The 274120-nt window shown below is 41.9% G+C and overlaps 26 protein-coding genes across 42 annotated transcripts; 8 read left to right on the top strand and 18 right to left on the bottom strand.

The window, feature by feature from the left end:
• Positions 1-437: 437 nt before the first annotated feature.
• Positions 438-4348, bottom strand: LOC118114892 (dynein regulatory complex protein 10). The gene is made up of 6 exons (XM_035165637.1): positions 4227-4348; positions 4011-4126; positions 2743-3385; positions 2364-2573; positions 2180-2251; positions 438-878 (listed from the first exon to the last, which is right to left on the bottom strand). The coding sequence occupies exons 3-6, from the start codon at positions 3382-3384 to the stop codon at positions 600-602; spliced, it is 1203 nt and encodes a 400-aa protein (XP_035021528.1). The 5' UTR covers position 3385; positions 4011-4126; positions 4227-4348; the 3' UTR covers positions 438-599.
• A 390-nt stretch (positions 4349-4738) lies between these two features.
• tpcn1 (two pore segment channel 1) lies at positions 4739-15987 on the top strand. Of its 2 annotated transcripts, none has more exons than XM_035165635.2 (26): positions 4739-4878; positions 8235-8371; positions 9523-9699; positions 9783-9896; positions 9986-10116; positions 10886-10974; positions 11094-11128; positions 11259-11317; positions 11491-11590; positions 11716-11832; positions 11925-12049; positions 12138-12186; positions 12284-12347; positions 12437-12481; positions 12572-12628; positions 12717-12770; positions 12890-12962; positions 13160-13267; positions 13375-13536; positions 13680-13795; positions 14177-14223; positions 14314-14382; positions 14510-14606; positions 14823-14962; positions 15052-15132; positions 15225-15987. In XM_035165635.2, exons 1-26 carry the CDS (start codon positions 4788-4790, stop codon positions 15366-15368), a joined length of 2481 nt encoding a protein of 826 aa, XP_035021526.1. In that variant the 5' UTR covers positions 4739-4787; the 3' UTR covers positions 15369-15987. The 2 variants fall into 2 exon arrangements, with proteins under 2 accessions (XP_035021526.1, XP_035021525.1); XM_035165634.2 differs by lacking the exon at positions 4739-4878 and adding an exon at positions 6506-8048.
• An 82-nt stretch (positions 15988-16069) lies between these two features.
• Positions 16070-24017, bottom strand: slc8b1 (solute carrier family 8 member B1). Its single transcript, XM_035165636.2, has 15 exons — positions 23644-24017; positions 21770-21922; positions 21244-21296; positions 20732-20789; positions 19907-20012; positions 19549-19716; positions 18979-19092; positions 18795-18863; positions 18556-18686; positions 18206-18347; positions 17988-18109; positions 17130-17283; positions 16967-17047; positions 16822-16886; positions 16070-16657 (listed from the first exon to the last, which is right to left on the bottom strand). Exons 1-15 carry the CDS (start codon positions 23800-23802, stop codon positions 16475-16477), a joined length of 1758 nt encoding a protein of 585 aa, XP_035021527.2. The 5' UTR covers positions 23803-24017; the 3' UTR covers positions 16070-16474.
• An 869-nt stretch (positions 24018-24886) lies between these two features.
• Positions 24887-30326, bottom strand: LOC118115192 (acyl-CoA dehydrogenase family member 11-like). The gene is given in 16 exon segments (XM_047341430.1): positions 24887-25458; positions 25538-25604; positions 25725-25896; positions 25988-26060; positions 26062-26090; positions 26173-26265; positions 26348-26488; positions 26571-26670; positions 26762-26856; positions 27441-27535; positions 27538-27589; positions 27690-27832; positions 28114-28231; positions 28498-28597; positions 28671-28894; positions 30038-30326. Coding segments are annotated over 15 exon segments (1461 nt in total). The 5' UTR covers positions 28739-28894; positions 30038-30326; the 3' UTR covers positions 24887-25343.
• Positions 30327-30413: 87 nt separating this feature from the next.
• Positions 30414-41724, bottom strand: morc2 (MORC family CW-type zinc finger 2). 6 transcript variants are annotated; one of them, XM_047341429.1, is made up of 28 exons: positions 41536-41718; positions 40840-40994; positions 39401-39454; positions 39266-39300; positions 39099-39167; positions 38884-38974; positions 38682-38790; positions 38155-38314; positions 37763-37874; positions 37550-37675; positions 37383-37462; positions 37217-37299; positions 36883-36968; positions 36517-36657; positions 36126-36280; positions 35823-35951; positions 35627-35732; positions 35339-35471; positions 35177-35260; positions 34779-35054; positions 34379-34630; positions 33004-33132; positions 32651-32708; positions 32402-32540; positions 32140-32307; positions 31967-32060; positions 31568-31756; positions 30414-31449 (listed from the first exon to the last, which is right to left on the bottom strand). In XM_047341429.1, the coding sequence occupies exons 2-28, from the start codon at positions 40905-40907 to the stop codon at positions 31381-31383; spliced, it is 3195 nt and encodes a 1064-aa protein (XP_047197385.1). In that variant the 5' UTR covers positions 40908-40994; positions 41536-41718; the 3' UTR covers positions 30414-31380. The 6 variants fall into 6 exon arrangements, with proteins under 6 accessions (XP_047197385.1, XP_035021898.2, XP_035021899.2 ...); XM_035166007.2 differs by lacking the exon at positions 33004-33132 and having other exon boundaries at positions 34779-35063; positions 41536-41717; XM_035166008.2 differs by lacking the exon at positions 33004-33132 and having other exon boundaries at positions 34779-35063; positions 41527-41717.
• Positions 41725-42345: 621 nt separating this feature from the next.
• zgc:158398 (uncharacterized protein LOC568894 homolog) lies at positions 42346-46599 on the bottom strand. The gene is made up of 7 exons (XM_035166014.2): positions 46380-46599; positions 45863-46041; positions 44057-44327; positions 43869-43968; positions 43609-43750; positions 43378-43518; positions 42346-43226 (listed from the first exon to the last, which is right to left on the bottom strand). Exons 2-7 carry the CDS (start codon positions 46022-46024, stop codon positions 43206-43208), a joined length of 837 nt encoding a protein of 278 aa, XP_035021905.2. The 5' UTR covers positions 46025-46041; positions 46380-46599; the 3' UTR covers positions 42346-43205.
• Positions 46600-47919: 1320 nt separating this feature from the next.
• Positions 47920-52561, bottom strand: LOC118115334 (immunoglobulin lambda-1 light chain-like). Its single transcript, XM_047341395.1, has 4 exons — positions 52093-52561; positions 50799-50835; positions 49176-49484; positions 47920-48445 (listed from the first exon to the last, which is right to left on the bottom strand). Exons 1-4 carry the CDS (start codon positions 52402-52404, stop codon positions 48231-48233), a joined length of 873 nt encoding a protein of 290 aa, XP_047197351.1. The 5' UTR covers positions 52405-52561; the 3' UTR covers positions 47920-48230.
• A 1701-nt stretch (positions 52562-54262) lies between these two features.
• Positions 54263-59139, bottom strand: plbd2 (phospholipase B domain containing 2). The gene is made up of 12 exons (XM_035166118.2): positions 58886-59139; positions 57997-58090; positions 57726-57884; positions 57542-57642; positions 57214-57428; positions 56546-56640; positions 56279-56439; positions 55821-55916; positions 55634-55705; positions 55387-55539; positions 55075-55237; positions 54263-54915 (listed from the first exon to the last, which is right to left on the bottom strand). Exons 1-12 carry the CDS (start codon positions 59089-59091, stop codon positions 54745-54747), a joined length of 1686 nt encoding a protein of 561 aa, XP_035022009.1. The 5' UTR covers positions 59092-59139; the 3' UTR covers positions 54263-54744.
• Positions 59140-59257: 118 nt separating this feature from the next.
• rbm19 (RNA binding motif protein 19) lies at positions 59258-66655 on the bottom strand. The gene is made up of 24 exons (XM_035166117.2): positions 66497-66655; positions 66027-66209; positions 65828-65941; positions 65554-65598; positions 64667-64913; positions 63817-64100; positions 63656-63715; positions 63465-63543; positions 63279-63350; positions 62804-63013; positions 62582-62712; positions 62349-62476; positions 62176-62272; positions 61945-62055; positions 61650-61850; positions 61486-61555; positions 61215-61363; positions 61074-61134; positions 60755-60834; positions 60608-60663; positions 60175-60291; positions 59970-60075; positions 59699-59819; positions 59258-59608 (listed from the first exon to the last, which is right to left on the bottom strand). Exons 1-24 carry the CDS (start codon positions 66530-66532, stop codon positions 59526-59528), a joined length of 2841 nt encoding a protein of 946 aa, XP_035022008.2. The 5' UTR covers positions 66533-66655; the 3' UTR covers positions 59258-59525.
• Positions 66656-68846: 2191 nt separating this feature from the next.
• Positions 68847-76176, bottom strand: slc2a11b (solute carrier family 2 member 11b). 2 transcript variants are annotated; one of them, XM_035164957.2, is made up of 14 exons: positions 76094-76165; positions 74479-74616; positions 73174-73492; positions 72982-73080; positions 72383-72543; positions 72165-72289; positions 71949-72078; positions 71652-71800; positions 70732-70919; positions 70499-70609; positions 69947-70048; positions 69782-69857; positions 69555-69682; positions 68847-69110 (listed from the first exon to the last, which is right to left on the bottom strand). In XM_035164957.2, the coding sequence occupies exons 3-14, from the start codon at positions 73243-73245 to the stop codon at positions 68916-68918; spliced, it is 1536 nt and encodes a 511-aa protein (XP_035020848.1). In that variant the 5' UTR covers positions 73246-73492; positions 74479-74616; positions 76094-76165; the 3' UTR covers positions 68847-68915. The 2 variants fall into 2 exon arrangements, with proteins under 2 accessions (XP_035020848.1, XP_035020849.2); XM_035164958.2 differs by lacking the exons at positions 73174-73492; positions 74479-74616 and having other exon boundaries at positions 76094-76176.
• Positions 76177-78327: 2151 nt separating this feature from the next.
• si:dkey-98f17.5 (uncharacterized protein LOC569123 homolog) lies at positions 78328-89963 on the top strand. Its single transcript, XM_035166087.2, has 13 exons — positions 78328-78495; positions 81149-81260; positions 81648-81741; positions 82572-82626; positions 85508-85648; positions 85735-85895; positions 85983-86081; positions 86723-86868; positions 87034-87205; positions 87345-87457; positions 88098-88185; positions 88533-88593; positions 88723-89963. The coding sequence occupies exons 1-12, from the start codon at positions 78384-78386 to the stop codon at positions 88584-88586; spliced, it is 1347 nt and encodes a 448-aa protein (XP_035021978.1). The 5' UTR covers positions 78328-78383; the 3' UTR covers positions 88587-88593; positions 88723-89963.
• Positions 89964-90077: 114 nt separating this feature from the next.
• Positions 90078-107264, bottom strand: LOC118115113 (apoptosis-inducing factor 3). 2 transcript variants are annotated; one of them, XM_035166083.2, is made up of 21 exons: positions 106822-107264; positions 102807-103020; positions 99130-99343; positions 98258-98367; positions 98060-98169; positions 97924-97968; positions 97737-97833; positions 97541-97653; positions 96428-96514; positions 96167-96258; positions 95962-96092; positions 95028-95143; positions 94686-94757; positions 93465-93528; positions 93285-93361; positions 93074-93191; positions 92853-92951; positions 92640-92715; positions 92377-92481; positions 91380-91400; positions 90078-91251 (listed from the first exon to the last, which is right to left on the bottom strand). In XM_035166083.2, exons 2-21 carry the CDS (start codon positions 102835-102837, stop codon positions 91209-91211), a joined length of 1821 nt encoding a protein of 606 aa, XP_035021974.1. In that variant the 5' UTR covers positions 102838-103020; positions 106822-107264; the 3' UTR covers positions 90078-91208. The 2 variants fall into 2 exon arrangements, with proteins under 2 accessions (XP_035021974.1, XP_035021975.1); XM_035166084.2 differs by lacking the exon at positions 91380-91400 and having other exon boundaries at positions 90079-91251.
• A 2005-nt stretch (positions 107265-109269) lies between these two features.
• Positions 109270-109958, bottom strand: cldn26 (claudin 26). The gene has a single exon (XM_035166651.2). The coding sequence runs from the start codon at positions 109924-109926 to the stop codon at positions 109270-109272; it is 657 nt and encodes a 218-aa protein (XP_035022542.1). The 5' UTR covers positions 109927-109958.
• A 1124-nt stretch (positions 109959-111082) lies between these two features.
• lztr1 (leucine-zipper-like transcription regulator 1) lies at positions 111083-118509 on the bottom strand. Of its 3 annotated transcripts, none has more exons than XM_035166569.2 (19): positions 117858-118509; positions 117676-117738; positions 117535-117591; positions 117361-117440; positions 117142-117250; positions 116844-116927; positions 116691-116748; positions 116440-116579; positions 116143-116344; positions 115646-115756; positions 115394-115486; positions 115190-115285; positions 114244-114430; positions 113958-114127; positions 113522-113805; positions 113019-113168; positions 112427-112532; positions 112248-112328; positions 111083-111854 (listed from the first exon to the last, which is right to left on the bottom strand). In XM_035166569.2, the coding sequence occupies exons 1-19, from the start codon at positions 118007-118009 to the stop codon at positions 111738-111740; spliced, it is 2340 nt and encodes a 779-aa protein (XP_035022460.1). In that variant the 5' UTR covers positions 118010-118509; the 3' UTR covers positions 111083-111737. The 3 variants fall into 3 exon arrangements, with proteins under 3 accessions (XP_035022460.1, XP_035022461.1, XP_035022459.1); XM_035166570.2 differs by having other exon boundaries at positions 114244-114433; positions 118037-118508; XM_035166568.2 differs by having other exon boundaries at positions 114244-114433; positions 117858-118508.
• A 600-nt stretch (positions 118510-119109) lies between these two features.
• Positions 119110-124750, bottom strand: gal3st1a (galactose-3-O-sulfotransferase 1a). 2 transcript variants are annotated; one of them, XM_035166984.2, is made up of 4 exons: positions 124348-124750; positions 124054-124125; positions 121597-121748; positions 119110-121258 (listed from the first exon to the last, which is right to left on the bottom strand). In XM_035166984.2, the coding sequence occupies exons 3-4, from the start codon at positions 121722-121724 to the stop codon at positions 120109-120111; spliced, it is 1278 nt and encodes a 425-aa protein (XP_035022875.1). In that variant the 5' UTR covers positions 121725-121748; positions 124054-124125; positions 124348-124750; the 3' UTR covers positions 119110-120108. The 2 variants fall into 2 exon arrangements, with proteins under 2 accessions (XP_035022875.1, XP_035022874.1); XM_035166983.2 differs by lacking the exon at positions 124054-124125.
• A 1300-nt stretch (positions 124751-126050) lies between these two features.
• pes (pescadillo) lies at positions 126051-132667 on the bottom strand. The gene is made up of 15 exons (XM_035166702.2): positions 132502-132667; positions 132195-132274; positions 131676-131829; positions 131331-131440; positions 131008-131179; positions 130818-130907; positions 130553-130669; positions 130062-130139; positions 129559-129648; positions 128085-128215; positions 127848-127973; positions 127422-127606; positions 126970-127136; positions 126710-126877; positions 126051-126447 (listed from the first exon to the last, which is right to left on the bottom strand). The coding sequence occupies exons 1-15, from the start codon at positions 132523-132525 to the stop codon at positions 126373-126375; spliced, it is 1767 nt and encodes a 588-aa protein (XP_035022593.1). The 5' UTR covers positions 132526-132667; the 3' UTR covers positions 126051-126372.
• A 1151-nt stretch (positions 132668-133818) lies between these two features.
• Positions 133819-138242, top strand: p2rx2 (purinergic receptor P2X, ligand-gated ion channel, 2). The gene is made up of 12 exons (XM_035166422.2): positions 133819-133985; positions 134614-134749; positions 134877-134948; positions 135053-135128; positions 135220-135316; positions 136103-136183; positions 136296-136440; positions 136582-136712; positions 136835-136925; positions 137000-137065; positions 137169-137246; positions 138144-138242. Exons 1-12 carry the CDS (start codon positions 133819-133821, stop codon positions 138240-138242), a joined length of 1239 nt encoding a protein of 412 aa, XP_035022313.1.
• Positions 138243-140539: 2297 nt separating this feature from the next.
• pole (polymerase (DNA directed), epsilon) lies at positions 140540-156095 on the bottom strand. Its single transcript, XM_035166881.2, has 48 exons — positions 155841-156095; positions 155603-155732; positions 155427-155507; positions 155269-155313; positions 155094-155186; positions 154645-154799; positions 154414-154558; positions 154244-154324; positions 154034-154141; positions 153826-153936; positions 153602-153687; positions 153380-153499; positions 153096-153228; positions 152897-153010; positions 152577-152789; positions 152387-152494; positions 152130-152258; positions 151946-152048; positions 151713-151859; positions 151435-151580; positions 150882-151030; positions 150668-150760; positions 150111-150413; positions 149745-149937; positions 149342-149556; positions 148445-148547; positions 148267-148347; positions 148054-148176; positions 147408-147617; positions 147003-147215; positions 146743-146886; positions 146519-146659; positions 146224-146377; positions 145798-145904; positions 145521-145697; positions 145192-145415; positions 144878-145098; positions 144559-144763; positions 144244-144417; positions 143587-143712; positions 142843-142975; positions 142543-142741; positions 142324-142455; positions 141951-142144; positions 141589-141789; positions 141374-141499; positions 140975-141064; positions 140540-140883 (listed from the first exon to the last, which is right to left on the bottom strand). The coding sequence occupies exons 1-48, from the start codon at positions 155909-155911 to the stop codon at positions 140761-140763; spliced, it is 6873 nt and encodes a 2290-aa protein (XP_035022772.2). The 5' UTR covers positions 155912-156095; the 3' UTR covers positions 140540-140760.
• Positions 156096-156613: 518 nt separating this feature from the next.
• On the top strand, positions 156614-180210 carry acacb (acetyl-CoA carboxylase beta). Of its 5 annotated transcripts, none has more exons than XM_035165205.2 (54): positions 156614-156733; positions 158745-159303; positions 162721-162853; positions 163126-163264; positions 163446-163555; positions 163671-163752; positions 163861-163959; positions 164114-164223; positions 164332-164442; positions 164544-164753; positions 164847-165017; positions 165127-165288; positions 165385-165548; positions 165825-165975; positions 166058-166161; positions 166254-166335; positions 166948-167093; positions 167200-167350; positions 167446-167580; positions 168230-168376; positions 168466-168654; positions 168763-168863; positions 168970-169058; positions 169676-169800; positions 169892-170005; positions 170246-170359; positions 170456-170545; positions 170650-170768; positions 171458-171481; positions 172087-172227; positions 172529-172628; positions 172715-172822; positions 172934-172990; positions 173340-173381; positions 173480-173695; positions 173813-173968; positions 174220-174423; positions 174533-174688; positions 174772-174894; positions 174987-175256; positions 175348-175445; positions 175530-175650; positions 175738-175848; positions 176113-176256; positions 176336-176456; positions 176541-176637; positions 176753-176849; positions 176953-177088; positions 177172-177349; positions 177454-177566; positions 177682-177836; positions 177957-178127; positions 178517-178656; positions 179244-180210. In XM_035165205.2, the coding sequence occupies exons 1-54, from the start codon at positions 156670-156672 to the stop codon at positions 179368-179370; spliced, it is 7377 nt and encodes a 2458-aa protein (XP_035021096.2). In that variant the 5' UTR covers positions 156614-156669; the 3' UTR covers positions 179371-180210. The 5 variants fall into 5 exon arrangements, with proteins under 5 accessions (XP_035021096.2, XP_035021097.2, XP_035021098.2 ...); XM_035165207.2 differs by having other exon boundaries at positions 156680-157061; XM_035165206.2 differs by lacking the exon at positions 171458-171481.
• foxn4 (forkhead box N4) lies at positions 180211-187052 on the bottom strand. The gene is made up of 10 exons (XM_035165210.1): positions 186814-187052; positions 186214-186314; positions 183741-183907; positions 182729-182841; positions 182524-182634; positions 182301-182428; positions 182094-182190; positions 181789-181996; positions 181292-181684; positions 180211-181189 (listed from the first exon to the last, which is right to left on the bottom strand). The coding sequence occupies exons 2-10, from the start codon at positions 186291-186293 to the stop codon at positions 180939-180941; spliced, it is 1548 nt and encodes a 515-aa protein (XP_035021101.1). The 5' UTR covers positions 186294-186314; positions 186814-187052; the 3' UTR covers positions 180211-180938.
• Positions 187053-197826: 10774 nt separating this feature from the next.
• myo1ha (myosin IHa) lies at positions 197827-205568 on the top strand. Its single transcript, XM_035165592.2, has 31 exons — positions 197827-197973; positions 198045-198160; positions 198251-198449; positions 198556-198636; positions 199101-199280; positions 199367-199465; positions 199544-199657; positions 199735-199806; positions 199902-200021; positions 200102-200169; positions 200289-200394; positions 200486-200566; positions 200669-200760; positions 201025-201119; positions 201236-201282; positions 201512-201592; positions 202275-202380; positions 202468-202585; positions 202701-202814; positions 202903-202979; positions 203068-203136; positions 203220-203304; positions 203383-203545; positions 203629-203712; positions 203801-203894; positions 204369-204424; positions 204510-204645; positions 204733-204803; positions 205034-205131; positions 205218-205317; positions 205428-205568. Exons 1-31 carry the CDS (start codon positions 197851-197853, stop codon positions 205452-205454), a joined length of 3072 nt encoding a protein of 1023 aa, XP_035021483.1. The 5' UTR covers positions 197827-197850; the 3' UTR covers positions 205455-205568.
• Positions 205569-205867: 299 nt separating this feature from the next.
• Positions 205868-209567, bottom strand: kctd10 (potassium channel tetramerization domain containing 10). Its single transcript, XM_035165596.2, has 7 exons — positions 209474-209567; positions 208344-208557; positions 208083-208252; positions 207638-207724; positions 207477-207529; positions 207173-207368; positions 205868-207086 (listed from the first exon to the last, which is right to left on the bottom strand). Exons 1-7 carry the CDS (start codon positions 209474-209476, stop codon positions 206868-206870), a joined length of 942 nt encoding a protein of 313 aa, XP_035021487.1. The 5' UTR covers positions 209477-209567; the 3' UTR covers positions 205868-206867.
• Positions 209568-209676: 109 nt separating this feature from the next.
• ube3b (ubiquitin protein ligase E3B) lies at positions 209677-217609 on the top strand. Its single transcript, XM_035165591.2, has 27 exons — positions 209677-210373; positions 210508-210676; positions 210827-210944; positions 211099-211158; positions 211250-211354; positions 211439-211535; positions 211637-211722; positions 211838-211920; positions 212051-212156; positions 212239-212359; positions 212459-212636; positions 212864-213030; positions 213154-213321; positions 213432-213603; positions 213685-213803; positions 213882-213996; positions 214130-214229; positions 214311-214430; positions 214529-214705; positions 214797-214907; positions 215015-215152; positions 215252-215317; positions 215402-215460; positions 215594-215776; positions 216024-216135; positions 216224-216316; positions 216399-217609. Exons 2-27 carry the CDS (start codon positions 210516-210518, stop codon positions 216588-216590), a joined length of 3207 nt encoding a protein of 1068 aa, XP_035021482.1. The 5' UTR covers positions 209677-210373; positions 210508-210515; the 3' UTR covers positions 216591-217609.
• Positions 217610-219736: 2127 nt separating this feature from the next.
• On the top strand, positions 219737-224120 carry aldh3b2 (aldehyde dehydrogenase 3 family, member B2). 2 transcript variants are annotated; one of them, XM_035165593.2, is made up of 10 exons: positions 219737-219836; positions 219915-220110; positions 220190-220300; positions 220583-220703; positions 220783-220868; positions 221520-221601; positions 221691-222080; positions 222174-222340; positions 222426-222525; positions 222610-224120. In XM_035165593.2, exons 1-10 carry the CDS (start codon positions 219775-219777, stop codon positions 222807-222809), a joined length of 1515 nt encoding a protein of 504 aa, XP_035021484.1. In that variant the 5' UTR covers positions 219737-219774; the 3' UTR covers positions 222810-224120. The 2 variants fall into 2 exon arrangements, with proteins under 2 accessions (XP_035021484.1, XP_035021485.1); XM_035165594.2 differs by lacking the exons at positions 219737-219836; positions 219915-220110 and having other exon boundaries at positions 220189-220300; positions 220541-220703.
• mmab (metabolism of cobalamin associated B) lies at positions 223175-225225 on the bottom strand. The gene is made up of 9 exons (XM_035165597.2): positions 225046-225225; positions 224461-224519; positions 224270-224363; positions 224122-224179; positions 223955-224027; positions 223753-223850; positions 223599-223663; positions 223448-223507; positions 223175-223361 (listed from the first exon to the last, which is right to left on the bottom strand). The coding sequence occupies exons 1-9, from the start codon at positions 225147-225149 to the stop codon at positions 223277-223279; spliced, it is 696 nt and encodes a 231-aa protein (XP_035021488.1). The 5' UTR covers positions 225150-225225; the 3' UTR covers positions 223175-223276.
• Positions 225226-225351: 126 nt separating this feature from the next.
• mvk (mevalonate kinase) lies at positions 225352-233208 on the top strand. Its single transcript, XM_035164973.2, has 10 exons — positions 225352-225735; positions 226076-226223; positions 226795-226939; positions 228595-228750; positions 229600-229703; positions 229866-229911; positions 230066-230156; positions 230592-230711; positions 231380-231533; positions 232478-233208. The coding sequence occupies exons 1-10, from the start codon at positions 225658-225660 to the stop codon at positions 232627-232629; spliced, it is 1194 nt and encodes a 397-aa protein (XP_035020864.1). The 5' UTR covers positions 225352-225657; the 3' UTR covers positions 232630-233208.
• Positions 233209-274120: the final 40912 nt, after the last annotated feature.

The following is a 274120-nucleotide window of genomic DNA, read 5'->3' on the forward strand; positions in this document are numbered from 1 at the left end:
AGAAGAAAAAACCGAAAGATCAGAAACACAAATGGGTTTTCTTCAAAAGATATTGGATCCCTGGTTCCTGTTGTTTACATAACTGCCAAGTGAATGTAATTGGTTGTAGGTATTTAATGATTTAGAATAGAAGAGTCTATACTGCCCCCCTGTGGCCACGTGCACCCACTGAATGAGCCCTGGCTTTAACTTAGTCTGGCTGATTCAACCTGTTCAGTTTAAAGTTATGTAGAATTGTGCTGGAAATCTTGTCATTACATTCACTCATGTGCAACAAAGCTCACAGACACGACCTGTGTGGATGTCTGTTGGTTTTAAGGAACATAACGTTTTGGTATCGGCTGCTGTTTCATTATTTAAGAGTAGTTTGATTTTGTCTGCAACATCGCAACATACAAGTATTACACGTTTCTTACAAAGAATTAGAAAGCAGCAAATACTAGTTTACACATAAGAGACTTTATTGAAAAACAAAACATAAATGACAAGTAACTTAATCTGGAATAAAACGATATCTGCTCAAAAGGCTTCTCTAAATAAATCATGCAAAACATGCCCTTCAGGTAGAGTGTGGGTTAGTGATGAAACTAGTCAGAGGATCATTTCATTTTGCCTTTGCCTTTTTTGCCCTTCTTATTTTTCCCCTTGTTCTTCAAGGCCTTGCGGGTGCTGTAGCCTCTCCACCACGCTTGGGCGAAAATCGCAGCTTTGGTCTTCAGCTCCAGCTCCTTCATCTCCTCCTGTCTCTTCTCCTCTGCCAGCCGACGCCTCTCCTGGATCTGGTCGTAGTCTGCTTCTAGGACAGAGAAGGGTTCCTTCTGCTTCCTCAGCTCCTCCTCCTCCCTTTCACACTCAATTTCATTCAGCTCCAGGTCGGCCTGAGAAACGTGATGGCAGGTGGCAGGTGCGAGAATGAAAAAGAGATAAAGATGTGTAGAAATTTGTGTTGGCTCATTTCACAGAAACTGAAATCCTGAAAGGAATAATCCATTCAGCAGGATGGTATAAATACTCTGATGGTATGCTAAAACTAAACCAATTACACAGACACACAGATAGATAGATAGATAGATAGATAGATAGATAGATAGATAGATAGATAGATAGATAGATAGATAGATAGATAGATAGATAGATAGATAGATAGATAGATAGATAGATAGATAGTGTTAAGACTAAAATCTATGTTTTTCTTTGAATATGTGTCTGTGAAGATGGCAATGAAACTGAACTCTAAACAAGTGCAGTATGTTGGACAGGGGTGGGGGCAGGGGCAGTTTGGGCTGAATATGTGGGAAAATGTGCGGCCTTCACATAGTGACTGATAGTAGCCATTGCTGGCTGGTTTTAATCTTGAAGTTGATTGTCATCGCAGTTCAGTCTTGCACCTGTCTGATAATGCCTGTGGCATACAATACACTGTACTTTAACTTGTTCTCATACCTAACTTGCTATATTACAGCCTGAACTCCATTAGCTTTATTCAAACATCACACATACATGAATGCACTGTTTTCTTAAAAAACTGTGACATACCCTTAGAAAGAATTCAAGCAGCGGCCACTAGGGTCTGAAGGACAGATAGGAAAGGCGTTGTTTTGTCTAGAAAATGCGCATGCCATACTGAAAACTCACAAGCTGTCAGCCGATTCAAGGCTTGTTTTAAAACACCAAACCAAACACTGTCAGAATGTGAAGATTTTCCCAGCTACTGTCAGAGGAGGGGCGAACCTGGGAGCGGCTCCTCATCATTGGCGGATTCCAGTGCCTAGAGGCTGGGACCAGCCTGTGCACTAGCCACGTGACTCCCCCTCGTTATTGACCAATGAAGTTCTACCTATTATTATAAATATTGCACCTGTCGTCCGTTCGGGGCGACTCTTGACTACCCCGTGCTACTAGAAAGCCGAGGCTGTGTATTGAGTGCCCATAGCTATGTGCACATAGCTATGCTGTACCTTTTCATTGCTTCTAAATAAATACTTTTTGAACCAAGACCGACTCTTCTCTCTACCTAAGGATAAAAGAACACGACAATAGACAGATAGATAGATAGATCAAACTCCATTGGTTTGATGGCTCTAAAGAATGCAAGTTGTAAACAAATTTGAATACAAATGTATACTATACACTTTATATTTTTTTCATTTTTGACAATTTATGTTGGCTGAGATTGTACCTGCTTTTCTTCCATGTCACTGTCAAACTTTTGGAGCAAATACTCAATTTCCGTCTCCACTTTTTCATTTTTCTGCAAAGGAAGAAAAAAAAATAGGAGATGATGATGTTTTATTTAATGAAAACTTAATATTTTACATCAACATGAAACTTTTGCTGGAAAACTTTAGATGAACTAAACTTACCTCTTGGAGTGCTCTCTCTGCCTGTTTGTTTTCACGGAGCAAATTGTTGAGCTGATTGTTCAGTGGATCAACTTCCTGCTGCATACTGGCTTGTTTCTCTGATATATGTGGCTGACTCTTCTTGTATGTGGGTGAAATATGCAGTTTTTGTGTGTTGTTCGCATCCAGAGACTCCTGCAAATTTGCGATCTCCACATTTTTCTGAGAAATCTGTGACAGAAACAGAAGTACAGGATGTCAGATAGGAAAAAAGATTGAGGAGTAACTAATCTTATTTGTTTTTTTCTTGTCTTGTTGCACATAAGAACATTATAAATGTAGTCGATTACAATTTTGTAAGTAAAGGCTTCTTTTTCAACATCCAGGTCTGGTGCCTTACCTTTGCATCTATTGACTTTAAGGCTGCAGCTACCTCTTCCTCCACTGGAGCCATGTGCACCAGACTGTGGGCAGGGGATGAAGACGACGGCTTGTAGAGGACCAGCTGTAGCTCCTCATGCACACTGGTCAGCAACTTGTCGACCATTTGGCTGTGAAACATCTTAAGCCCCCTGATTAGTTTACACTCACTCTCCTCTGCTTCCACACCTCGCTCTGCCCTCAAACCAGAAATGGCATCTGGATGCGACCGTAGAAGCCTGAGCAGATCCCTGACAGAGTTCTTGATGTCCCTCTCAAGCCGTGTCTTTGCTCTCTTCCTTTCTTCTCCATCTTCTCCCTCTGCCTCCTTCTCGAGACCGTCTAGTGTCTCTGTCTCCAATCTTTCAGCTAACAGTTGATGCTTTTCAAGTGCCCTGTTCAACTTCTCATCCACAACGCTAGAAGCGCTGTTGAAGCGGAGGGTAGCAGGCAGAGTTACTGCAATCTCAATTTGACTGATGCGATTCTCCAGTATGCTTGAGATGTGCTGAGCCTCAACAAATAGCATCAGTTTCTCTGACAGGTCATGGTTCTTTAGAACAGCCCCCGATTTCTTCTTTGCATTTGCCGTTGCTGGCACTGTTGCCTCCTTTGTAGACATACTAAATGATAGGATAAAATAAATTGTTAAATTTGAACATACAGTGCAGAAATATCTGAGGTCATATTAACACACTCATTACAAGAATATTAACTAATATCCCAGCTAATAATATGCATACCAAACACTCTGAACACTTTGTGATGCCTGAGTTTGTGTTGTTTTGTTGTGCTTGATTTTCTCATATTTCACTGTCCAACTGATATTAAACTGATATTTAATTACAGTCTCCACTTTTTTCATGGAAGTGAAAAATAATTGTACAATCATTGATCATCATGTCTCACAATTTAACTGGATTTATAGGAAAAAAACAGATACAAATTATTATTGAAGCAGATTATCTTTTATATATCTTTGAAATGGTACTTTAAAATGATTTAATCTGTTGCAGTCCCAATCTCTTATAGAAACCAGCGTTTAGATTAGGACATGTCTTTTGCCTAGAGTATAGATTAGATACATTTAACAAGATTACATGTTTAGAGTACACATTTCAATTAGTTTTCAAACATAAAATACCAGGTGCTTTTTCTATATAAATCTATATTTATATTAGTGGCTTTCGCATTTAGCTTGTATTAGTTTATATAAAGCAGTATTAAAATGTATTATAAGTTACAAACCTGTCAACTCGTGTGTTTGCCCCAAGCAGGAAACGTTGTTGACACTTTTTCCTCTGTTGCTAAGATACCACCAATGTGCGTGGCAGCGTCACGTCACTGGCGCATGTTGCAGAAAACTGTGAAAATTTAACAATGAAAACACATGCATATGAATGAGTACTTTTGTTTTATGTATTAATTGCATACTACAAATAATAAATAACATAGTTCTTTTACAATGGCTCTGCAGCACTGTCTTCTTCGAGACGACTTTTATTTTGAAAGTTTGCTATCCCAGCCTGTCGCAAATCGATTCAGTGTCGTGAAGGTTTGTTGATGTAGCGGTAAACCCAGAGTCTGCAGAGCTTCTCGAGTGTCGTCGTTGACTATCAGGTGTCGTCTTTGCGTCAATGTCTCTATAGATCTACCTGGTGCAGTCAGGGGTCGATTAAATGTCAGCGGGCCACGCACAGTGTCTGTAATCCAGGGGGAAAGACGAAGATGGCGTGATGGACACAGACGGACTGTCCGGGTCCATCACGCCGCTAGTTCCTGTGTCACCGGAGACATTTAAACTTGTAGTTAGCGGCCATTAGCTCCGTTAGCACTCGCTTTGTTAGCCAACAACAACAGGTGGAGGTGAGCGTGGCCCAGAGATGCGCAGTTATCCGGAGGTCTGCGCAACTAGCCGTGGAGTTATTTAGCTCGTCGGTTGGCTTGAACTACCTGTGACCGACCGTGGGTTTACTCGGGCGGGTCACATCCTGTGCATCTGCTGCTGCTGCTGCTGCTGCTGCCATGGAGTCTGACGACGATGTGCCGCTCATCTTAACCTGGGACGAAGCGAACAGCGGTCTGCTCAGCGAGGAGGCGGAGAGAGGAGACGAGAGTGAGTCAGGGATGTGATCAGGGATGTGATCAGTGATGTGATCAGGGATGTGATCAGTGGAGATGTTGTGTAAACTGTGTTTTTAAGACGCACAAGTAAAGAAGCACTCCGTTACAGTGTTTCATTCTTCGTCATTCATGAAGTTCGTTCAACAAGTTAACAAGTTGTGCCAACACATTTGCACATTTTAATTTGAAAACACTTAATTGATTTCTGTGTTACAGTTTGAGGATGGTCCAAATATTTTCTTTTTTTCTGTCAACACAAAGTCAGACTATACTTTCATTATGTCGTACTTTAAGTGAACAGCTTATTTTAACACAATTCATAACTTTAATTTGAAAATATTTAATTTAATATGTGTGTTACTGATTGAGGGTGGTCCAACAATTTTATTTTTTTCAGTCTCCACAAAGTCAGATTGTACTTTCATTATGTCATAGTACGGCCCACATAATCAAATGCATCTTTTTTTTTTAAATCATGTAATTGTTCCATGTTGTTTTGTTTGTTATCAATTCAAGTAAGTTGGTCCAACAGTTTTCTTTTTTCATTTATTAGCTAAATATGGTGCAGTCTAATACAACAGCAACAAATCCTGCCTCCATGAATGTGATTATGTTCAGTTTTAGAGATGTTGGTTCAATCATATGCTCATTCTGGAGGCTTTACTTTGTGGTGCATGATAAGTTTAAGTTATTCATAAACAGAATGTGCAAAATGTGCCCTCCAACATCATCGTCTCGAAAATAACCACGAAGTTGAACCAACAACAGTTTTAAACATTACTTAAAGTTAAGTGTACCAGAACTAGCAAATGAGAATAGGCTTGATCGCTGGTTTCTACTGCCTGAGTGATTCATCGTGTGTTAGTTTTTTTAAGTTGGTCCAGCAATTTTCTTTTTTCATTCTGCCACACTATGTCCAACATAACCACATGCTTTTTTGTTCCAAGTTATTGTTGCCTGATGCATTGTTTTTTGTATATATATTTAAAGTGTAGTAAAGAAGAGTAATTTCTGTACAAATTGTATATGTTTTCATATAGCAGTATATGTTGAAATGAAGTCAATGCTCAGCGACTTACCAGGTTTGCACTGAAGCAGACTGAAGCCGCTTAGTGTTGTTGACATCCAGCTGCATAAATGCTGCACATCCAGGTCCCACTGCTTTAATGGAGCAAAGAGAGAGTCCACCAGGGTCTGTGATCACGTGTGTGGGAGTGAGAGTGAGTGTGTGTGAGTGTGTGTGTGTGTGTGTGTGTGTGTGTGTGTGTGTGTGTGTGTGTGTGTGTGTGTGTGTGTGTGTGTGTGTGTGTGTGTGTGTGTGTGTGTGTGTGTGTGTGTGTGTGTGTGTGTGTGCAGTATGTATGGGTATCCATGCATCCACTCAACATTGTAATCCTGCTCCCTTTGTATTCCTCACATATAAGCTACAAAATGACCCCTCTGAGAAACTGCTGCTTCAGCAGACCGTGCACCCCTCAGCCCCTCCCGGTTGCTCATGGGCAGCATGTGTGTGTTGTGTGTGTGAATGTCTGTGGCCTGTGTGTAACTGTGTCTGTGTGTGCTTGAGCCCATTGGATCATTTTCTCTGGCTTTAGAGGTGGACAGGAAGAGCAGAGGAGTTTATTTTCTCAGGACTTGTAGGAGTGGTGGACAAGGAGGATGTATCATAGAGCTCTTGCTAATTACTGTTGGAACTTTCTGGAGAGAGAGGGAGTTTGAACCGGGACACTGGGAGAGAAGGCTGCATTGTGTCACCTCAGAGACAAATCACATGCTGGGACGTTTGAAGTATATTTTTGTCACTGGTAGTCCGGACCCTTCATTTCGCCACCAAACTGGATTTTATTTTCTTCCTGGGAGAAACAGTCACGACTGCTGTGTCTGTTTTGTGTTTCTGTGAACCGGACCCTGCCGTGTTATTGAGTGGGAGCTCCAAACATGTTATTGTTCTCACACAAATGATGGGTTGGAATGGCACACGGCAGACACGAGGTGTACTCCTGTCAGGATAACAGCCAGGCTGCCGCCGGACTGGAATTTGATCTTCACACTTAAGCCCTCGACCTGCTGCGATCATGCTGGACAAGAAACGACTGTGACTGCATTTGTGAGACTCGTATTGTCTCCGCCAAGTCTTATTCAGAGGAGTTGTGCCTGAAGGAGAAACATGTGATATATAGTGTGTGGGAGGATCACCCAGATAGACTGAAATATGCAGCTGTAGAAAGACACATGGAGGCCTTTATTATTATAACTGTGGCATATATTTATGAGAAACCCTGCTGGAATCTGTTAAGAAGGATATTAGAGAATGTTCAGTGAATCTGGATTTCATCTTTTGTGATTACACTTCTGAATTCTTTTTGTAGACAGTGCAGATGTAAGAACAAAAAGCCCAATTTGAGTCATTACCTCCTACATGCTGTTGTCACACTATTATTAGATATTGTGTTACCCAGTCTTGGGAAGTTAGTTTTGCTTCATCCTGCAGCAGAGGAATAATTCAGCTTGTGGTTTATCTGTCTTGTGTCTGTATCCTGTCTGTGGCAGGATGGAGACGTAACAGGCAATGTGATGTCAGCGCAAACACAGCACTTTCATACTAACTTGACAGTGCTCGGTTCAAAGTACAAACTCTGCTGTGAAGGCAGGAGTGTAAAATCAGTGTACAAGTGTTCAAGTCACATTTCACTGTTGCTGGTTTCTCACGTATCTTTCATCCATGTGACTGGAAGACACACATTTTCCAAAAGAAGCAACCCGAGTAAACAGTTAGTCAGAGACGTTCTGTGCTTGGTTTTAGTGGTGGTGTGTCTCCAGTGTCCCCGTGATCCTCCAGCTTGTCCTGGGTGTTTCTGGATCTGTGGGGACTTACATCTGGACTCCACTGTGTTCCTGGAGTTTGCATCAGTGGAATGTTCGGCCATCTGTATCTCCAGATGTGTCTGAATGCTGGAACGACACCAGTGTACTGTGATTGACACACAAACGCGCACTGAGGGACCTTAATACATCCACACAACTCAGGCACACAGAAAAATCTGAACTGATCAATGGAGTGTGTGTGCAGGCAGACAGCTGGGCTCCATGAAGATCACACCCATAATGAGAGTCCTGTACTGACCTCCTCCTATACTTCACAATTAGAACTGGGCCGCATTGGTAGGCGCATACTCTTCTGTATACCCTGTGTGTCTGAGTGGCGTATGTGACGTTATATGTTCTTTTATACAAAGAATAAACTTTGAGTAAAAAGACAAGCAAACCTTATTTCCAGCTTCTATTACATATCTGTAGGAATCAGGACTGTATGAATAACACATGGGCACCTTTTGTTTTTTCTTCCAGATGGAGGTGCAGGCAATTATGACATAGTGAACAATGCAGTGATCTCAACACCAGGGCCACAAAACCACAGAGCCCAGAATGTGTCATTACGGCAAAGCTGGGAGATGAACTACCAGGAGGCAGCCATCTACCTACAGGTACAGAGCACCTCGCACTGCGTTCACGAGGCCATACTGGTTTCTATTACACCAACTACACTGTGTTACGTGTAAATGATTAAACCCTGTGCCCTTTCGATGGGCTGTATTTACATCACGAACAGCTGCATGAAGTTGTAAACGAGTTAGTATTCAAGGGACTGCAAAGTTCACACATAAAGTAATAAATGTGCACATGTCAAATGGATGATGTGCTATTTGATGTTCTTTTCATCTGAATGGCTTCACATCCTGTGCAAGTTGACTGTAGAAACATGGAGGTGCGACAAGAAGAGAAAAACATTAAGAATTTTGTTGTGTGATTATACACAAATGTAAGCGCAACATATATTCTAATCAGTTCCAGCCCCTAAAGCCTACACACTGGTCCTTTTTAATGCAATGAAACAATAACTATTGTTGTCAGTAACACCCGTGTATCTGATAGTATTAGTGTGCATTCACATGCTCCTCGGAAGGTCCCATTTCCCGGGTTGTGAAGTTGTTGTTCTGACGTCCGTGTGATCAAGTGCTTTGAAGTTGTAATGTGGAAAAACCCTGGTCGCTGTAAACAAAAAGTGTTTACAACGTATTTGCGTGTTTCAAGTGTAAACACAGCACCATGACGCCTCTTTTCAATACTTGCATTATAACGGACAGCAAAGGAAAAGGATCAGGTGTGACAAACATAAAGGTAGTTTAGATACATATAAAAGATAAAGAATTGGCTAAAAGGTGATGTTGTTGGGTTCATGTGAGACTGCAGTTTGCAAGTGACGAAAGCAACATTTGACAAGGTGACATTAGAAGCTGCTATTTAAAGCTGACTGTAAAAATGTGTTGGTCTATAAGCGGAGACGTCAGCAACTCGGCAACTCGAGTCCCCAAAACATTTAGTTGTTCCGACTTGAGATGGCGTTCACGTGAATTTTTCCACTCTGGAACAAATTCTCCTGATTATTTTGACACCTCATGAATGCACAATACGTCCAAATGTCCTCCTGTGAAAATGTTCTTGAAGTCAGATTTTACTGCCTTTTCATACCATTGTTGCATAGTGGTGAGACATGAGTTCAGTCTCCAAAACCCATAATATTTCAAATTCTCATGCTCAGTATGTGGCGTGCACGTGTTGTGAATTTCTCATACAGGAAGGAGAGAACAATGATAAGTTCTTCACGCACCCTCGGAACCCAAAGGCACTGGCAGCGTACCTGTTTGCACACAACCACCTGTTCTACATGATGGAGCTGCTGACAGGCCTGATGCTGATGATGCTGTCGCTGTGCGAAGCTCCCGCCGTGCCCTCGCTGCGCCTGGATGTTTACGTTAGTGAACACGTACACAACCAAACACAACGGGGTTTACACACAGTTTACTGTAAACTCACCTGTGTGTGATACCTCTGCAGGTCCATGCTACCCTGGAGCTGCTGGCTCTGGTGATGGTGGCGTTCGAGCTGTGCATGAAACTCCGCTGGTTAGGCTTCCACACCTTCATACGACACAAGAGGACCATGGTGAAGGTAATTCATACATGACAGATGCTTTCTGACGGCCCGGACCCAGCTTCTGTTACTGTGTGTTGTTCATGTTGTCTCTTGTCTTCGTGCAGACGTGCGTGTTGCTGCTACAGTTCGTGGAGGCCATAGTGGTTCTCATCAGACAGACGTCTCACGTGCGAGTGACCAGAGCTCTCAGGCCAATATTCCTGGTGGACTGTAGATACTGCGGAGCTGTGCGCAGGTACATGATGTCCTAATCTGACACTCACACACACATGCACGTCTCTGTATCGTTGTGAGGACACTCATCGACATAATGCATTCCCTAGCCCTTACCTAACCTTAACCATCACAACTAAATGCCTAACCCTTAACCTAACCCTAAAACCATGTCTTAACCCTCAAACAGCCCATTGAATTTGTGAGGCCCAGCCAAACAACACACAACACACACACACACACACACACACACACACGTTAACACGGTCATTGCCACTAAATTGAGATTGAAAGCTTTTTCAATTGAGACAATCCCCCACCAAGTTCTGTTTGCATATTGAAAGAATATTCAAAAAGAAGAGCAGAGTAAGATTTTCCTTTTCCAGACTGTGAAAATAATTATTTTCATATGAAAGAATAATTGGAACAACAAAACATCACTGTAAGGTTCCATTGAGCCGCTTCCACTTGGGTCTGACGTTCTTCTTCAACGTCAGACACTGGGAAAGACCAGTGTCTGACGTTTTCAAATCTACGCATAAGGACTTCGACATTGATGTGGTAATTGTGAAACATCTTTCAAAAATTACACACACTGCTCACTGATATTTAGTTTTAATCTAATTAAATCTTCAGACTCTTAATCTTTTAGAGTCTGTAACCAAATAGTTCTTGTGCTTTTTAATATCTTTATCCCAGTTTCATCCTGCTCCTCGAACACACAGACACAACTGATTTAACTCAATTAAAAGCACTTGTCACTAACACACTTTTCTTTTTGTTTTAATCAGAAACTTGCGTCAGATCTTCCAGTCCCTCCCACCTTTTATTGACATCCTCCTGCTGCTGCTTTTCTTCATGGTTATATTTGCTATCTTGGGTAAGAACATGTTGAATGAAATGTGTACATAGATGATATGTCTGCCATCTTTAATAGTTAAGGTTTAACCAGCGACTGTGTTCAGAGGGGATCAGGTTTTTGTCTTTTGTCTCCTCCAGGTTTCTGCCTCTTCTCTCCAAACACTGCTGACCCCGTACGTTGACTCTTTGTTCTGCACTGACATTCGTTTGTTTAAGTTATGTCAGCTTTGGACCCTGGTTGTTCTTCTCTGTTTCTCTGTCGTGGTCCGATTTCCTGACTTTAACTCTCTCCTCTCCCTGCAGTACTTCAGCACTCTGGAGAACAGCCTCGTCAGTCTGTTTGTGTTGCTGACCACAGCAAAGTAAGCTCAGCAGCACACGTTGTACTGTTCAGTTCACTTTTTTTACACACATGGCATGCATGTGGTATTTCCTTCCTTCAGCGCTCTGCATGATTTCTTTCCCCCACTACATGCGTGTTTTCGCTGATTCCACTGTTTTCATTCTGTATCTCCTGGTTTCCTCTTTCTTGCAGTTTCCCCGATGTGATGATGCCAGCGTACTCCAAGAACCGCTGGTCCTGTGTCTTCTTCATTGTTTACCTTTCCATAGAGCTCTACTTCGTCATGAACCTGGTACAAATTGCCTCATGTTTTTGTCCAATAGCGGTGAATGTATGAGAATCTTGTAGCTGTTTCCTGTTAAGATTAGACATGGCTTCCAATTCATTCTTTCACATGGCCATGTTCTCCCTCTGCAGCTCCTGGCTGTCGTGTTTGATACATTTAATGATGTAGAGAAGATGAAGTTTAAGTCCCTTTTACTTCACAAACGCTCCGCTATTGACCACGCCTTTCAGCTGCTAGTTAGCCGGCAGGTATGACACCTCACTCTCTCACATTTTATTTGGTCGAATTATTTCATCGCTCACGGACACTGCGTTTCATGTCCCCGTCCTTTTCTCTCCAGAGGCCGATGGGCGTGTCGCTGAAACAGTTTGACGGCCTGATGCGGTTTTACAGACCCCGGATGTCTGCAAGGGACCGCTTCCTCACGTACAAAGCTCTGAACACCTCCGGGGCTCCGATGCTCAGGTGACTTCCTGACACACTTTTTGCAATTTACTCAAAACCGTTCTGCATTTAATCGCAATGCAATATTTTCATGTCTGCTCTGCCACAGTCTACAGGACTTTTACAAGTTCTATGAGGTCACTGGCCTTAAATGGAAGGTAAGAAAACTTACTTTGTACTGTGTGGTTATATTTTTTTACTTCTTTGCTGTCTTTTTTTTTTTAAATATACATGTACTGTTTATTTGTTATTTAGGCACGACGAAGTGGAGAGCATTGGTTTGATGATCTTCCTCATACAACCTTCCTCATTTTTAAAGGTAAGTTCTCTGTTCCTCTTCTTTTGTATATGAAACAAAACAAATCCGTCACCCAATTCCTTATTTTCAGTACTTCTCTTCTTCAATAGGGATCAATCTGCTGGTGAAGTCTAAGGCTTTCCAGTATACCATGTGTAAGTCTTATCATTTACATCCCCCCTGCTGCTGTCTTCAGAGACACAGAGGTCACGTGGTAAACCTTTAAACTTCCCTTGTGACTGCAGATGTGGTGGTGGCCGTTAACGGTGTGTGGATCCTTGTGGAGACGTACACGCTGAATAGTAAGTACCTCTGTTGATCACATGAGCACACGCGAGGGAAAGTGTTGCAGTGCAGATACAGATGTCTCTCCTCTCTTTCCTCCTGCAGGTGGATTTTCCTGGTCCAGAATTGTTCCCTGGAGTTACATTGTTTTTCTGACCAGTGAGTCGACTGTATTCTCCCACTTATAACTCGTGTAACCGTATTCACCTACTGTATAACTGGTCACAGGTTGTTCACGTGCACATTTACTGATATTCCCTCTGTCCTTCCTCCTTTAGTTTATGGCGTAGAGGTGTTATTGAAAATAACAGGTTTGGGGCCAATGGCTTATATCACCAATGGGTGGAATCTGTGAGTAATAACAGGTTTTTTTCATTAATACATAAATGAATCTATGCTGTGGCTGAAACTTATTCTTCCTCAGCACTTTTCACTTTTTCATTTCACTGCTGACGTTTTTGTGTATTTTGACTAAAAGTGATTTGAAATTGTACCAAACCCTGTTTTTGTACTTTTATTGATAATCTTTACTTTGGTGGTGTTTCCAGGTTTGACTTCTCTGTGACGGTCTTTGCCTTCCTGGGCCTCATTGCCCTTGCATTCGATATGGAGCCATTTTACTTTATTGTGGTGCTCAGACCATTTCAGCTGCTACGGTGTGCTTTCATTTCTACTCCTAAGATTAGAGAGGACAATTTAATGAGACACTATTGTTCTGCTTTCATTTCCGTTCAAACATTTTTTCCTCTGTCGTCTCTCTCAGGTTGTTTAAGATAAAGCAGCGGTATCGTAATGTGTTAGACACCATGTTCGAGCTCTTCCCAAGAATGGCCAGTCTGGGGTTGACCCTAATCATCTTCTACTACTCCTTTGCAATTGTGGGAATGGAGTTTTTTGCAGATGTTGTCTACCCCAACTGCTGCAAGTGAGTCATGCTGTATTCTCAGTATTAGGATGTATTATCATTAACTCTGGTCTTCTGTATTCTCCTTTACCTTGTTACACAAGAAGATAAAGGATGTTCACTTTCACTAACCACTTGTCTTTCCATCTTTGCTTTTTTCTCAGCACCAGCACCGTGGCAGACTCCTACAGACAGATCAACGTCACATATGGGAACAAAACAGTGTTGGAAGAGGGCTACTATTATCTCAATAACTTCAACAATATTCTCAGCAGCTTCGGTAAATCAGCTCATTTAGGGTATTGTAGTTTTTAGAAAACATAATTTAAAACGGGAGAAAATAGTTATTTCGTTTGGTGACTGAGTCGTGAGTGTTTATGGCAGCAGGACGACGTACGGGGGAAAAACATTTGCTATGTTTATGGCAATGAAAGAAAATATCCCCTAATGCAACAGTGCGGCTCACTTATAGATAATCATGGAGGTTTACTATTTGGCACAGAGGAATAAAATAAATCACGCTTTAACTACACAAATATAACTTGTAAATGTGTTTTTGCTTTAGGTCAAGGGATTTAAAGATTAGATACTGGTGCTTATGAGACCTTTCTCACCAGTTGTGTAAGTTTCACAGTTTTTTTTATGTGTTTTCTTTCTCCAGTGACTCTATTTGAACTGACTGTGGTCAATAACTGGTACATCACCATGGTGAGTCTTTCATTTCATTCATCAGTTCTCACTCTGTCATTGACCAACAGGTGTCACTGTTTGACTGCTGCTGTGTTCACTCTCCCACAGGAAGGAGTAACCTCTATGACGAGCCACTGGAGCCGTCTGTACTTCATGACCTTTTACATAGTTACCATGGTGAGGAAGACTGTTTGGTAACATCAGTGTCTGTTGTGTGTCTGTTAAAGTACACACTGATTTTTTGTCTCCCTATGTGCATGTGACTGCATCTGTGCACGAGTGTGATACTTTGTACCTTGTTCAGGTGGTGATGACCATCATTGTGGCCTTCATTCTGGATGCGTTTGTGTTCCGAATGAACTACAGCCGCAAGAACCGGGAACCAGTGGAGAACCCAGAGGGTGGGACTGTGTGTCTGTGTGTTTTGTGTGTGTGTATAGATCATGTTTATACATTTACAGAATCTGAAGCACTTTAAGGCAAAAGCATTAATTTATCATTTTGGATATTTGCACTATTTCTTGCACAGATAATATGTACCTGACAGTCCTGTGTGCAAGAGTAATGTTTTGCATGGATGAGATATCTGTAATTATGTTCATTTTCTGTGTGTGTAGATGAGAACAGGATCGTGTTTGAAGTAGAGGTGAGTCGAGATGAAGCTCTGGCCACACTAGAGCTGTACAAACAGACATGTCCAGGACAGTCGTCCCTCAGCTCTCTACAGGGAGTCCTGCAAACTATGGACAGGAGCGGCGTAAGCGCACGCACACACACGCGCACACACACACTTCTCTACATCAAATCCAACTAACCAGCTTTCCTTCTGGCTTTTGATGTGCATAGCACTCCTCTCTAGTGTACCTAGGCCGCAGGTCGAGGACGAAGAGTGACCTCAGCATGAAAATGTACGAGGAAGAGATGCAGGTAAGAAACTGAAGAAGTAACCCTGGACACCATGACAGTAGTAAGTTTGTATTTCTTAACCCCCTGACCCTTTGCACTGCTTGTTTCTGCAGGAGTGGTTTGCAGAGTATTCAAGGGAAAGCCTGCCTCAGCTAGACCAAAGCCCAGAGCGGGATCTGGACATTCCCGACTCTAACCCGTCACCCTTCCCAGAGCCTCAGCTCAACTCACAGACTGGACCTCACAGCATCAACTAACGCACAGTTTCTTAGTGGTACACTCACACCTCCATCTCAGCATTTTTTTAATGCTAAGAAACCCCATCACTCCTGGTCTTCTCCTGGTCGCCCCACATTCACTGTTTGCCACAGTGGGAAACTTGTTCTGGGCCTTTGGGACTGAACTGAGATGAGTCAATGGCGGCTCCTCCCTAAGGCCATCACTTCATATAGAGAGACAGCAGTGTGTTGTTCTGTTGATCTGTTGATCTGTTGTCTGTTGCTCGGACGGGAGCGTTGAGCGTTGCCCTTTTTTCGGCCCTTTCAAAGACTGAAGCAAATGTAATGAGGGAGTCTCGTCTACTACAGTATGTTGTGTTCATGTACTGCTGTAGGCCTTTTGTAACCTCGTGTTTCATGTAGATCTTAAACCTGATGCCTTAGTTTAATGGCTCCTCTGAACAGTATTGACACAGACACTACTACGTTGTCTAAAGACCAAAAGTATAAAGACTCACACTCCTTTTAGCTCTAAACCGTTAAGGTGTATCTCCGAACTACGTGTATTCACAACTCAAGGTGTTTTATATAACTTCCTATTCTGTAATGTATTTCAGTTAGTTAATAAGGGATTTTAATAAACTGCTCAAATTGTCAATAGCATTGATGTATTTTTGCTGTACTAGTATACAGCTGGCAACTGCTTATTTAAACACAGAAACCATATTTATTACAACTTGTAAATACCAAACCAAAATGATTTAATTCAACATTTTGAAACTAGTACATTTAGTCAATTCACAAACAGATTTCTACAATCTCTGTTTCCCGCTGGACTCGAAGTACCGTCTCAGCTCCGATCAGACAAACAAGAAGCTGAATAAAGGCACAGTGTGATTAGTTTCAGCTCCTCACTGAGCAGAAAACTTGGTTTGTCATTAATTTGCTGCTTGGTTCCACAAACCAACCACAGCATAGCTCTGCGTACAAGGCAAGTGCACTGTTGATTCTTTTATAAATAGTGCATCAGGTTCATGTGCAGAAGAAGTCATCAGTCCTTCTGCACTCAGTGCAGTCTCTGCTCCAGTGTGTGTCATCTTGCATTACAGGATGCTCCTCATTAAAACCTGGCCCCGGGGTCTGGTCTATATGACGCGAAACTCTGTGAGCAGTGCAATGAGGAGGAAGATGAAATAGAAGACAAGGAGGAAGATCCCATAGGTCCGACCCAAGTGGAACCGGCTCAATGGAACAATGACGAAGGACAGGACCAGAGACAAACCCAGAGATCCTGCGAGAATCCACATCAGCAAACCCTCTGATTCAAACTGCGGAGGAGAAAGAGCATCGTGTTCGGGTCTCATGTGACTGATTTTAAACTCTGTACTTGTTTTCTTGTGTTTGAGGAGTAATATATAGGAGGAGTATATTACAGGACCCCATCGAAAGCAACATGGTACATCCTAATAAAGAATTTGAATTTCAATATTACCTGCACGTCAGAGTGCGTTTTAACCATCTGCAACAGACATCCCAAACCCACTCCAAACAGCATGTCTGAAGGAAATACAGTTAAGGACGGACACAGGCATCAACAGCTGCTATTATATGTACACGCTCTATGAAAGTGAGGATACTGAAAATGATGCCTCCAAAGCAGGCAGATATGGCCATCCGTGGGTAACCCTGCCGGGCAATGGTGATGTCGGCGAAACAGTCTGCAACAGAGAGAGATGCATACAGATCATATGGTAATAAATTGTAGGTGCAAGCATATCTTTTTGGATTCACAAATATTACCTCCTATGCTGTTGCCCCAGGCCAACAGAGTCAGGCCCAGCACAGTGTTGCTGAGACTTAGCACCACACCGAGCATGTGCAGAAGACTGACCACTTCCGACGCCGCTGCACTGATCAACACTGCACTCACCAGGAAGCCCAGAAGAGCAAAGAGCTGAGAGAGACGAGACAAAAATCAGACTCACTGCAAACAAACATCCCCATCAGCATGAAGAAAACACAACGTGACTGCAACCTGGTTTCACAAATGATTTAAGACCAGTTAACACAAAGTAATGGATGAGTTATGATGTATATACAGTAGGCGATATGTAGGGGATGAGAGGGCGTGCCATCCATTTAAAACCAAAATGAACAAAACGACCTGTCAATCTTTGCATCCCCTATAAGAGAAAAAACGCTGTGTGTGCAGGTGAGCTTCCTTAATGCTGCTAATTAAATCACAGGATCTGCAGTTTATTTTTAAAGTTAAAAAAAGATAGGAGGACAGCGCTCTTTTTTGTACATTCGTAGTCCCCAGAGGATGAATCCTACTGACTTTGGTGATCCTTCCTTTCGCCCCATGTTGCACCACTATCGTGTCAAATTGTTTAAATGCCCCATGGTTTGTGATTAAAACACCTGAAAACTAATAGCATTCCCATCATGCTAACACGCTAAACACTGATGCATCTCAGTTGAGCCTCAAAGAGCTGCCTGCATGGCCGTAGACTCAACTGTGTTCAATTCAAACTTAATTGAATCATTTCATTGTCTAAGATGTTGATTATGTGAGATGAGACCTGGGGGTGGCACAGACTCCACAGCCCAAAAGGTCCTACGTATATCTGTTCCTTTTTCATCTCCACACGTACTTACTGGATGATATTTGGGGGGGTGGTCATTGGTGGTGGTGCAGAAGACAATTGCAGACAGAAAAAATCCCAGCAGAAGCGTCAGCAGCCAGACGGGAAACTGCCCTTCGATCAATATGAGTCCATCTAGAAAACAAAAAGGAGGAAATCGCAGGATGACAGTTTAACAACACATTTCTTCCAGTTATGGCTGCTAAAGTTTGTCAAGTCGCCTTCACTTACATTGTCCCGACTGGAAGGTGAGCACACACACCAGTGGGCCAGTGATCAGGTGGAGGCAGTTCAGGGGACGTCTCCAGTTCTTGTCTTCTTTATCAGGGTCGACTACGGGGATGCAGAGCAGCAGCACGAACTCTAGAGGTGTCTGATGAGTGCAGGACACACGTGAGAGATGGTTTACATGACAGATACAGTTATTAAATAGCTTCAGCCAGATACTGAGCTCTTTATACACACACACACACACACACACACACACACACACACACACACACACACACACACACACACACACACACACACACACACACACACACACACACACACACACACACACACACACACACACACACCTTCAGAGCTTTGAGCACTCTCCAGCCCCACGGCTTCCTCCTCCACTTCCTGTTGTCCACTGGGTTCAGGGAACTCAGCAGGATCTGACTTGTGGACTCAGAGTACGGCAGAAGTGGCCTGTACTCTGACTCTGGAACACACATAAAACACACGTGCATGTTAGGGTCCTGATCATACAGAACAATCCTGGTATACATGAACTTTTATTCTGGTTTACAGAAAACCGCTGCTTTCGTACCGTACTCCTGGTTGTTCCCACCAATCAGGCAGGGTACGTCATCGTCAGACGAGTCGGACGACTGAAAGTCTGTTGCAGAGAAAAAAAGTTACAAAACATAACAACCAACTGTGGGAACTAAGTTTTTGCCGTTTAGTCTGTGTGTGTGTGTGTGTGTGTGTGTGTGTGTGTGTGTGTCTCTCACCTGGAATTTGTGGATCAGTCTGGACACTTGTGTTCATTGAATGTTTTTGCCGGCTGTAGATGTACGCACTGATAATAACAGTCAATACATACACCACGTAGAGGCCCAAGTACCCTAGAAAAGGGAAATGAAGAAAGTCAAGTTCAAAATGTCACAGCATGTGAAAAACGACAGCACAGTATTGTAAATGCAAAGGCTAAAACCGTTTTTAACCCTGGTTATTGTTACAGATTTTCTATGCTTTTATTTTCGTTTTTAACCGGGGTACAGTTTTCTTTTTTTAGCACAAGCATGAGTCTAACTTCTGTTTTGTCTATTTTAACATTGAAGTGGTTAATTTGTTCTGACTGAATGAAGAGAAGTGAAACATCCGGTCTCAGTCAAGTCAAATGAGTGTGGGCATTTGGTATTGTGAATTTTTAAAAAGACTAATTTTAGTTTTGGAAATCAACCAATAAGACAAATGTTAATCTGAATAAGAGGATGAAAAATACACCGAAACTAGTGCACAGTCTGTTTGTGTGTGCGCGCGCGCGCATGCGTGTGTGTGTGTGTGAAACCAGTGTGTACCCAGAGTTTCTGCCATTGCCGTGGTTCCTCTGTACAGCATGAGGAAAGTCCAGAACACTGCAACCATGTAGAAGATGACATCACGTAGAAAGGGACGGGAGGCCACGGCAAAAGGCTTGACCAGCGCCACGCTGCCGGCAACTACTGTGGTGACAAATATACCAGCTCCTGTGGACGGAGACCGAGAGAGATCAGAGGAAGTCCCGCTAGACTTTCATATGTAAAAGATTGATTATTTATACTGGTCCGTGTGTGTGTGTGTGTGTGTGTGTGTGTGTGTGTGTGTGTGTGTGTGTGTGTGTGTGTGTGTGTGTGTGTGTGTGTGTGTGTGTGTGTGTGTGTGTGTGTGTGTGCCCACCAAATAAGGCTCCAACAGCGAGCCCAGCAGTGTGTGGGTGAGAGAAAGCTGCCATGGCACTGAAGATGTCAGGAGCTCCGTTACCAAGAGCCAGAAAAGTCACGCCCTCAGCACAAGTCAAAGAAAATCACTCACAGAAGAGACATTGCAAGAAAATTGTAGAGATCTTCCAGTACCAGTATTGGAAACCTCTGATTCCGCTGAAAATGCTGGGTCAGGCATCTGTAAGTATCGTGTGAATTTATATGTACGATCCGATACCATGTCTTTAAATTATGTTAGTTCCACCCTGGTAAAATCGCAAGAAATCTCTTCTTATTCTTCGCTGCTCCCGCCACTGACAAGTTATGTTTTTAGAGCAGCAAAGATGAAGTGATTTCTGGTTGTGTAGCGTTGGACAAAGTTTGCTAAAATGTCAGCAATTTTGTAATATTTCACACTGGAAAGTCCCACAACTACAACGTGTAACATAATGCAAGACTTCAGTTTCGAGGGGTGTACAGCATATTGTACAACACTAGCAGCAGCACCAGCATTGAAAGAATGATCACACAAATTGTTGTGTATTCCTAGATTTATTTATTTTTCATTTATGAATTTAAAAACTATGTAAAGTTCTATGATGTTCATTCTCTGTTTGTATTTGTTTTTCAAAGGGTTGAACCTGAGTCAGGCCATACAACAATGACAGCAACGACATCACTTTCATACAGGGGGAGTAGCATAGAGCTGTCAAAATACATTATATATGTTAAATGCATCAGACGGAATTGTGAGGGGGAAAACGTCATCGGAACATCTCAAACAAATGCAGATAAAGGATACGGCCACGTTGTGAGTGAGGTGCAGACTGGTGGAGATGGCCGACAGGTTGGGGCAGAAACTGAGGAGAGACAGTGAAAAACACAATAAGTGAGTGTGTCCTGGAGAAGTGCAAAGGCTGAGGGAGAACATCTGAGAATGTTTCATAATAGATCCGGGCACTTCTCATCAGACATAGAACTTCACCATGTTCAGTCGCTGAAAGTCGAGCAACAGAAATGCAGAACAAACTGTGCTTACTTTGAGGAAATCTCTCAATCTTACAACTTAAGTGAAACAATGATATAAAAAAATCCTCCGTACAGTCATGTGACTCTTTCTCCATGTGACTATTGAGCTGGCTGCTTGAATGAGTGTGTGTCTAAATGGGTGCGTGTGAAGCGTTTCTCCTGCTGGAGCTGGCACTAATCAGGGTACACTGCTGATCTATACAGACTGATAGGGATTGTCCTGACCTATTAAGAAGGGAACTTTTCCGGACAAATAATGACACTGACAACATGACAGACACTTACAACTTAGAGGCTGTGAGTCCGAGAACGACGAAGAGGAAGAGCAGCCATACAATCTGTGGGGAAGCAGAACAACGGGAGGTAGATAAGATAAACATGCATGCGTGTCATACGAAGACAAATGTTCCAGCAACAAACATTAGGTGGAATAAGTTGAGTCTGATAAACATGGCCTAGTTTTAGGAGAACATAACCACAGTGATGCTATTGTTCCTACTCCCGAATGCAAATAATTCAGTTACACAACAAGAGCACGTTTAATGAGGAATTCAAGAAGTTCATACATCCTCAAGAAAATACATTATTTAGCAAAGAGTGAAATGACTGTGGCTGATGAGTCAGATGTCTCATCCTCCCTGGTTCTCCCCAAGCCACTTCTCAAAGGCGCGCACACACACACACACACACACACACACACACACACACACACACACACACACACACACACACACACACACACACACACACACACACACACACACACACACACACACACACACACACACACACACACACACAGGGGTCTTACACAGAGAGTGATGGTGAGAGGCGTGAGGTTGGGCGGCAGCAGACAAAAGGCCACATGGAGGTAGTTGATGAACCCATCTTCCATGATACAGTCTGGTGTGTTCTTCACAAATGCACAGCGGTCCGTGGTACTGATGTTCATCACATGGTCACACTGCGCGCACACACACACACACACACAACATTTTTAGGAACAAAATTCGATCATCTCTTTTCATCATCATGGTAATTTAAGGTTGAAAAACAAATATTCACGTGTTAAAGCTTCATTAATTCAAACTATTGTGAAAAACACCATTAAGCAGCATCAGAATAGCTGATCAGTGGGTCTCTGTTGACCCCCTGATCTCACTGTGTGTACAATGCAATACACACTACAGACAGCATGTGGCAGCTTTGGCTGTTTTATTAATCATAAAGGACATACAGCATACCGACATACAGCAAATATTATATAGTCAACTTTCTGAAAAATCACCTGAAAAGCTCTTAATGGATGTTGTACATTTTTGTAGCAAAAAATCTTGACATTGTGGCAAAAATATCAGATCATAAAACAGTCCTGCTTATTGGTTCTCACAGTGTATACACTTTGTTTGGGTACATATATATTATTTAATGTCATCAAATACAGCAACTCCGCATTAATTTCTACCTGTACAAAGATAATAATGCTCAGTCAGAGCTACATTAGTTTCTAATGATTGGCTCACCCTCCTCATCACTAACACACTGAGGGTCTAATATTAGAGTCACATTTCACTATAATGAAGTCCAGTACAACACAAACTCTACGACCTCAGTAAAAAACATACAGATCAATTAACATCTGAAGTTCTAACAGAAACTGTCCATTATAAACTTAAAAAGTAGAATATGTGGCAGAGCTGATGAAATAAATCTATGACATTAAGTTGTATGTGAGTGTAAGCGTACATAATAAGTGCACATAACAGTGTAACCAGGGTGTTTACACAGTTGCTCCTGCCATATATCAACTGAAATAATAAAGTTTTGATTTTAAAATTGGACACACGGGCCCGCTTTGAGAAAGGGCCGGTTCCACAACAGGAAAAGTTCTGATCCTGACTTTACCATTTCAGTTTCTGTTCAGCATTAAATCAAATGACAACAAACTAACTGCTGTGAAGCTGGAGCCTTTTGGAGTCACCACTGTCTGGTGCACAAGGCTAATGTTGGCTTGATGAGGTTTGATAAACTGTGACGGAGAATGTTTTTTTGAATGAATACTGGTAGTGGCAGATCTAGGATTTTTCTTAATCGAGGCCATAAAGTACACAGAGGGGACAATTATATGTCCAACATCCAGGCACACTTCCTGATTCAGTAAGGTGCACATGTAGGTCATTGTTTACTGTCAGCTCTGTAGCTTTGAGCTAAGCCACACATCATTGAACAGATTTTGAAAGTTATTCCTTATTCAAACACACTGTGTACTTCAAAGAGGCTTAGAACATAAAACAATAAACAAATGGTCTTTTATATTTTTAGTATTGTTAGTAGGTGACACGTTTTTTTTTTTTAGGACTACTGCAGGGGCCAATCAGATTCACCCGGGCTCCTCACCTGGATCCGCCCACCATCCATATCATGTTTTTTGTTTTTTTTATAAATCTTATTAATGAGTTTAAAGTATCTGATCGTGCTGTGAATCTCTCATCTCTCCCCCTGTAGCTGGAGGAGGTTGACATGTGACAGACGTGGAAATCAAACCTCAGGTTCCACAGATCGGTCTCGTGCCCTGTCGCTGATCACGTGACAGACCCAATACACCGCACGTGAACCTGACAAGCGAGTCTCGAGCCCACTGACAGTTGCCGTGGTGACTTATTTATCTGATCGAACCCCACCGACCTGGTCTTCGTCGTTCTGAAACATCCCGGTCAGTGTGTAGTTCGCGGTCTGTCCGGAGAGTCCAGCACCGGGCAGGTTCCGGAGCAGGGAGCCGCAGCTGGCCCGCAGCTGGCCCGACGACAGCAGCAGCGCCAGGGGCAGGAGAACGCCACAAGACATGGTTCAGTCATAAGGTTCAATTCATCCCGGAGCCGCGTCCATGGTGCTGCTGCGGTGTTCACGTGCCGCGGTCCGACATTCAACCCGAAAAACAAGTGACGTCAAAATCACAGTCTGGAAATAGACGGCGTCGCTGCGCGTTGAGTTAAAGAGAAGTTGTTGTGTGGTGCGTTCACGTTCCTGGACATCTTGTTCACCTTCTGCTGAAACCACGCCCACTGTTTACCAACCAGAACCCGCCACGCGTTCAAGGACTCCTCGTTAACTCGGCTACTGATGCGGGTATTTATGTTTTCTGAGTTTATATCGCTCAGCTGCATTGTTAGCAAAGTTTTATTTAATTTACTTTGATTTCACAATATAACACCATCAATAAAAATACGAGAGAATCCATCCCCTTACAACGTAAAAAATTAGGTGGCATGTTAATATAGTTATTGTTCCTGATCAGTTTGGAGTTTGAACATGTGACCTTTCCAACAGTACACGAAGGCACCATTTAACCAAACAGGTCTCCTATTGCCTAGTTGCTGATCTTTGCTTTCTCTCGTCTTTAAAGTCAATCACTGTGGGACTGAGTTTAATTGATGTGAATGTGAAAAGCCTGAGTTTAAAAAGGGCTTTTACGGACACAGGATAACTCAATTGCAAAATATAATTAACACTAATAAAAACAATGAAGAAATAAAACCAATAAGAACCCAGAATCATGTAGAAACAGTTAATTCAAATTTAAAGAAAAGCAACAATAAAAAGAAAAATATGATATTACATGAAAGCAAATAAAATTATACGAGACTTTTTTAATAGTGCACAAAAATCGGTAGTTACAAAGGTCAAGCTGATTTATGAAGCAAATTTAAAACAGTTAACAGAAGTACTTTTCAATAAAAACACAAAGAGAAGCACGAGAATAAAACCAACAGAAAATAGAAATAAAAGGCTATGAAGTGAATAAAAACAACTTTAAGAGACTCAAAAGCCTGAGAAGTCTTCAGTTTACCCTAAAGTATGTCTATGGAAGAACACTTAGACCTGACAGATCTAGGAGTGGACTCAGAGATGAGAAGAAGAGATCAGGGGCTTTTAAAAGGTTCTTTTATTAGTTTTTTTTGTGAGATGCTGTGTCTATTCCTTTTACCAGATCACTCTATTAACAACATTCTGCACTAGTTGCAAACAGGACAGGCACGACTGGTTGAAGCAGTTGATTAATGCAATAACTCAGGCATGAGGAAGGCGAGAGTTTCATATCTTTCACAACTGTGTTATTATGTTTCACTGCTGGATCAAAGATGACACTAACATTTTCAGCCTGGGGATAGATATGAGGCGCCAGGGCCCAAAATGATTCTCTGTACACTTGATGGAGGAAGATGGCCCAAAATGTGTTGTACCACAAATACCACAAATCACCTTTTCTGTTGTTCTTTTTCATGTCTCAGTCAACTACAAGAAAATTGTATACAGTGATTAATTCTGCTACGGAATTAAATTAAGGGACAAATGAAGTGACCGATTTATCTGTTTTCACTGAACGTTCAGCTTTGAGTGGGCCGGTCATACACCAGCGCAGCGTCGAGTGGTGGAGCGCTGGGTTCATAGCAGCCTCTCGCCTGTTTGGTCGCCACGGGACACAAATCCTGTTCACACCATCTGATAAAGGAAAATAAAACGTACGATGAATGAATGCAAAGTTTGTATTTTTTGGAGAATAAGTGAACTTGTTTTTAACCTGAGAGCAGCATAGGTGTCAGATGGAGAGGCTCCTGACCAACTGGCATGGTCGATGAGAAGAGCACCTGTTGACATACAGACGCAGACACACACAAACACTTACTTTGGCATTTTTTCCCAAATGGACATAACTGATTGACTAACTGTTGCATGTTTGATATTATGTGTGTTTCTCTGGTACATACCAGTGTAGATGCGAGCCAGGCTGTATGCCAGGTCTCTAGCTGCCAGCTCCAGATAGCTGGTTTCTCTCTTAGCTGCTACTTGAACAAACGTCTGCAGCTCAGAGAGCGCGCTGTCTACTGCTTTCACTGCCGGGCCCAAGGAGGAAACGCTCGATGCACCTGATAGCAGGGACTACAAGAGGAGGAAAACAAGTGCACTTCTCATTCCTGTTCAGCTCTATCGCAGACCAGTCACTAGAGTGGATCATCCCATGACCTCGTACCTTAGCATGAGTGAAGTAAGCGTGAAGAACCATTCCTGAGCTGCGAGCCACACAGCGCAGCACGTCCAGAGACATTTGTTGTACCTTCCCAAATACTCAAAACCTGAGAGAGAAAGATGTGTGTGCTTGAAAATTACAAAAAGTCCAGATTGAATACGATTGATTGTTTGGTGCTGACCTCTCACCTGTGCATCACGAAGAAGTCCAGGCAACCCAGTGTCCTCAATGTAGCCCTGTCCGCCGAAGCTTTCCAACCCCTCAGACACCACAGACACCGCCTGAGGGAAAAACACGGACTGTGAGGGTTTAAGGAATATCAACAGTTTAGTATCACAAACTGAACTTGTACAAGAGGCGCACCTGCTTCCCAGTGTACAGTTTGACCACAGGAGTGAGCAGACGCAGGAGGTACGAATCAAGCTGGGTCGCCGTGCCGCTTTCCTCTCGGCCCAACAGACGACACGTGTCCATCACCAGAAGGAACGCCCCGCGAGTCTCCACCTGTCGGTGTCAGAAGCAAGCATGGGTGAGGCATGATGGGAAACACTGTTCAGGGTTTGCGTATGACTCCCTGCCAGCTTACCTCCATCCTAGCGAGAGTCTGCATGTGCAGTGGGTGGTCTTTAAGAAGCTTTCCGAAGGCAGAGCGGCGAGCGGCGTAGTCACGAGCTAACTGCACCACCCTGTGACCACATGTGATTGTTAATCAGCTCATGTATAGTGTTTTTAGAACTTAGCACAGGATGCAGTGCAGTAGAATGATTAGTATCCTGCCTTCTCATTGCAGCTGCTGCAGAGATGCTGTTGTGGATCCTGGTTATCGTCAGCATGTTGGCGATGGAGGCCACACCTCTCCCTTCATCTGACAGCTGTAAATAAGATAAGATACACCAGGGAAATTCCGTTGTTACAGCAGCAGACAGGTCAGAATGAGGTAGATGAAAGAATACAAATATAAAATAGGTCAACAGAATGATAATAATTAAAACAAAAACAGAATATGTTCATGATATACAACCTTCACTACAGAAAAAATATTGTTTTCATAGATAAAAAAAAAAAATCCTGTAAAGTGCAGTGGTAAAGGATGATTGCACAAGAATGTAAAACCATAAGGTAGAGAAGAAATTAAGATGTCAAGGATTTTGACATTTGATCTGAACAAGGAAGCAGCCTGCTGTTTCAACAGAACAGTTGAATCACAAGGAAAATAAGGAAAAGTATGTTTATTTTTTGTATACTACCTGCTAACACAGTATATATGCTATGATAAGTATGTAACAAACATATTTATACTAGAATACACTGCATAGAATTAACACTAGAAAATTAATTGTCAAGAGATACAATTTTAAACAACAAATTGTATAGTATAAACAATGTGAGCTGTACAGGATCCTGTGTAGTTTCACTGTAACATGAATTAGATTTAGAATTTTGACGTGTAACTGACCCTGTGTGCCGGCAGACCATCCAGCAGTAGCTCAGCAGTCGGCATCTGTCGTGTGCCCAGCTTGTCCTTCAGTCTCTGAACCTCTATACCCCTCAGCCGGCCTGGTCTCGACTCACCTCTGCGTAGAACAGAGACAAACCCCTGCTGCCCTGTGGAACACAGACACATACAGTGCAATGGAATCCCTCTGTAAGTGGTTTAACGGCCAACTGATAATGAAGGAGTGCAGGTGTAAGAAGTGAGTTGTACTGGTGTGGTGGCTCCCATTCTGTCCTGCACTCTGGCCAGTGTGAGAGTCATGTCTGCATCTGTGGCGGAGGTGAACCACTTGAAACCGTGAAGTTTGTATGAACCATCTGATTGGGGAACAGCCACCGTCTCGGTGCCGCTGGCTGAGGACATACAAGAGATGAGTTATTCTTTTTCTGCACAACAAAACCAAAATCCTCCATATGATAACTCATTTAATCAACTGACTCAGTATGAATGAGTACGTACTTCCAATTACACTGAGGACGTCAGTTGAGGGGGGGTCGTACACACAGCTAAAAGAATGTGGCCATATGTGTATGTAGTGACCAGATGTGCCTGTGGTGCGTTCACACCTGTACTTAGAACTGTCCACTTGTGATCAGATCAGCTAAGAACAGTGTCGTGTAGTTTCACCACTGACCTACATCCGATCCTCCCTGTCTCTCTGTCATCCACTGTCCAGACGTCCAGAAGCGCTCAGGAAGACGAGTGGTCAAACGACTGTAGGCTTCATCTACAGGCCACGAAGCACGTATGGACTTCACAGACACACACCAATCGATCAATACATTTACAAGCTAGATAAAAAGGTGATCGGGAGGAATCAGGTCGAACGAAAACACGTTTACATGCATTGAAATAATAATTTCGGCTTATTGTCTAATTTTGGTTTGAATTATGGATGCAGCTACTAAGAATGCCAGAGACTGCTGTTTAAACACTCAAAGTTTGATTTGCTGTAAAATATTAAGATGGAACTTGTTTAAGACTGGGTGTTTATCAGATGTTGGATTTTCTGACATACCTGGATGACTTTAGCAGCTCCGTCAGTCATGGCCAGAGGACAGGTGTAAAGACCAGAGGAGGGGGAGTAGATGTACAGCTTGCTCATCTGGTAAACACGACTGGAACACAAACACACCTCCTCTCAGTTTCTCATTCCGAACCACTTCAAACTGAAAAAAAGGAAGTGCAGACCTCCACTCCCCACACGGCCTCTCATAGCCGATGGCAACCAGTCCTTCCTGTGCCGACAGGTCTTTCATGCGTTTCCATGCGGAGGAGGTCACAATGTGGTCCACTCTGTTACCCCAGGGATCAAAGTGTTTCAACTGTGGTGGGGTGAGCTCACACTCTCTGCCCCACGTGTCCACCTCATTCGCCACGCGCTCTCCAAATGCACACAAGTCTGAGAAAGCTGCCTGTGACGTAGACACATATACATGTACATTGGTTATTTGCAACACAAGATAGATCCTGTCCAGCAGTTGTCACAAATTCATGTTCTGGCTGTGCTCACCTCTTGGGGCAGGTGTCTCTGATATTTAGGAGTGTGTAATTTTGTGTAAACCCAAATAAAATCAGGATCTATTTAATTTAAATGTGGTTATATAAGGAGACTGTTGGGCCTCAGGGAAGCTGTGTATTCTCTGATTCTAGTAACATTTGTATGGGTAATGATAAGCATCATAGTCCTAGAATTAAGTGAGAATATAAACACTTCATAGAAAGCAACCAATTGACAACAGAGTGGATCTCATGTGATCCATCTTTTGAAATGAACATTTAAAGGGTAAAACCCACTGGTTAGACTAACATCATGGTCTGAGCTACAACTTTATACTAACTGCTGTTGTTGATCCACAGCTTTCTTTTTAAATACATCTTTAATGATCAAATGTCAGACAACTTGATATAAGAACAAAATTTAAAACAGAGCAAAATCCAAACGCTGAGCCATACTTTATATATTCTACAGTATATATTATAATCATAATCATGTTATCTAGACTGTTCATACAAGACGTGCTACTAATACCTTGTATATATCTTCTTTAAATATACGATTAGTTATACCCGATTTACACAAAAGACTAGGAAAACAAATAACCCGGTTTAAGCGAGTAAGTCCACTCGTACTAAGTAAAAGCAGGTAGTGTTGAGTTTATTAAGAGTTTCAGACTGACGGTAACTTAACTCACATCCAAACCGTGCGATGATAACAAGTGGGTCAAAGTTCAGTCTGTCCAGCTGTCATTTTGTGCAGGTATAAGTTTCCCATTTGACCCATGAATACAATCGTATGTTATTTAACTATAGATAAATGATTAATACATGTCACAAGTTACCATAATAACTGTTAACCTGGCTCTACGTCATCTGAACGGGTAATATCTTTACTCTGCAACAAGCACAACAGCTCACAAGCTAAAAGCTAACTACGAAGCTTTTCTCTGGTTTATTAGAAACGATATTTTCGCAACTTCACAGTTAAATTTGATTGAATAACAATGAATCATCCACATGTAAAACACAAGTAGATGTATGAAGAAATACAGCCTTACCTCAGCAGTGTTTACAATCACAGCACAACACTTCGGCTTTCAAAATAAAAGCCCTGCTCCCTCCTCCTTGCTTGTGCAGTTTTCTTTTCTTGAGGAATGTGATTTTTCTTTTAAAGTGCTCTGCTTGTTATAATGAGCCACAGAAAACATGGTGAGGAGTTGTCATGAGACACATCCAGTGTAAAACGATTAATCACTATTGCCCAGTGGCAAAAAGAAAGTTGGGAAATTACTTTTTTATAACACTAATATCTAATCAAAAGATAAGATAAAATGTACAGACTATTCAAAATGAAAATTATAATCCCACCAAACCAAAATTGTTATTTAGTTAATAAAATAAATATCAAAATAGCACACATACATGCATAAAAGGTGTTGCTGAACCTGTTTTATTGTTTTAAGTAAAGATTTGTCAAAAATACAGAATTGTTTGTTCCAATCAGAACAAAATGACTGAAAGCATGCACCGTTTAATAAAACATTTCCATGACATGTTAAAAAACTGTTTGAAAGAAAGAACACAGGCACTAATTAATTATGAACACACAACAACTTTTGCATGAAACTAAAATGTTTTTTCCCCCTCAAAATAAACACCTTACAGTCATAGCTTGAATGCAGGGGGGATTTAAGGGAATACTCCTACTGATAAAACCCAGTAAGTCGTTGTTGTTTGTGGGTGTGGTTCGTCACCCAGTCATAAAAGATTTACCTGGATTGCTTGACACACAGACCAGGATGGAGGAAGGTTGATGGGCAACACTGATGTGTTTTTAGTGTACAAAAATAAAGGTTAATGTTTAAGTAATGGTTGTATTGTGGAGCACAACCCATACAAACCCAACTCTTTACTGACCTCCAATTCTCACCTGACAATAGACCAAAGTGAGAAACAAATATAGTCTGCAGTTGAACGATGCAGATGACTATATAAATGGAGCATAAATTCTATTTAACCGACACAAATTATTTCAAAGGTCAATCAGGACACGATGGCTTAAACATAGTTTAACATACAGTATATAAGCAAGTATATAAAAAGGACTAAAATGAAAACCACAAGCCAGAGGGCTACCCAACTATGTAGTATCACCAGACCCTGACCGAACTCAATGAGCATGCTGGTGCTGCCGTAACACTGAAACGATCAAAATCAAAAAGGTCAAACTAATGACAGTCTGATTCAATGTGTGGAAGGATCAACAATGAAAATGTCCCTAAATATTCACAACCATTTCTGCACATGAGCACGAGTTCTCCGGGACATGTCACCAAGTAATGGTTGAAATGAAACTGTTTATGTGCACGTCCTCTTCTCTTCTATTTCTCTTTTGTCTTCTTTAATCGCCCTTAGTGAGAAGGTCCTCTATGTATGCATCGAGCTCGTCATCTGTGTTTATGTCGATGTCCTGAAAGTTGGGGGAAGGAAAACAAAAACATTACTTTGCTTTGTATTTAAAACAAACAAATGTTGTTTATTGGGCAATCAATAATGTGCAGTGCAGATTAAGCAGTCAACTATCTTACCTCTTGCACTTTCTGCAGAAGTGCTACAATGTTTGTTCGAAGTTTCTGGAGTTTCTCGTCTGCTTCCTTCAGTTTGATCTCAGCGCTGTTGCTCTTCTCTTCCACAGCTTTGGCCCTGGCATCAGCTCTGCTCTGGTACGAGTTACACAATGACTGGAGACCAGATTCATACTGCTGGAAATATTCTTTCTAAATGGAGGGAAAAAAAACACCTTAATCACCAGCACCCAATACTCAAAGAAAGACAACAGTCAGAATATTACACAATCCATTTCCTGGCCGATAGTTCAGATAGAAAGTTCTCCACGTTCATATGACTATTGGTTTCAATGTAATACTACATTCAGCTTTTAAAGTTATTAAAAATGAATAAATCAAATAATCTACTGTCTATCTCACCAAAGGAAAAGCCACCAACTCCTCAGCCGTCATGCTGTTGACATCATCCTTGGGAATCCGGAAAGCTGGAGGGAAAAAGTACCGCAGCATTGTCCTGGACACATAAATAGCACAGTGAACACACCACACTGCTGCGATCAGTGCTACTACTACTACTATTATAACCAGCTCACCTCAACATGGTGACCAGGCTGTCTGTCACCTCTCGACTGGTTCCTGGCTGTGTCGTGTCTGGCTCCATGGGTGCCGGCCCCCTCTCGGCCTCCTGTTGGGTGTCAGGCGTCTGAGAGTTTGGAGATGGCGGCCTCATCAACCGGACATCATCACTTCCCTTGAACACCCTTTTCAGAACACCACACATACTTATAAGATGACAATTATCTGGAGTGTCAGTAAAAACGTGCCCTGAAAGCAAAAACACAGAGAGAATCTCACCATCGGTCTTTTGGGGTCGATCGAGGTACGTAGTCAAACTTTATTTTCCAACGAACACTCTGTTTATTTGTCTCCACAGCGATGACTTTGCCCGTGTACCACTCCTTATTGACACGTACTTCAACCAGGAGACCCTTATCTATAGAAGATATTTACATGAAATAATATAAATTCATCCCATCACATCTTTCCTCTTCCAGTTATCGGTGAGTGACACACATGTCAGGGTAGAGCAGTCCATCATCTTACCTTTCTGAGGATTTTTTATGTCGTTCTCTGGTTCTGGTTGTGGCGTCTTCTCAGATGCCTGCAACAAAGAAGTCATTACCACCACGGCAGCAAAAAAAACGTTAACGGAAAAGACAGAATGAGGTTAAAAGAAATGATTGAATGAAGTGAAAGGCCCACAGTGTGAACTCAGGCATTGGTTGAGAGTGGCATGATGTCATTAGAGAAGAGTTTAAGTGAGAATTGTTAGAAGAGAGAACGATAATCTAGATCAGTCTGCAAGATTATGTGGTCGCGACTGTTAGAAGATGTGAGAGCAGATGCAGCCTCGCTTTATCAGGCTGAAGCAGAGAAGAGGCACAGAGTAAAGCTACCTTGGCTTTAGCACCATGCCGTTGTGTGCTAATGGATTTAGGAGCAGATGTCGGTGTGGTCGGTGTGGTTTGTGTCTGCCGTGTGGGGGTAGACACCCCTTTCTTCTCAGCTTGGGGCTGTATTTTAACCTGCAAAGTCAACAGCAGATGTGCTCTGACCGGAGATTCAGACTTAGAGACCAAAGAATAACCTTACTTTTGACATCTTAACCTCACTAAAGGACCCTGAAATTTATTTCAGCATCTCCATATTGCCTGCCATTCACATAAGCTGCTGTCAGACATGCACTGAACTCTGCAGTTCCTCCATATTTTAATGCTGTGCAGTTTCAGCAGACTTTCTCTGCCTGGCCTCATATATGTCTGTAGAAATCCAGGAGAATCCGATGTGTCATCAACGTGGGGAAAATGGTGATGCAAACATGCGACAGACGCAAAAATGAAGAAAACTAAAAGAGGTGAAACATACATGGACGACACTAACGGATGTGTCAAGAGTTTGTGGTGATAAGATCTGTGTCGGTGTGTGGTCAAGAAAATCATGTGATCTCCACAGTGGAGTTAATACGTCAGTTCCTGTCTCTGCCTTCTACACCCGGCTGCTCCATCTCTTGCCTGAATAATGCGGAGGGTTGTGAACGCGTCTGTGCAGAGAACCTCCCGCTGTGTTGTGCATGTGTGACAGGCACCACTGGACCCAATACTCCGGATTTTACCCGCAGGTCATGTAGGAAAATGGCTATACTGATTGAAGCTTTAGTTTAGCTTAAAGCCTGCTGCCAATATTTGCCAATAGAAACACGTGAGTGTCCAATTAGAAGACATCTTATAATGCCCAGATGATGAGATGCTTTGCCACAGTAATAATGTTCTGTGAGGACGAATATAACCAAATCTCTGCTCTGACAAGCAACATGGCAGATAAATAATTATAAGCGAGTAATAGTGTGTTTGTGTATGTGTTTTCCAGATATAGAGAAACAAAGACTTGATATAAAACATTTTAAAAGGCAAAGAGTAGTTATGCGTATTCGTGCACATGTGGAGAGGCTTGTTTTAATTTGATTTAATTGTTTTAGTTGATGTCCTAACATGTTCAGATACTGATTTGAAAAAAAGGTCTGCAGCAAAGACCTTCACAGCACATTACCCAATGCATCACACCCACATTGACACATACATCCTGACTCACAATAGTGAATGGTTTATGCAGAGTTTCTACTATTTCATACAGTTTGTCGTCCTCTGTTGAGTGAAATCGTTGAATTTTCTGCTGATGCAGATGCTGATGATGTAAGATAAAAAATTTGAACCAGTATTTCTGACCTGATGTCTTAAAATGTCTACTCTCAAATGGGAACTATTGTTTGTTTACCTCGTCCACTTTGCCACGTTTGGGAAGTGGGGCTTTCTCGACAACTTTCCCGTAGTTATTAGCTGCTGCCGCCATCTTGGATTTCTTTGTCTGTGGTTCTTCTTCCTCACTGCCCTCCTCTTCTTCCTCCTCCTCCTCCTCCTCCTCCCTCCCCTCCTCCTCCTCTTCCTCCTCCTCACTGTCCTCCTGCTCTATAATTCTCTTGCGTTGTCCAGCAGGTGGTGCTTTGGCAGAGGATGCTTTGGCAGATGTCTGTGTGTGGAGACAGATATCATGTCTTCAAACTTCTTTTTTGGATTTAACTGGACATGAATGCAAAGTTAATAACTTTCTCCTATAAAACCTGCTATTAGTACTTTGGTATAGGTGCTTTATATGCTTTATATAACCTGTAACTTACCCTTGAGCTGCGGCTTGGTGGAGGTGTTTTGGCAGTAGCTTTGGGTGCAGGCTTTGCTGCAGCTTTTGCTGCAGGCTTTGCAGCAGTTGGCGGAGATTTCGCTGCAGCTCTGGACCTTGGTGACTCAACTTTCGGTGGCGCTGGAGGAGCGGCAGCAGTCCGGGTGGGGCGCTGAGAAGAAGCACGAGCTAGAGGGGTACTTGAGGCATTTTTGAGGTGAGCCGGGAGTGGTGGAGAGCGGGGCCGTGTTGTGGATCTCTCAGAAGATCTAGTTGCCTGCACCAACAACACAGAAAATGGGGACAGCAGGTGCTAGTGAGCTACTTTATGTAAGACGTGGACATGAAATCAGTGTTTCAAAAGAAGTTGACAGGAGTATTAAAACAATTGACTTGTACCTGAGAGGAGCCCTCTGTTGGTTTCATGCTGACCTCCATCGGTAGCTTTTTTACATCCACTGCAGATTTGATGGTGCTCGTTTTCTGAGAGGGAAAGAATAACATTTACGAACTTATGTACTCAAAACATAGCAAGGAAGAGAGAGAAGGATAAGCAGGTACCTGCAAGGCTTCGAGTTTATCCTGCTGCTGTTTAATTTTCCCTGCCAGCTCTTTTTGTTTGTTTTCAACTGTCAGCTTTTCTTTTTTCAGAATACCACATGGCAAATTCTGTTTCTGTTCGGGAGCATCACACCTGAAAACGTAAAATACACCAACTATATTTAACATGTACTCCACATTGTACACAAACAATGATGTAGTGACTCAAATCGTGCTATAAATTCATCCCATGAATATTAAAAAACTAATAACATAGCATGAATTTCAAAATTTAAGACCTATGTGTACCTGTCCTGAGCGCCGTCAGGGTTCATGAGACACAACCAACTGTCTGGGTACCGTTTGTCCACAGCGTTCATCTGGAATGGCAGCGTTCTCCACTTTAAACATTTATCTGAAAACAGAAACCAGCACCAGAGAGTTTGTAGCTGTAAGCTAGTTTGGTGAGATAGAGTACGACTATGTGTATTGATTTTGAACTAACCACACTGAATAGTTAGTGGTATCTCCATGGCCCGACGTCTCTTGTATCTTTGCTCTGATGACGGCGGTGCAGACCAGCTGGCAGACAGATATCCAAACTCATCCCAAAACTTCACTATACCTTTCTGGGCTGAAGAGCACACAGATAGATAATTATTTAAGTATTAACAAAAATCTTACTTGACTCAAATAAATATTATTCTGAAATCAGTCTTTAGAGTGCCGAGAATTGAGTACAACAAATTTTGAACCATGCAGGTCAGGGTGCTACCAAATAGAAATCAGACAATTCAGCAAAACTCACCAATATTCGAGTCCTTCCAGTACTGAGCTAAATGTTCCCCCATGGATTTCAGTAAATGTCGATATTCCTTAGCATCTGCAAAGTCCTGCTTGTTGTGCGTAGGCTCTAGAACTAAATATGGGACATCCACTACGCCAACGACACCTCCACACGCCCTAAAACACACAAACCATATGGCTGAAAAAAACTTTTTCTACATCATTGAGTTGTAAGGCACTGGTAGGAGAATGTTAAATATTTCAGTGATAGCTAATTATTACAGGGCATCCCTCTAGTATCAGGGACTAATAACATAACTGTAAACACAGTTTCAAATTCGTGGTCATCTATGAGTGACAATATCAGGGAAATGTGCACAAATAAGCACTAACAATAGCTGCTTGAGACTCACATTCCTCCCTCCAGCTGTGGCCCTGTCTTCTCGTACATCTTGATGAGACGAGAGCAGTTGTACACAAACATCCCATCCAGGTCCCTCAGTTCGATGTTTACACCAAATATAAAATTCAACTCCTTGGGCTCCTTTAGTGCTCTGAGGTACAAGAAAGAATATGAGTCTGACAGGATATAGACAAAGCACAGCAAAAAGAAAGTAGTTTGAAGTACAGACTACTGTTGTCTGTATGCAACAGTGGGACATAGAGTTTCTGTAAATATTCTAATTGTGATGTTTTTTTAAATTGCAAGCATATGTGAGGAAAAAGATAAGAACGTTTGTAAATCTCAACGTGAGAAAAATAAAGTTAGTTTATCTTACTTCTGTTTGGCTTCGAGAATCCTTTTCTTCATGTCAGCATCACGTTGAAGCATCATGGCCGAATCCTGAACCTTTCTCAGAATCGCCTTGAGGAAAAGCAGAATGGGAGGATATCCCAGATTATGCCTTTGCAACACTGAATAAGCAGAAGTGCTTCCACTGCTGACCCCTTCAAATCCCACCTCAGCCTTAACTCCAATTTTAGATTAAGGCAGACGTTTACTATAACAATCAAGGTGTTAAGACAATACATTTTGCAGTTAAAACCTTGATTACATGGACAAAACCCAAATTTGCACAGGACAAGTCGACCATCATATTTTCTTTGATTTACCCGTGAATCTTTCGACAGGTCCTCTCCTAATCTGGTCTCAAGCGCGATGCGCTTACTCTCCGCCTCTCTGGCCTTTTCCTCCGCTGAAATACACGACAGAAAAATGTCAAGTCAAATCAAGTCAACTAAAACTAACTTAAATAGGATGAATACACCACAGACTCACCAATCTTAGCGAGGTGATCAGCTTTCTTTACTTCTTGCTCAGCACGAGTTTTAAAACGAGTTGATGAGTATTTATAAACCCTGTTGACAAAAAGGAGAGCACCAGTGAAGGTTTAGTCACTGAAATTAAGAAGTTATAGATACAGTATAAGTGTGCTATTATATTACCTTGGTTTATAGAGACAGCAGGACAGTCTTTTAGTCCTGACTTTGTGTCCCTGGATAAAAATCCTCATGCGTGGGTCGATGTACAAAACAGCAGCATAGGCCCTGAAGGACCTCTTCTCCGGCTTCCTGTGAGAGAGGAAGGAGCGCCGTCATTCAAAGAAAATTCCAGCCAGCATTTTCAAAAATAGTCATAAAGTAACTATTTGCACTCACACTCCTTCAACAGGCGTCCCAGCCATCAGTATGTCTTGGTGATCTGTCTCTACATCCAGCTCTGGTTCTCTGTTGTCCATCAGCTTCAGATTATAGATGATCACAAGAGTGCCTTGAAATAAAAGACCCAAAGGCAACATCTCAAATCAATATCAACCACATCATTTCCCATAGCTAAGGTTTATAAAAAGGACATTATTAAAAGTGAAATATATTGACATAACAGAAATAATGTTAATGACAAATGCATTTTAAGCATTGCACTCAGGAGATGCTTTGAGTAATAACTGCTTTACATGAAAGTTAAACTAACTTTTTGGAGTGGGGCCAATTAACTTTTGTCTATCACAAATGTAATCTCTTTACAAGGAGACGCAGATTAACATGCTTACCACTGCTGCTTTCTATTTTGTTGAACTGCTCCATCAGCTGCTGTTCATTTTTAAAAGGAGAGTATTTAAAGATCAAGTCGGTCTCTATGCCGTACTTCTCCGGATCAGAGGTCAGCGGCTGCTTGGTTGTTAGATCCCAGGAAGGGAGGGGCACTATCACCTGAAGAGAGACAATTAAAAGCTGCTAAGTACTAAAATCTGAGATGTTTGAGAAGCTCCCATTTCAACAAAAGACCAATGGGTTTACACAATGGCTTTATTGGGTAACCCTCAAACAAAGAGAGAGTTATACATCACACAAGTAACGAACATTAAAGAAGATCCAAAAAATAAGTAAATGACAAACCCACAAAGTTGACGGTTTTTCCCACAACAAAACTATTCTATCCACATGTTCTGGAGAATATAAAATAATCTATCAAATAGGCAAATGCTCAAATATTAATAAAGTTATCTGTTAATGGCACTCATCCCAAATAAAAGTTACATTTAGGAATCAATAGCCTTAACTGACAGTTGACTCTGACCTCATCCAGTCCCTCTTCTTCATGGAAAGTCCTCGACAAGAAAAGGCAAGTCAGCGTGTTGCCTTTTTTCGTGAACAAAATGAAGTCTTTGCCGATTCGCATAGAGCCACTGTGAAAACAAACATTTTAAAGTGTGAAATTACTCAAAACAGTTGTACCAACTGAACCACTTTATCACACAAGAATTCTGAGACGGTCTTACGATTTCAGTCCATTTCCATACTGCCCGATCTGAGTGGACACAGGTGACCGTTTGCTTGACTTCCCAAATTGAATCACATGGGTTGCCTCATCTAATAAAATATGAGACACATACATTATACATAAATAATTATAAAAACCTCACAATGAGCCCACACAAAGCTTCTGTACACATCAACTTAAAACTAGCTTCTCTGATAATAAAGTCACACTTACTGGAGTCCATTCCAATACCATCATCCAGAAAACAGAGCAGGTAACCACCCCGCAGCTCTGGCCTTTTTTCTGTCAGAAAAGTGAGATGGTGACAGACAAATATTAGGAGCCATGAATAAGTACGTATGCTGTGGTGTGAGAAACCAGGTGAATATTCTGAGGTGTACCTGTGTAGATGTCTATGCGTGTGGCATCAGCATCTCTGAAAGAAACAAACCAAGTGTGAGACTTTCTATGTACAACAAAGAAGGTATCAAGCTGCATAGTGTTTCAACATTTCTGTTACAAATCATTATTGGTACCTTGAATTGTCGACAAGCTCCGCCAAGGCTCCAAATAAGAACTCATGGGTTGTCCTGAAACAGACAACAAATGTCAATAACTGCAGGAAATGAATATGTTCACAGACAATTAATATATTGGATTATTAAAAAGGGAGTTAACTTATACACAAGATACTTAACAGGCTCTTGACCCTACATAGATATTTTGAGTGGGTTTATTATTTAATTATACAGCTTACATTTCCTACAGTATATTAAGAGACGTAAATAGGACAGATGATTAACTGGTTAACTGACTATCTAACATTTACCTTATAAATATGACACTGAAGTGCTCTTCTTTAAAACTAAATACATACACCTTGTTACGACAGAACAAAGAATGACACTGTCTCATTAAAACTGCATTCAGACATGCACTAAAGTCCAAACAATTTCCAGACATTTTCAGAGAATGCAAATGTCCGAGTCAGTTAATTTTGATATTTGGCAGAACTTGGACAGAGTCCTGAAAATATCCATGTGAGCCTATGTGAGAATACAGCTAAAACATGTCAGGATAGTTCACAGTGAGCAAATTAGTGTGTTGAAACTGTTTCTGAATGTGATGACAAGTGCACCACAGCAAGTTCAAGTATAGGCAGGAGGTGCAGTGGGGCTACAGCAAGATAAAGGTTTAGGTTTGTTGTATAGGACATGAGAAGAAGACTTGGTTACATCTTTACCTCGGCAGTGTACAGGCATTTCAACTACCATTAAAATCCATACAGTTAATAACGTGATCCAAATCACTCTGTTTGTGTTTTTCTCTCCTTCACAGGTTTTCTCTGTTTGTTTATTCAGAACCAGCCAAAACTGCTCCGGTCAAATTCCAAACTGACACTGACAACTACTTACAGGAGTACAAACTTACAAACCAATCGGGTTTGAAAATCCAACTATCAATAATGCATATATTTGAGAATTGATATCCATAATGAGAAACTAAATGTACTCTGACAAGAACTTACTACATTTCATCATTATATTCTTAATCTAAAAGAGCAGCTGATGTATTATAATGTACATATTTTCCATTCCATGTGTAATTCATACTCACACAGTTAAATATATCTTAGCAAATATACATTAGGAATATCACATAACATAATGTTAACTTCAGAGATAGAAACTATTTTCCAAACGGAAATCATTACTGTACATTCAAACTGCCGCCAACATTTTGGGCGACATTTCTCTCCAAACAGATGTTGGTGTAAGGGATGTTCATTTTATGACATTTGTTTCCTGTGTGTTCAAAACCTTTGTGCTGAGCTGTTTATCAGTTTTAACCTTTGAGCCATTTGAAAAATAGTTACATGAACGAGTGGTCATGCATGCTGTATTAGATTCTTGGCCTCTAAAATTACTAGTGATGATTGTCTGCAAGTATGAACTCCCAGCAAGTCTGTACTCACGAGTTCGTGTGCAGGTACTCGAAGGTGAGTTGCGCTCTGCTCAGGTTGCTGTAGTTGGAGTAGGCCATGGCCACTCACAAAGATTTCCTGCTTCTTTCCTTGACTCCGGTTTGACTTCTGCCTGATGAACCGAGCTCTAGTCAAGAGCTTTCATCCTGTAAATGCAAATACAGTCATGTAAACTACCACAGGCCGTGTAGATTCACCTACAGTCTCCATTTAACAACACCGCGGACATGATGCGACGCCAGTTGGTCTGGACGTTACAGAAACAGTCAAAGGGGGGGATAACAGCAACGACAAGTTAATAAAAGTCCCCACCCCTGACGATTGGTACCACGTGGGAGGCCTGTATGCCAACAACAAATTTGTTTAGCTATGAGCAGAGAACGTCTGTAGGCGCCGTGTTAGCCAAGCAGACATTGGCGCTAATGTAGTTATGCACAGACCAGTCACTGGTCTAAGTTGTGTGTCTGTAAACAAGAGCCGGCCATGTTAGTGAAGAGCACATTGTATAAACGCTTCAGACGTAATGCAGCGACTGTTATTAACACTTAATATTAAGCTAATGTAGCCAACGGACGTTAGCACCATCTACAGAATGTATCTGCGGTAACAGCAGCTAGCTAGCTTCACACAGTGAAAACATGGAGCGGACGTTAGCCGCATCAAATCATTTTCACCAACTTTGCGGACCTTTTCACGAGAAGGCGACTTTGTGGTGGCTCCCCGCCACTGGTGGTCGTAATAACGCGTCCAACGAGGAATAAATATCTCGTAACGTTACAGCCCCTTCTCCATGACCAGAAACAGTCCGCCAGGCCGCGAATAATCCTCCTCCTCCCCGTCCTCATACCCCGCCTCTGGGCTCCATCCCTCCGTCAATAGAGAGGCACGGTGCAGGTATTCTCACGCTGATTGGAGGAGGGACTCTGCTACGTAAGCGGATATCAAAGTGGCGCATCATGCGTAGAGTTCACTGTTTATGTTTCATGTTGACTATTTATTATGAACGTGTATTTTCTTCACGGTGTATTTCCTTTGTCGTGATGCTTTAAGTTTGTATTTGTGTTCATGTGTGGAGTTCACTGAGCTGAATCATCACCTATTGACGGTTAAATGACTCACTTTGTATATTCACATACAGTTTATACCTCACATTGGAGTACAGAGAAGTTTATTTTCATTTTCAACTGAAAACTGACAGAACAGGTCTGTTTTACTATTTATGATCAGCACCATAACCTTTGTTGTTGCTCTATTTTCACTTCCTTTTTGCAATTTTAGTAGTGAGTCGTCCCCTTTTTTTGTTTCGATACATTAAGCTAACTTTAAAAAGGTCTGCAAGTTAATTTCTATTCTGCGTAGAAATGAACATCAAGCAGTGCCTGTCAGGGAAGCAGGGAAAGAACATTCAAATACCTAATTATTCAGTTATTTGGAAAATTAGAACAGTTGTGTAAGCTATGATAATTCATTAAAAATAAATTCCCCTCCAGTATAAACTGAGGTAGTCAGTGATGAGAAGTTTACTGTCACTGCGAGTGTGCATCAAGACACATCACACTTCTTCACGTGACCTCAAATTACACCAATGTTACATTACTTGCAAAGACACACTCCAAGGAAACTCCAGTCACATTCACAAACTTGGACAGAATCAGTCACTTTGCCCTTTGAGCTGTAAACTCTTTGTTATTTGACAAATATGATATTTCATTGGAATTAAACAGAATACACAGTCATTTAACGTTTTATCCGTTTAACACCATATGTTGAAATTCAGAAAACAAACAAGAGTTAGAAACCCGTCAATGTTTCTTCAATATTCACTTCTTAAAGTTTCCCCTGATATTCAAGTCATAATTCTTTACACTGTCTCTGGGTGAATGCAAAAATACTCACTGTGGATCTGTAGATTTAACTTCTATGATCAATGTCAGACATGTGAACTAAAGTAATAAAACACATCTAGTACAACTGCTGATAGGAACAGGGTATATTATACTATTACTCAACAGTTGTAAAATGATGTTAAATTTAGATTTTTAACTGGAAAAACAATTGGTATATTAAAACCTGACACAGTTGAATGCAATCAGATCATTCTTCACAAGGTACTTAGAATGATTCTGGGAAATAATTGAAATAGAAAGGTTTTGAAAGTAAATAATCCCTGGAATGTACTGTATATAACAAACAGACAGGGGAGTGGTATATGACCACTGACCGGTGTAGGCATTATGTGTGGAAAAGTTGTTCCCATTGAACCATGATCCAACTACAAAATAAACACATTCATGAAGTCAGTTTCTTTAAAAGCAGCAACCAGCTGATCTCTACAGGATGCAGAGGGTGAGAAAAGATCAGGAGTCAATCAATGGTTCCTGCAAATAAAGTAAAGAGTAAAGTTAGGTTTAAGAGCCTCTGCACATTTCCCAACATGCTACAATGTTTTATAACCAAATTACATGTTTAGATTCCAAAACCAAAGCAGTCAAAACTTTCAGTTTGACAGTAATGTAAGAATTGACCTACACTTTTTAGATCCAGCCCATTCCAGTGGTAGCAGGGTATGAGCGAACGTTTCACACTCGCAGCTAAACAGAGTACCATGCAAACTCCGAGCAGGAAAACACTGACTTCCAACAGGTGACGCACCGCAACAGTCCGCTCCTCCTAAAGAGTCAAAGTAGATTGACAGAATGACAAGAGTTCATCTGTATTATGGCTGAGCATGTTATGTTGTTCATATGTGACAAACTGTACCTGTGTCAACATGACTGTGAGTGTCGGGTCATTCTTGCTGTGTAAACTGTAGCAGGTTTGTGATGCTGCGGGCAGCTGGTTGCTCACTTCCACATGGATGGGTGAAATATTTTTCTTAAATGCAGGACACTTCATAGGATGTCTTCATGAAAGTATCCAGTACGTGCATGTGAACGCACAAAGAAAACAGTCGTGAGTTGACGGAGGGACAGACTCAGGCATATAAGTAGTTAAGGGAGCTTGAATGTGAATGAACTTACGGGCTCAGGGGCAGGAGGTGTGATGGGGCACTAATGTTGAGGCAGGTGTGAGTTCTATTTCCCGTCAGAAACTCTAGAGTCACATTGACAATCTCATTGCCTGGGGAGTAAAACAAATGCTTATGGGTGAGATTGTATACATATATAGACTTAATTCACTTTCACAACAAAGCTAAATTAATACCGACCACCGAGATGTAGTTGACTGGCTCGCAAGGAAGTGTAAAGACCAAAGTGTTTTACAGAGCCACGAGCTGAGCTGGCAGTCAAAGCCACAGGAACCTTGAGATGCAGATGTGTGACTGAAGAAGACGTTTTTGTAAGGTCAACCATTGTCTCTTTATCGTTTTTCTGTTCCACCAGAAGAGAGGGAGCTGGTGAGGCGAGTACAGATGAATCTGCACTGGCTTTCGTACACAGCTGGAGCTGTGATAAGGAGGACAGAAGTTTGTTCCAGTCCTAAAAGAGGAATAAAGCACAAGATTTGTTCATCAACATCAGCTCCAGACACAAAAACATATGCATACATTCAGTCACAGCCTGTGTAACAATATGCTTCTTTTGCACAACAGTAGTCATCACCTACACATTGCACGGTACAGTCTTTGTTGCATTTATTTGTGAATTGTCTACTAATGTCTTATGCAGAAGAGTTTAATGTAGACTTGATGCATCAAGGAGACCAGAAGGTGGAGCAATATACCAACGCTAACAGAGTAACATGAGCAATTGTCACCCTCCCAAGTCTCCAGATACCTCTTACCTACCTCTTGCCACTGGTATAATATGCAAAAAGAGTTGGAGTTGGTGCCTCTCTGTGTGGGGCATCTGAATTAGATATGAAAGCGTAGACACTACAATGTACTGCTTGTTGGCCCTTTATCTATAACCTGACCTTGGGTATTGCTTGGAGAGAGAAGAGAGTATGTGAGGAATGAGACAGGCTCCATTCTCATGAATGGTGTACAGATGTAATGTGTGAGGATGGTCAAACATTCCTCAACAACATGGAGAAACTGTACACTAGTAATTAAGGGTGTCAAGATAAATGGGAAGCTTATTGTCGTCCTACTTTTGCAGCATTTTGAATTAATTTATTTGTTGAATCATTTAAAAAAGGGACAGTGAGCACTAATAATCATTGCTGCAAATGCACCAGACTTGGCTAAGAGACTATTTTAAAAGGCCAGAACACCCGATGACACTAAGGTACACAACTGAAGATATGTCCCTAACATCCGCTGGTGGGCACTAACATCCGCTTACATCAACTGGCAGTAGGCATTAATTAGTGCGGCAGAACGTACATTACTTGTTCTCCATCTTGTCCTATGTTCAAGTGTTTAGTTTAAAAAGGCATAGAGGTATTGAGGTTTGATCTACTGAGCGGGCCACATGGCTTTCACAGTACCGTCATACAAGCCAGTAGCCAGTCAGATTTACCCCTAGCCTCAGCGTACCCTGAGGTTCAGCCTGTATCATTTATTACAAGCCCAAAACACTTGATGGTGCTAAGGTGCACAACTGCAGTTATGTCCCTAACATCCACTTTTGGCCACTAACACCTGCTAACGTAGAAGGGATATTTAACATCTTGTCTTATATACTCAATGACTGTAGTTCCTGGAAAGATTTTTCCAAATACATCTTAACATAGAAAGTTATTAAAATTACAAATTTCATCAGTATTTCTAACCATACAGTACAATAATAAAAATAAAATGATATATACGTTAATATATATTCTTATGGATAATGAACGGCTAAATTTCTATTAATTACTCATTTATTGATTACTCTCAGTTACTATCCCACCTTCTGGGTGCGAGTGCAGACGTTTGTGTATGTGCTTGAGCCAAACATGTCAATACAACAACACTTAAATATAAACTCAGATTACAGGGTAAACATAAAATAGCTTTGCTGAAACTTTCATAATTTGTGGTTACAATTTGCTCAACACTAGACCAAGTGTGGCTTGAACCAGTCCTCACCTTTGCTGTGTCGGGGTTGGGCAGAGTGTGGGAGTAGCTGTAAGAGCCCAGGCAGACGAAGGAGATGACCAGACTCAACATACACAGAAGAAATGTCACCATTGGGGGATTATGGGATACATAGTCTCTGAGGTTAGTCACTGGATGCCAGGAACCCATCATCAGACTCCACACACAACCTGCACATGCAAGAGTCACTTCATTTAGTAGAGATTTGACAGCTTTTACATCCCACTTCCAGACATTTGATACAGCCAGCGGATTAGTTGTTGGAGCCTGTTATTGTTTTATGAGTTATTATACAGGATCAATAAATCTGTCCAACTCGAGCTGTTCAGGACAACTTCAATAAGACACAGCTTTTTGCTGCTGTGCCGCTTTTACAGAGTAACAACTTTCTAAACAGTGTTTCCAGCTGTGCGGCAGACGACACACGTTGAGTCCAGAGAACAGAGGGAACAGCACTGAGACTGTCAGTGTGTGTTGTTAGCTGACGAGCTAAAGCAGAACTTCATACCTTCAGTTTGAGCGAGTCTCCTCCTGTTCACGTCGCTGGCTCTGTTAAAACATTGTGGTCACCGAGTTTACTGACGACACGTTAACTGGAGATCTCCGATAAGACGATAAATACACGCACGTCTCCTTTACAGCCATGGTTTAAAGTTCAGCTCCATCGACATTGCACGACTGCGCTGTCGCTTTACGACAGGGCTGCCATGCCGACGACCGTGACGAGCTGTAGCCCGGATGTAACCCATGTTTGTAAACAGTTTACGTCTTTCCACTTCCTCCTTCCTCCGCTCGTGCTCCGGTCACTTTCTCTCCGCCGCTCTCTCTCTCTCTCTCAAATTCAAATTCAAATTCAAATTCAAATTCAAATTCAAAGGAGCTTTATTTGCATGGGAAACAGACGTTTGCATTGACAAAGCAAGTGTAAAAACAACAACAAATGTACATAGAAGAATTCGGACTGTGCTTCTAGAAATATATACATATAAGTTTAAAAAAAACAACTGAAATGAAAGGGACTTCACAACAACAACAACAACAACAGGATAAAAACAGTTTTCAAAGACAGAAATATTAATGATTTTCTGTTGTGTAACTGTTATTAATATTTGATCAGAGCTGATTTGTCTCTGAGTGGAAGTTGTTTCTCACGGTCTGAAGGTTGTAACTGTCGACGTGTTGTTGAAGTTAAAACCCTAGACAGAAACCACACAGCTCAACTGTCGACTGCTGTTTTTAAAACCACGAGAACAGATTGATATCTGCTGCTGAACACACTCCTGACGCCCGCTCAGCAACACACACACACACAGCGTCACACAAGTCAACAACTTTGTCCTCATGATAATGATAAAATCTGATTGTTAAAAAGAGGAAAGCAGAACCATGATGAATTTCTGTCCCAGTTTCCAGACAAACCTTCATGTGCAGAGACCAACGTGGTTTAGTTCATGTGACGTCATCGCATTTTTATTTACATTGGTTTAGTTGTTGGTTCAGTAACAGTCACACACATTTTCAAAATGAAAATCTTTGTCCTCAAACATCTGGATATTTCTGCCTGGATCACATCTGGACACGACTCCTGATTTGTTTTTCATCCGTTTAAAGTTTGTGAAGTTCAACTTTAGTTCCTCTGCAGCTGACAAATATCAATGAGAGTAAAACCCGGGTATAGCAGAATAACTACAATAATTAGGCTAAACTGTGAATTTATAACATATTAATGTTCAACTGCAAAGTGTTAACAATTGATCTCCATCGTACTGAAATACAGTAATAAACAATCCGTCTTTTTTTATAAAGAAAAAACATGTTTTTAGTTTAAGATTTTTTTTTTAACTTTATAACATTATCTGGATTTTACTTTTATCAACTGGAAATCATAGTTTTAACAGAAGAAATTCTTACTTTTGTATAAATTACTAGTAAATAAGTTCATTCAGTTATTAATTTCTGTCCTAGAGGATAAAATACTGTACATGCTTCACTGTTAGTAAATACATGTATGTATAAAACAATATGTATTTATAATTATATTACGGTTGTGTTCTTTTTGTACTTTGTATTTAAACCATTTGTTTTCTTGTGCAGCATAAAACACATTAAAACCTGTTTTTAACATGTTTAAGTAATAATTCATGCAACACAGGGTTAATGTGAAAGAGCGTCAGTGTGAATTATTGTTGATGCACAAAGACGAGGAGTCAGTTCACATCAGATGTAAAGGAGATGAGATGTGTTTTATTTTTATGTTTAATGTCTTCAGCATAAAAAAAACTTTATTTTATACTTTGCAAAGTTACAGTTCAGGCAAATGTTTGAAGTCAAAAGAGAAGCACAGTGAACTCAACAGGAGTCAGTGAGAAGTTGAAGCTGCTGGAGGAAACTCCGTTGTCTCGTGTGCAGCGGCTGGACGCTCTCTGTTTCTCAGGATGTTGATCAGAGCAAGTCCACAGCAGTAAACCAGACTCTTCACCATCAGCAGCGTGTAGAGCAGACACAGCAGCTTCACCTGCAGCTGAGACCAGGCCCAGGCTGCTGGAGTCGTCGGTGCTGGAAGTGCACAAACCTCTGAAAGAATTCAGAAGTCAGGCTCAGTCCTCACATGAGTTTTTCAGAGCCTGGTCTTTCAGTTTGAAGGCAGAACTTCTCTCATCTTATCTTTCATGTTCAGATGTTATAATGCTTTCACTCAAAACCCCACATTCACTCTCAGACAGATCCTGCTTGCACTCAGATTTTTTGCTTGCACTCAGATATTTTTTGCTTGCACTCAGATATTTTGTTGCTTGCACTCAGATATTTTGCTGCTTGCACTCAGATATTTTGTGGCTATGACAGCTCCAGCTTCAGCTTCTCCTCGTGTTCACGTTGCTTCTGTGCACATGAAACTTCTGCTCTCAGATTGTTATTTGCAACAAATCTGTCAAAATTTCCCAACCAATAGAATTCCAGGTGTAATATTGACAAATTAAATTGTCCCGTCCTTGTTGTAAGTGCGTTAGTGTCAACATCTGTGAGCGTGCCGGACGGGCGGCTAATTTAACCAGGTTCACGTACGCAGGCCCTCCGCGTCTCATGATGACACCGGCTTCCTGTCAGAAGTAAAGCTAAAGCTGAGATTCTTGTTTTTGCCCCAGTTTGAGCACAAGCAGAGGCTATTTGAGTGCAAGTGCAGGGTTTTGAACGAAAGCTTTACAAAATGTGAAATCAATAAGTCCTGCTCTCAAACTGAAAGTCCACGCTCTGGAATAAAGACACAGACACATGAAGCTCACCACAGTCACCAAACCTCCTTCACCTTGCTCTGCCGGGGCCTTCACTGTGACCTCCTCATGCCTGACGTGGCAGCTGTAGTTGTATGTGTAGGAAGCGTGCCGGTCGACCACCATGATGGCGGCGGTGCGTCCTGCCTCTCTGAGCTCCAGCTGCTCTCCCTGAGCAGAGGACAGGTTCTTCAGAGGACCACCCTCCCTCTGTCTTGTCCAGGAGAACTGGACCAGGGGAGGAGGCATGTTCGAGGCCACACACAGCAGGGAGCTCTTTCCATCCAGGGTGGCTATGGATGCTGCCGGGTACACGCTCACCACGGGCGTCACCACCGGCGTAACTGACGTTTGACAACACACATGCACATGAACAGCAGCTCTGCACTTCACAGTCTGATCCTGGAAACACCTCATCGATACATCACAGATAGATTCAGCTGCTGTGCTGCATGGCATCGTTATACATCACATATATCATCAGAGCGACAGTCACAGCCTTTCAACTTCATTTGATCATAGATTTATATATTTATCACTATTTCTATCATATTGTAAATGTGTGTACATGTTCTATCATTTAAAATACAATGAAAGATATAAATATTACAGGATTTTGTTGCTAGTACACACAAAACATTAATGGTCATATAATTTGTTGTTTATTACAAAGTGTGAAGGTGTAACTATCTTTTATACTGAGACAGATATATACGATTTGTTTATACGTATTCATATATACGTATAAAATATCTATTTTATGCCGGTTGAGTACTAAATATTTATAATTACATGATGATGTATTTACACTGAAATGTTCCCTCATAACCTTTAACAAATTCTACATCAAACCAAATATAAGTTGTGGTACAAGAAATATTTAAGTCATATTAAGAATATTATCATAAAACAAATATTTGGGATATAATGAAAAAACATTTGTCTATTGACAAACCTGTTTATCTTTAATTTATTCCAAATATATTTCTCATTATTGTTTATACACAAAAATACACATTCACCATTAAAGGGCAATTGCATTCATCGGAACAACATCTTTAACGTTAAATACAAAATGTATTTTCCGTGAGTTAGTAAAATATATAGATTGATATATATCAGCAGGCATTATATTAAAAACCTAAATATCAGTCTGGTATTTTTAAGCAACTTTCATAATTATTTAAGTAGATTTTTTGTTATTGTGAAAATGATGATTTAATTTAAAATATTCATCATGAGACGACAACTTAGTTAATCTATCTTATTTTTGAAACAGAATGTTGAGCAAACATTTCAGGTTTAAGAATGAGATGTAACGAATCCGTCTCAAAGCGTTCGGGGCAGAAGGTTTGACGGACGCTCATGAAGCAGTGAATTTATTTCAGGAGCGAGGAAAGAAAACTCCGATTCCTTCTGCAGCAGCTGATGAGAATCTAGAAAACGTTTTAGACTTTTTAGACTCTGAAACAAACCTGAAGCAGAAAAAGAGGATTTTGTCTGATGTGCAGCGACATTTCACTGTCACACGTTTGTTCATTTCAGAAAGTCTGTAAGAGGAAGTTTGTCCTGACGAGGAAAAATCAAACATGGTTCAAACTCTTTTCATCACATTTTCAACAATGGAACCAGTGAAGGGAAATAAAAGTGTTTCTTACCAGTTACGAACAATTTGGTTCCTGAGCCGAAGATTAACTCCACAGTGAAAGAGACTCAGACAAAAACCGTCTGAGCTCAACGATGTTTCTCTCATGTTCACGCCAACACAACATTCATGTTCCCCTCAGGATGAACCGCACTAACTCTGATGAACCTCTGACTTTTCATGTAGCGCCACCATCAGGTCAAACTTTTATTTTGTCCAATACTTTCAGAACTCAGCTGGTCTTTGTGTTTAGTGATTATAAGCAAATATTAGCATGTTCGGTTCGGTTTATTGGCGGTAAAGGGTATACAATGTCATGATGATGTCATGATGATGTCATAAAATGACATCATAAAGTGTAGCGACCAACAAGATGACAGACAGCTTATCAGGATTAACCAATCGTTTATCATCATGTGCTATAACTGACGATGAGTTCATTATGAAACATCATTACTGCGATATAAAATGTTAGCGTTGTTGCTCCTGATGATTTTCATGTTTCACACGATTTTATGAATTTAGTTACTTTTCTCTTCTTCTTGTTTCAGATTGTTCGTCCGTCCCAGTCTTGTGAACATGATATCTCACAAACACCTTGACAGAGTTTCTTCAAATTTGCTACAAACCTTCACTTGGACTCAGGGACGACCTGATTAGAATTTGGTGGTCAAAGGTCAAAGGTCAAGGTCACCGTGGCCTCACAAAACATGTTTTTGTCCTCTTTAACACGTTTCGATCAAGCATGTCTTTAGAGAATTTCTTCATATTTTAACCAGTTATCACTTGGACTCAAAGATTCAATTATTAGACTCCAGAGGTCAAAGGTCACAGTGACCTCATATAATGTGAGTGTCACATGTCACAGCTGGAGGGACTGAAACTGCCCTGGTTGGTGGAGGAATACGACCACAGCTCAGTGATTCTAGTTCTTCTTTGTGCTCTCCTTTTCCACCTGAGCCCCGAACGTTAGCGGTTCTTTCTTCCAGATCAGCAAAGTGTTGGTGTGAGGGTTGAACTGTCAGAGTTCTGTTACAGGTCCGATTGCTCTGGCCGTCCAAACAGAAAGAACCAGTTGGAGATGAGACACTTGCTCTGATTGGGCCTTTAAAGGGCGGTGATGGAAAAGGTTTGTCTGTGGAACGACAGCAAACCTGCGGAAACGTCGCTAAACGTATGAGTCTTTAGAATAGAAAGGTGGAGAACAGCTGTCGGATGGAGGTGAGACATGTGACGCTGTGGTTTACTTCTCTCTTCCACTGCTCCTCATGCTGGTTTTTGTTCAGGCTGCACAGATCATTTCTCACTGTGGGTTCTTCATCGTCCCAACAGAGGCAGTAGTACGTGGCTGCATGAGAGGGTTCAACTTTCTTTATCTCCAACTCAGAGCTGGTCTGTTTTCTCTTAGCTGTGAAGTCGTTTTTCTGAGGATGATTGTTATCTAGATAAATAGAACCATCACTTGTTCTAATATAAAGAAACTGTCTGAACGTTTCCGTGTCTTTCTTCTGAAACCAGATTATCCGGTAACACTGATCAGTTCCTCGACAGGTGAACAAGGCCGATTTCCCAACTGTCACGGTCAAATACAACCGGTCCTGAGTCAGCTCTGCTGCCATGGCAACCAGCGCTGTAGACAGACAGATGGACGGAGGTGAGTGTGGCGGTGAGGTGGAGCTTGTTAGCCCCTGATTGGCTGTAAACACTCACCTGAACACAGGCAGCACAGAGCAGCCGCTGGGAGGAGAAGCATGTTGTGCAGGGTGTTTCCTCGGGTGAACCTGAGGAGAAGTGGCGCTCTAACGAGCTGTGAGATCAGATGGGTCCTCGAACCTCCCATCAGCCCCTGCGGCCCACAGATGAGGCGGAAGCTGGTTTAGCTGAAGCTGTCGTGTGGTTTTCTGATGAGGGGGAGTTTGTAAAGAGGAAACAGGAGTGGAGTTGTTTGTTGATGGCTCAGCATCAAAGGATTCATGGTCCATGTATGTCCGAGATACAGAACATCGTGTTTTGATGGCGTGTAATCAAAGTTTGTCGCCACGCCACGGTCACACCGTGTGACGAAAAATCGATCTTTGAGTTAGTTTGTATCTCCATCTTGTTGATATGACACTCATCTCAATTTGAAGTTGATCTGATGAAAGCCCTGGTACAAGTACCTCAAAGTAAAAATGTGGAATATGGCCACTAAATGCAAAATGGCAGGCGTCCTGTTGCGTTTTTCAAATTGCACCTCCAGACTTTTTTGTTTGTCTGGTCATGATACACCTGTGTATCGATTTTTGTGAAGATCGGTCAATGTGAACGCGTTCCAGGGGGCGCTGTTGAGCCATTTTGCCACGCCCATTTAAAATTACTCCAGAATACGTACATTTTCACCACTTCCTAATTTTCTGCAAATTTTGGTAAGAATTTGAGCATGTTAAAGCCCTCAAAAAGCCAATTCATTTGCCTGAAAAAAATGGGAGGGCCTATTGAAATCCTTACAATTTCAATAGGGCCTCCCACTGTTCGGTGCTCGGGCCCTAATAAAATAGAAAAATGTGGATTTGCAGTTTAAAATATAAATACAAGTAAGTGAGAGCTATATAAACAGTACCATTTTTTGCACATTGCTGTATTACGCCCAGCAGATATGGAAGTTTTTTGTTATCAGCCATGTTGTCAAAGTCCTTTTGTTAGGCTGTAATCTGTGGTAATTACACTCCAGCAGTTGTATGCAGTGCCTCTGCCACGCTGTAGATGGCAGCATACACACGCAGATCCGAGCGCTGCACCGCTGCGTCTTTTTCCAAACTGATGTTAGCAGGTGATAAGTCCCAACACTCGGGGCAGGGATTGTTGTAAGACGTTGTTGCTGGACGCGACATGTCTGACTTCTCCTTGCTCAGTTTGATGGGGAGCTCCTGTGTGTAGGGAGTGAGCAGATCCAGGGTCTGTGTCATGTCAGTGAAGCCCAGGATTGTTCCCACTCTCTGGATGTTGGGGAGAGAAGTCAGTCTGTTGTGGAGGGACCAGGCTGTGCTGCCAAGCCACACTCCTTTTACATTCCTCCTGATGACCTGGAAGTGATCGGCAAAAATCTTATATAAAATAATGCTAGTGATGTTTTCACTAATGTGTAATCATCTAAATTTTTAACCTAGAATGGTTCCTTTATATTTAAATCCTTTATATTTACACCGGGAGTGGGTCCTCTCTACGGAGGCCGCCATGTATTTTACAGTAGTCCAAATTAGACTACTAATTGTGTGTGAAGCTGGGTAGGCTGTCAAAATTGTCCTTTTTTTTACCTTACACTGCATTTTTTACCAGTTAAGAACAAAATTCAAAAATATGACTTACACATTAATCTGATTGGGGAAAAACAAAAAAAATCTAATTTCAGTTTTCTTTCTCCAAATGTTCTATTATTGTTTCTTTTAACGTGTAAAATCAAACTGACCAGCATTACACAGACCAAGCATGACACAAATGTATATTTAAAAAAAGACAATGATCAGGGCACTGTTTATTTAGAAAATAGCTTTCAAAATAGATCATTAAAACAATGCATCACAACAGAATTACTCAAAATCATTTAACTTATTTGCTGTTAGTGGGACAGAAAGTGTGCATCAATATCAGTACTGCTACTCCAAAGCAAGTTGTGCTTCCACCTATCAAATACATTTCTAAACCATCAGATCGCAGTTGTTTGCATATTCACACATTTTGCATTAGAAATCAACATTTTAAAAACAAAATATGAAAATCTGATATAACACACCATTTTAGTAAGATTGTGAGAATGATGGTTCTGTTGCTAAGAGTTCAATACTCCAATTAAACAGGACTTGTCCTGTGTTCAGAAAAAAACATGTCATACAAAATTTAAGTATCGTTTCCCTTTTTCAAAACTTAAAACAGCACAGCTGACAGTTTTGTTCATGCTACCTGTACACATAGTATAATAACAATTAGGTAGTCCAGCTAACTTTTATAGGCTTGAATGCCCAAGTATCAGGGTGACCCATGTGCATCAAGTCTTTGTAAGGGGAAGTGCTCCACTGGAAGGGTGGCACCTGGTCCCAGGTCGGCCCGCTCACTGCCACCATGCCATAGTCTCGGAACATCTCGTAGGAGGTCATCTGCAGAGGAGCAAACACATGCACGATAAGCGCACGCACAATACAGCTGATTTAGCAAAGAGCTAATTCACACACCAGTCACTTTAATTTAAGCCAAAAATGTACAAAAGATTCAGTACGCATAAAAGTAGAAAGCATAAGATAAAATTAAATAAAAACCTTCATGTCAGTTCCCCCATGTGATCTCTGCCTTAAGGCACCAAAAGGATAGGTTCCATTTGCAGAGTTCAGGTCCGAACGAGCTGAGATCGCATTCTCTCCATTGGCAGGGGGATCACAGCCTTCACACTTAGATAATGGGTCTTCCTTGAAGTTGTTATACCTGGGGAGGGACACAGCATCTCATAAGTAAAATAAAATGTTCCTATGAAAATGTAATCATGTATTGTTAAAGTTTAATCGTATTTTGCAGATCAGTCCAGCAAATGACTGAAATGCTCACCTCAAACCTGTGTAACACAAAGACCTTACCTCATGAGGCGAACCATTGAGTCCACATCTGTAACATCTGTCTGGTTTCTCCTGAATATCTGAGCCCGAGGATTCTGCTCCAGAGAGAACCACGGGCCAAACTTCTCCACAAGCTCATTGCAGCCGCTGGCATTAAATATGCCCGGGTAGTATCTACAAAGAAGGATGAACCAACAAAAGAAAAATTACATTCTGAAAACATGCAACCACATTTACATAAAAAACTGTTTTTTAACTGGATACTTACGGTATGTTGTAACTGGCCCAATATCCTTTCTTCATCAATTCCTCAGTTTTGTCAGCGTAAACAACAAGTCCCCTGCAGCATTACAAGAAGAGAAAAGCTTATTCTAAGTGAACGAGTTGTCACAGCGTAACGAGATGTCTGCAGAAATACAGTTGGTTTGATTAAAAGGTTGAATGTAAAGACTTACGGAATCTGCTCCAACACAACAAAGAGGTCCTCCTTGATATCAGTCTTCCCCGGAGTAAAGTACTTATAGTCTACAATCATCCACTGATTGTTATACCTAGAAAATAAACAAGCAAACACATGGTCCAAACTGATTATCTTTCATTTATTTACTGTAAATGTAACTGAAGTTGAATCAACTGACTCAGCAGACGACATCAAACATAGAGCATGATGACCCCATTATAGACGTATGACACCACTGAACTCCTGATTACAACTGGCCTTCTTCTACTTCCTTTACTCTCATCAACCCACATGTCTGTGCAAGTTTACATAACACTGCATCTAATCTTGTCATCAGTGGGAATTTTGAACACAAGACAAATAACAGAGGAGAGGATCACATCTGAACAAAGTGGTGTTAGTGCTGGTTAAAAAGTAACGCGAGCCGAATTCTTTCTGGTGTGTGAAACTCACGTTCCGCTGTTGTACTTGGTGAATATCTCGGCCCATTCCTTGCCGGTAACAGCCAGTCGATTAGCCACAATGTTCCTCAGCCATTCCATGACGCTTCCTGTGGGCTGCACAAACTTCCAGAGAGCAGGGTTGCTGTTGCCGATAGTAGTTTCCAACGTAACCTGCAGACACAAGACCAAGAAAGTCCACCTAATAAAATAACATATTCAAATACTGAAATGTATTATTTTACATGTATTACATTTGCCAAGCATAAGGAGTTCTCACCAAGCCGCTACTGAGGATATAAAAGTCATCTCCAGAGAAGATAGAACCAGGGTAAGATGAGAATGCCTGAATTCTCCCAAGAATAAAATAATTGTCTGAAAAAGAAAACAGAGAACCTTAAACTATATTCCCACATATATAAATAACAAAGCTGCCAATATTTTGCTGGTGCTTTCAATGTTAGGAAAAACTGGAAAAAAAGCTGATTAAAGAATAGTTTGACATATTGGGAAAACATGTTTGCTTTTATGCCAGGAGTTATATTGAACTCTGTTGGTTGTTTGTCCAGGACAAACAACCAACATCTCTTAACCTCACTCTATTAACACATATCTTGATTGTTTAATCCTCACAAAAACCAAAGTCTGAAGAGAGAATGTTTTGGTTTTATGTCACAGACTGTTTCTCAGAATCTTGTTGCGAAAATGTTGCCCCGACACCAATTGAGGAAGTCAGTATAGAGCCAAGCTAGAGGTCACCTCCGGTTTTTATGCTGAGCTAAGCTAACCGGCTGTGGCCACATATTTACTGTGCAGTCATGGGAGCGCAATTGATATTCTCCCCTAACACAAGAATGCATATAAGCATTTTGGCCAAAATGTTGAACTATTCCTTTAATATAATAAAAAGAGACTAAAACCAGAGACACAATCAAATCAGTAAAGTACCTAAAGGAGAGACTTTGAAGTCAAACATATATTTCTTCATAATACGGAGCATGGCCTGGTAGGTGTTCCAGGTGTCATGTGACACCAGCAGTTCCTTATTGTTTGGCAACAGCTTAATGAGAGCAGAGCAGGAACCAGATCCAAGAGGTCGCGTTTGGCTTGATTTGTTCAGAGCTGATTCCAAATCCTCAAGATCCCCGCCCAGCTGGAAGAGACTGGTCAGACAGAGAATCAGTGAAAATGTGTGAGACATCAAGAAAAAGAAGTATGATCTCAGAAACAGTGATAAAGCATGTTTGATTAATACAAAGTGGCGATAAGCACTAACAGGAAACCAAATGGATTGAAGGAGAGCGGCCCCATGGGAAGTGACAGCTCGTCGTTGTAGCTATCCTCCAGACCTTTCAGCTGCAGCAGGGCCAGACGCACCTGACAGGAAAAACAAACACACACACTGAAACATATTGTCACGGGCCTTAGGAGATTGTATCCATCCTACAAATGCTCAGTACCTGGTACCAGTACGGTGAGTTTGGATTTTTCTCTATTTGGTCTTGAATCCACTGCAGATTGGTTGTGATGAAAGCCTTAAGGCGCTCACAGTAACCAGCCTGAGTCTTAAAGGGCCCACAGTAGCCCATCAGCGTGTTCATCCAGTGCTTGTAGATGAGCTACAGAAACATGGATAGCAATGCAGAACGAAGTGAGTAAACAGAACCTTTGGACTACATCTAAATCAAAGCAAAGCACAATGACAGCAGGAGAATGAGGGTGGATACCAACCTGAGATGTGACAGCAGCCTCCACTGCTCCAGCAGCATAAGCCTGGATACTGTCATTGTACTTACTACTGGTAGTGACCTCCAAGAAAGACCAGCTGGAGAGAGCATATTGGAATCATGAAAAAAGACGAAATATATATGATCTTTGTGAAGGTTTCAAATTTAATTTAAAAATAAAAAAACAAAAAAAAGAAACTGCTGATGAGACATATCCGTATCGTTGTGTATGTTTGAGGGTATGGAAACAACATATTTTAAAGAAAAAACACACATATTGGTTGTATTTAACCTGTCCCTCTCCACACACAAGTATTTATATATAAATTGTAAAATATCAAGCCTTAATAATTTTGTATTGGTGACTTTCACATAAATATGGGTTTTTTGTTTGACTGCATCAAAACTTTTATTTTACAGAATTAACAATGGAGAAAAAAATTAAATTAATTTAAATTCTATATATTTGGTGGCATTTGTGTTATATTGGTCATAAATTTGATTATAAACATTGCCATTTTTTTTTACAATGTGTATTTATCATCCAATATTTCTGTATCACATTTTTTTGTTTCTTCCCAATATCGGTATATGGCGTAAAAAACACATCGGTCAGGGGCCTAGTGAGAAATGTGTGTCGGGCATTTTCCTTTGTTATAGTGAACTATAGACAAAACAAATAAAGTAAAAATAATTGATATATTAACTCATCATAAAAATTCTCGTTAGTTGCAGCCAAAGCTTTACCAAACTCAGATAAGTTAGACAATAGGTTTGTGATGTCAGCTGATATCTTGGCCCAGCAGCACAGAGAAGGAAGGAGGAGAAAGGTTATAAATGTTAAAAGTATAACTAAGAAAACACGTCTGCATACACAGACACATTCTCCTCACCCTGATGTTTGGATGTCATCAGTGAAGTTGGCCCAGGCTACAAAGTCCTTCTGAAACCCGTCCACCACAGACAGCTGCCCGCTCTGCCCGTCAATCACCGCGGACTTTATCTCGGCTCGGACGCACGTTAAACACAACACGTAGAAAGCTACAGAAGCTGAGCTGAAACTCCCCACAGAAAACATCTTGTTTATCCTGGACGCCATGTTCAAATGAGCCAAGTCACATGATGCTGCGGGGGACTGGTCACCTGACTCTACTCAACAACGTACTTTCAAAATAAAAGACTTCTTCCTGTGTTATTTTTTTTTTTTTAAAGGTTATTTATGTCAGCCACAACAACACAACATGAGACATAAAGTAACAAACAGCTTTAAGATCATGAAATAAAATTTTATATAAAAACTGACATCACTCCGATCATGTTGTTCATTCTATACAAAAACGTGTGTAATTTCAGAAATACAAAGATTTCAAATTTTATCACAAAACTTTGATGAGCTGATAAATTTATCACCAGTTCCTTCTGCACATTTCTGTAAGGTCCATATTTCCTTTACAGTCCTATTCACAGAAAAACAAAGGAGCACTGGTCAGGATTGTGTCGCAGGTTTCACAGCCACAGAGACGTTCAGGGACCTCAGTCTTCCCCTCCCCCTTCAGTTTCCATTTTTCCCATTATTTCCTCCAATGCTCCTGCCTTTCGCGGCTTTTTGGAGGCCACTGAAATGAGGAACAAATAAGTTGTATGAAAAAAAACCGAGTATAGAGCAATTACATCATTTCATGGATAGTATTTGTATGTAGATTTACCATGAAAATGCTCGGCTGTTTTCCGTCTCAGTGTTTCCACAGTTTCCTCAGCATCGGCCCACTCCAGCACGAGGCGCCTCCCGTACAGATGGGTGCTGTGGCACAGTGCAGCAAATGCTTTCTATGGAGAAAACAGGCACATAGAATTTAAGATCATAGCATAATATTGTACAACTTACTATACTGTAGCAATGGAGGGGCTCTGTGTGCCCTAAATATGCACCTTTTAGGCTATTACCTTTCAGAACCTAAATCAAAATCACACACAAACCTTTGCATCCTGTTTGGTGAGGAAATCCACAAAGCCAAAGCCTCTATGTTTCCCTGTACCAGCTGCTTTTTTCGGTAGGCGGACCGTCTTCAGCTCTCCGAATGTACTGAGAGAACAGAGGCAAGAAATCAGAGCGTTAATGAATTATCTCCATCTCAACCTTTCTCTCATCGAAAAAAAAAAGTTGTTTGTGTGTGACCCCTACCTGAAGAGTTCTCGAACTTCCCTGACACTGGCCTGGAAGGGAACATTGCGCACAAGGATCTTGGATCCGGTCGGCTTCTTCTCCAGTTGCTTCCTCTTTCTGGACACCTCGGTCACCCTGCACAAGGGGAAAAAGATTAAATGGGTAGCGACGACAGGAAAAGTTTACATGACCCACAAAACATCAAAATCAACATGTTAAAGTAATGAAAAGCTTTTACTTTTATGCACATTTCAGCCAATACTGATCATTTTAGTGCCCAATTCCACAAGAGGAGTTAACATGTCATAATGACACTGTGAACACCTAAAAACACTAGTTCCCAACAGTCCTGATTTACCACTTTACCTTTTTAATTACATTTTTACTTTCACAGTTTTTTAAAAACACATGCAATTGCAGCTTTTATTGAACAATGTTTACTAAATCTTACTTTGTGGCTCTCTCAGAAATCTTCAGCTCTAACTGGTGATCCTCCACAGAACAGTGCTGGAGGACGGTAGAGAATAAGAGAATGTACATAAAACCAGGTAGTGGAGAAAGGTTGACAAGAGTTTTAATGTGGAAATGGAGCTGGTACCTGCAGCTGCCTCAGGGCCTTCTGTGCTCCCTCTGCCGTCTGATACTGGACAAAGCCATAGCCCATGGACAACATCTTTCCTGAGAGTCAGAAGAAAAACGCAGGGCGGTTAAGTCACCAGCTGCTCTCCCTAAGCATGACAACATTCACAGAGAGGAAGATATTCCCTTCTCAGAGAATCACTGTGAGTCTGTAATCTTACTTTGGATGATAATGCAGAAAAATATGACAAATGCACTGTTGAGTGTTTTTCTCACAAATGAAACTCCAATAAATCAATATTCATTTTCAGATGAGGGATTCCATTTCTTTTTGATACCTGATTTATCTTTCTTCTTGGAGATGGTGCAGGATGTTACCTTGCCACATTTGGAGAATGTCTACAACAGACAAATACAAGATATATAGCAGAGTTGTATTTATGAATTACAATATTGCATATGAATGAAATATGACCCACCTCCTGTAGCTTCTCCTCTGTTGTGCTGAAATTAAGATTCTTAATGAAAAGTGTGGAACCAGGAGCAGAATCCTCCTCTTCCTCCTCCTCTTCTTCTTCCTCTTCCGCCTCCTTCTTGTCTTCTTTCACTGCCTCCTCTTTCTCTGGTACTTTGTTAGACAGATACAATACATATTTTAGATATCAATTTAATTTTATCTCCTGCATGTTTAAAAAAAACAAAATTTGAGAAGAGTGGGAAGATTATGAGTCTGTGTTGGAGGGATTCTACCTGGTTCTGGTTTGGCTGCCACAAACACGCCGACAGGTGCCCACTCCAAGTACAGCGGGACATGTTGAAACTACAATAAGAAGGAAATAAAAGTCTTCAGTGTCTCCTCTCAACACACACTGAATGGGCAGCCTATGCAGGTGAAACACAACACACACACACACCTTGCTGTAGGCCAGCTTTGTAAAGCCTCGTTTTGCTTCAGTCGGCTCCAGGAACTCGATGATGCCGGTGAGGCCTGACGGTGGCAGCAGCACTCGACCCAAAGAGCCGTGAGGAGAGAAGAGTTCCTCCAGCTCTGATACAGAGACTCCAGTTGGAAGGTTTTTCACCAGGATCACAGTTTTACTCCTCTCTGCTGCAGCCTGGACACCGGGGCGGGGGGCACAAACACACAACAATATTAACCATAGCTACGAGAGTAAAGGCTCCATAAAGCAGTGAAGTAATGTAAAGTACCTGACTGAAGGAGTCCAAACTGACACTGTTGTCGAGTAGGAACTGTCTAGTCTCCTGGACGATTTGTGTTTCTCCCAGAGCCATCCTCACTGCAACACTTCCCTTGGCCTCCTGCAGGGGAGGGCAATAACCAAAGAGGAGGGATGCTTAATGTGTATTCTGCTTTACAATGCACATGCTGTTATAACCATTAATATATAAAAAAAACAAATAGAATGCAGTGTCACACACATGGTCCAGAACTTGGCTTTTTGTGGTGTTGTATTTTTCAGCAATAGCATCTGCCACTGCACTTGTGCCGACGAACAGGGTGTTCCAATTGTGTGAACTGGAAAGAAGCAGAAAGGTCATGAGTAACTTTAAAGAAAAACCACAAAGAAGCAGAAGAGACCTGGGACGTTTACCTGGAACTTGAAGCTTTATCCTTAGCATCTTTTTGTCGTTTGTAAGTTGAAGAGCCCGGACCACCAGCATCTGAGGATTCAGCCTTTTCCTTCTTCACAGTGGAGGGAAGCAGGTGAAGCATCCTGCCCTAAAAGCAAGAGAGACAGAACCTTTTAAACCTGTACATCTACTATATCTAGAGGTGCACATCTTCTAGGGAAGAGATCTAAAAAATCTGTTTGAGATCAAATACCTGAAATATGTGTCCATCCAACTGAACAAGAGCTGTCACTGCATTCTCTGGTATCATGTAGGTGATGAAAGCAAACCCTTTAGGTTTCTTTGTCAGATTGTCGATCGGGAAGAGCACTTCAGATATTGGACCTGTAAAGATGGTAAATTTAGAATAAACTCGGAAAGGAGAGAACTTATTTCTGCAGGGACAGGCTTGTGTGCGTGTTTTTTTCTCTCTCACCATGTTTAGCAAACAGCTCATTGATCTCTTCCTCTGTGCAGGTGTAAGGCAGGTTTCTGACAAAAAGTCGACCGGACTCTGCAACATCTTCCTCCTCCTCATCCTCCTTGAGCGTCCTGGTGAAGTTTCTGTCAATTTCTTTTTCCTTTCGGTCCCTCTTGCCTTTACCCTGATTACCATCGATGCAGAACACCTCGATGTAACGTCCCCCTGAAATCACAGACACAACGTGTGACATTTTAAGACAAGGGAGATGTAATGCAGACAAAATGTCAACACAACGGTCTCAGACATTTTCTTAATTAACAATATTGTTCTCTTTGTTTGTCAATTAGCAAATCTGGGACAAATGAGTATTCAATATTGTTTATACAAAATCTTAACAGCCAGCAGTGGAAGATATTTTGACCACCACCTCCTGTCATATCTCCAATGACATGCAGCAAAACATTATGTACAGAACAGAAATAAGTACCTATATAGTCTTTATTCTTCTTCAAGGCCTTTTTCACCTCTTCTTCAGAATGTAAGTCCACGTACACATAACCTGAAACACACACATAAGACATCTGTGTTTTTACATCTGTGTAAAGTCTACATAGACATTTACAGTACTGTCATCATCATCATCTAACATATTAAAACATTTTCAGTAACTTACCTGTTCTATTCCCGCTTTCATTCTTCCCGATCCTGATGGCTGCAGGCTTCAGCGGGGTCATGAACTCTTTAATTTGTTGCTATTCACGTAACACATAAAAATAAATATTTTAGTCTCTGAAATGTCCTCAGTGTTTTAAAGCAGAGCATCTTCACTGCACCTCTGAAATCCCAAAACTCGTGTTCAGTCACCTCTTTAACGTTGAAAGGAGCTCCTCTCAACTTCACTGTGAACTCTGTCGTTGGCTCCATCTGGAACAAACAGATGAGTGTGTTAACAAATACAAACTGAAAGCAAACCCCGTGCTGTCCTGAGCTCTAATGTGTAACGATGGAGGTTTTTCAACACTCACCTCCTGTGTGGCAGTTTTCTTGACTTTTTTCTGCTTCTTATCCTCAGAAGAAGCTGAAAGTTTGGTCTTGGAGCTGTGTTCTCTTTCACCACTCTCATAGGCACTGTCTGCAGGCTGCACAGAACCAGGCTCCTCGTCTTCATCATCCCCTCCTTCATCATCATCATCCTCCTCCTCCTCATCCTTCTCTACGCTCTCCTCCATGGTGTCGTCTGTCTGTGCCACCTTCGACCGCAGGTAATCCATATCTGACAAACCAGACTTCAATGCTTCTTTAGTGGCACCTGAAAACAAAAACATGCCACTCGTATTTAATCCAGTCGATTATATCTTTGCATTCATACTGTAAAAATGTCTATAACAGCAATATGTAGAATTGTGGCAACCATACACTGCAATTGCAAGTGTACAAGTTAAATTGTATTTTATTTGAGTATGTTTGTGTGAATGTTTGCTTTTACTATGTATATATGGTAGATCATACTATAATATATTATGTAATAATTCATATCCTATATACATGCATATATTCATTCTTACTCCTAGTTTTTTCTTTTTTGTCATATCCCATAAATGTTGTTCCAGTTCGAGGGCTACATCCTACAAAGTACATGGTTCAAAAACACTGGCTCTTGAAAAGACCTTGAGGCCAGGTTGAACCAAGTGCTCCTTAAATGAGACTTTAAAGTCGAATATTTGCAGGTTTACAACTGAGACCTCGTTGATAGTGAATGTACATTAACGGATTTTCCTGAAGTATCTTGTAAATCCAGACTTCAGAGGATCCAGCTGCTTAACTGGGACCAAGCTTTAAGCTGTGTACGAGAGGAAGGGACCCAGTATTACCAACCTTCATTTTCATCATCTTCCTCTTCGTCCTCCTCTTCCTCCTCCTTCTCCTCCTCCTCGTCATCCGACTGCTCTGAATCAAAGTTGAGGTAATCATCTGAAGCGACCTTCTTCTTGCCCTGAGTCTTTGTCTGTCCGCTGTCAGGAGGATCAGCTGTTTGCTGCAAAGTGTCGTTCGCCCAGGTCGGTACTTGGCTTCGATTCTGATGAACTGACAGAAACTCCTTGAACACCTGGTCTTCTTCCAGCTGAGACAAGAATAAAATAAAAAAACAGCATGTGTAAACAAATGATCAAATATCACAGGCAGACAGATGTTTATTGGATTTTGCAAGACTGATGCAGTATGAACCTGAGATTTAAATACAAGTAAACTATAATGCTGTAATCCCTCAAAGTAAGACATTCTCACAGGTATACTATAAAGACAGGAACATGGATGTTGTAGATACGTCAATGCTGAAAATGAATTGATGGCTTGATAAATCTGTGAAATTAAATGAATGTATACTCAACTCTAAAGTATGCAAATGTGGCACGGGTGATTAAGAGCTGGTTATACTCTGATTATTTATTGTTGCTATTGTTGTCCATATAATACTAGAGTTTTGCTACTAAAATGAAAGAAATACCATAAACATGTTTTTGTTTACAACACAGTTATAGAAGCAGCTTGTTTTCTCACATGTTACATTTTTAAAAACAGACTAAACTCAGTAGGTATTTGATCCAAGAGTGAAATCTTTGAAGTGACACACACTGGTATCTAAACACAATGCAACGTGCACATTTTGGTTGGGACCAAAAAGGATTCACATATCGTCCACATTCAGATCTTATATCACTAACATTAAACTCCAAGCAAATGTAGCTGCTGGATTAACTCACAATTCCAAGTGCTGGGTCGACTTCCTTTTTCTGTTCCTTCTTTTTCTGAAGACAGAATTAATAAAGACAAGATTTTTCAGAAGACATGACAGAACTTAACATTGTACTCCACCAAGACAAATGAATACACCGTGGCTACAACAGATAATGACATAGAAAGACTTTTTAGTATGATTAAAACGCAGGGTTGATTTTCCTCCTTGTTTCCCTCTGGAGATAATCGCAGAGATCCAGACTTGATGTGATCTCTCTCTAGGTTAGTGTGTGCAGGTACCTTCTTGCTGTCAGCGTCTGCGGTCACGGAGGGTTTGTCCTGGCCTGATCTCTGCGTGTGTTTACTCCACGCTTTTGCCTTAGTGGGGTCTCCAAACGCTTTACACATCTCCACCTGGAACAAACGACAACCACGGGTTCACATGTGGAACAAATCTCATTAACAACCACAACAGGAGGAGGAGATGCGGACGTCTCACCGTGACTCTGGACATGTCCACGAAGCTCCTGTCGAAATGTTTCAGGGCTCCGTTCGCATCCTCTTCGGTTTTGAAGCCCACGAAGCCGAACTTGCGGAACTTTCCGTCCTTGGTGAACTTCAGAGCGCAGTCAGTGACGGTGCCGAAGGCCGCGAACATGGACCTGAACCGCTCCTCCTTCATCTGCACACACACGCACACAAACACAGAGAGAGACACACACAAAGACACACAGACACAGAGAGACAGAGACAGAGACACACACACACACACACACACACACACACACACACACACACACACACACACACACACACACACACACACACACACACACACACACACACACACACAGAGAGAGAGAGAGAGAGAGAGAGAGAGAGAGAGAGAGAGAGAGAGTTAACACATCTGCAGGTGGACGCCACCAACATGCGGCTTTATGCTGACAAACAACATGGCGGACAACTCACCCCGTTGGGAAGGTTTTTAACGATGATTCTCGACATGGTTACAACACGTTTTAATCCAACTACAGAAGCAGAAGAGAAGCTTTTGAATAAATGTCAACAGACGAGCGTGGACGTGCTACCAGGCCGCCATGTTGAGAAGGAGGAGCGTCTTCTTCTTCGTGGCGTTACTCTCATTGCGCACTACCGCCACCAACTGGTATGGAGTGTGGTCCGGGAAATCTACTCATACACTGTCTAAATGGAAAATAAATAAATATTCTCCGTTAATTTTGTTCTTCTGAGATATTGAAACAAAATAGATAACCTTCTCTCCAACACTTCTTTGTAAAAGATCATGTAAATCTAAATTTAACTATAATACCTTCCCTCGGAATTATGCAGTCTTAAACTGTATTGATATTCCAATCAATACTTAAGAGGTACATTGCCACTGGACAACTCAAATATAAAAAAAAAAATAACTCTATTAACTTTTCTTATGCTTATTTTTAAGTTGTTATGTTGATTACTATATGTTGTCCTCTATCAATATTGAATAAAATGTTCTTACTTGTGTTAGTACTTCTATAATTTAAGTGGTCTACACATTTGAGATACTTTTACTTGAGTATAAATACTCTTTTATCCTTTCTCTAAACTGCACTTCAATTCATTGGAGAAAATTGCATCATCAAATTATTTAACATACTTCTTACTTCATACTTCTTACTTCTTACAATTTTACACATTGTTAGCTCGTAATCATGATGCATTGTTTTTGATTACCTTATCCAACAGCACATACAATAGTTAGAGTCGGCTCCACCTCAACCAGCTACGACTGTGAAGTTGTACTCACATATAAAAGCACCCGTCAAAATAATTCAGTTATATTGTTAACAGTCACAGAGGCCAGTTTGTTTTCATGGTAATTGCATTAGACCACTGTTACTTTAGAGTCCGTGAATTAAAGCACTTTGTGTTGCCTTGCTCAAAGGTTCAACGCAAATACCATATAAAAACATTTAGCTAATAATAATTCAGTGACATGCTTAAAGCACACATTTACTTTTAATGGAGGATATTTTTTCTTGCAGTATTGCCAGTTTAACTAAGAAAGGAATGGACATGATGATTTTGTGTAAACTTCAAGACCAAAGTAATCCACAACCTTATTCAATCATTTATAATAACAATAAGTCAATTTTATTTGTATAGCATTATAAAAAATACTCAAAGACACTAAACATAGGATTATAAAAAGAAACAGAGAAAGCAGATAAAAGTGAATAACTATAAAATATACAGTGCAGCCACACATTAAAATATAAGATACATTTCATAATCAAACATTTTAATTCTAAACAAATCTCAGGAGCAACAATCTTCAACAGTGTATATGGAATGGATGTTGTGAATGGGTCCCAGGGTGAATTTGTGCCCGGTTTCCCCTCACAGGTTAATCCGGCTATGCAAGTTAAGTGCTCATGACTACTTGTTGCACCTGGCTGTCTACATATTTCCTGCTAAGTTAAGCATGGCATTAAAATCAGGAGTTATGTCTCATTAATGTATGAATGAAGCCCCCGAAGCACATTACTAAGACTACAAGCGCTTACGAGCCAGATCGGAAGTTCGAATCAAATTTTTTGTGAATTGTGCTCATCACACGCCACAGATTTCATTAGATGAAGTTGTGCTGTCAATTGGAAAGAAACTGAATTCCAACTAAATTTCAAAATCTAATCTGATCTCAACTGGCTACCGTGCTTCATTTTACATGTAAGCCTATTATAGGATTTTGAAGGTTGAGCCAAAGTATTCACAACCAGTGCTCTGTAGGATTCGTGAAACAAATCGACCACCCACCTTTTATTGCTTCTATTTTTTAGCAAAAGCAATTGGACAACAAAACAATTTATTGGACTGATTTTGATTTTTTTTAAAGAAACATTGTCATGTTTTTTGTAACTGGTAAAAAAGACACAGAAGCATAGTTATGCTGTTATGGTACAATCAGGAGGTTATTCCAGTTAAATTTGATTTGAATCCATTTAACCCTGAAAGAAAATCTAATTCACATCAAGAAAGATGATTCAAACAGCTTTTTCTGTACTTTTATGAAGTAGTTTTCCACCTGAATAATGTTTTGTGTATTTGATAATCATATTTAGGGCATCTTACAATAGTTAGACATACAATAAACTCAAATGCTCTCACCACCCTCTGTAAAAACATGCATTATGTTTGTGTGTGGCCTTTCTCCGTGACAAACTCTTCAATGGAGCCTTTGTTCTTGAGGTCACATCCCAGACTGAAAGGTTGAAACATCAACAGCTGTAATTGTAAAAACTCCATGACATAATCACAGTTTTTCTTAAGTGGATCTTTATTGGAAAAAAAGCTTTGATTGTTCAACCGCTGAGTCAGGGGTTAGGTTTCATATAGAAGTTGATAACAGTGTCGTTCCAGCACCATCAGCTCTGCTGGCCTTTCTGTGGTTGGAGGACTGGAACTCCCTCTGGATCTCAAGGAAGGTTTTGTTCTTGGTTTCAGGGACGACCAGGACAATGTATATTGCCACCAAGGTGCAGACTACCAAGAACACCAGGAAACAGTACTGCTGCAGCCCGATCTGTGCAAATAAAACAAAAAGTGACTCGACCTCTTGCTTTTTAACTTCCTCCACCAAGGAAGTTATCTTGTTATGTTTGTTTGTATGTTGTTTTGAAAACTACTGGACAGATTACTATGAAACTCAGTGGAGGGACGCAGTACATGCCAAAGATGAACCTGTTAAATTTGAGTGTGGATCCAAAACAGGGGCGGATCCAGGATTTTGAGGTGTTTTTCAACATTTTAATTTATATCTCAGAGAATGATTCATGGATCTTGATGAAAAACAATGGGACTGGTATTTATGAGTGTGTGCAATTTGGTGCAGATCTAAATTAAAACCGTGAGCTACTAATTCTAAGTAGGGAGACTGTTGGGCCTTGGCGGAGGTCGGCACTCCATTGAGTACCAGTCTGTGCAGGAGATAAAGAAGATATATTGTCATTCATTTTTGGAAACCTACCACGATAAAAGGAAAGACCATGCCGATGAAGAAGAAGCTGAGCCAGTTCACGGACCCTGCGATCATGTACGCTGCGGGGCGCGAGGTTTGTGTGAATAGTTCAGTGGTCAAGATGTTAGTTACGCCACCTTCACAGAGGAAGAAACATCAAAAGAAAAACACTTCTTACTTACAACCATTGTGCAACAGCATGTGTGGAAGAGAAAGTGACGACTTCAGCCACTTACCTGGTCCTAAGCCAAAACTCAGGATGAAAGCAAAAACACACGCCATGCTCAAGTACGGAAAGATTGGGCTGGCATTCTGATAGAAAGGAAATCACGAAAATGAATGAATACAAACTATATGGAAATAAATTAAATGTGTGTTTATACCATTTCGGGATAAATCACCTGAAAAGTGAGCGTCAGTGTGAATAAAATGCAGCAGATACTCATCAGTGTGTATCCTCCTGTAATGAGCAATTTCCTTCCCAGGCTTTCAACGAGCAAACCCTGTGAGACACACAGCACGTCACAAGACCGACAGCATGCCAGTTAACATTTCATTTGAGTTTTCACTCTGACCTTTTCATGGGATGTTCTCAGTTTAGTTCTGTCACATCCTGCTGCCCAGTATTTGAACTCAACGTCTGTTTCAGTGATTTCATTCATACTTTTGAAAACCTCGTAACTGTGTTAGATGTTTTACCAGTTTCCTTTTGCCATAGTCCTTGTGTGATAAGTTCTGGTGCTGTTCTTATTGTTATATACGACAGTTTCCACTTTGGTCAACAATAAAGTTATAATTTATTGAGTTTTAATCTATTTCACTTTCCAATAATTAATCCAACACATGAAGGTTTTATTATATATTGATAGTTTTTTTTTTCTGATTGTGCCTCTATCCTTATTCATCAGAGTCGTGTGAACATTTCAGCGTAATAATGTCAAACTCATACTTACACAAGTTAAAGCAGTGATGCATTCACAGGCACCCGTACCGACGGTCACATATGGTATCTTATCAGCGGGAATACCAGATTGTTTGAACACGTAGTCTGCATAGAAGTAAATCTACAGGATACATGGACAACGAAACCGAATTACAAATACAAAACTGAAGTTCAAGTTTTCAAATGAAGGAAATAGCATCAACATTGTGAAAGACAGCAGGAGACATATCAGCAAGTACATACAGCATTGATGCCGTTCAGCTGTTGCACAGCATTGAGCAGCATGACGGTGAGAAGCTGCCAGCGCACGCTGCGATCGGCAAAGAGCTCCCAGGGCTTCTTGGCCTGGAAACCTGCTAAATTACTCTTCTCCTTCTCGATATCCTCCAGCTCGCCATCACAGCGCGCACCCCCGTGCAGTTGCTTGAGGGCTGCCGAGAGTAAAATGATAATAATAACAACTTTGTTTGTATAGCACTTATCTAAACAAGGTTACACAGGGCTTCACACAAAAAAAAATCCATGGCAAAAGATGAATGAACTAAAATAAAAGGTTTTCAATTCAGTTCAATTTTAAGGGCCAGAGAGAGAGACCAGGAACAGTTGAGCTCCGTTTCATTATAATGAAAATAATAATATTAATCTTCAATTGTGCCTTGGCATCTTCAGGTGTTTCAGCCTTTTAATCGCAAAAACGTTAAAAGCTGAACCTGAGGGTAGGCTGAAGCTAAAAGTAAATCTGACTGGCTTCTAGCTTGTATGGCAGTACTATGAAAGCCATGTGGCTCACTCAGTAGATCAGACGTCATTACCTCTATGCCTTTTTTTTTAAAACAACACATGACACACACTGTGTTGTGATCTCTCACTCTTCTCCTCTGGTCAGGCTCTGAGGCAGGTTTTTGAGAGCCACATGAAAAGCTTTTCAGTGTCAAATCTGTTCCTTTTCACATCAACGCAGCATTTAAAGAACGTGATCACATGCCTGCACTCACAGCCATGAGGACGAACGTCTCTGCCTCTGGTAATTCTACACAAAGGGCGTCCTCAGCCTTTTTAACTGCACTGTCACGTGCACTAAATCAATCTTTGCACGACAAAGATAGAATCACACGAGTTTTGAAATGGGGCAAAACAGCGCAGAAGTCACAGTGCACGTTCACCTTTTTTGCACCCTTCTGTGTCTCCTTTGTCGATGAGCAAGTAGCGTGGGCTCTCTGGGAACCAGGGCAGGATCAGGAGCTGCATGATGGCTGGGATACATGTGGTGCTGAGTAGGATGGGCCAGTACTCCTCTCTGCCCAGGAGCTCTCTGTAAAATCAACCAGAGATATCTGATCAACTCCCTTTTAGATCCAATGTAGACAAATTCTGATGGTTCACGTTAATATTTAATAAACTAGGTCAGGGTGTCCAGGGTCAGGGTTAGGGTTAGGTTTAGGCAGTGTGTCCAGATTTACTTGAGGCCAATGATTTGTCCAGTCAAGATCCCACCAGTGATGAAAATGGAGGTTCCCATTCCCATGGTTCCACGAAATGCAGTTGGAGCAATTTCCCCCAAATATAGAGGTTGAACACAAATGCCAATGCCTGTGAAAATAAACCAAGATTTCATGCAACGCTTTAACTTTAGCTTTCATAAGTGAAGCCTTCACATGTGCTTCTGAATCACTCACCCGCATTTATTCCAGTGAGAAGACGTCCGATTATGAGTAATTCAAATAATCCTGTGGGGTAACTCAGACCCATCAGCAGAGCAGCTGCTAAGGCAAATATGTTATTGACCAACAGTGTCCCTTTCCTGGCAAAACCACACCACAGTCATAAATCTTTAACACAGAAGAATGTAAAACAATATTTTTTTCAGTATATATATATATTTGTTTATCCATACCTCCCCAGCTTCACAGACAGTGTCCCACCAATTGTTGCCCCTAGGAATCCTCCTAACGTGAATATAGACACGATGACGGACCAGAGCAGGGTGAGACCATCGGGTGATATGTCGTCTTGGTAACGCTCCCTCCAGGTTTGGTTGATGAAATTTTGCACATACTGGAGATGAAAGGGGGAAAAAAAACAACACAAAGTAGCTGTTCAGCAGGAGAAATCAAAAATAACAAAGATATCCTTGTGCATCAGACACTGCTCCAGTGGAGATGAAGTGTATATTAGTGATGGAAAAATGTGATTTAGTAATAACAGCTGACTGAGATTAGTCGGTTTTGTCACATGAGCACAAAAATGTCCCCACTCGTAATGCTGTGTACTTTCCCACTGTGTTGTGAAGCATCTTCTATCTACATCTCATTCATAACATCATCATAACTTGTGCGTATTAAAACTTAAATACTATGTCGACAGTAGGATAATTACCACGGTGTTGTGAAGCATCGTTTAGGTTTTGCTGAAGCTGCATCTCATTCAAAACATAATAAAAAGAATAAAAACTACAATATAATGCAGACATAGTAGAGGCAGCGGGGTTCTTACCACTGTGGGTGCATTGATGATGGATATATTATATCCATACTGAAAGGTTCCTCCTATGCAAGCAGCACAAGCAGCCAGCAGCAGGGATTTGTTTGGAAGCTGCAAACAGAAAAATCAAGACAAGAAAATACAACTCGTTTTTAAACCATGGAGAGAAATCAGCATCTCTTCTTTCTCTTTATCTCCACGTACCTTTGGTTGCTTTTTATCTTTGCTTCCTTTAATAAGCAGTGGTTGGTATTCATCCAGGTATTCCTTTGGCATTTTGTTATTTTATATTTCTGTCTTTCCTTTTCCCGGATATCCTGCAGCCTACAGCCTGTCCTGTCACCACCGGGGAGGTTCGAAGTGACGGCGGGATGAGTTGGAGCTGCGCATTAGCAGCGCGGGTCGCTTGTGATTATGAGGACGCGGGGTGTGGAGAATCGGCTCCGTGAGGCCGCTCCACGTTTCATCGGGATTTCACGGCCGAGCTCAGCTGCGCCACATTCGCAGAACCATTCGCAGCATTCTCGAAACACCATTTCAAGAGAAGAAAGGAAAAAAGTTGCATGCAGCCTGGATGAGAGGATCACAGACAGCTGAGGGAGGAGGAGGAGGAGGAGGAGGAGGAGGAGGAAGAGGAAGCTACAGATTCCTTCATTACATCCTTCACACTGTTTTCACTCTCTCCATATGCGTCCTCTGTTTGGATATATATATATTTGCATATATTCTAAAACATATGTGTGTGTGTGTGTGTGTGTATGTATATGTGTGTGTGTGTGTGTGAATGGATACATATATACTGTATGTGCAGTATGTGTGTACTTAATGTATGTATGTCATGTATGTATGTATGTATGTATGTATGTATGTATGTATGTTTACATCTATATATTTATGAAAATTGGAAAACGAATTGAGAGAGATCTGTATCTGTCATTATTCCGGTCATGCATTAAAAAGTTATTGTTGATATGCAAGAAGGTTTAAGGTTTTAGGTTCTCTGTGTGTGAATCCATCAGCTGATCAACTTGGTATGTGCACGCTTGTGTGAGCGAGACAGAGAGAGAGCAGATAAGGAGAAGGGTTGAGGTGAGATGGTGTTATGCAGGATAGATGTTATCAGTGGTCACACTGGTGTTGTAAATAACAATTTACATAAGGGTGATTGATAATCATCTGTTGAATTTTGGCCTGTAGCTGCATCCTGCCATGATGCTGTGTTGTGTGACTGTCAGGAGTCACGAGCCCCCGGAACAGAGGAGTTCATTATTGATCTACTTTTGTAGAATCTGATCCTGGTTGGTTTGTTGCATAAGTCTAGGTATAAAATGTATTTATGATCTAATCATCACATCAAAGAATGAAAGATGTAGTTCGATTTCGTCTGGAAATGTTGGCTGCATCCGTTTAATATTATAATTTTGATACATCTCTCCATTTGTATTGTCTTCATTTATGTTGTAAATATTATAATTTTCTTGATGTACTCTTATACGCAACATATTGTACCTCTGTCCATCCAGGGAGAGAGATACACAGTTGTTACTCTCCCTGAGGTCTCTGTTTCTTTTCCTCAGTTATTCTTCACCCTAGTCGACGGTTAAAGGCAGAGGATATTGCTCCTTGTTGATTTGATTTGATTTGTGGCTAAGACACGAGAGGAGAGAGCAGAGGGGTGGGGGGGTAGTGGAAAAGAAGAGGAGGGTATCAGACACACAGTAGGTCACTCAGTTTGTCAGATTGGTCACAGATCACAGTCCCAGAATAGAAGCTGAAAATATGAGATCAGGGTTTGTCCATTTTCATAACTAAGCTCCAGAGATCCCGTGTGGAGATGGGAGAAACGTCCACAACCAACCAACACGTTGATTCTAAGAGTCATGTCTGGTCCCCTCCTGACATGACTTGTAGAATTGAGGCCAAACTGTTTTTCATCAGTACAGAAACTTGGTCCTCAGAGTCTTTTAGATATTTCCATGTCTCTCACTGAGAGGCGGCTTCCACTTGTCCCCTTTGCCACAAAGCTTAGATCACTATTTACAGAGTGTTGCCATGACGATTGTTGCTCTTGAAATGTTTCCCATCTCCACACCGGAGCTCAGCCACAGTGACCATCAGGTTCTTGGTCAGCTCTGGTTTATCTCATGATCATCAGTTTGGACGGGTTGTAGCCCGATTGTTCTTTTCCATGTAAGAATTTTGAAGGACACTATTTTCTTCCTTTAACGCAACAAAAATCTTATGTAGCTTTCTTTCTTGTAATGCAAATATATAGACATATGACAGAAGATCAATCAATTGAGGCAGACTGTGTAAAATCTTCTCAAAGATGACCAAGAGAAAATATGAGGCGCCCAGTCTAAATTTCAAATGTTATAAAGGATCTGATTAATAATTCCTTTTTGATATAAGTGCAGAACAATTTAAATTTTAGCATAAAGTTGCAACATAAAAAAAGTCTGATTAATTTTCTGAATACAAAGTTCCTGTACCAGACATTAGACCAGACCACTTCAGACAGTTGCTTATGTTCATAGGTCTTTCTTTCTTTTTTCTTTCAAGATTTTAGGCACAGCAATAACTAAGTGCTGTATAACCTCAGGAGCAGTGAACATGTGATGCACTGCCTCCCCCAGAGTATTTAGTGAAAACTGCAGCAGTTACAGCTTCACCATATCAGCACCATTAAAAAGGTAATTGATTGAAATGAGATATGCAAACAGTCAAACTACATGAAATGCTCATTACTGTGTGCACAGATTACATTTTATTTAAAATAATCACCACCAATATATAAATGAAACAAAAATCTATATTAAAATAAAACCTCATGCAATCTATTTTTGTTGATATTTAATAGCCACCTGCCTTTACAACAAACTGCTGCACTTACATTTCCTTATCACAGTCTATAAAATGAGGACTTTGGATACACAGATAGAAAAGATTTTATCTTTACATTTATTTTCATAAGAAATGCATAACTTCTACTGCTGCTTTCATTGTATCCAAAAACATTGATGGTGTTGACCTATTTCTCGATCCCCAAAATAAAGCCTGAAAGCTTTCGATTGAAACCTTATTCAGCAGGCAAACACAGTCAGAAGCTGAATTTTGAACGTACCTCTTTCTTTGGCGCAGTTTCCTCCGTGAAATTCATTTGTGAGGCTGCCGTGAAATGTTGTGTGAATAAACCATCCGAGCCGATTGTGAGGTGCAGCTTATGATTTCAGCTCCAAGGGGGAGACTCATTAACTCCTTAAAGCACATTGCTCGGCCTGAGGTAACGTTATCTGATATCTGAAGGTGAAGAGAGGACACTCAATTGAACTGCTGTACCCTTTATATGCCCACACATGCTTAAAGATTATTATTATTTTAAACATAAATAATTAGTTTACTTCAATTAAGGATTAAGTGGATATAAACTAGTTTTTAATGTGTTTAATTCATGTGCCATCTGCAGATCACTGCAGGCTACTAGAGTATAGCAGAATTTATACAACTGTATAAATGGTATGATCAGTAAGTTAAAATAGTTCTTTAACATATTTTGGCTGCAGGAAAAGAAACTGCTACAACAGGCTATAGCCCATTTTAGAAAGATGTGTTTATTTTCTCATCAGTAGAAAGTGTAAAAAGAAAATCAATCTCTTATTCTTTATAACGGACGTCTGTGACATTATTCAGTTACAAGGGTTGAAAAACTGACATCAGCCCATAACTACTACAAGGATTTTCATTTTCAGTTCATGCGGTTCTGCACACATGACCCAAAGAGTTGCATAGCTTTCTGCAAAAAAAAACCTTTTAATCCCGTAAGAGCCTCTAAGAATTTGTTATTTGGTCTTTTGATCCTTAAAGTGAAAGAAACTTGATATTTGCTCAACAATGAAGAGTTCTGTTTGAGTTTTGGGATTGGATCAGCTGCAACACGGACCCTGAAGCTTCTCCGCTGAAAGCAGACAAAGGAAAAGAAAAGAAAAATAACTTGTGGCAATAGTTCTGGTCACACAGTGTGATTCACAGCAAGCAGCGCTCCATCCAAATAAAACTATTTTGGATGTGATAACAAACAGAAATCACAGACAAAAGTAGGTCTGTAAACTTAGTCAGCAGAGAGTGTGTCTGACGTTATCATCCATTCAGCTGATGATCTCAGGGAAGAGGATAGTGATATTAATATATATGTTGTTTATAGTTAGTAGCATTTTGTCTTGTTATACTGGTATTTATAATAGAGAGCATAATGTTTGGACGTTATTCACACTAACAAAAGCTGAAAGATATACTTTTAATGGTCTCCCAGAAAAGGATTGCATTGACTTTATAAATGATTTGTGTGAGACTTCAGAAAAAAGTGTTTTGTGTGTTATTATCCATTGTGTGATCACTCAAAGGCCACTCTTCTTACTAAAATAACCTTAATCTCTGCTTATCTTCATTTTTTAAATAATTTTTAACTTGCAGAGCAGCTTTGTAAATGTGTTTTGAAAGGTGCTATATGAGTAAAATGTATTATTATCATAATTTTTGGTGTTCCATGTGAACTGGGCACATTGATATTCATAACACATATGTTTAACAAAACAATAACAAAATGGCTCTTACAGATGTCATCGAGCAGTTTTCAGGATTCCTGTGTAAAACATGGCGATAATTTAATGTTGGAAGTAATTAAATACATTCACCCAAGAATACTTCACTTTGGTATTTCAATGTCTCTACCTTATACATTTACTTCTACTTCAGCACAGTCCAAAACATAATTATACCTAAAACAGTGACTTTATGTATTTCAATTACATGTACATATATATTTTGTGTTGCTGAAACCGAAGCAAGCATGTGTTGTGTACCCAACTGTCAGGTCTATCTTAAAAATCAGACAAACACTGTGTTCGTGATTAAAGGTTCAGTGTGTAGAATTTAGTGACTTCTGAAGTTGCATGTTGCAGCTAAATACCCCTCACCTCACCCCCCCTTCCAAACGTGAAAGTTGTCATATAAACTCAAAAGGTGTTTAGTTTGTCCAATTTGGGCTACTGTAAAAAACATGGCGGCCCCCGTAGAGAGGACCCTCTCCCGAGGTAAATAGAAATTATTTGAATATAAAGGGCTGATTGTAGGGGAAAGAAAACACATATTTTTTACAATTTTGATGAAACACACTAGTGAAAACATCACTAGGATTATTTTACATTCAATATCTGCCAATAGATCCCCTTCACCTAAATCTTACACACTGAAAAACCACTGCTGATGATCCTGGCCAGTCTGACAGTTGGTGTCCTGGCAGATGGTGACCGCACGGGGGCGCTTCATCCGCACGGTGGAGCCTTTGTGCAGCAGTGAAACTCTTCCCCTGGTGTGAGAGGGAACAGCTGAGGTGGTGTGTGGTGGCACGGTGGATCATGCCGTCCAGAAAGAACCGGTGCGTGGCCAACCCGCTGGAGTCCGCGATCACCACACCCAGTGAGAGGATCCTGAAGGAATGCCACAGTCTGTATGTGGACAGCGACCACGGTAAATAACACAACCCGGGTTTAACCCGAGTCAACGCCCGAGTTAGTCCGAGTCAGGACCGTGAAGCAGAAGCACACCTGGTTGTGCTGTTATATAACTTTAGAGACCGGAGGGGCTCAGGCTGAAGTTTGTGCTGCAGGAGAGAAGCTGCTCGTATAGTGTGTGTGTGTGTGTGTGTGTGTGTGTGTGTGTGTGTGTGTGTGTGTGTGTGTGTGTGTGTGTGTGTGTGTGTGTGTGTGTGTGTGTGTGTGTGTGTGTGTGTGTGTGTGTGTGTGTGAGAGCAGCAGCTGCCTGTCAGTGTCACTCACATGACATTGAAACACGGTGGTGGTGTGGCTGCTCTCTCTCCCCTTTATGTATCAATGCTTTACTTTCAAACACGACACAAATATAACGCTATTATTATTATCATTGTTATTATTATTATTGGTATTATTATTATTATTATTATTGGTATTATTACTATTGTTATTATAAACCATTCAGTGTCTGGACCAGACGAATGATTGATGTTAGGTCCTGTTTTTACAGGTATTACTAAATAATAACCACAGTGTATGGTCCATGGAGGGATAATAAGACGGAAAGCCCCTGTCTGATCTCAAACAACTATATCACTCAGGACCCAACATATATATACAACATATAACATATACCCTTATGAAACTACACTTAAATCACCTAGATACAGATTTTTATGTTGATCTTCACCGAAGTTCACACACTCATAAATATCAGTCATGCCTGACTTTTTTTCCCATCAAGATCCATGAAGTATTCTCTGAGAAATCAATAAAAATGTTGAAAAACATCCTATCTCACACCGCTAGAAAAAGAAAGTATATAAAATGTCCTGGATCCTCCCCCTGATTCTTCTCTGGGTCAGGCCCGCCCCTCTACTAAATTTCGTGGAAATTGGTTGAGTAGCAGATGAAAACATAACCTCTTTCATGAAGGTAATAAAAGGCCGATGACTGGGTGACAAAACGATAACAATAATTATTGCAATATATTTTTCATCAATAGCAATATAACAAAAGTAAAATACCAATGTATTGCTTATGCATATTCTACCTCAGATCAGTAAAGTGTTCGCACAACCTTAAAAATTATAGAGAAACACTTCCCACAATGAGCAGCACTTTGGCGACTGTGAAGATCAAAACTCTCTCATTAACTGGAAGAATCCTCTTACAGAACCAGACTCAGAGTGGGCGGCCATCTGCAATCTCATGCTAAAAATGTATATGAAAGCTTTTATCTTTTGGCAATATTACCCAGCCCCACCCCCACTCCCCCTCCAACCCAACAGCAAAATCCCTTTGACTGTCGGCTGTTTTCTTTTTCAATCTCTAGTTTTGTTATTTTGAGTCTCTTTTACGCTGTTTTAATTGTGTCTTTGTAGTAATTTAGAGTGTTTGTGTTGTTTTTTTTTGCTCATTATGTGCATGTTTGTACTGGTTTGTGTGTGTAGTTGTCATGAGTTTGCGGTGGTCTTTGTGTCTCTTCTTTGTGGGAGATGTATTTGCGTCTCCTTGCTGACAGCTTGTGTGTCTGTTTTGTCATTTTGAGTTTTGTATCTTTCTGTAGAAAAAAACAAAAAGTCAACAGTTAAACAGAGGTTGCAGCAGTTGGACCCCGCCCAAGCCTCGGGCCTCTGGCTCTGTTCCTGAACAGTCGATCCTTGATACTGTGCAGTTCACTGGATCACTCTGTGTGTAGTCACGCGTCCTTTTATAGTTATTACAGTCTAATAGTTATTATATCTCTGCTGTAAAATAAACAGGCATCTCTCATGAGGAGTAGAGCTGCTTCACTTCAGTAACAACAGATTATTATAAGAGATTGTTAAACAGACTAAATAAGAGCAGGAAGTAAATTTGAACTTTCACACCTGAGCTTTACTTCTTCCACCCTTTAACTCTTCATTTTATGGGTTTGTAATTTCTGAATCGTTCCCTTGTAAGTTTCATAGAGCTGAACTAAGTAATTTGGTAATTAACCAAATATATAAATTAGTTTAAGAGCTGCACCTATCTTTTTTTATTTTTATTATCGATTAATCTGCAGAATATTTTTTGATTAATCAACTGATTGTTATAGTCTATGAAATATAAAACATATGCCCAGTGCAATGTTTTGTCCGAAAAGTACAAAATTAAAAAATACTCAGTTTACAATCATGCTTGATAATGAAAAAAATCAAATATTTAGCTGACGCTTTTATCCAAAGCGACTTACAATAAGTGCACAATTTTCTTCAAGAATTTATTTCATTATAATAACAATATATATGCAAAACTTTTAACAATTATTTTAGCCCAACTTTGTTTCTTTGAAAGAATAATTCTTGATTTTTATCCCACATAAATACTTCTATTAGAGACTTTATTCCCCATGCACTGTATTGAATATTAAATTCTTTGCTTGCTTGTAGACAAATTCTGAAAAGCAACTGTAATATATTACAAGTAATCAAAACTACAAGTAATTTATTGGAAATATATTGTTGAACGATTTCTTGAATTGTCATGTATATTTCACCAAATTATTGAGTTTCTCCTGAAATAATCTTAAATGATTAAAGTGTTACAGTTATTGCAATATGCCTTGTTATATGTGTGTGTGTGTGTGTGTGTTTGTGTGTTTCCAGGCCTGGTGAAGATAGCCAGCAGCCTCGGAGTGCGCCTCCTGCCTCCCAGAAAGAAGATCATTGTGATGATAATGGGAAACCACTCAGCAGGGAAGAGCTCCTTCATTAATTGGTAATACATCCTATTTTTAATGGGCTCGGCACCATCACACTATGACCTATGCTTGATTGAGATTTCTTGGTCTGTGGGTGTTTTTGGCCTGAAGTTGTGCAGGTTGTGTTTTAGAGTTTACACAGGCACCAGCCTAGTTTATTGGAATGAGTGCTTTAAGTATTAGACAATGGATTAGTTGAGAGACAGAAAATGAATTGAACACAATTGGATTAGCGATGGTCAGTTATCAAGGAAAAACCCTGTATCGTTTGAGTCTCTTAAACGTAAGTTTTTTGATACTTTGCTTTTTATCATCCTAAGCTGCTGACTTATAAACGCAATATTAAAGATGAAGCCTGGTTTGGAATGTTAATCACACCCGACACCTGATTGCTGTCATTTCAGGTATGTTGAAGAGCACATCCAGAAAACAGGCGTTGCCATTGAAACGCAGGGCTTCACCTTCATCACAAGCGGTCGCAAAAGAGAATCGCTGACGGTAAGAATAGCATGAAAACATGTCCAGCACCGTTGCGTAAGGACTTAGTATTCAGTGTGTGTAGGATCTGATAAAAAGCTCTATGAAGCCGTACCAACTAATGCTGGAAAACAGAACCTTGATTTTACCTGGCATGTTCAATTTGATTGCCTGGATATGTGATCAGTGTTTGTAGATTAACAGTAATTCATATTCAGACAGGTTCTGTCAGGTTTGAATGTTTAACTCCAGTAACGGGGACAGAAGCTGCAGTCAGCCATAAAGGTCGATGAAGCGATAGGCCCAGTGTCAGGGTGTAGTGAAGTGAAGGCACTCCCTCAGTCGGTGGTGATTTCTCATTCTGTATGCTGCTCCAGTGAGATGCTTTGTTGTGTACACGCACGCACGCACACACACACACACACACACACACACACACACACACACACACACACACACACACACACACACACACACACTCACACCACACACACACACCCCGCTCACACACACCCCCGCACACAGAGGCGTCTTTGGAGCATATAAACAGGCTCGAGAGAAGAGAGTTGTCTCTCTATCCGCTCTCATCCTCTCCCTCCTCTGTCTCTCTGTTCATATCCTGCTGTGGTGAAGGTGATGAAGATGAATAATATATTTGCAGTGCAGGACTGCAGAGTGGAAAGATTATCTTCTATGTACAGGAAGAGCTTATAGCAGGTGTACTGAGCTGCAGAACAAGACCAAGTACTGAAGGAAGGGAGGACTCCGTTTTAGAGGCTTGGGAGCTCAGGAAACAAAACTGCAGAGTAGTATTTGTCTTTCTCACATTGTCTTGTATTCCTCTCTCGCAGGGAAATGCAACGCTACATCTCTACCCGCACTTTCGACCGCTTCTTGAGTTCAAAGGTAAGACTTTCTTCTTCTTTTAGCATCAGCGCACGGCTCACGCTATTCGCAGCGATCGTACTTCACATGCAGTGGGATTGCTGCCAAGAGCAAAGCCAGGCCTAGCTACTGTACTGTAGCTACTTATCCTGTACTCCATATTCCTATTCCTGTATTGATGCTGTATGAACGCAGATTTCCTAATATGATGCATCACACAACAGAAACATGTCTAAAGATCTCACATAGTACAACAGTTTAGCTTTATTCACTAAATCTAGTGCTACTGTATCTCCCTCCCTATTCAAACCTTTTATTACAATAATAAAATCAGCCCCACACTGCACGCCACAGTCTCATTATCTTGAGTACAACCTCTAATGAATGCAATCACTAAATAAATGCATATGCTTGTGTTTTTTCTATTGATACTTGTCTTCTGTTGGCATCATGATGAAAGAGTTCAGAGGATGAAGAGACGGCCAAGTGTTCAGATTTGCTCTTACAGCAGGAGATGCTGCAGAAGCACTGGGCTAGTGGACAGGAGATGAATGTAATTACGAGCTGCAGACACAGGGTTGTTCCTTTGAGTGCTTTTGCTATTGTAAATAAAGCTAACTCAATATAAAATGCTGATTTAATCTATAACATCAGCAGCTGTTGTGGCTGTTTAGCGCCGTGTGCTGCTCATGATGTGTTATTTATGGGTTTCATGGTTTTCAGGTCAGGCTTGTCTTTTGTGATTTGAGGTCGTGTTGAGGCACTTCACCTCGATGACTCAACACTGAGTCACAGTCCTGACGTATGAAGTTTTGGTTTATAAAGCAGGCCCCCTGTTCGCCTCTAATCAGGTTCGTGCCAGTTGCTTCTGAGATCTGTGAGCCCAGATTACTCTCACATAAAAGAGCCGTGTTTAGTGGCATATTGTTTTTTAAGAGAATTGCTCTCAGCTCTCCGTGCGTCAGGATCCTGTGGATGCTGAGGTGGTCGTGCAGAAAGCCTGGGTGTGCCTGCTGCCTGAGTGGGAGCATCAGTGTGTGTGTGTGTGGGGGGGGTGGTGAGGGAGGGGGAGACAGTAATGTATGTGTGTGGCTTGACAGTGAGCGTATAGAGAGAGTGAGGGTTCACTGGGTGCGGACCGGAGCGCTCACGGTATGGCGCGTGAGTCACACGCCCCATCGACGGCAGTGCAGTGGAGTCAGGAGGAGCTTCTGAGAAATGTCACGGCCATTAGAGACGGCACAGCCCAGACTCCAGCAGCCACAGCTCAGCTCTGCAGGCCCGAGCCTCGCAGCACCTTCAATCTGCTGCTGCTGAAACACTGGAGTCCTTTTCTTTCACTCTCATCTCCGCATCTGGAAATATATACACCATGACTCGGGCAGTTGTTGAGGTGTCACAGCGGCTGAGGATGACTCATCAGAAAAGCGATATATATCCTTACGTGGGAGCAGCTGCTTGTCACACACTTTGGTCTCACTGGAAATACTTGTTAATGTTGCTTTACCGGATGTCTAACTGTGTCTTATTGTTTTTGTATCTTATCAACCTGTCTCTTTTAGCTGTCTTCTGCATCTTTTCTCTCCTGTCTTTCATCTGTTTAATCCGACAAGTTCTTTTTAAGTTGTGGTCGACAGAGTGTTATTGCAGCCTTTGCCCTTTTCCCCGTGCACAGGATCTCTTGTGTAGCCTTCTCAGTTACAGTCACTTGGGGAACTTAGCACCCAATGGGCGAGTATCGCTCCCGTTTCCTTTGCAGCTTTCAGGAGACTCTGGGGAATCAGTTCAGTCAAAGTGGCTGAATTTGTCCGAGTCAAGGCTGCTTGATGCAGTTATTCTGGAGCAGGATTTCAAAGTTGCTATTTTCTGTCTCTTTAGCAATGCAAACATGGGCATGTGTATGTTTTGAAGAATCGTGACTAACTGTAGTACAAACCATAGAGCTTCTCCATGAAGTCTGCATAGATATAATGTCTTAACGGCTTTTAGCCATGTTGCACGTAACAGAGATGTCTCAATATGTTGATAGAGAATGGGATTGCACTTTAAAGAGATGTGATAGCAGGAAGACGTATTGATATCGTGGCCACGCTGGTGTAAGAGAAACACAAGGGAATGCTAATGTGCTCCAGCAGCAGTGGACCCGCTCGCTGCAGCACAAGGATGTGATTTGTGCTGGCTGTTGACACCTGCCTCTTCCTATGAAACAGCTTCAGTGTTATCTCGGGCCTGTGTGTGTGTGCATGTATGTGTATGTATGTGTGTGTAGAGGGAGGATGGGACTTATTTATATTAATATTTATTTAGTCAATAATGGTGGTATGTCCATATAGCGATGCTGTCCTGGTGCACGGAGCCTGTGGGGGGGTTCGGGCTCACGTGTGGTGGAGTGTCATAGCCTTTCAGTGCGTTGCCTCACAGTCGTTCTTCACTGGCTAGCTTTATGTCCCTCACCCCACACTAAAGCTGCCAGTTGAAGAGCTGTTGTGTGTAACCATGACAACACATCTCTCCGCATAGGGCACGGTGATAAATCCAAGACGTGTCAAACGTGTTCCTGTGTTAATATTGAAGTTGAAGTTGCGAGGGTGTGGCCGCTGCAGGTGCTTTTCACAAAAACAATTGATTAAGACTCGTGCATGTTCACAGTTCACATGCATTTTGTTGAAGTTTGATTATAAAGGCATAAATCCCTCAAAGCTGAAATCAGAAAAAGTTCTTGATCTTTGATGCCACTGCGTCTCCCTCAGGTCTCCAAGTATTGACTGTACTGCGGCTTCTAGTAGCTCATGATAATAAAGTCATTAGAGGTGACACCTTCTCTACAGGGACTCAAGCTTTTCATTTAGCATCTACGTTTCTGTGGAAGCGCTCGTGCACACACGGCATCTGTATATTCCAGGTGTCATGGACTACCTGTCGGCTGAGATCTCCACCTCCAAGCAGAAGAAGTTCAGCCTCTTGACGTTTGTGGACACTCCGGGTCTGGTGGATGGAGACATGGTCTACCCTTTCAACGTCAACAACGCCATCACCTGGTTGGGTATGGTTTGACAGTGCCAACGTTTGTCACTCCAGTGCTGAGCTGTCGGGTATCTCTGGTGACTGACTTGTTTCTTTTCCGTGCAGGAGAACAGGCAGACTTGATATTTGTGTTCTTCGACCCGATGGGCCAGGCGCTGTGCAAGCGCACGCTCAACATCGTGGAGAAGCTAAGTGAGAAATGTGGAGACAAGGTGTTGTTCTACCTGAGTAAGGCAGATGAAGCTGGGAAGGAAACAGATAGACAGGTAAGTTCACTCCATATATGGCATCTTATGATTGATTTGACTCAGTGAAAGGTAAACTTGCAATGTTTTCTTTTCTTCTTTCGGCAGAGGGTGATGATGCAGATTGTCCAGGAGCTGTGTCGCTGTCCAGGTCTCAACAAATGTGGTTTTGATATGCCAACCATTTATATCCCCAACCCACAGAGGGTAAATACACTGTTTTTTATACTAGTTATTTTACAGAAGTAATTCCATTTGGGATCTTCTTGCTTCCTCTAGTTTTACAAACTGATTAACCATCTAATACTGAGATGATTTACATACTGTAGTGTTTTCCCACCTTGGAGCGTCTTTGTCGAGCTGTTTCCTGTCGTATTTAGCAGTGTTTCCCTCAGATCACAGGTCTTGGGTGTGGAATTAAAGCTCTCCTCCATCCTGGGGCTTGAGCAGTCATTGATTATCCTTGAATGTAAATTCTCCACCCCCAGGTTTCCTTGTGGCCCTTGATGGCCAGGAACAGGATGATTAATTTTGCAGAAGGAGGCCTGAGAGTCTTATCCACTCTCAGGGTGAACAGGGGCTGTAAACCATGCCCTCTGATCGGCCACCTTTGACAACAGTAGCCCCGGGCCTGAGTTATTGCTGCACCATTTTGTGATCTACAGCCACAAAGCTCTGCTCCGCATGTTAGAGTGTGTCCTCACGTCAGTTTATACTGTATGGCTGTCAGTCACGATCCCCTCAGGATTATTCATGGTAGTTTCCAGGCCTTCGCTCTTTGAGATGCACGAGATGTTTTGTGTGTTCACTCTCAAACCGACGCACTTATGAGCCTTGGCGTTGTTTAGCCGAGCAGGTGTGTGAACCAGATCGACGGGGTTTGTCTGACCATCGAGAAAACCATCAACCAGGCCGTTCAGAAGACTCTGGACCAGCTGGAGAAAGACTGTGACCTTATTTGTTCCACCATCAGCAGCAGACTAGCCCAGGACAGGTTTGACATCTTTTGACTTACAGCACGGCATCATACCTGCTAAAGCTAATTTACTCTCATGCAAAATGGGCACACAAACTATATCATGAGTATGGAGGATATATTATATCATACAGTGCAGTAAACGTGATATTTTAAACCCTGTTTCTCTGTGTGAACGTGCAGGGCTGATGTGACTCACAGCAAACGTGTGCGTCTTCGCTCCTTCCTGTGTGGGGCTCTGGGCGTTTTCCTTCCTTTCCTGTTCATCCTCAGTTTCATTGTGAGCACCTTCCCCACAGAGCAGCTGGGGGAGCTGTTGGGTGAAGGCCCAGCTCGGACCCTCACTGTCTTCACAGTAAGTCCAAGGAACATTTTTGCATTTGAAGAGCGTGACAGCTGATAGATAAACAGATAACATTGCAGCAAAACAATTTTTGTACTCATTACCTGTGATATTGCATTTTCTGACAGCCTGTTTAACATGTGCCTCACAGGGAGTTGTGATATATTTATGGGACTGGTTACCAGAGGACGGACAAGTCTTGTTTGTCATCATTTTTGGGGCTTTTTGTTACCTCCTGCTTTTCCTAGCAAAGTATTTTGCAGGGTAAGAATGTGATACACACACAAACACACATGAAGGGTTGAAACAATTCATCTGTTAATTGTTTACTTGATTTTGTATCATTACTTTGACCCCGTTCAGACCTGGTATCTACACACACACAAACACACACATCTTTAAACTCAGACTGGGTTGAAATAACATCATTTCATCTTCATGAATACAGCTGACGTACGAGTTTATTTGCATGCAGAGCGGGGAAGTGGGATCCGATCACAACTGGTCACAGGAGACACATTCAGGACGAGTTTTAATGTCAGCTGTGAACAGACAAACTTAAAGCCGACCACTTGTGATCAGATCTCCCAGGATGGATTTTAATGGTGCCACTGCCATTTAAGTTTATTGGATTCAGTCTCTCAAATGAGATTATTTTCTACCTTTTTATGTATTCATAACAACATATTTAAAGACAGCATCTTGATGTTTAATGTTGATGTTGAATACACAAACGTAACTTCAACTAAAACCATTAACTTAAATAACCTTGCCCCTCAGAGAAATGTCTAAATGTCAAGAAGGTACACAAATCAAACATACTCACACATTTCTAACCACACACATAGAGGAAGTGACTATTGAAATTGTGATTGAACGTTGTTCTCATGTTCTTCATCCTCAGCCAACGGAATAAGACTCTGACGAAGAAGGAGAAGAGGGTGATGACTGAGTACAACGATTATATCCAGGATATTGTCAAAACCAAGAAGGTTAAGTCCTTATTCGATTTTAATCATGTGGATTATACAAACATTAACACCGAAGTAATAGATATTTTAATATTACTGAATGTAATGCAGAAAGTGTCTTTAGTAGTGACCCTCACTGAGCTCTATTGAGCTTTAAGCATCAGCTCTAAGCTCAGTTTATTAGGGCCCGAGCACCGACGGTGGGAGGCCCTATTGAAATTGTAAGGATTATTCTTATTGTTTTATTGTTTTCTATTAAAGACCCAGAACTAAAATGTAACTGCTTACTATTAACACTTGTATAAACAAATGTCAGAGTTGGTTTACATCAGAATTGTGAATCTCACACAGTTCATTTCGCTCCACAGGGTAAATTGTATGAATGGTACCTCCAGCAGTGTGCAGAAGAATATGACCTCTGACCCCCAGGTAGGCTGAAGACACTTGGTACATCGATTTGTTGACATATTGCTACAAGTTTTTTTTGTGGAAAATGACTCATCAAAGTGTAATTTGTTCATTTTTTTCTCTAATGATCAGTATTTTCTGTTTCCTCAGTCGGCCGGTGGAACCTCTGATGCAGACGAGATCATCGCCGTCGTCGTCGTCGTCATCTCAAGATCTGATTCAAAATGAAAAAGTGCCTCCGTCATTGAGTTCAAGGGGAAACTGTGATTGTAGTTGTTTAACATAATGTGAATAGATATTTTTTCGAGCATAAATTAAGTTAGAGAGAAGTGGAGTGTTTACAAATGGACTTTTTCTCATTTTCATTTTTTAATTTCTTCAACTTGCAGGTGCTATTAACAACAATCATCATTGTGTTGTTCTCATCACGGTCCACAAATCTCACTGCACCGTCCTGATGTCTGTCCTGTCGTGTCGTCTGTCAACATACAAAAATGTGTTTTCATTCTGACTGTTGGCAATAACTGCAATAACCAATGCTGTGATAACACTCACTTTATAGTTGCATTATAGTTGGACATTGTTTTACATAATTTTGATGCAGTCAATGAGATTTACAGCTGCAAACTTCCTCCTGCCTCCAAAGAATGTGTTCTACAGTTTTGTTGTGTGATTAGTACAGTAAAACTACAACGTGTAAACAGTTAGTCTCTGCACTGATGTCTGTCTCCTAGTTGTATTAATGAATCCCTCATGTTGTCCAAAAACAGCATGTAATGCCTTTAGTCCAGTGTTTGTAGAAATATTTATTCAACTCAAGGTGCTTTTAAGGAGCTTTTTTTTTTTACTGATCCAATATTGCAGGTATTGTCCAAGTCTTTTAATGCTGTGACTTATCCAGAGTTTTAACTAGAATAGTTAGTGTTTTAATTACCAGTTACATTCATCCACTGATGTTTGACTGCCAGATTGTAAACTAGGATAAATAAGCTGCATTGGCTGAGACCCTGATTTGAGGTATCAGTAGAGGAAAGGTTGGATCAGTGCCCCCCCACCTTTTACCCCAAAAATGCAGAAACATCTCAACTGGTTGTTTGGAATATTATTGAGAACTCTGTCCGTTTGTATTGTGTGTGTGTTAGATGCCAGGTGTCCCAGGTGTCCTCCTCTTTAGGGAATTCATGTTTTATAAGTTTTTGAATTTACAAATTTGTGAAATTTGTGCTTAAATCTATATATTGTGTAATTTTCTAGAAAACATATTTTCATTGTCAGAAACCTGAACTCCTTTGGCTTGTTTAGGAACTTTATTTCATTAACAAGACTCAAATAAAGAAATATGCAAACTCATTGTAACTCCCTTAAAAGCGATTAAACATTTTATACTTTTACTCGGGACTCTTCTTTTTTTTGTGGTTAATAAAGTCAAAAACACATAATGATTGTAAAAAGCACTGAATGGTTATTGTTGGAAGACTTTTATTTCAAAGTTTTAGTTATAAAAATGCCATTCCAGGCTCATCTGTAGGAAGAACGATGCTTTTTTTAAATGCAATGTCAGAGCTCAAGTGTTCTGGGATCATCAGCTCACCAGGATGTAATCAAGCATCTGCTTTGAAGCCCCTCGGCACATAAGCATTTCTAAATATAAGAAACAGTGAAATTACAATAACTGGGGGAAAAATAGATATTAACGTAACAAATTCATTTCTGCTTGAGAAAGGACCAGTAACCCCAGTACGTCCAGGCCTCGAACCTCAGTGTCCCTGACTTAGTAACAAATAAAGTCCCTGGAGGTGACAGCAATCAAAACTAACCTTTAAATACTAATGGATTTTTTTCTAATGGAGTGATATCTGTTGGAAAATACATGATTCTACTGTGCAAGCACTAGTGTACAATCAAAGTATGATTAGAATTTCATTTGTGTAATCTATGAGCAAGGCAACCAATAAGAAGAGGTGTGTTGTAAAGCGCAGTGTGTGTGTGTGTGTGTTAGTGAGTTGCTGCAAGCTGCATTCAGGTTTCTGCTGACTTGTTGCAGACATAACCTTGTGTTTGCTGATGCATCGACATTGAAATATCTCTGTTTAAGGGGCCTATTTTCTTTTCCCTATCTCCTGTTATAGTAAGTAAAACCATGCAGATCTAGGGTCTGTATGCGAGCGTATACAACCAAATCTGATATTTAAATCTTAGAAAAATTCTGTTCAAATTGTATGCTCTTATATTTGTTACAGTGCATTCAGGATTATAGCTATATACAATGTTATTTGTACAAAAATGCCAATGCCTGTCCCTGGCGCCTTATAAACAAAGTGTACAGGTAGATACATCTTGCTGCAGCACAGAGGCTGGAAGCAGTATTGCTTTGTTGTGAAGCATGACAACATGATCGTATGAAGACCTGCAGACACAGCGTCCATGTGGGTTCAGATCGTGTACGTCACTTTGAAATGTCTCTCAGGAACAAAAGCAAGTTTCAGTGATGTCCTCAGGGGAGTGTGTCTCACGCCGACATGGTCCTGCACCCTGTGTGTGTGTGTGAGAGAGAGAGTGTGTCCAGACTGGGATAGCTGCTCAGTGTCTCAGCACCATAAGTGTCCATATTCAGGTGTCCACTGGACTTTAGCCCTTCATTGAGAGCCTTTGTCAATCAACCAGGAAATGTCTCCAGTCCTACAAGACAGAAACATCCATGAGACACATCATACACACACGTTCATAAAGTCTCCTAGTGACAGTTTCCTGCATGTGTTCATTATGAGTGAAATGGAAAAGAGGAATAGCTCATATTTTTTCCGTACTTGCCAAGTCGTGCTAACATCCTTCAATTTTTTTTTGGTTTGCATTATTAGAAATGAAAGACATGAAGAACACTACAGTCAAATTAAACCTTCAACACACACAGAGACAAAACACAGACATATACAGTAGAGTGGAGTAACAGCAATATAGCAAATCTATAATGTAGTAACTCTTTATTATACAGATCCAGTAGGTCCATGATAATACCCATGTAATAATATGTTAATTTATTGGTTCATTGAATTGGCTGTGTAATTTGGTACTAATAATAACAGCTACAGCTGCTGTGAAACGGTTATAACTGGTGTATGAATACATACTGAACAACAATATCAATTTAACACTATCATGATGAAATATGTCTTAATATTTTATAACACATTTTTATTTGCGTAGCTCTTTTCAAGACACTTTACATAGAGTATATTTAATATATAACATAATATGTCATTTGATCTATTGTGTTTATGTTTATGTTTATGTTTAAATTTTATATAATTAATTATGATTACCAATATTGTATTGTTATTGTTGGTAGATAAAATGTTTATGACCTGATTATAACCTCAACACAAATATGTATACACCATATATTTTTGTATTCTTTGTTAAAAGCAAACAAATTAGAAATATTACCTAACATTACTTAACACATGGTCTCATAACTGTTTGTGTCTATCATTCCTACTTAGTACTAAATTACACAGTTTTTCACAGAAACACAGAAACCTTTACAGAAATGATCAGGAAGTTATTTAACCCAGAAAACAAAGTGTCACTCGTGCAGAAAACAACTGCTGTTATTGTTTTTCAGGCCTCTGACTCTTTTCAGAGTCAATTCGTTCGGCTTGTATAATACTCTCCGTGTGACCAAAGTCACAACCTCCACAGCTCGTCGAGTGACTTTATTTGTTTTCTTCACAGTAAAAACTTGAGAATACCTAAAGAACATAACGGCTATTGTAAGCGTGACCAGATTCTGGGAAGGAGACTTACTCCACATCTCGTTTCTTAATCGTCTTTCCGGACGCTAAGACCTCTGCCACGCGGGACACAATGGGATCATAGTTCATGCTGGCAACAGCCACCACCTCCTCACTCCTATAGCCGGAGCACAGGAGGAGACAAAGAGAAACGATCAATAATCCCAACAAATAAATAAAATGACTTCACAAATACAGTTAGAAACGAACGTTGCTCTATTTGAAATATTCTAGAGTAATAGATGAAGTAACAATCAATTGTAAAAAAAAGTTTACCTGGTATAGAAAGCTACAAATCTCAGTTCATCCAGATCTCCTTGAATAATGACATCATCAAATCCTTCTCCATAACCTTCACCAATAGAAAGAAAAACAATCAGTTCAGGGTTCACACTGGATCAGGTCTTTACTTTACAGTTTGAAGGCAGCTGCAACTTTCCAACCACTTTGTCTCGCAACACGTCGGCCTCATAACGCTGATAGACCTACCTGCATAGCGTATGGTCTTCCCAAACATGGCGGACCAGAAGTAAGGCACCGTTTTCATCTCAGCGGCTCGGCCCATCATACAGAGAGCTGCCACTCTTCCTGTCAGTCAGGGTGGAAAGAAAAAATATACGTTTTCGATATGATATTGTCTTTAAGCATGTACAGTACACCATCGCCACAATAAATCACCAGAGCTTTAGATCAAGCAGTCACACACTCACCATGTACGTGAGCCATCTGCCAGTGAGGGATGTTCACCTTCTTGTTGTTACGTGGCGGGAAAGGAAACATCACCACATCTCCTCCGGCAAAGACGCCATCAACATTCGTCTGCATCATCTGAGGGGAAAAATAAATAGATAAAAACAAAATGAAATAAAAACACTTTTTATTTGCAGCTTTTGTTGTGCAGAGCAGTTTGCTGTTACTCGCCTTGTTGACAGTGATGAAGCCCTTGGAGTCGACGTGGAGGCCGCTCTGTTTCACGAAGCCCGTTGCAGGAACACTTCCTGCACGAGAGAGGATTCGTTTACATTATGTCAAGTTGAATATACAGCTCGCAAAAAAAAAACTGCAGAAAGAAGATGGAGTTTAGATTATGTCTGACATCACCTGCTCCAATGACGCACACGTCAGCCCGCAGGACTTTTCCACTGTTCAGCACCACCTCTTTCAGCTGTGAAACATGAAAAACAGAGCCCCGCTTTCAGTTTTCTCCTTTTTGTCCTCACATCATTAAGTGGGAAAACTGTGGTGTCACATAACATGGGGCAATGATGACACTGTTCCAATTTACACCCTGTTTGCCACACAGTGGAATAAACTTAGCCTTCACCATTTTATTCAAGGGTCCAATAAAAGAGTGAAGGGACTCTATAGAATAAACTATGAACATATAATATAGGCAGTTAATTTAATGGTCTTGCACCTATTGTTTTATTTATTTATTCGTTTATTTCTTGTCTATCTTTGATTCCGTGTTATTCCACTCTAATGTATAGAGGATCTGGGAGTGTGGGGTTTTGATATGGGAAATTGTTATGTGTGATCGTTTGTACACATGCTTAAACTGGAAATTTCAATAAACAGTTTTACAAAAAAAAAAGATGCAGTGAAGAATTATGGCTTAAAAGTAATGTAAGATGTATTAATTGTATTTAAAAAATTTGTCATAAAGGAATATTTAAGTAAAACTGACTTTCTTTGTTGAGCTTTGAGCTTAGAGTGGAAATTCCTTGCATGTGTTCACATGTTGGACCAATAAACCTGATTCTGGTCGAAATTGTAACCATAACACTTCAAATGTGGATGTTACTGCAAAGAAGCTACAAGTCCTATGATCTGGATGCTTCATGCATATTTTCAACCCTGCAGCAAAGAAGATCCACACAATCGCTTCGGGTTTAAAGATGAGCAGCCAAGTCCAGTGTCACCAACTCACTATCTGACCAAATGTGAAATATGATCACCCTTTTGTTCCTGAGTTAGTAAATGCAGAACATTATGATGTCACAGTGAAGTTGACCTTTCACCTTTTGTACATAAAATTTAATTTGTGTGAAACGTTGCATTATTAGTGCATGAAGTCTTGAGTTACGGCCAAAAATGTGTCTTTTAAGGTCACAGTGACCTTGACCTTTGACTTTTAACCAACAAATTCTAATCAGAAATAGTTGGAGATTAAATTTCCAGGGGATTTAAAGTTGGCACATGTCCCCCAATAGCTTTAATTTCTTGTGTTTCTAATCAGACTCATCTTCACTGCATATTGAACAGGAGGAGGATTGTGCTTCCGAGAATCATGTCATGCTGTTTCTCTCACTTTCTGAATACCTGTCCATGATGGCCAATCATCTCTGACACCTCGTTCAACATGTAGAACTTCACCCTGTTTGCCTCGAACAGCTGCAGAGACAAAACACGCCACGCACACGTTAACACAAAACAGCGAGAGGGAGAACTCACGGCTGAATTTCCTTATGTCTGCATGATCAATCACTGCTAATGAGGAGATTTACACTCCCCTTTGTGGCTTCTGCGGTATTGACCAGAAAAACATGATTTGCATCTTAACTAGTAGGTTTTCTATCTCTCTCTCAGGGATAGTGCTGATGATAGTACTGCGGGGATGCTTCATGTGCTAAAAAGCTTGATTTCCCAGGAGTGCGTCCCTACCTTCATTATGGCTTTCCCTACTTTCTCCCCGAGAGCTTTTTTAAAGGGGACGGACTCGATCCCTATGACAGAGACGGAGTGGGCCTTGTCAGTTAGAGCTGCAGCCACCTCCATACCTGCCGAAACACAACAAAAAACAATTAACGCATGTCGTACATGGTGAAAAGTGACACAGAATTAAAGGAAAAACCTGCATAAATGAATGGAGAAGCAAAATGTATACAGATGGACATGGACAACAAAGTCAGGGCTTGCTGACACTTGGATGACACCACAGGAGCAGCGTGGAGGCATGTTGTGTTGTTTCTGTTGTTGTGTTACGTTTGAAGAATCGGTCACCATTTACTTCAATTGTATTGGATTTGGCTGCAACGCTGTTTACTCCGGAAATTTCTGTTTTGTGGACTCAAACACTTCACCCACCCCTCCATCGGCATAGTGGTAAGTAGATAATGAGTGAATTTTCATTTTGCGGTGAACTATCCCTCTAATAAGAAAGAAAATTCTTATTCATCTATCAGTTAGAGAGTTGGTGGTTTCTCTCCCTTGAGCAAATGAGTGAACCCCAAATTAATACCAGAAATGTGCAAATGTACGTATAGCAAGAGCTCTGTGAATGTGTGTGTGGATGGGTGATTGTGATCTGTGATGTAGAGCACTACCGTGGCCGTGAAGACTAAATGTAGTAAGAGGGAGAACCTATGTGCTTTTGTTTAGACCATTTCTAAGTGTGTGAGGTAAGATCTAAACCCAACAGCTGTGAAAGACTTTGGAAAAACTTGTGAGACAGAGTTTTCAAACCCCAGATAAATGATGATAAATGATGATAAATGAGTTACTGCCGAGGCTGGAGCTGTCCTTGTATTTTGTGGTGATGAAACACTAACTTTAATCTTAAATAAGCAAAACACGTTTAAATGTGTCTCTTTCTCACCGACAAACGACGTTCCAACAATCACGGCGTTCTTGTTGTTGGCCAGCCTCGCTATGCTGTTAGCATCGTCAGGCGTCCTGAGGTGAAACACGTTCCTGACGTCTTTGCCTCTGAAGCTCATTGGTATGGGTCTTTCAAGAAGGAAACGGAAGTGTCAGTTTCTATAGTTATAATCTCAGTAAATAAATAAAAAAAGTGTTCTTACTTGCTGCCTGTAGCAATAAAGAGTTTCCTGTACTCCATCCTCAGGCCGTCTTCAAATGTCACAGATCGTGTTTTCACGTCTATCGCTACAGCCTGAAATAAGCAGGTTAGTTAGCAGGTTGGATGTTTGCTTAAATATCACATTAAAAACTTTAAAAGCTGTGATTAATCTTGATTTAATGAAATTACTTGATAGGCTATAAGGACCATTACCCATCCTCATGTCATTAACCACAATTAATCAGTGTTTTCCACCTCTCACCTCCTTCTCTGTGAGCAGTTCAATGTCGTGCTCCTGCAGAAAGTCCATGGAGCGCAATCTCAGCTGCTCTGCTGTGCTGTCGAGAGACTGAGGGTTTGCAAGTTAGTGCTGAGAACATCAGTTCAAAATAAAACTCAAATAAATCAATAAAAAAAAGAATCCAGCTTTTCTTTGTTTATTTCCACGGTCAAGCATCAACTTACCCTTTCAATTCATAAAAGACATATATGCTCATATTCAGGTTGATAATTAATATTTAGGTTATTTCTTGAAATAGTTTACATGCTCGCATGTTGAGAAAACACATCACAGTCCTCAAACTGAACATTGCTGCAGCTCCTCTTTTCAGCCTCTGTCTGAAACACCTGGTTTTAGCTCTTTAAGGGCCCCCTCCTGATAAAGCCCAGTCTGCTCTGATTGGCCAGCTGCCAGCGTGTGGAGGTAAGATCGGTCTCCGCTCTCGCCTACCAGGCTTTGTCAGGGGCCGTGCCAGACTAGCCGCTCGGTCGGTCATGCAAATGTGGGGCATTTTGGTGTAAGATGACATCACAATGATGGGACAGTATCAGGCAGACAACTGACGAGGCGTTTCAGGAGCTTTGGACTTTGGGCTTTTTAATTTTTGTAGATCCTTGACATACACAAGTTTAAAAGCTCCAGAAAAGACACTGACTGGACCTTGTGGTGCTGTTGTTGTCAGATATTCCCTGTTCAACTTGTGGTCCAACAGAAACATAGTAGAAGTCTTATTTTATGATTACGGCCTAAAGACCTGAACCGAGTCCAACAACAACCTAAATGATACATAACTGTCATTACACATTAAGACAACAAAGCAGCCAGTCAATAATAATTTAAAATAATGATGTGAAATAAATGAAAACCAATGTTTATCAAGCCATATCCCATAAGTCATTTCTTTTTGAATCACTAATGCCTGTTTACTTCCACAGAAACCACTTTCTTCACAGCTCTGCTGCTGTAAGCCGTTCCCCAAAGAGCTCTGGTTTCAGCACTACTGACCGAAGCAGCTCCTCCGCAGTCTGTTACGTAACTTTGTTGGCAGAGTCACTTCGGTCTCAGCTGGTAAGTGGTCGGGGTCTGTGTACAAACCTTACTCAGTTTAGTCCTGTCATACGGAGGATGCCTGTCCATGGTGCACATGACGATACGATCGGTGAAGCCCTCCTGCCTCAGTGTCTCTGCACACACCAGACCTGCCGGACCTGCAGACAGGGAAAGAGTTATATGAGGCAGTCCTGAAGTTAAGGTAGTAAACAAACAGAACTATGAAGAGGGAGAAAAACACCTGAGCCAATGATGAGAACGTGGCTGAAGCCGGTGCTGGAGTTAATGACTGCTGAACATCGAGACATGGGCTTTGACCTCCTCTGTGACTGAAGAGCCTGGAAATGTTTGCAGAAAGATCTCAGGTCAATCAGGTGCTCCATTTAATTCCCTGCGAAAAAAAATCTTCCCATTCCTCGTCTTGTTACCTGCTTGTTTGCACGAATGATCACCTTGTCCTTTTCAACTCTGACCTGGAGCAAACAACAATGAGCCAGGTGTACACTTTCTTACACGGTGCTTAGGGACATAAAAAGGCGTTACAACACCAGGGGGAAAGGTCACCTGGAAGGTGGGCAGGCTGTCCAGTCCAGGGAAGTCCTCGAGGTCCCCTGTTGCAATGTTGAAACACGCACCGTGCCAGGGACAGCGCACGTGTCCTTTCGACAGCACACCTTACAGAACAGGAAATGACAAGTCAACCAAATATATGACAGTATATTAGCTATATTACCAATGTCAAAATCAGAAGACATCACTCACCTTTGACGAGGGGCGCTCCGTAGTGTGGACACTTGTGTCCCATGGCGGAGAACTCCCCATGTTCTTTGATCAACAAAGCTCGGCCACTTCCCAGGTCGACCTCTCGCATCCTGTCAATCACACGAAAACAAAGAGGTGTCTGTGGGTTCAGAGCTGTGATTTGATGAAACCTTCACTGTTAAACTTTGCTGTAACCACAACTTTACAGTTACCAATTAAAGGTAAAGTGCATCTATCTATCTATCTATCTATCTATCTATCTATCTATCTATCTATCTATCTATCTATCTATCTATCTATCTATCTATCTATTGAAACCATCCACTATCCATTACAACAAGACTTCCTAAGAATTTTCAGAGAAGCAATGACTCAGTCTTCCTCTTTAAAATTAGATGTCCTGAATATTGGGTTATTGCTGCAGCCTCACTTTCATTATTGAGGGACTTCACTGATTCACTGTTAAAGTGTTTCTAGTTTTTAGAATTATCTTGAAATTTAAAATGATTAAAATGATTATTTAGCAAAAATGCCTTGTTCTGAAAGAAAGAGGAATTAAGTGAGGATTTGATTTAATTTACTGTTAAATCTGAGCTTTTCAGCGCTCTCTGCTGGACAAACAATGTAATCCTGTCACTGTCTCAATTTATTAAAAAAATCTGTGTTCTTATTATTTCTGTGGGGGGGATTATTGTGTTACTGCTCCTGTAAGACATGAGCACATTTCTTATGTTTTGCATGGGAAATATTTAATGTTTGTGGGATTTACATCCAAACTGTGCACATCATTTTATTTACCCCTGCATGCATGTGTGTGTGGGAGTGTTTGCTCTGTGTTGTGGGGGAAAGAAAGAAAGTGTTCATATCCTTACTGTCCATTCTCCAGATCCTTCACGTGACACACTGAGGCCTCCACGTAGTCCCGTGGCTTGTGGTAGGGGGGGAGCGGGGTGGAGTCGTCATCAGAGCCGTGTCCCAGGGCCCCGTTGGGTCTGCAGTCAGCGAAGGGACTCGCTTTCCCGTTGGGGGACAGCCCGTCCACCTCTTTTTCTTTTTCCAGGAGAGAGAGTTCCACTTTAACTTCAACTGCACAACACAGACACATCTCACTTAGAACACATCTGAATACACGCGCCTGTAGCAGCATCAGCTGTAAAAATGAGGATGTAAAACTCTCAATTTAAAATCTGCTGTAGTCATATTTGCTACCAATCACCAGTAGATTGAGTCTCATTATTCTTGTATATCTGTGATGTTATATTATTACAGTCCTGCTCCAGTGACTGGGAGGAGTAATTCGCCTCTCAGCCGAGAGACGCGTTTACTGCTCAGGGACAAATTGAGTCTGACAACTCCAGGACTGAAACAAATGAACGCAGGAAGCAGGTGAAGGGAGAAATGTGTGAGGGAAACATTAGCTTCCTTTTGTCTCCCTGCTTTAGGATTACAGACCATTCCACTGCACTTCAGTATAAATCCACATTTTCTATCACACATTCTTTATATTATATTATATTATCAGCAGCAGATCATTCATATGCAGTGGCAGAAATGATTTAACACTGTTGCTTTTCATATTCACCAGTTTTAAGGGGCTGTAAAAAAGAGTAGGGGTGTGCAGCTACACCAGAGGCCACAGTTTCAGGACCACATTTCTTAGACCCTATGTTTTTATGACAAATTGATTATTAATTTCCAAGACAAGATCAACAACAATCAGGATGTGAGTATTAAATGTGTATTCAACTTTAATTGTTTGACTATAAAAACACAAAGATGGAGACTGTAACTCATTATTTTGCCACTAAATTTTAAACTAATAAGACATTATTAATTCCCCACACCCTGTCGTTGCTTAAATTCTCGTCTCATGTTAGAGAATATGATTTGGAGTATAATGGTCCCTTTGAATGCAGCTATAATTCCCATGAATAATGAGATTCCCATTAAAGACTGTGACATTAACACAGAACCCATGAGAGTAGCTCTTCAACCCACTGTGTTTTATTTATATTTCCAAAGTCCATCATTTAGGAGACATTCCGTTTTCTTTGATGACATGTGATGTGCTGCTGTTTGGCTTTTATATTTCTGAACATTAAGAATCGGTTGTGTAACTCAGTTTTCACTGCAGCAGGCTTTATCTGTTGGGCTGGAAAAATGTGCTTACACAGTAATCTGGCAGGAATTTTCTCCTGCTGAGCGAGTCTTAATTAAAATCGATGGAAAATCATAGTGGCCGTGCAATTGCAGGAGAAAAGAAAGAGAGAAAGCTTTCCACAGCTGAAGAGAACCTCTTGATGCTGCTGCTGAAACATCTGTGGCTAAAATCACTGGGAATAAAAGGATATCTTGATCAGCACTAAACATTTTCTGTGATGCTTTTACTTTTATAGCGTCAGTGTTCGGACATAAAATTCTTCGATTTTGCTTCATTTTACATGTTTATGCAAATGAAGAGAGTAATGTGCCATGTCTACAATAACTCCCCCGTAGATCCTGTCACATGCTAATTTACTCCCACTTACACTTCAATGTGATCAGTTACTCTCTATGAACTATGTATTCATCAGGAGTTAATACTTCACACTTCAGACCGAGCCTTAGATTTGGCCTTAGATATTTTTTACCATATAGAAAGTTTAAATAAATATTATCTTTTTAAATCTAATGCTTCAAGAGTACAATTTGAAACTATAAGTGACGTCTGCCCTGGTCTGGTGATTGAGATGTTCTTCCATGTCCAAGTTACACAACCTGGAAAAATTATAAAATAATGAATTGCGAGAATGAGCTTCCTATCTTAAACTAACCATAGCATATTATCTACAGTAAATATTCTGATGTGTTTAAATAGAGATATGTATCTGTTGTGTTCTGCTCCTCTTACTCCTTTCTTGAATGAACTTCAATTGGATATTATTATAAATCCTCTATCCTCATGGTGATCATAATGTTCGTTTTTTGTAGAAACAGTTTTCAGAGAAGAGATTGATTAACTTTCTGATCAGTACTTTGTTCTATTGATCTGCACTGACAGACTTTTCTAATATTTTGGGCTAAAGAACAGAAACACTTCTCCATATGATGTCATAATGTCAAACACACAAACCACATCCTCCAAAGTGAATTTACAGTTTTCAACACAAACTGAACATGAAGGGAGGATTTATTTCAGGACTGTTGTATTAGACTGCATTAGTCTTGGCTATGTGTCCCTAATAAACTACAACAAACAAACTTTCACTTTTTCTCTCATCAGATATATTTTTTGAACAATTTATGACTATTCACAGTTTCCGTGAGTGAATCAATCAAACATACAGACAACCTGTCGGATCCCTGTGTTTAAGACCATTTGAACTGTTAGTCACAGACCGTCAGTAGCTGAGCATCACACTGTGATAAACACAGATACGTCCTCGTAGGCCTGACAGTCAGCAGCCTCTGTTATCTGTACACAGACATCACTTCATCTTTCTCTCTTCACCTCCACGTCACGAACCGAGCAGAGGATTTGATCTCAGACTCTATGAACATGCAGCTCCTTGTGCCCACTATCACCTGCACGACTGCACTGAGGCATCCTAGCTAATATCCCAGCCATGCAAACACTGACATGGATCCACACACAGTGTCAGAGTTTGATATTCATGTCTCAGTTTGTAATCCTCTTGACCAAAGATGATCCAGAGAGCATAAAGAATCCTCCCACACAAAGTGCTGTGCTGCAAACAGAGGCGGCTGAGAGGACACGTATAACAGGATTTGGAGGCAGCCGGTAGCTTTGAAAAGGAGTCAACTGAACCAACTGTCTCTAAATGTATTTTTAAAAAATACATTTGTCAAATGTTACCACAAAAACAATATGTATATGTAATTTTTCAGGTTTTAGTGACCTAGATTTTAAAATTTCCAGTTTACCTGTGCACCACTGAACAGCACGTAACATTTGTAACTCAACCCTCAGCAATCTCCATATTAACATGTACAATTTACCAGACTTAAACTTCAGTAAGACATGGAAACAGTAAATGTTGATACTGAGGTTCATAGTTTGCAAACTATCCCCTGATATATTTAAAGCTATAAATTAGGGTTTGGTAATCTTGACTTTCACAATGTGATGATGGGATGTTGTCATGTTATTGTTCGGGCAAACGTCTGTTGTCCGAATGAATGATTTTGAGCAGTAGGAGAAGTTATGAATATGAAGAGGTGTCATGTAACGCACACAGTTCACTGACGTAAACATGTCTCACTGATCACAGTATTTTAAGTGGATTTGCAGACATTTTCATATTGCGATATATATATATATATATATATATATATATATATATATATATGAAAAATAATTATTATATTGTGATAATTATTTCAACCACATTGCCACAGCCACAGTTCTACACAATCAACAACAACATGTGTCAGCTACTTACCATAGAGGGGTTTCAGCACCTTTTTAACCCCATGTCAACTGTCAGAGTGACAGTATAGTATTAAACAGACTGAGATATGTGTGAGTATAACGAAATGTCTTGGTTACCTGGTTTGGGTTTGGAGAAGCATCCTCCCATGGTGGGCCCAGGATTGAGGGACACCCAGGGGAGAGGGAGGGAGGGAGGGGGAGAGGGAGGGGAGGCGCGGTCAGATCCCCGGGCTGGGCTGCTCGGTTGGAAGGTAATGATAACACAGAACTGTGTGTGTGAGAACCTGCAGGTCCAAACTGGCCATGACACACGTCAGCTCCTCCGTATAATCTGGATGGACAGAGGGAACGACATCGTCAACAACACAAACACACACACACACACACACACACACACACACACACACACACACACACACACACACACACACACACACACACACACACACACACACACACACACACACACACACACACACACACTCTGCTCTAAAGCGTCCAGAGGAAGCAGAATTCAAGGAGTGGAGAGACACTTAAATCATTTGCTGTGTTTCTCAGTAACATGTTAGTGCTTGTAAAAAGGAAGCACTTGTGTTAATTAGGAACATTTTCACACACATAGTTACCCTTGTTCATGCATATCGCAGTGGGGAAACGTTAAATATTAACCGCATTCTGACACCTATTAACTTCCTCGTCACACAGTGCTTTAAAGGGCAGCAGGGGCCCCTTTGAGTTTCAAAATCTCCCTTGTTTTGTTGCCACGTTGCCCTCACATTTCTGCCAGCTCTGGTATTTCACCCGCTCATACAGTAGCTAGTTACTCGCAGAGCGCTGGCTATGAATCTGAGCGGACGCAGGGTGGCAGGTGTAACACTCACCAAATTATCCTTTTAGAGGTACAGCCCAGAGGACTGCTTGATATTCTGAGCACATCTTAATGTCCTTGGACTTCAGGGGGGGGGGGAAAGTGCAGAGTTGAATAGAACCCTGCTTAGAAAAAAGTTCCTGAAAACAGAGTAGAGACAGAAAGATCTCCCCTGACTGACCAAACCACTGCTGCTGAGAGTGGTTGAATCTAAACTCTGTATTAGTTTCAAGCAGGTGATTGTAACTACGTTCATGTACTGTAAGTACAATTAAAGTACTTTGGGTGAATATCCTCATTTCATGCCACCTTATACTTCTACTCCACTATATTTCAGAGGTAAAGACAGAACTACTCCACCTGATAATATTAGACAGATAATATTTTATGTTAAAAATGATGATACACGAGTTTACATCGACACTGTCAAAACCTTTTGGGGTCAATGACACATTTCCCCTCTAAACATCTCAACAACAGTTGTGCAAGCTGTTTGTTTGTTTGAGAAATGTAACACTGAAACTGACATGAAGTAAAAATAAATTAAAGCTAGCCATAATTTGGCTGCTCCAGGGGCAGATCCAGGGGCGGGGCCTGGAAAACACCAACAATACTAACAACACGAACACTAAAGATCAGAATTTGTTTGGAATTTTTCTTTTCTAAGCTTTTTTGAAGTACATAATGTGTTTGAACAAGAACAAATGTCCAAAATACATTTCTGTGGTTTTGCTCAAAGCTATAGAGCCAACAGTAAACATGAAGTGATATGTGGACCTTACCAAATCAGGAATTGTGGATGTTGAATATGTGACTGGCCCCTTTGTGCAAATTGTGGCCCTATTATCGCCCCTGATTCAGAAAAATCCTACATCCGCCTCTGATCTGCCCTATTTTATAGATAATTCTTTATTGGTCACCATGAAGGAAATTTGAGTGTAAACCAAGTACAGGATAAATAACGGTTAAAGAAAGTAATAAAACTAGAATAGAAACAAAACTGAGCATCATCCTAAAGTGGTAAAATCTCTTTTTGGACTGTGTTCTTTCAGGTGTTTGTACAAACACAGCACAGCCTATATGTTGTGTGTTTTATTAAATACAGAGACAAACATATCAGATCATTCTCTGCTCAGAAGCTTTTCACCTCCCTCTCACACCCTTTAATTATTTGTCCGCACTGAAAATTTGATGAATAACAACTTGGATCGCAAAGCGCTGCCATCCTCCATCCTGGAGTTCCAGCAAGTCCAAGATATTTTGTGCAAAACTAAAGTAGGTTAAGCAGATTTGGTCCTCACAACATATGACGCAGATTGCACTCCCTCACTGTCGGGCCTGTCCCCAAGCAGTGCTGATAATCCTGCCTGCAAACAAGCTGTCAGTTTCACTCACGGCCCTTCAAATGTAATACCTGTTACTGGAATGTCCGAGGGGAGAATTAGCAAAGCGCAGCCGCTGGTTGGAGGTGAAGAGGTCGATCTAGAAACAGCAGCAAAGGGACTCTGACGTTCACATCTGTCGCTAAACCTATTCTGAGTGTGAACAAAGATTGTGTTGCTCAACAAAGATGAGAGTTTACGCACCAAAAAGAGACATAAATCTTTACATTACATTTTCTCCAATGAACCTCTGTTATCGCCACATGCTCTGAAATGCAAATGCCTCATATCTCATATTCTTTGCGGCCACAAAACCTCAGCAGCAGAGGAGCAGATACACACATGAACACATGTTGTAAAAAAAAACACACAATTAATCACCTCCTGTTATCTACAGGTCCGCTCTGCCTGGGCCCTGGACATGCTGCAGCACCTGCATTTAAAGAAGAGCCGCTCATTCGCCTCTTTACAATTCAAATAGGCGATCTCTTGTTGCATTCAAACACTTGCTGGGTCAGTATGTTAACCTGTGGTTAACGATTAGGACCCTCTGATCCTCGGCTGATAAAGGACAAGAGCTCACAACTCCTCATGTCTGACCACACCTGTTTCCCTCGCTCACACTTTGCACGTTCTCCTGGTTTGTGAAACACGAGATAAGGCCGTGGAATCGTCCTTGGATTGCGCAAACCAAGTGTTGAGCAAAGGTGACAGACCATTAGTGGTTCATTATGTTGCTTAATGTTTTGCCCGTCAAAGCATTTATATAGTTAACACAAGGGTCTTAATATTGATCTCTCTTATTTTGATGAAGGAGACAGGAGGGTGTCTCCAAGATGAAGTTGGAAGTTGTCCCACTGGTCACCAGTATGTTCCCTAAACTGCCAACAAGCTTTTGACTGACTTCTATTTACTCAGTTGCCTACGTGTGTTGCACTATAAAAAAAGAGGTGGATTACAGCCACAATCCCCATTAAGAAGCTCTAGCGTGCGGGACACAATCATACACTGTGAGCAAGTTCATTCACATCATTCTTCACCAGTGTGAAGTTTTTAAAAATGTGTTTGTTTGTAGCCAACTTCAAAACAGTGACCAAAACTTTACATATTTCAATCATCAAACAATCCTTAAAAAGATGGAATATAATATATTGTAATGTGTTATCAGATTGTTGCTGTGTTTTAAAATGAATAAAGTGTTCAGAACAATATAAACTGTCGATGCCACGTGGCTGCACAAAGCAAAGATTATACCATCACACAGTTGTTTACCGATTTACACAATGGATCAAGCAGCTTAAATTTAAGTTGCTTTAATACATCAAGTTGACCCAAACTTCTGTAACAATGGCACCATCGACTCGTGTCAGGTCACTGCTGCTTGGAGCGATAACCTCTCCATGATGTCATGGAAAGGTGGAACTGTGATTTACAGAGGGGTGTGCACCCCTACAGAGGAGCTGTGCCTCCGCACAACACTTCTGCTGCCACACACACACACGCACGCACACACACACACACACACACACACACACACACACACACACACACACACACACACACACACACACACACACAGTATTTTTTTTGTATTTTAAAGAGTTACAGATTTACTGTATAACTTGGTCAGCTCTGTCGATCATAGCTGATTGAAACATAACAGACTGTTATGTGTTTTATATTGTGATTTCAGTTCATACACTGCACCACAGTTCATTGCTCTCCAGGTAAAAAACGTCCTTTCAAATCCTGTACCGACCACAGTGCACCGGTTAAGACATTTACTGAAGAAATAAGTCAGCATCACATAAACACATCACACTACAAAGTAATGAAACAGAACTACATGTCTCTGACTGTAAAAGGGAATAAATCAGCTTACCAGTTATCAAAGAGGAGATGCACTGAGACCCTGTCAAACTCCGGTGGCATATTAGCACACAAGTCTCCTCACAATCCTGTCCCTCTGCCTCCTGGGACTGGTTCTGTCCACTCTGGAGTATTCCCAGTCTGTGTGTCCCTCTGCACCCTCCTCCGCTCTCCTCTTCCTCCTCCTGATGCAGCACAGGCTCTGGAGTGTGCGTGTGTGTGTGTGTGTGTGTGTGTGTGTGTGTGTGTGTGTGTGTGTGTGTGTGTGTGTGTGTGTGTGTGTGTGTGTGTGTGTGTGTGTGCATGCACTGGCGCTCACAGAGCCCCCCTCCAGCAGCAGACTGAGCAGACCAGTCGTGGGAGTTGCTCTCTTTTCACTGGCCGAGCCTGCAAATGCAGCACGGAGGACCTCTGCCAGTTTCTCAGCTGTATGCAGTATTGATGGAGTTGCTGAGGGGATGCTAACACAGCATGAATACTCACCGTTCCCTGCTCTCGTCCTCTCACCTCCCTCCCCCTCTCTCTCTCTCTCTCTCTCTCTCTCTCTCTCTCTCTCTCTCTCTCTCTCTGCTCGAGGCTTCTCTTTTCAGCTCCTTTCAGCCTCGCCTTCAAAAAGACCTGACTTGCCAGGCCTGATCACAGCCCCCCCCCCCCACTGCACTGGCTGGTTTGACTGCCCACTTATCCCACTACCTGCTCACTGTGCATGCATTGTGCTGCATGCCTGTGCTGCAGCAAGAGTATCAGCCACAGTTACTACTCACCGGTGTGACATTTATTGTGTTTACCCCCTGGAGACATTCGAAGAAAAACAACTCTTACTGCGTATGTGTGTGTGTGTGCGAGTGTGTGTGTGTGTGTGTGCGTGTGTGTGAGAGTGCACCAGAGGGAGAACAAGTGAAAGTGCAGTTTGTGCAGTAAATCCCACTTTCAGTCAGGGGGTAGGGTGGAGCAGGATTAAAAAGGTATACTGAGTATTATAGAAATGAGCTCCCGAGATATTTCCATTCCTTATGTTCCCACTGTGCGAGCAACTGCTGAGACAAGGTCATTCATCTTATAATCTCAGATTCATTTCTTTTCTCAGACACCACTGAAACAGGTTGATTAGGAAAACCTTCAATGAGTCCAAAGGGAAAAATAAAAGATATTAAAAACAATTAAGATTCATCCAATAAAAGAGGTTTCCACATGGTGCGCTTGTGTTTCCACAGTGTACTGACAGCTGACATGTGCACGTGTGCTCCAGTGTCAGTGTGTTTATGTTGCTCTCTGCATGTGTTCAAGCACAGGGTGGGTGGGGGGGGAGTGCAACTCTCCCAGTGTGCCGAGGGCCGCCTTGCATCACTGACACATCACTCAGTTGGATTCAATTACAGGGGGACTCTCTTGTGCAGGGGCCAGGGAGAGCTACAGCATCCAAAAGCCTTTATCGAAAGAGGCGAGAAAAGTGATATATAATCGTTTGAATAGGCTCAAATATAAAATCGTCAGCCTGAAAACTACATTAAAGTCAGCAGTTGTTAAAGGAGCCAGTTGAGGAATCGGGCGTCTTAAACATATGTAGACACAGTTTGATATGACACTGACTTATTTCCTCCACCAAACAGATTGTTGTTTTCATCTGCATTTGTTTGTTAGTTAGCAGGGTGGGAATTTTGTGAAGGGGCGGGGTCAAAGAAGCACCCATGACATTTTGTTGTAGATCCAGAATAAATTCTTTCCTACACATTGTTTTTCAACATTTTCATTGATTTAGTGGAAACAAATTCATGGATCTTTTCGGGGGGAAATAATTGGCATGTTTAGGAGACTGGTTTATGAGTGTGAGCAAATTGGTAAGAATCCAGGTCTAGTTCATTTAAACCCCACGACAAAAATGTTTAAAAACAGATATGACCATCACAGTGAGCAGCAGTGTGCCAAAGACAAACTGTGCATTAAGGACAAAGCTGCTGGTGCCAAGTCCCTCCCTGAAATGAGCACTGGAATGTATCTGCTGTTCATTTGGGTGACGGGTTATTATACCTTCAAAATCAACCTGTGCGTCAATGTGAAGCTTTCCATGTCTTAAATTACTTATATTAAATGTTGATGTTTACATTATTTCCTTCACTAGATGAATAAACAAGTTAATTTAACGCAATATTGTTATGTTTCTATTTCATGATGTTATGGTGCCGCTCTGCTGGTCAACAAAAATCCATCCTATAATTATCCACTGTGGACTTAAAGGGAATAAGAACAACTGCAGTTGCTTATTATATCACTTTAATCATTTGTGAAAAATATTTCCATTCCCAGCACATATGCATCACTTTATGAGGACAATCTTTTTCCTTCTCTCTGTTATTTCTGTCAGAAAAGTTTCTGAATAAGTGTCATTATGTTATCGCTCAATTGCACAGACCGACAGGCGTCAGTACCTGCGGCAGATTACACACGTTTTACAACAATAAAACTATAAAACCTCTGTCTTCAGGTAGTGCTGCATCCTGTGCTTCAGCTGGGGGCTGTTGGGGACACTCGGAGGCCGCTGGTCGTAGTCCCCCATGCACACAGCTACAAAGAACAGGGTCCCTCCAATGACCAGAGTCAAACCTCCAAACCATCCAGAAAACATTGCCTCCCCGTACTCCCAGCGTGGCATCACGTCAGGAAAACCCTCGTCCCAGAATTCCACCGTAGTCGTGTAGGCAACAAAAGAGATGGGAGCCAGGGTGGTGAGGCCTGAGACCCAGGACAGCAGCCCACTGAGGATGAGGAGCCCTCTCTTCCTGCGAGGATGTCCGACACACACCTCGACCCCTTCCAGACCTGGGAAAGCAGCCAGGACAGCCAACCCTCCTGTACCTATGGACACTGACATGAGCACCCTGGAGATCTGAAGGTCCATCGGGAGTCCCAGGACGGACTCGTAGGCCTTGCACTGAATCCCCACCTCCTCCGTGTAGAGGCAGGTGTGCCACAGCCCAGAGAACCAGTTCTCCACCTCGTTCAGGTCAGAGTTCATCGTCTTCCACAGGGGGAGGAAGGTGGTGATCAGAGAAGTAACCAGACCCCCGAACGTCACAAACAGAGCAGTCCTCTGCATTATCTTAGTTGTTAGAAAAACCATCTTCTGCCTCTGCACATACACACGCTGGGCTTCAACTCGGCTCTTCAGGTCTAAGTTACAGGTTGAGAGATGCAGAGTGGCTCAGTGGCTCGTCCCACCTGCTGAGGGAGCAGGACCAGCCTGGACTGCCCACTCACTCAGCCTCCTTAATAAAATGCACCAGATAAGTGGGAGATAATCGGACACTGCGGCACGACAAGAGACGCACTGTTTTGTTTCAGTGTTCAATGTCATCAGTGCACAATGAACTCTGTTTTAACATGAAACTGGATATGTTCAACGGGTTTCTGGGCCGTGTGCGTGTAGACAAAAGTGGACTCAAATGAATGAAACATGAGTAAGCATGTTGTAATGAAGGGTACAATTAAAACGAAGAATAATAAAATGTTATGTCAGCCGTGACTTCAATGTTTCTGTGTGTGACTGTGAAACTCAGTCATCTTTCAAAGTTGCAATTATTTCACATGAACATTGATGAGACAGGAAGTGTTTTTACCTCTATACTCAAAGGCAGAGCTTTAGATTTGCCAAGTGTCTCAGGTATCTGCTCTATGAATGGCACTTTGTGCTCACTGCAATGTTACTTACTACAGGGTCCAACACTTCATGAATTCCACTGTGGGTCTCTACAGATCCTGAAATGGCAGCTAACAGCAAACCCAATCTAGTGCCTCATCTTTTATCATAATGCTACGGTCCTAATTTTACCATAACTTCAAAATAAAATGATCAAAAAAGCCTAAAAGGTATTTCAAAAAGATGCAATGCAGTTCATAATATAGTCATATTGCTCATATAATACAATAAGGTTGAATTGATCTCACTTGAGTAAAGATACCTAGTGGCTGAAGGAATTCACTGTGTCGTACCATGGAGCATTGTCTGAACTTATCATCCACTGATCTGTGGAAACTGAAACCCTTCAGGGACGTGACTAAAGGTCAAGAAATAACCTTCATCTTTTTCACATAAGTGTACAGGCTACAATGGTTTAGTTGAAGCCAAGGGTCTATATAAGGATCTCAGACTTGTGTTATGTATACAATATTTGTGAAGTGTTTAGAACTTTACTATTGTTCACTGATTGTTAATCTGAAGAAACTAATTCTCGATGAGAGTAAGGCATTGGTGGTATAGAGACTCAGTTTAACACAACTTGTTTTATATGAGAAGATTTATTAAGACCTTAAATACATAAAACTCAAGGGTAAATATGCAACAACAGCATTCTGGTGTCACTTAACACACACTGCTATACTTTATGGATACAGAGAGCTGGTCTGTTAGTAATGAGACGTGATAAGAAGACGTGTGCCAATGACAGGAAGATGATACAAACAGCTTTATGAGAGACATACATACATTCTAATTACTTTCATATAATGGTCTTGATTCCTTACAACAGGCGTGTGTCAGAGCTGAGAATAATACAAGTGATGAATAGATGTTTAGATAAATAATCCATTGAATGATATACTTTGATTAAGTTGTATTTAGACTGAGTTGGAGCAGATATCCAAACAATCTAATGCAGTAGCAATACTGAGCAGATAAAAAACAAATTAAAAAGCTTTGTTGCGTGTGAGGAAAATAAATTACAAACTAAAAATAAGGAGGGATTCTTAGATAATTTAACATTTGCAATAGAGCTAGAATGATGCAGATTGATGCTGCGGACATCGACTGTATGAGTTGAGTTGTTTGAGGTCCAACAAAGTACTGTGTGCTGGGGAGGAGGGAGTGACTGGGAGTAGGAGGAGCTTAGTTATATGGCTTCTGTGAGAGGAGCCTCTCAGCTCTCTGCGTCATCCTTAAATGTCGGAGCCCATCTCAGCACACTGTTTGTCTGATATGTGTGTAGCTAGAGACTCAATGATGTCCAACAGCAGCAGCTGGCTGAGAGACCGCAGGTTGGGGAGCTTGGAAACCTTTAGGAGGGGAGAGCAAAGAAAAGATAAATAATGAGCAATAAATTAAGAAAAGACGACAACGACTCAAACAGAGGAAGAAGCAGCACTTGATTGCTCATGTACAAAATAAAAATAAAAACATAAAGAAGCTTAACAGAAACATTAACAGGGATAAAACTACGGTGAAACTGAAGAATTCCGTGCTTTGCCTTTTCTTTGAATAACAAACGGAGTGGTATTATGAGCCTCATCGGTATGTGATGAGGTGCTTGTACAGCCGGCTGGGCTGAGGAGGATCCACTAGGAGGCCAAAAGTGTCGGTCTCCCGCTAAGACGACAGGGCTACAGGGTTAGCTCAGCTGCAGTGAGTGGGCAGCAAACTCCCAGCGCTCCGGATACGAGGCCACCCACCTTGATGAACTGGTGGACGATAATGTGCAGGCAGTGCTTCTTCATGTCCAGAGCCTGGGTCTTATCTGCTGCCTCCAGAATCTGAAAAAAAGGGGGGAGGGGATATAACGGAAAAGTGAGTGAAGACATTGTTCATTCACATTGCTTTGAAAATAATTTCACTTAAGAAACATTTGTACCTGCAAGACATTTTCCACAGTGACGTTCATCTCCAGATTCTGCTTGCAGTAAGCCTGTAGCCTGTTATTGGAAAATCCATAGTAATATGGTGCAGCAAACAGGTAGCTGTTTATCACAGGTCAAGGAATAAAACAAATTAATTTCACTTTATGCAACTCTGCAATTAAATACTTGCTTAAAATTTAAGCTTTTGTGAGTTTTGACCACCTGTATGTTTACAGAACTTCTATTTAAATTAAGACAGTGTTGTACTTACTTAATAAATGGAACTTTTGCAATTTAATGATAGTGTTAATAATAATAAAATGACTATATATATATATATATATAATTTGTTCCCTGTGTTGTGTTCTGTATGAACAGCAGCCAGTGGCTGAAAGTGACAGTGCCAAAGTGACGCTGCATTTGGCTGCAGTCTAATAATGGCCACATGATGGTGACTGTTAAAACTTTTAAGAATCAACCTGTGGTGAGCCAAATTTCATATACATATTTGTCTCAAGTTTTATAACCAACTATAATGTGTTTATGATACTATGCCTTTTGATATTTTTAATGAAAATAAAAGGTGTCTGAATTTGAGAAGGATACAGGGAATCCTCTGGAGGCATGTTGACATCGCCATAGTAGATATACCGCAGCATGGACTCAAAGGCCTGCTTACTTGGAACCATCTCACCAATGGAGATATTAACCTGACCGTCCTCTGGCATGAAGGAGCGGAACATCGCCTCAAAGTAACTGAAGAAAGAAAGTGTACAAAAAGTGTCAGAATCATACAATCCACTCTCTGGAGATCTCTGGTCCTCATTCTAGGCCATGTACACATTAGTTTAATTAAACTACCAGAGATAATAGATTTTTATAAACCCTTGGATCACAACACAAAAGTGAATCAAGTTCCAACAACTTTCTACATTTCTGAGATGTGTCATATTAAAACATGAAGATTGAAAATGTGGCATGTTTTGCGAGAGTCAAATCTTAGGTTTGAGGTTACCATCATTACAAATGTTTAAAAAGTCAGGGTCTGATCATTTTCCCTGGCTGCTGCATGTGCAAAAAGCAGATCATAAAACCGTTGCTATCACTACCTGGATCTGGCTGCCAGTATGGCTTTATGTGCGGGTCGTGGATGTCCATCTAACAGCAGAATAATGTCACAGAACTCCAGGCCGCCTCCCTCCAGGCAAGCCTTCATGTCCTGTACCAGGGAGGTCCCAATGTCCACCGGCTGGTCCGAGTACAACCTGAGAGGAGGCTGCTGCTTTCTCCGCACTATCTCCACTATCAGTGCAGTGGACAGATGTTCAAACTCCTTGGTCATGATCACCTGGTTGAAGTGCGACTCCTTCACCACAAAATTAAGGCAATGCTCCTGGAGAACAAAATAGTCAGTTTGAATTAATAATGAAATGAATGACTACATCTACAGTACAGTATATCAAACCCTGAAGTTCCACCACTAGATGGCAGTGAATGATGACATTTTGGAGCTAGTAGCAGTCCGGTTCCATGGATGTACTTTACCTTGAGCTGGTCCAGTTGCAGCTTGTTGGCATTTTCACAAACACTGAGAACATTCTGCAGGTCGACAGATGCCTCAATGTACTGCACACACAGCTGCTCCAGGCGGGAAAGCTGAAAACTAAGAGCTAGTTTGTAAACATCCATGATGAGAAGCACATCCTGGACATGACCTATGTAGACGGGTGAAAGACAAGAATAAATAATCAATAATGATCTGTATTTCTTATGTCTATTCAGGATTACTACAGGCGCCATCCGGACATGACAAACGGGAGGAGAGACCAACCTCTGCGTGGATACTGGATCTTGTCTGTGTAGAGGAACTGCATTAAGACTTCAAAAGGCTGGGCCTCCGCCTCCCTGATGGCAACCTCTAGCATCGGCTGTGTGCCTGATGGCCTGTTGCCTGCTGGGATATCCTTCGGCCCTCCCCCTGCACCATCATCACTCTCCTCACTGCTTTCCTGTTTAGCCTTCTGCACACAGAGACAGCAAGTTAAGCAAAACTTCCTGATTCAACTCAGCTACATGCTATTGATCTCTTACTGTTACAATTGTTTACATGCAAATGATTATTATTTATAATGCTAAATTCAACACTGTGACATGTTTTGTCCATGTACTTTGTGTGTCAATACAAAGCTTAAACTGAATGTCACAATTTCTGGCATTTTGCAGTAAAGGTTATTGTGCTAAAGTTGTTGGTTAAACCTCACTGGAGAAGAAGCACGACTGCTGTTTGATATTGTGTTTGTGACTTCAACTTGCACTTCATCTCAGTGTTGTGTTGGTTAATTTTCTAGAAGTGTGGTTGCAGAAACTGACACTGAAACAGCAAAAAACTTGATTTTTCTTTACGTGCCCACTCAATTTTGTCTAGTTGGAAAAATTATCAATGTGGTAGTCATATTTTGACATTACCAATTGCTTAGTATTATTTATTATATCATAATATCATATTATAATATATATATGTGTGCTACAGCAGTCTATGCATTTGGACTGAACATCTCTTCTTCTTTCTTATGTCAGTTTAAATTTCAATGATGACATAAGATGTGGGAGTTGTATCAGTGCCTTACTGGTATTGTCATATTGGAGTAGAGATAATCTGGGAATTTGATTAAAAATCTACAAATGCATCTTTCTGAATTTTCTATCAAATGAGTATGAATATAATCTGCTGATTATCTTCCTTTGTCTCGGGGGAGATGAGGTGTTCTGGCTCTGACCTGTCGCTGCCTATCCCGAGCCTGCAGGATTTTCTTCCGCAACCACTGACATCTCACCGTCACAATGGCAATGTGCCCCAAGACTCTCTCCTCCCTCTGTAACCAAAACAAAAAGGAGGCAGAGTATGTGGATGAAAACAAATGCCCAGGGTTACGTATGTAAAAGTCTTGTTATTTTCCTCCAGAACCAGCTATAAAACCTACCTCTCCCAGAATAAACACCACATCACAGAACTGACGGTTCTCCCACAGTTTGCCATAGTCCTCATGGAGAGTGCACTGAGGATAGCATGAGAACTGCAAGAAGAAGAAAACAATTGCTTTAGGAGGTAATGGAGTCACTATTATATCACAAATGTCAAGTAGGCAATATTTTCTTTTAGCAGTAGAGGCCTTTGACAAAAATGCAGTGCAAACGTTATTATATTTCAGCAATAAAAACATTTAGACACTAACCTGGAATCTGTACATCTCTCCACTGCGAACATTGTTGTCCACTGTCCCTCCAAAGATGTACATGGCATCTTGAATCACAGCAGCAGCATGAAACAGTCTCCCACTTGGCATCTGAGGTGACATACAGGGGAAATTCAGCATTTATTAGTAAGTGCAAGGACAAAAGCACTGCTTCAATATCGAGGATTGTAATTTAGGAACATCCATAATATTGTGATCGGCACTGATTCGGGTACTTTAGCTTAGGCTTTCTAAATAGGTTTCAACAATAAAATGTTCCCCATCATGTTGAATGAAAAGTAGCTAAGCTCAAAAATGAAAAAGAGAACATTTTATTTACATTTCAAACAGTTTTATACATAAACCTATGCTTAGTACAGAGTAAACAGCTGCAGTCATCCAAAGGGATAGTACAGCACGGGCAGAAAGTACTAATTAAGACTCATTATATAATGACACAGTTCTTGCAACGTGTATAACATGTATTTGTTTCATACCTCACTGTCCATGCTGGCTTGGATGACCTCCCAGGTCTGAGAGTCCACATCGTAGCAGTGCAGCTCGTTGGGCAATGTGTTGTCAGCTGCACCACCAAACACATACAGGTGGCGGTCAAAGGCGACCATAGTGTGGCCATAGCGTCTCTGAGGAGGCGGAGGGGAGCCCCGCAGTAAGTGCTCAGTCGGGATACGTGTCCACCTGGGAGGATAGCGTGATGGGAACAATTAGTGCCAAATAACACTGGTTACTACAGGGATGAGAGTCAGAGATGTGTGGTGAAAGACTTTGCTCACATGTGGCCCTTGAACTCAAACTGGAAGAGGTTATTAGTGATCTTGGCTCCACTCTGACCAGAAAACACAAACATCTTATCCCTGCATACGGCGACAGGAAAGTTGCAGCAAGACGGAGGAATCTCCCCACTCTGTTCAATCTGATGAACACGAAGGCAGAGACAGAGACATTCAAATAATCGCATAAAGAAATTCTGGGCTATTCACTCTGAATGAGCTTCTCATGGACAATGGAAATGAAATATACTAGCCTCTTCCCAACATGCATGTTCTCGATCCTGCAGATTGATGGTCCACATGTCATTCAGCCTGCACAGGAAGGACAATATATTTTAATATTATGTAAAAAAAACTATGTGTGGATGGATCAAAAGATAAAAATGATGAAGCTGAATTAAACATACCTGGCATTCCCATCATAGCCAGCAAATATCCACAGTTTATCATTGTAGACTGTGGCTCCATGTGCAGATCTCGCCACTGGCAAACTAATACAGAGGGAAGACGGATAAATATTGTCAAACAACAATGAGGACAAACTTCTTTTTAAAACTTCTGCTTACACCACGAACAACAGAAATCATTTCCCAGTATTTGTTCTTGAATTCTCATATGTTGTTGTTGAAAAAGAAACATTTGAAAGAAGCAGCCACACTCTGGGTTTGAAACAACAATTTAAACATTCACATAAAAACACATTACCTCCCCTCCACTTTCCATTCAGTCCACTGCCCTGTGGCGAACTTATACTCAAAGAGGTCATTTTTGTTTTTCAGGTTTGAGTTTGAGTAGATGTCTCCAGTGTAGCCCCCTGAAACACATTGAAGCCCAACGTCACAGCATCACTATCCCATTGAGTCTGACAATCTGGGAACGAATAACAACAGATTTTTGAAGATGATGATGAGCTTAAAAACTCACCAAAGACAAACATGCTGCTGCCATAGACCACAGCTGAATGATGATATCTCGGAGCAGGTGGAGTTCCAGTGGTGAACGCTCTGTAAAAACACGTCATAAACAGGCATCAGATCATATTCTACAGTGAACGTGTATATTTCTAGTGATTACTGGGGAAAGGGGGGGTATCTGTACCTGCACCATGAGCAGTCCTTCACATCGAAGCGGAGCAGATCGTTCAGCATGTTCTTCCTGTTGGGGGACACAGGATTATACAGTGTGTGGTGGATACAGAGGAAAAGGCAGATATGCTCGTCACTCTCCAGTGACACTCACCCATTGTCTCCCCCAAACACGTATATGGCATCTCTGTATGCCACCACGGTGTGTTTGCTGCGCCTGTGTAAAAGCACACGAAGTTCAGGATGAGTGTGATGACAGATATAACACGATAATAACGATGAAAGACAGTGAGTGTCCAGGTGGAGGCTTCCTTCACTCATCTGTCAACATGTTACCTTGCACCGACAAACTCATCACACGGAGGGAGTCTCCTCCAGCGATGGACGGTCTCAAAGGGGCCAAAGTTGAGGGTCAAATATTCCACACTGTCGGAGCAACTGTGGTCGAAATCAACACTCGGGGCGACTTTCGTGGATTTGCAGGACATTGTTGCTAACTCATCGGGCTAACTCACTTCTCAGGGCCACTCATCTGCAAGGACGTCCACGGGTGATGCCATCGTCGATGCGGGTCCTCCACAGTGAGAGCTAATGTCTCTGCCACCTCTAGTTACAGTGTTGGGTTTGAGCTGCTGGCTCAGGTGTAACGACGAGCTGTCCCCTTTTCACGTCAAACGACTGTGCTACGTGAGCTAACAGTTAGCAACTAGCCATGCTAAAAACTATCATGGCTAGCTCTAGCTAGCTTGAGTTACTGCTAAGCAACAAAACAAGCAGCGACGGCAGCGAATGAAAAGTTACGGCTGCTAGTTTGCGATGAAATTTGAGTTTAACTGGTTTAATGTCCAGTTTGTTTGCGCTATGACGGAACAAGTTCGCAGTGACGTGTTAGCCTAAAAGCTAAAGAAGCAAAACAGACATCAGTGCTAATAGTAAAGAGCTCAGTTGTTCAGCCACGCCCCCGAAACACTGCGGTCATGTGGTCCGTCGATTGTGAAAAACCCGGTCACACCAGCCGATCTTTGAAAAGTGATGCGCGTCTCTTTGTGGACTTACGGTACAGGTCCAAGTCTAATGACACTTATTATGGAAGATTGATTCACAGATAGTTCACCTCACTTCTGTTCAAGGTGACTCTCACTGTCACTTTGTCAAGTTTCAGGGGATTTTACTGTAGAATCTCTGAGAATATTAAGGGCATATTCGGCCACTTTTTTTGATTATGGCTCATATTAAATATAATTAGTTTTTAAATCCTTGAGAGGTGACACAGATATTTCACATCACTCTTGTTCATAGTGACCCTCACAGTCAGTTTGTCAAGTTTCAGAGGATTTTACGGTAGAGTTTCTGAGAAAATTAAAGGCAAGTTTGGCTACTTTTTCATTATGGCACATGGTATATATATATATAGTTTACTTACTCATGAAGTACTGGTCGTATATTTTGATCCATAACTCCAATATGAAATGCTGGATAAGATGTTGGGAGTCATTTACATTCATTCACAATAAACCAATAACAACCATGCTAATTGTTATACAAACAGTAAATTTAATAAAGAATTGAATAAACAGTCACACATAGAGAGGAAGCTGTCGGTCTTTATGAGTCAGACATTTGAGACATACAGTATTACATGTAGTATTCACTTTATTTTGAGGATACAAAGATTATCATATACTGTATTACCGGTAGCAATGGAGGACAAAATCAGTAAAATACAGATAAATAAATCAACAGTTTAATTCATTAATAAATAAACTGTTTAAACAAAATATTAAATGAAGAAAAACCTATGTAGGTGAGTGGACACAAATCAAGAGATACATGACCAATGCAGCGCTTTATCAGGAAAAATCATCTATTTATATCTCACTTGAATTCCTTTATTTCACAGACACTGATTAGGAGGCTGTGTCAAAACATGTACATGGTGTTTAACACTGTCGTCATCACAGTGGCTTTCTAAATAAGATTTACCTTTCATGGCTTATTATATTATGTAATATTATATTATATTATATAACATAACATAAAGTTGCACCTCTGATTTCCCTGTTGTTATAACAAGTGACAAGTGCTATTAGAAATGGTTATGTTTGCTCATCTACAATTTAAATGACGGCTGATTTTGTCCTCCATAGGCAGTAAAGTGGGATAGAATACTTACATTCACTATTTTCACATCTGTATTTCAGCCCTTAGTTTTGTCCATGTCTTCAAATAACTTTATAATTAGATGGTAACAATGGGTCTTCGTTCCATCAAAGGGCTTTTGAAATAAGTCCCGAACATCACAGTTCACTCAACTAAAACATTAGAACAAGCTCACATGTGAGAAGAAGAACATTTTAATGTCAGAGTCGACACAGCGAACAATACAAGAAACAAACTGGCTCTGTATATATAGATTGTGTGGTCACCAGTATTTTGTTCTCAAGCACCAATCAGATACCCTTACAGTGCACAATCGTGTGAAATGCAAATTCATTTACAATGAAGTGAGACAGAGAGCGTAGCAGATCTCTCTTTTTTTACCATCCGGTCTGTCAGAGTTCAGTGGGCCCCTCTTGCTCCCATCCACTCACCAGTTAATGATATCTCGTACATGGCCCCACAGCCTGGTGATCCACAGGTTCACCCCAAGCTCTGTTAAGTATTGAAGCTCTGGCATCAACATCTTACGACAGAGTTTCTGATGAGCCTTATCCACATTCTTCTTCAGGTTATAGCCCATGATCGACTTCTCTCCGATGGGTTGCCAGGGCTGCATGTCTGTCTCCTGGATGCTGCCAGCTTCCACAGCACGGCCCCCCTCAATGCAGATAGATGTCATCTCTGCGTTCCTCCTCCTGAGCTCTGCCACCTCCTCAGCCATCCGCCGCCGTCCATATGCATCTACTTTCTTCCAAAAAGTCAGGTTGAAATGCTGGTACAGCTTCCAGTCAATAGCGTTCCACTCGAGGGCCCTGACCCTCAGCTCAGGGGTAAGTTTCGACACCGTGGATCCCTTGCGGGCGTTGAGCTTGAAGAAGAGCAAATCATCCATCTCCCAGCAGAGGGTTTCCTTGAGGAGGATGAGTGATTCCTCAAAGTGCTCCACCAACATGACCAGCTGAAAACGGTCAGTGATGAATTTGATTCCTTCTTCTACCCGTGGATCATCCGGCTCCAGAGTGTTGTCCTGGCCAAAGTCAAAGAACAGCAGGTTCTTGAGGTAGAAAGAGTTGAAGCCCTCTGGATCAAAGTAGTGGAGCGGGTCACGTAGGAACTCAGTCAGCTTGTCATCACCCGGTATCCTCCAGGTAAAAGGCACCAGCCGGCCAAAGTAGTGGAAGGACGACTCAAACAGCTCTGCAGGGTCTCGCAGGATAGTGATGTACGAAGTGTCTGTGGGCAGCAGCTTGGCCACCTCAGCTGCATTGAAGCGCAAATGATTACAGATAACGTTGAAACACATTCCAGGTCTGTAGTCTTTTACATGGGAGCGCTCGAAGAGAGACGGATAGAAGAAGTCATTCCTGCTGTCAGGGAAGGCAAATTTGAGCCGGTGTTTCTCCCCAAAGCGGAACAGGATGTTGAGGAAGGTGCTGCTGGCTGTTTTGTGGGTCTTCATGAACATGATATCCACTTTAGGAGCGCAGGCCGGGCCATGGACTTGGTGTGAGCTGTTTGTGGTTGCTTTGGTCTGGAGCTGGGATGGACGGTGGGCGCAGGAGTAGGGCACTGGAACCCTACAGAGAGAAAAGAAGAAATGGCACTCAGTAGAGCACATACCTCTGCCCAGGTGCAACAGTCCCCTTATATTCATTAAAACTGCACCAAATTACACACACTCATAGATATCACTCATCTATATCAGCCAGATCTTTTTTTGTTTTAGTCCCCAAAAAATGAAGAAAATGATGCAAACCAACATATTTGAGAAGCCGTAACCAGAAAGATGTTTTTTTTTTTTTTAAATGACTTAAATGACCTTTAAAATCAAGTTGGTGCTTAAGAAACCTGATATGATGACTTGATTCACGCTGTTTTCTACTGAACAAATGCAAACCAGTGTGATGAGTCTTACTCGGGCAGACTGAAGTGGATCTGTGGAGTGGAGAGGCAGTAGAGCAGGATCATACAGCTGGTCAGCAGGGTGCCCAGCACCAGGCCTTTGCACATGGACCTCCACTGCCTTCCCTGCTTGCCAGTCATGGTCCAGCAGCGTCGAGGATCACCCTAAAAAACACATCGTCATCCTCGTCATCATCGTCATCATCATCATCATCATCATCATGTTAAGCATTTTCTACTTCTCTTTTATCATCTACAGAGATAGATAGATAGATAGATAGGGGAAGGTTACTATTTCTCCATTGTTCCCTGCTTCACAGACACAATAACAACACCATGAATCATTTATTTAGATAGTTACTGGGAAATTAAGTGTAAAGTGACTCAGTTTTCTTGATTATTTTCAAAATATCAACATCTATGACAGATTTTTTTACTCAGCTATATTCTATTCCTATATTTGTATATTTCTTTATAATTCTCAAAAGGTAGTATTCAATGCAGAGCTTTGGTATTGGATCGTGTTTTATTTTTAGTATTCATGTAATTGTATCCTGCACCTGTAGCTCTGGTGGCAGAGATGCTCGCTACCAAACACAAACCACATGTTAAAGTCATTTGACATTTCTTTCATGTGAACAGTTATTTTGGTAAAATGAGTTAAAGCTCCAAATACAGTAATGTTTACGTGTACGAGTACAGTGTGGTCATCAGTTGGACCTCAACTTGAGGTGCTCAGGAGCATTTACCCACAGGGACGTGCGTTCTCTGTGTGATGACACGGTGTTAACTTCGTTTCATTTGGCTGCTCACTTCAAAAACATGTTAAACTCAGAGTGTAGTTGAAATTATATGGTGTTCCACAAAATGACATACAGGTACTTGCAACGGGAAATTACCAACCCTGTGTTCCTCTGCAGGCCCATTAAATAAATAATGCATCACTGTGCCAGGTGATATTGCACGCCACCCCCCCGGCAGACCTCGGTAAGATGAGCCACCTGCTGACTCAGCGATACAAACAACTAGGTAACACTCACCGCCGGGAATTTTTATGATGATGTGACTCAAAGTGACCCCTGATAGGAACATTAATTTCAGCCTTTTCTCATAGAAAAAAACCAGAATATTTCAAAATGTATTTTAAATCCAACTTCACATAATTTATCTTTAGCAGTGATTGATCGGCAACATAATCAGAAAATCCACAGAAATTTCTCGTTATGTTATTGATCTATCGATCTACACAATCACATTCTAAGCTTACATCATTATCAGAGGATCCTGGTTACTGTAAACCGTGTGGAATAAAGTGTTTTGCAGCAGGCAAGAAAAATGATCTGTTAAAATCAGTTGATGTTTTCGAAAACAATAGTCTTTGTTACTTTTTGTTTGAGGACTTGTTGTTATCTGGAATGGCCAGAAGTGGAAGAAGTATTTTGAACCTTTACTTAAATAATAACAACCACTGATTTAATCATAAACAATTCACTCTATTGTATAGACTTTTTAAACATACATTTTGATCAAATGTCAGCGTGCACGTAACAAGCACCTACAACTGTAATGAAGTGCAGAAAAAAAGCATAATTTTACCCCACAAAATGTACAGGTGCAGAAATGAAGCAATATACCTGAGTAGATGTACTTACTTTCCACCACTATGGCTTTTGAACAGTTGTGTAACTCACACTGTTATTATTTTAAAGTCATAGACAATATATCTGAGATACGGAATTCAAATCAAACCAGTCTGTCCTTTTTCCTTTTTATGTCTGGAGCTGAGTGTGTTGTCCATCATCTGAATTGGATATTTGGGACATTTCCCTCCTTTTCTGAGATATCTTAAGTTACGATACATATGGCTGTGATCTAGTTTGTAAAACTCACCACATGCCAGTTTTTTAAATTATAGTTGCTTTACCTTTTGAAAGACACAGCCTTAATTCCACCCTGGAGTCACATGTCATTTATTATTCATTTTTGGTGTTAGTGCAGCTTTGGGGTTTTGGCTCGAGGTTGACGACAACCCCTCGTGCTGGCTGGAGTTACTACGTGTGCCTTGGTTCCTCTGATCTAGAGTTGCATCTCATGTTCAGTCTTATCAGAGCATTATACAAACATCACTCTTCAAACACAGCTAAAAGGGATATTTCTGCTCTTTGTCTGGACCCTGCGATCAGGCTATTAATAGGGGTTCTGCCATCAGAAGAAACTCTGAAGGGAGACATTTGTGGACAATGCTAATTTAAGCAGAAATTAAAAGTTATTATATTCCATAAGTAACCTGAAACCTGAGATCCTTTGGGTCAAATAAAAGTCAGTGTTATATTTGAGGCATACTGATATCAGTATTTGCAAAATTTCCCCCCAGAGGTGCCATGTAACTTCCAGGTACTCTATGTCCTTGCAGGATAAACAGTACATTAGTATAATTTGAGCCATTTTCCGGAACAGCCCTTTCACCTACCTCATGAAATATTACAGCTCACGTTTAGTCAGAACATGTTTACCCTGATCCTTATCTGGCTGCACACCAACCCTAGAGACAGATTAATTTGCTGTTCAGTTAGAACAGGAACAGAGAAATATTAAGATAAAAGAAAACTGGATTTAAGATAATGTATGACTGATTAATTTCTCTGAACATCATGTGGCATTGTTTAAGGTCTTGTTTTTAACATAAAATGGTCATATAAATCAACAATATTACAAAGCACAAAATATAAAGAGGAAACTTTCAAAATACAGAATGAGTTCTTACCCTCATACATAAATCCAAAGAAAATCTAATGCGAGCATTTCTTCTCCAGACACATTGTCTACTTTCTTTCCATCCACTTCCAGACACCAGTTGATCTCCCTCCAGTCGTCCTTATGTCTAATCTCAACATACACATGCTGTAATAGAACCAGCACTGTCCTACGCTCCCCTTATGACATGTCCGCTGCTTCGGATCTCATTCATCTGGTTGCTGCTCCTCTTCTCCTCTTTCGCTCTGCCTCTCTGCATGCACACCTGATGCCTCAGGCTTACACCTGGCGCTCATCCACCCCCTCCTCTCCACCTCAACTTTCAATTCCAAAACCAATCTTGCTGAATAAAGCACTTCAGGGAGGCTCATCTAGCCAACTGTGACGTCAGGCTCCGTGTCAGGGGATGTTCACTTGCCAGTGATTGCAAAAAAGAAAGAAAGAGGAGGGGAGGATGGGAGAGGTGGGGGGAGTGAAGCTGTATAGTCCCTCTTCTGTGTGGACATACAGAGGGCTATTGAGTGCAGCCACTGAAGTCCGAACTGCAAGCTGATAGGAGGGGTGCAAAACAGCATAAAAAGAACAAATGCAGAAAGCCAAAGCACAAAGGCTCTGATTGTACCACTTGATCAAGACTGTTCTCTGTCTGTATTGTTTGAAAGCCTTATTTAGCAAGCTATGTCTATATGTGCTGAGGACAAAATGTACACAACACAGCCATTACATTTTCCAGCATGGATTTGAACAATCAGAATAACAATGGTATCCCAATTATCTTAACAAACTGAGGGAACTACACAGCATGCACTGTCATGCAACAGCACACGCTAGAAATAATAATTTTTAGACATTTAAGTATTATTGGTTGCAGTTTGTGCATCAAAACTGTTTGACCTCAGATGTGTAAATAATGATCTAGTACTATATAACACAAGTATTGTGTGCTTGTGTAACCACCATTTTCAATAACTTCACTTGTGCAGCACAGCACAGACTTGAATAGAGAATTAAATGAACATTCAACTACGGGTGATGAGTCTATTTCGCTCTGTGATCCAGGATGTAGCAATATGTGGTCATAAAGCCTCTCCCATTACAGTACCCTGGAACTTGATCTCTACACGTGGCCCCCGGCCCCTGGAGGACACACTAGAGCTGTGCTGCTCATCATCCCACAGTCGTCATGCTCAGGCACGACACTGCTGCCTTTGTTGGGCAGGGTGTGCCAGGCTGAGATCTGGACCGAATGGGCATGCATGGAATGCAGATCAGGGTGCGAGGTGGGGGATCGGGCAGAGAGTGTCTCAGTCTGAATGAGGAAGATTGAGAAGTGCGCGACATGACTGGCCTGGCCTTCAGCCCACCAAGATCAAAGCAACATCTCAGGGGGCAGAAGGGCTTACGCTCCTTCGTCACCAACGCCCGCCAATCGTGTGGACCAGTCAAGACGACCCACCAACAGTGCAATGACCTCAGTCTCTGTTCTCTGAGGCCACAATGTTAAATGAGTCTTGGTACATTCCTTGAATCTCTTTTGATTTATTAACATCTGTGGGAAGTGACACCATGAGCTGCTCATCTATCATCAACAGTCCGGCTTGAGGAATAAACAATCTTTGAATTGACCATCCAGTGGTTCATTGTGCAGAAAAACACAGCAGCTAAACAGTTATAAAACTTTTATCTTATTGTTGCAAGATCACAGGAGACAGGTTTAATACATGGTGTTTTTACTTTAAAATACAGACTCATTCAAGTACAGATTTTAAAATAAAGTGGAATATCTTGTGTAATGTAGAATAGCAGAGCAGAGTTCATACAAACAAAATGAATTCAAACATTTACTTTTACACGACTTATAACACAATTAGAATAAACCATTTCAGCTTGAAAGTTATCACACAAACATCATGAGCACCAACTCACTCAGACATGTCGAATGCACTTGCAGGTTTTATGACATGTCAACCTCTAATGCACGCTACCTCATAAACATAAATACATGGTCAGTCTGAAGAGGATGCAGTCAGACGAGTCATTTACGGGTCTTCTTCTTCTTTGCTTTCTCTGAATCATCATGGGCCTTCCTCTTGGCGGCAAGCTTGTTAGCCTGTAGGAAGAGAATGAATGCACACAATGAACAGATGCTTAACACAGGTCACACAAGCCTCAGCGGCCAGTGAACTCAGAAGGTTCATCCCTGGGGTCACATGTTCTCTTCACATCCACACAATACTGTCAAACATTGTCAAACCGAGATAAGTGAAAGATACTGGAAAAAAAGGAATGTAAGAATGTTATCTTTTCACAAAGCTGCACAAACAGTCTTATCTTCATGTGAAACCATAATCAAGAGGAAAAATGAATCGAACCTCTCGGATTTTTCTTTTCTTTCCGAACATGATCTTGTCGTAGAGGTACTTCTCCTTTTTCTTCATCATCATAATGGCAAGTCGCTTGTCCTCTGCTTTCTCCTCCTCCTCCAAACGAACCGGGTTTTCTACCTTCATTTTTCCAGGCGTCACTTTGACTTGCAGAGACTAGAAGGAAGAAGACCAGTCAATAATGGCTGCACACATTTATAAAAAAAATAAAAAATAAAAAAAGTGGCAAGAGATCGGGAATCTTTTACCTTGCCCTGAGATCTTTGTTCTTCCATCTTCTTAAGCTTCTTCTCTTCTGCCTCTAGGTCATCATCTCCATCATCGATGTCACCCTCTTCCTCCTCTTCTTCTTCTTCATCATCATCCTCCTCTTCATCTTCCTCTTCTTCCTCCTCCTCATCCTCCTGTTCATGGGCTATGAAGGAAGAAATGTACAGAAAAATCATTCATTACTATCAAATCTGACTACTAAAACCAATTTAACACAACTCTCATGCATCTTCTCATTCATTACTGCTGCAGTAAATTGCTTTTAGAAGTTGCCTGAACTAAATAGCCATCATCTGTGTGTCCATTGATTTCAGGCTAAGAAAATCTAAATCCTAATTTAAAACACTGATTGAATGCACATGAACAAGTGTTTAAAAAGTTTTTATAGAGGATGAAAGCTGAGATAGCAGAGGAACGTCTCAGGTCATACCAGGTTTTTCTCCACGTTGTAAGGCCATGATCTTCACTTTCTCAGGGGGCACGTAGTCGCCCTCCTTCTCCTCCACAAACGGAGAGAGGTGAGGAGGCAGAGTCACTCCGAGGAAGTAGTCCTCCACAGGCAGGAGGATCTTGGAGTTGATGCAATCATACACCCACTGGGGCTGGATGTAGTACCTGAAACAACAAGGTTATGACATTAGCCTCTTACAAAGCCAATGTGAGTTGGCAAAGAACAAGGACAGGGTCTGTCAAAACCATGAATGTGTTTGAGGCAAGAGAGCCATGGAAAGGAGGCATTGAAAAGGATATGGTAAAGTTGAGATATACTGTAATTCTCATTTTTTTAATTAAAAGTGACATTCTACATGCCTGAAAAGAAAATGTTAAAGTTAAAACAACCACAACATTCCTTTACCTGTTGATATATTGTTTGTCGACGTTGGGTCTGTCAACAATTTGATGTGTGATGGTTTCTTCGGACACCTCATATGTGCTTCCAATGCAAACAGACTTGTCCCATGACACCTCGCCACCAAAACACCTGGAAGCAGCAAACAGATCATTTAAAAATAGGCTTTGCATCAGTTATGAGGTTTATGAGGATCAATTATTTCTGCTTATAAACGTCTTCACGGCAGCAGATCTCACTCACCTGATGACAAAAGCCAAAGACTCTCTAGGAACTTCTCTGTTGACGAAGAACTTGAGGCCCTCAAAGAGCTTTTTCTGGGCCTCCTGCTGTTTCTGTTCCTTTTCTTTTGCCTCCATATTTTCCAGTTCTTCCTGCAGAACAGAAGAAAGGGAAAGTTAATGATTTTTTGGTCATGGTTTCTTATAATCCCATTGATGCAGTGCCACAAGAAGCCAAGACATTGTACTACTGTTCAATGCAGTATAAATGGATTTCACTTTCCAAACTGTGTTGCATAATTATGTCAATAAAAGAAATTCCTTTAATAACAATGACCCAAAAATGGTGTGGCCATTCATCCAATCCCAGGGACTACGACGCTAGAAGCTAAAATCAGGCACTAAAAGTCTGTTCCCTGTATTTCTGGTTCAATCATAAAAATTGAAAATAAGATCACTGAGGGATTTAAAATGTCAATATTTTGTTGGTATAATTGAGTAGTTCTATAAACTCCTTGAAAGACAGTTTTGCAGCAGTCACCATGCTTGTGTTTGACCCATTAGGGAGGATCAGCACCGACACCCCCAACCCACATTTGTGTAAATGCTTAAAAGTGAAGTATGACAATTTTTTTTTTTCAATCCAAGAACCCAAACTGGAACTAAGCTCATGTTAAGGAGACGCAGGTAATGCAAGTCCCTAAAAAGGTTTCTGGGTTCCAGAACAGTCCCTGAAGTGGAGCTCAATCCAGTTGAGCAAAACAAGCTCCACAGTGTGGTGGATACCTTGTCCTTAACAACCAAACATGCAGCTGTAATCCCAAGACTCACACCTCCAAAAGTTTTAACTCCTCTGAAAAGATATAACCTCTCACCTCTGTCCCCAGAGACTAATTATTTTAATAAGTTATCAGAGAAAGAAGTTGAGCCAATATTAGCAGCTGCTCGGTTCATCAACCAGCGTTGGAGAATCACTGCTTAACGGATCGAGTTGGACGATCTTCTGGGCTAAATTAACTGATCCATATTTAACTCCAGCTCTGTGCATTTTGGAGTAGAGTCCATCTACTGTATCACTTGCCTTCGCCTGGTGGCTAAGCTAACTTTGCATGTACTCCTGTCAACAGCCAAGGTACCACTCTCTAACCTAGGAGAGCCAGGTTGTGCCACCAGTTCTGCTCCCCTGTCATGTCAGCTTCAGTCCAGGACATCATCCCATGATGGGAGATGAGCCGATCAATCTTTCTGGCTTCTCAGCTCTGGTGGACGTTTGGTTCAGTCTTGGGGCAAAACTTTAGAACCAAGTTTGCTCTACTACTACTACTACTCACTCTATACATGTTGCCCTTTTGGGGCCTGTTCAGCATTAGCTCTTGTTTTTCTGCATGTTCCGATGACACATCTCAGTGTCATAGCTTTGATATCAATGTTTTGTTCTTAGTATATTTAAAAACACAAAATAAACTGAATCGTATGTTTTGAACTGGTTTTCTTACCCCATCAACAGGAAACTGGTCAAGTTCAGCCTCTTCCTCCTCTGCAGTAGAGACTACCCGTGCCAGACTGGCGCTCAGAGCTGACAGTTTCTGCTCAGACAAAAACAACAGAATTAGAGCAACAGTACTAAAGGTAATTATTTACATGTGCACTGCATAAACAACTTAGATACTGGTAACTTATAATTATGACCTCAAAATTAAGGAAGTGTGTACCATTGTTCTTAGTTAATTAATGTATTTTTACACTGCTGCTAACAAAATGTGTTTAGAAACCCTGCTTTGCATCAGGTTGGATGAATGTCCTATCTGACAAAAGGAATAGACACAAACTAAATGCATTCAGACAAAGTCCCCATATTCATTGAGGGATTTGTTAAAAAATCTGCCTCATTCAAGAGAGATATACAAGAAATAGATAAAAAAATATATATATTTAATGGATATGAAAAAACAGATTAGAGTAATTACTCCTTTAAAACGTTCAAGATAAAGAGCCTCACCTCTAAGTAGCATTCTGAATCCATGGCATAGTCCTCCTCATTGTCCTCCTTCAGCTCTGACTCTGCTTTACTGTCCAGCTGGAAAAAGAGGGATGACATCAACAGAGCACAGATACCAACCAGTCAAGTTGCAGTTTACATTCATGTCCATCCAGAATTATGAAGTAATATATATGGTGGAGACTTTAAAGCAATTGAATAAAAGGGTATTTTGTCATATCATATGTCGTATTGAGGCCAAAAACATGTGTGAGATCAGTGACCCTGAACATTTGAGGGAGAGATGAGCACAGGGGAGACAATCTACAAACTTGTTTTTACTTATTTATACAACAGGAATGATCAAGTGTATATATATTCCAACTGTGTGACATAACTGGTTTTACTGATTACACCAAACATTTTACAAGGAAATACGTGTTGGCTTAATATCTGAAGAGCTTTTACTCCCCAAGTTCGACATTGGTCCTCGTTCTCAAAATCCAATATACCTTTGGTGGGTAGAGCAGGTTGAGGGAATGGTACAGTCTGAAGTTGATGAATCCCAGGAGAGTGGTGTACAACTCTGTGAATGTTGCCATTACTCTGTAGTCGACATCTGTTGGGTGCTAAAAAGGCAAAAAAAAAAAAAGTTCAACTAAGTCTCAATAGGAAAAATTACTAAACGAAGCCGACAATGTGCAAAAATAATAAGTTATTTGGGTGATTATTAATTGCATAATTACTATGGACTACATTTCATCATTCTGCACTTACATCATGGGAGAACTGGTATGGCACCAGCCACGTAGTGAGCTGTCCCATCACCTCAGCCTGATAATATATTCCCTTGATGGAGATGAAAACCTGTCATGAAGAGGAAAGTGTTAAATGCATTGCCAATCAGAGGTCAATGAACTCAGTTCATATCAATACCCCCCCCCCCAAAAATATTATGCATTAGCACCTTTCTGAGAGCACGAGCTGCAACCACATAGTTCATCCACTCCACAGTGAGGCGTCGACACAGCTGGATTGTCTGAACGTGGCATTTTCCTGTTCGGGCGAAGGTGGAGAAGAGGAAGCACATGCAGAGGGAGTCGTCAATATCACGGAGGGCGTCGATGAAGCTGGGGTACCTGTCAGACAGAGGAGCACATGTGAGGCAATTCAACTTGATAAAGAATGATTTATTTTTAATCTCTCTGATTACAAAAGACTACAATTAGCAGTTCTCAAATTTGATTATCCAGAGAAAATCCTATGTGGACTGAGGAGAATAAGACTCACCTTTCTTTGATGATGTGGTCCAGTTTATAGGTGGGCTTGTTCTCCTTCAGTCTCTCAACTGCAGACCACTCTGTTTTTCCATAAGCCCTCTTAAGTTTGCGTACAAACACCTGTTAAGACAAGATATTTTGAAAAAAGGATAAGTGTTCATACTCAATACCGTAATTGAAAAAAGTCCAATCAAGAAACTGCTACAGGGGGAAAAAGTACTATCTAGTATGTAAGGGAGGAAGCAATTTAAGTTACGACCTTGTCGCAAATAAGAGAAATCAACTTTTACTTTCAAAACTGTTGCATTGGTGTGGATATTTCACACAAAACCAGTGAAAAATATGTCTGTAATACCTTGTAGTCTCTGAACCTGCCAACGATGGGCTCATGCAGCAGGAAGCGGATGTCTTTGAGCAGGTAGAAGGTCCTGGGGGCAGTGGAGCCCTTGTTCACCTTCTTCTTGTGCTTGGGCTCATGAGGGTAGATTCCTTTGAGGATGCACAGTCGCCTGAAAACAGGAGTCGAGAGTCATTTTTCTATGAGACATGGCTGTTTACTGAGTGCATCTCTCCAGCCAGGAATCCTGAAGCAAATTCTCTAATGAGCTATTGTTACAATTGAAATATACACAACATCTACAAGTGTAATGCAACACAATTCATCAGCATTCAAACTACAATCCCAAGAATTGTCTCCAAATTGACTCAATAGTTCTCTATATTACATAACAATAACAATTTTTGAGGAAGAATTTATTGTAGGGCCATTTTGATCAGACTTCAATAATGTTACGTTTATGTTTCTCATAGATCATCAACTGAGATGACGTCGATTTAAAATTCAGATAAATTACTCTGAGCATTGTGATGTTACCTGAAATCCGGGAGGCTCAGCTGCAACTTCTTGCGTGCCTTGTTTCTGGTGATGTAGTTGGTGACTGATCCCCTCTCATACTGTAACAACACGAACATGCGCTCACATCAAACTCCCACAAACCATCTTAAATCATTAAATAGTCGAGTTAACAACATAACATCTACGTCTTCAAACGCTCAACTGCATCCAACACGATTGTAGAAAAACAAACTTCAGCTAGCTCCGTTAGCTAACTAGCTAACCAGGCTGCTATCCTGATATTTGATGTCCCCGCGCCTGACATTAGCCCCAAAGCGACTCTTACCTTTTTCTTCTGAAGACCTCCCATCACTGAACTGTATCTGAATCTCTACACACGTTTAGAAAATGTAATTCTTAACGAAACACACAATTCACGTGTGTACACAACGTTAGCAGCAGCCCCACGTAGTCGATGCACGTGTGCTTTGACGTGCAAGCAGGACCCCGAGGTGGTTCCGTTTGTCCGCCTGTTTAAAAAAAGAAATCAAATAAGAGAAAAACATCCCTGTGTGTTTTATTTGTTTATTGTTTTAACATTTGTTATTCATTAAAACACACCCACATCAGTTTATGGGTAATCACACAGGTAAGCAAGGCTGAACAGGGACAAATATTAAGAATAGATGTGTATCTGTTAAAGGGGAACGGTTTTTGGTATTAATATTAGGAGGAAGTAAAAAGCATGTAGTTCACTTTGCGAGTTCAAAATGGTTTAAATATAAAAAATAAAATGATAAACAAATTATTATTAATATTACGTTTGAAAAAAATAATGAAGTCAGGTGCCACATTCATGAGAACAAAATCTATGTTCAAAATGTCACTTAATCCTAAATTCTAAATTCATTCACTGACAAATGAAAAATACATATGTTAACAAGTACCAAGTTGTTATTTATTTTCTTACACCTATTTCTGTGTATCAAATTTATAGTGGAAGTTGAATATGTGGACTGGAATAAGCAGAATGAGTTTGTCATTATATTTCTAATATGGGCTACACTCAGCGCGCTCCTCAGCTGAATGCGCGCTCCCGCCTCAGATGTGCCGCGCGTGCTCCCGTGTCCCTGTGCTCTGCGTGCACCTCCGCGATGCGCTGCGGATAGGCAGCCGTTATACACTGAGGTTCAAATGGTATTGGACTTATATTCAGATTTTAATTTGTAACGAGTAACGAGGTGTCCAATGTCGATGTAACGGAGTAAAAGTATATATTTTTTCTTTCAAATGTAGTGGAGTAAAGGTGGAAGTCCTGATGAATATAAATACTCAAGGAAAGTATAGATCCTCCCAAAAACTACCTAAGTACTGTAACTGAGTACTTTTACTCCGTTGCTTTACACCTCTGAGCACTATAAGCACGTTATTCAGATTGTATGCCCAGGAACATCAGTGCTAGTATATATAGGAAATAAAATGGATGATTCAACCACAACTGAAACCCCACCCCATTCTCTGCTCCCCCCACCCTCACTGGTACCAGGGATGCTGGAGAGATGCAGACCAGAGCAGAGGGTGACAAAAAGAAACAGTGGGAGAAATAAAAAGCCAGATTCAGACAGAAACATAAAGAAATTAGGCCTCAACAACAAATCTGGAGATGGGTGAAGTATTTCATACGTTCATCATGCGACTCCGTGAGTTTATAAAGGACTATTTTATTGGTTTCTTGGACTATGAGACAGAAAAGGTGATGGTGGTTAAAAACAGAACTCTTGGAATCATTTACAGGAGCGTTCAGTTTCTCGTGATCACCTATTTCATCTGGTAAGCATCATTTTTGTGTATTTGCATGTTCTCTTTGTGTGATAAAGGGACAATCTATGAAATTCAAAAGCTTTGGTAACTTCAATATGTTGATTTCTCTTCATATTTTGTGCTCAGAATTATATATAATATTTGTTTTAATGCATCTTTTAGGAATTGCAGTAAAGTATGAACTCGTATTAGTATAAATACGACAGCAAAATTGCCAGAAATATTCTTTTGTTTGTAAATAGAGCATAGAAGGATACAAAATATGTGACTTTTAATTTTTGAACTCGTAAAATGCAATTTTGTGCAGAGGGAATACTTTCCATTTGCAGTTAAGAGGAAACAAATAAACAACAACAGCATCATCTCTTTCCTTTACCAGACATGTTATCTGCTATGAGGAGAGCAGTTTTGATAGATAAAGAGTTTGCGATAATTTAATTACTCATCTTATTGTTTCAGACCTTAAATGATCTCTTAGATGAGATGTCTTCGGTTGTATGGTTGAAGTGCGTCATCTTCCCTTGTCGTCAGTAATGAGGGCTTTAACAGGCCCATGGTAACTCGACACCTCTTGTAAAAATGTATGTACAAGAACAGAAAATGTGATATTGCCTCCGTCTGTTCTATCGCCCTGAAGGTATGTGTTTATAAGTGAGAAAGCGTACCAAGAGAGTGAGACCCGTCCAGAGAGCTCCGTTTACACTGTCATGACAGGCACAGCGGTTCATGGAGATGATGTTCTGGATACTGTGGCGTACGTCCGACCCTCAGAGGTGAGGCCAGAGTAAATGCTGCAGCACAGTCAAGACACTCCCACCAAATATACTCCACTGGCATAATCACAGTAACGCTTCATGTTAGTGTGAATACCTCTGAGTACTTTTTGCATTTTCTTTGTAGGGAGGTGATGTGATTAGTGCAATATTGAGACGAGAGGTCACATATGATCAGAGGCAGGGGACCTGCGCAGAGGTGAGAGGTCAACTGAAGCTAGTATGCAGGAAAAGACAATTTAGTGTATGAGTTTCACAGACATATATTTTATTTATTTTCCTATTTGTCTCATTTCAATTTAGCATTTCAAAGTTCCCAGGGCCAACTGCACAACAGATTCTGACTGTGTCCGAGGGGAGGTTGACTTTAAAGGCCATGGTACTGATTGTATTACTCATTAAATCTTTCCTCGTGTCTTGTTGGTTTGTATTTGCCTCAGTTGTCCGTTGTTCTAAACAATTTCTTACAGGCAGGAGGACGGGCAGATGTGTTCAGTACTATAACCACACTTTCCAAACCTGCGAGGTCGAAACTTGGTGTCCTGTTGAAGGGTACGCTGTAGTACGGTAAGACAGGGGATGCACAATCACCACCAAGTTGATGAGGCAAGTTTATTTGGATCATTCAATAATCTAATATAAGGCCTCAAAGGACCTGGAAGACAAAGAAACCAAATATGTTGATGCATAAACAATATAAAAAAAACTAGAGGCAGCTGGCTATATCTTAAAATATAAGATAATTGGGAAAAAAAAGTCACAGTTAGTAAATATGGCTTGGTCGAATTAACTATAGTGTTTCAGCTTTTTATTTTTTTTATCGTAAGCAACATGCACCAACTTCAACAAATCTCAAAAAATATGATACAACATAGACCAGTGAGTTAATTATATTCCTCCCCTTAATTATAAAATCTCCCCTTGGTTTAACTGTCCACCCAATGGGAGCGGTCACAAGCCGACAGAACGTGGTTTTAAGTGGTTGCAAGTGTTTAGGAGCCACAAACCACAGTGAGACCAGTGATGACTGTGCAAGACCTTAACATCACCACCACCTTCGGTATCCAGGTCATCACACAATTACTTATGTGCCCATTCAGCTCGTGTCATCCATGGACCTAATTTGTTGTAAAAAAACAAGGGCATAGTAGCACTAATGAAACATAAAAGTGTGAAGTAGCTTTGAAAATAGCAGCAATGCCCAGTATCAATGATGAAGATCAATATTACATAGACATAGCAACCAATCATAAACATACACATAGGAGTAAACATAAAGAGTAATGTGGTAAGAGATTATAAGATTGAATTTCATAAGATTAGGATATCATGATTATTTGGTGTCTCTAACAGTGAACAACCATTAGTGGAGGCGATCGACTTCACAGTGCTCATCAGGAACTCCATTCACTTCCCTAAATTTAAAGTATTGAGGTAAAGTACGTCCTCCACAACACACACACACACACACACACACACACACACACACACACACACACACACACACATTGGAGAGGAAATTCAGACCTCTTCTTGTCTTTGGCAGGGGAAACCTCAAAGACAGGCGTGACATGAAGAAATACCTCAGTAAGTGTCACTATGATGAGGAGACAGACCCCTACTGTCCAAAATTCCGCCTGGGATACATCGCAAATAAAGCGAGGGAGAATTTCACTGAGCTCTGCAAGACTGTGAGTTTGACATCTGTGTTGTAGATTTCTGATTTTAGGAATATATAAATGGTTGAATCATGTATTTTGAATGGCACAAAGAGGTGTTAAGAATAAACTGGAGATGGGAAGATGTGAATGGTCACTGCTGTTTTTGCTCAGGGAGGAGTGATAGGGGTTTTCATAAACTGGAAGTGTAACCTGGACCTGGATCCTTCACACTGTAAACCTACGTACTCCTTCCGTCGTCTTGATCTCCGAAAGGATCAGGACAGCAGTGGATACTATTACAGGTGAGCTCCAACCCCAAACACTGACATATTAAACCTATGTAGGCCTTACATATTAAACTGTGGTCTTTACTCCGGCCTGTGTTAAATCTTCCTGTCTTTGTCCTTCGTGTGCATTTGTCCAGATTTGCCAAATATTACAGTGAGAACGGGGTCAACTCTCGGACACTGATCAAGGCCTACGGCATCCGTCTGGACGTCATTGTTCATGGACACGTGAGCGGACACTCCGTCACCCCTGCAGTATATATACTCTATATTCGTATCATTCACAAGTCATTTCTTTGCAGGCTGGTAAATTCAGTCCCCTCCCAACCATCATCAGCACTGTGACTGCCTTGACTTCAGTTGGGATTGTGAGCGATTACTTCTCTTCTTTCTAATCTTCAGATTTCAAAGGGACAGCTTCTGTAATTGCCTTTGCAAACTGTTTTACCTCTTTTCATTTCAACCCTCCAGTGTACCATCATCTGTGACTGGATCATGCTGACGTTTATTGACAAGAACGAAGTCTACAGTGATAGAAAGTTTGATGAAGTGAGCAGCGGCATCAAATATTCATTTATTACTCAGCACTGTATAAATCCATTTGTGTTTGTGGCAGTTTACTGATTATTAGCGGGTTTTATATCTCACAAAGAGCTAATAAACAAACATTTTCACCAACATGTTTTGAAAAATACATACAGATCTATGTTAGTGTGCAGTTTGCTTACAGTAAGGTTCACAAAATGTTTTCGGTTAATGTGGAATGAATAAGGAGCAAATATAGTTATCAAATAGTGATTTATAATATATTGCCTGAATATTGCATCTCTTAACTCTCATTTAAGCTTTTCATACAGTTATCACAGAGTAGTAGTATTCCATCATTTCAGTTTGATTGTCCCATTAATTTTTTATTTCAAAAAGAAAAACATTACTCTCATTTTACAAACTGACAAGTAGCTACTGAGTTTTTAATTCCCTACTTCATTGATAACAATCGATTGAACAATTTATTTGAAATATACTCAATATGTTGTGTACTATGTTACTTGATTTATTCCTAATGTGTCTCATCACCATTACCTCTTTACTTGCCCATTTATGAATGGATTGGAAAGGAACCCAGAATCGGGGTAACACGGGGCACTCTGATCCTAATGCCAAACACATATTGTGAGCTTGCGATTGAGCTTTTCGTGTCTTTATTTTCAGAAGGTTAACTGTGATTCATGTTAAAAGCACAATGTATTTTGCTGCATTGTGCCTTCAAACCCACCATAGAAATCAATTTGTAGTCAGGTGAAAAAAACCCAAAGCATTGCTTCTGCAGCATTATGTATTTGAATTTTTTTTAAATAAGCCATGTTGTAAAAATAAGCCGGGCATAGTGTGAAAGGTATTTACGACTATTTCAATAACACCCTCCTCTCTAAATGTCCCGTGCAGGTTATCAATGAGCCCACAGTGCCCATTCCCACAGAGCTCAGCTACATCAACAGTTTCGGCTCCGTCCACTCAGACCTTTCAGACGGTGTACCGCTGTGATGTCATCACAGTTCCCTCAGTCCTCGCCGGGCCACGTGTGGGTACTCTCCTAAAACCACCTGACTGGCAACGACAGAACTTCTGAGTGAGGAGTCTGCGACAGCTCAGTGACGGGCTTCTGTTGGCTGGATAAACTGACAGAGAAAAACATGGACGGAGGAAACCTGCTCAAAGTAGAACAGCTGATTCTCTCAAAGTCTCTGCCTGTGCAGTGGGTTCATCTATCATCTCAAACCTCGATGCACCGCCACTGTTGGACTGTGTCAATAAACCTGTTTCTTAGACGACTGTAAAACCACCTGGGGGATGTTTATTTTCTCAAAATATTTCAGAGCAGAAAAATATTTGAGAAACTCAGTCATGAAAAACAGATTCACAAACCATACAAACTGTATGTTCATGTATTTCCGACACTCAATCCAACAATAAAAGTCCTCTGCTAACTTGTTACAGACAATCATCATCATTATGATATCATCTCATTAAAGAATACACTATAATGTGAAACACTTATTCATTCCCTTCATCTTCCAACCTGACGCGTTTGGTGTAATGAGAAGATACATGAGGAGGAAATGGTCACGAGACGCACAAGGAGAGCGATGAGCGGTAATCAAATAACAACAGCATTTCCCATAAAAGGGTTTCTTTAACAAGATTCCGGTGAAGTATGAATCCATCTGAACGCCTGAGAGCAAAATGTCAGCAGTGGAAAAAAATACTTATGACTCAAGACTAATGGATCAATATTTACCATGATGGATGGAGGAGCACAGCGTACAGCGACATGTCAGTTAGAGAAACATGCTCATGACATGTAAAGATCTAAAATATCTGTAAAAAGGTTATGACTTGAAGAGGGTAGTGGTTTGGTTAATTTATTACAATAATAGGCTCAGAAAAGCTTTAGTTTAAAGATGTATTTACAGGGGAAAAACTGGAAATGTAAAGAACTCAGTCGCTGTGTCTCCAATATTGTTCTTGGGCCTTCATTTGTAAACCGACCTGCACGGTTTGTGCTTGTGAGAAGCTCCAAAGAGTGAATCTAATTGTGCTTGTGAAATGTGATTACTTGTCTGGGATAAACCCATCTACAGGCAAGTGAGTCAGCTGTGGAGCAATGAGGTTAAAGAGATGGAGGTGCACCAGTAAAGATCATTGTAATCCAGCTTCGCTTGTAGTCGTCTCCAACCACCAAATGTTTTCCCCACATATATATATATATACATTTTCAAAAGCCAGGAAACCCTTTTCTTTTTAGACAATCACTATGGAGATACACAATCTGCCTGCAAATGCTAACACTGTGCAGATAAAGACTCGAAGACTAAGAAATCCAAAAAAGGATCTAAATTATTGTCTCACCTGCAACACCACAATAAAACACTTGATAGACACGTCTTATTCATTTCACTGCAAGCCGACAGATCTGATGAGGTGAAAAAGGCAGCGGTGGAGGAATACTCCACTCCATTCACTTACTAAAAGTAATGTTGAATAGAAAAAACGTTGTCATATAAAAGTAAGTACCTTATTAACTTTTCCACTTGAGTTAGTGTAAGTACTTGCTTTTAAACAAACTTAAAGTACTTGCTAAGTTCAGCCTATTCCCTGATGCAACAGTCTTTTACATCATTAACTGGGCCTACTCACTGTATAATCTGTTTAACACTAGAATAATACAGACTCACATATTAACAAAGAAAGCTGCAGATGATGATACTGAAAACATTTGCATTGTCATATAGATTTATAGTCGAGTCTCTGTTGGTCCATTTTTTTCTTCACCAGTGATGCTGCTGCTGCAGGAGGTGGAGTCTAATGTTATCTGCCCTTCACCGATAGGTTCAATGGAGCAATTCCACTCCAATTAATTGATTATTTAAAAAAACTAAACAAATAAATAAAAATGTGATGCAATGAAATGTAAAAATGTACAGATATTTGCTGATCTGTGGCGTAAAAAAGGGAAAAGTACCTGAAAATAAATCTACTTCAGTAAATTACAGATACATGAAAAATGTACTTAAGGACATAAAGTAAATGTACTTTTTTTACTTCCCACCACTGAGCGTGGGGGCGACTCAGGCTACTGGCTGTGCAGAAGCCACAGCCAGATACAGGATCAGCCTCGTGAGGAGGAAGCTCAGTCAATTAGTGATCGTGCTGATCGATGAAGGTCCCCAGAGAGAGGGGCAATCAGGAGATTTAGGGTTTTTTCCCCATTGTGGCAGAACAGCAGTCGAAGCTACAGCCCTGTCTCAAATTACTGAGCAGTAAACACAAACAGATACAAATACTTGGAAAACATTTATTAACAATCAAAAGCAGAAATCAACACATTTCATAAAATATTCTATGACATAATCAGGAGTTCAAACATATTTACAGTCCATATATTTATCTTCCAACCACCATAATCAAACAGAATTGAAACAGACGTCAAGTTCATCATCAGGCAAAGATTTCGTCTCCGAGTGTTTTCCGCACTGAAAAGCTGAGCGAGACGGGGTCCCGTTCAGCGAGAGCTCTGTCGGACCTGTGGATTCATCAGGAGCAGCCAGTCAATGGTCTCCTCCAGGAAGCTCATGTTGTAGTGGGACGCTATGTTCTGAAACACCGTGATCTGCTCGGAGAAGCTCTTTAAAATGGAAGAGAGGAAACAGAAACAGCTGTAAGACGCATGCTTTCATCACTAAAATGAATGATGTGATGTATGAGGGAGCAGAAACCTTGATTGAGAAAGTGAGGTCAAAGTCTCCGGCACATCTGCAGTAGAGGGGCATGTTTGCGTCCTTCACGCCTTTACATTTGTTACACACCTGAAATCACACAGGAGGTTTTTGGCTTCAGGAGAAAACTGTGTGGACATTGTGAGCACACATGTTTGAACAACAGTTCAACACACGATGGAAATTCTTCTTCTTCTCGTTTTTTTTGGGGACACTAATGGCCTCACAGAGGAAATATATTGCTATGTTTAAGACTGTTGCTTCTTTAAAGGTAAATTATCTAGACACGGGTAAGGAAACAGGGAGGGAGGGGATATATATGGTTTGTGGTACATGCATTAACTATTAGGACGAGGTAGTTTCATCGAATGTGTATGAAAATCAGCATTTGTAACTCACCAGGTCCTGCAGGGTGTAGCTCATCAGCTTCTTCTGCAGAGCTTCTACCAGAGCCATCTCTACAGACTCGGTCTCGTACTGGGCCTGGCAGTTGGAGCAGAACCACTGAGGCAAGACAGACCCGTCCTGAGGAGATTTTTAAAATTTTAATACAATTTCATGAAGCGAATTCATGAACATTGGTGTTATTATTTTTCTTTTGTCTAAGCTCTCACCTGCGCCACAGATGGGTCCTTGCAGAGGTCGAGGTCACGACAGAAATTGCACTGGTGGCAGATGACCTCTGGTAGGATGTAGGAGTTGCAGGGATCACGGAACTGAGCGTCGTCTGAAAACTCGCCGACGTCCACAAGACGCAGGAGGTCCCTCTTCAGCTTGTTCACCTGGTTCGCTATGTTGGCGTCCAGTGAGAGGACCTGCAGGGAGAAAAGATGTTCCATCAATTACAAATCCACCAACACCGTTCAGTGTTGCAAAGGAAATAATTATGACAACATGAAACATAAAAAAACAGCTTAGCAAGATGTTCTGTTCAGCTTTTGGCATTTACCAAATAAACAAATATCGAGGCGCATACCTGGCAGACATATTTGATGAACTCCAGTGCTGGGTTTTTGAGTGGCAGGTGGGATCCAGGCAGGACAGGGAACAGCTCTGAGGGCTGCGTCACACTCCTGGTGCCCATCACTTTCTTCTGGATTTTTTGAGTGATGGTGAAGAAGTTCTGTGTCAGCTCACTGGACACGTATTCCTGGGAGAAGGAGATCATTCCTGCAGGAGAAAAATCACCACATCTGTGAGGAAATCAGCCTGAACGTGATTGAAAGCTCCCATTAAGGGTTGAAGTGTAACAGAAACTATTCCATGGTAACTAATGAGTGTAATGTGGAGTCCTTTAAAGACAAGCTAAGTGTTTAGTAACCGAAGCAGCTTCTCAAACAGCTTCTTACCAGGAAGAGCACTCAGGTCTCCCACTGCCTGTTGGGAAGCCTGGCTGCCTCCACGTCTCTTAACTGGCGTTGCTCCAGGAGCATTACGTCTCAGCTCCTCTTTCATACTGTGGTACACAGCTGCAATGTAGGCTGGGGTGGAACAGATGTGTGTGTTCGTTAGTAGAGAGAAAAAGCAAAGAACAAATGTCTGTTGTGTGCAGATTTTTTTTTTTTTACCTGAGACGATCATGAGGAAGTATTTCTGACAGGAGGCAGTTTGAGGCAGGTACTGCATGATGTTCCAGTTGCTCTCGATCAGCTCCTCCACCTCATCCGTCTCTTCATCTTCCTCAACTTCTGCTTCCTCCTCATCTTCATCCTCGCTGCCGTCCTCTTCACCCTCCCCTCGTTTATTTTTCTTCTGTTTGGCTCCTTCCTAAAGAACAAACAACGGAGGGGGAAGGACCTCTGTATTCAGCTCAGATAACATTAATTAAATCAAACGAACTGTTCTGGAGACGTTTCAGTTTGACGTACCTCTCCAGGCAAGAGGTTGGAGGGCAGTTTCCCCTTCACGCCGCCGTAGTTGGCCGGGTCCATCCACATCAGAAACTCCCAGCAGCGGGAGAAGGACAAGGACAAAGAGTGGAAGATTTCTCTGGAGTGGATGCTGGAAGAGGAGAAGAGGTGAAGTGTCAAACACCCTGATATTAACGATATTTAGGGGAAGAAAGAAAAGAAAATTAAAGAAAATGTTCAGTAAGTAATATTGAGCAACAACCGAACTGTTAAATGTCAATGATACTGCTGTGATGCTGCTTTGAACATCAGGAAAACATTTGGAGGTCGTCCTAGGTCCCAGATTTTTTTCATTTCACATTATGTATTGGTCCCATTAGTATAATGGGCAACTCGCTTTGAAATCAACTTTATAGTACACTTCCCGTGATGGAGACCACAACACCATATGGAGAAAACATTTCAGTGGTCTAAATGGTTATTGTGCTTTTTCTGATTAATGTGTTCTGGCTCCAGGCAACTGAATACAAACCCTTTTAATTGGCTCAGTTTCTTACTGAGCAGCCTGTTTAATGTATAGTCTTTTAAACATTGAATGCAGGTATGTATGTATTTAACAACAGTTATATATTATATACATGTATTTATGTCAAATAGTAATGTAGGGGTTGGGGAATGGATATATGCAGAGATTAAGTGATAATATCACTTTACAATGCAAGATGCTGGATTTATAGAGACTGCAGAAGAGAAATATCTGACCTGTTAGTGATATACCCCACGTAGCCGATTGCATCATCTGTCCTCCGTTTTTTAGTACACAGGATGATCCTGTTGAAGTTTCCGTACACCACAGTTGAGCCAAGACGTTTAAACTCTGCAACCAACCTGAGAGCAGAACGAGACAATGATTTATGGAAGAACAGGACACTGCAGCATTTAAGAGAAGGTTGGGATTAACAAGAGACGGAAAAAAGACGAGAGCAAACCAGACAGAGCTGATGTTTTGAGCCACGCAAATCAAAAAACTCAAATAACTCGGCCTCAATTTTTTACCCTCAGAGCCCCAACATACTAATTAAATAATCAATAAAAAACATTAAATTTCACATCAACAGCTTCCAGATACACTGAGCACAGAAAGATGTATTACTCATATTAAATATTTCACGTATTTCCAACAAACCCGAGCATGTTACTCGTCCAACAAATATCAGCACTGCCTCTAGTGGTGAAAAAAGTCCAATAACCCACAGAAGCCAACTAAACTCCAGTTAGTCTTATAACCAAGTGGGAAACTTAACTATGGTTTTTCAAAATAAAGATTAAACATGAATGACTCAAAGTCAGCTGGTTATATATATATATATATATATATATATATATATATGTAGAGGAAGTTGTGGCGGTGGCACTCACTGTAGAAACACCTTCTTCATCATGTTGTGCAGGGTGCGATGCAGAGCAGGGTCATAGAGCAGAGAACTCGGGGAGTGCAGCCAGCGGTAGAAGTGCATCACCTGGTTGTCGGCGTATACGTTGTGGTACTGAGTGATCTCCCTGACCCATCCCACCACCATGCTCTTCAAGATCCTGCTCATACGACAGAGGAAACAGTGGGATGAGCAAAACACTAAACACGACCCGCTTCCTTTATCAATGAGGAACAAATCCACATCCAGTGAGACCATGCTGTTTATATGTAGGTTTAAATGGTGATTCACATTGACACACCTGAAGGTGTTGGAGCAGAGAGCAGTCTCATCATAGCTAGCATGAGCGCTTGCCCCCTGATTTCCTGACATCATGTCCTCCAGCGAGGCCTGCTGGATCACATCGAAACTGACGCCCAGACTGGCTCCACCCTCCATGTCGTTGACATGCTGCGACTGGAGGAGGGTGTTCACTGCCAGGCTCTGCAGGTCCATCTCCACACAAACTAGAAAAAGTAGGATAATACATAAATGCAGGGAAAGGTTTTTGTGTTTTGATTTTCTTTGCTTTATACTTTTTCTTTTTCCTGTGCATGTGCATGCTCCTGGTGTTTATGTACCGGTGGAATAGCATCCTTGAGAGTTGATCTCCACAGAACCTCTGTCGTCGCTTTCCATGACCAGACGGCTGTCATCAGCCTCCTTTCCCCCGAGGTCAGGTCTGGCTGTAGGTGACAGCCACAGGAGGTGGTTGTGTTTCCGAAGATGTCTCGCCAGGAACAAGTCTGAACCGAAGATGGACACATCCTGAGGCAAGTTCCCCACAGGCAAGTGGTAATACCTGGAAGCCAGAGATATTATGTGAGACAAACCTGTGACAAAAGCTGTTGACTAAAACAACAAATAAAGGGGAGTCACAGTGTGCAGTTTGTACCTGGCCATGTCGAAAGCTTGCGACAGGCAGCTGTCCAGGTTGAGGTAGTGACGGATCATGCGCCGGGCACCGTGCCGTTGCCAATCCAGCACGTTATAACTGATCTCGTCGAGCACATGCACTGGAACGACAGGAAACTCCTCAAGCACCGGCATCCCCGCTGACAATCGACGCAGCTCCCAGTTTGACTGCACAGCGATGAGGGTGGGCCCACGACGTTCCTCCTGTAAACAGCGACAGACGAAGCAGGAGATAATCAGTGAAGCCACATGCACATAACTAGTGATATTCATGCATGTAAAGTGTGAAACTTGAAGAGTGTATTTCACCTTGTAGTTGAGCAGAATGCGCTGCAGTGCGCGGTAAATAGCCTTTGGGTCGCTTTCAGCTCGAACCTCGAAGTTGTGTTTCTCTGGAGGCAGGAGATCCTCTGTCGTCTTCTCCAGGAGGGCGGTGCGCTCTGCAGTGTAAAGGTTATTCAGGTTTGGCATCTGGTTGCTTCGCACCTAAAAGGAAAAAAAAAAGAAAATTGATGCAATTGAGTATAACTCTCTAAAGCTAGAGAGGGAAACAGAGGGAGACAGTAAAGGTTTGTATTATTCTTACTGTGTCCAAGATGAAGATGCTGGCTTTGCGCTGAGAGGGGATGAAAAGTCCAAACAGAGCCTTGTGTCCCTGGCTGTGATGATAGAAGTACATATGGCGAACACTCCCTGAAAAGAAAGAAAACATAACACAGTCATGTAAACTTGTAAAAGCCAGTTTATTGTTAAAATCGACATAATAAACACCTTCAAATCAAAGAAGTTTCGTTTTATTAAGCTCCAAAACAAGCTGTGGTATCCCAAGACCACCACCTCAGAAGAATCCCCTGCCCACCATGTGTTTAGCTACAACATAGATAAATAGATATAAATGTAACCATGACAAGAATTATGCTAGTGAGAAAGAAAAATGGCAACAAAACAATAAACCCTGCAGGATCCATTATGACATCAATTCCAGATGACCAGTATGTGAGATGGGTCTTACCTGGCTCCAGGTAGCTGAACTGGGCCAGAGACCTCATCTCCAGATGCTCCAGATCAAAAGTGTCCGCCTCCCTGCCGGCCAGATCCCTCACTATGTGTTTATTGACCATACACACACATCCAAGCTGCACCAGAGCCCGAAACAGCAAGGGGACCTGAGAGAGAGAAAAGACGTTTAATCTGTTTATAAAAGACACGTGGAAAAATAGAACCAACTCTAAAATCAATGATATAGAGTCAAATATGTTATTACAGCTTATGAGAACACTGGCGGTGTTATAAATGTGTGTGTTTACCTGTGTTTCGTAGACTCCTTCGATGTCTGGTGCCGACAGGTCTGCGTTGATCTGGTTGATGTGCTCCTGGTACATGTCCTCTGGTACACAGTACTCATAGAGGTAGTACACAATGTTGGAGCGAGGCAGCATGCGGTTCACCTGAAGCCACGAGTTCACGTCAGAACTTACACAGCAAAAAGATTCAAACAAACATATTTCACGGCGTCTTTCACTCCACTTGCCTTCTTGTACATGGCTCCCTCCTCTTGTTTGGGGACTTTCTGATTGACGTAGAAGACACGGGGGATGTTGAGCTTCATGCAGTGGAGGTCATTACCAATCACAGCCCACAACTTGTACAGGCCAGGGTGACTCGTCTCTGCGATCTGTGTGGTAGGTAACAGGATATCATGTTAGACTATAATTCAGTGTTGTTTGTTTAATTAGACAATTTTCTATGGATTGTATTGAAGGTGATGACCTAAGGGTGAATTTACTCCACCTGCACAATCTGCCAGGGCATGTCCAGAATGCTGCGGGCTGTTCTGCGCAGGAAGCTGCCAAGGCCGGTGGTGGGGCCGTCTCTGATCACTCCTCCACCTACAGGCTGAGCTTCACCATCCAGCATCCTCCTCCTCTTCTTTCTCTCCTTCCTCTGCCTCAGCTGCAGCTCCCACTTCTTCTTGTGGTAGCGCAGCCACACCAAAAGCTCCTCCTGTGCACAGGAGCATTCGTTAAAAAAAAAGAGCCAAGGTAAATGTGACCTCTTTCAGGGAATGATGGAACAAAGTTGTCTAAAAGTACTTGTAATTTCAAATGAATTCAGAAAGCATTAGAAATGGCCTGAAAGAAGTAGGTATCTGAACACTGACACAAAAGGCAGGACTTAGTGGTTCTTGCTTCCTACCTGTGCCTCTCCCATGGGTGGGGGTGGTCCCAGGATCTCTCGCCAGGACTGGGTGAGCTCCAGGACCTGAGACTCCACCTGGCTTTCCTCTCCCTGGGAAGCTCGCTTCCGCTTGGTGCTGATGAGGATGGCCGGCTGCAGGGGTCTGGCTGGCCGCCCGAAGTCCTCTATGTCCGCAGCTTGGCCTGCTTCAAGAGGCTGATGGGCCACCTGAGAGAGGGACGAGGAACATTCAGCTAATTATAATCAAATTGAAATTAGTGCTTTCAACTCATTGAAGTTTAGAAGGTTACTTTATTATGACTTTAATTGTCATTCTACATTTGATTTGTACTCTTGGCAATGTTTGACTGTGTGGGAGTTTAATAAGCATGTTCATTAAACTGCCACCAGACTGAGTTATTGCTCTGCATGTAAGAGAATGAAACAACACGAGGGGAATGCCCCCCGGACCCCGCTAGCTGGCTGCCTACTTTTTTCCCACTGGCTTGTTACATCATATCCTTGTGGAAATCCCTGATAATTAAATGAATAATGGCTCATCGGAGTGAGTTAGATCAGCTTAACTCAGACGTAGGTATTTCAAACATTTATCTAAAAAAACAAAGCAGTGAATCCCTAACATTTTGCTGTGAGGTGGACCCACCTGTCTCTTGCCCTCACTGGTGAACAGTTCACTGATTTTCTTTTGCTTGTAAATGTCGTTTTTCTCCAGGAGTTTCTTGTGAAGCCAGTCGGGATGTCTCACTCTGGGCACTGGGTTCTTCACCTGATGATGAAATTTAACAAATAAAATCAATCTGGACATCATTTTTGATTTACTCAAATAAATTGAAGGCATGTTTTTTTTTTTGTTTACCTGTTGCAGAGCTGCAGGGATGGTGATGATTTTCTGAATGGCACTACCCAACCTCTCTATGTAATAACTCCAATCCAGGATCTGGGATGGCCCACAAGAGAAATGTTCATGTCAGTGGGAGAACAGAGGAAGATTCAGACAGAGGCTTGTAAAACATGCATTTAAAATAAAAACTCACAGAGCGGATGTCCAAGTCGTGCAGGCTGGACATCTTCAACCACTTACGGAGGAAATGTTTCTTCACACTGGGCTCTGCCTGGAAGATGGCGAGAGGAATGGCTCTAATGGAGACAAACCCCAATCACACAAATGTGAAACTAAAAGCTTTTACGTCTGCAAAAGTCATAAAGTGCCTGTTCTCCACAAACATTCTGAGACAATGTTATTTAGTGGTGATAACAACAGAAGATGGTTCATGAGGGGACAGTTTGACTTACAAAACAAAGTCAGTTTGGGGGCATGTTGTGTATTCATTGGACAACTTGCACTGTCTGTTATGCTTTGTCATTTAATTCCATATTTTTCAAGATTTTTTTTGCCACCTCCTTGTTCATTACCCCGTGTGCCAGCTTCATTAAAAGCTGGGTACTGTTCTCGCCCGTGTTTGAGTGTGTGATGAAGTCATTATGAAATGGCATTATTACAATATAAAAACATTAGATTGGGGTTTATACAGTGCATGTGCAGGGTCTGTATCACCCCTCTGGTGATTTTTCATTAACTGAACTCTACACTAGTTACTATTATTTTGGGGATATATAGTATTTAATAAATTAAATTTAGATTTTTTCCATTCTTCGCCTGAATATAGTCAATGTTCATAATGTATATAGTGTTTTTAATTCTCCTGCTGTGACATTGGGATAAATAATATTTAATCCAATCTAATCTTATCACCCTAATGTAAAGCTTCACAAAAATGGTTAAAGCTGCATCCTCTGTTGAGGAGGTCCCACTTGTTTTCCTGCTCACACTGCCATCTTTCATGCAGAAGGATGAACATGTTTGTTTTTATCATAATAATAATAATAATGACTTTGAGTGTGAATGTTTATTATAAGAGCCGTTGGCCCACCTTTCTGTGACAGGTGAACCCTCTGGTTTTCGGGAGATGACGTAGCGACAGCTCAGACCAGCGTCTTTCACCATCTGGTCTCCCAGGAACTCAGCGAGTCTCTTAGCGGTGCTGATCGACGTGGACTTCTGCTCTCCGTAGTCCTCCAGCTTCCTGGACATGGAACGATTCTCGGAAACCAGTTCAAACAGCTCCGCATCTGGCATGTTGGCAGCCTGGAAAACCAGGGAAGTGAAGATTTGTGTGAGGATAATAAGAACTGGACTCAACATTTTGACTGAACTTTCTCAGCAAACAATACTGAATTTTACAAATTAAAAACACGGATAGCTCATCCAAGTTACTCAAAACACAGCTGACAGCATGATGTAAATATCTTTTGATATCACAAGGCTATGTTCACCTTGCTGTACAGAACGTCCAGCCAGTAGTCGGCCACTTTGGCCACCGATGCGTAGACCTCCTCCAGAGTGGTACCTTTGAGGAAAGCCTCAAACACTGAGGATTGAAATATCTTGATGAGCTGGAGCTCTCCTCTTCTCTTCACTTCAAAACCCTTGAGCTCAGCAGAGCCGTCCTCATTAAACACAGCGTACCTTAAACAAGGAGAGAAGCCAGTGATCATCATGGTCGCTCTACAGTTTAATACGATCTTAAGCAGACAGCCCATTCCCTTAATGTTTGGTACAAATAATCCATTGACCACACAACTTATATGATATATTCAACCACAAAAATACTAATTAAAAAGAACTCCGCTGCCTCTGACCTCTTCTTCAGCTTCTTTCCTTCCTCTTTTGAGGCGGGCAGGATCATGGCCAGGTACGGCCCATCCACCTCAAAGAAGATGCTGTTCTCTGCCCGGGTGTTGTAGGTGAGGGACCCGGGGTCGACCAGCTCGTGGTACTGGTCGTTGGTGAATCCCTCCTTCACCATGATGTTCAGCATGGCCCCTGGGTAGGAGATGGTCACCTTGGGCTTCTTCTCATTACTCGTCTTCACGACAAAATTCTCAGGAAAGGTGTTAGGTAGGACACACCAGATACCATCGGTGTCCAACTCGAGTGGTCTCCTGAGACACGGAAGTGGAAGTGAAAAACGTGATGAGTATATTGTTGATTGTCAACAAAAATAAAAGTTATGTTTATTTATGTCTGATGAAAACAAAAACACACAAGAAATAAAAACCACGCCGCAGGTGCCAGATTCAAACAGACATCAACATGAATCTGCTGATGGGACAAGTCAGTGGATCCCTGCAGCACTCTCCCTGATCAGGAACATCATTCCTGTAAATAACCATCACATCATCAATGTGACACTCACCCTATTTGTTCGATCAGCTCTCTGGCTTGAGTGATGATGTTGGCTCCGGTGAAGCACACAATGCCAGCCATCTCCATGGAATACCAGCGCGCCCTGGTGGCAACACAAGGACAACACTCACAACGTCAGGTCCACAGCAACAACAAGACAACAATGGAATATTACAAAAAAATATATATCTTCTGCTGAACACTGTGCAGTAACTGACTCTCACCCTTTCCTCATGACGTAGCCGTAGAAAGAGTTGAGAATACACTTGTGAGCGAGCTGAAGAGACTCGTACAGGATCTCCATGTTCTTGCAGCGCTTCACCTCGGCAGCGTCTCCACAGTCCTGAGCTGACGACAGCTTCTTCTTCCACACCTTTAACAAAGCAGCATGAAAATAACACAGGTTTGAATGAGCAACACAAGACAATCTTAAGTGTCTTTAGAAATGAGTGTGTTTATGTATGTTAAACATTCGCCCCTGACCATTTGTTCATTGTTTGGTTTGAAAGCAAGATTACACAATAACAGCTGGGTGGATTACCACAATACTTGGTAGAAGGATGCAGTATGGCTCAGGGAAAACCCCATACAATTTGAGTGTGGATCCAGGTTGTTTTTGCTCTTAATCGCTTTCTTTAACATTGCTAAACAACAGGTCTGTTTAGGGAACTAATATGTATGTGTGCGTGAAATCTGGTGCAGCTTGATGGGGACTGTTGGGCCTTGGCAGAGACATGAACCCTGCTGAGAGCTATTCTAGTTTTTACCAAAATGTACCTTGTGGAGCCCTTTGAATTCGTAGCGTCGATCTCTGAAAGCTCTCACAGTATCCACATAGAAGGAGTTTTCTCTCTGACAGATGGTGGTGACGCGTTGCTCCAGCCTGGTGACATGTGTCTTCTTATAGGCTCTCTTGCAGTAGTCTGACACAAGGAACATATACGTCATGTTTTGTTTAGCAGTAAATATGAACACTTATTATCAAAATTGAAAACAAAATGAGCAGGACTGGCTTCGTGAAATTACTAAACTAAGACTGTAAAAAAACTAAGTACCTGCCAAACGTTTCTTCTCATGCTTGGCTTGCTCCTCTCTGTTGAGATTGTGGAAAGCGCGAGGTGGACCGTTGGGAAACAGCGACGGGAACTTCTCTGACTCCAGTTGCTGCTGGATACGGTGAAACTCACTGCGACTGGCAGGCACTGCAAACAGAGGCAGACGCTCACTTTACTACATGCTATAATGCTTAATAAAGGTTTTGTCGACTATTTCAACAAACAGAACCCACTGATTTCTCCTCTCCACTGCCAGGCCATGCTCCTCTGACAGGTGGCTCCAGGTTTGTTAAAGTCACAGGCAGCACACGTGGCCTCGTCAACCACAGCAGATGGCTGCAAAGGCAAAAAATAAAGAATTGAGTTTCAGGCTTTTCTGTAACTTTGCCCACTTTCAAGCATTTCTTTTTTTCTTACCTGCAGACGGTTGGTGAGAATGATGTTGGGGTACATCGCCCCAACGTCCAGATGGTAGATGAGGGGGCATTCGATCCTGTTTGGAACCTCCTTCAGTGAAATCAGCTTCTTCTTGATCTCGTCGCAGACCTGGGAAAATATCAGTGACGTTTTAAATCTTCAAGCTGAGAAACCTGACAACAGTTGACTTTTCGAAAGTAAAAAGAGAAATCTGACACGCAACAAAAAAAAAGGAAAGAAACAATGACAAATCACACCTCATTAAAGTTTGTGATTTGCTCCAGAGGGATTTGCTCCTCTTCCTCCATGGCATGACGCATCGTTCTCTCGACTCTTTGAAGCAGGAAGTCGAATGCAGCCGGGTTCTGTCAACAAACAAAACCATCACATTCAAAAAAAGGAAAGTAAGGAGTCAGCATCAAGTAGAACTGTGATCAACTCACTGACCATTTTGAAACGGCAGGGGATGTCACTGCGAAACACTCCGGACTCCAGCGCCTCCACGTGGCCGCCCACGTACGTCTCAGAGTCCATAACGTGGCCGTCGTCTGTCAGTTTGTTGAAGACCTGCTCCTGCTTGTTGGGGAAGACGATGTTGGCGTGAAAGGCCTGCACCATGAGCAAGGCCTCACACAGAGTCCCAGAACCTTTACGCAGCACCTGGTAACAATGCAAGAAAGGAAATGATTAACTGTCAAAATTTGTGCTATTTCTTGGGAGGGGGGTGGGGGTTTAATCGTCATTTACAAGACACACAAGAGACAAACCTCATCAGGCTCCATGGGGATGATTGTGCACAGAGCGAAGATGAAGGGATGAACATATTTCATGTACAGGTAATACGTGGCCACGGCATCTGACACGGAGTAAGTGGCCAAAGTCTGACAGAAAGAGAGAGAGAAAACGTCAATGAGATTGAAAACTCGTTATTTTCTGAGCTGTAAAAAGTTAAGTCCATCCGTGTACCTGTGGCTCCTCTGTCGCCATGCGGCACATCTCCTCCGGATCCAGCTCTACCGGGTCGTAGCTCAGTTTGGCCTTCGCTGCTGCCTTCAGATTGTGACTTCCCACTGGAAGGTAGCTGTCTCTTCTTACCCACCTGACGCAGGAGAAACAGGTGGGAGGGATGTTAGAAATGTATTAATCTAGATCCAGCTCTAAATCCTAAGAGTGTGTTTACATTAGAGTACGACCGATAGTTTACATAAACCACAATGTTGTCATGGTGACTGTGTTAGAGGAGTGCAAACCTTAAGCAGTCCATGTGGATGGCCTGACTGGACTTGTACTCCCCCTGATTGTCCTTCTGGAAACCGATCTCCCTGTACATGCTCAGCCCATGGAGGCCGGCCCGAGTCTCAATAAAAGGCCTTAAAGAAGGTAAACAAAGTCAGGGAGGTGGAAGGTAAATATCATAGTAGATGAGTAATACATGTAGACATTCTACAGAAACAACTCAATCTACAGCTCACCAATCGAAGAAGTCTCCGTTGTATGTTACAAAGATGTTTGGCTTCGTTTCTTGAACGTGATCAAACCACCTCTGAATCATAGCCGCCTGCAGCCAAAGTCAATTTACCACATGTTATTTCACGGATGCAAAAACAGTGCAGCACATTTACAAGAATAAACAACCTCTCAAGTGCTTTTATATCTATTTCCACTGTAGAATATTGAGCGTGATGCAGCTACGCACCTCATCATCCTCATTGAAAACAGTGAACGGCCCTTCATACTCAGGTTTGGGAGTGAACTCGAAATCCTCAATGTTCTCAGAGACGATCTCTCGGTTTGTTATTAGAAACCCCTTTAAAAAGAAAGGTGAGAGAACTTAGTCTGACACACACAGGAGAATATTAACAGAAAATGTGTAATATAAAAGGTGTAATGCAAATAAAACTCACCTGTCCGTCTATCATGTAGGAGATCATCATAATCTGGTCTGACTCAGCATCTGGAAACTTCAGTGGAAGTTTGGTCGTCTCAATGTCGAAAGCCAAAACAACAGGATCCTACAGGAGCAGGAGCCAAAGTTTTAACGAAAACACTGACATGGACGAAGATTTCAAGATAACTTTGTCCTGAATAACCAATAAATAACAAAATCCTCATACTGGTCGCTCGACAAGATCGTCTCTCCGTACGATCTCTGGTGGGTAAGCGCTGCCTCTGTATCGCACATTGTACCAGTGAGCCTGAGGAACACAGACAGTGAAGATCAGAACAGCAAACACACGCATCATCGTGTACTATATGTATATGTCCAGCAGAAATCGGCTTTTACCACGTGGATCTTGAGGTCGATGGACACTCGCACGTGATAGGGAACGTCGTACTCTCTCATGTCCACGATGTTGTCCAGCTGGTCTGAGATACTCTTTGACCTCACGTCTTCATCTGTGGAGGTCACATGGCCTCCTGACAAGGCACTGAAAAAAAAACACAGGCGTCCACAGATCAGTATGTGAGCGGGAATAAGCGAGCGGAGCTGAAGTGATCTGTGGTTTGGTGGTACCTGGATAACATGGAAGTGTAGGCATCATTGGAGTGCTCCCTCTCTCGGTTCTTGCGCACTGCTGGAGAGATCTCCCGCTTCACCTTCATGAGGTCGTCCAGGCTGTTGAACGACAGCTTGATGTAGCTTCTCTTCAGGCCAACTAAATGGTTCGGCTGGGGAGAGCAGGACAATACTAAAACAACGCTGAAGGCCGAATGCTTTTAAATTTAGGGCCGCAACTCCTGATAATGTTCATAACCTCCCCCAAGGAGGTCAGGTCTTCACCTCTGTCCATATGTTTGTTTGTCAGCTAGATTTTTCACTATTTCTAATTGAAAAGGCTCTAGTTCATATAATACAACTGTTTTTTATGTTGGTTTTACACATATATATATGCGTCATCGTGTCTGTATATTCATAAATATTAAATTAAAAACATTGATGGACTTTAATGCCGAAAATCTCACCAGGTCCAGATCCTCCTTTGGGAGAATTTCCAGCTTCGCCACCTTTCCCTGGAACTTCTTCGACACGTATGAGATGACCTCTCTCTCGCAGTTCTGCAGACACAGCCGTCTTTAAGTGAGGAGTTTATTTAAACATGTATACCTGACGTGTAAAAACTGACAGATGCTGACTTACCCTTTTTGTGGCTATGTAGAAATATGGCTTGAAGGGTAGAGCCACCTACAGGAAGAGAATCAGGAGCACAAGGGAAAATGCACATTAGTCATGAATATTTTTACATGATAATAACTGGATTTTTTAAAAAATATAAAAGCTGGTGAATCCCATCCCACCTTAAACCTGCTTCCATCCTCCTGAATGAAATAAAAGTCCACAGCACTGATCATCCTCTTGTCTTCATCCAGGATCTCTGCCTGGTAATACGAGAATAAAAACAGTGTTATGCTCAGTGTCACTTCTTCTCCTGGTGACCTCCAACATGTCAGACACACCGGCGGGGGGAACCTACGGGGTGCATGTTGATCAGCCAGCCGGTTTTCTCCCCCGGCTCCTTCATCCTGTCGAAGTCGAAGCGGGCGTCCATCTCGTCGGTGAACTGGCTGCGCTCCAGCCGCTTGAGAGCCGAGGATCCATCGTCCCTGGTTCAAACACATGGGGGGTTTCTCTCCCGTCAGCCTCTCAGTGAGGGTTATCTACAGTTCACTGCAGGAGGCAGGAGCAATGGCAGAACAAGGGAAATCACTTACTGGTCCTGGTCTCCTCCTCCGCCTTGTCCTCGATCCGCTCTGTATCTCCCACTGTTTTTGAAGAAAACCATCCTCTATCGTGAGATGACGACGCGCACGCGGTCAGATGATATGCACACGCCCGCTCAGTTGGTCTGAGAACGGAGCCGCATCAGTAAAACACGTTAAAGTTGTTTATCTTCCGTCTCTGTCACTGACACTGCTTGTTTTCTTATTTTGGCGCGTTCCTGCAGTTCCCGCGAGCGCAGCGCCGAGAGGAGGAGGCACAAAGATCGTTTGATGAACAAGAGACTCACTCCAACTTTAAAATCCTGCAGCGCTCCTGCATTTTTTTATTATCATTTAGACTTCCGCATTATTATTATTATTATTATTATTATTATTATTATTATTATTATTATTATTTATCACCCATTAATTATTCATCCATTGATGAACAATAGCTCAAAGCTCACATTGCCTAACAACATAGATACTTTATATGTGCATGTTTTTTTTTAAATTTTACTTTATTTTCACCTGCTTGTATGCATATAATTGTCAGATATTAATTTGTATATATTTATTATTTTCCATGTTCAGCCTTGTTGCCATGTCCCTGCTGTGTGTTCTCTGTGGGTTCCGTTTAGCCTTAAAAGTCTAAACAGAGTTCCTGCTTGTATTCTTATCATGTTTTAAACACAAACTGAAACATCCTATTTCCTTCATACACGATCTTTGGCAGGTTTCCTTCTTCCTGGGAGGAGCATGACTCCTGCAGCACATGTTTACATCCACAGAGGAGGAGGAGCAAGAGGAGGAGTGTGTGTGTGTGAGTGTGTGAGTGTGTATGTGTGTATGTGTGTGTGCTGCTGCTGCTGGTGGAGGGGCTGACACAGACTGGACTGCTGGTGGTAGGTGTCTCTTTGACATTCACTGTTGTTGACAAGGAAATGACTCAAACCGCTGCAGCTAGGACACACTATCAGTTCTCGGTGGAAGTGTTCTTCATTTACAAGAATTCATCTAGATCAGAGTAGAGTAATGGAAACCCCCCCTGCTTCCAGTTAGCACGTTAGCAGCAGCAGCAGCATCAACAACAACAACACCGACAGATCGCTGCTACACAGAAGCTGCATGTTTCTACACGGTCGTGCATCTGCAGGTGTTTCTCACAGATACAGGTGCATCTATTGATCTTAGCTGAGTTTTCCTGCTGAGTGGAAAATGGACTGAACTCAGGTTGGACTTTTTCTTATTCCTCCTGCTTTGCTCCACCTCCTCAACGTCTCCTCCTCAGTCATGCATGTTGATAACGTGTGTTAGAAAAGTACATGGATTGAAGTATTGAGTTCAGTTTGCGTTAAAGTGATATAGCCAGTGGCCATTTCCTGTGCAGCTGACAGCAGCATAGAGACAAAGTCATCACTCTATAACTTAAATGATCGATTCCATTCATCAGTGCAGTAACTTTTAATTTGATTTTAATGTTTTAATATTTGCAATAGACTGTATTTTATGACATAATAAGTAACCATGTGACACGTAAACACAACATGCTTTCATTTGTAAAGTGATGGTTCAGCCTCTCCTTTGTTTCTGTGCAGCCTCAGAGGCAAAGTGTCTGCAGAGCACAAATCCCTCCTTGTTTGCCTCTTTCACGTGAATCACATTATTTCATCTTTGTCTCCTTTGTGGTAACTTTGAAGCTCTGTTCGCTTCACGTGGCTCACACGTCCACACGTCCTATATCCTTTTACGTCGTTGTCTCTTATAGATGCTCATGAATGTGCTGTGCATGTGTGTGGATGTATTGCCTGCCTTAGCCTCTACTTCCTCAGCGTTGACCTTTCCCCCACATGGAGCAGCCACACTTAGCTCTCACGTCAGCTGTTAGAGACCCGAGCAGTTCCAACTGGTCAACAGCTAGTTTATTGATTTGTACGACTCAGAGTCAAGAAGAGTGTGCATATAACTGTGTACATTTTAATAAGTGCTTATAGTATGATTTTAATTGATTTACCGATTTACCTTTAATTGATTTACTCTCTGCTTTTAATTTGTGTAGTTGCTGTTTTGTTAGGGTTGGTATGAAGGCTGGTATAAAAGTAGGAATGTCTATCGATTTACTCTGTGTTTTTAAGTTGAACCAAAGCCACAGACCTTATCTCACATTACCATGGGTGTCCTTGTCGTTGAAGGTCGTCTGACCTCCGGCCACCTCTAAAGACATGTCCGTGCACTAGAATAGTACACGCAGAGCAAAGCTATATAATGTTTTCTCAGTTCACTTGAGAGCCAGTGGCAAGGACGTAGAACAGAAACCCACCGAGCCTCTTGATTCCAGTTCCACTGATATCGGCCGGTAACAAAAAAAAAACAACTAACTAATCGGACTTAAACACTTGGTTTCTACTTCATTCATGTGTTAATTAATGATGTATTGTAAGGTGTCTAGAAAGGCACCATGGCATTTTTTTTATTAAATTGATGACTTAATATTTAGCTGTTTACCTTTGTAGCAGTGTTGGCCTCATTATGGACAATTTACACAAAACAAATCTAAATTGATACAGAAGAACCAAAGATATCTTTTTATTTAATATTTTCTTTGTCCTCATCAAAACCTCAAGTGCCTCAACTCTACCGATTTAAGTGTGTTATTTATATTTATTTCTATCATGTAGAGATGAGGAGAAAGCCACAGAGATTCATCTCCTGCTATTTCTTATTTTAAAACTTGTAGTCCCAACCAATTACTTAAGTGACATCACTTGAAGCAATTTATCAGATTTTGCACATTTCGCTCAGTGAGCTTCAAACGTCTTTTTTCAACAATTATCACATATGCAGCAGAATATGTGAACATACAGTGAAATAATTTGAGCTACACCTTTTAAGTTTTCTCACATATTTGTGTTTCAGGTGCAGGAGGATGTCTATCAATGTTCGTGTTAGCCACTTTTGGATTAATCCTATGGATATTGTTGCTACTGTGGAGGATTAATACCAAGACAGTAGCAATGCCCGTGAAAGGAGAGGAATCTCTGTCCGCAGCTGAGGAGGACATGTCCGCTCCTCACACCCCACATCCTGGGGAGCATTCCCTCTCAACAGTTCCCACCACCTCAGCATGCAAAGAGAATAACAGTTCTCCAGCCGACGGAGCCTCCTCAGGCCTTGACGTCAAAACATTGGACAGTGAGCCTCCACAGTCGTCCTCTGAGGTAAATTCAAAGGCGCCATCGTTGCCTCCGACCACTCAGAAACCTCACAAAACCAAAGTGCCAATGCTCAGCGCAGGGCCGGAGGCGAGGGAACGCCTCAAATTCATTCTCGGAGCATCAGAGGATAACTCCTCAGACGAGGAGCCCCTGGTCACCAAACCTCCGAGTGGTGCAGCTCAGCCTTCGACCTCCACCAGGAAATCGGCCCCTCAGCAGGCATCCTGTGCCCCCACGCAGCCCAGCTACTCAGGCATCAAGTAAGACTTTGTTTTTTTACAGAAAGTAAAGTGTCAACTGTCCAGGGTCAGGCCTCCATCATGCTACCATACATATGTGAAAGGCTCTGTCTGACATGTTGTTTTAAAGGTTTGACAGAGGATGGATGCCTATTTAAGACTGTGTCGCATTTGTGACGTGCAGCAATGCCTCCGCTCGTCCTGTCTCCACAAACTGTGCTTCACCACCTGACTGCATCGAGCCGACCTGTGTTATTGTCGCATGCCAAACACCTCGACTCTATTATTGGAACAAGAGCCTCAGCCAGTGACTTTGAAACCTGTTGTGTTTGCTTTGCTCGAGGTCGCAGCACAGCAAACACAGCAAACACAGCAAACACAGCAAACACAGCAAACACACTTTTGTTAAACAGCAAACAAAAACAAAACTTTTTTTTATCCTTTACAAATTCTTATATTTTGTTCCTTTTTTATTATCAGTTATTTTGTATTCTCAGTGATACATGATGCAGGGTGAAGGGAGCTGTATTGCACACAGCTATGTGTTGGACTTGACATGCACATTTGGATAGACTCATGCATTAAGTTATGTGTTGAAGTGGGACTTATGGAAATCATCATGAAAGGTAAGAATGTTTCCTGCAGTTTAAAGGAGTGTGGACCTAATCTGTTCAAATCTGTTTGTGTGTGGCTGCGTGGAGGTTTCCGTCTTTTCATGTCCGCAACACTGGCTCCATTATTTTTTGGTCTGGATTCTCATTTATTTATAAGTAGAATCAAACCCTTAGTGTTGTGTTGTTGGCCTCGCCTGTGTTTATGATGATAATGAGCAGCCTGTGATGTGTCTCGGGGGATCTCCAGATATTTTGCTGCCCATGTGGGAGTGGAGAGGGGAGGGAGCACTTGAGAGGAAGTTGTCTCTTTGTTTGGTCACATTTTTAAAATTGATTTCTGCGACTAAGTGAATAATGCTGCGTGATGGAGGGAAACGGCTGTTGGAATCTCAACTTGTTTCCGTATCTCAGAAGCAAAGTACCGTACAGAGGTTTGAAGCTGTTGTGTAGTAATCTGATACTTAAAGCTGCAGTGTGTGTTTTTTTTAGACCATTATCACATGGTTTATGTTGGAGCTGCATAAATAGTGAAAGACAGAGCAAATAAACTTAGTCCTAAAGTTCAGCAAATGGCGCAGCAACTTCTGCAGAAATGTTTTTCTTAACAGGAAGAATCTCTTGCAGCCGTGTAGTTGTTATGTAACCTAAACAGAGCCTGTGTTAGATCCTGTGAGTTTGAGGAAATAATACAAAAAAAACACTTTAACAATTGGTTCTCTCAAGAGGAGGGAAGTCTGTCATCTTGAAGCAATGCAGTAACACACTGGCATGTTTTCGTACGAGTCCTGCTTATGAATTGGTGCGTTCTGCAACCCTGTCGTATATCGTGCAACAAGGTCAGAAAGGTGATGAGCAGTGCACAGAGACACAGGGGCTGTAAAAGGTTATCAAAGGCAAGCTCAATAACCAAGTGCAATCAGTATTTTCCCTCGGCGAACGGTACAAAGCTGGAGTTCAGTTTAAAGTTCATACTGTATCAACCCCAGGAAGAATTGCACTCCAGCTCCAGGATATAGCTGATGCGACTCAGTTTCTCAGTGACAGACCGAATTTCTGTGGAGTTACGCTTTGCCTTGTGGGAGCAACTGCAGTGAGACTTTGGAATGAGCACGACATGAGCCAACAGATAATCATGGTATGTAAAATGATATAAAGGGCGTGATCTCTTTATAAACTTCATGTACATTTGTGCTGTATCTCATTCAGCGTGTTGTTTGACTTATATTAATATCGATTAAGGATTTCAAGAAGGAACCACGTCAGTAAGTTCGGTTTTACTACTTTTGTATTTAACGACATCGCTGCTCTTTTAATCTCACATAGTCAAACATTAAACCAAGTGAGATGATCCGTTTTATAGCATAAAAAAATATTTTTTGATCCTAAAGCGAAACTTCTGTACTTACCTGAGCAGTATTTTTTATGTGATGAGATGATTATGTTGATTAACTACACTGGCTGCCCATCTGCTACAGAATTCAGGTCAAGATCCTATCGATCGCTTTTCACTACCTAGTCGGGCTCTGCTTTATATTTCCGAGCTTCTAACCTCTGCCTCTGCTCCGAGACCCTGAGATCAGAGAATGAAATGCTGTTAAAAGTCCCACGATCCAGGCTTAAAACAATGGAGGTCATGTTTTTATGGTTTTAGCTGCTACACTGTGGATCAAAGTACTCGCCCTCAACATCAGATCAGCAGAATCAATGCATCAGTTTAAAAAACAGTCAAAAACTCACCTGTATAGATTCTTCCAACTGTTTTAATGCTGTTCTTTTATTGTTTGTATTTATTTCTTTGCACTTGTATTTTATTTTGTGAATCACCTTGTAACTCTGGTTTTGAAAGGTGCCGTAGATATTGATATTATTATTATTATTATTATTATTATTATTATTATTATTATTGTTGTTGTTGTTATTACTTTTATTTAACACCGAGTATAGCAAGGAGGCGCATTTCATTGTTCATAGGCCCCACATTATTGATTGTTAGAGTACGAATAGGCCTAAATTCTCTAATAAACTCAATAATAATCAAATAATATTATCACTGACTACTATGTAGAAACAACTTAATAGTAATTAATGAATAATGGTATGTGTTAAAATCACAATAAACATTAAAAGCTGTTGGTCAGTTCCACAAAATCTCATGATTCATTATTCAACCTGATTCAAAATGATCCCAACTTTAAATCTGATGATGGATTAATCAGATATTTAACTTAAGTAATAAAGTGTGAGGATACCAAACTGAAGCTCTGTCAACAAACTCACTTAAATACCCAACTATCACCAGTTGTAGCCTGGCTGGTGCATTCGAAATCTATCTCTGAATGTATGCTGTAATATATGGTGATGATACATCTACTTTTATTGGCTCTGCTCCGGTGAACAGCTGATAAAAGGGCACAGCGAGATTGATAGCGCAGGTCGATTTCCCGAAACGGATTGTTTTTAGAGATTACACGTTTCTGTGGAGAGCAGTGGTTGAGTGTAATTGTGAAGATAAGGCCAGAAATTAATAGTTTGTTTGAGACAGGCTGAACTTTGACTTGAGTTTTTGGTTTCCAGTGCTGTTGCTGACTTGTTGCTGTCATGTAGTGTGTGAGCAGGTCCTGTTATGGATCTGCTCCCACCGTGGTCGTGGTTAAGCACTGATCCGTTTTGGATTTTACCTCCTTGGGTCTGACCGCGAACGCTGTGGTTTTCTGGAGTTTTTGAATAAATGTTGTAGCCACTATACAAAACTAAAATACACCCAGGCGACGTTGTTTTACTGTGTTACTGAGCAGGACAACTAACAATGTGCTTTCCACTCCAGGCCTAGCATGTCCGGTCTTCATCTGGTGAAAAAAGGACGTGAACACAGAAAGATGGATCTACAGAGGGACTTCACTGTGGCCTCTCCGGCCGAGTTTGTCACTCGATTCGGTGGCAACCGTGTCATCGAAAAAGTAAGGACTTGAATGGTATTCGGTGGAACGCATATCTCCGCCAAGGTCCAACAGTTCCCTTATGGAACCACATTTAAATTCACTAGATCCTGATTTCTATTTGGATCTGCACCAAATTCCACATATGCATCAATATCAGTCCACTTAACATGTTTTAGCAGGATCTTTCTTTATAGAGAAAGCAAAACAAAAAATGTTATTAATAAAGCACCAAGGTTACGAGCTGCTGTACAAAACAAGCAGTAAATAACTGGTTTGTGTTTGTGTTGCAGGTGCTGATCGCCAACAATGGCATCGCCGCAGTCAAATGTATGCGTTCTATCCGTCGATGGTCCTACGAAATGTTTCGCAACGAGAGGACCATCCGCTTTGTTGTCATGGTGACCCCTGAAGACTTGAAGGCTAATGCAGGTTATTGTCGAACTTGATACTCGTCATATTTTATGATGCAGCAGATATCACCAGGCGGTTATCTTGCTGAGTATGAGTGGAAACTGTGTCTTAGCTGAGAGTGTTTGTCCAAGCTGCCAAAGCAAATGATTCCCTGTTATTAAATATTCACCGGTATGTGTTGTTCTTTTTCCACCTGTAGAATACATTAAGATGGCAGATCATTATGTGCCTGTACCTGGCGGGCCCAACAATAACAACTATGCCAACGTAGAGCTGATAGTGGACATTGCAAAAAGAATCCCAGTGCAGGTACATTTCGGTGTTTATCTGCACAACTGTGTTCTCTGGCCTCTGAGTTTAAACTTTTCTTAAAAAATATATATATAAATGACAATACAATGTGTTTGTGTGTTACTCATCACAGGCTGTGTGGGCCGGCTGGGGACATGCGTCAGAAAATCCCAAACTGCCCGACCTCCTGAACAAAGCAGGGATATCATTTTTAGGTATATATAAATAACTTATATATGAAATAAGTTTGAAAACACAATATTTTTTTTATGTGGACCTTTGGTGTCTCTCACATCTCATTGTTTAATGATGATTTCTGCCAGGGCCGTCCAGTAAGGCCATGTGGGCTCTAGGGGATAAAGTGGCTTCGTCCATTGTGGCCCAGAGTGCTGACATTCCCACACTACCATGGAGCGGATCAGGTGATGCACTACCTCCACACACACTGTCTCAGGTCACATAAAGGGGGGTGCCGGACATGCTGTGTTTTCTTTACAGGGTACAGATTATCTGATGGGTCATACTGTGAGTGCAAAGTGTCTGTATGTTCTCACCTGGTGTGTTGTTGTGCTCCAGGTCTGAGAGTGGAGTGGACAGAGGAGGACCAAGCAGGAGAAAATGTGATCAGTGTTCCTCCAGAGATCTACGCAAAGGGCTGCGTCCTTGATGTAGACGATGGCATGGCAGTAAGCATAATTCATTTTTCGAACAATCCATCAACCCTTCAATCAAACAAACGCTTGAAGGATTTATCTTTTGCTGTGCTATTTTTTTTATCTTCTGTTTCTGTGCAGGGAGCTGAGAGGATTGGTTATCCGGTTGTTATCAAGGCCTCTGAGGGTGGAGGTGGAAAGGGAATCCGTAAAGTAGAAAGTTCTGAGGACTTTCCCAGTTCATATAGACAGGTCTGTGTAGATACATTTTACAGCCTAAGGCCTGATTTCTTTGTAGTTTAGTCCAGAACTTTTAATTCTCTCTGCTGACATGTTTCAGTTTTTTATTTCAGGTTCAGACAGAGGTACCTGGCTCACCCATCTTCGTCATGCAGCTGGCTCAGCATGCGAGGCACCTCGAGGTGCAGATACTGGCCGATGAATACGGGAATGCCATCTCTCTGTTTGGACGAGACTGCTCCATCCAGAGGAGGCACCAGAAGATCATAGAGGAGGCTCCTCCCACCATAGCTTCTCCCTCCACGTTCGAGCAAATGGAACAGGTTAGTTTCCGTCTCTGCACGTGTCTATTTTCCAGTTTTAGGTCAATCTTGTTGAGAATATTACAAATTGTCTCCTCTCTCTTTCTGGGCCAGTTTGCTGTGCGACTTGCCAAGATGGTGGGTTATGTGAGTGCAGGTACTGTGGAGTATCTCTTCTCTGAAGATGAAAGTTTCCACTTCCTGGAGCTGAATCCACGTCTGCAGGTTGAACATCCGTGCACAGAGATGATCGGCGATGTAAACCTGCCTGCGGCCCAGCTTCAGGTAAACCTCATTATAACACCTGAACAAAATTGTTACTCGTGTAAACATAAGAAGAATATATCTCCAACTGAAATCCTGCCATTATAACACTGAGTTTCATCTGTGATAGATTGCCATGGGAATCCCGCTTCATAGAATCAAGGACATCCGCTTGCTTTATGGAGAAACTCCGTGGGGCGACACCATCATTAACTTTGAAAATCCAGACTGCATCCCGAGTCCAAGAGGGCACGTCATAGCTGCTCGCATCACCAGCGAGAACCCTGATGAGGTCATTTGATCAATATTCAAAAATGCGGTTAAAATGTTTTGTGTCATGCTTTTAATTTGCATCACTCACATGTCGTCCATGTGCCCTCACCCACAGGGTTTCAAGCCCAGTTCTGGCACCGTGCAGGAGCTGAACTTCCGCAGCAGTAAAAATGTGTGGGGTTACTTCAGCGTGGGGGCGACCGGCGGCCTGCATGAATTCGCGGACTCGCAGTTCGGACACTGTTTCTCGTGGGGCGAGAACCGCGAAGAAGCCATTTCGTAAGTTGTTTAATTTTTGATGAGGCCACGAGATTAACAATCACAGCTTTACGGTTTTAACTCTGAGGCAACAGTCAGTAATATGATGAAAATGTAATGACCTGCCTATAATCCAATAAAAGATTGGAAGACAATAATGCAATATGCTTTTGCAATTAATGCAATAATCTTATTTGTCAGGATACACCATTATTATTTATAAATCAAGGATAGGAAATGTATCCTTTGCAGGTCACATGTATTTTTATCAGGTGTGATATTTATCGTTTGCTTCAGGAACATGGTGGTGGCGATGAAGGAGCTGTCCATCAGAGGCGACTTCAGGACAACTGTTGAGTACCTCATTAAGCTACTGGAGACGGAAAACTTCAGAAACAATGACATCGACACTGGCTGGCTGGATCATCTCATTGCAGAGAAAGTGCAGGTAACAGACTGACGGCCCGATGTCAGACCTTTGAGTCGTTTCCTTTTGGTTGAATCATTCCATCCACGTGTTCTGTCTGCAGGCAGAGAGACCAGACACCATGCTGGGTGTGGTCTGTGGGGCTTTGCACGTTGCTGATGCGAGCTTCAGAAAGAGCATGTCTGATTACCTACATTCCCTGGAAAGGTCAGTAGACTCAGTCTCTTCATATCAATGTCTCACTATAGTTCCTATGCATATAACTGACTTTTAAAAAACACGATCTGCTGCTTCCTCAGAGGACAGGTGCTGCCTGCAGCCAGTCTCCTCAACTCTGTCAGTGTCGAACTTATATTCGAAGGAGTCAAGTTCTGTCTCAAGGTACTTAACCTGTTTCATTGTCTTTACATGTTCCTTGTTTCAATCAGCCTCTTTCTTATGGCTCTGTGCCAGTGGCCGGAGGCTTGGTGTTTTTGAGTTGTCTGTCCCGTTCTTCTGAACACAATATCTTCAGATTTTCATTTGGACTCAAAGACGAACCGATTAGATTTTGGTGTTCGACGGGCAAAGGTCAAAGTCACATGACCTCCTGTTCTTTGGAATATGATATATCAGGAACATCTATCTGATACAAACATTCACTTGGACTCAAGGATTAACTGATTAGAATCTGGAGGTCAGAGGTCAAGGTCACGTGCCTCACAAACATTTTTTTGCCTCGTTAATACATTATCTAAAGAACGCTTTGAGATAATCCTTTTAAATTTAGCACAAATATTCACCTACTCTAATAGATAACCTGATTAGATTTAGGTGGTCGAAGGTACAGATATCATGTCTGCCCTTAAGGAATTTCTTAAAATTTTGACTAGGTGTCACTAGGACTCCAGAATGAGGTCAATTAAAGGTCATTGTGAAACTGCACTGGTTCCAGGAGGCATACAATAGCAGTTTCCAGTTTAATCAAAAAATGATTCTGGTTGCCACCTGCAGGTGGCGCGCCAGTCCCCGACAACATACTTCATTGTGATGAACAGCTCCAACATTGAAATAGACGTCCACAGGCTAAGTGATGGAGGCCTCCTGCTGTCCTACGATGGCAGCAGCCACACCACCTACATGAAGGAGGAAGTCGACCGGTAAGACTGTGACTGTTCAATCTGGATCACTCACTGGTGCTTGTTTTCCTACTGGTTTTATCTGTTTACTCATTTCTAATGTTATCATCATTATTTAACCGCACAGTTACCGCATCACTGTTGGCAACAAGACCTGTGTATTTGAGAAGGAGAAGGATCCCACAGTGCTGAGGTCGCCGTCCGCTGGCAAACTGCTGCAGTACATGGTGGAGGATGGAGGTCACATTAATGCAGGGGACATCTACGCTGAGATTGAGGTGACAGATTCTGGTGAAATGTTCAATGCCTGTAATTTAATAACGAGGCATATCTTTTTGTATTTTCACTGACTGTGTTTGTGTTGTGGATTCAGGTGATGAAGATGGTGATGACTCTGACTGTGCAGCAGTCTGGTTGTGTCCACTTTGTTAAGAGACCTGGAGCGGTGCTGGTGCTTGGCTGTATTGTGGCACATATCGACCTCGACGACCCCAGCAGTATACATCGGGTAGATTATTCCACATAACTGTTTACAGCCCATAATCTGAATCTCTTAATCAAACCTTGTAATTTAAAAATATTATATGTAACAATCCTTTATTAAAATAGAATAAAATAATGTGCTTAGATTATACAAAATGTTTACAACAACCCGGAGAAATCTAACACAACGTTTAATTTCGGCTGTTTTTAATTGCGTTATATCCTTTACCTGTGGCTTTGATCATCTCTGCTTTAACTTCAAAAGCAAATGACGTGTGTCGAAGGAAAAAATACACAGGTAGCCAGTCAGCTGTTTTCTTCTTCCGCTGTTTGAATTGGTCAATCGTAATGGATCACGATTATTCGTTGCTGCATAGCGTGAATACAACTTTAATACATGATATGATTTACAACTGAGTCGCATTAAGTAGATTTTCATCTGCAATGGTGATGAAGACCACTCCCATGATCCCATGCTGCTTTAGGACGTCATCAGACTAGGTCTTTTATTATTGTTTTGATTGAGAGATCCATATTGGGTGAAGTGACATTTTGTAAATTTTAAGCACTTTCTACTAATATTTAGATACTTATACTTATACTTATTCAAATATTATATAATTTAGGTCTTTAAGTTCTCATTTGGACTTTTCTCATTCTGTCCTCTGTCATAGGTGGAGCTCAACACAGCCATGTTGCCGCCCCAGCAGCCGCTGCCCATGGTCGGGGAAAAGCTTCACCAGGTGTTTCACAGTGTCCTCGAGAACCTGGTTAAGGTCATGGAAGGGTACTGCCTTGAAGAGCCCTACTTCAGCACCAAGGTACACAACAGTCCCTCCGCCATGTCAGAGTCCTGAGTCAGTTTGAATACATTTGAGTGCATGATTTTGTTGCATGTTCATGTCTGCAGCTGAAAAAGTGGGTGGCCACCCTGATGAAGAGTCTAAGAGACCCCTCCCTGCCGCTGCTGGAGCTCCAGGAAATCATGACCAGTGTGGCGGGACGTGTTCCACCTGGTGTTGAGAAAAACATCCGGAAGGTCATAGCCCAGTACGCCAGCAACATCACGTCCGTCCTCTGCCAGTTCCCCAGTCAAAGGGTAAAAAAGTGCTGTGAAATTGTGTCAGCGTCACACAGCGAGTTCTTTGAGTACAAGCGACCACACTTGTCAGTATATTATAATGGTATTTCCTTTGAATTATTCCAGATTGCAAATATTCTAGACAGCCATGCAGCGACCATGCAGAGGAAGGCTGACCGAGAGGTTTTCTTCATGAACACCCAGAGTATCGTACAGCTGGTACAAAGGTGGGTTTGTTTCATATTTGTCAAACGTAGATATGATCAGTTATAACACAGATAAGTGATATTGGTGTTTCGCTGTTTGACACATGTTCGATCATGTTCTATTCAGGTACCGCAGTGGAATCCGGGGTTATATGAAGTCTGTGGTTCTAGACCTGCTGAAGCGCTACCTGCAAGTTGAGATGCAGTTTCAGCAAGGTGACATTATAGTAATATCATAATAACTTTATTTGTATTGTACCTTTCTAAATTTACAAGTTGCTTCATAAAATATGAGTGCAAAGTTAGCAAATCATAGAAAAGCCAGATCATACTCAGGAATGCAATTAAACAAAACAGATAAAAGAACAACAAGAAAACAAGAAAATAATTTAAAACATAAAAAAACACGAAAATATAAAACTGATTAAAATAAATACTCTCTGTTTTAAACAGAAACTCTAAAAGAGAGATTTTCTTGATTGTAACTGCAGTTCAACTTGAATTTAAACTAGAATTTCACTCAGGAGAGGGGCATCCCTCCACCAAGGCCCCACAGTTCCCTTATATTAAAAGAGCTAGATAAAGCTTTCTAGTCCTATTTGTTACCATACAGCTTCTGAAAAAGCCTACACCCCTGTTTAATTCCACTAGATCCAGATTTCTATTTAGATCCACACGACAAAGTGGAAATATATTCCTGGATCCGCCCCCTGATCTGGATCCACACCAAATTTAAATGTCTTCTTCCTTCCACCAAGTTTCATGGTCATTTGTGCAGTAGTTTTTGTATATTTCTTCTGTGTAACAGGCGTCGTCCTTTTCCTCTGAAACAGCTCACTATGACAAGTGTGTCATCAACTTGAGAGAACAGCACAAACCCAACATGAGTCCGGTGCTGGAGTACATCTTCTCTCATGCTCAGGTCCCCAAGAAGAACATCCTGGTCACAATGCTCATCGTAAGACTTTCACCTGACGCGTGATTAATTCTTCCTACAAGATATCTGTCTGATGTGACACAATGTGATGTGCCTCCTTGACTTTGTGTAGGACCAACTGTGCGGACGGGATTCCACGCTGGCCGATGAGCTGATGGCGATTCTGAATGAACTCACACAGCTCAGTAAGACGGAGAACTCACGGGTGGCACTGAGAGCCAGACAGGTCAGACAACCTGCATCTCACGGACACATGTTGAATATATAGTTCAAGCACAATGATCTCAGGTTGGATTGAAATGGTGTTTTCAAATCTGATTTTAAAAAATCACCAACACCCCCACGTTGGTCTGGAGGGCCGAATCGGAACTATCGAAACGTATAATCTTTTCAGAATTTTGAACATTTTGCTTTTTTTCAGATTACTGACAGATTATTTGATATCGTATTTGTACACGTCTCATAGGTCTTGATTGCCTCAAATCTACCATCATATGAGCTGAGACACAACCAGGTGGAGTCCATCTTCCTGTCGGCCATTGACATGTACGGACACCAGTTCTGTCCAGAGAACCTGAAGGTAATCCTCGTGTGGGGACATTTCATTCATTTTCTTTTCTTTTTTTTTTAGCATCCTGAAAGTCAAACGATTTATTTTTGTTTTCATTTCTCACAGAAACTCATCCTCTCTGAAACCTCCATATTTGATGTTTTACCCAATTTCTTCTATCACTCCAATCAAGTGGTGTGCATGGCTGCACTTGAGGTCAGTGGAAACACTCTGAAGGATTTCCTTCTAATGCGTTTTTATTTTTCTTACATGTGACAATGACTGAATTGCTTCGTACTAACTTATGTGCTGACTTGCAGGTGTATGTGCGCAGAGCTTATATCGCCTATGAGCTAAACAGCATCCAGCATCACCAGCTGCAGGACGGAACATGTGCTGTGGACTTCCAGTTCATGTTGCCGTCATCACATCCCAACAGGTAACATATTTACTCACTAGACTTCATCCACAGGCACAGACTTAACATTAGTAAGTGAAGCCATTTTTTCGTTTTGGTAAAAAAAACTAAAACAACAAAAAGATGGTGCGGAAACTGCACAACCAAACCTGACATGATGGCTGCTGTCAATGAGACGGCCTCTTCCAAAAATCAATGGGGAAGTAACATTAGGCCTTTCAGCCATTCATTATTATTACATTTAATGAATTTTCCAGATCGATGATCACAATTTGTTTACACACGTACAAATCTAAATACACATTCACAGATTTATATACAAGTTTACAAAGCTGATTACTCCCACCCATTCTGAATGCGTGTTGGCAGATTCCTGTACGCATTCAGAAACATAAGCATTGATTTAGGCAATTACAAATCTGATTCCACACACACAGATTTAGATACAGCTACACAACTCTCCACTGACAAACATACACACTGTTATTATGCCACAATGCTGGCCCCTGATTGATCACATAGCCACAAACGTGCAGAAAAATCGACTATGCCGCCGCTGCCGTGACTGCTTATAGCCGACTCTAATGCAGACAGTGCTCTCCCTCCATGCCTGAGTGTGAATCTGCTTTGAATCTAATCATAATGCCTGGAGGTAGTGGTGCAGTCTGACCCTCCACCGCTAATGTGCCCTGTCAATCATCTTATTTCAGAGGGAGCAGCCCTACTATGAACAGGTAGAGTAAAGCTCCTCCCAGCCAGACAAACCTCCTGACGGTGTGTACAGAATGTCTCAGAGCAATGCATGCTGGATGCACCGTGCTGCTTCTTTTCCCCTTTCGTTCTGCGAAAGCAGAAACATCCGCTAAAGGACTCCTCTAACAAGTCCTTCCTAATTGACTGTTGAGCTGAGCTACTCCGTATTTCTGCTGCTTCTTTCGACTCGTAAAACAATACTGTACTTTTTGAGAGGTGCATCCTTTATTTATTTTGTGTCCCTCTTAAAATCTTCAAGCCTGATATTTTATTGATTACTCGGGGAGCCTGCATTCTCCAGCATTTGATTTGATTCTTGATTTGCAACCTCTCAATCAGACATGGTAACAATGATCTATTATAACCACAATTCATAACCCCTGTCCATTTAATTACATGAAATGTACCTGTAGACTGAATGTAATTGTTGTATAAATAGACGAGAATATCCACACTTGCTTTAATTGCTCTCAGTATTTGTTCTCCTGGCTGTTCAGTAATTAATTTTTTGCAGAAGCGAAGCTGACTGTGATCATTCAGTGGTCCGGTGTTGTTGTCACTGCCTGTCTGTGTGTCTCTTCTTCAGACTTCCTGTGCCGATGCATGGATCAGGACAGTTTAACATCAGGCGTCAGAGCAGTGAGCTCTTCCTGGAGGGAGCCTGGTCTCCACCCTGCCAGCGCATGGGTGCCATGGTGGCGTTCCAGTGTTTCGACGACTTCAGAAGGTCCAGTACTTTTTATGCATTAAAGGTTGCGTAAGGTTAAGGTTGCTATGACCTCACCAACACAAATGTTAGACTCACGGATTAACTGATTAGATTTGGGTGGTCAAAGGGCCAAATCACTGTGACCTAACAGAACATGTCTTTGTGCCTTGAACGTGATATTATCTCAAGTCTGCCTTTAGGACATTTCTTCAAATTCTGACCAGCTGTCACGTGGACTGAATGATTAATTATTAGATTTTACATTATTTTTTCATACAACCACAAGGTGATGATTCTAGTTGCATGTTTTTCTTTGCAGGAATTTCGATGAAGTTCTTTCCAGCTTTGCAGAACCACTCGCGGAGAGTTCTCCGTTCTCGGAGTCCTGCTCCAGTCTTTACGAGGAGGAGAATTTTAAGGTGAGGGCTGTGAAAGGGCTGCTGGTTTTTAATAAGAAAAACAGCTGTTTTCAGGAAGCCATCTGTTTCTCCTCCACCCTGTACAGAATACGAGGGAGAATCCAATCCACATCATTAATGTGTCCATAAAAACAGCAGATACGGAGGATGACAATGCCTTGGTCACAGCGTTGTCTGCCTTCACCCAGTCAAAGGTCAGTTTCTGAATCTTACTTAACACAGGAGTGATTCATATAAGTGAAGGTATATTGTTTTAATTTTTTTGTTTTATTGTTGAAGTGAAAATGGTGTATTTTCTTTCACAGAGAGCAATCCTCTTCGAGTATGGAATCAGGAGAATCACGTTTTTGATCGCACAGAAGGTAATTCTGCAACAATAATCCCAGACTGTGAAGTATTTTCATTAGACCCACTTTTATCATTCATATGTATCTGTGTGTATTATTTTAAATAACTTGATGAAGCCAAAAGCAATAATGGCTCTTTTCTTTTTATTGTTTATGTCAAAGGTTCAGCTTGATTATCTTCATATGGAAACACATACAACTTAGTGTGTACTTGTTACTCTACAGAGTTGTAGAGAATGTGTGATATTACCTTTTCATTTTTTCACATATATCTTTACTTCCATTGCATGTATTATGCCTCTCATGTAGATATTCATTTGTTTGCTCTCTGAATATCATTCTTTAAAAATTGTCATTCCGACAGAGAGAATTTCCCAAGTTCTTCACGTTCAGAGCTAGAGACGGGGTAAGTTTTAAATAACTTGAATATAAAAACCTGAATTATAATCCAACATGCTCCTGTATGATGACCCCCCCCCCTCCTCTGCCTGTGCTTCTCCTCAGTTCCAGGAGGATCGTATTTACAGGAATCTGGAGCCAGCGTTAGCGTTTCAGCTGGAGCTCAACCGTATGAGGAACTTTGGCCTGAAAGCTGTTCCCTGTTCCAACCACAAGATGCACCTCTACCTGGGCGCTGCTCGTGTTCAGGAGGGAGCTGAGGTCACAGACTACCGCTACTTCATCCGAGCCATCATCCGCCACTCAGACCTCATTACAAAGGTACAAGGGGAAACTGGATACTGAAAAAAAATGGCTTTTACAAGGTTATAAGCTTGTTGATTTAACTACTGAGTACTGTTTCTAGCAGTAATTAAATGTTTCTGTACACACAACCAGGAAGCCTCATTTGAATACCTTCAAAATGAGGGAGAACGTCTTCTCCTGGAGGCCATGGATGAGCTGGAGGTGGCCTTCAGTAACACCAGCGTCCGAACAGACTGCAACCACATCTTCCTCAACTTTGTCCCAACCGTTATCATGGACCCCTCGAAGGTCAGTGTCCACAGTGGTGTTAGTGTTTGTGTTAATATTGTATTTAAAAAAAATATTTTGGAGTCATCAGAATATAGGATAACTTAAGTCCATCTACAAGAAAAAAATTTAAAAAAATTTAACCGTATGAATTTTCTCTTTTTGATCCTGTTTACTGTTGTTAGCAGTAGATATTTTATATTTTTTTATAAACTAAACCTAATTTGAATATATCAGATTACACATTCAGTCTCTTTCTCTTGGACCATCAGATAGAGGAGTCTGTCCGCTCCATGGTGATGCGCTATGGCAGCCGTCTGTGGAAGCTGCGGGTCCTTCAGGCAGAACTGAAGATCAACATCCGCCTGACGCCAACGGGAAATGCTGTTCCTGTCCGTCTGTTTCTCACTAATGAATCTGGCTATTATTTGGACATCAGCCTGTACAAGGAGGTCAATGACCTAAGTTCTGGACAGGTGAGGGCAGTGGACTGAGGTCGCCTCCTTGAAGCTACTTGTGTTATGTTGTGTCTTTGTCTTTTTTTACACAACATAAATGACTTTGCTCAACTCGTCACCTTTGCAGATCATGTTCCAGTCCTATGGAGACAAGCAGGGTCCTCTGCACGGCATGCTGATCAACACTCCTTATGTGACCAAGGATCTGCTGCAGGCCAAACGCTTCCAGGCTCAAACTCTGGGCACCACATACGTCTACGACTTCCCTGAGATGTTCAGACAGGTAACGCTGACTCACTGAATTAGACTCGTTTTCTTTCTCTGATGTTCTCAATGTGTCTGACTCCACTGGAAATCTTCTTGTAGGCTCTGTTTAAGCTCTGGGGTCCAGGGGAAAAGTATCCTAAAGACGTGCTGATTTGCGCTGAGCTGGTTCTGGACCCACAAGGTCGACTGGTGCAGATGAACCGCCTACCTGGTGACAATGATGTAGGAATCCCTTTGAAGACATTTACATGAACTATTACACTTTTCATGTATTCTTTCCCAGTGTGATGATTCTGATCACCACTCTTCACCAGGTGGGGATGGTCGCCTTCAGGATGAAGATGAAGACTCCAGAGTACCCCGAGGGCAGGGACATCATTGTCATCTGCAACGACATCACTTACATGATCGGCTCGTTCGGTCCTCAGGAGGACGAGCTGTTCCTCAGGGCGTCGGAGCTGGCTCGGGCAGAGGGCATCCCCCGCATTTACATCTCGGCCAACAGCGGAGCGCGCATCGGCCTCGCTGAAGAAATCAAACACATGTTCCAGGTGGCATGGATCGACCCTGCTGACCCCTACAAGGTGACCTCTGAGGAAATGAGCACAGGTAATGGCAATATATATGTGTAGTTTTACATGTCTCATTATACGTTATTTCCGTATCTCTCCTCAGGGTTTCAAGTACCTTTACCTGACACCTCAGGACTACACACGTATCAGCTCCACCAATTCTGTTCACTGTCACCACGTAGAGGAAGGAGGAGAGTCCAGGTACAATGAAGTAAACAATGTCTCCTCGTGGAAATACCTGGCAACTTTTCTCTGTGGGATGATAGAGATGTGTTGATTTGTCAGGTACATCATCACGGACATCATCGGGAAGGATGAAGGTCTTGGTGTTGAGAACCTGAGAGGATCTGGCACCATCGCTGGAGAATCTTCTCAGGCCTATGAGGAGATTATTACAATCAGCATGGTGAGAATGTGGATCTGACCTCCCTCAGCAGTCATTCCGTCTGGGGCTTTTATTTTTTTTATTTGAGCCACTTTTTTGCTTTTGCAGGTGACGTGTCGTGCTATTGGGATCGGAGCCTATCTGGTCCGTTTGGGACAGCGAGTGATTCAGGTGGAGAACTCTCACATCATCCTGACTGGAGCAAGTGCTCTGAACAAGGTCTGTGGGTCTTCTCTTCTCTTCTCTTATGTTTTGCTGTGCACATCACAGCCTCTGTGTGTGTGTCACCAGTAGAGGGTTGATTTGTAGCAGTTAAATTCAATAGTAAAAACAAACAAATTAGGCAAAAAAATGGAATGGAATTGGAAAAAGAATCGGGCAAAGTACACATCAGAAGTTGTTCAATATAAATTAGTGCTTCAGTTGTAATACTCAAGTACCTCAAATAAAAAGTTGGAAGCTTGAATCCCTGCTTGTGTACAGGTTCTGGGCAGAGAGGTCTACACCTCAAACAACCAGCTGGGAGGAATCCAGATCATGCACAACAATGGAGTGACTCACACCACGGTGCCAGATGACTTTGAGGGCGTCTTCACCATCCTGCAGTGGCTCTCCTACATGCCAAAGGTTCGGATGAATGTGTGAAGTGAGACCTACACACAATAACAGAACCAGGTCACTAACTCGAGTTCTTCTCTCCTCACAGAACAAACACTCTCCTGTGCCTATCATAGCAGCTAAAGATCCAGTGGACAGAGAGATAGAGTTCACTCCTACTAAAGCTCCGTATGACCCTCGCTGGATGCTGGCCGGTCGACCTCACCCCAGTGAGTTCATCTAAAAAAATGTCTCTTTCAGTAGTAAAGCAAATAAGTTTCCATGATTTGAACATTCTTCATGGGTGTCATCAGCGGTGAGAGGCGCCTGGCAGAGCGGATTCTTCGACCAAGGCTCTTTCATGGAGATCATGGAGTCCTGGGCTAAGACGGTGGTGGTAGGAAGAGCTCGGTAAATATGTTTGTACTCAAAGTACACACTCGCAGAGTACTTCATATGAATGGTATGTACGGTCATTCAGCCTCACTCTTAAAATTATATTATTAACACTGTTGAATCAATACAGGTTAGGAGGAATACCTCTTGGTGTCATCGCTGTTGAAACACGCACAGTAGAGTTGACCGTCCCAGCCGATCCAGCCAACCTGGACTCAGAATCTAAAGTGAGCAAATCTCTACACACACTGTGTTAATGTCCAACAATAGACGGTGACAATAATAAGAGTATTTCACCTCTGCCCTTGTGTGATTGTGTGTTGATGTCAGGTTTTGCAGCAGGCTGGTCAGGTGTGGTTCCCAGACTCAGCCTTTAAAACAGCTCAGGCCATTTGTGACTTCAACCGTGAGCGTGTGCCTCTCATGGTGTTCGCCAACTGGAGGGGCTTCTCCGGGGGAATGAAGGGTACACGATGAATAATACAAATCTCTGAATATCATACACTGCTTTGTCGTGATTGTAAAATAACTTCCTCTGTTCTCTCTCAGATATGTATGACCAGGTACTGAAGTTCGGAGCCTACATTGTGGATGCCCTGCATGGTTTCCGTCAGCCGGTGCTGGTGTACATCCCACCACATGCTGAGCTGAGGGGAGGGTCCTGGGTGGTGATTGACCCCACCATCAACCCGCTGTGTATGGAGCTCTATGCTGACAGGGAGAGCAGGTACATAAGTGCAGTGAATTTATTTTTTATTTTCAACTAAAACAACAGATGTGTGTGTGATTACATGTTTTTTTTTGTCTCCCTGTTGTTTTCTCTCTGTGCAGAGGGGGTGTGCTGGAGGCTGAGGGCACAGTGGAGATCAAATTCAGGAAGAAGGACCTGCTGAAGACCATGAGAAGACTAGATTCCGTCTATGCCAGTCTGGTTGAGCAGCTTGGTAAAAAGCTCCTTATCTCAACTCATACAACCACTCGTATTTCCTTATTTTCTCCACAGTATTGCAGATATCTTCGTAACCTTACCGTGATTCAGAAATGTTCTATTTTCACCAGCTTCCCTGGAGCTGTCTGACAAACAGTGCAGAGAGCTGGAGTCACAGCTCAAAGCCAGAGAAGAATTCCTGTTGCCCATCTACCACCAGGTGGCAGTGCAGTTTGTAGACCTGCACGACACCCCAGGGAGGATGCAGGAGAAGGGTGTCATCACTGTGAGTGAGCACTTCACAATCACACTGATGTAATGTGTGTAACATTAGGTGCAGGAAATAAAACTGTGCTCAGCGGAGTCGCACGCTGCTGTAACATGTTTTGCAAATCTGTGTTGACAGGATATTCTGGATTGGAAGAACGTGCGGACGTTCTTTTACTGGCGTCTCCGTCGCCTCTTGTTGGAGCAGGTGGTGAAATGTGAGATTCTGCAGGCCAACAAGGACCTCAGTGACGGACACGTGCAGTCCATGCTGCGACGCTGGTTTGCTGAGACAGAGGGAACCGTCAAGGTATGTGACCACACAAAGGGATTCTCTCTCTGCTGATGCACAACATGCAAGTTAAACATTTTGAATAAAGGTAGATAAAGCAGTTCAACTCAGGCAGAGCTCATTGTGGGGAGTCTTTTTTTAAAAATTGTATTTAAATGTTTCTGTCTGATACTGTATGTTTATGTACCATGACACTTTATTCATTCTCATTTTATTTGAACCCCTGAATGTGACTGAGAATATGAGCTGCGATCACGACATCCTGAAAGACTTCAAATCCAATGTCTATTTGTTTCACGTCTTCTCAATACCCAGCCTAAATCTGTCACTGGGACAAATCATGCCTGTATTTATGAGCACTTCAGTGTTTATTGGAAATGTAAAGGTGTGTCTGTTTGCGTTGTCAGGCTTACCTCTGGGACAATAACCAAGCTGTAGTTGAGTGGCTTGAGAAGCATTTGTCCATGGAGGACAGCGGCACGCAGTCAGCCATCAGAGAGAACATCAAGTACTTGAAACGAGAAAACACTTTGAAACACATCCGCAGGTATGCAGAGACACGCGCACACACACACACACACACACACACACACACACACACACACACACACACACACACACACACACACACACACACACACACCAACCATTAATAACATGATTGATGTGGGGACACATTCCAGTTGGACAGGGATCAGCTGGTCACTGTCGTATGCGTCCATGTGGCACGTAACCTAACCGTTCGGCCAATGGGTCGCTCCCATGTGATCTTCATGCATTTTAGAATCAGTGAAGGAGCTTTATTAGCTTTATTGTTGACTCAGTCAGAGACCATTAATAACTTCACCCATGTTTACCTGAAGTTGCCTGTAGCATTCCCTCTAACCATACATGTTCACACTGAAGCATTTAGGGCAAATAAATAACCAAGGTTTTCGTACATTACTCATTGCAGAGTCTGACTTATAACTGCAACTTCACCTGGTTTTTAAGGTTATTAATATTTGTAGAGATATATTATACAGATATAACATAATATATTCTTTTCTTTTAACCTCAAGCAAAAGCAGAAAAAAAGTGTCTATACATTTTCATTGGGATGTTTGTGATGGGGATCTTCCACCTGTGTTCCAGCCTGGTGCAGGCGAACCCTGATGTGGCCATGGACTGCATCATCCACATGAGCCAGAGCATCACTCCGTCCCAGAGGGCCAAGCTCTTGCATCTGTTCTCAACTATGGACAACACCAGCGCCAGTTAAGCTGAGGGGCTTTACCAGGTTGTGATATTAAAGACAACGAAGGGTCGTATCCACCTGATTGTGCTGTATAAGTAAAGAGGGGGGGCATTTAAAGATATAAAGGTGATTGTACAGGATTATAGTCGGGGCAATTCTTTGCACTACGCACATGCTGAATGTGACCTACTCCTAAGTTATTACAGAACCACTACAAAGCCCTGTCTTTTATAATCTGTTCCAATGATTGTCTTTTACATTTGTCGAGTGTTTGCACCTGATGGTGTATCAGTGTTAAAAATGTATCTCAATAAGCTCTTTGTGGTCTATCGAGGTCAGGGTTATACAATCAAAGAAATAGAAGCCAAAGTCCTGAGGCAGTAAAATAGTGAATTGATGTTTCAGATACATTTTTGTGCAATTATTTTATCAGTATTGTGATGCAAAAATGCAAATTAAGAAGCAGGTAAAATTGTGTACTGCAGTGTCATGAGTTCAGTTGTGTTCGTCATTTCACTGTTGACACTGGAGCCAGTGGTCCATTCTTTTCAATGTTTCTTTCAGTCTCTGATGTTTATGTGCTAAAGACAATGGTATGTATGACAGGAGATGGTGTGACACTGTATTTGATACTTCTGAGCTTCCTTCATTTCTCTCTGTGCATCTCTGAGACACATTTCTTCAGACTCAGGTTTGGTCAAAGATGGACATTAACGACTGAAGTGGTCTCGCCGGCTGATGTCTTGATTTGCCTCGCCTCCGATCAGAAATATCAACCGTGACATTTCCTTTGAATGTACATAAGCTCTTTCCTGTGTCTTGTTTTCCCCCCAAGGGATGTTGTTAATAAATATCATTGATATATTTTTGGCAAAAACAAATGTATTTTTATTCACCCATTCGATTTTTATTATGGTCACGTAACTGAACATAATGTACACCTAACTTTCAGACATGTTAATCACAGTGTGTAGAAGAATAACGCGTAACATCTGGATTACTCAAAAAGTGTTGGCACACGTTTGCATTTTGGAACTTAAGTGTGTAAATACAGTCAAAAACAAAGCTTTTCTGTGGCAATAGCAATTTTAAAACATTCAAATATATACAGCAAAAGACTGACAGTCATCCCCTTCTCCAGCTGCCTTTTTATAAATATAAATAAAACGTCACAGTAATAATGTCTAGCACAATACAACAGACAAGAGATGGAGAGCTACAGTATGGAAGGACTTTAAAACGCAGAGTGAACAGTAGAAAAAACGGTAGATGCTAACTTACACATACTTCTCCAGGCAGAGTCCTCGTACTCATACTGGCTGGGAGGCTTTGCTTGGCAAAGCTAGATATTTTAAGTCTTACATACGTCTTTCTTAAAACCTTAATTTATTATTAGTTTCATCTCTTATGAGCAGTTTAATGGTAGACTGTACGGGACATGATTTTCAAACATCCTTTCTCCAGGTAGTTCCTCGGGTGAAGCAGTGTGATTTGTATGTTTAGTAGCACAGAAGAAACCAGAGACTTCTTCAGACCGCGTTCATAGATTTCCACAGATGAGATAAAATCATGTTGACTCTGTTAGCGTTGCTTCAAAGCAGGATGATGGGCTTGCTGTTGGCTGCTGTGCCCATGTACTGGGACGACAGGGGGTCCTGGGTGGTGTAGGTGGTGTAGAGGCCCGTCACCTGCACATCTGACAGCGGCATGTTCACCCCGGTGGAGCTGGGAGGGAGGCTGGCTGTTCCCAAGTCACAGTCTGATAGTCGGAGGGGCGAGTTACTGAAGGTGCCCAAAGCATCCAGGTTAAAGCTGTCGTCCTTCATTTCCTCCCACAGGTTACCTGAGCAGGTGAAAGGAGAGGTTAATGTACTGATGCAGCAACACATCAGTTATCCTGCAAACCTAAATAAAAACAGGCCTGACACTTAGAATGTGTATTTACCTTGAAAGGCAAAGTCCATGATGCTGGGGTCTAGTGCGTCCACCTCTGTGTGCGTGTCACCGTGCACGATGTAGAAATCATCAGGGGGCTTGCTGGACTGCTGAGTGAGAGGACTGTGGCAAAGGTCGGGGACAGTGTGGAGGGGAGGTGTCTGGGCCGGGGCGGGGGACATGGGGGCCAGTCGGGCCTGAGCCTGGAGCTGGGCCTGAAACTGGTGGTGCTGGTGCATGGGTAAACACGGGAGGGACAGCGTGACTATAGGCTGAGGCTGCATCTGGGCAGAGACGGGCAGCGGGAGGCCCGTCTGACAGCCGGGCAGCCGGGTCATGCCGGCCTCTAACAACTTGCGTCTGCAGTTCTCTGGGCGGTCTGTGATCAGTTTGTCCAGCTCATCTGCAGGGAACAAAACAGGTTATAAGACTTTGCCGTTCATTGGTGGCTCATGCACACCGGGGGGAGCATTTGACGTTTGAATTTGAAGTAAAGACGTTTCTGACCAGGGTTAGCCATGCTGCGGCGGATGGCCGGCAGGTCCTTGCGTTTCCACTTCTGCATCTCCTCCTCCATCTTGTCAATTTTGGCAGGGTTCAGTGCCCAGAGACAGCCCTTACGAGACGAGCTGCTCGTCTTGTTCTCCACTTTCTCAAAGCATTTGTTTAAGGACAGGTTGTGTCTGACGGAGTTCTTCCATCCATCAGGTGCAGTCTGCAGGGAATGAGGTAGTGTAACATTTTTATTTCTTTCTCATTTACATGAACCTTCACATTTTAGTCCTCCATGTTATATTAACAGGGTTTCATACCTTGAAATAAGGAAAGTGGTCCTTCATAAAGCTATAGATCTCACTGACTGGGAGGCTGCCAGTTTTGCTGTTTTTCAGAGCCATGGCAATCAAACAGCTGAGAGAGAAAACAGGATTAAATCATTATTGGATTTCAGATTAAAGCAGATTAGGGGAAATGCACCAGAAGAAGAATTCAGTCAGAAATCCAAACATCTGTGTACCGACCTGTAGGAGTAGATGGGCTTGGGGAAAGACTTGGGCTGCAGCTCCTGGTCTTGCGGAGCCAGACGAGGTTGCGTGAATAGACTTTGGTCGTTGAAAGAGACATTGCTATAAAGCCCAGTTGTTGAACACTAGAAACAAGAGAGAACAATGAGGACCTTATCTATTACATTTCCTCTGTTGATAAAATCAGACACTCCATTGGCTTGAGGTCGAATTGCGTTACCTGTTGTCCAGTTTGGGTGAGAGAGTACACGTGCTGGGGTGTAGGCTGGTAGACTGAGGTAGGGCACTGGTATCCTGGAGAAGGCATCCCATTCATGGAGAATGGAGACATCTGTGAAACAAATGCAAGGGTGTCATGTGTTTTACTGTTTACACCACATACAACATAAAAATACTTTTTTTCTAACAGTGCTGCGGACACTCACACTTCCACTGTGGGTGTTGATGATGCTGATTCCCAGAGGGCTGTGCTGCATGTTGCTCTGGAGCTGGAGCATGGAGCCTTGTCCAGCCGTCATCGCCAGGCTGCTCAGCTGAGCTGTGAGCAGACGCAATAATCTTAGTTACATTTAAACAAACCTATATATCTTGCTCATAGAAACAAAAACCTACTTTTAAGAATCTTTGAAACAGAACCTCTCTTCAAAACAGAATGATGTGGCTGCGTATGACATTTATGTTCTTAAATGTTTAGTTCCTCTGCACCTTGACAGAGTTCAATGTGGTTCTCAACTAACCAATTTAATATCTCTTACTTGGGAACGGTGGATATGGTTACTTCTGCCAAGGAGGTCATGTTTTTGCTGCTGGATTGTCTAAATTCGACTGAAGTAATTTTATTGAAACTTGATGGTAGGACATATGGACCAAGGAAGAACCCATTGACTAGTGGCGTGGATTCGATTTTTTCATTGTTTTGAATTTCTTAAGAAATAATGCTGATAACTCTATAAAGGGGGCTAATGTCTATTAACAAAATAGAGGGGTTGATCTTTTTTCAGTTACTGTAAGGTAACAAATACTAATTTCAACTATATCAGAGAATTTATATTTTCCAGTTTTTAATGTGAGCAGTTAGTAGAACATGTCTGTTTACACATGTAGCTGATTTCAATATATAAGTGGCTGAACAGCCTTGGCAGAAATTATGTGCACTTCAAACTCATGGGATCTCTAGAATTGTCATCTGTTGTTCACAATATTAAGGTGAGCAAAAGCAAAACCAACCACAACCATCCAAGTTGATTTGTTTCTGAGTTTAACTGTCTCTGTGTTGTTAATGTAGAAACTGTCCTAGTGCCTAGAACATCACATCCACATTTATCTGTCAGGGTATTCTTTCAAACAGTCAGATACCCAGAAGAATCCATCAGTTTATCCAATCAGAGAGATGCTGTGGATTTTGAATGTTGCACTGTCCCCTCCCTGTCCCCTCACCTGTCTGTTGCTCCAGCAGGCTGCCCTGGGAGGGCCCGTTGCTGTGGCCCCGGGTATCAGCCATCTGCTGTAGTCGGGGCACATCCACAGAGGTGAGCCATGACAGAGACTGCAGGTCCCCGGGGAGGTCCTCCTCCCTCAGCTGGGAGGGGTCCGTGGTCAGAAGCCTTGAAGAGAGGAGGGGGAGGGGAGAGGTTGGCGGGTTGGGGGGGTGAGTATAAGTGGAATTTAAATCTAAACACTTGACAGAACATTTTGTCCCGCAAAGTCAAAACCAGTGTACTAAGTGTTAATGTGGGCAAACAGAGATGAAAGCTGCTCCGCGAAGCCGTGTGTTAGCTGCTGCATCCAGGATTTAACATAAGAAGATTAACTACAAGTGTTATTTAGCAGTGACAGTTGTAATCAACAATGAGGGGGTTAAACAATCTTTCCATTCAGAGCAAATCATCTGCTGAGATGAATGTTTTTTGTTTTCCAGGAGTGCCACTCACTGATCTTTGTTTCTCCCATAGTTTCTTTTTTATTATCTGCCTTTTTTGTAACTTATAAATACAAATTCATGAAAAATAAAATAATTATAATTAACAGCTAGTTCATTTAATACAACAGATTAAATACATTTAAAATGAATTTTCATCTACTGACAGGATTTCTGTTTAAAAAGCGCGCCGCCAGTACCAATCAGCTTTCTGTCACTTTACGGGGAGAGCCTCGGCAAAGAGAAAGAAAAGGGAGGACTCCTCTTGAATCCTCTCCAGACTCCTCAGCACACACACACTCACTGGGCAAAGGGTTTAGTAATTGGGGTCGCTATGACAACACATACTATTCAGTTACTTTGTGGGTCTGTGGACAGTGTAGGAGGACATCACCCCCAATCCCCCTACACACGCACACACACAAAATCTCCTAATAAAAAAATCAACCCTGTGTCAGGTGACCACGGTCTCGCTGTCACCATTGGCTGAATCATAAGTAAACAACGCATGAGATGGTTTGAAACATGGGACGGCAGCACATGTTGCCTGCAACAGTTGGCCTTGCCCATTGAAAAATGATCACCTATTGTGTCCCAAACGACAAATCTGCCCAGTGGCACGTGGCTCTATTGTCTCCCCCCAGACCCTTCCTTGATTGTCTCTGTCGTTTCTTTTCTCCGCCCGGCCCTCGCATTAATCTGTTGGAATGACAGCCCTCACATAAGAGGGACAAATAGGATGCCATCTGCTTCCCTGTCCCTTTCCAGCCTCTATCCCCCCTCCATCAACCCTCTGTAACCCCCCACCACCAACACCACCAACACCCCCCCACCCCAATCTTCCCTCAACGGGGAAATCAGCAGAGCCTCAGGCCAGAGAGGGGTGGGGGAGTGCAAAATGTAGTTCGAGGTCAGGGCTCTGTGTGTCTGCCGTCTGAATAAGTGACATGATTGCAGCCAGGAATCAGCAGCACACGTCCTCAAACACCTTGCATGCGGCGGTAAAAGATTTTGAAGGGGTCGTCCGGTTGATGCAGGTGGGGATGTGAACCCAACACCCAGCAAAGTATCACGTTATCACAGCTTGTGCCTTTGTGAGTCTGACGCTCTTTCTTTTTCTCTTTCTGGGTGTTTTCTTTTACTTCTGACAAAAATGAAGAATTGATGTTCAAGCATAGCGAGCACAGAAACTTCAACCGGTGGACTTTTGGATGTAAGAGTATAAAAAGTATACAATAAATGCAATAGCTGGTCTTTTACACGTTTGCTGCTCCTCTAATCTATTGATCTACTTGGGATAAAAGAATAATACATATTGATAGAGCAGTGCAGAGTAGACGACACATGGGATTCATCCCCACCTCCCCTCCTCTCTCTCTCCCTTCCTCTACCAGCAGCATGAAAATTGCTCACTGAGGCAAAACATGTTTAGCTGGTGTCTCCATGTATCATCCGAGCCTTCCCAGAGGTTCAACAACACTAAATATTGCACCTCCTCCTCCCTCCCGCCCTCCTTTTTCTAATTGGGAGCCACTTGTGCACGGTGGTGACCCAGAGCGCCCCGTCTCCCCCTGAGTCGGCAGGCCAAGAGGCTCAGGCTCTCCGTGTGCCGACAGCGGGAGTGTAAACAGAGCTGATGGTTTCTGACAGATCCATTCAGACCGAAAATTATTTATTCTTCAGGATTTTTTTTCCCTCTCGCCTTTTTCATGCAACCCCCCCCCACCACCACCATGCACAAAAAGAGCTGTCCATCTACCTTGAGATTAAACATAGTAGGGTCAGACAATTTGTTCCATGACTCCTTGCAAAACACCTTGAGGGATTTGATGTATATAAATATGGCATTTTTCTATTGAGGCATCTTCGAGTTGATCCTGAGTGTTTTTGACAGAATGCAACAAAACGTGTATATGCGCTGTTTAGATCTTAAAAGATTCTGTAACAGGTTTCCTGGTGTAAGGGAGCATGTTTTCAGTCAGTAGTCTCTACCTGTAATCCTGTGGCGATGGATGATGCCCAGAATTCTCAATTATTCCTGACATCATGGATGTAATTCCGCCTTCTATCATTTCCTGGGATATGTGGAGCCTCTGTAAAGTCATAAAAGAAATCACATTATTTATTCCCTGCGTGAGTATTCAAGCTGAAACAAACAAGCTCTGTAGAGGGACGTAGTGCAATACATATATAATATTCAAATAGTGTCTCCTTTTGCAAATTAAGCAAATTGTGAATCCATAGCAGCAGCAAAGTATAATTCCCTTCTGTCATCACTATGCCTTTGTTGCAGCTGAATCCCATTTCACTACCTTATATTAAATGTGTTCCTCTTATCTCTCTCACTATTTGAGATTTCAATAAATATACACTGAATTGAAACAGTAATATAGCTTGAATTTAATAAGCATTAAGTTCAAATGTTTACACAAGACCTCTGTCACATGAACTCAACCAACACTTGGTATGGTTTGTCATTCAGCCAGCTTAGAGAGAAATCATGTTTCAAGTCTAAAAATCATTCAAACGTTATAAAGACAACAGTCGGATAAAAGGCTATGACGCAGAAAGAGAGGAATAGAGAGGAGTCACCTGTTTTGGATGATACTGGAGGTGGTGAGAGCCGGTCGCGAGCCCCTGTACTGTATTTTCTCTGTGCTGCACTTGATTCTCCAAAAAACCGTTTTTAAATTTCCCTCTCTGGAGCTGTCCAGCGCTCTGACATGCGCAGTGGAGACCTCAGCACAGCTCCCAGTGGCCCGGGGGGCAGGGGCAGGAGGGTCCCATGAGTTTGACAGCTGCTGTTAACACGGTGGCTCTTAACTCAACAGTCCCGATGACATCCACACTTCACACAGCAGAGTGCAAGAAGAAGCGAGGACGGTGGTTCTGGTTTCTTCACAGCTTCCCTTGGTGCGCTCCGGCGCAGGCGTCCAAAAGCTGCCAGACAAACTTCAGTCGCATCAAAAGTCAGGTCCTACTCCATCCACACGTTGAAGTCCTCTTGTAACAGTCAATGACGAGGTGAGCTTATGGGGAAATATCGATAGGAAGTTCTGTCCTGCGCGTTTGTTTCCACCAGTGGCACAACAGGTGCGCACAGTGCGTCTTTAAACACAGAAAACACGAGCTCAGGCCAAACTTCCTCTTCAAACTTTTAAAACTAATGCGACAAAAATGTTCTGTATTTTTTTTTAAAACAAATGAACCAAACTGTGCTCAATGAAAGCAACAGAGGAAGATGAAGTCACCCGAATTAAGCAATAAAAAAAGAGGAAGAAATCATTAAATGTCCACCCTCCTGCCAGGTTATTCCCAGTGAGTTCCCTCGGGCAGCTCTAAAACGATGTGAGTCTCTACTTGTGGTGGCATCTGTGTATGTGAGTGTGAACTTTTTTTTTTTAGGGAAGTGCTTGTAGGTAATTTGCTTCCCGCCGCTGTGGCCGCGTCCTGCTCCTCTCAGCAGTGGGAAAACGAGCCGGGGAGGCGCGTACAGGGAGGAGGGCAGAGCGCCGGGTGGGCTGCAGCAGGAGGCGGCAAACACACACACACACACACGCACACACACACACTCTGGGCTGGAGGAGAAGAGCCTGACACTTCAGAGGAGGGAGAAAGAAACGTGGCATCCAGTCCCCAAAAAAAAAATATATAGTCACCATATCCTCAATCAAGCTGAAATATAAAGTCTCCATTCCAACTGCTCACGGCCACAAGGCTGTAAAGCAGGTCTTAGAGTTGTATGCACAATGTTGCAAAAGTTATTTTACGCAAAAAAGGAAAATAAATTAGAAGCCTGTCCATTTGCCTGTGTTGAGGAAAATAGGCCCATAGTGACTGTTTGTGAAGTGGAGCTGGTCTTTTCTTTTCTCTGTATAAGAGGATGCATTCACCTTTGAATTTGAAAAAGCAGCTTTGTTTATTTATTATTCTTTCACAGTTTCTGATTAAAAAAAGAAGAAAATGAATGGGTCTAATCTCTGGCATTTAAGTGAGCTCCAGGGGGTCTCCAACAAGGGGAAGTTCCATTACAGCCTTATCTATTCAAAAATGGTTGGTCTTCCACCATATGTCTCACTTTGTACTCTTTTTACTACTTGACAGGGCACTGGGAATGACAATCTGGAGCTGCAGAGGGGATACGAGTGGAAATGCACCAGAAGAAGAGTGAAGCTTGAAGAAGTTAGGTGTGATGACTGTGGGTTTTTTAATCCTGCAGGTTTAGTTGTAGAACCGGTCAGAAATGAAATTTAAACCGGAAATTAAAGAGGAATTCCCCAAAAGTCTGCAGGGAGACTGCAGTGACAGCAGCATCAGGCCCATGGGAGCATACAGATGGTAAATCGGTCTGTCACAATGGGCACAATCAATGATTACATGCATGAACGTAACGGACAAAAACAAGACCATCCTCACTCAGAGAGAACCGGCCTGCAGGTCCTAAAGCCCGCAGTGTTGTGATCTGGAAACAAGGGGGACACTGTGGGGAGGGGGTGTGTTCATACAAATACTGATGATGATGATGATGATGATGATGATGATGATGATGATGATGATGATTATGATGATCAGTGACAGCAGGTGGACACCTTACTAGAGCTGAACTGATTAGATTCATCATTTCATTTAAGTTTTTCATTAAATCAGTATTTTTTATTTATTGTCCAGCAAACACCCAAATAATTGTTGGTTGCAGCAATTCATCCTATTATAAGTTTAAATGTTGTAGTAAATGAAAAAGCTGTATAAATTCAATAGTCAGCTCAGTTTGCAGTGCTTTAATAAATCGTATCATAATATCCAGTAATTGTTTCAGTAGAAGCAGTTTCGTTGGATTAGTCTTGAGCCCACGTCACAATTCTGTAGTGTTTTACACATCATGCACCAGTGACTGACCACTGGCCGTCATGTGCTTGTCATGCTTCTTTCAAAACATATGATACTGATATAACGCAGCTATGATTTACAATTTACAGCCTGAATTGTTGCCAGTGTCTTTTAATAATAAAATAATTGTTGTGTAGACACTATAAAATGATGTAATATGAGCTATGAATGTCAGTGAGTGAATGTTCAGTTATTGGTCTTACAGTTAATGTTAATGAGAATCTAGTTTCCATATGTTAATGCAGTGGAAAAGCTACATCATAAACTTCTGAACCCTTTTGAACTCAGTCCCTCTGTAACATATCTGCAGTGTATGCTCTTATTAGCCCCAAAACTGAATAATGATATCAGTAAAATATTGATAGATTCAGGTAGTGACATGCAGGACTGTGAAGGTAATGGCAATGACCTGTGGGCAGCTCCTCAGCTTGACCTGGCTGTGTGTGACAGGCCCTGATCAGACCTGGTCTTAACATCCGTGATGCATTCAGGAGAGACACGAGGACTCCCTGCGGCTCAGGCTGACTGCTCTCCTCTCTCATGCCTGTTCGGGAGTAATGGGGAAACAATGGGATCACCGCCCGAGGATTGGCCTGTGTTTGTAGCCTGTGTTTTTGTCTTGCACCAAGTGTTTACTCAAAACACACCAGGCCCTCTGAGAACGGGGTCAGCTCACCCCTCTAATCTCCTCCGCAGGCAGAGACACAGTGTCCCCCATGAACAGCATGTCACCCAAAGTGACCCCCTGGCCACACAGAGGAAGCTGCTGTCAGCCATGCTTAGCCCAGGAGCAGCACCAGCACCACTGCCTTGCCAAAAACTGTGTTTGCTCACTGCAGCTTCAACCTGAAGGGAGCAGAGTGTCCAGGCTGTCAGACTTCGGGTTGTCCTGTCAGAGGTCAGACAGCCAGAGACGACTTACGACAGGTTTCAGTGAAGCTGCACCTCCACAGAGTGAATCTTGGCTCACAGCAGACATTTCAGACATTAGCAGAAGTCTGGATTTTCCAAAGGGGGCTGTTAGTGAGAACATAAATGTCTGTTGTGCTGGACATTCTCGGGAAGATTTCCTGCCAGACCCCAAAGTGAAATGTCTGCAGAAGGTCTGAGTTGTGCTCATGTGAGAATACAGCGAGGAAATGCCCGGGAAATTTGCAAGTGGGCGTGATTCATCCCATAGGATTAAAAAGAGGTGCCATACACATAGAAGATGCTGAGGAAGATATCGACTTTTGAAAGAAAACAAGATTCGAGAGCTTTTAGGAGAAAAGGAAGACGCCAGTGTTGATGAGCTGTAAACAAAAACACTTAATTCACAATTTATGCATTATGCCCTGCCTCCTTCATGCTCTACACTACCCCTCAAATGAATGTTCAGGAAATATTCCTGTTGTTTTGAATGCGTCTGACCCGGAGAATGTCTTTCTGCTCCAGAAATTTGGGTCCGGACATTTTCCTTAGTTCATGTCTGAAAACAGCTTATTATGAAATGGCAGCACCATTTACCAGTTGTGGGTATGTTACCATTATGTGGTTTCTTTAAATTGTTCTTGTTTCAGAGGAATTATCATTATTTTTTAACTTGAGACTGAAGATTGAAACCCAAAGTGTAGTTAAACACAGCTTTAGTTATTATCGAGTAAACTATCTGTGTCTCAAGCAGGGTCAAAGGTCAGTTCAACCAAACCACCAAAAAAAAGACCACTTAATCCATTGTGGTATTTAACCATGAGTTTTACTTTTATCTGGTGAGATTTTAAAACTGTTGCACTAAATGCAAAGAGGATACAATTCATGTCCCTCCATTGCATCTTTATGCAAACAGACATAGGACATACAAAATATACAAAACCACTGACCTCTACTTTGAATATGCTTTTATAATAATGTTTCATATTTGCATTAAAGAAACATTCTCAATGCTCATTTTGACTTGTAATACAGTTTTTAGACAGTGTTTTATTGCTAGTTACTTTTTCACTATGAGCCTTCTGTTTGTGCTGAAGAAGGGAGAGGTTGAGCTGCACTGGATTTTTAATGCACTGACAGAGTATTGGTCAGTATTGGTCAATGGTCATTAACAGATGTCACTACAGGTCCCATCACATTGTCTTCCCCTCTGCGTCATGACAGACGACTGTCGGACTCCCCAATCTTATTGTCCCTGAGGATCACAGAGGACCCTGTCTTCGGGGTTTAGAGGGGTCAATGGTACTGACCTCTCAGTGGCCTGTGTCAACACCAAAGCCTCTGGTCTGAGGCAAGGTCAGTCCTTTTTAGTGCCCTAAAGGCTAAAGATGGACCAGAAGTCCTTTGCTTTCATCAGAGCCAATTGAGTGTAAAAGAACCTCACTTCCAAAAGAGCTGCTATTTGCTTTTCATGTGGCACAGCAGGCTCATGGGGTCCACTAAGGATGGCAGTCACACACCCCGAAGTCAAGTTGTCTAAATACTTTTGCATTTAGTTTTTGCAGTGACCTTATTCAAACTGACAAATATTTGTATTATTGGTGTCAAATCAAGTGTAAACCAATTATATTTAAAGCTACAGTACATAAAAATGGGGCAGAATAAGAAATCCCGGTTAACGATGTTATATTTATGTACATGATTTGTGTTTTTAGGTAAAAATATATTCAATGTGGGGTATGAACTAACCTTACTGACCCAGCATTTTGGGACTGAAATGATGACAGGGCCTGGCCTTCGTTACGCTGCTCTGGAAAATTAGAATAATGGACTATGAAAGAGGGAGAGATCCAAAGAAAGGGACAGGGGGAAGAAAGAGGCTCTTTGGGAAAAGAGGAATTAGATAGGAAGAGGTGCAGAAATAAAAGGAGGGACACAGTGAAATGGAGACAAAATAAGGAGGAGAGAAGAAGGAGGGGTGGGCCAGTGGTGGTGTGATGTGAGTGTTATCATCAGCTCTCATTCTCAGCATGGAATCTATAATGGGAAAATCAACCTCTCTGACTCCTGTGTAATTGGATTTGCCGGGTCTCGTGCTGAATCAGAGCCCAGTGGGTAGCACAAAGCTTGTTAAGATTGGACAAGCATTGCCGGGCCGCTGGGCCGGGGGAGAGGTGGGTCGACAGCAGAGGTAACCTTGACAACTTTTCTGGAGCAGCAAGTGAATAATTCAAATATGTTGAACGCTCAAGTGGTCTCCCACTATGGCCCAATTGACTGAGAGCTTTCCAAATATGAAACAATCCATAAATTGAGTGAAACCTGAGCTTTTCTCACATTTAGGTCACTAGAGCAGAGAAAACAGACACCTGTGTTACCTCGCATTGTGTCTGTGTGTGTGGGTGTGTTTTCTGATGGTGGTTACCAGGTTACACAGGTAAACATAGTATTACTCCCACCCAGGTTCTAACCACAGGGCGTAGCTACTTTACCTAAGGCATTTGCTTTCGTACACAGAAGAAAAGTGACTGTTAATATTCATAAGAAATGAATGTTCCTGTTTCAAATCAACCTCTAATTTATTAGTGATAGATCAATTAATGTTTTCTTGTTGGGAGCCTTAAAACTAAGTGGCTCATTAACTTCAGCAAGTCAGTCAACTGAGTCAGAGACATAAGCCTCTATTTTTATTACAGTCCTTAATATATGTGCTGTAAATAAATCTTTTTTTAAAACAAGTTACAAAGTGCTTCCCAAAACAATAAAAACAATTAAATAAAATTCAATATTTCAGTTTTGCTTAATTTAATTATGTAATTTTTCTATGCTACTATAGTGCCAATTTTAGCTAAGCAAGCTTGTGTTTTTATATTTCATATTTATATGTATATACTCCAGTATTGCATATTTTTATATTTAAGTCTGTGTGTTCTATATTTCCCTCAAGTACATTTCTCAACAAATAAAATGTCATCTGTGGTAAAAGATGTATATTATGTACATATCCTCTGTATTTTAATAACATTTTTTCATTTGATTGTAATCCATATGTTTTATTCTATGTTACACTTTCACGTGTTGTATACCAAATTTTGACTCTGTGCTGCTGTAACAAGTGATTTTCCCTGGCGTGATATCAGTAAAAAAATCATATCTAACATTATCTTATCTTACAGCTGCGAGACAAATTTGCCAAATTTGCCATGAGCACAGCGAAGTTGGAGTTGAAGGCCTGAAGGACTTAATAGGGGGAATCCCAGTCTCTCAGCTCAAGCTCCACAAATCTACATGTTCCCAGGTCAGATCAGTCCAAGAATCTTTGGCTTCATTCCCAAATTTCCTGCAACGTCACCCTGTAAACTCTCTCATACAATATACATACTTGAAATGCCCCTGAAAACATAAATACTCTGACATTTGAATGCTGTCACTGAAACTTTAATTAGGGGAGCTGTTATCTGCTAATTGCTGTCACCCAAGCAAAAAATGTGGTAATTGCATTTGGGCACCAACCCAGTGCCATTTCACAGAAGCCACATCGCATTGGCAGCTCTAAACAATGTCACTCCCCTGACACGCATTGTTACGCTGAGTAATAAAAGCAGCTGATGATTAGTTGGTAATGTATCCATCCAATCAAAGATCAGTAACCAGACCTAGACTTGGAAAGCACGGAGAAAGAGACTCCGGGCTTTCTTTCTTTCTGTTGGTAGTGATGTGATGGAGCTCAGAGGTAAAGAGAAGGCGAGACAGAGAACCAAGGAGAGAGGGAAAGGGGGATGGTTGGATTGGTGTGGTTTGGATCTTGTTTCTGTATCGTTATGTTACACTCAGTGGAGCAGTAGATACCCAGGTAAGCACTGAATAAGATCTCTGTCTCTCCTCCTCCTACACTATGAATGATTAAGCACCTGGCCCACAGTGGCCTGAGCCTGGGTCAGGATGGTGTGGAGAAGCATATGTGCTCAGAGGCCTCGAAGCAACATCACCATCAATGTACTACTACTACTGCATTCTGGATGAATGAGCCACTAGACAGAACAGAGAGGACAGTGGTTTTTAATTTAATCTGGACGACAGTGAATAATCTAGCGTTTACAGGTTCACTGATTGTCTCCATGCAAAGAGACACAGGAGGACACGCTCTTCTTGTCTAACCTCTCTGGTCCAAAGGAGATTTGTTCCGGTGTGGATCCTCACTGAGATTCTGCACCTGGCGGGAGAATAGCTTCAGAGATGCAGGTTTGTGTTTTCTTTTGTCTTATCGTGTGTTGTTTTTACCACCAAACAAATAGCAGCTTGGGTCAGTTCAGACATCAGACTACAGGCTCAGAGTGGATCAAACTTGAAAGCTGTGACTCTTACATCTTCTGGCTGAAACCTTCTCAGTCCCGTTGTACGTCTATCGGCAAATGTCACTAATCGCCATATAGTCTAGAAGTGTTCTCCACCCTGACTCAGGTAGATGAGACGGTGAACGACACCCTCACATCTGACTGGTCAGTGGAAAGCTACAACCAGCAGCCAGTTTGCTTAGGTCAGAATAAAAGACCAGAAACAGAGGGAACAGATAAGGGGGCTCTGTCCAAAGGCAACAAAATCATCCAACAACAAATTTAACTTAATAACCCAAAACTTGTTTGATTGACAATAAAATAATTTGCATTATTTTAAAGAGGTTTATGTGCTGGACTATTTCCTGGCTTGAAGCAGTGACTTCCTGGAGCCTTGATCCGGTATCCAAGCTGTTCTCACACTTGCTTGGATACAACTCAAACCATCAGATATTGTTTATACAAGTTTGTTAGTGAACATCAGAGGTGCTGGTGGCAGATTTTATTACCTTCAGACCGAAGCTTTTACCCTCCAATTCCATATAAAGATGGACAACATGACGGCTCGATTAAAGTGAAGCCAACGTTGGGACATGGAATGAATTAAAAAGTCAAAGTATATGTCAAATAATTATAAACATGGTCTCCGTCATTTTAGGTAATTATTTCACTGATGTATGCTGAAATGTTCAAGTTTGCAGTAAGTTTGGTATTCATTACTTATTTGATGCTATAAAAACAGGGGGACATGATTGTCAGCTGAGACTTAATTGTGATTGGTCGCGCGTGTGTATTGATGGGACCTCTCTGTACCCATCAGCGGATCGCAACTGCACTGACTGTGCAAGATGTAGGCGTTTATAGCCCAGTTAATTTTGCTTCATTTCATACAGTCTGTATGTTTGCAGTATTTGTGATAAGCTAAGCTGACTGGCTGCTGGCTGTAGCTCCGCATTCAGTGTTCAGAGTGGTATAATGTTGACATTTCTGCTTTAAGAGGCGTTTGGTAACAGCCGCCTGATCCATAGAAACTAAGCAGAACCAAGAGGTAAGGAAGTAGCTTTTAGTTGTACTGACATATGATGACCTTTAAGCTCAAGTGGAGGTTTCACCTACAAACTAGATAATCGTGCATAATCCTTGTTACGAGGGAGATAAACCTTCCTATTAGTTGGTAAATTGCTGTGTCCTATAGCTCCCCCGCTCCCTCCCTCCTCCCCTCCCCCTGCTCCTTACACAGATGAGGTCACTCTGTCTCAGGCAACACTGACACTCTAGACCAAGTTGAGGGACCATCTCTTAATTAAAATACAATTGGTTGTGCTCTGAGGTAGCGAGGCAATTCACCTGATCTGACAATGGCTCAGTGGATTCATTACATAATCATTCTTTCCGCTGTGCATCATATTGGGCCGTCGAGTGTTAATTGTAACTGGTATTACCATCCAGTCTGCTTGGGTCGTATTCATACAAAGCTTCTAATAACACATGCATGAGGAAAACTTCTTCTATCTGTTCTCTCTGGACAAGAAATCCTGAACGCCCACTCAGTGTTCAGCCTTTCTAGCGCAGTGTCATTGGAAACACTTGTGCGTGCTGCGGACAGATCTGTTTAAAAGAAATACCTGCAAGGCCCCAGAGGAAACCTGAATTGAAACCTTTGGACTTTGTCAGGGTTGCGGAATGAAAACCTAAAAACGTAGGCGTTATTATCACCACTGAATTCATTATTCCTCCTCTTGACAGGGGCTTATCTGTTCATGTTATTACTTGTAATACTGTATGGCAGATCCCTAAGTCACGCTGTCCCAGCATATTGTCTGCCTGTGCTGCCCCGAGAGAAGTTTGTTCCCATGAAGAAAAGGGGGTGTCACGGATAGCCCACACCAGCACCACTACCATTACATCGCCAGATTGATTCTGACGTGCAAAAAAGAGTTCCTTCAATGATATTGTTCACCTGTCTCATTGGCTTAAAGTGGGTGGGTGGTGGGGGGGCGGCTCTGGGAAGGGGGTCGGGTAAGGGTTATTGGTGGGGACACGGGGTGAGGGGTATTGTTGGGTAGAGGGGTGAGCACTGGGGATGTGGGGCTGACAGGTGGAAAAAACTCTCATCTGACTAGCCTCCTCTCTCCTTCCATGGGGCCCCGTGTGAGCAAAGTAATGAAGTCCAAATTACAGCACAGGATTGCTAAGAACAAGCCTCTATTGTTCGCCCCCGGGGCAAACTAAATGAGTGTCACAGCAAGCAGCGGGGCACAGACCGTTACTGCACCATTTAGTCTGCCCCGTTGTCTCAAGATGGCCCCGTTTCAGAGGTTCTCAGATCAGACAAATGCTGCTCCCCTCCGGCCCCCCTCCCTCGCCTTCACCCTTCCTCTGTACAGCCAACCCCTCCCCAACTCCTCACCCCAAAATAGGCCAAATCTCCTCCATTGTGTTTCGACTGCCTAGTGTGAAATTCACTGTGACGTTAAATGTTTTCTAATGAATAATTACTGAATGGATATGCAGGGGGAATATGTGTAATGGATTGTAGACTGCATTTTAAAGACGTCTTTTTTGTCTCTGCTCCGTGGTATTTACAGGACAAAAACACTTGGCCTTTCTCAGAAGAAACGAGGGCCATAGGCGGAGGATAGAAGCAGGGGAGGAGGGGGAACGGAGGGCTTTGTGTCAATTAGATCCAATGGATTATCTTTTTTAATGTTTTTACAGAGAGAGTTGAGAATCAAAGGACTTCTGCTTCCAAAGGAGGGAGAGAGAGAGAGAGAGAAAAATACAAAACCAACAAAAGCTGTGAAAACCTTTGGTCTAAGTGTTGGTGCTGAGAATGCAAAACAGATTGGTGGAATTTTTCCCACTATGCTTTTTAAATGTGCCGCTGTTTTGGGCTCCCTGAGTCCATTTGCACAGTGTGTTATGTAGGCGTCAGCTCTGGTGAACCGTGGGCTGCCGGCCAAGGTCTCTGTGTGCTGTGTAGTGATCATTAGCTTCTGTCTGTTCGTCTGCACAATCACAGAGCTTTGCTTCAAAGACGTATAGGACCTCTGGACCTCTCGTTTCAATTGAACTAACAGGGACCATGTTTGTGCTTTTTCTGGGGCTTTTTTCCAGTGCGGTCCTCCCCCACAGAGACATTTATTCAAACATTTATTCATCCAGCTGCATTTGCCAAAATACACGTCAAAATTTGGACTTCATTGTTATGCATGCAAACGTGTGTTGCACTTGTTATAGTAACTTTGGCAGAGGTCTGCTTCCTCTTAAATTCTGAATTACTCTCAGTGATAAATACACACAATTCTAAAGTTTTTATCTCTCCCTATCTCAAACTTATAACTATGAAGAACTGGATGCACACATGTGTTTTAGAAATATAAAAATCTGCAGATAATGGTGCTAAATACCAGCATTTTAAACTCACTCCTGCTGCACTGAGGCTGTGGATCTAGGTCACTAATGGTTGATACGACCTGTTGCTCAGGGTCAGCTGGACATGGAGGGCGCCCTGACTGCCAGGGACCGGGTGGGAATCCAGGATTTTGTCCTCCTGGATGAAACCACAGAGGAGGCCTTCCTAAGCAACCTCAAGAAACGCTTCAGCAAGGATCTCATATATGTGAGTCTGTAGTAAAACCCTGATGTGCACTTTCACAGTAAATATATATAACTTTTAACTCTTTCTTTTAGACGTACATCGGCACTTTGTTAGTGTCTGTTAATCCTTATAAAGAGCTGGACATGTACAATAGCAAACAGATGGATCTCTACATGGGTGTCAACTTTTTTGAGCTTCCACCACACATGTGAGTATTATCTATAATGTGAATATGAGGGTGCATGTGCAATGCACCAAGGTTGATATAAGAAATATGATTTGTTTTGCCTCCCTGCAGCTACGCCTTGGCAGACAACGCTTATCACACCATGCTGACAGAGTTCAACAATCACTTCATCCTCATCTCTGGTGAGAGCGGAGCCGGAAAGACTGAGGCCTCCAAGAAGATTCTGCAGTATTACGCCGTCAGCTGTCCGAGCACCGCTCTGCTCAACACAGTACGGGACAAAATGCTCATGTCCAACCCTGTCCTCGAGGTCTGACCACTTCCTGTGACATCATTGTAAAGACAAACCAAAAAGCAGGACATGCTGACATTAATTATTCTGTGTGATATGGTTGTGTTTGTGTGTTTTCCTGCAGGCTTTTGGGAACGCCAAAACACTGAAAAACGACAACTCCAGTCGGTTTGGGAAGTATATGGACATTCAGTTTGACAGTGAGGTAAACGTCAGGTGGCAGATTCACACAAGTGCCTCCAAGAACAATTTCAGTAAACTATATATAGGAAAATTAAGAATGAAGAATGTTATGACAAAGAAATACGATAAAAAATAAGGAGAAATTATACTTTGGGTACTTTTGCGAACTTGTGGATGGTTGAAATGTGCGAAATTAAAATGAGAATCTAAGTTTCTCAAATTTATTTTAGTTTAACTTCAAATTAGAAGCCTAAATTGACTTTAGGGTTAAATTGTAGAAGTCAAAGGATCAATTTGTTAATCCAATAGAATTACATCAAAAAACAATATGAGCAACAACTTTTCTTTCATAGTCCTGGAAAAGTAGTTTTTTAAAAAATCATACTTTATCCTCGAAAACTATTTTCAACCGGGCCACTGTACCATAGGCTGTGTGTTTTTTTGCAAGTTGTAGAGCTGCTGTCTTTAGGATGATGATGCCTCTAGGGGGAAGCAGTCGGAGGCCACATCCTGAACTACCTGTTGGAGAAGTCGAGGGTGGTGCACCAGAATCACGGGGAGAGAAACTTCCACATCTTCTACCAGTTGGTGCAGGGAGGAGAGGACGACCTGCTCCACCAGCTGGGCCTGGAGAGAGACTGCCAGCACTACAAGTATCTTACCCAGGTATTAACATCACCGTGATCGTGGTGTGATGAATTAGCTGAGACACCCGTACACTTTGTCATTATGTTGTTTACTCTCTCTGACAGGGAGAGTGTGCCATTGTGTCCTCCATTAATGACAAGAACGAATGGAAAACTGTCAAAAATGCACTGCAGGTCATCAGCATCGACGAGATCAACACTAATGTGAGTTGGATGCTGTTGCTCACTGGGACCCTGCAGTTTTTGCATCATGTTTGAAATGTTTTTTTTTTGTCTGTGCAGCACTTGTTTGGAATAGTTGCGAGTGTCCTCCATTTGGGGAACATTGAGTTTGACCCTGACAGTAAAGGCCGTGCCCTCCTGAACAACAACGCAGCGCTGCGCTGGGTCTCAAATGTAAGAAAATATCACAATGTGTGGCAGCGTTATAAAAAGTCAAAGACGAAACTCATTTAATGTTTGTTTTCTTGCAGCTACTCGGGGTTGATGCTCAGACTCTGCAAGAGGGACTGACATACAGGAAGATCGAGGCCAATACAGATCAGGTGGTCCTTTGGTTTCATTCATCAGAAGACAGTGTTTATATTTAAAATTCTTAAACTTAAAGTTCTATTTAAAACGATTCTGTATCTGTGGAAAGGTCCTCAGCCCGTTCACAATCGATCACGCCATCTACGCCAGAGATGCCCTGGCTAAAGCCATCTACGGACAGACCTTCACCTGGCTGGTCAACAGGATCAACGAGTCCATGGAGAACAAGGTGAGAAGAGGAAGAGCAGGCGACAGATGACAAACTGAACCAATGAAGATGACTTTGTATCCTAACTGTTTTTCTGCCAGGACGCTACAAGAAAGACTGTAATAGGGCTTCTGGACATTTATGGCTTTGAGGTGTTCTATGTCAACAGGTATTTCAGCCATTTTCATACATTTTAACACAATTTAATGTTACGGTTTTAAGAATTATTCAAGAAAAAATGGTTCCACTTCTGGATATTCAAACTGAGACGTTTTTTTGTTTTTGCAGTTTTGAGCAGTTCTGTATAAACTACTGCAACGAGAAGCTGCAGCAACTTTTTATCCAGTTGACACTCAAGTCTGAGCAGGAGGAATACGAAGCGGAGGATATCGAGGTAATCCTGACCACCCGGAAAAAGGTGTTTTCACATTCATTTGCATTATATAGATTTTCATTCACTTTCTGTTTTTGGGACCTTTCCCCAGTGGGAGCCGGTACAATTCTTCAATAATAAGATCATCTGCGATCTGGTTGAGGAGAAACACAGAGGAATCATATCCATACTGGTTTGTACTCGCTGAAACCGAACTGAAAGCCTCACCAGCCGCTTTTTAAATAAACTGTAACCATAAAATATTGTGAAACTGTGTGAAATAACTCTCCTGCAGGATGAGGAGTGTCTGAGACCAGGAGAAGCCACAGATCTCACCTTCCTCGAAAGACTGGAGGATAAGATGGGAAGTCACCCGCACTTTGTCACGTGAGTTGACTTCAATTTGCAAGAGAGTATTGACATTTTCTCTGGATAAACAAATCTTAAACAGAGATTATGAATACCATGTATCACGTCACATTTGATAATGAAGCAGTTGTTTAATTAAATACATCTAAATGACACTGAGTGAGTATCATGGTCCTGCTCACCGTGTGACTGGTGAGTGAGCCGACAGTGAGCCGATAGAGATGGAGGATTAGGATTCGCCTCTCACTCTTCATCCCTCCGTCTCTCTCCACCTCTTTTCAGGCACAAACTGGCCGACAAAGTGACACGTAAGACTCTGGAGAGGGGAGATTTCCGTCTCCTGCATTATGCCGGGGAGGTCACCTACTGTGTTGTGGGTAAAAAAGGAATCCCAATCTGAGGCCTCAAACGTCTAAATCTTTTTTTCAGTTTCAGCTCAGAAACAGTCCATGACTCCTGATGTATTTGTTTTTATTTCACTGTGATGTTCTAGGTTTCCTGGACAAAAATAACGACCTGTTATACAGAAACATAAAAGACGTGAGTCAACAGTTTTCTACTTTATAACATGTGAGACAGAAAATAAGCTGAGATTTAGCTCCTGAAGTGAAAATGAAGCAAGAGGGAAATGGCAAATGGAAACTTGAAATATTTTTGTTGTTTGTGTGTGTGTTGTGTGTGTGTGTGTGTGTGTGTGTGTGTGTGTGTGTGTGTGTGTGTGTGTGTGTGTGTGTGTGTGTGTGTGTGTGTGTTATACACCTTCTCATAGCTGATGTGTCAGTCTAAAAATGCCATAGTCAGAGAGTGCTTCTCCACCATGGCTCTAGACAGCAGGCGGAGACCAGAAACAGTGAGTGCTAATTAGATTTCTCCCTCCATATCTTCCTATGTAATATATTATTAGCAATACTTTGCTATAGCTCCGATTTATGTGCTATATAAAAATCTGAAAAATGTGCAAGCTTACAAATTATCTTTGCCTTGAAGAAAGGACTGAAGCCAACACAGCACACATGTGATACACACTGCAATGTATTCAGAGAAAATATGTGTACAATATAAAGTTATACATTTTACATTTTTTAAATTATGTTTATTTTCTTAATTCAAGTATTCAGATCTTTTTATTTATAGTTAATAAGGATATAGTTTATGTTTAAACTGTAAAATATCAAGCTGCAATTACATTTCTTTTTTTTTAATGAAGGATTGAAAATTACATCCTAGGAATCATTGCCAATTTTTTTTAATATATCAGCCAATACATCAGTATCAGAAATTTGTACCCACTAATATCGGTTTTGGCATAGGAACCCAAAATCTATATTGGTCGAGCTCTAGTACACTGTAGAGATTACAAATGAGAAGAAACCAATTAGTAAATGGTCTGGATTATCTGGAGTGACCCCCGAGACAAAGACAAGTCATTCTTTCAGTTTCAAGTCAGTGGCAGAGGGCCTGTGTCATCATTGAGCCATATGGATCTGACAGATGAACTGTTGGGGATTACGTCCCTGGTGTTGTGTCTGTAGGTGGCGACCCAGTTTAAGAGCAGCCTGCTGAAGCTGACAGAGATCCTCATGGCTAAGGAGGCCTGGTACATACGCTGTCTTAAATCCAATGAGTCCAAACAGCCAGGTACTTGATGGAGAAGCACATTTAGCTGTTTTGTTTACATGAAGGAGTCGTGTGAATTTGATCCTCGTCTCACTCATAAACTCACAGGTCAGTTTGACGAAGCACTGATCAGACACCAGGTGAAGTACCTGGGCCTGATGGAGCACCTCAGGGTCAGACGAGCGGGTTTCGCGTACAGACGCAAATATGAGGTGTTCTTGAAGAGGTATGACGGAGCACAGGACTTTGTTTTTTTTAATTAAAGAACCTGTTGAATTGAGTTCTTCCTTTTTTCTGCTTCATTTAAAACATCCTGTGTGGGCTGTTGCTGTTTCTCACAGATACAAACCGCTGTGCCCGGCCACCTGGCCTCACTGGAGAGGAGTGCCCGCTGACGGAGTGGAGGTGCTGATTCAACATCTGGGCTACCTGCCAAATGAATACAAAATGGGGCGGTGAGGACACTTCCTAGTTACAACAGAGCAAATGCACTTTAAACCAGGAGTAACCGACAGCTTTTTTTTTAACCCTCATTTGTTTTAGAACAAAAATATTCATCCGCCACCCGAGGACACTTTATGCCACAGAGGATGCTTATGAGAGATGTAAACATGAACTAGGTGAGTGCAAATCAGCTCTAAAAACGATTTCATCACAGCTCATCACTATACCTGCACAATGATCCAGCTTAATGCTCTGAATCTGCAGCGACAAGACTCCAGGCCAAATACAAAGGGTACAGGGCGAAAGGAGAATTCAAGAAACAAAAAGAAGCTGGTAGGTCTCACAGCACATGATCTCGACGGGGGACGTAGCATTCTGCAATCACACACCCTCTGTTATCTTCTTCACATCCTCAGCCACTAAGATTGAAACTTGTTGGAGAGGAGTGCAGGCCCGGAAGGAGAGAGAGAAGAGAGCCTGGGCTGTGAAAGTCATCAAGAAGTAAGAAAGAAGAGAGATCATCATCCCGCAGCTCCCCCTCTGTTATTTGATAATCTAACATTTAACAACCTGTTTCAGATTCATTAAAGGCTACATGACCAGAGGAGAGGCTAAGAACACGGATAACTCAGAGTACCTGGTCTTTGTGAGGCAGAGTTACCTGAACCGACTCAAAGCCAATCTGCCAAAGACCGTTTTGGATAAAACCTCCTGGTTAACTCCACCAGCTGTGGTCAAAGAGGTGAACTGGTTCATCACTTTCACAGCCAAACAGATACAAGACATGCTGACATTTCATTTTGTGCACGTTTCTGTTCTTGTCAGGCATCAGAGACCCTGCGTACGCTTCACTACCGCCTCATGGTGCGGAAGTATGTGAGGGGAATCACACCCCAGAAGAAAGCACAGGTATCTCCCATGTTGCACGTGCTGCATGAAACTGGATCATCACAGGTTCTGTTTCTAGAGAGATTGACTTTCTTTTTCATCCCCTCAGTTTCAACTGAAACTTGTCACCAGCTCCCTCTTCAAGGGGAAAAAGGACAGTTATCCACAGAGTGTTGCTTTGCCTTTCTTAGACACCAGAATCAGTAAGTATCAGATATTCTGTCTGCACAATTCCATTTTATTCTACAATAATATTCATATAATGCTAACCTTTATTTATACAGCACTTTTCCATAGCACACAGATACAAAGGAAAAATGGAGATTAAAAGAACAGCAATCAGACCAAGGGAAAGATAAACAGTTCGTAAAACAAAGGAGAATAAAATAATACGTCAAACATTCATAAAAGCTTACAATGCTTCAAGAGCAGATTTAAAAGACACAAATGATGTTTCCTGTCTGATCTCAATCGGTAAACTGCTGCACAGTTTTGGGGCAAAGGCCCGATCACCCTTAGTGATCCGGGAATAACCAACAGATCTATTCATAGATCTAAGTGAACGCCCGGCACATAGAGGGTTAATTAGTCCCTGATGCAGTTAGAAGCGAGGCCATTTATTACTTTAAAAGTGATACGTTTTCAACTATTGTTTTTGCATCGTTTAATATCTCCAGGTGAACAAGACATAAACCCGAAGGTCCTGCAGTTGATTCGTAATGAGCGCATCAAGGTAATAAACTGTCATCTTACACCCAATGAGAAAAACAGCATCACGTCCAACACGCCTCACTGTGTTGTATCCTGTGTTTGTGCAGTACACTGTCCCGGTAGTTAAGTATCACAGGAACGGTTTCAAGCCGAGGCCTCGACAGCTCATCCTCACCCAGACGGCTGCCTACGTGGTGGATGAGGCCAAGATCACTCAGAGAGTCCTCTACACCGTCCTCAAAGGTCACATCAACACGATGGTCCACACTTTACACTTCAGCATCAGGGAGGTTTTGAGGTGTGATTAAACATGTTCTTCACTCACTGCAGGTATTTCAGTCAGTAATTTGACTGATGGCACCGTTGTTTTCCACATAACATGCGAGGACCCCAAACAGAAGGTATGTGTTATATACAGCAGATACTCAGGATTTTCAGAAATAATTCTTATTCATAGTAAAAACTATTTATATTGTAAATCTGAGTGATCTGATCTATGCGGATCAAATCAAACTTATTAACTAATTAACAGAGAAGAAAGTTCAGATATGTAGAGAAAATTTCCTCACAGATTTTCAGTTTCTTGAAAATGACATTTTCTATTTATTCTTTTATTCTGTGGTGGTTTCAGGGGGACCTGGTGATGCAGTGTGACCACTTGTTTGAGTTTTTGACCAAACTTGGTGCCATTGCTAACAAACAAAACGTGATCAAAGTGGTTCAGGGCAGGTGAGTGTGTATCTAAGTCAGACAGGAATCTCAATTGAATTAAATTTGATATGTGACTCTATCCACTTGTTTGCCCTGATTCTTAGTATCAAGATTGAAACCCAGCCAGGGAAAGAGAGTGCTGTGGACTTCAGCACTGGACCGGAGCCCATGGTGTACAAGGCCAAGAACGGACACCTCATGGTGGTGAGTTGAGTCCGGTGATGATGAAGAATTTATGTACTGATGCGCTCTGATCTGAATTGAATCTGCAGATGAGGAGACATCACTTTGAAACAAACTGTGTTTCTCTGCAGGTTACCACTCGGGCTCGGGTACGGTAACATGTGAGGAGGAGACACACAAGAAGCCTCTGCATATTTCATCAGGAGACCCCTAAAGGGAAGATCAACATGTCTGCGCCTGAGCAGAAAGAGCTGCACTTTACAAACCCTGGATAAACTCGTTTGTTGGACAATTCCATCTTTGTTTTTCATCCACTCACAGTAGTGAACAAAAGTCATTTTTCACCAAAGAATATTAAATTGCAATGAAAGGTTAGTTTCACCATCATTTTATCTTCGTTGTTTTTTGCACTAAAGTTGAAAACAAGGGTTGACACTGGAGTGTAAATCAACACAATGCAAAACTCTCACAAGACACTCTTGAGCTTCACTCATAAACAGCTTGAAAAGACCGTCTCATTCTGCTGTTGAAACTTTAGCCATGTGTCATAATTTGAGAATTTAAAACAGAATGGTTGTAAAAATTTATTTGTGATAAAGTAGATATAAATATAAAACATACATATATGGTCACTTCTGTGCAACAGAACTACAAGTAGGGTGATTGTTAGACATATTTCAACTTAAACCTATTGTGTGCAAACAGGACATTCTCCGATGAATGCAGCGACGAAGGACAGGTCTAATTTCTCTCCCTGTTAAAAAGCTTGTAGACAGGATTCCCTTCCTGCCGGGTAGATCTCTGGTAACAGTCATTCACTTCAACCTCAGCATCCATCATTCAATCAACCCAGTACATTTAACACCTCAGGACACAGCTCAAGTTTCCTCCACTGAGAATAATAATCATTTAGTGAAGGGGAAATGCATATTGTTAAAGTAAATGTGGCAGAAGCACTACAGTAAAATGTTGCATCCACCTGTGATATCTTACATATATCAAAAAAATTATATTTTAAAAAGGTTTAATTGCTAGTATCTGCAGGCTACAAAATAGCCTTGAAAACATCTTCTAAGAGTAAAACAGTGCCACCATGTGGCCTCATTGTGTTCAACATCTTCATCCACTGCTGTTGCAGTGGACCCGTCAGGACCACAAGGAAAGTAAAAATTATATACACTAATTTTTAGCTGCTTACTCAATATAATTATTGTTCTCCTAGATGTAATCTAGTTCACGCCTCAATTAACAAATGTATACTGACAATATATTTTTTGTTTTCATTGCACATGAGCAGAAAACAATGATAGGAGTAATCATAACGATCACAACAGCCTGTCGACCACTCAACAAAGAGGACAAGTGGACACACAAACAAACACAAAATCACTTAACCACTGCACTCTGTTGTATGACTCATCTCATAGTAGTCTCCTAGAGAAAGCTGATAAAATAAGAGTGTGAGAGTGAGCATGAGAGAGAGCGAGAGGCGCTGGGTGTTGTAAGGCACAAGCGTGGTGCAAAGACTGTCCAGGGTCCGAGACACAGGCTGACGGGTCAAAGGAGGCGGGTCACTGGTGGTGGTGTGTGCGGTCATCAGGTCGTTTGACATGAATCCTACGAACTCGTTCAATTCGGTCTCGCTCCTCGTCCTCATCCAGATGATTAGATCGTCCTGCAGCACCTCCTGTGGCCTCCAGCAGGGCATTGTCTGGACCCCTCCCATCGTGGGACTCATACAGAAGGATGTTCAGGGTCTCCTCATAGATGCGCGCCTCAGGGAACTCAACCTAAGAGAGATGGTGTTACATGAGAGATAAGAGAGAAACAACCTAAAAGAGTGGACATATTAACAAACTGATGGATATACACTCACCTTTGTCTGCTTCTTTTCTGTGGCATAAACAATGGACGTGCAGCAAACTTCAGCAATCTTACGCCCCTGGCCATAAAATGACCAACAACAGATCTCATCTCCAATCACATCTTTGATGAAAAGGACTCGCCCGTTGAAACGTAAGGACAGCTTGTCAAATAGCTCAATATTTTTCAGCATGTTGTCATCGGAATTGCTGGAAGGGGTTGGAGATAGACAGTCATTAACACAACCAGCAGGATTTCACGATGTTCCTTCAGAAATTAGACATATTAGTTCCTGATATCAGTTGAAGAAAACTCACCTGGTATATGAATATTTGTTGTTGCTTCTGTTATACAGAAGTTTGACAGTAGGCTGTGAAGACAAGGAATTTTGAGTTTTTAAATAGAAATCAAATGAGTCTTTCCTTGAAATTGAAACACTAGAAATTAAATACAAAATGTAAAAAAAAACATATTATACCTTATTTGATGTTGCAATAAGCTTCTGCTCTTCCTTAGATGATGTCATCAGAGGCACTTTACAAAGAGGTTCATAAGTTTCTTTGTTCTGGGGAAGAAAAAAAAGAAAAAAATCACCATTAAAAAAGTTTTCACCTGCCAAACTGCAGCATACAGGAGGTAATAAGAGAAAGGAAGCCACCTGGTGGCACAAAGTGACATAGGTAATGAAGGATATGCAACTCTCATCATTGTTTAAGTTATCAACTGTCACTACGAAATGTTACGTAGACTGACTTAAAACACTATTTGCACTTATTTTATGCCCATCATAATATGATCTTATTGGTTCATTAAAAATGTTTATATTCAAAATAAGATTCAGTTTCAAAATAGCCAAACAATTTATTAAACAATATATTAATATATTTCTCTGCCTAACTGAGAGCCCTCTGAAGTGTTGATACCTGCAAGGCAGCCGTGCATTCATCAGCTAAGCCCTGGACAAGGTAATACTTGGCCTCAGCGAGCAGTTCCTCAGTTTCCCGCCGGCTGTCTGGGAGCGGCACGGCTCCGTCTCTAAGATAGTTGAGGATCGTTCCAAAATGTTTCCCACAGCGATCAATCAAGATCCAACCTATAAACACAAAACAGTGGAGGATTACTTAGTTATAGATCACAGCTAGAGAACCCTGCTTATGATGACATAATTTTCAGCAACATCTCACCTTCACTGTCTGTGAGGACCTCCATCCTGCCACTGAACATGGCTTTGAGCATTGTGTCCTGTTTGGTCAGTGTCTGCATTGTAGTGTAGTACAGGGCCCCACCCACATTTAGCTTCACATACTTAGAGCTGGGGCTGGAGCCCTTGAAGGACGTAGTCCGGGTTGTAGCTGCAGGCATTGCCGAGCTCACCACACTCTCTCCTGACATCTCTTCCTGGAACAGAGAATATAAAGAGGATGAACCGACACCTGGCTCAGGGCGAATATCTCACTGGATTAGCTGGTTAAAAAAATAATTTAGATAAGTGTAACTTTTATTTTCAAGTAAATACAAAAAATTGTGACCCATTGTTGGCTCAGCATTTTGTGGCTTTGCAGAACTGTGTGAAACTCAAGAACCCATATGTTGTTACTAATCAACTAACTTTTCAAAGTAAGCTAACAAATAAAGTTGTATTTTTATAATGGTGTGTGTCCATGTTCTGATACAGAAAACATGTTGTCCAGTGTTGCTCAACAGTTACAATAAGTAAGATCAAAGCAAGGTTGTTAAAAAAATACAGTAAAAGACAAAATAATGAAAACATGAAGTGACGCGTGCATTTCATTAGCGAGACTTTCCCAACTCTATGACCGACATGGAAGCGGATGCTACTGTTGACACAAATCAACGAGGTTAAAACAGTTGCATGTTCTTTGGGGGATTTGAACTTCACGGCTGTTATGTCTCCTAACGATGTTATTCCGGCTCAGCTTGTCGTGATAAAGCTTTAAAATAAGACCGACTGGGCAGAGAGCATTCAAAAACACCGCTTCACACTTATTATAAGGTTGCGTTCGACTTCAAAGCGCCAATAAGGAGCGGGACGACACATCTACGACTGTTTACAGCTTTTATTTCTCTGTGTAAAGTTCACCAGTCTATCTACACCCAGTCAATCATAATTCAATTGTCCCTAGCACGGCTAATTAGCGAGCTAACTAGTTAGCATTGACTAAAGTTAGCTGTATTATTACACATTTGGCAGAAAATACATGTATTGCGTCGCCGGCTGTTGCAGTGGCTGTCTGTGTGTGTCGTCGGTGGTGTTTTGTCGCTAGTTGTTTGATAAAAACACAAGTATAGTTACCATAGAAGCCGCAGCCGACTTCGTAAATATGTCTCGCTAACGTCAGCCAGCTAACACCCACTTCCTTCCGGTCCGCCGCTGCGCAGTTATGAAAATCACGTCACCTTTCCTGTGCGCCGTTTAAAGGGACATTTCACCAGAATTGTGCTAAAGGTTCCAGAGAGTTTGACAGTGATCAAGACGAGTGAAACGAGACTAAAGTAGCGACGCAGCACTTTACTTCAGTTCACTTTCTGTAATTCGGTTTTTAGTTCACGCGTTTAAACATTAGCTCGAATTATTTTTAGCCTTAGCCTGCACGTTTCCGCTGCCGAAGGAGCAACAGTAAAAACAGTCCCTCTCCGAAAACACCCACATTCTGAGCTTAATACAACATGTAAAATTGACATTTGCTGCAGAGAAGACACAGATAAAGACAGCTTGTTGGTTATTGTAGCGTTTCGAGATTTATATTCTAATTTAAAGGTTAGTACATGAAGGAAAAACACTACCCGGAATCATTTAATGCGACACACGGGATTAATGGCTGCAGTCAATGTACGGATCCCCTCTCATTGTTTACATTTCGAAACGGTGTGTTCCCTCGGTTTTTCAGGCTGTCACCGATACAGGAGCGACTCTTACCCCGCGGGGGTGATAAGTGTCATGAAATGAGTTTGTAAAGATTCTCCTGGAGGAAGCACCGAGCCGACCGGTGACGAAGTGGAGCTAGCCCCGTGAGCTAGCTGACCCAGCTCCATCTTTACTACGTCGCTGCTTCCACAGAGATGACAAGTTAGTCTCCAGGATTCAGCCGCTGTCCAAGCAGCTCGGTTCTCAAGGAGAAGCCGATGTATGAGGGGGTATAGCTGCAGGGGAGGCTAAAGGCCGGACAGAGTCTCCACTAGAGGATCATCGAAGGTAATTCCCCATAGTGTTCAATCAAAACAGTGTGAGGATGCTGTTTTACCACAGGCTGCAGTATCTGTCCAAATGTTATCAGCACAAGCAGGTGGATTATGAGTTTATAAGAGGTTTCGATTCTTATTTTCTAGGGTGCACAATGTTTAGTGTACCTCAAATCTCCAAGTCCGAGTTCCTGGACAAAGCCAGGCAGGCCAGGGAGGAGAGGAGGGGGCAGAAGGACAAGGAGAAGTCGGCCACCAACATCCAGGCTCTGGTCCGGAGGTTTCTCTGTCGCTGCAGACTCCAGAAGCAAATAAGGTAGCGTCTTTTCTGGTTGTATTGCTGATTCCCCAGTCATCTGTGGTCTGAAGAGCTTTGAGTTTGGTATGTTTGTTGAGAACATGTCAAGTGGAACTATTATTATTCTCTGTGCATGATCGTTGGATCTGTGCTCCTGTGACTCCCCAGGAAAGAGGTGGATGACTATTTTCAAGCTTCTGAACCCGGGACGCCGAAACGAAATGCACTTTCAATTTTCAAAATTTCCCGGAAATTACTTTTTGTATATCGCCTGGAGGATAAGATGGTGAGTTACCAGCTGTGCTTAGTAACAAGTTCAAGATAGTCCACATTTATAATAATTTTAATTGCCTGTTAATCCTCATCTAATGTGGGGACAGGCCTGAATTGTATTCTTTTCCTGTTTGACTTTATTCACTCTATTTTTCTACATCACACAGAGGTTCGAGAAGCTTTGTCGTGCTATTCTTGCCAGCATGGAGGTTGAAAATGATCCTAAAGTGAGTGTCTGCTTGTTTTACCTCTTTCACATTGTATCCCCTCTTGTATGTAATGAGTTTCTCAGAGACTGTTTTCACATTTGTCTCTCAGGTCTGGTACGTGTCCTTGGCTCTTTCCAAAGACCTCACCATCCCCTGGATCAAGCAGGTCAAAGATGTGCTGTGGACCTGCTGTCAGCTACTGAAAAACTTAAAGGTCAGTCTTGACTTCAAACTGAAAAAACGTGTTCCTCTACTCATACAGCGGACATGATATTACTCTGTATTTTCTGATTTGCAGCCTGACATTCTTCAGGACAATAAACTGGTAACGCTGTACCTCACCATGCTGGTGACCTTTACGGACACTTCCACCTGGCGGATAGTCCGAGGAAAGGGTATGTCTCCAGTCAAGATGAGGTTGATGTTCAAAACATATATTTTGTTATTGTCGGACATGGTTTCTGCATAACATAATATTTTCCCTCATTATTTTTAGGAGAAGCTCTCAGACCTGCTTTGATGAGGATCTGTGAAAATATCATGGGGCATCTGAATCAAAAGGGATTTTATTCAATACTTCAGGTAACGCAGCTCATAATCAGTTTGAACAAGAAATTCAATGAAGAAATTATTTACCCATTCAGCTGTCATTTTATAATAATACACATTGAATGTCATTTTGACTTTTCATGTTTAGATCTTGCTGACCAATGGCTTAGCTCGTTCTAAACCGTCTCTGTCCAAAGGCACTCTAACAGCTATCTTCACTTTATCATTAAGGTAGGCTGATGATTTCACGGATGTAAATACATTTACAAAAACTGAATATTCCAGGGTTGCATACATTGCAGAAGATATGTAATATCTATTCTATCCATGCTCTCCTTTTAACTACATCTAATACTTTTAGGCCAGTCATTGCGGCTCACTTCTCAGATAACCTGCTGAGATCATTCCTCATCCACATCATGTCAGTTCCAGCTGTCGTGACCCACCTCAACGTGCTCACTCCAGAGGTAAAATCCTTGTCGTATATATAACGTTTATAATAATTTGAACTATGAGAGCGGACGCTTTAAAATCTTCTCTTTTCTGCAGTGCATGGTATCTATCCAGACGCACGGCCTCCTGCGGAAGTTCATCTTGTTTCTCAGCCGAGAAGAGCAGTGTTCAGACATCTGTGTGTGTCTGGAGGGAAGCCACACGCTCTGCTTACTTGGTAAAGTGTTTTGGATAAATATGGACATGCGCTTTCATTGGTCTCATCTCTGGTCTTCTAATTTTACCCTTGTGACTGTATCTGTCTCATGTTTGGCAGGCAACCTAATTCACTTGGGTTTCCTCAATGAGAAAGTCCTTGAAGAGGAGGCCGGTCATTTCGTGAAGGACCTGACTGACATGTTGTCCTACTGCCAGAGATATGTGTCCCAAAAGAAGTCCAACCTCACCCACTGGCACCCTGTCCTGGGCTGGTTCTCACAAACTGTAGATTACGGGTCAGTAAAACTTTATTTATTTACATATGTTGGACCCCCTTTTAACTTCTCAGATATTGCACAAATATAACACTTCAAGGTTTAGATTATAAAGATGATTTAATAGACTTACTCGAGCTGCCTATTGGTTCCTAAGGAAGAATAATTTTTTTCTTTGTTAAAAGAATAATGTCAAATATACCTGATGTTGTCTCCTCTCTACCTCTTCTGTCTTTCGTTCTCCACAGCCTGAACGAGTCAATGCCACTAGTCACTAAACAGCTTCAGTACCTGTGGGGTGTTGCTGTCATTCGAACGCTCTTTAGTGACGTCCTCTCTAAAAAGCTAGAGAGTCAGGAGCCCACCCCCCCACCTCCGCAGCCGAGCACATCACAAAACAATCTACCAGTTAAAAGTGAGTTATAAACCCAAAGCTATTGTAATATTTGAAAATAAGAACAATCGTGTAAGTTAATATAAACAAGGTTTAAAGTTTCTTGAAGGTTCTTCATCTCTTGTGTGTTTCCTGTGTTGACAGACCTCTTCAAGCGAGCGTTTCAGAAGTCTGCCTCTGTGAGAAACATCCTTAAACCAGTCGGAGGGAAGCGAGTCGACTCAGCTGAAGTTCAGAAAGTGTGCAGCATCTGTGTGCTCTACCAGACGGCTCTGTCTACACTGACACAAATACGCCTCCAGATACTCACCGGTCAGTATCAGAAGCTTGATTCCTTTTATGCAAACACAGTATTTTGAAAGTCCCTGGAATGTTCGTTTTGGAGTTTTTAAATGGCAGATTACATTTTTTTTTTCCTGCAGGTCTGACACATCTTGATGACCTTTTGCCCAAACTGTGGGCCTTCATCTGTGAGCTGGGTCCTCAGGGAGGCCTCAAACTCTTCATGGAGTGTCTGAACAATGACACCGAAGAGTCCAAGCAGCTCTTAGCTATGCTCATGCTGTTCTGTGACTGTTCACGGCACCTCATCACGTAATGTCACTGTTTTTTTACTGTGCATAACATGCCCTGTTATGCTGTGTCATTCTCTGACGTACTGTCAACATGTTACAGAATTCTGGATGACATTGAAGTCTATGAAGAACAAACATCTTTCAAGATCGAGGAACTCATCACGATCTCCTCATTTCTGAACACATTTGTGTTCAAGATGGTGTGGGATGGGATCTTAGGTAAGTGTGTGACCTCACCGAAACTTAAAAGCTACGGGTATTTTTTGTTTTACTGAAAAGCTGTTTTGTTTTTAATAGAAAATGCAAAGGGAGAGAAACTGGAGTTGTTCCACAGTGTTCACGGCTGGCTGATGGTGCTTTACGAACGAGACTGCAGGCGAAAGTTTACCCCCGATGACCACTGGCTACGCAAGTAAATACAAACACTGAACCACTAGTCCGCTGTTGACAGATGTACTGAACACATCAGCCTTCTGTTTCAGGACAGGCTGCTTTGGGATCAATGCTTTGAATCAATGCTACATCTTTTTTGCTGTTGCGTTTAGGGACCTAAAGCCCAGCCTGTTGTTCCAAGAGCTGGAGAAGGGAAAGAAAAGAGCCCAGCTGTTACTGCAGTACATCCCACACGTTGTTCCACATAAAAACGTGAGTAAACAGGATTCTTTGAATTTGATGTGGTGTCATTTTCTTTTTCAGTTGTGTAAATGCTCTTCCTCTGCATTTTAGAGGGTGCTGCTGTTCAGGAACATCGTAACAAAGGAAAAGGAAAGTTTAGGATTGGTGGAAACAAGCTCCGCTTCTCCACACGTCACCCATATTACCATCCGTCGCTCGCGGATGTTAGAGGTAACAAACAAATTGCAAAATAGATTTTGAGAGCAAACTTTGAAAGAGTATAAATATATCAATCTTACCAAAAACAATGCTTATTTCCTTCTTCTTAGGATGGATATGATCAGCTCCGTCGGCTGCCAGCGAATTCTATAAAAGGCGTCATTCGCGTGAAGTTTGTGAATGACTTGGGAGTAGATGAGGCTGGTATCGACCAGGATGGTGTCTTCAAAGAATTTCTAGAGGAGATCATTAAGAAAGTGTTCAATCCTGCTCTCAACCTGTTCAAGGTAATTCAGTGGGCTGTTTTCAAACCCCCACATGTCGGCTGCTGACTCTGATTACACTGTTTCATATGATATGATATTTATTCATCCATAGACCACCAGTGGAAATGAAAGGCTTTATCCTTCGCCCACATCTTACATCCACGAGAACCATTTGCAGCTGTTTGAGTTTGTGGGAAAGATGCTCGGGAAAGCTGTCTACGAGGTACATTGAATCTCTTACGAAATTTCTCTTTTCTTGTTCTCACTATGAACGTAGTGTTGTAGGTGTTTTTTTGAACGATTGTATCTTTATTATCTCTGTGTATTCAGGGCATTGTGGTGGACGTCCCGTTTGCCTCCTTCTTCCTCAGTCAAGTCTTGGGTCACCACCACAGCACTTTCTATAGCTCCATTGACGAGCTTCCTTCTCTGGACTCAGAGTTTTACAAGAACCTCACTTCCATCAAGGTCAGGAGAAAAATTACACTTGAAGTTGCTCGTCTCAACCTCACATTGTCGTATTTTGTTCCCTAATATCAAGTGAGAATTTCATATTTGATTTCTCAGCGCTATGATGGAGATGTAGGGGATCTAGGCCTGACGTTATCCTACGATGAGGATGTCATGGGGCAGGTAAAGATGGAAAACATGGAAAATATACTTAAATAAATGAATAAAGTTAAAGGGTGGAAAGTTACTTTTCCTGTTCTCTTACAGCTTGTTTGTCATGAGCTGATACCTGGGGGGAAATCCATGATCGTCACCAATGAAAACAAGTATGTACATATGGATTTAATTGAATTGATTAGTTGGACGCTGACCCATGTTAAGTTTAAAATGGTGACCTTTTGCTGCCATGTATGAAATCACCATCTACTTCTGCCCTCAACTCAACACCATATCCTGCAGGATCAGCTACATCCACCTCATGGCTCACTTCCGGATGCACACGCAGATTAAAGAGCAAACCGCAGCTTTCATTCGGGGCTTCCGCAGCATCATTAACCCCGAGTGGCTGCACATGTTCTCCACGCCTGAGGTTCAGCGCCTTGTCTCGGGAGACAATGCCGAGATTGATCTAGATGACCTCAAGTATGTAACATTTCGTCATTGTCTTCTTTCATCGTGTCTCCTAACATGGATGATGTCATTTAATTGATTTAGGCCCACACTGTACTGATTCACCACAACAATAGTATTCATTATAATTCAACTTTGACTGATCGATGCACTTCAACTTCAGCAATGTGTCTCTACCAAATCAGTTGTCTCATCTGTGCTTTCTGTGTGTAGAAACAGCTGGAAATGCTCATCTCTGTTGTTTTCTTCCCTTTCGCAGGAAACACACAGTGTATTATGGAGGATTTCACAGCAGCCATCGTGTCATCATCTGGCTGTGGGACATCATGTCCAGTGACTTCAACTCTGACGAGAGGGCTATGTTCCTTAAAGTAAGCCGTCCTTTGTCACAGTCAAAAGGATTTTATTTCTAACACAAGTTGGTTCAAGTGTTGTCTTGTATTCTTTGTGTTTTGACAGTTTGTTACCAGCTGTTCAAGGCCTCCTCTTCTCGGTTTTGCCTACCTCAAACCACCTTTCTCCATCCGCTGTGTGGAAGTTTCAGATGATCAGGTGACTCCGCTTACAAACTGTTTGTGTCCTAGCTGGCTTCAGTGTGCTACGTTTGTACTAACAGAACATCTCTTGTGACTAGGACACTGGAGACACCCTTGGCAGTGTTCTTCGGGGGTTTTTCACTATCCGCAAGAAGGAGCCCGGTGGTCGACTTCCCACTTCGTCAACATGCTTCAACCTGCTCAAGCTGCCTAACTACAGCAAGAAGAGCATCCTGCGTGACAAGCTGCGCTATGCTATCAGTATGAATACAGGCTTTGAGCTGTCCTAACTCAGCTGCATCGGGACAATCTGCACAGGAGGCTTGGGTTCAACAGTGTGAACCACGCAAGAGGCTCGGCTTACCTGGACTGGAGCCTGTCACGTCAAAGGGTCATCACCTAAACAAAAGGGGACTCATGAAGGACCCACAAAGTCTCCTTTTGTCTTTTTAAAACTGGACGAGCTCAGCTCTAGTACAGCTCACATCTAAGGGGATGGTGTTTCTGCAGCACAATCCAATTTTGAGCATCTCCCCTGCCACTCCAGAAACTCAATATGTTGTATATTTAACTTGATGAAATTCGGATATATAGTGGCTAGATCTCTGTTTCTCAGGCTTAACAGAATCATTCTCGGAACTAACACTCCCATTTTAAGTGAACTGGAAAGCAATACAGATGCAGTGCAAGCCATTAGACACGTGGTCGACTCCCTCGAGTGAAACCAAGCGATGTATTGTTAATATACTTACATGTTTGGACTCCATTATCCAAGCAACTTTAAACTGATGTAGGAAGAGTCTTAAAATGTTTTGCGGAACATAATGCATCTTTTATAAATGGAAGACAAATCAATGTCACGAGTTCAACCTCCAGGAAAGAGGAGGGGCTCACAGCAACCGTGTGTCGATTACATTATGACCCTTTTCCAAGAAAATCCCATCATTCCATTTCGTCCCCCACCAAAAGACGCTGCAGGCACCTGAGAGAACTGTTGACCCGCTGGTTTGTTCGTCCTTCGTACTTTTGAAAACCAAACATCTGCCTCAGTTGTGGTGAAGCAGTTAAAGGATCTCTTGTCACGAAAGAAGAAGATCTGGTCATCTGATGCTTGATTCAGATAAGATCTTCTGGAACTGGAAATATTTTGTCTTTTTGTCTCTGCTCAGTTGAGCAGAACGCAGCCGATAAATGTTTATGTCACTTGTGTTCTTGACCTACGCTCCAAAAATAAGAAGAGTAACGTCAATCGAAGATGCTAGTCTTTGTACGTAATGTAAAGAAGAAGATTTATCACTACACCTTTCAATAATGCTGAGTGCCTCATGTTTTGCCCCCACCCCCGTCTCTCGCTGTCAATTCTGACTGTATTTCAGCTGTAACCAGTAACCACGTATATTGGAAACAAGCCATAGAATCAGGGGCTATGTACCTGGACTTCTTCTCTGCTCCTACTAACACACGCAGAAACCCAACCACTGTACTACCACTGCAACCACGACAACATCAACCGAGGAGGGTTCAACACAATGCTTTCCTATCTCTGTGGACTTTGTAAGCCATGCTGAAAAGAATTTGAGGTGTAAAAAAAAAACAACCTCTCAACATGATGTCATGGACTGTTCATCAACCAAATGTGACTGCTCGATGTGATGCTCCCTTTAGGTGGGAATCTTGCACACATGTCTGTTATTTGTAGCTTTGAGAAAAAGGGACATGAGGGTGAATGTTACCTAATAAGCCTAAAAATCACTTTACACAGGGTTCAGTTCCAACATAAAGTCAAGGAAGAGACTTTTTGGTCGTTTAACCAGAAAGACAATGGCAACTTAAAAAAATAATTAAGAAAATATCAAAAGTTCTTTATTATGCAAATAACGTTTTCTGTCATTAATGAGCATAAATCATAAAAAAATTCAGTCTACTTATACGATTAAGCTATTTTTCAATCTGACTGAGTCGGGAGGATCTTACGTCAGCTTTCCTCATTTTAATCTGTTCAAGCAAAAAAAAGTGGAAACACTGAATGGATTCACAACAACACTGAATGTGGTGTTTAGTAGAAAAGATGAAAGATACCTCACAAGCTCGTGTGTCTCGTCTGATGAGATCGCTCATCTGTTTTAAATGATGTCAAGAGTAGGCTATGCTTAAATTGTACCAGTGTGGACTGCTGAAGCAGATTTTTGGTCATCCAACATTTTTAGTACAAAAAAAAATAAATGATCCTGAAATGTCCACACCCTGCCTGTGAAAGTTTTCATCTCTTTTTCAGTGTCTTTGAATCTGGCTGCACTGTATGAAGTGTGTTGCTGTAAAAGAGATTTCCATGTATTTGTCCATGTGTAAAATACTTTTTTCCCCCTGTAATGTTAAATCATGTACAACAGTATTATATAAATCATTTCTTTAAATCATTTACACATAATTGGTGTTTCTTTCTTTCTCTGAAAATTCCCTTTATTCAACCTAAAAATTGAGTGTGGGAGGGTCAGGGGCGGATCCAGGGGTGGGGACGGGGGTACTGGTCCCAGCTGAAATCTGATTGGCCCCTGAAGAGCCCCTGTTCTGTCACTCACCAACAATACTAACAATAAATATGACAATTTGTTAAAAAAAATGTCTAACTTTTTTGAAGTAGACAATGTGCTCTAACAAGAAATAAATCAAACAATAAATCAAATGCTTTGGCTTTGTTCAAAGCTATAGAACTGACTTTAGCGTGCACCTTTCCCAATCAGGAATTTTACTCCTGAGTCGTATTCTCCATTGTGCTCGGTCCCTGCACCGTGCGAGAGTCCTCAAGGTGAGCGGCGTCGTGAGGATTTCCACAACAACATTCTGAGCTGTGTCAACCTGAAGCTGCGGAATAAAGCACCATGAGCAGCCCGCCCAGCCCTTCCCTTGCCAGGTGGTTTAAGGTTCTGCGCAGGTAGGACCAGGGATTATGGGATCATGTCAACTTAGAAAACAAGCAAGCAAGTTTGTGTGTGTGTGAATGTGCGTTTTTTAACTGAGCTCAACATAAGATTAATATGAGTTTAGACAATATTCTCAAACTTTTTACACTTAGCATCTGCCTCTTGTTCTTAGTCAAGATTTTAAAATTGTCATATATCCGTCTCCCTCCAATAATATTAATCTGTCTCATATAATGAGATTATTGAGATCAAATTAAGATCCAAAAGAAAACTTGATTGCCGTATACATGAGCCCATACACACAATATATGTCAAAGTCCTAATAATGTCCTCTGCACAATGCATCGTACACAACTCCATTATCCTCTGCAAGAAATCAATGGGGTTGGGCTAAGATCAGACTCCAACTTTCTTGGGTTCATACAAAGTAATGTGCATCAGCTGATTGGCCCAAGTCAGGATTTCCACTATCCCCCCTGCCAGTGGGAGGCTTAAATGCACAGTAAACACTTTCACAAAGACCAGCAGTGGAGAAATAGTGACAGGAATAAACATGAGTGGGAAAGCGAGGGCGTGCAATGCTTGTCAGAGGAATGGACGGTTAACATGCAGAAGGTACTGTGATGACATGGATTATCCAAAGTGTTTAATTGTTCTGTAGTATTAAAACTAATTATTCGGCTGCGGTTCCAGGACCAGGCTCGGGGAGCCGTGTTTAAAGACGTACCCTCTGGAGTGTGTGGCTCTGCTGAGACGCGCCAGAGACGCTTTTCAAGCCGGACGCAGCCTCAACGAGAGCTTCAGACTGGCCCAGCTGGAGGCTGTGGTGCAGATGCTGGAGGAGCATGAGTGTGACTTTGTGGATGCTCTTGGAAGGGACCTTCATAAGGTAAGAGGCGGAGGAGGCAGTCCCCTGTTAAGTGTTGATATAGTGGTCCAAAAAGTAATACATTGGCATTTTTAACCAGCCACGGTTTGAGACGGTTGTGTCAGAACTGATGCTCGTCAAGAATGAGGCACTTCACGCCATCAACAACCTGAAGAAGTGGATGCAGCCGCAGCACGTGGAGAGAAACCTGGTGAGACTTTTCTGTTTGGTAAAAAATACATTTTCTTTCCAAAACCATTTTCATTATATTATTGGGATTATTCACGGCTTGCACAACCTTTTTTTCGAGAGAACATTCCGTCTCCCCTCAACAAAGAACTGTACTGTGCTGAGCTCAACAAAGCAGATTAAAACCTAAGTTGCTTTGACCTTTTTGTAAGAATAAAGTGGGCTGATGTCTTTTCCCCTCTGTGCATTGGAACTCTGCCAGGTTCTGTTTCCACCTCATGTCGAGTTTGTGTGATTGGTTTAGTTCACCACGCTGGACGAGTGTCTGGTGGTCAGTGAGCCGCTGGGGGTGGTGGTCATCGTGGGGACCTGGTGCAGTCCTGTCCAGATGTGTCTGGTGCCGCTGGTCGGGGCCATCGCAGCAGGTGCAGTTCTTAAAGTCCGCTTTTCTTCACACAAGCAGAAGGTCTGACAGCGACTGATCATCTCCATCCATTTGTGCAGGAAACTGTGCAGTCATCAGTCCGTCTGAGTGCACCACTCACACATCAGAGCTCCTCCATCGCCTCTTCCCTTTTTACTTAGACAATGTGAGTAAATTCAATTGAGCTGTGAGGATGGGTAGCTAAAGTTACAGGACAGTCTTTATGTCTCTAAGAGTACCGTTTTCTAATCTAATGCTGAGTCTTGAGTCAGTACTTGGTAGATAAAATGATGGATTATGATGTTTTGTATTGTTATCCACCCATTACAGATAATGAGGTCAGATATACCAAGAACTACCAACTTTGGTGGACGCAGTCAGAATAAAACCCTTCTCTCTCACTGTGGCCCACAACATCGTGGCTTACTGACTAATTTTAATATATCTCAAGATTGGACTGTGTGATTTACAAAGGGGGGATTTGTTTACAGATTTTTCTGATGAGATTTATAGAGGTTGGATGTGTAGTTTTTTTTCTATTTGTACACCTATTCATTTATTTATGGGCTCAGTGCTGTTTGATGTATATGCTGTCATGTTCCAAATGTGTGTGTGCTTCAACAGGGGTTTTCAACAAGGTCCGTTATGCTCAAGCTTGACAAGTAATATTTAAATAAAATGTATTTTATCATTATTTATGATTTCCCTCTATCCAAAACTGACTGAACTGCTGACTCACACGTTATCATTTTGCAGATGTGCTACAATACTCCAGTTAAAGAGTAATGATCTGATCTAAAATTCTTGTTTCCTCAAGGAATGCTTCCATGTGATTCTTGCAGGCACAAACGACTTGCCTGAAGTTGTGGAACTTAAATTTGATCATGTCTTCTTTACAGGTAAAGATGAAATGACCTGCAAATTAGAATTTCATGCACATTTTATGAATTATTCTCAAAGTGTAAATGATGGTTTTTAATCCCTATAGGAAGCAAAGAGGAGGGGAGCAGAATAGCTCAGGCTGCAGCTCGCACTCTCACCCCTGTCACCCTGATTTTGGGAGGCAAGAATCCGTGTTATGTGGACCAACACTGTGACATCGCCACCACGGCACAGCGTGTTGCTTGGGCACGTTTTCACAATGCTGGACAGAGCCTTGTGGCTCCGGACTACATCCTGTGCCACGCAGATGTCCAAGCGCGGCTGGTGCAGGCCCTGAAGTGCTGCCTGATGCAATTCTACGGTAGTGATCCCCAAGAGTCCCGCAGCTTTGGCCGCATGGTCAATCTGGAGATCTTTAACCGTACAAGAGACGTGCTGTGGAGGTCGGGCAAGGTGGCTGTGGGTGGGCAGGTGATAGAAGCAGAGAAATATATTGGTAGGAATCCTCTTAAATTGAATTCCTCAAAGTAAATACATGCAATGTATCTGATCCTGTTGTACAATCGCAATTTCTTTGTTCCGCCTGAAGCCCCGACAATTTTGACAGAGGTGGCGGAATCCGACTCCATCATGCAACAGGATGTTTTTGGTCCAGTTCTTCCTGTTCTGGCTGTAAACGATGTGGATGAGGCAATAACCTTCATTAATAAGCAAGAGAAACCCCTCTGTGTGTATGCATATTCCGACAACACTGAGGTACATGGCAACAATTAAAGCTAAAGCACTGCATTGAATGGCCAGCATGCATTCTGACCTTGTGCTGACCTTCCTGGCGATGCAGGTTATTTCGAGGCTAATGAGTGAGACTTCCAGTGGAAGCTTTTGCTCCAATGACAGTGTCCTGCAGACTCTGATGGTGGCTCTGCCTTTTGGTGGAGTAGGTGAGTCTGTTGCATCACATATTGAATTGCTGGATAATGTTGCCCTGCAATCTATCCACTCTAATAAAAAAAAAATGTTGACAGGTGCCAGTGGAATGGGATCCTGCCATGGCCGCTACAGCTTTGATACCTTCTCCCACAGGAAATCATGCCTGCTCCGAAGCACCCGGTTTGAGTGTGTCACCTATCTGCGTTATCCACCCTATGAGGACCGCAATCTGTCTCTAATGACATGGGCCAGCACCTTGTCCCAAAAGAGCCAGGGCTGGTGCCAGATCCTGTGACTGTGTGTGGGAGGGCGGTGACACGTAACCATGTTGAAAGACAAGCAAGTGCCCTCTAGGTTACTGTATGAAAATGAATGAGAAAAATCTGCATTGTAGTTTGATCTCGGTGTGGAATGACAATTGCAACCGACAAGAAAAGGTGTCTAAATGATTTAATTATTCTCTGGAGAACTGCAATAACTGTACATCAACTGAAAGCCCATATTTGAGGACATATTAATTGTGTAAAATTAAATACCAGGAAAACCAGTAATTTTGTATTGGCTGAATGGTTTAATATTTTCCCACTGTTGAGTTTATTATGACCTAAATTCTTATGTCCAGTTAAAATAATTTGCATTCAAATAAGACAAACTATTTGATACCTTGAGCATATTTATTAACATATTTACAAAAGTAAATACAAAGTGTCTGCATCAACCATCCAAAAAACCATCTTTCCCTTCATCCTCATGTGACACTGGTCATTCGGGTCTTTTGTAGATTGTCTCCTCACTGCCTTCTTTCATGGCTGCATATCTGGCCACGGTGAACAGGTAGTCGCTCAATCTGAGTGAAAATGTTGGGACAGTTTATTAATCGTGTGGTGGAGGAACCATGTTGTCATATTGATTTTAAAGCACAAGTTGACTGACCTGTTCAAAAACTTGGCTACATCTGGATCTGCCTCGCCTGAGCGCACAATTGGAGAGACGCTACAACAAGAACACAGAGCTGTCAGAGGCAGAAAATAAAAAAAAAAGAATAATTCAAGTCATTCAAGATGACGTTACAACTGAAACTGACCTTCGCTCTGCTCGCCGACAGACCGTCCGAGCCATGTGCAAAGCTGCGCTGCTCTTGCCTCCAGACTGTGAAATGGAAAGCATGAGTGTTGGCACAACAGGAAAATCTGGATTCAAAATAATTACATGTAAAACAGATGCACAAGTGGGCTTACAGGTAAAATGAAGTTGGTCAGTGGAGGGAGTTCTTTTGTAAAGTTATCAATCCAGGTTTCCAGGTCTGTAATTGGCTGAGCAGTAAATTGTGTTTTCTCTATCGAAAACACAATAGGAAAGAAAAAAAATGCAAATTATGAGGACAGAAGACACAATGAAATTATAGTTTTTCCTGGATTAGATTGGCCCACATGTGCATACTTGTGTGACTTTCTCTTGCAGATGATCGTGGGGTGGCGATATTGGAGCCCACGTCTTGTAAAATGCACTGTATCTGCAATTAGAGGGGAAAACATTCTACTATTATTTCTCAAAATGTAAAATTTCAGCACTGAAGAAATTAAATAAATACAACATGAAAATCAAACCTTGTCCAGTTGATATGTGAACGTGTGGCCTTTGTCAAGGCAAAATTCTCTGGCCAGGCTGTAATGCACAATTCAATACAGTAAACTCAAGTGATGCAAACAACAGGTTTTAAAATCACATGTGACATTTGAAAAGGTGAAAATTTACCCTATAGCTGATGACAGCTCATCTGTATTTCCTAAGGCTTGAAAAATATCATCTTCCTTTGGTCTCCTCTCTCCTGTATATGTGCTTGAGAAACCTTTACAGCAAGAAGAGGTCAACTCTTTAAAGAACTATTTACTATAACGGCACAATACTCTGTATTTTATTTTGTCGTAATACATTTGAAAGCAAACCTTTGTCTCCAGTTTTGGTGTATATTTTGGGTATCTTCGTGTCTCCTTCAGTGGAATAACTGTTTGGGAAAAGGCCGGTATGATGATTAAATAGAGGGACAGAGATAAAATAATATTTTCCACATGTATTTGATGTATATCAGAAGATTTAACAGCTGCACAGGATCATGACAGTGTGTATATATATGTTTCATTGGGTCTTCTCACCTCCAGTTACACCCAGTACCCCAGCTCGATATAAAGAATCATGCTCTTTGTGCTAGAATGGTGCAAATCTTAATGATCTACTGTAAACCATCTGTATAATAGTATATACAAACTGTGTAGGTTATATCATCTGCTACAATTATATAGCAGTTGAAAATATACAAATTATAAATTACTGTTTTATTTTTTTTAATGATGACAAGTACATTTAGATAGTGTCCCCAGCCACTGAGACTTCTACACGAGGATCTGATGTTTACATACATGTGTGTCCTTGTGTAGCAGCTAGCCAGCACTTAGCTACATCACAGACAGTTACATCAGAGGCTTCAACACTTCGCACAAGCATTTAGACAGAGAGCCGGGATGTAAAACTACCTCCTGTGTGAACACGGTGTTCTCCTGGTCTGGTGCTCAGCCAGGAGTCTTCCTGTCCGGACAACACAGCGGAGGTGAGCAGGTTTGATGATAAACGAAGCCATAGTTCGAGCTAACTGCTAACAGCTAAGGGTGAACGATCATGGGTGATGACTTTTGTCCCTCCGTGAAGCCCGTAGATTGTGGGCGTTTCCTTTGCATCGCACGGTTGGTCAACTCACCGGGTGGTGGGAGAGTACTGGACGCTGATTGGCTAGAAGTATACAGGTTCGAGGAGTAGCCGCTGCTGATTGGATGCTACAGACCAAACCTCTGTCTCGTTCCTCTGGTGTGTCAGATGTGTTTTCATCATGGAATTGTCACGTCTCTCCCTCTTCCCTCAGCCTCTCCGTGTTGTCAGATTGTTAAATGCGTCTCTAAACTCTTTACATTCATTGAGGTAAAGCTCGGAGCTGAGGGGCCGAGCTGTCGACTGCCGGTTGCCGCTTCAGAGGATTAGCAGTAGCTAAGGGTGGCTAAGCTAGCTAATAATAACACCACTGCCAGTGACCCATTGAGCTCCGGGCACGTTTTGGGATTCCTTGTTTCTCCTTCAGGTTTCTTGCCACAGAGATGCAGGTCAGTGACTGCTTCGTGTCCGCTCCCGGGAAGGCGATCCTGCACGGAGAGCACGCAGTCGTGCACGGGAAGGTAACACGCGAGAGTGGATCTAACTGTGATGGTTGGAAGTTTATGAGTTTATGGGTTTATGAGTGATGACTTTAAGTTTTTCAGTCTATATGTCAACAGAAACCATCCTACTACTCTAATTGTAGAAGTGAGGGCTTGCAGGGCAATGTTCCTGATCACCCCCCAAACTGATGTGCCTTATATTTTGCATATATTTGTGGGACTGTTTGCAAAACATCATATTTCCCTAATCCCAAAATCCTGCCATACCTTAGAGAAAACAGGTCGATTTTAAAAGAGTGTATTTTTAAGAAGGCTGAACTTTGCACCCCCTGACCTGTGTGTTTTTGCTCCTCCACAGGTGGCCCTCGCTGTTAGTTTGAACCTGAGAACATTTTTGCGGCTGAAGGCCACCGCTTCTGGCAAAGTTTGCATCAATCTCCCAAATATTGACACATTCCTCTGCTGGGACGTCTCTGAGCTGCAGCAGCTTAAACCTTATTCCTGTGGTAAGAAATGATGTTTGTTATAATCATATTTCCCTTAGTTACATACATGCAGATAAACTTCCATGTTGAGACAGTGCTTCAGTTTTATTTGCTCATCGGATCATTTAACTACAAAACTGTTTTATCACCTTGTTGCTCAGTGCAGTATAAGGAGCTGTGAGAGCGCCCAGGTTGATTTATCAACTATTTATTATCTATCCTCAGCTAATTAAACTAGACTTTCCTAACCTTTACTGCAGACGTGATCACTTGATCATGAATGGACCCAAAGAGTCTCTCTCTCTCTCTTCTCTTCCGTCTTGTCCACCCACCTCTAGACACTCAATTGAGTGTCTTGTGTAATACTTACGACTGATACAGCTTTCACTAACTTTAGAGTAATCATTTAGTGAGTTAATTGTGTTATAGTGTTAATTGTGAAATTAATAATTGCTTTTTTTAATTAATAGAGTGATGACAGCTCAACAGGCTGCACATGCAACATTAACATGTATTCAATAAATCTACATATCAAAGTGTGCAGTGTTGTGATATTGTACAACTCTGATGTTTGCTGTGTCATTAATAACAGCTAAGAGGGAGGAGCTGAAATGTCTGAATCCTGAGCTTGTGAGGCGACTACGGGAATTTGTCGGTGTTACTAATGGAAAACTGGATACTTGCAACATGGCCACCATAGCCTTCCTCTACATCTACCTCTCAGTGTTTGGATCAGGGTGAGACAGTAGTACAGTTCTTCTAAGCATTTGTTTGGTTTAGTTTCTACAGCTTGTTAGTACGATGGCTCCAAAAATCACAATTACACATTACAGACTTTCTGTACAAAAGGAGAACCAGAGACAAAACCCAGCAAATATCTCAATGCAGATGCAGTGTCAGCAGTTTCAAAAGAGCAGATATAGACATGTTAATGTTCTACACCTACAGGCAATGGAAAGCAATAGCAATGCTTTTTTAATGGATAATCATAGTGTGTGTGTCAGAGAATTTGAGGTGTCAAGTATTACATGTTTGTCACATGGATATGTTTCTTGCTAAATATTGAATATGCACAAAATAATAACTGAAATGTAGAAAAGCTTACATTTGTCGTCACACATGCACAGAAGCTGAATAAAGTTTCTGTTATTAATTCAAGCCCTCTGGAGGATAATGTTTTTTATTGATCATTTAGTTTAACTTAGTTGTGCAAGAGTTTAATTTAAAACGAATCATAAAAAAGTAGAAAATACAGCTGTGAAAAAGACAAAAGCTGCAGCTGTACCACTCTGCAGCAGGTTCAAAGCTGTTAAGACTGCAGCAGGTTATTCTTTGTGTAGAGATGGTGCACTGTGAAGTGAACTGCAGTGTATCATAGTGGGTTTTATTACATTTTGTGCTCTGCACTTTAAAGTAAAACAATAATATATCTTCTTGCTTTTGTGTCAACTAAGTGCTGTGAGCAACATTATAAACAATGTAAACAACATTAGCACAACACAACAAAGGTCACATGTCTTTAAGTTTTATTACAGTGCTGTTTCTGCCTCACTGCTCTCCTGCACTGTTCCAGTGTAGTTTCCATCTCTTAACTCTTCACACGTCAATTGAAAATGCTGTATCTGCAATAATGTTCTCCTTCTTGGTGAGGACCTATTTAAGAAAGAAGCTGTAAGAAAATCCCTCTACTGTGAAATGAAGTTAGTAAAGAGAGACAGACAGGAAGGCCGGATGTTAGCTCTAGCGGCTGCGGCAGCTGCAAACAAGGAAGATGCTCAGGAACATTAGAGCTGCAGGTTGTTGGGAGGTTTAATCAGAACTGACACGGTGCTGGCGTGTCTGAGAGAGGTGATGGGTTCTGACAGTATGGCCACTAATGAGAGTCTGGCACTGGGCCACACTGCAGCCTTTAACAAGTCTGGATGTGTTTTTCCCTTGAGAGAAGAGCCAGACAATTAGTTTAGAGTATTCTCCTGTCTGCCCAAAAGCAGCTTGCCTGACAGACATCGACAGCAGTCTTAAGCAAGCTTCTCTTGCATATATAGTAGTGTATGGATTGCTGTACTGTACAGTTATGTAAGGGTTGTCTATAGGGTTACTGTAGCACTTAATGTGAATAGTAACAAGGTGATATAATAAGTTAGTTATTTATTTAACTCAAGATTTTGTTTGGAAAAAGGCACCAGAAGTGATTGTAATTGAGTAATAACTAGTTTAAATTCTTAAGAAAAATTCTCAATTGCGAAAAATTTTTCGAGGGGGGGGCGGGGGGGTTCACAAGTTTCTATGGCCTGTGCAGTAAATGCTTTTATTCTATCACTGGAAAAATCATCTGTAGTCATATATGCAGTATTTCATAGAAGCTCAATTCTATCATGTTTATCTCTCGCAGCGAGCTGCCCAGCCTGACGGTGACTGTGTGGTCGGAGCTGCCGACTGGAGCTGGACTGGGGTCGAGTGCTGCCTTCACAGTGTGTTTAGCTGCAGCTCTGCTCTGTGCAAGTGGAGCCATTCCCAGTCCGCTCAAAGAGTGGGATCACACTGCCAGGTAAAAGATAATGCAAAAAAAACCACATCCAGCTTTGAAGCCACGTTTACAGTCAGCAGGGACAGTTGTATGTACACAGAATAATGAGGCCTAATGGACATGCTGTGAAAAACAAGTGAATCAAATCACAGTCGGCACAGAACTTCTTTGGCTTTAAGTTTATCAGGTGTTTAAGACCTTAAATCAGATTATAAATCTCAAGTATACAAATCTATACAGGGTTGTGGGTCAATAAATACTTTGTTGCTTACATTACCTGTCATGTTTTTGATGAATGTGTCAAGTATGATGTATATTTGTTCTTTATCTAACCAGCATATTTATGTAACAAACCCACACAAAATCTAAAAAGAACGAAGAAAAATGAAGATAAAAAGAAAACCCAGTAAATCAAATATCAGATTTGATACAAAGATTCTTTTATTTTGTGATCTGTACTGTAATTATCTTTTCAAATTAGATTATATATGTTGATGGCATTTGTACCACGCAATTTGCAACATTTCAGATCATTTCTTGTTATCGTTGCCATCTAGGTTTATCTTAGGTCAAATTGCAATTGAATATTTAATGACAAAAACATAATCTTAGTCTTTCTCTTTGAAAATCAAATATACACATTAAGATTCAGATGTATTGCCAGTTGGATATCGTCATGCTGAAAATCCTCTGATCTTGTGTAGAATGAAATTGCTTCATCACAAACATTTGTATAACCATTAACTGAACATTCATCGGTATGTCCTGCCCTTACACCAGTGTCTGGTGTGGAGATAAACTGGTGTTAGAGTTTGGGTCAGAGAGTCTGTTGGGCTTTAACGTTCTTCTATTCATTTTAAACGTTTACAGGTGGCGCCAGGAGGATCTGGAGCTGATCAACAGCTGGGCTTTCCAAGGGGAAACCATCATCCATGGTAATCCTTCAGGAGTGGACAACGCTGTAGGAACATGGGGTGAGGCCTGAAATCTTCTGGCAGTAAATGTGGTGTTCCACCTCCCTATGTCTCCGTGGACACTGGGCTCTCTTTAATGGAATCATCGGAGTATCGTACCTCCACCTTTCATTATCGCCTGATCGTTATCTGTTTAATGATTTTGAGTTCCCTTTTACGTAGGAGGCATGCTGAGATTCTTGGCTGGAAAGATAATGCCGCTGAGCAGGTACTGACATTTATTAACATTTTTAAATCTAATTCCATTTAAAGTGAGTACTGAATGAATTAATTTTTTCCTCACAGAAAACAAATATAGTCTTGGTAAAATAAGTGCATGTGCATAATGTGTGAACTCTGTGATCTGTCTGCTTTATTTCCAGGGTGCCGTTATTAAGAATCCTCCTCACTAACACAAAAGTACCACGTAGCACCAAGGTACTTGTTGCCGGGGTGAAGGACAAAATTAACAAGGTACTAAATGGTTTCTCCCTCCCCCGTGTGTTACATGTCGGCGCTGTAATTAATATAATAGGCGGTGCTTTTGCATGGCAGATACTCCAGAGTCTGGTGTTGAGTGCCTTCATAAAATATTGAAATTAAACTCTTAGCCAGCACCCCCGTGTGCTGTTGCCTTGGTGACACCAGCAGGTGTGCAGTTCTCTGCCTCAGTCAGTGAAGGGCCTGGACGGTGTTGTGGCAGTGTTGTGATCAGGCAACAGCGCAACTAAGAGTCAAACCTGACTTTTAACAATCTGTGTTTGTACAGAGCGTGTCCATCACAAAGCTGTTCGGATTTTATAAAGGAACACAGAGTTGTTTTGCTTGTGACCTGCAGTAATGGCTTCAAGGAAACCTGCTGTGGTGTTGAAGATGCTGATTTCACCTCTTTTTGTTTCCCTCCTGTAGTTCCCCTCTGTCATGAACCCTGTGCTCGACTCAGTTGATGCCATTTCCTCCACTTGTGAGAAAGTCCTCTCAGACATGACGTCTGAGCCAATCACAGGCGAGCACTACAATATTCTAGAGGTACAAATATTATGTATTCAATACATTATGTAAAGCACATTACATTTGAAATATATGGAGATGGTGAAATGTAATTGTTGTTTATAGAGCGCATATTCATATCTGTACAACAATGTCCTCCTGTGGCCCAACAGTCCCCTTATGAAACAAATATTAAATTCACTTTTTCTGGATTTTTAGTTGGATTCAAATAACAGATTAAAGACATAACAAATTTTGGATCTGCCATTCTTATATCCCAACATAATAATAAGAACTATGCCACTCAGTAGAGCACACACCTCCTCCAAGGCCCAACAGTCCCCTTAAATTCAACCAAGCTACACCAAATTTCACACACTCATAGAAATCCGTTCCCTTTATGAGCCTGTTTTTTGTCTTCAAGATCCATAAATTATTCCCTTGGAAAACAGTGAAAGTGTTGGAAAATGCCCCATCTTGCAATGTTCAAGAAAGTGAAAAAATGTATCTTGGATCCGCCTCATGAACCGAATCCACACCAAAGTTTAATGTGCTCTGCCCTCACCCACACAACATCCTTTCACCAAGTTCGGTGAATGTCTGTTCAGTTGTTTTTGTGTGTTCTTGCTGACTCACAAACAGAGAGGGGTGGAAGCACAGCCTCCTTGGTGGAGATGATTATAAAAGGTAATTTATATCATTTCTAGGACCTAATCGACATCAACCAGCACCATCTGAATGCGATGGGGGTGGGACATCCTGACCTGGACACGCTGTGCCGGGTCACGCTGACCAGAGGGCTCCACAGCAAGTTGACCGGTGCGGGGGGAGGAGGCTGTGGCATCACACTGCTGAGACCAGGTACTGTGGCACAACGGTTGGGCTGTGTGTGTCATGACACGGCATTTTAAAATGTATAAAAATAAAGTCAAGGGTTGGTGTCTGTCTGTTTTCTTCGTCAATTATAAGTTTAAATTATGCACACAATTAAAATCAATCACTTAGTCAAGGCCATGCTGCAATTGCATTTTGCCTCGAGTGAATTAAATCTTCTGAGGGAAGTTTGATTCAGATTCCTGTTGGCAACAAACGTTCTGTTTTCATCAAATACTACTTGAGTGGCAGGAAATGATGAGAAGGGGCTTTGGCTGTGTGGGTACTACTGTGCAGTTATGAGGAAACTTTGTATCATTCCCCCCCCCCCCTTTGACAAAACAAACAAATCAAGAAGTTGCGAGATGAATCTTTGTTTATGCCTGCAGCCTGTAGGAAGCTGAATTTTAACACGTTTGAAATCCTCCAAATAGATTTCCAAAAGCTCTCTATTTGTTTTCTTAGCAGGTGTTTTCCCCTGCATGTGAATTGCTGCTTTTCTCAAATGAATCATCTAGTCTCTGTCTTTTGTGATGTTTTGAGTCTCTATAATGAGACTCTTTGAGTTAAAGAAGCAAACACTAAGTTATTTAATTTGATTATTTTGTTAAACTCTGAATCTGAATTTTGAAAATTTCAATTGCATGTGTGGTTATTATGAGTGTTGCTGTGCAGCTGTATCCTCCCTGTTGAGCTGAAGTGCTGCAGAACCCTCATTATTTAACATTAATGGACTTTATGATCAAAGAGATTAGTTTTCATTGATGGAGAGGTTACAGGTTGGCTCCTCACACCCTTGTGCCCTGTCCTTGAAAGCATCTCTGTAACACAATTGATTTCAGTCTTAAACATTCTGCAGCACCTTTCCCTCTGTAATAGATGTTTTGATGTGTAACTGCCGCACATCTTCCTAATGCCTGTTTATTTTGTAGAGACGGACTCGGCTGTGGTCCAGGGCACAGTGCAGGACTTAAGAGACTGCGGCTTTGACTGCTGGGAAACCAGTATTGGCGGACCGGGTGTCCAGCAGCACTCTCCTTTGTCCGTTAAGGACGAAGTTCTGGAGGTGTTGAACCAGTACTGACACCCAGCTGGTCGTGGATGAACAGGAGGACACATGTCTGTTTGTTGTCGTTACCTCAGGACCTGGAGCTGAACTAATCATTCGAGAGACATTTCACACTGAGCAGACCTGGAAAAAGCTGTTAATTATATTTATTAATTACAATATAGATTTTATAATGTTATCTTAAGTTTACAATCTAACTACAAATGAACTGTGTGTGGTGTTTTTTTCGATGAAGCATCTTTATGGAGCGTTCAATTGTCAACGAGCTCAGGGGTACACGTTTGTGTACTTAGCTCTTTGGCCACTAGATGGCATTAGAGTTGCACAAATGCTTTTTATGAAATGATTCCTGGTAAGAGGCTGTGTTGAATTTAATTAATATGTAAGTGAAGCTCTGGCAGGATTAATTTTTATTTTCCTCCAAATGTTAATGCAGCAGGGCCAACTTATTTTAATGGATTAGATGACCGTCAGCCATGAATTACTTCTGACATTATTACACAGTGTTGTTGGGTAACAGCTATAATAAATGAAAGTTCTCATTTATAATTATTTAGGATTTATTTTACAAAAAATAAAACTGGAGAAAAAGTTTGGCACTGTTTTTTTGGGGGGGAGGGCTCAACAAAAAAAACAGTGACGATTGTTTAGTTCTTAAATCTTCACAGTTCTCCAAAGGAAATGGTAAAGCCACCAATACATTCAGAGTATTATTCATACTGAGGGCGGCATAATACATGTAATGAATTATCATTAATAAGACCCCTTCAAACATGACTTTTACACACTGCTGTATATACATCCATTGCTCTTAATTTATACTCTACATTTAACATAAATGTTGAAATATTAGCCGAAGAAACGTTCCGTGGTTTTATGGGCTGTTCAATTCTACAGTTGAAGAGTAAGTGGCTGTGTTGTGCTAATAGAGGATGAGGAGAGGGGGACAGCAGGAGTGTGTGGCCTCTCTGGGGCCTCTGGATTAGCACCACCATAATGTGAATCAACAACAACCAGCATCCTTCTGTGAGTCACACATTTGTGCTGACACACACACACAAACCCAAACACCAGCTTTCCCTAATTCTCCTGCACCTAATCACTCATCCTCCTAAGCATTACAAAATATTCTGCAAATGCCGCAGATACAGAAGAAAGATCTGTTTAGAATATCCCTGATTTGGGGAAAAGGTCATCGTGGCATTCAGTCGAGTCTGAATATCCATTTCATTTTATATTTTTTAAATGTCATGAAGATTGAGTAGTACAAATCTGGCAGTGTACGGGAATAAATGACATTCGTCACCCTCCCTCCTTGTCCGCCTGGCGCCCCCTCTGTCCCCTTGAATTGTGTCATCTTTATGTCAGGGCAGCCCCCCGTCAGCGCACCGCACAGTTGCCCCTAACCCCTGCTGGAATTTAATTACCACTACGCTTTTCAATTGAAATGGCATTGACGAGGGGGGACAAGAGGGAGACAACAGAGCCTGTTTTATCTGAAGCCCCTCTCTTTCTCTTCTATCTTATTCTCTCTCACTCCTTTTACCCCTGCAAGGCACAGATGGTATTTTTTTCCCCTTCAGTGTCAGCGCCTGCTTCTTTCTGCTCTGATGAATAGAATCTAAGGAGGCCCTGAGATTATTTCAGATAACAGAGGGAGTGAGGAAAGGGGGTCAAGGATAGAGGGAGAATGTCAGAATTAGAGAGATACAGTGGAAACAGTGCGCCGTCCCGGGAGTCCAGAGGCAGACAAATCCTTTAACATTTAACATTTAGGGAGTTTTGTCCGGATGGATCAATGTGAGGGAATCAGGGATGTATAATTCATTTTATCCAAGCAGGAGGAAGGAAATGTTAAACGTGAATTTGCTGAGTGGTCATGCCCGCTGTGGCACATTCCCTGTGGTCCGTCACTCAACTTTTGAAATGCTTGTCAGGATCCATTAAGTTTGAATACAGAATTAGACCTGACTGACGAGATATCATGTTGCTCATGGCCACTGGTTTTACTTACAGAGGTTCAGTGCACGTACGACTTCCTGCAGCGAGCCTTTTCATTTACATAGATGGGATCTCTGGATCACAGTATGTCGTTGGTCGTTATTATGGAAAATTACCTGTGGGTTGATTGTGTTTTATGTCGTGATATCTGTGTCGGAGGGGGATGTGGAATTGCCCTCAGCGGGGAGGAGTTGTGCGACCGTTCTCTCCCAGCATTCGTATAGACACACTGACAGAGGCAGCATCAACATCATGAGCTCCTCTCTGTCATGATGGGCTGGATGATCCTCCTGGGGGTGTTTGCCCTTTCGATAAGTGGGGCTGGTGTTAGCAGCAGGGGTCCGATTCATTCGGCCGGGTACAAAGGTGCTGTCAAAGAACTCGGAGGATTTAGTTTTTGGGAGAAATGTCGTATTGTTCTGTTGGCTCCTTTAGCATTTACGAGCATCCTTTAGTTGTGATTTGTGTCCATATGCTTTACAGTAAAAGTTGTCTTGGTATATATACTTAGAATTTCAGCATTTACTGCATTGATTAAAAGAGCTAGATCAACAGCTTGTGAATCCTCAAAACAAAACAGGGTCTCGTTAACTGTCAGACTGGTTGCCCACATGCCAGCTCCCCCAAGTTAAAGCGTCTTTACCGCCCCTCGATGGCTGGCTGCAGTATTGATCATTACTCCTTTCTCCTCCATTTTAGTGGATGGGACATCGACAAATGTCAAATACATTTTTCTTGTATGGTTTCTGTCGTTTTTTGGGGGGTCTTATCACAATGGTGTTTGTTCAAATGTAATTTTTCCCCGGGAAGTTTGGTTTCAATTTAATGCTAAATAAACAAGGTGAAATGTCATGATTGACAGCTGAGACTAACTTGTGGTTGGTTCAGTGCGTGTATGGGCGGGACCTCGCTTCCCCCGCTCCACCCCCTGATCACTTCTGCACATACTCTGGCTACAAATGTGCAAAATGGCAGCGTCTGTATCTGGGATATTTTGGCATCATTTCTGGATTGTGGGAGGACGTAAAGATACGTTGTCCATCTTTATATATGAGTCTATGGTATTATACGATCCTAGCTTAGCATCTCACAATGCTAACATGTGCTAATTTGCATTAACACAAAGTAAGAATTTAAATATACAAATTGTAAAGGCCACAGTGTTCAGCCTCAGGGAAACATAAATGTCAGTTGAGATATTTCAGTTTGGATCACAATTTTGGACTGACTGAATCATAGTAGTGGGGGTGAGGGGACTCAAAAATAAAGAACTTTGTTTGTTTTTCCTTCTCTGTTGATCATCTTGTGACACCTCAGATTTATTTTACCACCCCTCCTGGGGCTCCCCACGTCTTTCTGAGTCCTAGACAAAATATTTCAAATGAGGTTTCCACCTGGAGGAACTGTTTGGTCTAGAACTGGGCCTCTTTCATGTTTATGAAACAGGCCCACAGTGACTAGACCTGCTTGAACTGCGTTACTGTAAACATCTGAAACACGGGCGGCTCCCACCCTCGTCCCATTTCCCACCATGGATTTGTATCATGTCATTGTATTGATCCTGTAATTGATCCTGTGAAGTCGAGGGCACCTGCAACATACTCTGTCATCCCTCAGTGCCAGGAGCGCTCTTATTTAATTGCAGGCTAAGGTGCTGGTTTTTCTTGTTGCCTTTGAAAAGCCTCATTGATTTTTATACCACCCTTCATCCTCGCTGTGCTCCGTTTTAAGAGCGAATCCCTTGCGTCGAAGTTGCCCAGAATGTAAAAGTATGAAATCTGTCAGCTCGTTTCACAGCTTCCAGGTGCAACCCAGACACGTTAACACTGAAGTTTAAAAAGTCAGGCTTCTGTTTTTATTATTCTTGTTAATTTGACTAAAATTTACTCAGAAGAGGAAGAATACGGAACAGGAGAGGCTGTGTTACATTCTGTCTCCCTCTCTGTCACGTGGGACCAGTTTAATGTGAGGTTGTACTGGAAACACCCTGATCAGACTGGTCGGTTTAAAGTTCATCACTTCAGCTCTGCTAAAGGAGAAAAACCTTAGATGAAAAAAGGGTACTTCCAATATTTTGGGATAAATCTGAGCAGAATTTGTTTTGAAGAGACAAACGACAGTTAGTGATGATGAATTAAATACATTGCATCAAATAATCTGAACCCAATAATCCAAATAGGGTCGTTAATTCTTTTCGTCAGGCTTTAAAATGCAGTTTAGAAACTGCGGCACAAAAAAATATTCAGCACATTAGAACAAAAATATCCTAAAAGAAATTTGATTTGCATTAATTTGAAAAGCAGCTTATCTAACATTCATACTTTGAACTTGCTTTGAATTAGAAATAGGTTCTCATCATTTCTCTGGGATTGCAGCCAATTTATTGGATTCTGTCTCTTTTCTTTTTTGCTCCGAGGCTCGGGGAGGAGGATGATCTCAAAATGTTATCACATGACACTGTGTGATTGATGGACCATTAAAATGTCAGCCAGATGTACTTAAAACCACAGCTTTTAGGTTGATAAATTATGGTACAAATGGATACATAAAGCTGTTAGAAACAAATATTCCCATCTCGACCTATCTGCAGTCAGATAGTAATGGATGTTCTATCTGCTCGTCCGTCTCTCTGTATGTTTATTTCTCCCATTTTCCTCTACCAGTGTATCTCTGGACCACTGCAGTCATGTAATTACAGTGGGACAGGTAGGAGTGTTCATATTTCATCTACTGAATTCACGATAACATCTAATAATCTGAAAGCATTGCAAAATTGGTATCTCGTCGCTCATGCATTATGAATGAGTCACTGATTGCTTTTTGCATAGATTAGCAATCATTTTGCAGAAATCTTTCATATAAAAATGTGCCAAGAGGCTTCTATCTCTTTTTCTGAAGAGTCGAGGTGACACATCCTGCCGCTTTTTAAGATAAGACAGATCAGGTGATACCACCCCCCACCGCCTTTGCCCCTCTGCTTCGTTTCTTACTCTGATTTATTTCTCAACATGTACAGTATATTATCATGGGTGGGGTGGGGGTTTAAATTTCAGCCTGACTTTACTAATGATTGCTCACTTCGCAAATATATTGTGCATCTGCAGTGTTATTGTGTTTGGAGCCAAGTGGTTAAATACCACTGAGTTTCTCTGTTGTCAAAGTAAACATTTGCAGACTCAGAAGTGCAGTGAGAAAAGCAAATCTACAAAGCTCTCAGATTGTGTGCCCTACATTAGGATTTACGTGACCTCTGCTTGTCCTGACTTGCAGCCGCAGACCGGCACAACACGTAAGGGGCTCATATGGTCTAGTGGTTAGGTAAATAGGCCGGTGGCTGGGTCCCAGTGTGAAGTCCCAGGTGAGGTTTACATATCACTTTTGTTTCCTGTCAGGCAAATGACCTGTTTCACATCATTGTCAAGTCACATGCATGTCTCAGAGAGTTCTGAGAGCCTATAGACTCAACTTGAGATCACAAACCTAAAGGTTCTCACACATAGAAGATGTTTTTTTAGTTAAAGCTTTTATCTGATGCCCTGATGCGTATGGACTGACTCGGCCTTGTTGCCGATTGAACAACGGAGGAAAAGTATGAGTGTGACTGAGGTGTGTGCATGTGTGGATGCCTGCGCTGTGTCTCCCATCGTAACCCCTGGCCTTTGCCCCCTCCCCCAGATGGACAGACTCTCAGCCAAGGCCCTGTGGAGGTTGGTGCCCTCTGCCTGACAGCCTGTCACTGTACCGTGGTGGAGAATTTTTTTCCACAGGAGATGGTGTCTGATTGGGAGCAGTGTGTGAATAGCCCTGTCACACTCGATAAGCCAGCAAGACGACCTGTGACGAGGACATATGGCATGTTTGACAGGGAGAGAGGGTGCGAATCGCACTGAATGATAAAATGGTGTTTTTCCCCCTTCGGCAATGTCATGCTTTCAGGCAAGCGTGTGGACCATCGCTCACTCAGGCGGCTGACTCCGGCCTCCTTGTGACATCTCCTTCAAGGTCCTGGGTTTCTCTGCCTCGCGCCAGGCCAATTCTGACACTGCGAGCCTGTGCTGCTCACAGCTGCTCCCTTAGCTTGTCGATGTGGGGAACATAATTGGATATCAGTTCAGTTTAGCGATGCAGACTAGGAAATTCATCTTAAGAGCCTGTTCGTCAGAGCGCCTCTTAAAGCTCCCTGGCACCGCAGCCTTCATCCTGTCTCTTCTCAGCCTGTCACACGCCTCACACTGTTGATTAATACACACACAGTCTCATCAGACGACTCTAATTGATGGGTTCAGCCTCCTCAGGACCCTCATTTATTTAAAGGGCCATGGACACCGGAGAGAGGGGAGGAAAGAGAACGGAGACAAACAGGCTCGGATTTAAGTGTGTCAGGGAAATTATTGAGTTGAACTGCACGCCTCTCATCCTTACTGTCAGCCGGGTCTTGACTTGTGGTGTTGCTGCCTCAACTCCTATCCCGTCAAGTGTCACATTGTCTGTGTTTGTGGCCGTGACAGGCAGCCCAGGTGTCACACTCAGGCTTCAGTGCACCATCAGGCACCTCTGCTCTGGTCCCCAGTGGCTCACAGTCAGAGAGACAGCACAGTCCAATAACCCAGCATGTCTCGCTCCCCGGGGGAATCCCCTGTGGAGTTTACTCCCTGTCCATTGGGCCAGAACTTAAGAAACTCTGCCAACGGTCACATGATCCTCCTTTCACTCTGAATGCTAATTAGTGAAGCTACTTCCGCCACTATTATGGCTATTTCTGCTGCTTCTCTCTGAATGAACAAAAGATCGATTCAGTGATTGGTGTTGCTGAGGAGGTCAAAAGATTTTTAGCATAAGAGAGTGATAGTTGATTTCTGTGGTTGAGAATTGAAATGTTGTGTTGTTAAGATCATGATGGGTGAAGGAAGTTAAAGCTGCACTGATCAATATTTTCTAACAACAGTGGATCAAATAACTCAGTGTTTTGGCTTCAGGGTCCCCAGCTCCACAGTTTCTGTTCTCTCTCATCACCCTTAGCACGTTGTTTACCTGCAGCAGCTGACAGACAGTTAGTGGTTAACTAATAAACATGGTTGAATGTTAGCAGACATTTCCTTTATGAGTAAGAGGAGACGAAAAGCAGATCTAAAAGGTGACTGAATGTTAGACTTACTCATGCAAGCTGCTTATAAAACCAATCTGCTATTGCAGGTTTAGTCATCAGCCTGGGAAGTTGATCTAGAAAAACCTAGTGTAAAGACAGGCAACTTTTCTTAATCTTAGATGAGTGAGAAACTTAAGGATCCAAAGCTGAGTGAAAAGTCTCTTCTAACCTTTGCTGACAATGATCTTATTATGTTACTATTCTACACGTGTATTCTGTCCAAATGGTTAACAAAGTAGAAAAAGAAAATAGTAATAATTACATGTCCCATGTACTAAGAGTCCAGTCTCATGCATCACGGTGGTGGAAAGTACATTTACACAGGTACCTTACAACTTTACTTCGATCTCAGCATTTCCTGCTACTTTTACTACTTTCAGAAATTAAAATTGTACTTTTCACTTATTGTACTTTTCACTATTTCCAAACTGTTATAGTTACTAGTTGCTCGGCTAAAGAATTTTTAGCTGAAAAAAATAAAATAAGATTTGATATAAAATAATTGTAATTGATTTATTGTCAATGCTATTCAAATCTAAATGCTACTTACGATCAGTAATAACTCTCCTCTGATATACTATCATGACTTACGTGTGTGATATTATGTGGTGTTAATACATTTATTTAATGAAAGGATGAGACTTGCTCATAGTGCTTTGATTTTAATCAGTTTAATTATTTTACATGTCTGAAATAGTTACAACCGTATCACTCAGTCCTAATGACATCCATTAGGAAAACAGCCCATTGTTAAAACCGTTAAAACTGAATTTAGGTTGATCATAAGTAATTAGTAGTTTTGTTAATTATGTATTTTTGTTTACTCTTGGACATTTTTTAGAGTCTGTCTCCCTGTTACATATGATCAGAGGAATGATTTATAATTCAGACACAGTTCGGCCTTCAGGTTTTGCATATCTACAAATTGTGTTGACATTTTCCCATTTCTATGAACTGCTGTGCTTGTGTGAGCACGTTGTGGCAGCGGCTGTTCCACCAGTGGAGACCAGATATAGGCCTTCACTCACTGACCCATTATCCGATTTGTTTTATTCCATCTATGAGACTTGAGTGGCAGGTTAACCTCTCGTACCGCGGCTCTGTCGAACGTTAAAGTGGACTGACCCCAGTGTTGAGATTGTCCTGATGCACTGTCATCAGGAGGTGGAGGAGGGGTCGATCGTCACCCGCACATTTCTGGTTTGCCCTCTCTCTTTGTGATGGTTGTTTGTTATTCAGCTGTTTTCCATTGGTCGTCAAACAAACTTTATTTTCAAGATAATGTTGTGATATTATGTTTTCTTTCCCTACATTTCATCGAGGATTACAGGGATAGATGGCACTGCAGCAATATTCATAAATATGCATTGGGCTTTGTTAATCACCAGAAACAGAGAAGTGACCATTTTGCATGATTACTTTGACTTACAGGAGGATCATATTGTGGGGGAAGCTGCTTTAGAGCTCTTTGATTAGCAAACAAAATCTGTGACTGTTGTGGAAGAAAGGATTTCTGTTGGACTGTAAACAAACAAGACACGTTTTGATGCAGCAAACGTACCAGACTGTAACTGACAGAGGATGTTTATCATTGTGGAGGATAGATATGAAGTTGTGTGTTCAGATTATAGTGTATGGATTATATGCAAATAAATAATGTGATTATAAAATGTTTATCAAATGGTGGCAGTTTTTCATTTTTTCCTGAAAGCAAGAAGCATTTGGATTGCGATGATAATAAATGCCCTGTTAATTATCAATACATTGTAAACATCCAATAATAAACTAGAAGAGCAGAATCAATCTGCACCAGGTAGCACACCTCAAATGTGCCTGATTGTTTTCATCGAGCTCCATGAATTATTCCCTGGGCAATTGGTGAAAATGTCACAAAACAAGATGGACGGATCCATGCCAAAATTGAATGGGTTCCATCTTCACCAATGTCTCATCCTTCCACCAAGTTTTGTGAAAATCTGTCAGATAGTTTTTAAAAAAAAATCCTGCTCACAAACAAACCAACATAACCACCTTATTCAATATGTCACCGTTGTATCTTAAAATGTTTTAATGCACCACATTGAAATGTCATATTCTACGTTTCTTTCTCCGTCATGTATTTTGCAGTTAAACATCCATTTTTGAGGAAGTAATAATGAATCCAAAATCCCTTCAAGCTTTCACGAGATTGTCACTGATTTAACGCCGGCTGAATACATTTTAAAGTAGCGTGTTCTAACCAAGCGTACATTATACATAACAGGCATCCAGTGATTACGTTTCCCTGCCTGCTCTGCTTTTCATGTACTTGTGATTTTTTTCCATTAGATGTGAAGTGAGAAGAAGGGGAAGGAAAAAAAAAAAATCACAACCACTGAGGATGAACACTAAACTATTTAGTCCTCATCTGTAGTCATGAGGGCATCAGCGCTGATGAGCGTGGTCAGGGTCACAGCACTTAACTCTCTAAAGGAGGACCAGTGCTTGTAATCACATAATATGTATGATCTCTCATTCAAGTGGAGCTGACATTTGGCAAATGCAAATGGATTTCATGGACTGTGTGAGGGTTTTGCTCTCTGCGTGCTCGATATGATGTACAGTATACAGCCGTTGTGCCGAGCGCGCTAAACTCAGGCCGTAATGCTCAGCTTTGAGGAATGATTGACAAAATGTTTGACTTTTATTGTGAACCCAGCGTGTGGACCGTCATGCTACAGTAGATGTTGAATTTGCCTCTGTTCTGCTGCTCAGAAATTGAACCCGAGGGGGGAGCTGCGGGGGGAGCCCCCCCCCGTCCCCCCTTCCGTAATTAAGAACAACATTTTGTGTTAGATTATAGGGAGACCCATTGTGACATTTAACTGGTCTGCCTGATTAATAAAAGGCAGCTAATTTCAGTGGAGGAAGGCAGCGCTCCAAAATGGCTCCTAATTACACATTAGGAGTGTGAAAGGCTCCTGCCGCTCCGGCCTCAATCCTCCACCCCTCCCCAGCCGGGGTGCATGTGCTGGCCCACCAGCACATTAACGCCGCTCCCAGGAGTGGCTAATTCCAGCCTGCCCGTCGGCACAATCAGTGGCAGATGTCAGGAATCGAAGATGATGAATTATGAATATCCCGAAGATGTGGATAGGATACCAGCGTAAGGGGGGAAAGGATTTCAATCTTTTTTTTTCTCTCTCTCTCTCTCTCTCTCTCTCTCTCTCTCTCTCTCTCTGTGCCATTTTGTGCAGCCAAATAAGAAGACAGATTCAGGAGGAGTGTGCAGTGGTTGGAGTGATTGATTTCTATTTGTCATTATAAATGGGGTCCGACTGAAATTGGATGTTTTAGTGAAGTCGTCAAGGACCTTGAGTTGGAGGGGCTGTCTGGCAGTGGAGGGACTGCGCCTGTGATAGCAGTAATGACTTCCTCTTCTCCCTCCCCTGGGTGGTCAACTCAAGGGCTCAGGCAGCTGGGAATGATGTCCCGGAGAGAGCAGCGTGAACCTCTCAGTGCACAGCATTTGCATGGCTACATGATTACAGCTGAAATGGAGGAGGTGTGGTGAGGGTCGGGCTGGGGGTGGAAGGTGGTGACAGGAACAGCTGCAGAGAAGGGGACAGGAAATGGAGAGCAGTTGTTTGTGTTGCCATCGAGCCACATCCACAGAGGCATGATGGGAATGTTTTGATGAGACAGAGCTGATACCAGTGTGCATGAAATAAAGCTCAGACTGATGTAATTACATTTCCATAACTTGTAACCTCTTTGCTCCTCATTAAGACTCGGTTTTAATAAATACGAAGTCGAACTGAACTTTATTTTAATAGATTGTTATCTGCCATAAAATCCAATGTGTGGGTTTTAGGCTGGAGGCAGGTGCAGGAGCTTTAACTATGTGTGACCTTTAAACATACCCTTTTCATATGGATGGAGGAGAAGCAGTGGACACTATCTCCTGTATCCAGGGACCTTGATACACACTGATGCAATCGGATTCCTTGTCAAAACAGATGTCAAACTGATGCTGTGGTCTATTACTGACCGGCCAGTCGACTGATGAGCTGGCTGCAGATATGTGAACGTACACCTGGACATCTGCGGGAGGCGAGGGGGGGGTTCACGGCCGCGATGGGGCACGAGCCCGGGGCAGGCTGCCAGGCCAGACTTCACCTTGCCACCTCCAATGAGCCCACAGTACATTTCCTCAGCCTTCCTGTCATTCATCACCACACCATGACAGGCAAATTCATCTGCGCAGGAAAGAGGAGCTGATCCTCTGTATGTGAGACAGTGATGGACTCGCTGCTTCACAGGACGGCTGCAGGACCAATGAAATTAGGCTAAAACTGCTGTAGGGGGTTCACAGGAAATTGGCCTTGCCAATCATACACAGCAACCCCAGTGTTGTAGCTCAGGCTTTAAATTTAATGTCAATCCAGACCCGCATCTGTTCATTTACTCTGCCTTATTTCCATAATACAAATATATCCATCTCTGGTTTAGATTGCCCTCTCGCTGCTGGGTTGTTGCTCTCCCCAAGTGATGTTGAGACGAATGCAGAAAATGTTTTGAATCCACAATTCGGGGCATCGGAGGTAAACAGCGGCCCTGTGTCCACAGTAGCAGATCAAGTATAAATTATTTTAGATCTCTCCAACGCTCTGTGTGGCTGTATTGATGCAGTTTCAACCCATTTTCCTGATGAGTGCCTCAGTTCTGACGCCCACACAGCTTCTCATAATCACAGCGGTCAGCATATAAGTGGGCTCTCCACCAGCAACTCAGCACTATTGAAAAGTGAAAATCTATTCATCAACATGTTTTTCCGTTAACTACATCTGAATGCAGAGTGGAATCCCCAATTGAGTTGAGTCATTACTTTCAGTAAAATAACTCACATGCAGCCTCTCCTCTTCCCCAAGCCGCCGTCCCTCCTGCTGGCTCCTGCCGCTCTGGGTTCAGAGGCACTAATACTGTCTGCCAGTTCAGTTCTACATAGATTTGTGAGGAGACCATGGGTGATCATTTCTTCCCCCTTTTTTCTCCCCTCAGGTGACACTCTGAAATATATTTTGTCTGCCCTTTCACTTCAGACGAGCTCAGTGTGGAGGAAGCCCAGAGGAGACTAATGAGAGAGCGCAGGGGTATGGCTCCGTCTGCCTCCATGCCTCATTTTTCTTGATTTCAGCCGCTCCAGTGTCGGCATGGGCTCCTGCTGGTCAGGTGATGGCGGTGCCAGCTGGTGCATCCAGCTCGGACGGACAGCGATTCATTTCCCCCAGCTGGTGATTTATGGCACGGCAAAGCAGAGAGAAGCTGGTGTGCATGGCACCAGGCCGCCTGAGTTAGTGCACTGTCCGGCCCCGTCATGCTTTACCACACAGCGGGCTGGACTGCCTAATTTACGCTGGCAGACAGTCACATATATCACACCCCCGTCTGGCCAATGAAGATTGGTGGTGTTTGAAAGGCTCTGTATACACAGTCGATTTTATCCACATGTTACTCCCTGCCCAGCATTGCACAGAGGAATATTGTTTTTCTTTTCCTCTCCTTCTTTGTCTATTTGATCTTTCATGCTTCGTTTCTGCACCTCTTTGTGTTCTCTGTCGCTCCCTCTCTCAGTGTGTGGACGTAATGTGAAGTGACTGTGTTTGAGGGAGGTCCTCTCTCACTGGACCGGCTCCTGAGGACTGTGCCCTTCTGTTCAGGGAAACCGGGGGAGGTCACAGTAGGTAGCTCCCTCGAGCCATGGCGTATTAATGCCCGGGCTGACCTCAGTGATAAGAAGGAAGCTTCGGGCGCATGTTTGATTCATGAGTCCATCCTCAGTGGGCCCTGGGGGGCTTTTTCCACTGCTGTCCTTTTGCTGGCAGGGTGGAGGGCTGCTGCAGGGGAGATCAGTCCTGTCTGTCACAGAGAGGTTGGGGTGTGATAAAGGCACAGGGCCGGGAGTGGGCCACCGCGCTCGGATTGGCCCCTGTGTCGGACACAAGCGATGACTTAATGGTGGGTGGTCATGCGACAGCCAAGTGTTACAGGAATATTAGGACAGATAACAGCAATGGGGCCGGACATTAAGAGCAGCCCACCTGCCTGGAGGAGGCTTTCTGCAGGGGTGGAAAGAAAGTGAGTTGAAGGGGAGGTGGCGACTCCTCTTCATCCAGATGTTGTTTTTTTTTCATTACATTTTCTACCATTTCAAAACTATGGGGCTGAGGCCTGGCAAGAAAGAGTGAGATGGCTCAGATGGGGTGGAAGATGGGGTTTGTGGGAGTAAGCCGACACAGCTTCAGTTCTAGCACATATCTCCAAATTACATCCTCTGGAGTTTGGTTAGGGATTACTCCTGTCTAATCCTGACAAATGCTGCAGAGTGAGACACATCTCTGACAACAGAGCAACTACACAGCCTGCGATGACCATGGTGGATCGGTTTAAATACATACAGGGGACGGGATGTACTCTCATATATTCGCAACATAGAATTAAATGAGAATGTCCAAATTAATAGAATGAAAATGGCTAAAAACATGATATCTGACTCACTAAACGGTCAGCAAAGCGTTGAGGTTGTACAGTATGTAACTATCCAGGCCACGGTTGCATGGTTTCATGAGAAATGGTTTTCGAAAAGCTCAGATCTGGGTAATTACAGTGCACACAGAGAGGGAGGCACATCCTTGAACAACAGTATCTTGCCAGACACTTCAGAGCTCCTAATGCCAGCTGTTTGAATATGGCTATGTAATACATAATCCTGATTTGTGTTCCTTTCAGTCGCCAAAAGATCTGTACATGCCTCAAAGAAACTTGTCAGGGCTTTTCAGCGCACATTGCCTTCTCACAATCAAGTCGATGCTTGTCAACGCCACCGCTATCAAAATAGTCACAGTGGGGAGGAGCAATCCACTTTTCACATATCCCATTGCTGTCACCTCCTTCTGCCCGTCACTAATCTCTGAAAGCTATTTGCAGTTTTAATATAGATCTCAAATCCCGTTTCTCGTCCTCTCTTCCTCTCGTACACAGACACTCACTCATTGTTCTTCTTTTGTGGTTTTGCTGGAGAGCTGGGTTTTGGTGTGTATAGAGCGCGCCTTCTCATTCCTCCATGTGTTCCCATGGTCTTTGCTTTTGTTTTAGCTAAGCCGGTGCCCTCGGATTAAAGGGAAAATAATCCTTCTTTCATTGTTTTTTTTTGTTTTTTGCTGCTGAAAAGCGATCTGTTGATTTTTTCTCTCATCTTTAACAGATTAAGTTTAAATTGAACGATGAAAGGAGAATTTGCCGGTAATGCCTGTTTATGTCCGTGCAGACTGAAGCAGAGGTAACGTTGACTTTGTTTCTTGTTTTTTTTCTTTCTCTGGTGTTTATGTTTAAACACGGTTGAGTGGAGGCGCTCGACAACCTTTTCCAATTTTACAATGTGTAATGCACATTTGCTGTGAAACGCGCTGTATGTTTAATTCATCCAATCTGTGATCCACTTGAATTATTGTCTGACCCAGCAGCCAAGCTACCCATTTGTGTCAGATGGCAGACTAATGGTGATATTAATGAAGTCATTGCTTTAGTCAGAAAATCAATAGTCACTCGAAACAGTCAATGCAAGCGAGTGGGCTTGAATGGTGACCTAGTTCCCATGTAATGACAGCTCCAAACCCATTCTGCATTGTTTGATGCTCACAGCATCTGCTGCCGTGCAGCCATACAATCATATTTATGCAACAAAACACAGTAGAATACAATGCACAGCAGCGCAGGGTATATGGGGAGGAATTGGGGCAACAGTAATTTCTGTATTTGCGCATTCAATCAACAATCAACACTACCAAATGAAAAAGGAATTTGCTAATGCCTCACACAGCTACTTATCCTAATATTATTCCACGTCATTAACTGTGAAGAACAGCTCCAAGAAACATCAACCCTGGTCTTCTTTAGGCCTCAGAAGGCCGTGGGCCAAAGGGGGCCAGGAGGTTAACCTGGCTTTGGCATTAAACAGCCTGCCTGTTATTGTTGGGCCCTCTGAGTCTGTAAAAGACGCAGAAGCGTGGGGTTCGAGTGGGGCCACGGAGAGGTCAGCGGGCCTCAGTGGTCAACCGAGCGAGGAGGAGAAGGTGAGGGGGCCTGCACGCCAGCTCTGGTTCCTGCTTACAGAAGCAGCCCCGCGCCTCACTGACATCAGTCACAACTCATGACTGTGTTATTACTGTGTTCTGTTGTGCGCTCGGAGATGAATAGGCTCCGCATTCAGTCTAACAAAGAGCCTTGGCATGCATACAGGAGCAGGAAGTGGGAATTCTAATACTGCTTTATCATGGGCAGTAAAAGAAGACAATGCAAGCTGTCCCCTCTGAACTGGCTTATAGTGAACACTCGCATCCCTATCTTCTGTAGAGAGACACTCCCTGTAAGTCATTTCACAGAGAGGACACTTTTTTTCTTCTTTCCAAAGTGGTTTTCAATGGCATGAATGCTTAGTGTATGTGTTTCAGCTCTGATAGCTCCAGTGGAAATCAGTCACCATAGTGGAGCAGCGCAATGTTTTGTGTTACCCCGAGACGTGCCATACAACAGTCACACTTTATCAAGATGAAAATGATCTTTCACACTTTTACACAGGTGCCAATTACTCTCTTCTAAACATTTTAAATTTCAATTTTCACCTTATTAATCCTTTTATGCAAAATTTCACTTCCAACATTTTGAGGTGTTTCTCATAATATTCCTATGACTCCGTTGGCATGGCAGTGTGACAGTAAGACTGCACAAACAATGCCAGGGCCTTGAATCTGTGGCAGCTAAATGGAATGCTTTTCCAATGGTGACATGTCAAAATGTCTTCAGCCTTCCAGCATAAAATATTTTGAGCTGCTTTATCTACAGATTGAAACTTTCTGTAAATTCTTTGGCGACTTGAATGACTGTCCAAGTATATTTGTATTCAAAATAATATGATGACTGAGTGCTAGGAACCAGTTATTGCATCCATGGACACCATTCTTTGAGAAGGAAACTATCTCACTCTGTGTTTTCATGAAATCATCCATAGCTCTTCACTTGGGTTGAGACCTAACGACTCCACAGGGTGCAGCATAGGATTTTCACAATTGTCGTATTTATAAAACCAGTCGGTGACTCCCTGTGCCCTGTAATGAAACATCTACTTTTGTTATATGTTTTTCATCCCACTTCAACCCATACTGAAAAGTGCACGATGAGATGTGTGCATGGAGCCTCACCCTGCAGAATGGAGCACTTTAACCGAAACGAGAGGCCCTGTGCACGGAGAGCGTGCAGCTACTCAGTGGGCGGCTCCAGTTCAGGAGGAAGAGTGGGTTCTCCTCTAATCTCGGGGTTGGTGGTGCCTCGACAGACAACGAGACAAGATCTGAAGCGCATGGTTAGCCTTTTAATAAGATCTCCTGGTATAGAGTTACTAATGCACAGTTCATAGTTACTGTATTTAGTGCCTTAACGGTCCTACTAAGTTTGAGTATTAACAGCTGAATTTGATGCAAAACTGAAGAGATAATCCGCCTTAAATGTGTCTGAGTTTTTTTTTTTTTGTATCAAACACTCACCCCCTGCAGGTTTGAAAGGTGGCAGTAATCTTTGAAGGAGCAAACACAATTTTTAGAGCCACCTTTCAAAACCCCGAGGGGGATCAGTGTTTGGACTGAGTAATTTTTTTTAATTCTCAAAGATTCACTTGTGGAGCTTAAGTGCTTGATGATGCGGGACATGTTGATAATTGGCGCTAACGTAACTGTACTATCATACGAACTAATTTACCTGTAAAACTTGGCTGAGCGCTGAGTGAACTGTTTGTCATGCACATTTATAATATCCTGCTACAGCAACATTTATTCCTGCACATCCTGCTAAACAAAATCACATCCTAGGTGGCTGCCTCTCTTCTGTGAATTTGAATGTCACAGCACAGCCTGATATTTCCCAATTTTTCTTAACAGTTTATCCATGCGTATGCATATAAATACTGGTATGTGTTATGTTCGTATTGATTATACTGGGTGAAATACACTATTGATCGAGACGTAACTGAGGTGAAAATGTGAAGAGCCCAAGAGCCTAGAGTGTTGCAAAGGGCCATTAGCTGTGTTTGTGTGGCTAACCGAGGAACAGTGACGCAGGTCAGTGGCCCCCTGTGTGTGGCTCCTGAGCAGATGCAACTAGAAACGCTGCTAACAGAGAGAAAGCCTGGTCCTCGGGGCTAAGCTCAAATACCCAAATGCCAAACCCCCCCCCCACACACACACTCTAACCACCCACCCACCCATCCCCTCCCCCTCACCCCTTCAGCAAAACTTCCACATTTTTAATCCAATAGTGTGCACAGAGCTCAGGGAAATGATATTTAGGAGACAATGAGTGCCCTGCAGAGAAAAAAAGAAGGGAGGGGGGGATTAGAGTGTGTCTCTGAAGTGGCTTTGACTCCCCTACTGATGGAGAGTAATTAAAGCAGCCTACTGTGTTGTCGATGTAGCTAAAGGGGGATAATAATGAAACATCAAAACTCACAGAGTCGGGGCCTGCAGCACCTTACATTGGCTCATAGGAGTAGACCCACTATGTAGGTTGTTCCTAAACTCAAATACTTAATACTCAAACACAAACTAATGTGCAACTGCTTTCAGAGGTTTTAATTATGGTTTTGCAGTGAATCACTTCTAATCAAAAGTAGATGGAGTGGCTCTTGTTCTGCTATTTATTCTCGTTACATTTACATTTTTGATCAGAAAATGCCTCCGGCTCAGGCTGGCTGGCTCATCCAATTACGTCTAAGCTGAGAGGACATTAGTTGAAATGGAATATCGCAGGAGTCCAAGGTCACGATTTCCTCACCGGCCAGTTACGTACAAAACTGCGTTGAATCTGTGAGTCATCCTCATCTCCTGACTCCTCTCCCCTTCTTGTCAGACAATCTGGCAACCCCCAACTTGCCACTGCTTGCATCTTGAAGCAAGCCAGTGGGCAGCGCTCAAAAAAGAGTATCTTGGACACAGAATGGAGTACAATGGGACTTACACATAGTGTCCAGGCTCTGAGTTGTGGTGTCGACCAAAGCTCTGCTCTCTTCTCTTTCCTCTCTGCAGGTTACTGTGGGTCACATAATCTGTGGGTCCTCCTCTGGAAACTTTACCAAAACCCATAGAAACATTACAGCCACTAGAAATAGGGATGGGAAGTGCAAGGTAACCCACGATACGATACGCGATACATGGCCCACGATGATAACAATAATATCCCGATACATAGATTCTGCGATAATCAATGTGATGCAAGACAATCATATAACAATACATCTCGATATCTGTCAAACTGATGAAGAATACAAAATACCACTGAAGAGGTAAAGTGCAGGATTTACGTATTTACACAAACGGAGATGAAACAATGTACAAAAATATCAAAACGTCTTATCTTGGAGTCTCTTTAATCTTTAACAAACACTGTAACTTGTCAATGTTGACATGTGCCTTCATTCCAATGTAAAACAACCATAAACTGGCAAAAGTCCAACCGATATGCCTAAATATCGATATTTGGCGCCAGCATATTAATAATCGTATCTCATGAGTCAGGACAATCAATATTTTGTCCCTCCCCTAACCAGACAACTCAACATGTATTACATCGACAGTAATATTAAGTCCATGTGGGTGTTACCATGTGTTGCAAAGATGATTTTCTTTAGGCAGACGCAGCCTTTCTCAAAACATCTCACTTTGGTTTCCACGTGCTTAAAGAGTGTAACAGGGGATGGCAGGTGAGAGGCAGGTTTCTTCGAATATATTTCTTTTAAGATCAACAGTTGCCTGCACCACGAGTGCTTTGGTTTGGAAACAGCTCAGATCATATTAAGGCCAAGCTTGCAGCTACAGCAAGAAGCAGCTGGGCTAAGGTTCACTCTGTCCAGACACATGTGGATAATGGATCATTTTCATTCCAACTCCCATGTGTTTGCACAAGTTAGGGGGTATAGAACAAGGGTGTGGAAGTCAGCAGATGTTAAATTAGGCATGGAGTGAATACATAATGAGCTATTAAGGCAGGAAAACGTGTACTAAATATGGCTGAATTCTGCACACACATCCCAAATGGTCACAGGAGTGTATCTGAAAGCCTCACCCCTGCGGTGGTCCTGGCAAGAGAGAGGATATGGGGAGGATGGCTTGTGAGGAGGGCAATTCCGGTCGCTTTTTGAATTTTGGATTTCAGCATTTAGGTCAAACTTTACCATGGGTCTTGCAACCATCTGCTCCTGGGATGCGGGCCAAGGCCACAGGGCAGGGTTCTGGTAGCGCGGAGGAAGCCAGGCAGCACCATCTATAAAGAGGCCTCATGGAAGTCAGCACATCCCTGTGATGTGCCCTCTCCCCACCCTGTGTTTCAGGTGTTTTCCCTTTTTAGCTGCATCCTCCAGGGAGCGAGCTTTAAAATGGATGATTGCCTGCGACCGTCGCATTAAAAGCATTAATCCCGCTCTTATCAAGCAGAGAATGATGAATTAGGAGTGTCAGCTCTGGGCTCACCTTTGTTGTCATTTGAACAGAATCAAAGCTTTAAATCACAGGGCTGCACCTGGTAATAGGAGGGGGGATGGCGTTCTAATACTGTGTGTGACAGAGCCGCACTGCTTCCAGCTGATTTAATAACTCCAGCAGGAGGGGGTGGCGCTGGGCTAAATGAAAATTTGAGCGAGGTTTTTTAGAATATATGATTGCAGAATGAAATAACGGCTGCCCTCATTTCTCTTTGGTTCTGGTGTTCCTGTTCTGTGCTGTGTAATACAAGTCAGCGTAGTCCGAGCTGTCACTCCGTCATTGTCAGGCCAGCTTTGATAAGGTTTGTGACAATGCAGCACTTTCTTTTCTCCCGCCGGGGCCGATGGGGAATTCAAGTCCTCTTTTAATGACCGCACTGATGTTTCTGACAAGTTTCCACTCGGGAAGGTTTTGTTATAATCAAGGCTGATTTGTGTGGAGGTGGGAAATGTGTCTTTCCAGGAGCAGAGAACAAGCTCTGCAGGGCCAGGACATTCACTCCCAGTGGTGCTGAGCTGCTGCAACACTATTTGCAACTCATAACAATGAGCAGGTCACACTGTTCTTACAACAGACAACTGATTCGATACAAAATGTCCATGTGGTGTAAATATTTTCGACTGCGTGCTGAGTTTAATTGAATCATTTGCAGTCTGATATTGAGGGAGGTGCGGTGCAGCAATTAAACACGACAAAACAAGAAATCCAGGCTTTTTATGTACATGTTTGCATATTTTAATGAAGCTGAATTGTTTATGAGCAACATTTAAGCGGCTAACCTCTCTCCTTGCTCGCGGAGTGCTGCCGTGTATTCATGATAAAAAAACGGGACGGAATTAAGTGACTGTTTTAATGAGAAAAGACAATGTAACTCTATTATTAAAATTATTGAACCACGTTCATTTCGGTAAATTCCCACATCAAAGCAGCTCATTACGTTTTGTTAATTAGACCTAGAATAATTGAATCTTACTTCAAAATGCAGGAATACGAGAGTAGATTTCTGTTGTTCATTGAAATATGGATTGGACTTCAGTAGCCTAGTTTCCCTCAACATCTGAGGCAGCTAAAGGTGATTTTCCACGTTTTAAATTATATTATCATTCCCCTGTTGCAAACCTCTCTGCTCTTCCAATTTTCCCTCTTTTCTCCGGCTCTGTCATTTCTTTTCTGAACACCCACAAGGTCTGTAAAGCACTCGGCCAGCTCAATCCATACCCTCCAAGTAGCACGGACACCTCTCTCCTTTTTGAGACAGTAAACACCGCAAAGGAATATGTGAAAAGACAGATATGTTGCAGTGAATATTAATGGCTCTTTGAGAGCTTGCTCCCTGGTAAACAGAAGGATTGAGTTGACATGTAGCCAAAGACATAATTTAAATCCGGGGAGGTCACAGGAAACATTAGCAAATTATCTACCCGATGCCTTCCAAGATCTCTGTGCAGATAATGGAAAAGCCAATCTATTTGGCTGATCGGTATCTTATCGGAATAGGCTGAGAAAAGCTCACAGTAATTTCGCTTGATATGATAGAAGATTTCCCCTCACTTTGAGATTAGGTTTGCCTCATGGGTCTGTGCAGTAATTGTAAACTTCTAACAAGGTGAAACATTAGTGGAATTCACAACTAGGTTTTCTACGAAACATGCAAAGAGGGCAGCACTGTACGAGATGTGTGTGTGAGGGTAAACACACGCTCTATAGTTAACACCCACACAGGTCTTAGAGGTCTTTTAATGTCACTTTTCATTTTCAACACTGGAGCTCAATTTATTTTGTAAGTATGGAAATGTTCATTTTATTGCTATTACTGCTAAAAGCTATTGTAACAGAATGTTTATGTTCAGAAAGTGTGTCATTTTCTCAGCACATCATAGACATTACAGAAACATATACAAAATATAAGATGTCCCATTGATCAACTGTAAAAAGCTGTAAGGTAACATTTGTTAATTAGAACTTAAACAAATTACAACTGAGGACATTGGGAATGTCTAAGTATTGCACACATTTTTTAATTGAATGCATGATGGCTTCAGAATAAAAATCTGATAATCACTAAAGTCATCCTCTGGGGAACATGGATATTTGTATCAAGTTTCCAGGCCTTTCATCCAATATTTAATAAGATGATTAACAAAAAGATGAACCTGTCAACCTTTTCATAGCACTAAATAAAAAGTTAACTGTTCCCCAAAATCATTTAGTTTTCATCCTTAAGGGACCATGAATGCTCATATAATATTTGATGGAAATCCTTCTGTAATTGTATAATTAGATATGACATATTTCTGTCTGTGAATTAACCATTGGACCAACCAATAGACAGAGCGTCTATAGGCTCAGTGCTAGCATGGCTAAAGGAGGGTATGGCTGGATGTACAGATGGATGAAGAGAAACAGGGATGGATGGATGAACGAATCTAACGGATGACGGGGCGTTTTTTAATTTCAAAGTATTTATGTGTTTGTGGTAAAAACACAGAGCTACTGAGAGAATAGTCACGGATATCGAGTGGTGTTTTCAGTAGCTAATAGGGAAGAGCTTAACGTGTACAGTAAAGCTATTACAACAGATGAATCGGACTGTAAAGTTTCACGTGTTCCAGTCAGTAACTGGGAGAATTTATAGTCAGGGGGGAGGGAGGAGTGGACGTAAACACCCATGAGTGGAGGATGAGTCGTCAAACAGTTGAAATCGTTTTGCAGGAAAAGAAAAAACAGGGTTTTGATATTTGACATTATTTTTGACCAATATCTAACATATAAAAAAAAAGATAAATGAACAACTAACACAGGGACCTAAATTAAATTTGGCAAATGTGTGTTTATTTGTTTATTTCTTTTTCATTTCGTTGGATCTTTATTATGATCATAATGTTATGCTTGTGCACGGCCAGAAAACCAGACGAGTCGATCTAAATTATGTTTTACTACCATTATGGGATCGTTCATGGTGATAAATGTTTGCACTTGGTGTTGCTAGAGCGGTTGCCCGTGACCTTTAAAGATGTGGAAATGAGCCATAAGTGAACTTGAAGCCATCTGTTGCACATCTGCAGACTGTAGATCCATCCACTTCCAGAGGAGGAGCAGAGCGGAGAGGCTGGGGGGGGATCTCACCTTAATCTTCTGTCTATCCAGTCAGATTCCATCAGACTGCTTTCTGCCCCAGATTACTCTGCCCTCTAAGGTTTTGTTTTAGTTAAGCCCAGCTGAGCTACCTTCAGAAACGGTGGTCCGTCTTGATGGGAATGAGCTCTGACAGCTGTGGCTATAAAGTGGAAACCGATCTGTGGCCCTCTGCGTGGCCTCTGGAATTCCACAGCTCTCTGGGGCCAAATCAGTTGTCCTTTGCACTGATCGATCTGAGTCCATTGATTCCTCCGCCGATTTAATTTTCTTCCCGGTGTCTGATTAGTAATGATTTACAGAGCCCTTTGTTCTGCATGCAAAACCGTAAAACCATAATTTTGATGAAATGTGTAGTTTTTTTTCTCTGTGCGCTTCCACGTATGAACCTCAAAAATACAGAGGTCATGACCCCGTGGGCCAGAGAGGAGCGAGCTCTGCCCTCGGGTGTTTGCTGGGAATTGGAGGAGCTTGTTTTCACCTCACCACAGTAAATTAAGTAGCAGAGGTCACGGAAAGAGGAGCAGACAGGTTTCTACTTTCTCCCTCTAAACTTTTGACTAACTGCACTGGTTACACGTGTTCGAAGAAACAAAGCATTGACCGTTTCTGTTACTATGAATTATGCTAAGTGTGTTTAATCATTCCTTGAAAAAATGAAGTAATAAAATAAGACATGAACCAATTTTGGTAGGTTGCTAAAAATGATGTCTTAATGTTGTTACTGTACAATTATAGCAAAGCAACTACATTGCACTGAAATGAAAGGTGGTGTCAAGCATTCGCCAAAGCTGAATTATAGATGTTTGCAGTATAAAGAGAAAGCAGATGATAGTGGTATCATCTGAATTTCAACTCTTTTAGATTTTTTCATGATGTTAAACAGTTATGCACATTTTAGTCACTAACTCTGAGTTAGTCCTACAAGTCATACTGGAAACTCACCTCCTTTTATCTACATATGTCATCTGATTTATTGCAGTTATGTAGATGTGTAGATAACCACTTCCATACATCACATTGCATTCCATAAAACCATATACAGAAGAAGTTGGATTTGAACTTTCCTAAGTTTCAGAAACATCAGAGGATGATATCAGTGACATTTCTGTAAAATACAGAGTGAATGTACAAAAATAGTCTTCACTAGTTAGAAACCAGCTCCGCATGCCATGCTCTCCATTCGCTGTAACCTCCTCCCACCATGTGGTGCAGAGAGCTCTGAGGTCACAGCTGCAGCGTGCATGCGGGGGATGTCAGGGCAGGGTGGAAACCTGGGCCTGAGAGAAGAGTTTTTGTAGAAGGGAAGATTTAAAGAATCTCTCCTGCTGTCATGGTGGAGGGCAGGAAGTGAAACTTGTACCAAAGCAGAGGCCGTGGCAGAGGCCTGTGGGTAAATTGAGCTTCACAGCTGGAGGACCCCGCCCTCCCCCGCTGTGACCCACTGACTCCTGCTGCAGGTTTCTGTGGTGTTCACAAAGCATGAAAACAACTTGCATGAGCTGCAAATTACTGAGATGAAAACCGATGGATAAGGTTCTGTAAAGAGATACTGTTAGTGTTAGCATAGTGCCTGACAGAGATGGAACATTCTGGATGAATGTTTTTCACCTGGCTTTACAATTCTGAACAATGTGTTTCTGCATCTAGATAGTGAGATGTAAAGATAATCTATATGTAGCATACATGGAGTAATGCATAAATGATGGCCTCTGGTCTTTAGCGTATCTTAGCATCAAGACTGGGAACCAACCAGTACAATGTATCGAAGTTTCTGTTTGTGCACAGATTAAATGAGCACGATGCGGGTTCATTTGAGCTTATCTGTGTTTTGTTTTGGTAACTTTGAAGAGAGCCAGGCTACATTCCCACAGCTTCCCGCCTGTATGGTCAAACAAAGGAGTAGTTTCACATTTTTGGAAAATACAAAAATAATGTGATTCACAAATGAGACATAGATTAGATGATAAATACCATTGTCTCATCTGCATCTCCTTTTAAAGCTTACCATAAGGGCTGAAAACAGCAAGAAACAGTTAGATAGAAATATAAAATACACCCACCAATTGTTCAATCCTTAGAAAAACCCCAGTGTAAACACAAAGTCACATGCTCAGCCAAATAACCTTATTCTCCATTTAACATTTGATACACGGAATAAAAAAAGATGTAACATATTTTTATTAATGAACCTAACTTTAAGAATCAGTTTCCCCCTTATTTGCAGCCTTTATGAAAAGCTCTGCTTATCGCCTGCAGGATGTAGCTTTAGAGTTTAGGCACAAACATGACACTGATATCAAGGTTCACATCTCAGTGGGGGCAAATAAGCATGTTTCACAAAAAGCTCTTTTCTTTAACAAGACAAACAAGGACTGTGTCGTTTGATGAACAAGCACAATGAAATCCTTAAATAATGATTATTACAACAAAAGAAACAAAGCCCTGTGGTAAACATTAACATCGCTTTAATGTAAATTCATTATCGTCACGTAATATTACGTTTAATCAAGTGTTGAGAAACTGACTGAGCTGGTTTAATTTAACACTCACAGAATAATAATAACAAAAAATCATATATATGATGATGATGTCATCAATACAGTTTGTAAATCAGAGCCGCAGCACTTTAACTACCAGTGTGAGTCAGTTTTCCATATGGAGCGCTGCTGATGTGAAATAAGGAAAGACACGTCACCTCTGGTGTGTAAATGTGAGTGTTTGCCCCGAGTCATTTTCCTGCCTACAGACACGAAGACTCGGGGGAAATGAGGTGTAACACACGGGCCCACACACGCCAGGTTGAGGCAGTTGTTGCTTTGATGATCCTGCGAGCTTATGGGTCTCCAGGTGAAACGCAGCTCCTTGTCCCAGACGTTGACTGTAAATATCCTCGTGTTGTCAACACCACACAAGTAGGGGTTTGACTTTCTTTTCACGCCCTTCGTGTTTTTTTTTCACCTTATGTGTTATTCGCAGCTTCTCCCTGCAGAACTTTCCTTGTTTTTGCTGCTTTTCAAAGCAACAGCTCAGTAGATTATTATCCTTTGTTTTGTGCACTCTGGACCGTCTCTGTGCGGAACAGTGGGAGGAGGAGATCGTCCCCGATTATTTTGAGGGCGCTGATAATTGATTACGATATTGGAGCTTCGTCTTCAGCGGCCCAGTAGATTACGAGCTGTGCTGGGCACCCGGCTTCACGATAACCCCACACCTGGCCTGATGGGGAGATAGAAACAAAAGGAGCCTTGATCAGCTCAAGATTCCCCAGCTTAAAATCAACAAGCTTCTTAGAGATGAAAGTGGTCTATCTCTGTGCGTTCCCCCCCAAAAAAATCAAAGACCACCTATGCCTCTCGGTATGTAAGATCATGTGAGGTGACACCGCTAATAAAACCAATTTGTTTTCAATCAGAAAGAACATCTTGCGCCGAGATTCCTGTGTTTTCAGAAACAGGCCTTGATTATTGTTCTGCCCTTGCCTTCAAAGTAAGCTTCAATAACACCGCCTCACTCGCAGGTGTCAAAAGTACAAGGCCTCGGAACACACGCCGCCACATTCCTGCTTTCTGTCAAATTATTCCTCTCTGTCTTTGCACTTTGTTTTCCATCAAAAAAAAAAAGACTAAAACATCAAGCGGCGCCTGTTTGCTGTTTTCAAGCTTTTGTTTGTGTTGGTATATGCGACTGTGTGAGCGTGTGCGTTTCACGTGCACAGTGGGTGTGCACTCAAACACATTGTAAAGCTGATGACGGCTGACGTGACGCCCTGATTGATTTCTGTCTGAAATGCAGAGAGCCAAGGCTGCACAGAGACAGCAGGTGGAGGTTTCTGTTAATGGCAGAGTGGCCCAGCGAGACTCCACACAGACACCTGGAGTGAGTGTAGCACTCCTAAGGTCAGCGAACAAAGTGTGCGCATGTGTGTGTATTTTAAATGTTGAACACACACACACACACACACACACACACACACACACACACACACACACACACACACACACACACACACACACACACACACAAACAACAGTTGCTAGAGCAGCGCAGCATGATGTTTGATACAGGATGTGTTTCTTTATTCACATTTGTTGAATAAAATTAAGATCGTTCTTTAAACACCTTGTACACAGGAGTATAAAGCCTCTTCTACACTGGACAAAAAACATCCAATACCATCTGTTTTTTGTCTCCAATGGGAATGGATACAATCAGCATTCACTCCAAGGTCAAGTTATACGTGTTTTACGCCAAAATTAGCGGGTATACATGGGTTTTTTAGAAGCGGGTAAACTCAGTAGCCAGTACAGGAGTTGGCCTTTCAGTTTTTTTCCTCTTTGCGTCACGATTGACATCACAAACACGCCCAAAACAGAGGCTCTCTCTCACCTTGCTTTATGCTAAATTACCGCTGATCTGGGCCAGAGCCGATATAAACCTGTGTCTACTACAGAGTCATTTGACCCTGCAGTGAATGCCGATTGAATCCATTCCCATTGTAGACAAAAGCCAGATGTTAGCTGGCGTGAGTGGTTTTTTTGAGCAGTGGAAATAGCCTTTAAATCTGCAGTAGACACAAGTTTTTATCCGGCTCTGATTGGCATTGGTGGAAACCCACGTTTCTTTCTTCTTTATTTTGGAAGTCTAGACGCTGATGCTGAACCTTTTCCAAGGCACGCCATTGAACTTGCAGATGTTGCCGCACAAATAGCCATGAACGTGTACTTTTTTTCTCGGGAACAACATGCAGCACGTTCATGATGTCAAAAGTGGCTGACTGGCAAAATAAAACCCCAAATAACAGAAAATTCCTCTACTGGCAATGGGAAAAGGAGTCGTTTGACTTTTTTAGTGGGTTTATCCACATACACCTGCTAATTTTGGTGTGAAACTAGTATAAAACAGGCTTTATAAAATCCCTTTGTGTCCTGTCTGCTTCCTGCCTCCACCCACACTTCTCTCCTTTATACCCCTCTTCCTCTCCTCTGCTGTGGCTGCGGTGGCCGGGTGTCCTCTCCCTTCCCCCCAGAGGGCCCTCTCCCCAATTCAGTCCCCCCTTATCAGCCACATCAAAAGATCTCATTACCAGCAGTGACACCAGCCCCACCCTGAGCCAACCTGTTCCTGCCATCACATTTAAATAGCATGACGTTGTGTTCATAATAGGTAATGTCATGCACTGTGCTCTCTGATGTCTTGGATCCCAGATTCCCTGTTTCCTTTCCTCTACATCCATTTCCTCTCCTTTCCTCTCCTTTCCTCTCCTTACCTTCCCTTCCCTTCCCTTTCCTCTCCCTTTCTTCTCGTCTCCTCTCCTCCTCCTTTCTACTCCTCTCTCCCTATTTCAACCCCACATGCCCGACAGACGCCCCTCTATAAAATTCTCTTTTATTTATAGCTTGTTTGCTTTTTATAAGGCAGCTGTGTAGACCAAAGTCGCTCGTCTTGTTTGATGTGCACATCTCTCATCTGTGATTACGAAGTGAATCTTTAAAAAAAAGCACAGGCTATTAAATGAAACGACTGGAGTGGAGCCTCCTTAGCGAAGATTATTCTGCACACATTTTATTTGCCTTCTCTCCATCAACAGCACATAACTTGAGCCTGAGATCCTTTCCGCACACTCCCTGTACAACAGACACCACCTGGAAGCGTCCCTCTGTAGCTGCTTTCACACACGTACTGAAGTCTGGACATTTTTTTGAAATTTCCTGGAGGGGCTGTGTGTGAGAATTTAAATGTCCGACTCAGTTGCTCTGGATATTTTCTGGAACTTTTCCTGCCGGCCCTCTTGTAAAATGTCAGAATCACAGCATGAAAATGTCCAGGAAAGTCACAGCGAGTGACTCGGCTTGTTGATGACGTTTCTAACACGTGATGGAACTGGAGGAAAACAAATATTTCAGGATGAAAAAGAGGTCCCTACATGGAAGACGCTGACGAAGATGTCGACTTGGAAAGACAACGAGATTTGCTGGCTTTTGGCGTTAGACGTCATCCCTCACCTGAATGTTCCAAAAATGTTCCTGTACGTGAGAAAGGATAATCTCCTGCTGCGTTCTTCATACGTAAAAAAGGTACACTCCGGAAATTTTCCAGAGTTGAAAACAGCTTACCCCACCTGTTAGCTCAGGAGTCCTGGCGCTACGGCCAATAGGTCATAATCAAGTGGAGTGGAGTCCTGCTCGTGATGCTGGCTGCTTACTGCCCTCATTTACTCTTTTAATTCATTCACTAAGCAGAGCAGTGTCCCTGGTAACACTCTCCACGCCACAGCGCCACAGTGCTGTTAAAGAACGGAGCTGTGTCGTAAATAATCTCCACGGAAGACTTTCCTGGGCCCACTGAGCACAGCCAGGGATGAATCAGATTGTAATATCGGATGGGGAGCGTCCGTGAGCTGCATTTATCATGACCAACGGGAACACACTACAATCCTGCAGGACAGATGGATCTTTAACTTTGTCTCCTTTTCTTCGTGCTCACTACTTTGACAGATATCACTCATTCCCCACCTACAGACAGCCAATTAAATTGGTGTACAGTCTAACCTAGATGCTCTCACTGGACTGACCCAGCTCGTATGCAGGTGAACGTGTGTGTGTGTGTGCGATGTGTGTGTGTGTGTGGCGTGTTGGTGGTGGAGAGGGCAGATGCAGAGTTTAGTTGGAGAAAGCACAGCTGCAAGGACGACTTCTCCATCTCTCCCAGACATTTATCTGACACTTGAGAGTAATAGATGAAGGTTGCAGCATTTTTGGAAGGGGATGCTAGAGTTTTATTTCACAGGATGTTTTGTTTTTCCCGTGGAGAATTTATTTTGGCAGGTCTGTTACTCAGAAGTGCTGCTCTTTCCTCCCTCCTCTCTTCTTCTCTATCTATCTCTGTCCTCTCTTCATCTCCATCCTTTATTTCTCTCTGAGGCACTGTCGCTTCCTTACAGCCTCCCCTCCGTTTGATAAACTTTTGAGATTTTGTATAACAAAGCACACAAGAAACAGCAGCCACGAGGAAAAAAAAGGGGCAATCACACTGTCAAGGTGCTTTGAAGAGCAGAGCTCTGCAGCAGCAGATTAATGTCCTCATAAAACGAGGGAGCTGATTTTGATGGAGGACTTTATAGATTTTTTAGGTGGACCACCTCCTTTGGGTGATAATTCTTTTCTCTTTTGTTCTACATACTTGAGGTAAAGGAGGGAAAGGGTGGAGAGATGTAAGAGTGGGTGCGAGCGCAGGGGCAGACGGTGACAGTGACAATACCCAGATCAGCTCCACGGTCGTGTATATGAAAATCTCTGGCCTGGTGGGAGAACGGCACACAGTTTCAATGATTATTACCTCTCAGGAACAATACACAGCATGCATCACCTTTAGCCTTGTCCTCCGAACGCACATGCACATACACACACACACATACACAAACCCACACATGCACATACACACAGACAGTTTTCACACAGCTGAACGCTGCCACTGATGTTGCACCATTAGGAGGCAATTGTCCAAGAATGATTGGCCCCTTACAAACAATAAATCGGTAGTTACTATGGAAATGGAGTCAAAAAGAAAACAGCAGTGGCTATTGGTGTGGGCAGGTAATGAAATGATAATACCTCACAGATGGAACGGTTGTTAAGGAGTCATTGACCTTGATTCCTTCCTGAGTTCCTTTCTGTTCTCTGCTCATGGTTGATAAGAGCAAACAGAAACACACAGGATCATAAGATCTGTCAGATCGACGCGGCTCATTACACACATCTGACATGTTACACACGTTTGAAATATTTCAGAATTTTACCAATGCATGACATCTCTAATGACTAACAAACGTGTGAGTCTGTGTAAAGTCTACAGGATTGATAAATTGGACGGTATTTGCTTTTTTAAAATAAAATCCAAAGCAAACATCAGCCCTTCCTGACCATCGACTGTGTGTGATTGCATATTTGTCTGGAGGACAAATGGAGAGTCTGTGGATAACAAAAGCCGTATGCTATATATCTTCCCTTTTTTGTTGAGACCTTTTGATGAAATTCAATTTGATGGCCCAAACAGCAGTAAAAAAGAGAAGCTTGATGGAGGAGAGTTGAGCCTGAGCCACACAAGCCAGGGTAAGGAGACCTCCCTCTGGGCCTGGCAGCCCAATCCAGTTTATTGATTTTCTGTCCTCTCCTTCAATATCTGGAATGCACCGTACCCAATAGATTATGACAAACGTGCCCGCCAGAGACCACCGATCCTCTAATTGAACTTGATGGAGTACAGCTGAGGTTCAAAGGTTGGGAAAATTCGGTGACTGAGCAGGATTTCTGTAAACCTCCCAAAGACTCTTCCTCAGTCTATAAAACACACCGGCGGCTCCGGGAGGGAAAATAAAAAGGTGTCTTCCTTTCGTCCAACCATCTCTTCTCTCTTGTCTTCTCCATGGTAGTGGACAGCTAGACTCTCAACGCACTGCTGAGCACAATGGAGTCAGTGCTTTACAATAACAACCTCCTGCCAAAAGCACAAAAAAACAAGGCAGGAGAAAGCTCAGTGCTCTATTTTGATGAAAGTAACAAGCACAGCTTGTTGTAAATAGGCTCTCTGAAGCCTGAGGCAGCTTTTCTCCCCAGGGGACATGCTTTCTGCATATCTCCCAGGGTTGCTGTCGCCAAAAGGTTCTCTCTGTTAAGGGAAAAGGAGGCACAAACAAGAAGGAGCTTCAGCTCTTCTGGCAAGAAGAAATCAACCGTCGGTAGGGCACACTAGCTGGGATTTACCATCCATTCAGATTAGGAGTAAGATGTTTGGGTTACAATGCACGGCTGTGTATGGACCTTTCTGTTAGCTGTGTTGGTAGGATTACCATCCAGGTGCACACGGAGACACATTGTTAGCCGAGTGCGTCGAGGTGTTGAGCGTCTGAGGGAAGAGGTAGCACCCTGTCTGTCTGTGAGCTCTTCCTCCTGATCCCTGATAACTCGGATGTGTGCTTATTCAAATGAGTTCTGCTCCGGGCACCCTCTTGCAAATCAGGTGCCATCCGCAGTGGCATTGTCACACAAATTAGAAACGGATGTTTTGGGTAGAGCAGAGGTGCAGAGTCTGTGGACATAGTTAGCCCTGGTTTCTTTGACGTATTTGCGTCTCTCTCCACAGGAAGCTCTACCATGAGACCAAATCTCTCTCACCCTTTCGTCTCTTAAAGGGGGAAAAGCAACGTAAAAAATGATTGTCTCCAATCTGCCACCCGCATTTGAGAGAGTAGTTTTTCTTTTAATAAATCTCCTCAAACCTCTCTCTTCACTTACCTTTCTCCCCAATGCCTATAAGCTCCTCTGATCCTTTCCAATAATAATGGCATTGCCAGCCAATCTCTCTGAAAATGGGTTCAGCGCATACCTAATCCCATTTAATTACTTAGACACACAGGGCTCAGGACACACTCCTCAGGCGGCGGCCCCCCTCTCTCTGTAAGCATGCCCTGTTTGCACCCCATCCACCTCTTCTCATGAATTATGGATCCCTGGCTGCAAGGCGAGGGGTGATCATTCCGCCTGCTCTGTCATAAGGCTCAGGGAGAGCCTTAGCCCAGTGTAAATATGGTGCCTGTCTGGGGTTGAGGTGCCCTATTGTGCTTGGTATTAAAAGCTCACCACTCTTACCTCTCAGTCCCTCCACCGCGGCAGTGCTCACAGCAGGGGGGGCAGAGGTAATCGCACCGCCTTTCCAGCACTCTGCTCAACTGCAGCCGGGCTCACGCTGACCAGCATTATGGCTGACAGTCATCATACCTGAGAGGAGGGGAGAAATGAAAAGGAGATGCAAGCTGAAAACTGTAGAACTGGGCTGAATCAGCCCAGTTCTGCTGTTGATTTGTCAGCACAAACGCCAGTTTACACAATGAGAAGACATCAACACTTTCTCTGTGATCACATGTCAAAGTCCGTCCGACCCTTGTGCCCTGGGTGATGTAATGGTGATATGACTCCGACAGACAGTTGCTGAATGATAAGGGTTTTTGGATGTTTGCAGTTTTAACAGGGGTGTCTGTAAGGGGTGTCTGAGTCTTGCAGAGGAGAGCACTTGAAAAATCAGACTGTCCTTGCAACTCCTTATGAGGATCAGACCTCTTTTCTCCAGCTGCTATCAGATGCTTCAACTGCACATACTTCTGGGCACGATAAACCTTTCTCCTGTGTCACTACCTGTGTGGAAATATGATGACATGTTTATAGAGAAGAAAAGTCTCCACGATCCTTCATCAGGGTTGTATACATTCACAGAAACAGCTTAATAAAGTACAAGATGGCCGCCTAAGGACTATAATTGGCAATGTCACAGTTCTCCCCTTGCCCTAGGAAAAGAAAAGAAAGATGATGTCTGTGTCAGCTCTGAGATGGTTCGATGCTGTCTGTCAGGGCCCTGAGCACATTTCCCTGAGCTTGATACAGACAGGGCTTGTCTCGCTGCCCTCAGCAGCAGACAGACGTCTCATCTTTATCTCTCCAGATTTCTACCTAATCTGTTTCTCTCCCCTTGGCCCCTCTTCATGAATCTGTCATAAATCATTTTTGGATTCTGGCCCCGTTTGCACAGACGGTTTCATAAAGGGAGAGGAATGGGCATCAAATATCCAGACTAAATAGCGATCAAATTACACTGGATATGAAATGTTGTAGTTTGGAATCCATTATACTACTCAATAAGAGTCTTCCCACTGTAATATGTCAGCTTTGGCCCTGAAGGGACAAAAGCACAGATGGTACTGTATATGTGCAATATGCATATGACTGAACAGTCTAATAACTATGGCTGACAGCTGAGTGAACAACATGCGAGCCGAGTGTACACAACTTGTTCAAAATACAAGCCTGCCTCCATATTAGTCTTACTGTATATAAGCCAAAGTTTGCCTTAGTGCAGCTAATCTTAAAAACAAGCTAAAAACACAATAAAACAGTTGGAGACCTTGAAGGTGAGTTTGCAGTTGCTTTAAAAACACTCAGGTTCCTCTCGGGCTTTGTCTCCTTTACTGGTTGCATTGTTTCTGCAGGTTAATTGCCATATTTTTTCTTTTTTGTTCCATTTCAAAGTTCACATGAAAACAACTAATTACATTCAATAACAAACTAAAGTGATGATTGTACTAAATGGACTGGACCTCTCAGCCTCCATCTGTTAAAACCACTGCCTATTTTTTTTAAAAGGGCTCTTCATTTTGACAAGTATCATTGAAAAATTCCGTCACCATGGCGACGGCAGACTCATTATGTTTAATCCACTAATTGGTAACTAGCTCCACAATTGGCTGTAATTGCTTTGGGGACACGGTTAACCCCTTGGTTGGTATGCAGAGCAAGGCTACTTCTGCCTGCGGCGTCGGACAAAGGCCAGAAATGAAAGATGGTGCCGTGGAAACCCAGTCAACGAAAAATCCAACCCCCCCAACCCCCATCCCCACCCTCGCCCTGAAACACAAAAAAACCCCCAATCAAAAATCTGTGCACATGCACTGTCCTCTTCCTCCAAGCGTTGCTAAATCTCCTAGTGCAATATTAATTAATGGGGATGGTTGCCATGGTGATTGATCACCATATTCTCTGTCAGCAGTATTTAGCCAAATGGGCCCTAATGTTTGTTTGTTAATGGGGCAGTAAACAATACTGCTTGAAGTCTTTTATTACCTCCTCAGCGGCTCCGCCAGCACCTGGGCCATTCAGCGGTGCACACTGTACGCCCAACATCAAATGAAAGACAGGAAGTCTACTGCATTTCTTTTGGTTGCTGATAGCGACCTAACATGATGATATCGTAGCACATATAACAATATCAAAGCCCAATATCAAAGCCATTACACATTGCAAAACCCCCTGCCATGTGTAATGACTTAAAAAAAAAGTCAGCTACATTTTAAATTATGTCGGCGTGTACTCTGATCAGTGATCTTACTATTTATTTAGTCAACATCCTTGATAGAATCAGTGTGGTCATTAAAATGGCTCACACAAATTACTGTGTGTGATGATGAAACATATGAGGTGACCAGTGGGATAAGTAGCTTTATGTCTGTGTGCGAGTTCGGATGTCCGTGTTACAGGAAGCTATGTTTTAGTGTGTGTGTGTGTGTGTGTGTGTGTGTGTGTGTGTGTGTGTGTGTGTGTGTGTGTGTGTGTGTGTGTGTGTGTGTGTGTGAGTCATGGCACTGAACAAACTCAAACCCCTTTGAAGAGTGAAAGGCTCAAAGGATGGAGAGGCAATCCGAGAACTTCACAGGCACAGAGGGGAAATTGCCTTGAACCTTGAGGTGTATGAAAGTGCAATTTGTGTCCCATCTGTTCTGCTTCCCTTCCATTAGGAGGAAGGGTGCTCTAAGGCCACCGAGGAGAAAATGCCCCTGCGAGGGTCTCCGGGCACACAGGAGCTCTCAAAGATTTAATTTGCCAGACTAGTCATTCCTTTTAACTGTGTTTATTATCACAGCTTTGAATGTGGTTACCTTCGTCCTCTTTGTATTTATCTGTTTTAAATGAAAGAACAATGCAGTTTGGTTTTTTTGAAAATGCTCCTAACAAAAGGGAATTTTTGAATTGACACGTCTGTGTTAGCCAATAAGCAATTTAGACTGGTGATAATTCCATCCCATATTGACTGTGTTTCCAGAAGAGAAGGGAACATTGAAAGAAACATGAGAGAAAGAAAATGAGAGCGAGACAACCCTGCAGCTCTGTCGGGAGAGGAGTCTCTCCACCTGCACTGAATCCCGTCTCTGTAATACCACTCTGCAAAGTGGCTGGATCGGCTTCCTTAACTTTTTGCCCTTTCTTCGGGCGGGGGATTTGCATGACAGAAGCCAGGAGAGAAGTTTGTTGCCCAGGCAACGGATTGCCTCCATTTGCAGTTGGAGCAGAGGTGTTGCTGGTGGAGATTAGATGGGCCCAAAGGACACACGTTTGTCAGAGCTCAGGTAGTCGAGTGCATTACCGTCACCAGAAAGAGCCACTGTCAGTGATTCAGACTGAATTTTCTATATTTTTTATATTTCCCTACACTTATCCTCAAATTAAAGTTTTGTTAAGTTATTATTATGCCTATTTTTGACTCTTGTTGCTGTAATATTGCAAATTTCCCCATTGTGCACGGGACAAGTAGAAGATAATATTATCTTATCTGAACTTTGGTGGAGTGAATCTTTGAGCTGTTGCTGATGCATTAGGACTTTTGACCAATTTATCCTGCAGACATTTACACTTTTTACAAAAAATTGTGTCAGGTGGGGAATTTAGCAGATTATTTGTGTGAAATTTGCAACATGAAAGTTTAAACATCTAATTATACGTTGCAAATATTCCAAATGATGCATCGTTATTAGTGTTGCAGACAAATAATATGAGGCTATGTCTGAACACTGGGGTGATTGTTGACGGAGCTGTATGTGATATGGACAGGAGAAGACGGGCTATTCAAACAGCAGCACTTGTATTTGAATTCCTGACGGGAGCCATAAAGAGCTGTAATGGACTTGGAGTGGCTATAATTTTAACCCTTTTAGGATTTTTTTCAAATAGTTTTTTTCCCCACCTGAGCAAGAACAGGTACAACTTTGAACTGATGTGTTGATTAACACATATAACGGAGAATAAAATAAGGGGAATATCTGATTTTCCGAGTTATGAATAGTAATGATATATGTATTTATCACATTTGCATTCAGTTTATTGCCTCTGTTCTTTCACTTGACATTATTCATTTCCTCCACCATGTCTTTTATCTACATTTGAGATTCAGACATTTTTTTTATTCATTCTCTATTATATTGTGACATATGGCTTTTATTTATTTTTTTACATTTTCACTGATTTCCAAGAGAACAATTCATGGATCTTGATAAAAGACAAACAACAATCAGGCACAATAAGGGAACTGATGAGTGTGTCTAATTTAGTGCAGCTTGATTGAATTCATGAGGACAATGGAGCCTTGGTGGAGGTTCTAGTTCATTTAGTTTTAATTATTTTTTATTCTATCAACAGTAATAGTTGTATTTTATTTTGTCGGTCATGTATTATAAGTCATCCTGTTTATAATAAAAAATTGACTCTTTAGAGGAAACCATTTACATAGCGTAAGGTCATGGATGCAGACACCTCAACCTCCTCCCTGCTGGAATTAACTAATCCTAATGGCACCTTTCAGTGAAACATGCGTCTCGACAAATTGATTTCCACGTGTGAAACAGAGAGTTGTCCCCGGTGACAGCAGCTCCTAAAACCCTCTTCACACATACTGCATATGCTGCTAATTCAGAGGAAAAGGACAGAAAATGAATGTGAACTAGAAATGGGGTTGCGTTGCGAGAGAATATTAACAGTCGGAGGGGCGAGGTGGGCGCGTGCAGTTGGTGATTAGAGCCACAGTTTGTGTAGAGGAGAGTGCACGCAGTCCCCATTGCCAACTGTGAAACAAATGGCATCTAAATTGAATAATTCAGTCTGGGGGAGAAAGATGTGGGATTTGCACACAAAGACTGACTGACAGATAGAGTGAGAGGAGAGGCAGCCAACCTTTAGCAGAGCTGGAGAGAAAAGACAGTAAATGGCAAGTTAGATTAATAGATTGGCAAGGTCTCACAGAAGATGGGATAATAATTCACAGAGCAAAAGAAAGGCAGCCTTTTTGAGGTCAGAGTTGAGTGAGGAGGAATGATGAAGATGGAAATATGAACGCTGAATAATGCAGCCGGCGTCCTTCCCTGAAACAAAAAAAAAGGATTAAGAGTGGTAGGAAGAGTCAAAGGCTAGAAGCAGTTGTGGAGAAAGATAGAAAGGAGTCAGGTGGGTGTGGAAAAAAAAAAAATCTGTGAGGGAAGTGAAGCGTAGTGGAGACAGAACAGCTGGAGAAAGAGGAGTGTGCGCTGCTGGACAGGGGTCAAGGTGTTATTCTAATCCACATCCGGCACCAGCCATCAAGCTTGGGCGTTCACCTCTGTCTGAGCACCTTTTAACCCGCCGCTGACACGCAGGCACCAAGCTGTAAACGCACATGTAAATGAACACCTGGATTCCCGTGAGCGCCTTTGGATCCAGATTCTTACACAGGAATTTTAGCTGAACAAATACGCACCACTTCACGAGTCAATTATATCACGGGGAAATGAGAAATTGACTATTTAATTTTTACAAAGCAACCTCCATCTCTGGCTAATTGCGTGCTGCTTATTTCGGTTGGTTTCTCTTCACTCGTGAGTTGACTGCATGTTTCTTTCGCTCGCTGCACCTTCCTGTACCCGGAACCTCGGTTTGAGGTTTTTCTCTGATCTCATTCATTCTCTGTGTTTGGAGCGAAGATGTCCTGCTTGTATTGTTAACAAGCTTCCAACGAAGACTTTTAACCTGCTCTGTCAGTCGTAGTTTTCAAACCCTTAATTTTCTACAATTTATTTTCTCTCAGCTTCATTTTATCAAACAGCAATGTGAGTCTTTGCTCTCTGTGAAGCGCCTCCTCAACAAAACTGTAAAACATCAATATTTTTACAATATTTTTCTATATGAAAGGTGTTGATCATAGTGATGAGACCATTGATACTTTTCATCGAAATCGGCTGTTACTTTAAATATATAAGTTTTTTTTGTGACTTTCAACTCTTTGTTTTGAGTTTAATCAACAACTCGTTGTTTTGAACGCACAACTTTACTGATTTTGTTCACTCACAGCTCTCAGCAGCAGGCAAAAGGACCTACAAACCTCTAAAAACCTACTTTGCACTAACATGCCCAGCACCACGCAGCAGACAGACTTAGCAGCCAGCTGGTGAACATAGCCGAGCATTTAGCAGCTGAAGAGCCAGATATCACTGGAGGAGTTGGTGGAAACCAAACCAGAGCTAAAAGGAGAGAAAATGCTGGACCTGCTCTGACCTGCACAAGTGGAAAGAAACACAACTTGGCCTTTGCGTAACTGCTGCATGGGTTAACAAGCATGGGTTCAACTAAAATAAATAAAATATAAGTGAAGAAGTGATGAGTCATAACTCACCAAACATAAAACCAACTTTGTAATGTCAGCAATGTATTCAGATTGCTAATATAAACATTAGTTACCTTAAACTACTGGTCATACCAGACAAAGGGAAGATGAGCTAGATTGTGTTTAATAGTTTAACTATGTTATTTCTTCTCACTCATATTAATAATAATAAATAACAAATTTCTCAGTATTTTATATTTTCTCAATTAGAGGTCAACATTTTTTGTAAAAATGGCAAATGTATAAATAAATGCTGAAACTAACAAGCTGGGACGTCATCACTGTCACCATTACCATCATCATAATCCCTATTTATCATTGTCATCATTGTCATTACCTCCTGTAGTTAAAACTCCTCATTTTAAATTAATGCTGTAATCATTTCAGCCTCTTAATTCAGTTGCATGGAGGACGATTTGTATGGCGTTAAGTAATTGGACGGAGTATTCAATGAGAGTTTCAGAGTGGTGATTGTTTACAGTAGACAGCGGCGCTCAAGTGTTGTCTGTAATGTGATTAGCTGTCTGTTTCAAATTAAACACAAGCCAGTAATGTAACGAGGGACAAAGTATCTCTTTGTCCTCAGCATCCCTGCAGATATCCTCACTTCTGCCCTTCTTTCTTTACTTTGACAGCTTTTGTTCCGCCTTTCATTTCCAGCCCTCGTCCTTTTAAGAGACAGACAGTAGGGAAGAGGTGGATGTGTGTGATTGTGTACTGTACGTGTGTGTGTGTGTGTGTGTGTGTGTGTGTGTGTGTGTGTGTGTGTGTGTGTGTGTGTGTGTGTGTGTGTGTGCGTGTGTGGGTTGTGTGTGTTTTGGGGTTGCAGGGTGGGTGAAAGGAGGGATCACTCAACTCTCAGTGGCTCTGGGGAGCTGTCAGAATTGATAGTGCTCTATCACTCGCGAACGGAGGTGCAGAATTGGGCAGAGCCGAGCTCTGCGCAAAGCAGAGGATGATCGTCCCTCTGTCCACTGGAGCCTGACTGACTGAGATGGGGAGACATGGAAAGTGTTCAACCAGCTGCCTTCACAACTTGAAATGAACAAGCAGAAGCAATTTAGAATGCAACAAGAGGAATTCAAATTACAGTAACTGACAACAGGGAAGACAAAATCCCCCTGAATTTTCTCAAATGTTTTATTCAGACATGTAGTGCTCTTGGTTTCAGTACCAAAGGCCACCTATGGGACACATGTTTGAACTGTGTTTCATTTTAAAAGGTTATCGTTAAGGTTTTCCTTTGTTTTTGTACAATTACAACTAAGCTGATGATCAATAGTTTGACTTAATCAGGTTTTACGTCCACCTATCACGACTTTATGACGTTTTCATGCCGTTGAGACTATTATGACTCAGTCACATATCTAGACACTACCATGGATGTAGTGGATTGTAATTAAACATTTAGCAATATAGGTAAATAAACTGAAGCTTCATTCAAAATGAGGCAAAAAGTTGCCATGCAGGCAAAGGCCGAGCTCATCAAATACGCTTGGCTATGTTGACATCGCTACACTAGTCCTCATTTCCAGACGTTATGGAAGATGCAGTACAAACTGTCCAAGTTAAATAATACTGGCTCCGTCATGTTTCTTTGTAATGTGCTTAGAAACTAAAAGGAGGCTAGGAGAGTGTTTGCCTCCACCAATGCTCACACTCTATCTTTCAATGTTAAAGAAGGTTTAAAAAAATTCAGGATCCACTTATTTTGCGAAATCTGCCAGAAAATTTCATCGGTTGGCCACCCCTCCACAAAATGTCATGAAAATAGCTTCAGTAGTTTTTGTGTAATCCTGCTAACACCATACAAACAAATACAGCTGAAAACATAACCTTGACAGAAGTAATGCAGCCACCGTCAGAGGAGTGAATGATGAGTGAAAGAATGTTTCATCCACTACCTTACAACAGGACCTTTAACATTTAAGCAGTATTTAAAAATCGTATTTTTGTTAGTTGGATAGATTCTGCTCTCACATCATAACGCTGACTATTTAGCTGGAAGGTGTCGCACATTAAAAGACTGACACATCACAGACGTAACAGACCACGTGCCAGACGACTCCGCCCCCCCATAAAACCACCGCTTGTTTTTACACCTCATTTGTTTTTATACCTGATATAACGCGTTAAAAAGTGAGCTTCAAAGAGGTATAGGCAGGGTTTGTTTTTTTCCTGTCTCCAGTTTTTATGATAAGTGTCTGTTTTCTGTCTTTAACTTGTTACCGAACAGACAGACATTTGAGTGTCTGTGAACATAGGAAACACAACCAGGTCCAATTTCCTGGGTACACATGTACAACTTCTGAAGAGAACTACAGTATAAGTGGTATGGAGTTTTTCAACTAACTCTTGGCAGGAAAACACTTTTCCCAAAAACTCTAACTGTTCTTTTAAAATGGATTATTGGCAATCAGGTGGTAAATTCTGATTTCAAGCAATGTACCCAATACCGCACAGTGTATAACAAAAATGTTGGTGGAATAATACTTACATTAATACTGTAAAATGATAGTATAATACGATTTTATAAAAATTTACATTGAACTATGGTGTAAAAGCAAACAAACAACAGAAGCTAGTAGCTGTATCTTGATTTGGGATTTCCTTGTCAAACTGATGTGATATGTTTGAAAATTCTCAAATGGGT

Source organism: Hippoglossus stenolepis, chromosome 9, assembly GCF_022539355.2.
Source record: "Hippoglossus stenolepis isolate QCI-W04-F060 chromosome 9, HSTE1.2, whole genome shotgun sequence".
NCBI lineage: Eukaryota > Metazoa > Chordata > Actinopteri > Pleuronectiformes > Pleuronectidae > Hippoglossus > Hippoglossus stenolepis.

Coding starts and splice junctions, on each gene's coding strand:
- pole (XM_035166881.2), bottom strand. CDS start 155,911: ATGGTTTTCTTCAAAAACAGTGGGAGATACAGAGCGGATCGAGGACAA. Junction 155,508..155,602: donor GGCTGATCAACATGCACCCC/GTAGGTTCCCCC, acceptor TCGTATTACCAG/GCAGAGATCCTGGATGAAGA. Junction 147,216..147,407: donor CACCCATGGGAGAGGCACAG/GTAGGAAGCAAG, acceptor TCCTGTGCACAG/GAGGAGCTTTTGGTGTGGCT.
- aldh3b2 (XM_035165593.2), top strand. CDS start 219,775: ATGAGTGGGAAAGCGAGGGCGTGCAATGCTTGTCAGAGGAATGGACGG. Junction 220,111..220,189: donor TTGGAAGGGACCTTCATAAG/GTAAGAGGCGGA, acceptor ATTTTTAACCAG/CCACGGTTTGAGACGGTTGT. Junction 220,704..220,782: donor GGTCGGGGCCATCGCAGCAG/GTGCAGTTCTTA, acceptor CCATTTGTGCAG/GAAACTGTGCAGTCATCAGT.
- slc8b1 (XM_035165636.2), bottom strand. CDS start 23,802: ATGTCTTGTGGCGTTCTCCTGCCCCTGGCGCTGCTGCTGTCGTCGGGC. Junction 18,864..18,978: donor GACTGATCCACAAATTCCAG/GTGAGAGACACA, acceptor TCTCTGCAACAG/ACTTTCAGTCGTCCGACTCG. Junction 18,110..18,205: donor CACCTTCCAGTCGGGACAAT/GTAAGTGAAGGC, acceptor TTTGTTTTCTAG/ATGGACTCATATTGATCGAA.
- mmab (XM_035165597.2), bottom strand. CDS start 225,149: ATGGCTTCGTTTATCATCAAACCTGCTCACCTCCGCTGTGTTGTCCGG. Junction 224,364..224,460: donor CACCAAAACTGGAGACAAAG/GTTTGCTTTCAA, acceptor CTTGCTGTAAAG/GTTTCTCAAGCACATATACA. Junction 223,508..223,598: donor TGTCGGCGAGCAGAGCGAAG/GTCAGTTTCAGT, acceptor TTCTTGTTGTAG/CGTCTCTCCAATTGTGCGCT.
- slc2a11b (XM_035164957.2), bottom strand. CDS start 73,245: ATGCCAAAGGAATACCTGGATGAATACCAACCACTGCTTATTAAAGGA. Junction 70,049..70,498: donor GCATCACTGCTTTAACTTGT/GTAAGTATGAGT, acceptor TGTGTCTCACAG/GGTTTGCTCGTTGAAAGCCT. Junction 69,111..69,554: donor TGGTCTTTCCTTTTATCGTG/GTAGGTTTCCAA, acceptor TTATTTGCACAG/ATCGGGCTGCAGCAGTACTG.
- foxn4 (XM_035165210.1), bottom strand. CDS start 186,293: ATGATAGAAGGCGGAATTACATCCATGATGTCAGGAATAATTGAGAAT. Junction 182,635..182,728: donor TCAACACCCACAGTGGAAGT/GTGAGTGTCCGC, acceptor TTTGTTTCACAG/ATGTCTCCATTCTCCATGAA. Junction 182,191..182,300: donor AAGCCCATCTACTCCTACAG/GTCGGTACACAG, acceptor TTTCTCTCTCAG/CTGTTTGATTGCCATGGCTC.
- p2rx2 (XM_035166422.2), top strand. CDS start 133,819: ATGGGTGAAGTATTTCATACGTTCATCATGCGACTCCGTGAGTTTATA. Junction 135,317..136,102: donor GAAGGGTACGCTGTAGTACG/GTAAGACAGGGG, acceptor TGTCTCTAACAG/TGAACAACCATTAGTGGAGG. Junction 136,441..136,581: donor TCACTGAGCTCTGCAAGACT/GTGAGTTTGACA, acceptor GTTTTTGCTCAG/GGAGGAGTGATAGGGGTTTT.
- si:dkey-98f17.5 (XM_035166087.2), top strand. CDS start 78,384: ATGCCGTCCAGAAAGAACCGGTGCGTGGCCAACCCGCTGGAGTCCGCG. Junction 87,206..87,344: donor GGACCCTCACTGTCTTCACA/GTAAGTCCAAGG, acceptor TGTGCCTCACAG/GGAGTTGTGATATATTTATG. Junction 87,458..88,097: donor CTAGCAAAGTATTTTGCAGG/GTAAGAATGTGA, acceptor CTTCATCCTCAG/CCAACGGAATAAGACTCTGA.
- acacb (XM_035165205.2), top strand. CDS start 156,670: ATGTGTGTATGTGTGTGTGCTGCTGCTGCTGGTGGAGGGGCTGACACA. Junction 165,018..165,126: donor TGCCTGCGGCCCAGCTTCAG/GTAAACCTCATT, acceptor CATCTGTGATAG/ATTGCCATGGGAATCCCGCT. Junction 172,991..173,339: donor CGTTTTTGATCGCACAGAAG/GTAATTCTGCAA, acceptor TCATTCCGACAG/AGAGAATTTCCCAAGTTCTT.
- LOC118115334 (XM_047341395.1), bottom strand. CDS start 52,404: ATGGCAGCAGAGCTGACTCAGGACCGGTTGTATTTGACCGTGACAGTT. Junction 50,836..52,092: donor GGGACGATGAAGAACCCACA/GTGAGAAATGAT, acceptor TTCACTGTGGAG/TTAATCTTCGGCTCAGGAAC. Junction 48,446..49,175: donor GAAGGCCCCGGCAGAGCAAG/GTGAAGGAGGTT, acceptor GAATTCTTTCAG/AGGTTTGTGCACTTCCAGCA.
- zgc:158398 (XM_035166014.2), bottom strand. CDS start 46,024: ATGATGGGTTCCTGGCATCCAGTGACTAACCTCAGAGACTATGTATCC. Junction 44,328..45,862: donor CCAACCCCGACACAGCAAAG/GTGAGGACTGGT, acceptor TTCCTCTTTTAG/GACTGGAACAAACTTCTGTC. Junction 43,751..43,868: donor CACCTCCTGCCCCTGAGCCC/GTAAGTTCATTC, acceptor ACTTTCATGAAG/ACATCCTATGAAGTGTCCTG.
- tpcn1 (XM_035165634.2), top strand. CDS start 7,940: ATGGAGTGTGTGTGCAGGCAGACAGCTGGGCTCCATGAAGATCACACC. Junction 8,372..9,522: donor AGGCAGCCATCTACCTACAG/GTACAGAGCACC, acceptor TTTCTCATACAG/GAAGGAGAGAACAATGATAA. Junction 12,050..12,137: donor TCCGGGGCTCCGATGCTCAG/GTGACTTCCTGA, acceptor GCTCTGCCACAG/TCTACAGGACTTTTACAAGT.
- cldn26 (XM_035166651.2), bottom strand. CDS start 109,926: ATGGTTTTTCTAACAACTAAGATAATGCAGAGGACTGCTCTGTTTGTG.
- kctd10 (XM_035165596.2), bottom strand. Junction 208,253..208,343: donor GGTCCTCACAGACAGTGAAG/GTGAGATGTTGC, acceptor TTGTGTTTATAG/GTTGGATCTTGATTGATCGC. Junction 207,530..207,637: donor TTATTGCAACATCAAATAAG/GTATAATATGTT, acceptor TTGTCTTCACAG/CCTACTGTCAAACTTCTGTA.
- lztr1 (XM_035166568.2), bottom strand. CDS start 118,009: ATGTCCTGCAAATCCACGAAAGTCGCCCCGAGTGTTGATTTCGACCAC. Junction 117,441..117,534: donor AAGGACTGCTCATGGTGCAG/GTACAGATACCC, acceptor GTGTTTTTACAG/AGCGTTCACCACTGGAACTC. Junction 114,434..115,189: donor CTCGGGATAGGCAGCGACAG/GTCAGAGCCAGA, acceptor CTCTGTGTGCAG/AAGGCTAAACAGGAAAGCAG.
- LOC118114892 (XM_035165637.1), bottom strand. CDS start 3,384: ATGTCTACAAAGGAGGCAACAGTGCCAGCAACGGCAAATGCAAAGAAG. Junction 2,574..2,742: donor TAAAGTCAATAGATGCAAAG/GTAAGGCACCAG, acceptor TTTCTGTCACAG/ATTTCTCAGAAAAATGTGGA. Junction 879..2,179: donor GTGACATGGAAGAAAAGCAG/GTACAATCTCAG, acceptor CACGTTTCTCAG/GCCGACCTGGAGCTGAATGA.
- LOC118115113 (XM_035166083.2), bottom strand. CDS start 102,837: ATGGGAGGATGCTTCTCCAAACCCAAACCAG. Junction 97,969..98,059: donor ACAGCCTGCCCACCTTCCAG/GTGACCTTTCCC, acceptor TGTTTGCTCCAG/GTCAGAGTTGAAAAGGACAA. Junction 96,093..96,166: donor TTTATTGCTACAGGCAGCAA/GTAAGAACACTT, acceptor CCTTCTTGAAAG/ACCCATACCAATGAGCTTCA.
- pes (XM_035166702.2), bottom strand. CDS start 132,525: ATGGGAGGTCTTCAGAAGAAAAAG. Junction 129,649..130,061: donor ATTCAGAATGCTACTTAGAG/GTGAGGCTCTTT, acceptor TTGTCTGAGCAG/AAACTGTCAGCTCTGAGCGC. Junction 126,448..126,709: donor AGAAAAGAAAAATCCGAGAG/GTTCGATTCATT, acceptor CTCTTCCTACAG/GCTAACAAGCTTGCCGCCAA.
- myo1ha (XM_035165592.2), top strand. CDS start 197,851: ATGGAGGGCGCCCTGACTGCCAGGGACCGGGTGGGAATCCAGGATTTT. Junction 202,381..202,467: donor CAATGAGTCCAAACAGCCAG/GTACTTGATGGA, acceptor ATAAACTCACAG/GTCAGTTTGACGAAGCACTG. Junction 205,318..205,427: donor AGAACGGACACCTCATGGTG/GTGAGTTGAGTC, acceptor GTTTCTCTGCAG/GTTACCACTCGGGCTCGGGT.
- gal3st1a (XM_035166983.2), bottom strand. Junction 121,259..121,596: donor ATCCACTTCAGTCTGCCCGA/GTAAGACTCATC, acceptor TTCTCTCTGTAG/GGTTCCAGTGCCCTACTCCT.
- ube3b (XM_035165591.2), top strand. CDS start 210,516: ATGTTTAGTGTACCTCAAATCTCCAAGTCCGAGTTCCTGGACAAAGCC. Junction 211,536..211,636: donor GCGGATAGTCCGAGGAAAGG/GTATGTCTCCAG, acceptor CATTATTTTTAG/GAGAAGCTCTCAGACCTGCT. Junction 214,706..214,796: donor CTGCTCTCAACCTGTTCAAG/GTAATTCAGTGG, acceptor ATTCATCCATAG/ACCACCAGTGGAAATGAAAG.
- plbd2 (XM_035166118.2), bottom strand. CDS start 59,091: ATGGCGTCCAGGATAAACAAGATGTTTTCTGTGGGGAGTTTCAGCTCA. Junction 57,643..57,725: donor ACTCACCGTACTGGTACCAG/GTACTGAGCATT, acceptor TTTTCCTGTCAG/GTGCGTCTGGCCCTGCTGCA. Junction 55,917..56,278: donor ACCAAGTACAACAGCGGAAC/GTGAGTTTCACA, acceptor TTTATTTTCTAG/GTATAACAATCAGTGGATGA.
- mvk (XM_035164973.2), top strand. CDS start 225,658: ATGCAGGTCAGTGACTGCTTCGTGTCCGCTCCCGGGAAGGCGATCCTG. Junction 229,704..229,865: donor CAACGCTGTAGGAACATGGG/GTGAGGCCTGAA, acceptor CCTTTTACGTAG/GAGGCATGCTGAGATTCTTG. Junction 230,712..231,379: donor AGCACTACAATATTCTAGAG/GTACAAATATTA, acceptor TATCATTTCTAG/GACCTAATCGACATCAACCA.
- rbm19 (XM_035166117.2), bottom strand. CDS start 66,532: ATGTCGAGAATCATCGTTAAAAACCTTCCCAACGGG. Junction 63,544..63,655: donor CTCCTTTCAACGTTAAAGAG/GTGACTGAACAC, acceptor TTACGTGAATAG/CAACAAATTAAAGAGTTCAT. Junction 62,056..62,175: donor AAAGCCAAGTTCTGGACCAT/GTGTGTGACACT, acceptor CCTCCCCTGCAG/GAGGCCAAGGGAAGTGTTGC.
- morc2 (XM_047341429.1), bottom strand. CDS start 40,907: ATGGCCTACTCCAACTACAGCAACCTGAGCAGAGCGCAACTCACCTTC. Junction 37,875..38,154: donor CAAAATAGAAAGCAGCAGTG/GTAAGCATGTTA, acceptor TTTTATTTCAAG/GCACTCTTGTGATCATCTAT. Junction 32,061..32,139: donor AGCCTGGTCACCATGTTGAG/GTGAGCTGGTTA, acceptor TTATGTGTCCAG/GACAATGCTGCGGTACTTTT.